Raw genomic sequence first — 220,464 nt, 5'->3', positions numbered from 1 at the left:
ACAATCAGAACATTTAGCATAGGCAATATTTAATACATGAAGTAGCTATTTTATCTATTAGTAGGGAAGACTATTACATATAGTAGTCTGATTATGAGTGGTTTATTTGCAATTAAGATCTTCAGTTTAATTTCCTGAATACCAGCAATTACTCACTCTACTAGAAGCTGAGCCATAAGCTGTTCTGATACTGTTTGTGCGAAGGCCTTCCTTCTTCTTCACATTCCTGCAACTTAATCTATCTGTAACTCTCCCTTCTTCCTTTTACTTCCATTGTTTCAAGTCCCAAGTAAAGACATTTTTATGTCCTTTTTAGGATTAGGTGTACTCTCCCTCCGAAAATCTGCAGCTGGACATAATTTGAACTGATTCTGCTCTGCAGTAACTGCATTATGATATGTTAAATCCTAAATGTCAGACTGTGACTTTTGCTACGTTATAATTATTGGCAGTACTCTATGACCAGTTTAGACAGGGGTAGCAGGGCCTTAGAGGGTATTGAATGGAAGTGAGCTGTGGTAGATGGTGCACCGGTCACTGTGTGGAGGACCACAGCTCCTGAAGAGGGCCAGAAAGCTGCAAGGATACTAGAGTTCAAGCTGTGAATCTAGGGAGAGAGAGGTGCGGGACTGTAGTCACCAACATACGCAAATTCTTAGGGGAGAGGAGGTGTGAAGACAAAGAAATTCAAGATGTTAGCCCTGCATGGTGAGCAGTGCACAAGAAGTGTACATTCGTGCTCAACTGTTTTGCAAGTAAAATTTTACATCCTTGTTTCATCAGTTAAGATGTTTATTTGAGCAGTGCCAACTCCCTCCAAGGTTCAGGGAATTGTGAGTGCCTGTGATCCAAGCCAATAATCTGTGGGCAAGGAGCAGAACAGCCTTTTCTCTAGTGACCTAGCTGTCTTGTTGACTCAGCTTTTAGAGAATTCTGTTTTTACAAATCTTTCTTTTGAGAAATGCGGGTTAAGTTATATATGTCAAAAGTTCAGTGTAAATTTTATTTTTATGATGTTTTCATTTGGAATAGCTCTAGTTTAGAAAATCCTTTATTGCAGCAGAATTAATGCACTGGTAAAGCTGTTCCCTACAAAACAGTTTACAGTAGCTGTCAGCATCAAATGTTTTCTAGGCACTACATTCGCCACCTAGCAACCATGCTAGGGTAATCTTGTTGCAAGTCATCCATGTGTGCAGTCCTGTCAGATAAAGGGACTGCGCTGCAGGATTACCCACCAGTCATTAGTCATTAATGACAAGATATCTTTCTTACAATACAAAGTAAGTGGCCTGCAGATTCTCCAGGGTGAATGCACAAGACTTCAAAACAGCATTGCATTTTTCTGTAAAAGAAAACCTATACATTATTCCTTATGGTGAGGTCTTCAGTCAGCAGCTACTCCCTGGAAGGCAACTTTTGTAGGAAATACTTGAGCTTTTTTCTTCCACTATATTTCAGAATTCCAAAACTGGAAGTGCATATTCGTTGAAGCTGATGTTAATTGCCATAAGAAATCAGATCACTTTACTACATTGAAAAGTCTGTTATCCTTTAAATACAGTGAAGATATTTCTCTTATTCCTGTTCATTCCCTAAATGCTCTTGCACCCTGACTGAATACCTGCTCTCCATTTTAGACACCTCTGCGTCTCTTGTAGAGTCTCACCCCTACTAGACTTCCGTGTGAAGTTTCTCTGCTATTATTCATTATTGCAGGTATACTAATAATGGATAGTCTGGATAGCCTAGACATATTCAGAGTTAGACGCCGGTGTTGTTCCCCTGCTAGCAGGTGGCCTATGACACTGGCTGAGTGCTAGCAAAGACAACAGACTGTGCTGGGGCTTGTAGGATATTGCAAATTGAATAACACAACATACGGTGAATGGTGCTGCTGGAGAGAGCAGTTATTTATGAATACAGGGCAATTTCTTTAATTCCTTTCAGCTTGTGAAGAGTTAAAAACTCTACTGTGAGAATATTAGCAGGAAAAACAGAGAACAGGCCATCTGAAGGACAAGAAAAATGTTTAAAAAGCTAAAAGAGTATACAGAGTACTGGGAGACAGTGAAAGTACCACCCCAGCAACTTGTGCAGATTATCCCAAACATGATTGCCCCTTTCCATTTTACTTGTTGGGGCATTGTAACTGTGGAAAGACGATGAATGTATCTTCAGGTGGGAAATAGGTTATCAGATATGAAGTGATTCTGGAAACAGTTTCTGGCATTAGGTGAAATTTTTTTTTACAGAAAAATCAGCAAAATTTGTAGGTATTCAAACATGAAAGGTGTTATTAAGGTGCAGTTTACATCTGTGAACAGTTATAACTGTGAACAGTTTTGCTTTATATAGTTTATGGTTTGGTTTCCCTTGGAACTTATTTCTTATCAGATGTCTGGGTAGGGCTGTGACCAGTATGATTATTTGTATCTCATCTCTATTTTAAGTGGTAACAGGTTACTTCTGTTTGCTGGAGTGTCAGTGTGTAGCCAGATAAGCTGCATGTCTGCATATATGGCTTAGATTGTGTTAATAGCCTAAATTGCTTTTCAGTATTTTATTCAGATTACTAGTCATTACTCAAGCCTGTATAGTAGTGCAGAGCACCTTCAGCCCATTGGTGTTCATGTGTATGTTTCAAAGATGCATTTAACCAGGCTATAAATCTTGAATAATATAGAGGAAAAATTGAAATTAACAGCTTTGATGGAGTTGGTATTCCAGCCTCTTATGATGCAGACAGGCCTGAAATGCTCTTTCTGTGGTTCCTCTGGTATGTGACCAAGTCATGTATTTTCTGATTGTTTAACAGGACGTTATTTACTAAATACAGATCAACAGCTGTAGCTGAGGGATCTACAATGTGCTGAGATGGCTGATAGGAATGAAACGTAGATAGTGGATCAAAACACTAGAGAATATGAGTGTGATCCCCAGACTAGCAGGCGGTACAGTTCAGAGGGTTGAAAAGCTTAAAAGAAGCTGTTGGGGAAATCTGTTATACAGCTCCTCAGCCATTCAAAGGCTATTTAGGTTTATTTAAAACAAAACCAAGAACTGTATTGCCTAGAGACACAAGGGAATCCAGTGGTTTTACCTTTAACTTGTGGCAGTTTAGATTCTGACAGCCAGTTCTAAAAAGAATCAAATTGGAAGTGACGTGAAAGATTATCACAGACCCAACACAGCACTTAGACCAGGTTTCCAGCTAATTTCAAGGCACTTGGAAAGCCTCCTAGACACAACTGATATCCTTCTTTTTACAATGCCGGGCAGAAATGTAAACAGATCATTCTAGAGAGACCTGTTTCTTGCTGCTGAGTTAATACAAAAAAAGCCTTGTAAATGGAAATCTGACATCCAGAGTGTCACCTATAGACATCTATAATGTAGATGTGCCAGGAATAGGACAGTGTTTATTCTGTGATAGGAAGATCCAAGACAAGGCAGTTAGTGAGATGTCCCAGACACCGAGATCTACTGAATCTCCATTTTCTATTACTCTCCCTTATGCTCAGACTCCTCATGGTTCCTTGCCTTCTGTAGTTAATTGCATCATCTCATCTGTTGTGCTTATGGGGGTTTGGGAGTGCAGCAGTACCAGCCCTAGTCCTGTTATGTGTGGTCAGGCCGTATCAAGTGCTCCCAAACACTGCCTCTTATGGTTAGAATCAGCTTGTCTAGGAGAGGGTTCTCAAGAAAATGAAATGTGCAAACTCAACAGACATTGCTTTGTTTCAGCCTTCTTTCAAAGGTATATCCTTAGATAAAACTCATGCCTTGTCAAAAGTGGAGCCTGTACAATAGAGTCACAAAATTTAACTGCCTCAAACTTCAGGCAGAACATGTCTGTTCCTGTCTGTCCTGTGAAGCTGGGTACCAACTAGAGGAAAAGAGGGAACAGGGTGGCAAGTGAGGGAGAACAAGGGTCAGCCTTCCAGATTGCCTGACTTAGAGTAGAAGAATCATTCAGTTGCACCGACAGGAAAGATAAGTTCTCTGACCTTGTCATATTTTCTCAGAGCTACGACGTTCACTTAACAGCCTTTTCCTGCTTTAAGTTCCTTAACCCTGATGACTCCTCCTTAACCTTGCAGAAAAATGACAGTCATTGCTCTTGAGCAGGGACTACTGCTCAGTACATGTTGATATGTGTGCATTGCAACCTCTTCTGCATCTCCTGTCACATTCAGACATACTCCATTTTATTGCTTAAAATCCAAGGAGATTATATTACCTGTCACACAAGCACGAGGTCTGAAGTAACTTTATAGTAAGAATTCCTAAGTCACCAACTTTTCTCTGTGTCTTTAAACACATTTTCCATGACAAATTGATGAAATCAAAGTCTTCCAATATGTTACTTTAGACCTTAGTAATACTAGCATGCAAGTCAGTCTTCTGGACATCTTGTTTCTTTTGCATGCTGAATGAGTAAGACGTTCATTTCTTACAGTGTTCTCCACTCAGCTGCATATTTATTTACCTTAGCTAATTTGTTTTTAGTTGATGTTCCTGTAAACTATGTGAACATACAAAACCTCAGCTTCTTTATGCATTACTTTCCTGGTAGTTACAGTTTCCTGTACCTATTTGCTTTAAAAATCCATTTATAAAAGTATGGTTAAATATATTACCTAGGCATATGGGCAGAGTGCATTTGGCAGTTACTTGCTTTTAAATAGCTTTACCACATTATGGATAGCTGCTCTCTATACTGGTATATCAACACCAAATTTCTATAGAACTATTCAAGGTTATCAATGCTTGTAATCATCAATAGTCAGTCTTCTGCTACCAATGCTAAATAGATTAATATTGTTCTCTCTGTCTTGAGTGAGGCAAAGCTGCTATAGATGATAAAACCCAGATGGGTATGAGCTCACAGTTTTGAAGTTCCACCAATTGTGGGCCCAACTTGGTGTCTAGGACTGCATGCCAGAGATGCTGAATGCAACAGCAGAAACATATATAAGTTGTAGGTATTCAGTGCTCCTGAAAAAAGTATATGGTACTAAGGGGTTTGGTTCTAGAAGCCAGGCCTACTGTAGGTTTCCAACTTCCCCAGCAATACTTGAATATTTTTATATAAGCACATTGTACTAGGACACATAGGAAACCAGTGTCAGATCTGGCGACAGAATCCAACTCTCCTGATTCCCATTTTCCCATAAATATGAAGCATGTTATTTCTCCTTTATTATTTGAGCTGTAATTATGAGTCTTATGTGCTTTAGAACTGTGCATGCTACTGAAATGCTGAGTTGTAGGAGATGAACAACTAAGAAATGTGGTAATGCTAGAGAATTGTTGATGAAGAAAATATGCTTAAAATCTATTATAAAAGTTCTTAGCCTCGCTAAGGTATTCCTGTAAGAGCAGCAGGCCCAAGCAAGCTTTTTGATTGACACTTAAGACAAAGAATTCAGCTTCACCATTTGCCTCATCTTAATTCCTCAGTCTCAGGTGAAGATTTGTAGTAACCCATTAAGGGCTAAAAAATGATTGTTTACTTTAGGAAAATCTATAAACACTCTGGCAGCAATTTTTTTCTTCTCTGTTTGGTTAAGTGCCTTCTCCAACAGCTTTATCTACCCACTTTCTTATTGAGGAAATGAGGGCCAAAATGCTTCCAGTGATGCTGTTCTCAACGGCTTTCAGTTCTTCCCATCATTTTGGAAACTTAATCTCATACTCTGAATTAGTAAGCATTTTAGGTCTTGTAATAATGCAACCAGTCTTATAAACTCTGGTACCTCTAGTATGAGTAGTATTAAGCAGAACAAAGGTTACAGAATAAACTGCTGAGATAACTATTTGAGTCTTTCTTACTTTTCTTGGTGGTGTCTGTCCCTTACATTTACTGTCTATCAGATTTCATTCGCACCTTTGATAGACAGAAACCCACAGGTAAAACAAAACCAAGCAACCAAACAAGAAGAATGCCTGGCTGCTCAGTGTTGTAAGACACAGCCTTCCCACACTGCAGGCTTTGCTGAGAGGCCTGCAGTGACACTTGCAGGTTTGGAAGAAGCTGGAATCACAAATTCAAGATGAATCAAGATTCTGTAAACTATTCTTAGATTTGAAGATGACAAAAAAGCCTGTACATAACTGTTTTGGCTTGTGACCTGCCACATAAAATAGTTGAAGTAGTTTGTTCAGAATCTCTGACTTTTCCTTCCATTACTATTATGTATATCTAGGTCCCTTACTCTCTTTTTTTCCTCTGGTTTCTTTTGTAGAAAACTAATGATTTGCTTGACCAATACTGTTCCAAATAACTTCAAAAGTTGCCAGGAACTGGACAATCCATCTCCAGCTTCCTTATATGTATTCCCACAGGAGTGTATTTCAGCCTGTACTGCTAAGCTCAGAAACCCATAAGTCAATATGTTCCTGCCAAATGCCCCAAGAGAGGGGATTAAAATGCCAGAAAAAAAGAATAATATTGGGCTATTTCCTTCCATTTAAAGAGTTAGCTTGAATACATTTTCAAAATTTCCTTTGTAACCAGGAAGATTGAAAGAATACATTGAAAATAATGAAACCTGAGATTCTTGTCTTTCCAAGGGCTTGGACTTAAAGAAAAGACTATATAACAGAAAGCTTGAGACAGTAGCAAGAGACCACAATTGTAAATCGATCGCTTAAATGCTAAACTAAATTTTCCCAAAGATCCTCGTCTTCAATCAAATGTGACTAAGTTGTTCTCAGTTTCAGGGTCAGGCATTGGTATGTAACTACTACAAGGAATTTCAAGGCTCAGTGAATTTCTGTTCAGGATAATATTTTATTAACTATACTCTTACATAAGGAAATCAGGAAACCTTTTCTAGCAGTGTCTAAAACCCCTTGAGTTAAGCCTCAGTCAACTTTAAGGTTTTCCTCCTTAGAGAACAAGCCTATATTAGGAGTTATTAGACAAACTGTCGAAACAGACTTGAGGAAACACCAGAACAGCAAATCAGACTCACACTTAAGCCTTCCTCTTAACTGGCTCTGGCAGCAGTATTTACAGGTTGCTCATTCTGTGAAATAAGGTTAATAGTTAACTTCAGGCAGATTTGAGCCTAGCCCATAGGCTGAAGAAAAAAAAAGAATTGCAACAAATCCATAGATAGTGCTTTGCTGTTTTGTTGATAGGGCGTGAATAGGCTAGTCTGGTGATACAGGCCTCTGTCTTTGAAGGTATTTGACCCAAGTGTAGAGTGAATGACTGCAAATGAGGTAGCAAACAGCTCTGTGTCACTCCTAGGTTGATAAGCGATGAAATTGGTTCCCTTGCTGATTTGTTTCAGTCACTTTTCCATGGATTGTGATCAAAAGTCTCACTTAAATCTATGTAAGGATCTGTTGGCAAGGTCTGATAACTTCTAGAAATGCAGTTCATTTGTTCCTTAGGCTGTTCCTTTTCTTTGCATTAGTTCCATCTCTGCAGACTTGTATGTTCCTGGCAGAAACACTTTTGTTCCAGTGCAGACAGGTTGTGTTCCCTGGAATAAGTCGACTTTTTTCCTTGGGAACAATTTTGCATGTGTCAGAAAGGTGAGAAAAGCGGGATCCTTGCCTGTTCTGTTTTTAAATAAAACAGTGGTTGTCACACTTTTGGAAGATTAACAGCAAGATTGTGAAAGCTTCTCACATTCTGGTAGCTGTCAAGATTAAATTTGCTAGTCTCTTTTTTAAAATGTGTGAATACAGACGGATTTATAGTGGAAATAGCACCTCCTGCTTGACATTAGCTGTGTGTGGCAGGGCTTGGTGCAGTTCCTGCATTTGTGCCCAGCAGCCACATAGTGTTACGTTGCTGCCACAAAACATTAACAGTTCACATGTTCAGGGTGTGTTAAAACCAAACACTTACACTCACTTCTTCTAAGCTAGCAGTGCAGTGGACTGTGTTGAGCCAGGCATATCCTGTGTTGACGCTAAAAATTGGCAGAGCAATGAGTTTTGGCACCAGCTGGACAATACTTGGACTTTGCATTCAATCTCTCTTTTCCGTGTGCATCAGCATGCGTTTCTACCATAATTTGTCAACCCTAGAATTAGACAGAATCCTGGATTTGCAGCCAAATTGATGGATTCAAACCTACGAATGGGATTTTTTTTAGAATCCCGTTTCCTATTGTCTTAGATGACTATTGATTGTGTATGTAGTTTTAGGGATTTGAATTTTTTCTTCTCCTTTCCTCCAAACCTATCCTTTCACTTCAGCAAAAACAAATTTACGTTTGTATTCTGATTACATAATACACAGCCTAGTTGTTGGAGCGGCGGAGGAATGCACATAAGTTGACCCAATATGAGTGATAGAAGTGATTCAACTTTATTTGCACGGATAGCTCATATTTATACAGTTTGCGATAATTATGCCTACTAGTCCTAATACGATTGGTACATTGCTAATGTTTATTCATTACTAAAACACACCCACTTGTGGTTGGCAGCTACGCGTGTTCAGTAACTTTCTCATGAGAACTTCTTCAAAAGTTACTTGTGAAGTTATGCCAAGGTCACACCGTCCCTGTCTTTCTCCTGATAACAGCGAGACCAGCTGTTGTTTTTCTCCCAATATCAGTAAAGCCAGCTATTTTCAGCCAAGGCCTAGTCTTGTTGCTCAAACTGACATTCTTTCACACAGAACTCTGCTCGCACAACTTTTCCACAGGCCCATGTCCTTTTTCAGCAAGCCACTTCCCAACAATTCCCCCTTTTTCTTTTTGTGCGAGTAGAGCTTGGTGTGTCAGCTTTGAGACTCCTCTCATCATGTACCCATACGCAATTTTAACTATTACACAGATTAATATCAATATACCCAGCCATCGTAAGGCTTCCTTAATCAATGACATTAGCCATGGTGTTATCCCACTGAATATTGACTGTAACACCCCATCAAACCAATTAGTTTCTTGCTGGATCTTTGTGTATGTTTCTTCAGCCAATTTATCTGTTTGTGAATAGATTGAGGTAAAATTTTAACACCTGCTGTATTGCCCTTTGCAAAGATCTGTGAACACAACTAATTAAGCACAGTAAAAACAACATTATACCTAATAAAATACATAAGCACACAAAAACAGATTTGATTAATAGCTTTAGCTAGTGACACCCAAACATTCTTACTGTCCCATGGCGTTAACCGATGTGGATCAATCACCAGTGTCACTGTCATGCTGCTTACAACAGTCAGTGTGTTCCATATCAATCTCAGCATAAGGTTTCAAATTTATGGGTAAATCAGGAACGTATCTGCCAGACATGGATGATGTGACTTCTTTTTTTTGTCCAATTGCTGCCAAGGCTTGCCATCCCGGTGCACTTAGTTGTCTTGTAGAAGTTAAGCTATCGCTGCCCCTCAATAAATCCAGCAGCGGCTGTAAGTCTGTATTTGTAATACCAAAACAAGGTTGAATCCACTGTAGGTCTCTGTTTAAATCTTTCTCCCTCTTTTTGTTTTTGAGCAATCCAGGCTTGCTTAATAACTTGGGATGCCATTTTCCTTAATAAGCTGAACAAGGTAAAACTATTACAATAGCTACAATCACAGTAACTACAATAATGCCCATAATTCTTTGACCCAACCTGTTACCCCTAATGACCCAGACCATGAGGACTATGAGGAAAATGAACCATCCATACCTTCTTGTGCCATCTTGCTCCACGAACTCAGCCCAGCAATCGGTAGGTGCCAGCTTTCCGTGGGCGTCCCCACAGAGGCAACGATGGCCTCACCGTACACCAGCCCGATGTTCTTCGGAAAATCCCGGTATTTATACATTTGCAGAGGAACGGGTTTTAGCACACGTGGCCAGCGGGTGCCAAAAGTCCGCCTCGGTTGCAATCTATGACGCATGCGCTTGCTGGCCAGGCGCGCTGCACGAGTCATAGCCATCTTGTCTATTGGTTCGTGGGCTTTACGATACAGTTGCGATGCGCAGAGAATCTTGACCTGTTATGTTAGCCAAGGTGACCTATACATTAGTTTTTGGCTGAGGTGGTATTCATATTGCCACATCATCTATGATGCTCCAGATGATGATGGTCATGCAAATCGAACAGGAGTCCGTCGTGGGCCTGTATCTGTGGAAACATAATCAAACTCGTTCCCAGGTTATTAATGGAAATAGACCTTACCCCTAATTTTGGCTTTAACTAACTTTTACATTTACCCCACACTGTCTTCCCGTAATCACGCTATGTTTAATCAAATTATGCTTAACACACTTTTTACCTAAAGCAAGTTCTATATACAATAAGGCACGCTGTTCTAAAAACCTGTCTGAAGGACTCAGTGTCCGCTAGTAATACTCTATTAGTTAGAATCTGTCGGATCAGTGGCTTCAGCACCCGCCGGTGCCGTGCCAGTCGCCATCGGGACAATTCTGGGTCCAGCATCAGTGCGAAGCCATGGCTTGACCCACTTAGCCAGGATCTCCCAGTAAGTTTTACTTCTGCTGATCCGCACCATTTCCCGGATTCTGGGTCCTTATACATTACCATGATTCCTGTACTTTGTTGCGTCCTTTCTGCCTGTAAAAGAACATGATGCACTACCATTGGTGGGTCTTTGTGATCACCTGTCAATCTAAGATAATTTAGCACAAATAAGTCTTTGGCCAATCGTTCCTCTGGGAGTAAGCCCTGGGTTCCCCCTTTTTGTTTTTGCAGCATGTTCTTTTAGGGTTTGGTTGGCCCATTCGATAATAGCCTGTCCTGTGGGAAGATGTGGAATACCGGTACCATGATGAATTCCCCACAAATTACAAAATCGAGCAAATAGTGTAGAACCGTAGGCTGGGCCGTTGTCCATCTTAATTTCTTTAGGCACACCCAGTACTGCAAAAGAAGCGTGAAGATGTCATTCAATATGTAAGGCCTTTTATCCAGTTCGTGCCGTGGCCCACATGGCAGCAGGATAGGTATCAATACACACGTGCACAGAACGCTTTGCACCAAACCACGTGACATGGGTGACATCCATTTGCCACAACTGCAATGGCAAAAGACCTCATCGGTTAACCCCACAGCCCAAGCCGAGCCCCTCCTCTTGACAATCGGGGCATGCTTTAAAGATACCTTGGGCGTCAGTAAGTGGTAAGTCAAATTGCTTTGCTAACATCCTAGCGGGTTGGTGCAAGAGCGCATGTGATTGCCGTGCTTTGTTGAAAACGATTCCCTGGAGGAGGCTTCCGTGGCGCTGCAACCAATTGGTCAGCTCTGTCATTTCCCGTTTCTCATCTGCACAGTGTTCTCATACCCAAGAGTTCTACCAGAGGGGTCATATCGCAATTAGTGATACCGCAAAGATTCCGCACCCACTGGATATCTCCCACAAGCTTCTGGACATCATGTAACGTTGAAATTTCTCATGTTATTTGAACCTTCTGAGGTTTAACACTGCTTACATCTATGTGCCACCCCAAATACTTCCAAGGTGCTGCCTCTTGCACCTTTTCAGGAGTGATTATTACTCCGCGATGGCTTAAGATGTCCTGAATTGAGTTAAAATCTCATCCTGTGGCAAGTTACTGAGGAAACTGCTTTCTTACAGGCTCTGATGCCCAGGCCACATACACCTGACACATCGTGGGGGAATTGCGCATTCATTGCAGTAACACGACCCAATGGTATCTTTTATAGGGATCTGCCTTGTTAATTGATGTTACCGAAAAGGCGAACCGTTCAGCGCCATCTGGGTGCAATCTTTTAGATTTATAATTAACAAATCCCATTCTTCTGGAAGCATAACTGGAGATGGCAAACCTGGCTGCAGGGCTCCCATACTGTCCATCACCGCATTCACAGCTCTGAGATCATGTAACAGTCTCCATTTCCCACTTTTCTTGGGAATGGTAAATATTGATGTATTCCATGGACTAGTAGAAGGGACAACATGTCCCGCTCTCAATTGGTCTTCAACTAACCCTTGTATTTTTAGCAGCCTTTCAGAATTTAGCAGCTACTGATCAATCCAAACAGGCTCATCTGTTTTCCAGTTAATTTTCAGAATTGGCTACCCCTCAGTGACCGCTCCTAAAAAGGATGCGTCACTAACATTGCCTTCATTTGGCTCAATAAATCATGGCCTATGAGGCCAAACAATTCAGTTGGGGTAGTCATGACATACGGACACGTCGTAATGTGTTCACCATCGGGGAACACAAATGTAATCGGTAGCTGACTTACTAAGGTGGCTTGTGTGCCCCCTATCCCTGCAATACCAAAGTTCGGATTGATCGATGGCCATGATGGAGGCCAAATGCATCATAAAATAATCGTAACATCAGCTCCTGTATTGATTGTCATCGGTTTCTTGACGACAACTCCATTGGGCCCTTCCAATTGCACTACCTTTTCTGGTTTACCTCTTGTTGTGTCCATGGCAAAGTATACCTGCGGTTTCCCTGTGGAGCCGAATCCACCATCTCCACGTTGTACTTCACCCGGGTTCGGAACACACGACCTGAATGGAACTAATTGTGCTATTCTGGTACCTTTAGGAATAGAAACAGGAGGGATTACAACATGAATCATAATTTTCACAGTCCCACAATAATCTGCATCAATAAGCCCCGGGAGCACCAGAATTCCTTCTAGAGCTGTTGAAGTTTGCCCCATTAAAAATGCACTAAGTCCAAACCCCAGTGGTCCCTTTATGTTGACTGCGGTTTCCACATCCACTCCGGAGCTTCCTGCGGTGGCGGATCTGGTGGTTGCGAGGCTGCCTGAGGGCTGGCAGCTCAAGCCCCTTGCATTCGTGTCGCCGCACGAGGGGCCTTCGCAGTCGGTGTAAAGTTTCCCTTCTTCCTGTATTCTTGGTGGTATGGTTATCTTTCTTATACTTGTTGCAGCACTTACTGTTAACAGTACCTGTACATTTGCTCCTAATGCGTCCACGTTTGCCACAGTTAGAACACTTGACCAAGGGTGTCTTACTGGCCTTGTGTTTCTTTGTAGCTCCTTGGAGAGCTGTGGCAGCATAGGCTACTTTCTGTGAGTCCACTGATCGATCCGTGTATTCTATCATATCAACGACGTCTGCATTTTTCGGCAAATTACACAATGCTTTGCGTGTCTTTTCAGTAGCATTTTCAAAAGCGAGTATTGAGGTATCAGCGTATCAGCAGAAAAAATGAATTGCAGTATTTGGTGAGTTAACGCAAATTTGATTCCGTACTGACTCACAGCATTCCTTAATTTCTCAATGACCTTCCAGTCAAACACCTCCCATTTTTTCTGTCCATTTGATGCAATAACTGGGAATGCTTGGAGCATAGTCCCTTCTATAATGGCATCTTTTATTACACCCCTCCAATGTCTCTGCCTTTCTTCTGCAGTGGCTATTACAAGCGGCTATTACAGGCGGCTCCGCGTCTATCACAGGTGCGGTTGGTTTCCCCGTCTCTTTTCTGCATTTCCTTTAACAATTCTAACATTGTCTCTTTTTGTTCTATTATTAGAGTAGACAAGTCCTTGTTTGCATTATTTGAATCAGGGTGTATGCTAGGTATAATTTGTTCATGTTGAACAGTGGTATCTGAGGGCTGGTTTTTCGTAGGCAGATTTTTACTCACTCCCTGATTCTGTAGGGTTTCCTTTAATCGTACGGTTAGGGAGGCTTGGGAACTGTCGGATGGCTGATTAATATCGGCAGTCCCAGGGAGTGGAGCAGAAGTCAAGGGCACAAGAGTAGGCGAACAAGCTCCAAAAAGTCTCTCTCGCTGCATTATGTTTTTCTCCCCGCTTTTCCCTTTTGCTTGCGGTTGGAGAGAGAGAGCAGCAAAAGCAGACACAGACGCTTTACGATCTGCTTTCATTTTTTACAGAGTTGTCTTAATCAATTTCCCTAAAGTTGCAAGATCTTTAACTTCTTTAGACCCGTCACTAATTTCATCCCATAGGGAGGTTCCGATAGCATTCCAGGTACTAAGCTCAGAAGCTGTACCCACACTAATTGAAAGGTTTCTGTCCTTGCTTCATTAGTTTTTTAGCTGATTTATCATCGTCAGTTACCATATCCCATAATACGTCTCCTAATCTACGCCATTCACTCTCCTCAAATAATAAATCCGGATTCTTAAAGCATCCCTTAACACGACCTAAAGCAACTAATCCCAAAACTTGCTTAACGCAATTTACCCCCCGCTTTTCTAAAAAGCACTGTAATAATTTTAGGGCTACCTCTTGATCCATTGCCGGCTGGCTTCTTGATACTCCTTGGTGCTACCTTGATTAAGGCACCTCGGTTAAAAAGTCTTTGCAGCCTTTTTCCAGTAGCCCTCACTGACGGCGAACCCCTTTTGGACGGTCCAGGCACGAGAGTTAACACACCAACCAAGACGATCAGCGTTCGGTTAATCTTTTGCCCCCCGGTCGCTGCTACCGGTGCTTCTCAGTGTCCGTCGCTCCAATTCCCCTTTCTTCGGTCCCCGTTCGGGCGCCATTTGTTGGAGCGGCGGAGGAATGCACATAAGTCGACCCAATATGAGTGATAGAAGTGATTCAACTTTATTTGCACGGATAGCTCATATTTATACAGTTTGCAATAATTATGCCTACTAGTCCTAATACGATTGGTACATTGCTAATGTTTATTCATTACTAAAACACACCCACTTGTGGTTGGCAGCTACGCGTGTTCAGTAACTTTCTCATGAGAACTTCTTCAAAAGTTACTTGTGAAGTTATGCCAAGGTCACACCGTCCCTGTCTTTCTCCTGATAACAGCGAGACCAGCTGTTGCTTTTCTCCCAATATCAGTAAAGCCAGCTATTTTCGGCCAAGGCCTAGTCTTGCTGCTCAAACTGATGTTCTTTCACACAGAACTCTGCTCGCACAACCTTTCCACAGGCCCATGTCCTTTTTCAGCAAGCCACTTCCCAACACCTAGTAAAAATAAACAACGCCACCTGTCTCTGTCTACATAACAGCAGCCAGAAACTGTGGCCCACACTCTTATATTAGCTGATTTACTGTACTGAAAAGGCAAATTGGTAGGTGGAATTCATGTGAGAGTCTTCCAGTGAAGACCATGTTTAAAGTTAGCTGGTATAAACCTGTTTTTTCTTTGGGTTTTTTTTTTCCTTTTTCCCTTTCCTTAGACAGAACCTTTGCTATAACTTTATGAGGCTAAGGTGATGGTGCCCATGCAAACAGTAGAAAGGATTCAAAGCTTGTTTAACTGAGGACCAGTGGGGTTTTTACTTGCTCAGTTTTGCATCTTCCAGGTCACTGCTTGTAGCAGTTTTGTTCAGGTAAAGATACTGTGACATGATGCTTCTTCAGATGGCACGTGCAGTGCTCTACAAATCTGAACTGTAGATTGAAAGCTTGGAGCTCTGTTTAAGTAAAGGTACAGCAAAGAGATTCCTTAGCAGCATGGAAGAGTCAATGTTAAACACTTACCTCCCCCTTGCTACGCAGCAAGCCGTCCTGTCCTGGTGTACGTAGAAACTTTTGAGCAATTCACCTGTTTAAGCCTTTCAGGACACAAGAAGTAAAGATGGCAGAAGACATGTTTATGATGTCAAGCAGAGACACTCATGTATTAGATTTACCTAGGTTCTGAGCTTGTGAAGCATGGTGGACTTCAGGTCGGGAAGCCATTTACACACATTAACACAGGCCTGCTGTCAGCCCAGTACGGTCAGAACTGGCTGGGAGCCCTGGAGCATGAGAAGAGCTAGTGTACCATTGCCTGCACCCGGGTGCGGAGCAATGCCCGGGGCAGATGGGGACCTGGAAGAATGCTTGGTGAGGGCACAAGTGTTTTGTGAGACTGTTGTATTTGAGGTAATATGTAGTTTCACTACATGTTGTATGCTCCCCTAAGTGCTGTTGTTTCTGTTTCATAGTGGAAGGCAGGAGGGAAACGAAGTGAGGATTATAGATTGTCTGATTATATACTATTATAGCTCACAAAGCCATAAAATAGATGCTACACAGTTCCAATGATAATTATCACTTACTTATATTTCTTTATAGCACATTTATCAAATGGTGCAATTGAGCTCTTTTCGGTACAAGTGAGCTCTTTTGTAGAAGTCTTGATTCTGCTCTGTTCCACTCTTTTCAGGGCAGATGAAACGTTCCACTCTTTTCAGGGCAGATGAAACATATTCCTGTGCTAAATGTGGGTTTTTTCCCCTCTTTAATATCTCAGTAAGTTCTGAAGTGACTTAATCATACCAATGAATCTAAGCAGTTTTCATTCTTCGTAAATACTACATTTCCCCCTCCTCCCAGTGTTTACTTAGCCTTTCCCTTTTAATAGGCAGAGAAGAGCCTATAAAAAAAAGAGAAAGAGCTGTAATTAGGACACCAAATTACTGGATACACTTAACAGCAGAATCAGAGATCAAGAACTTGGCACCTTAAGTCCATCTTGGCTCAGCTTTTTTTGGTTGTTACTGAATCAGCTTAGGGCACAGTTTTAAAATTGGATCAGCAGCCCTATTATTATAAATGGAAACTTTTGTTAGGCTCTTTGATTGAGGGTCCCCCACAAAGACCCCATCTCTTCTGGAAAATACCCTATATGGTACCTCCATTTTCTGCTGTTGATGTGCTCCTTATGAACAGTTTAGTATGTGAGCTAAAAGAATCACATGTACCATACTAATGCAGAGATTACTACACATATACAATGAGTGAATGAAGGGCAAAGGATCAGTGCAAAAGGAGACTACAAAGAGGTAACAACAAAGTGTGAAATAGTGAAGGTGTAGAAACTGCTGCAGCATTATGTTATTTGAAGTAGCTTCATAGTTTGCTGACAAGTCTGTTATCTGCTGTCTCAGGGGAAGGATCTGTGCATTCCCTGCTGTATGGACTGGCTGCCAGAGCAAGATTTAATTGAGAGCTTGTATGCTCTAATCCTGCAGACATCTTGCCCTGTTGTTCAGGATGTGATAGATGTGGAGAAGTGAGATGCTGAGAAGCCCTCAGTCACATAATGTATATACCTGCAGCTGCAGATGAGTAACCTTCTATCTGACAAATTAATTGGCCTGGAAGACCAAAATATTTAAGTACTATTGAAAATGCTATTATGCAGAATGAATAAAAATAGCTTATCCTTCCTTGAATGGCAAAGTCAAGGAATGCTTCCGAGGCTAGATTAGGAATTTCCCAGTCTTTGCACAACATGATTCTGTTCTTTTGAGTAAGTATTAGAATTGATGCATTTACAGAAATTGTATCAGCAGTCCACTACCTATTTTTGGAAAATAGTTATATTCTAAACTATAGTTAGCATTTGAAGAGTTTTGCCAGCATTGCTTTGGAAAGTTGTGGTTGCAGCTGTTGGTATCATTCCTGTGATTCCTTTAGCTCACATACTGAACTGTTCATAAAGAACACATCAACTGTTAAAGTGCAATTCATGTTGAATGTGGTCTTCCAAAGAAGAGAAATTTGCCAGCTAAGACTGCATTCATTTCTTGTGTTCCAACTACAGTTTCTGACATCAGGACAAACTGCACAGAGAATTTTTGTAGCAGTCCAAATTACTCAATAAAACACATACACAGAAGTGTAAACTTCCTAAAGCATATCCTTTTAGTGGTATTTTCAAGGCAGACCAGAGAACATCAGTCTGGAAATGGGGCATATTTAGAAGGCTTTCTGAAAGTTAAATTACTAGTGATATTACCAAGGCTTCTAAATGGGATCTACTCCCTGCAATAAGAAATAGCTGTGAGGAAGGTTAATATGACCAGAGAGACATTTTTGGACTGAACAGACCCTGCAACAAACAGCAAGAAAATCTTTATTGGCAAAATAACGGAATTTTTTACTCAGTGCTATTTTTTGAACTTGTCACTTTTATGCAAGCTAATGAGGCAATATTACCTATATAGCTATAAGTTTTTCTTCTGTTTCCTATACTTAGTGCTTAGTGTTTGGAAACTGTCGGATCTGTACTGAAGAGACACAGGTGTTGCTGCATGCCTAATTACAGGTTTTTTTCTGCCTTATTCCTTCACTCCTCTCCATAGCACAACCCTTTACAGGACAAATCAATTTGCAGTTATGGTAAACACCTCTTCATCTTGTGTGGATATTGTGTAAATGAAGATAAAGGAAACTTTTTTTCAATCTATGAAATTGTAACTATAAGAATACTTATCTGTTCATTCATTCGCTTCAGATTTTGTTCAGGGATGGGTTTTGTGCCTTTGTTAGGAAAATTAACATTTATAATAATTAACCTTTTTTTCTATGAGACATTCATAACATATAACAGATAAGATAAAGTTCTGTCTCTCTAATACACTGAAAAAAACTTCTTGAAGATACCTGTAGCCAAACAATACTTGACCAAGTGTGGTTTGTGATTGTGGATATTTTTCCAAACTGAGTTAGAATGAGATGTCTTTCTCTGCTGCTGCATTTCTTTTTGTGTATAAAGTCTTAATAAAATACACAGTTCTTCTGGGAGAGCTTATATTTTAAGGCCAGATGAATTATTTATGCACCAGTACTTACAGAAATGGAATTGCCATATGTTAATATACTGAAGAGGAACGAATACTGGATTTTAAACTTACACACAGAGGGATGCAGGAAAACAACAAATGGTGCAGCCTGTAAATGTTACTCTGTCTGAGATTAGACATTTACTATATTTTTGTAGCTTCTGTTAAAACAGTTCAGCTGCTGTGTGATTCACTTTAATTCTTGAAGTAGAAACACAGAATTTACTTTAAGTTCATTAAATGTTTTAATTTGCCCAGCTGAAAGACTAATACAATTAATCAACTATATATTTGTAAAGATGTTTTTCCTTTAAGTGTGACTAGAGGCAAAACTGTGAGAAGGGTTTTTAGAAGAAAATATTCCATTATGTGTGTAGAAATAAAATTAAATGCATACACAAGCCTTTGAATTAGGCAGAGAACTGGTCATGGCAGAGAACATATATAATTATATAATACAATTATATTGTGTTATATACAGTTGGAGTAAGAGTCCTCAAAAATATGGGCATGGCATAGGCAAGTATCAAGACAGATGATTGTGTTTAGCTACAGGTATAGACAGAGCCTGCAGTTTCCTTATTGCAGTAAGGTCACAGCCCTTACTTGAATTTACTGAGTTACAGGTTTTCATACCTGAAAGTCTCATTTTAAAAGTGCTTTTATTTGTAATTCAGAATGGTTGTGGGGTAGATAAATTACGGACATAAACAGAAGATCTGTGTATGTTATGTGACAAAAGACATGTCCTGAAGTACCATTTCAAATGTTTGTAATAATGTTTACTATCAATGAGTCTTTTATAAAGAGGAGTTCATCAGAACATGAACCTGTAGAAACACAGAGTGTGCCATTATCTTCAGAAACTGGGTCAGGGCATGGACGCTTAATTCCCCATTCTGCCCCTGTGTGAACTTGCACACAGTCACTGAAGTATTTCATTACCCCGAAGAGATTTAGGTGCCTAACTGCCACTAAGTCCCATGGGGACTTAGTTTCTGTGCCTTAGTCTGAAAAATGAAACTAATAGTGTCTCCTCACAGCATGAAAGACTTGTGTACAATATGACCCATGCAAATATAGATGATGACTGCATTTTTTACATAATATAGCTTAACACTAGATTCCCAAATGCCACGTCCTGTAACAGCAAGTCTGCCTCTACTTTGTGCTGAGTGTTAGAGGTGTCCAAGCTTCTCTGTGGGAAGCTTTAGCTCTGTGCAGCTACAGGAACTTTAAATAACTCAGCTATTTTCAGCTACCTCTGCATTTCACCAGTGTCTGCAGTGGTGACACATCCAGGAATGAAGAGGTTCAAAAAGAGAACCTATGATACATAGGACTAAGTGCAGTGGAGTTGCCTTTGAGATCCACCAGTACCATGGTCTGGGAACTGTAAGAGTTAAACCACTGTGTAAGAGGTTTAACTGTAAGAGTTAAATCACAGATGTGTGATACATCTGCTGGTTTTGTAAATCTATTTTCAAAACAAACCAAGTCATGTCTGCAACAGTGACAAGCTCTTGGTCATAATTATTAGGTGAAATTAAGCTACAGGATATATGAGCACTCTTTATGACCCTTCATGTATTCTGGGCAACTAGCAATTTGTTGCTGTGCTTATTTATGGCTTAAATTCTTTTTTGGCTTCCTTTCCAGCCCTTCACTCCAACTATTGCCCATACTTGCCTGGAGGTAGCCATTTGCTTGGATACCTTTTCAGAAAAAAATATGGGAAAAAGATGAGAATGTGAATGGTTTACAGGTAGCAGGAAGTCCAAACTCCAGTGAAAAGGACACTTAAGGAAAGCCAGGTAAAGGATTCACTTTGCAGGCAATTTTGTTACTCATTTGGCATGACTGGCTCTAGAGGGGAATCTCGCCTCCATTTTTGGTATTTGAGTGCATTTAACGTTTTTGTCCCTGTCACCAGAAAAATACCTGGATTTTTATGTGCTGCCTACATGGATTTATATCAAAATTAGTTAGACTCCATTCAGATATAAAAAGGGACAGCTATATCAGTTCCATGCTGATTGTTGTCACTCTTAAAACATTTAGCATATCTTTAAAACTCAGATAATAAATGCAAAGCAAATTGTTGGATGTCATGTTTTTCAAAGAAAGATTGAAAGGAAGACAGGAATTCTGTTGGTACACATAGATTAATAAAAAAGTTACATGGATTATAGCTTTTACAATTCCATCATTTTGCATTTAAAAACTCGTGATTTTTTAATACTTGTGATCAGTCAGCAATCTTGAGTCTCCTTCTATAATCTGGCTATAGTGACTGTTACAGCATGCACTTCGTTTTGACTTTAATGGGAGAAGCCTGCAATGTCCATGTTAAAGGTTCTGGGTTGATTCCTGCTGACCTCTCTATAGGCATGCAAGATTCATTATATATGGAAATTATTTACAGTCTTTCTGCTTTATTGAATGTTCTAGGTCTTAAATTTCTACCTAAAAATAGGTTGCAGCAGCACAATCTTTTGGAGGTACTTTTAATCACTTGTAGACAGAGATTACCATAACACTTTCCTTTTTTTTTTTTTTTAATGTGCTAAATTTAAAGTAGTTTTAGCTAACTGGCAACCTGGCTTTTTAACAAGAGTTTAAGAAAATTTTAATCAAACTATCTTGTTCTAATGAATTGTTAATCTCTCTAGCCTACACAGAAAAGATAATTACTACAGAATCTCTAAACTGATTTTTCTGGGAAATGGGGCTTCCTGGATATTCTTTACTATAGCAAGTGTTTAAATGCATAATGAATATCTCTTTATATTTATATACCAAGTGCTAGTTTGTCCAGACTTTCATTTTGCTAAATTAAGCAAATAAGCTAATCACTGCTATATGTGACTAAACATGGAGAGGTTCAAAAGCAGTAGCTTAAATCATGAGAAATATATGCATTTTTTTTTTGTTTGGAATAAGAATGAGACTGATGCCATGGTTGTCTGATGTATGAAGAGTGAATTATAACTATGTGGGAAGGAAGTCAGACTTTTCCACAGTTATAAATTAGACTTGCCAAACACATAAATAATTCTTTGTATGCATATTATTAATTAATAGATAATGCTATTTTCTATTAGATATGTCACATGCCAGCTAGGTTTCCGTTTACTGACGCCATAACAAAAATAGCATTCTAACAGAAACTTCAAACATAGATTTACTAACTCAAGCCTCAGATTCAGGTGATAGTGTACAACACTCAGTACAGTATTATTGCACTCATTCACATGAATGAAATGGTTTGCTGACATGAACCTACAGAAACCAACCCTCTTAATTTTTGGAGTCGCTGAGCTCTTTCAGCTCCCCAGGCAGCCACTTAGATCTCCAGGTGCTCAGATCTTCTAGAAATCCACCCCACTGCAATATAACTCTAAACTGCAACACATCCCTGTTCTGCATGACATCGGACACAGATTCCAGTTACTTGACCTCAACTAGAAACATACGCATAAAATCATCCCAGCCATTGCCACTTTTTACCTCTTGAAAGCAAGTTATTTTTCTTCTCCATTTCTAACACGGAGCATAAAAACAACACTGAACCTCTCACATGCTGCTAAGAAGACTGAAAGAGAATGATTAAATTGATGGAAGGTAATTGGCTCCATAGGAAATGTATACCTTGATTTCTGCAACATGACAGGCCTGAATGCTTGCAGAATTAGGAAAGCAAATACTCACATAAACAGGGAAGAAATTCACAATTAAGATCAGTATTTTGTGGAGGGGAGGGAAATACAACTTATTATTTTATTTTCACCACAGTTGTTCAAAGACAATGGAAACACGAAGAATCTGCGAAATTTGTATATTTCTGAAATGTGCAATAGGATTCAAAATGAATAGTGTCAGATCGCTATCATGGGGAATGAACTTGTGTGCTGCTGTGCCTAACAGATATGGTAGACTGCTGACATCAAAAGAAGAAACACAGTAAAAACATAGCATTTATGTGCTGTATGAAAAATGATTAATTTACGACTCAGCAGCTTTGAACTTCCTGACTCTCTTTGAACTGTCAGTTTTCAAAATGCTTTCCAGAGTGCTGCTTTTATTTCAGCTATCTTCTCTGCACTGAACACTGAGTGTAGAAGTGCTTTGACTTTTCTCTGAAACATGCCTCTGATGGGAGGTGTAGGGACAAAAGAGAAGTAAAACTGTTCTAAAGGGTCTGTACCAGCTAGGGAAATGTCAAAAGGGCACTTCAGACAGTTCTGCACCTTTTCATCCTGACAAGCCCAAGAAGAAAAGCCATTTCAGGAACCTTAAATTAAAACTTTTCTGTCTATCCTTCTCTTAATGTGAATAATTGTTTCTTTTCACTGCTACCCACTAGCCTGCAGTTGCCTGCACAGCCAGTCCAAATTAAGTGTGTATTTCATAAGCACCTTCTTTTCTCAGATTAATTACTTTGTAGTATACAAATTCTTGGAGCAGGGACTATATTTACAGTATAAATCATACAATGTTTAGCATGCTGCAGTACTGATCCGGTCAAAGTCACTTCACATTAACTTTTTACACACACTATACCTAAAACTTGAGATATCAAAGTTAATTCCCTTATAATACTTATAATCCTAAGTATTTTTTTTCTCCAATTAAATAGCTAAAATTACTTGTTGAAATTGAAACTTAAAACCTGAATATAATTTCTCTAAAAAACAATGGATTTCTCTGTATTTTGCATTCTCCTCTAGGTGCTTTTGTAAAATATATGTTTGTAGCTTACAAACTGTTTATTTGTGACTGCCTTTACCACTTTTAATTTATATTATTTTTAGGGGAAACCTGGGACTGTCTAAGTTTGGACTAATACTCTGTTTGGCTCCAGATACATCCCTAATTAATTTCACTAGCAGTAACTCCCCTGAGTAGTTGTGCTGAATTTCATAGTTAATATGCACAATCAAGGACATTCATATTCTTTAAATATTATTTATGTTGTATGTAGAAAATAATTAAATGTTTGTTTTTTTAAAAAAAGTTAGTGCTTACATTTTTTCCATCTACAGCTTTTCTGTAAATTTCACAGAAAAGGTATAAAGTTCTCGGAATTTATACTTCCTACAAGAAAGGTACTGTGTGATTTCTTTGGGTGCCTGCCATGAAATATATGTTTAAAGTTTAATGTAACTTAAGATGTCCCAAAATCTACATGCAGTTCCCCTGGGAAAGTCTTACTAAGACCATGGCATGTTTTGCATACGCAGTGAATTTGCTTGATGCACACCGAGAAGACTATTTACAGAGAGTCACACACTAATACCTCACATATATCTACCAGACAGTATCACAAACAAATGGGGATCCGCTTTCAGTATGACACTCTTGAAGAGAGAGGTTATAAAAGGGATATTTCAGACCATGACATTCATTTACACTTCAGTTTCCTTTTATAAAATCCCTCAGTTTGATTTATAACCATGTGTATTTCCAAACTCCTGTGGCAAAACCTAGGAAGTTTATCTCTGCTGCTTTCCTGAAGAAAGAAATAGAGCTACACTGGTACTGTAATAATCACTTCAAAAAGAGGAAAAGCTAGCTAGTGCTGGTGCTGTAGCTTTCTATTGAATTGTACCTATGGCCACATAGTTCCGCTCTATTTAATAAAATTGTAATGAGAAACAGTGCCAACCATCTTTGCTCATTTGGACTTTCCTGCTATCATTTTGCTGTCTCCTCCCAAGGGAATGGGGGATTAAATGATGAACAAAGGCTCTTGATGAATATAACACACTTTAATCTCTTGAAACAGAAATATTAATTACTAACACATTTCATGCTCGCATGCAGGTGGTTTTATAAATACTCTATAAGCCAATGTGTGGCTTGCCTGATCACCATGCCCCAAGTATAAACATTTTGAAAATAAAGTGGCAAGCACCAAGCTTATAAAAACTTTAGTCTGTATCCTGGACTTGAAAGCATGCTTTAAAAAGCTACCCTAAGAGCTGAAGTATAGAGGGACCATACATTCATTTAAATAGCAATTGAGCGTTAGTTCAACCACATCAACACTGATTAGGTTGTTAATAGTATTTTTAAACATGCTTGGCCATGGATATAAGAGCTTTTTGAGTTTTGACCCAGAGAAAGAAGTTTGGGGTAGCAGTTTGTGGTTCCTGGGCTTCCAAAGTGTACTGGTTAGATCAGCCAGTTAGATGAACTGGAATTCCTTCTTCTCCATATCAGCATTGAGGAGAGCCTTTCTAGAAGCGCTGGTATCACTTTGAACAGTCTCCTGAGGCAGAGATGTAACTTGGTTGCTTTCCCTTCAGATTTTATATCTATATAACTAGCATAGTATCAACTGACAAAAAAAAAAAAAAAAAAAAAAAAAAAGAAAAAAAAGAAATGGGCAAAGGCTCATAATCCTGCTTGGTAACTTTCTTTCTAGATTTACTGAGTCATGAAGGTTAGGAAGATACAGAACTATCAAGGATTTGTATTTAAGCAAATTGTGTTCAGTGGGTACTGATAATCTCCTGTGTAGGGAACTTGGAAAAGAAATTGCTGCTGAAATCACCTTGCTTAATGGACACTCTGCAAAATGCTAAACTGTGTGAAATAAGTTTCCCTAAGGGGCTACAGTTGAGAATGATTGCAGCAAGGTAAAAACCAAAACCATCCGAATTTAGTTTTCTATTCATTCTTTCATCAGGCAGAGGAGTTTCTTCCTTATGCCCTGCTCCAAATGATACTCAGTTTAGCCTGACTCTCAGGGTGCAGTGGCACTGGCTGAGGATGAAGGTAATCATATGGTGAGGGAACTGCTCATTTATGTCTGTTCTCATGCTCAAAGAGAGAATACATGTTGTCCTAAAGCAGAAAGCAGCAGATCATTCTGAAAGCAGCTGTTTGTAGATTAATGTTTGTTAGATAGATGTTTGTAGATTATTTTTAATCCCAGTAGGACCGCATCACCATCTGACATCTTTTATAGCACAGCCTTATACAATACAATACACCAAAACACTTCCAATAAGCTTAGGATCTCTTAATGTCTAGACCTAAGGAGTTTTACTTAAAATTGTTTTCCTTGACAACTCAAGTGTGAAATATTTATCATCCTTACCTATAATATATGTCTCTACCCTTACCATTCCTTTTACATAATAAGGACTTTTCCAATGTGAGCTATTGGCTAATTTGTCAAATTCCCATTGACTGAGAAACAATTTAAAAGGAGGGAAGGAAATTCTTCAAAGGCTTGCAGAGCTTTCACTTTCATTCATTACACGAGAAAGGAACTGGCATCAGGGACTAAAGTCTGCTGTTAACATCAGTGGCTGGTAGTATTTGAGGGGGTGGAGGGGCTGCAGTAAAAAGTATTCTTTATTTAACATAGAGATACACTCCTTGTCAACATGCACATTCACCTTTCCAAGCTTCTAGGAGAAACAAAATGCATGCTGGTGGCAGTTTTTCTCATTGACTGTCCTTCATTTTTTTTGTTTTTTTGAAAGACCCATACAGTTCTTGCCTAGATAGGCAGTCTGTGTCATTAATGAGAATATATATGGTTCTGAAATGTGGCTAAATGTATGGTATTAGATACATAGGACTCAGTATCCTGCTTCTGTGTGAGGCTTTTCTTGTTGTTTTGCAATCTGAGGCCTCCTTTTCAGGACAATGTTTTTGAATAACCTACTCCAGATAGTGGAGTGATGCAGAGAGACCATCTTCCATGTGATGACAAGCAAAATAATTTTTTTCTCACTGTTTGATGTCTACTACATAACAAAAGGACATATTTTAGAAAATTTGTAATGCTTGGACTTGGTTTAGATTGAATGTATTTTCAGATGAAAGCAGAAGAGTAGGGCAGCTTCTAATGTTAGTTAAAATACTATTTATTTCCAGTTTCCCAGGCACTGAAGCAACAGGCACAGCACTGGTTAGTCTGTTGTAACCAAGGGACTATAGGTTGCAGATTGCTGGGTCAGCTGGCTTGCAAGTTGACACAGGGAGCCAGCAAGCAGGCTGCACTGTCGGGATGTTCCAGAGCCCCAGACCTCCACGTCCCTGGCATCATAGCAGACTAACTGAAAGTCCAAAGAACAGTTTATGTTAATTTTGGTGGCAGGTCAGAGGGAGATATTGTGATTGTCATGCAACTGTAAACTTCATTCATTTACAGATTTGGTGCTTCAAGTACAGAAATTTCTGCTTATTTGGTTTCAGCACAAAAAATCACTGTAACAAATATTTTAAACCTTGTACTATAAATGTAGAGAAAGAAACATTGGGTGAGAAGTTTGAAATGGAAAGTATGAAGTGAGGCTTTCATTACAGAAGCATCTCTCAATGATCTTGTAATATCCCATTTTAACAATGTTTTCCTTTAGCTAGAAAAAAAGATTTACAGGTTTTCTAAATAAAGCCTACTCTTTGCCATATTTTAAGATGCCATTAAAGATGAAAGTAATTGTCCTTTTATGTGGGAGAAAAAAATTTCTTGAGATGGACTGCTTTTCTGGAGATAAAACATATGTGAAAAGCAGAGCAAAGACTGAAAACATAGTTTGTTTCTGCTGTGTTTATGAGGGTTAGGCTTTTTATATTTGAAACTTGCACTTTGACTGCGGCACAATTTTGCCTGGCTAAGCTAGACCATGAAATGTAAAAATAAAGCAATAGGAAAATGGCATATTAGAGTTGGACAGAATAGGGATACAAATTATGCATTTCAGATAATGTTTGGAGTATGGCCAAAGCTGATAGAGGGGAAAATTTTATATGAAGCCTCCTACAGGGATTAGTCCCTAAAAAAAAAATAAAAAATAAAAAAAATTAGTCCTCTAGATTAAATTGTCAATGATCTGTGTCATGGAGGACACCAATGTCCAGAAACAATGGGGAAGAATCTGTGTTGATATGTTTTGCTCCTTTTAATACATTTGTTCCCAGAAGGTGTACAGATCCCTGTAGCAATCTTTGCTAGATAGAAAGCTGAAGTTTGAAGACTAATTGCCCTTCAGGCAGCAGGATGCAATGTTGGTTCTTTCTGGAAAGCCTCCTTCACTTGCAGTTTGTCCTGAGCTCTGTTTACACTTCCTTTAATGCATGGTGAGGGCTCAGGAACCCAACCACTTTGCCAACACAGTGCTGAATGTCTCACACTGTTCCTAACACACAGAAAGTCCTCTCTTCTACCTCAGGGAATAATGATCTGTTGCATGGGGATACTGGGCAGGCTGGTTAAATGGTTGGAAAAAACCACTTTTGAAGATATAGAGAACAACATTTCATTTACTAGCTTTTTCCTTTCCACTTATTATTTTGTGCCTGTTCCATCCTAATTTGATATTACTTTCCTTTTCATTCCTCTTTTTCACGGCTTGTTTTTCCCTCTCTATAAACCTGATACTGTTACAATGACATCTTAAAGACCTCTGCTTTTGTAACTCACCTGTGAACTAATGTGGAATTGGGTTAAGATAAAATTTGTGCTATATTCATAAGTAATGCCAAGAAAAGGAGACCGTACTCCCTGAGTCTGAAGTATATTTTTATAGGTAGGTGAGTTATAAAACCTCTAAAATAGGAGGTTATTAGAATAGAAAGCTGACATAAATGTGACTGGAATGACCTGACTGGAAGGAACTGAACTTGAAGTTCTCTGAAAATAAGAAGGATTTTAAGTATTGCTACAATAACACAATATTGGTATTTTCAATTTAAATGTTAGAAGTTGAGCGGCTGGATTTACTTGGTTTTCTCTAGACTGTTCTGTACTCGGCTCTGTTAAGTCTCTTAACCCTAGACTGCCTGCAATGAGCCAAGGCTGCCTTGATAACTGCATGCCTAAATGGGCACTGGGAAGAGACTACATAGCGTTAAATTCAGCACACAAGCTGCTGATTCTTAAATTAAAGGAAGCAGTTCTATTACCTATCAAGTGAAGAAATTCACATGCAAAACCAGAAAAATTGCTGTCTGCCAGCTTCTCTAAAGAGAGAATGCACCCACCAACCTATATCCCTGTATATTTCTGCAGCTGGTACCTTTTGAGGATGGCATGGCAGCCCTAACCATTCATCTTGTATTTTGGCACTAATCAGACTAACTGGTATCACTTTTTATCCCAAGGTTGTGCAGAAGGTGGTTGTATAGTTTCATTTGTTGTATAATTACATTTAAATAGGCTATTTATTTTAAGGAAATACCAAGGCCCTCATCTTATATATGCATTGGTAACTACATAGAGCAGTGGATGTAACTAGGTTAAAAATAGTAGTTGTCTTATGATGTTTCCAGAAACCTTTAAGTTGTCTGTTCTGTGTTGGATCGACGGTGTGCAGTGAGCCAGACAGTCTCATGCCCCTGTGATTGTAGTCCAATGTCTGATTCTGCACTTGCAAGGAACTGCTCAAACAGGCATTCAGTTAATGTCAAAGAAATTGATAATAGTGTGAGGATTTTCATACTCAGAGCACCCTTTTGAAGAAGGGCCTAAAATATTGCTGCTGGCAGAAAGGGAGATACACTGACAATTCTTAAGGAAGGATTAGCATTCCCTTTCCTGTATATGTGAGTCAGCTTTAGCTGACTTGCCCTTTTATTCTTTAGTGTTTGCTTTTGCATTTTCATTGATGTTGAGCCCTCTGTGGGCAGAGACAGTGACTAAATTCTTCCCAAGGCTCTGAAGTGGTATACTGCAGTTGAAGGATGATAATTCAGTGAATGGCTGCACAATTCAGCCAGACAAGGGGCTATGCGGATGTACTGTGGCAGCATTGTATGATACCCTAGAATATCAGAGCCCTCCACAATGAACAGAGCTGTTTTTTTCAGTCCTTTATTGGTGATGCAAATATCCTGGTGGTTTTGATGGCTGTCAGATCTTATTTCCTATTCACAGAAAAATTAGCTATGCCAAAATGATTCAGCTCATAAGGTAACGTAAGCTGCAAGAGTTTCAAATGACTAGACTGACAATCAATGGAAGGGACTGCTCAAGGAGAGGCATTTTCATCCTTTATGTGCTGTAATAAGTTGTCAAGGCTCAAAACTTTTTTCCTTTTTTTTTAAAAAAGCTAGATGTTAAGAAAATGAATACTTGCTAGCACAGGATGTGAAAGCTAACCATTTTAAAAAGTGAAAAACAAACCTCTTCATTGTTAAATTCAACAGACAGACAGTGACTCTGCTTATTAGCTAGGGTGATGACATACATTTTTCACTGCAGGCTGCTGACAAGCAATCCTGCTGCCTCCCCCAGTCAGGTTATACTTGCTTTGCGGGATGCTAGCAGCAATCATTGCTCATCGAACTGCTGCCTTCCTTTTTGGCCGATATGAGCTTTGGAATCTCACCGCTATTTCTAGCAATGGTTAAATGTCCTGTCTCACATGGAGCTGATTTCTAGTGCCCTTTGACCTGTGAGAGCTTTCCGTGGGCAGCAGTGTGCTGAGGTGCCAGCCTAAGGAGAGCTTTGTGAGGGGAAATCTTGGTAGTTTTGTGTTTTGTGATGGAATTCTGAATAATGTGACAGCACTTTGTAGAGATGGGTAAAAATGGGGCATTTCAGCTCCTTTTTCAGTGGAGACGTAATGGTTGAAAAATGGAACATGTGTCTGAAAGGAAATAGTCGGGATAAAGCTGTGTCGCGTTCCTATTTTTAAGTGGTAAGTGGGGGCTAACAATGTCATCTCTGTAAGTCAAGAAGGCAGTTTTCTCATTCTTTCTTCTCACTCTTGCTCTCCTTTGCCCAAACCCTTCTGACGGTCCAGCCTTCCACATCTTCCTGCTTTAATCTCTAATACCCCTCTAGTAACCTATTCATGAGAAGAATTCTTTGTATTCTTGGTTCCCTGCCACATAAACATCTGCAATTGCCACCTTCTAATCATTTTGTGGTACTAGGTCATACTGTGTATGAAAGGCAAGAAAGATTTTCTTGAAAATCACTGGCTGAGCTATATGATTGAGGCATTCCTATGGTTACTCTGCTGTGGTCCTACTTTAGCTACCATATTCCACTGTCCAGGTGTAAATGGTCACCCAGACCCTTGCAATGTCAAGTGTTTAGTCTTGCAGAAGAACAAAATAAAAAATAATGTCATAAAAAACTTGAGAAGGGAGAGAAATTTATTAGCAATAACTACCTCCTCTCTAAGCCAAGCAATGGAAGAGTGGTGTCATTCACTTGTGGCACTGTGCACACAGTGATATTTTCAGAATGATTATTAAGAGCACAAGGTGTGAGCAGTTTTCATGCAGCTACATTCAGAGTCACACAGACAGTTTATTTTGAACTGGTATAAAGGAAAATGTTGCAGGATTGGCTTCAAGTTGAGATCAAATGGACAATGAAAATTAGTGCCTTTTAGCCAGGGATCTCAGCAGCTGCAGAACTGGCTGCCCATACAGCATCCTGTTACTGTCAAGGATACAAGTCCTTCACTTAGGAGGATATTGAAGGTAACTAAATTATAATCAAAAGGAAGCACTGCATTGCATTGGCCTTAATTCCCATACTTGTCAATAATGTCAGCAAAGAATGTGTAGAATAAATAGACAAAAAGATTAAATTGACAAAGAGACTAAATTACACTCCTGAGGCTGGTCTCAATGGAGACAGTTGAGAGTTCTTGTGCAAATGCAGGGTTTTTAATACTTGTGTACTTGTTCAGTGTGTGGATAGCCCCTAGGACTGTCAATATATATTCACCTTTCTTGTGATAACCTTATCTCTGTTATTCCAGTAAAATGAATTCAGCTTCTGTTCACTTTTGTAAATGGTAGAAATCAAGACACCTGTCACAATAGTTAAAAAAACCTTTGTTTATAAATATGTGCAAATGGGAAGCATCTAAGAGGCAACAGAGCTGCAGAAAATGAAGATGGTTCTATAATCTGTCACTGGCTGAGTGAATAGACAATAAGAAGTGACTATAAAGACAAATTTCATTCTACAGCATATACAAAAGTATCATAGATCAAACAGAGGAGGTGGTTCCTTTGCTCAATAACAGACATACAATCAGAATCATTCAGGTCATAAGGCAGCTTGCAAGGTGTCTAGTTCAACCCACCTCTGAAAGCAGGTCTTATTTCAAGATTAGAGCAGATTGTCCAGTTGAGTTTTGAATACCTTCCAGACTGGAGATTGCACAGCCTCAGTTAGCAATGTGTTCCAGTGTTTCACCCTCACTGAGAAGAATTCTGTTTAATGATTTAACAGAATTTTCCTTGCTGCAACTTGCAACTGTTGGTTCTTGTGCATCTGTTGTTTTTGGCCACTCTGACAGTTGCATGAAGTGTTTTACCTCAGCAGCATGTCAGAGCTCCATACCTAGCTCTGTGCAAGCAAGCAGCCTATCTCCAGTTAGTATATCCACTGCAAAACCTTAATTTTTAGTTAATCTTTCTCACTATGATCCTTCAGAAGAATGCAGAACAGCAAGGGATAATGGACTCAATAGGTTTCCAGAAGTCTGCTAATTCATTTCAAAGAGTGGGTATTGCAGTTACTATTTTGACAGATGTTTCCTTGTTTTGTCCTACTAGACTAACCATTTGATTGCTGATTTTAAAAGATTCTCAAGTTAATAGTGTGCTGACAACCTCAAGGGAGGAAGCAAGAATCATGCTTTCTTTTCCTTTGAACAGTGCTGGCAGATCAATATGGCACATGTTCTGTCTGTAAATACTGCTGCTTATTACTCTGCTTCCTTTGCATGCACGTGTGAAAGGCCCCAGCAAGTCACATGTATACAAACACTAATGTTGTCAATAACTCTGCATTTATTACTAAGCATTTAACTGATTTGGCTCCCTCTTTGGAACTGAAATATACATTTATGTGCATAATTTGCAGGTTTGAACAAGAGTTCAAACACCATCAACTGTTTCCAGACTTAGTTGTAAAGGCAAAAGGAGAAACTCATTTGAGATTCTGTTCAAAATCAGGTCTTGTTTAATCTAATATTAATTTCTTCTGTACCAAGAGGTAATAACAGGGTTATTCTGTCCTGCTAAATAGTGATCAAAAGTTGCACACATGGCTTTTTTCATTATTCTCTTTCCCAATAGTCTGAAGTTTACTGATTTTCTTAGCTTAGAGGAAGATCTTATGAATGGGAAAAATAATGAGAAAACAGTCATAGTGTTATGAAGGCTACAAAGCTTTAAGTGGCATGAAGTGGATTTTATGCTTTTGTTTGCACTTGACAAGTACTTTAGCTGGTCTTATTACAGCACAGTTTTTTGTTTCATAATTATATCTGTATTATGTACTTAAGGCTTTAATTACATACAGGATTATTGGAACAGGTTGAATTGTTTCTGTAAAGATGTTGAGCAAAAATATTGGGTTTTGAATTTAAAAGGCAGTTTTTGTTTAGATGGAAAAAAAAGATTATTTTTGAAAACAGATAAAGTGTATCAGGAAACTGTTCCTGAAAATGAACAAGTCTTTTTTGGGGGGAGAAAGAGAATATGACTGTCCCCAGCTGGTACACACTCACCAACCAATAGTACCAGTGCTTGTGATTTACTGGTTTTCTGGTGGCTTCAAAAGGTTCAGACGTGAATCCCAGGTGCTGTACAGGCAAACTCATGGCTGCCCTCAACTTCTTATTGAAGGCAGGAGACAGCAGAGGATGACCAGGAAAGAAAGATCAACGTAATAGGCAGTGATCTGAATGCAACAGCTGCAACTATATAGGTCGATTGGCTGTTTTTTAAAGACACACACGTGGTAGAATTTTAAGTAAATGTTCAACAATATTCCATTGCAGAATTTTGTATGAATCCTTCCTGTTCATGAGGAACAAAAGAAAGGAAAACACCAGGCTGCAGAGGTGAACAGTGAAGCTTGCTGAACAACTGAATATTTACAATCAGCAGGTCAGGGGTAGGAGCATATAATTTGAGAATATGAGTTGAAAATAAGGTAGGGGTAGATTAGGAAAGGTTTTGGAGAATGAAGATCCAACGCAGGTAGGAGAACCAGAAAAGGATCTTTGAAGCAGTTTTTGACTGAATAGATTAAAAACTACCAGAGTAAAAAGTGTTGTTGAACAAAGTCAGTAGGACGAAGAGGCTGAAGTAGCAGTTTTGACGATACCTCTAATGTATTAAGGGAAAAACAGAAGTAAAGAAAAACTCAGTAAATAGACCAGGAAAAGTCCAGAATGTAATAAGACCACTGGGCATGGGAGGTTTTCATAGTGCTTGCATGCAAGGGGCCAGACAAAGAAAGTAGCAGAAATGAAAACATTTGGACTGAGGTGATTTCAATGTCATGGGTTTAACAGGAGAAGCTGAATAAATAGTCAGATGAACTGCACATCAGTATAGCTCAGAGAAACTGTGGAAGCTCCTATAGCAACAAAATAACCACTAGAAGCAATTTAAAATGAAATTGATTGCACAGAAAAAAAATCAATGTGCACAAGTCAGTCCAAAGAAGGGGTGAGTTGTTAGAGGGAAAAATCTACACATTCCTCTAGACCTCATTAATCAGTTTCATTCTTTTATCGATACACATAAAATATTATGCAGTTTCCTCTGGGTCTGTAACAGTGCTTGCTGAAGGGAAAAAAGGCAGCATCTAGGCTTGAATGTCCAAGCAGTAGTGGTGGTATATAGGGAATATTGAGGAAAACTTGTTTACCAGCATTTCATCTCCCTTTCCATTACCTTTTTTTCCCCTGGAGGTAAGTCAATTTAAGCTTGGCCTTTCTTCTCAGTGGCTAGTACCAGCCAGTCCACCACAGGGGTGGGAGTGCTTTGATAATTTTCTGCTGAATAATGGCCAACGATATGATTGATTTAACATGTATCCAAATCAGTTACTCTTAGCAAAAAAGAAAGAATGACCAATACAAAAGCATTCACTGCCAACAACTATCATTTTCTTTTTAAAGCCAGAAGAACTTCCTCTGGAATTGATATTCATTAATGCCTTATTTCTTTTTGCTGAGCCAACTGGATTCAGTTTGTTATGATCAAAGCTCTCTGGTGTAAAAGAGAATGAAAAATGAGTATAGAAAAGCAAACAAACACTATTTCTTTCCACAAAACTGCTCTATGTATCTCTTTTGTTTAATGTATCCTTCAGAAATGCTTATATGTTTTTTTCATTTCCCTATGTAGACTTTTTATAGTGAAGGATTTTTCTGTCCTTATTAAAATAACAGCAAAATTTTTTTTTAAAAAGGCAAGTCTTCAGGTGGACCTGATTTGCCCTAGGAAAAGCAGCAGTTTTGCAATGTGTCCACCATTGTCAGAAAGGCAGAAATTTTTAGAAGTATGAAATTATGAGCAGGAAAATCTTGGCTAGAAAAACACCCAGAGTATCTGCATGTTATTTCTGGTCTGAGTCTTCTAAGAACTTAGGATTTCTCTGGACACTTTTTCTACACCAAAGTATGGTAATGAGAAGTTTAATGCTGCATTATCTTAATCAATTCTGTTCACAAAAGTCCACAGAAGCAAAATGTTATCAAGAAGATGCAAGGCTGGATTAACTAGATTAGATACTATTTAAATCCACTTGAAAAACTGCTGCCAAGCACAAGTACTCTGGAAGTTCAAAAGTTTTAGTTAACACCAGCTAACTTTACTCCTCTGTTTTTCCAGTGGCATCTATGTAACAGTGAAGCAAAAATAAAAGTGGCAAGACAGGTAATTTACGTGTTTATTTGATGAAGAAAATACTGTGACTCTTGTGAAGTGCCTGTTTTTACCAAAGCAAACAGGAGATAACAAGCATTTCCTCATAATGCAAATCTTCGTACCATGTATGTGTGAGCCAGTATTAATTACAGACAGTTTTCTTCAACACTTGTTAGTAATACGCTTTTCAATTCAGCTAAGCTGTAAGCCATATTGTGGCTTTACCAAAGCCAGTGGAATAATGCCAAGGATGAATCTGGCTTCACTTAAGAAGCCCTCAAAGAACAATGTGTCTGGATCTGCTAAGGTGACCAGTCTTTAATGAATATTAATCGGTTGATGGCTGAGTCTTCATGAACATACTTTAAATGACATAATCTATAGTAGGTATGAGTAGATAGGTGGAAAGAAGACTGGAGGTGAAAGAAGTAATGTCTGTTATTTATGCACAAGGGGCTCACAGGGAGTCTGAGTCTCAGCAGTACGGTAATGGCCAGTCGGTCCTCTAACATGCAGTTAGGAGAAATAGTTAAATATGCTGGTACGGGAGAAGGGAGATGACTTGGAGAATATTAGATTTCCTCAGGAATTAAAAAGTAAGAGGCAACAGTTTGCTTCTGGGATCTAAGTCATGACCTTTGAAAGCATTCAATTCAACTAAAAAATGCAGGACTGTATTAGCAGGGGGGAAAGATAGTTGCTCTCAGCATATTGTTGCTAGAACATTGTAATCCTTCCTTGGGGCCTGAAATAAAAGTGAAGGTAGGTCACTTCTCTTCATTTGGATGGGTATTAGTTTGCACATTATCCAGTCAAATTATTCTTTTATCAAACATTTCCAGAAAGTATGACCTAAATGGGGCTTGTTCACAAATAACTGTCAAAAAAATGACTTTTGATGCATCCATGAGATGTTTTAACTTGACCCTCTTATAGGTGTGGCAAATGGCAAGAAACATGGTTCTCTTCTGTCAGAGGCATAGCTATTGGCTCTTAGCTAACACTTAGGCAGAACAAGTTTTCTGATTCTGTCCCTAACACAGTCTGTACATGAACATCCATGGGTTTAGTTTAAATCAGGTTGTCCATCAGTGTTCCCCTTTCCTGGAGTTATCATGTGTTTATTTACATAGCAATTAGAAATGTGCAAAGTGCTCTATTAAAAATATACTAGCATGTTTATTTTCAAACTTTCAGATAAGTAGAAAGTATAGGTTTACTGCTTTTTTCTTGTCAATCCACTGACATAACAGAAGCATGAAATGTGAAAGGTGTATTCCTACTGCTTTATCAGTAATTTCAATAAACATGTGCCTGATATTCCTTCTGTAAATCCAGAATGCCTTGAAACTGAAATGCTGACTTTATAGGCATCAGAAGGAGACATGGGTTTATGACCACATAATGCAAGATGTGAATAATCTAAATTATTCTGAGCTCCAAAACACTCTTATTCCTTAATGACCGGCAGATCTGAATAAATGCATTATATTGATCAGCTCTTTGTTATTATAATCCTGCCTGCAGGAATTAAAACCCAGGGTGATTAGAGGAAAAGTATCATCCAAATAGTTATGAAGATAGTAGTTCAGTCCTTGGTGGACTGGATTTATATTTGTAAAATATTCTCCTTTAGAATGCATCATTTTATTTGTTTTTAAGCCAATTAAATTTCAGTTTTGTTAGACTACTTGGTGTGAGAATGGAACTGGGTTGGACTCGGAATCCAATATTTATTGAGCTGTGTTGTTCTAATGTGCCTTTTGGTTGTATTCCATCTACCCTATACAGAGATCATAGGTCAAACTATATTGGTTCTACCAATATAGATATTGTGTTACACAGAGCTTCATGCACTCAGTCAATGGAGAGGTTTTTAATGAAAACACTCTATAATGATGCACTGGCTTCTGGATGTTTGTACATAAAGATAAACTAGTAAAATAAAAAGTGCAATTTTCAAACATAGTTCTGTAGTTCTGCTAGCTATTTTGTCAATAATGTCTTTTAATTCCATCTTTTAGATGATAGAGTAATGACTTTGCCTTTTTGAACAACATATCTCAAAGATTAGCTTTTTTTTCCTTTTCATTTCTTTTCCATATAATGTTTAATTCCAAATGTAGATATTGTACTGAGAAGTCCAGACCAGTAAGAACTTGTATGAGATCTAAAATTCTGTAATTTCCAGAAAAGGAACAGCTTGGTTCCTAATGCTTAGATTTACGACTGCTGTCATATTATCCTTCAGCTGTAAAGATTTATTTTGCCTGGACCAGTTCCAAACTAAACCTTAATTTTGCGGTCTCAGCAGATGCTGATATTTTCAAATAAAAAAGATTCATTTGCATTTTTAGGGAGCATCTATAGCTAGGTTTAATACCTAAATTCATACTTTTGGAAGGAAGACTCTCTCTTGATGATAAGTATCTAAAATACTGTACTTGAACTGACAAATTATTTGCAAAATATAGCCCTCAATCACTCAGGTCAGATCAGAACTGTAAATACAATCTGCATTAATATGGGGAAAGAGCAGATCTGAAATGTTAATAATCAGTCTGTGACTGAAGACAGTGATCACTACCTTTAAACTTGATGGAGGGGAGAGGAGGGTGGGAGAAAGGAGAGGGGGGAACAACATGGAGTCTACTGCAGACATGTCCATGTGACACATGAGAAAGTCTGCCTTTTCCATGGGATTCCTGGAAAAGCCCCCAGACTAATGTGAATTTGGACTCTGCAAGTATAAAAGAATTAACTTTCCTGTGAAATGCATTGCTTGCCAGACTAACCTTAAAATATGCAGTGAAAACAAAAAACTTCACCTAAAATATAGCTGTAGAAGAGTAAAAGATTTAATTTTCTTAATTTATCTACAGAACATTTTTAAGCCTGCTGTACATCACTTTAGCTTTTCAAGGGCTATGATAACAAAGCTATTTTTATTCTCTTCCCTCTCCTCATCCACTGCTTAAAATATCCCAGCCAGCAGAATTAATTTGTATTTTCTGCTCCATAGAACTTGATAAGAAAGTGTTCAGTCTGCGGAAGGTGCCCAGAACTTGCCAGGCCCTGCTTGTACAGGAATCAGAAGTTTAGCTCCAGAGGGGAGTAGGCAGTAGAATCAATATATTTGTTCTATTTTTGCCATGCTACAAAGAAGTCTAGAGTCTTTTAAACCAAGGAGGAAGTTTGAAATACATTTTTGGTACAATCACTGTGTAGTTTCCTTTTTGTGGAAAATAACATCAGCCCTGCACTTTGCTTTCCTGTCAGTGCCTAAAGGGACAATGTCTTCATGTGTTCCTTTCTATTTATGGTGTGACCAAGGATAATGAACACCTTTAAACAACATGCCAATTTGTTTCTAAAGATCATAAAAGATCTGCTCAGCTTGTTGAAACTTCATTTATGAGGTCTAATTTTTCCAGATGTAGAAGGAAAATTAAAGATTAAGTCCACTCTATTATATCTACAGCAGAAGCACTCTTTTGTAGTTTTTCAACATTTTTCCATTAATAAAATTTTAAAGTACATTTTCTTTTAAAAGAGGCCTTCATTTTTTAAATGGTGCACATAGATCCATCATCCTATGTATTGCTTTTAAAAAGTTAACTTCACAGAGTATGACACCTGTGATGGTGCTTTTAGTGCAAATGCTCCCCAAATGGACTTGCCAAGGGAGATACATAATGGGCCTCAGCTTTGAATGCCTGTGGAAAACTGTATGAATTATTTGCAGACTGTTTTGGGACATGGTGTAATCAGTATGCCTGGAGTACATATAAATGCACACTGAGTCTGAAGAGCCTTCATCTCTGATCTAACTGTCCAATATCAGTGTGAAGCCATGCTGAAGTTCAGATTTCAGACAAAATTTGTATAAATGATGAGTAGATATTAAAAGTGCTGGTGCACTATGGTATCAACTTGTTTGACATTAGCAAGATTTTTGAATCCAAACTGTCATAGCTAGGTATAAATATGAACCATCTTGAAACAGATGCATTGATATAAACTCACTCCTCAGCTAATACGAAGAACCACAGCTCATTTAATACAAGAGAAAAAAAGTAATTGATAGCTCTTTATGGCTCCCAAGTGGCAGCTAATTTCAGCTGATGTAAAGCAGATAGTGATACCTGACAAAGGATGGGCAAAGGATATGGAAATATGCTTCCCTTTTTGTACAGGATAACATTCACCTTCACAGCTTAAAATAACCAACTTTTGGGCATTGCTTTACTTCAGTGAATAAACCTTTGTAGGAATGCAGCAGATCAGATCATGTTGAAAGACTCTATATTAGACATTTTCCACTACTACCTTTAATATGTAATTACTAGTAATAGCTCTGCTGCTCAGTGTTTGAATCTTCTTCATATAAAGTGCATGTGCACACATTCTTGTGGGATAATTACATATAACATTGTAAATGCCCAGTTACTCAAAGGATTTCTTCACTTTTCTGGATCTGTCCTCCACCTTCACCAAAAGCTAAGATAAAGTTTGGTACAACCATGCTATGCAGCATCTATATACAGCCAATGCCACTTTGGCCATCTTGTACTGTGGAGGAGAACATATTTCCTTTGTTTCTTTTAATCCACTATTCCATGGAGAAAAATGAAAAGCCAGCAAAGAAAATTATTTAGCATTTGCCTTTGAATAAAAATCTTATACTTCATTTGTGTTTTGAAACATGCATTTCAGACTGGGTAAAACAATTGTCTTAGTTTCTTCCTAAATATCTTGAACTGATTGCAATGATTTTTAATTTAAACTGTAATTGCTTTTCCTCATCCTTTTTTAATGTCTTTGTTCCAATTGCAGAGAGAGATTTTCTGTACTCAGTGAGTCTTGAAACAACTATTGCCCAAATCTGATCCTTAAAGATAAATAGTAAATGGTACAAGGACTAGCTCAAGTCAGCAGTACCGTGTGAGCCCAGGTTGATGTGCATGCGCAGCAGTCATACTGACTGCCTAAGGCACTAATAGGATTGTCTATTCAACCAGAAGACTGGTTTGTTTTTTTTTTTTATTATCTGTCCTGCATATTTTTGCTGTCTGGCACTTGCACCAATGCCATGAGCAGCATATCATCACAATGTCCGAAATCAAAACAGCCAAGTTCTGATGTTAGTTCTTAGCACTTTTAAGATATTCTGCCCCCTGAGTTTGTTGCTTCTTCCTATATTTGCATCAGCATTCTGGAGTTACTGCAAAGTTTATAGGGCCTGCAGATATCTGTCTCCTTTATGCAGGACAAAAAAAGAAAAAAAGTACTCAAAATGACCTTCCATCAGAAGGCCAATGACAGAAGGGGTTATTTTTCAGCCTTTGTATCAATGCTTTAGGAAGAAATGTTTTGAAGTGTGTATGAAATACAGAAGTGTGTACCGTGAATATCAAATATTCTGAAAAGTCTTAAATAGATACTGTCAGAGTGTACCGAAGGAGGAAACTAAGCCGTGCCAAATCCTCTAGAAATAAAAACCTTAATTTTGAAAAAAGTTAAAAGTTCCTCTGCAGAAGGATACCCTTTCAGAGATACTATCTGAAACTTCAGTAAGATATACTATTCTGACCAGAGCTCAAACTATACTTCTCTCCAGTGTTGACTACACCTCTATCAGTCTCAATTACTCAGTCATCCTCGGGAATGTAGTGTGAATCATAACAGATGGCAGTTTGTGGTTTCATTGAGTCAATAATGTAGACAGTAAATTGTGCAATACTGAGGATTTTTTTAAGGAAAAAACCTATGCTGCAAATAATCTAAGAATAGCCTTGATTTACATCCAGCAATCTCATAAGTGGGATGGTACAATATATGTAGCATTTTCTAAATGTTTATACCATTTCCTGTCTTGTCCCTCATTAATACAATGCATGTAGGCATCTAAAAGAAAGACTTTACAGATTAAAATATACTTAGCTTCCAGCTATGTAAGCAATGATAAGATGGCAAAGATAAAAAGGAGTGTTAAGAGGGCTTGTGGTTTGTAGACGTTAAAATGGAGAATGAGTGGTTTATGGATTTTTGCGTTTACTGTCACCTTTCAAACCTATGGGCTCTGGTTGCCTCACCTGCACACAAGGATGGTACTCAGTGTTTTTGCTCTGTGCTACAGCAGGTAAACCTCCACAGTTAGAATAGAGATGGTCAAAGTTTTTACTGCTACAACTGTATTTTTTCCACTGTAGGTATTTGTTATTCAGCAGAAAAATATAGTTCAGAAAATGCAAAATGAATGAAATAGTTGCAAGGGCGTAACCAGTCTAATAGCCCTCCATGCACACTACATGTGATTGTATATTGGCATTGCACAATGCATAAATTACTCAAAATAATATTAGACATATTTAATATAGACGTGTGACCTGAGTGCCTTGAGACCAGTGCCTGCAAAAGCTGTTAGGAAAGGGCAGCTGCTAGTGCTTTTCTGGAGAAGGATCAAGAATGGTTTTAGAAGAAAAAATATCTTCTTGTAATCAAAATAAGCTTTGTGGCTGTGGTGCCTTCTTAATACAATGAGGGAGGGCTAGAAAGTGACTGTGTATGATTTGAATTGCTCAGTTATCTACTTACTCTCTTCATCGTGAAGCACCTTCACGACAGCAGCGAGAGCCATGCAACTCTGAAAGTGCTCCTGGCTGCTGCAGCAGATGTCATAAAGCTGAAATCTGAACCAGGGATGGCAGCAAACATGAGGGAGAAAAAAACCCAACAGTTTTATAGTATGGAAATTAAGCTCCTTATTCTCACTACTCAGCTGAAGGAGACTGGCTTCTAGATTTTTTTTGGTCTGACTGAAGTAAAACTGGATTATGGCAGATGGAGGGAAATCCTGGGAGGAACTCACTGTATGTTAAAGGCTTCTTAGGGGTTCAGCTAAACACTCTTAGTCTGTAAGGTCCTTTGCTTAAAAACCTATTAATATTACTGCTCAGTTTGTCTTTTCTGGCTTGAAAATTAAATTGGGGTATTGCACATGGAGGTTGTGGCATACACCTGAAGAATATGCAGTATTATAATAAGAAAATCTAGTAGTCCCATTCCTGTTACGTTGACTAATGATAGCTGATTTTTTTTTTCCTATTAATCTTAAACCAGTCTGTAATCATGAATGGCTTAATATAGTGCAGCACTCACTGGTCTACTGTTCAAAGAATGATGAATAATATGTAATTGGAATAATTTAAAATAATAGTTTAAATAGTTCTGATATTTTCACTGGTCTGCGGAAAACTTATATTAAACAAGGTAAGGCAAAAGTTGGCTTAAGCTCTTTAGATGCAGTTTATGTGTTATGTGACTACTTTTAAAGACTTTGAAACTAAAAGGAAGGTATGTGTTCACATAACTGTCAAACAAGGAAGGTCTTTAATATAATGTAGTCCTACTGCTAGATTAAGAGAAACATTAAATAAAGCAAGAGGTGCACCTGACAATGAATGAGATGTCTAAAATACAATATTCATTTTACATAGCAATTAAAGTAAACTAAGATCAGCTGTGAGTGAAGAATGTTTACTCCTGTATTTAAAAAAAGAAATGCATAAGGAAAGAAAAGAACAGAGCAGATGGAGAAGTTGGTAAAAAGATATGCAAAAAGAACTGATCATTATTTTATATATAATACTTATTCCTAAAAACCTAATTATTTCTTCAGTAGTCATACATCATGGGTAAATTTGACAAAGGAGCAGCCAGTGATTAGCAAATATGATATAAAATAAGCAGGTTGAATTCCTTTGGCAAATGAACAAAAAGGTGTTATGTCCACCTAGGTGTATTGACTTCAAAAGTATTGACACAGCACTGCAGAAAGCATCTTAAAGTTACAGTTAGTCTTTTGCATCTTACTGGGAAGCTTAGCAACAAAACAGCACATGTGGGGGATAGCAAATATTCTCTGTCTTACCAAATATTGGTTGGAGATCAGATTGCAAGCTAAAATGGCTCCCAAAGGTGTCAGTCCTCAGATAAAAACAAATCTGATGTTGTGCCCGTGTTAGATTACTGAGAGGTGACTGTTACCAAATGAACACCACCAGGGTACTGATCAGATTTTCTCTAGTTTGAATTTACCTCAGGCCTTACTTATACCTGAATAAACAGTGTCTAAATATGATTGCTGATGATCTGCAATTCCTCTGCACTTCGTATGAAATTGATAGCATATGCTCCAGCAGCAGAAAAAAAAGTGGTTTTATTCAATTGCCAATTGTGCTGGTTAACACTAAATCCATGTGCAGATGTGGATTTCATAAGAAGTGGAGATTACCAGTCACTCCCACATTCACGGTAATGAACAATAGGTGCTGGACAGATTGGTTATGCTTCCACAGTGGATGTGCTGGGGAAATCATTCTTTCTCCCAGACCAGAAGCATTTGGGAAACTTTTGGAGTAGAAAATACTCATGTTCAAAAATTTCTAGTTGCTCAGGTACACATTTCCAGAGTCCCACGTTAAAAGAAAGCCTCTTCTTTGAAACTTTGGTGGTAACTTTGAGGTAATCTCTAAAAAATACTACTCTCACTTCTGTAGCACTGCTGTGCCGGTTGCAGTTACTGATCCTCATTAAATCCTGATGGACCCCCACCTTGCCAAAGAATTACTGCTAGTATGTTGCCCAATGGAAGGATATTAGCAGTGAATAGAGTATGCAAACACGTCTTCATTCCTGCTGTTGCTTAATCTTCTGTGGTCTAAAGGCAGTCAGGATGCCTACAAATATCATTGTTCATTCTCTTACATGAAAGCAAACATCTCAGGCTGCCACCTGAGCAAAGTTAGTGCTTGCTGTGTTAGAATTATGCACAAGGTAAATCTTACTGCAAGTTTAACAATGCACACGCCTTACTCTATACTAACATACCTTGAAATAAGTCCTTAACAATTATCCCCCAATTGGTAAGAAGCATCAAAAGGAAAACCAGTTTCTGACCCAATAGCAGAGAATAAAAGATTTATAGGCCTATTTCCTTTGTGTTATTTCAGGCAGCGATCATTTGCTATTATCATGCCACCGCCCCACACTTTATCAGAAAAAGCGGTTGCACAGGGTGGTCATCTCGCATGCAGAGATCAAAGATGTGATTTCCCTGAATAAAGCTATGCCTAATAACTTCAAGTCACAAGGATGCCTGTGATCTGTTTTGGCTTGGATATCTCGACAGAATAAAAATGAAGTAACAATAGTAATATTTAGTGCTGAGCTCCATATTACTTACGGGACTTCTTGACTTAATATTGTACTTGTTGACCACAGTAATTTAACCCCAGCTGGCAACTAAGCACCATGCGGCCACTTGCTCACTCCTCACACTCCCAGTGGGTTGGGGGAGAGAATTGGAAAAAAAAAGTAAAACTTGTGGGTTGAGATAAAGACAGTTTAATAGGATAGAAAGGAAGAAAATAATGATAATGATAACAACAACAACAATAATAATGAAAGGATTGCAATATACAAAACAAGTGATGCATGATGGAGTTGCTCACCACTCGTTGACCGATGCCTAGTTAGTTCCCAAGCAGCAATCCCTCCAGGCCAACCACTCCCCCCCGCCATTTATATACTGGACATGACATCACATGGTATAGAATACCCCGTTGGCCAGTTTGGGTCAGCTGTCCTGGCTGTGTCCCCTCCCAACCCCTTGTGCCCCTCCAGCCTTCTTGCTGGCTGGGCATGAGAAGCTGAAAAATCCTTGACTTAGTATAAACTCTACTTAGCAACAGCTAAAACCATCAGTGTGTTAACATTCTTCTCATACTAGATCCAAAACATAACACTGTACCAGATACTAGGAAGAAAATTAACTCTATGCCAGCCAAAACCAGGACATTGACTAATAGATTCTGTATTTATCTTTAAAATGTGATACAAACACATTACGTATTTTGTTACATATTTTAGCACTTGGGTTTTTTATATAAGAATTTGTGTGTTGCCAATGTATTTGGAGACAGTGGGGCCAGGGAATCCAAACTAATATTTGCAGTATAAGCACTTCAAGCCTTAATCAAACGTCATTTCTCTATTAATTAGATAGTGGAAACTAAGCGGCTGCAGTGGAAATTGAGAGTCCTTAATACTTACACATTAACAGAACCTGTTTTGCTGCTTTAACTACAGACCTAAGCCCATCTGTGAGCACATAATATTAGAACATCAATGGGTTTTTTTGCATTCAACTTGCACTGGAAACAAGGGTTTTGTCATCCCAGAGGAAAGAAGCTTTTCTGAATACTCAGTGAATTCAATGCCATCTGTGTTGTGATCAGACAGCTGTAGGCAAAATAAAGGCACAAGAGTAAATGAAAAATAAACACCATACAGTAGAAATGCACAGTGCTGCTGAAATCTTTACAGATGCTTAAGGAAAATGGTTTAGTAATAGTTGGATGGATAGACCAAAATTTTATTTTCGTTACAAGAGAGCATAAGAATGCCTGCTTGTTCTGGTTACTGTGAAAGCAGATACTGTATGAGTGGGTGGGGGAAGGAACAGAAGGCAGAAGGATTGGCCAAGTGTTCATTAGTCTATCAAAAATTGTCTTGACAGGCAGGGGAGGGGGAACAGCAGAACTGCATAGTCAGCATTTTCAAACTGGGAGTGCTGTGCAGTACATGGATGATGGTACTAAACTAGGACTCTACTCTTTTTGGTACATTCAGCTGGTGGTAAGGCAGGGAGAGATGAAAACCCAAACCAGAGAGTTTCCAGAGCTTTTCATGCTGTGTGGTTTTGGCAGGGTTTGAGTTGACTGAACTCTCAACTGTGATTTCCCCTATCTGTTTTCCTAACTGAAGCTGAACTATTGTTAAGGTAAAGGTTTGTGCACACAAGAAGCCAAAAGGGGATACTCCTCTCAAACTAATGTTACTGTGCCAAAACCTTTGCAGGAATTTGGGTCTACAAGCTTTTCAGCAGGTGCACATCTCGCACTTTTGTATGTGAATGCTTAATGCAGCATGGCCAAGTAAGCGTGAGAGAAGCGCCAGAAGTTGTGGAGATCCACCCCCATAATTTCTAGCAGAATGCCAACTATAGTTTCTTCTGCCTTCTGCTTTACTTTGTAAGAAAATGGCATAAGTCTAAAGAGGAGTTAATTTGTCTTTTTTTTCTTTTTCCTTTTAGTCTCCCTCCCTGCCCCTTTTTTCCCTTAAGCTTTTAAGGTCCTATGTGTTGTAGTCTGATTCTGCAAATGATGAAGCTGCTTGCTAGGTTCTTGTGTTTTCTTTGAAGAGTGTCCTTAAGTGATCACCTTCTTTAACTCCTTCATTATAGAGAAAGGGAAATAGAGATAAGGGGATGGATTCACCTTATACTGTACAGGTAGATGAAAACAGCCATCTTGCACTGGATCAGTCCCTGTCAACTGCTGTCTGTCTACATACTTCAGGACTTCACAGCAAATTCTTCTGTAGTAACTCCTGTTCAAAATTTTTAGATTTTATGGCATAAATTTGCTGAAGTGAAAGATAGTGTCAGCTCTACATAAATAGTGGCATGGCAGAGGACCTTATGCAATGAACTCAAAGAATTTTTTTTAATTGTTCCCACTTTTATGGTTTTGTGTGGTCCTGGGATCTTAAAGATTCTTATCTCTCATCCTCCAGTTGTAAGTTTATCCAATATTTTCCTGTCTGATATCAGTTTCTCTACACCGCACATTAAAATGGAGTTCTTGTGCCAATGACTTGAGAGTTTTTCACAGTATACCCCTAATGAACCTCAAAATGAATTAGCTTTATTTCCTCTTCCTTTAACTTTGTTTAAATAAATGGTGGTCATTCAAAAATGCAGTAAACTGTACCTTAGGAACAGCAGTAGCCCTCCTTTGACTCCAGGTTATAATTTGCAGCCACTGTGGTGAAACCTGGGGAACACAATCAGTTCAGGTGGCACTGTCACCTTGGACCCATCCTGATGCACTACATAGCTCTTCACTATTTCAGGGGTGCTGAAGGAAGGACAGCTTGTTTAGCCGCATCTTTCTATTGGTACGTCTGATACTGGCTGTAACTGTAGATTTGGCTTGTTTCTCAAGAGAAGGAATCCTGAGTTGTGCTGTGGCAGTGAAGTAACTTCTAAAGCATGAGAAACTAGCAACTAGTGTAGTGTAATAATGTCTGTGCTCACAACATTTTGTTTATCTCTTTAAGATTGCATTAGCTTTCTGTTCTACACATTTTGGTGATTTTCAGTGTGTGAGGACTTTTCTCCTGACAGGCACTGAAAGCACTTTGTCAGAACAGAATTAAAGGGGAGAGAGAGGAAGCTTTGTCAACTTCACCTGTACTTAGTAAGAGGCTTCTAAAGCTTCTTGCAGGGCAAGAGATTTAAAAAAACAACTCCACAAACATAAGGATAGGATGATACCTAAGTATGTCAAACAGCAAAGTGCAGGGAATACAAGTCCTTCAATAATTTTTTCAAAGCATTTTGCAGAAATTCTGAGGCAGGCTGTCTGTAATACCATCTCTTTGCTAATACTCTCTGCCATTGTAGCATCAAGCTGCAGACCTAAGCAGTCATGCAGGAGCTCACACAGGGCTAGTAAGCCAGGAGCTGCAAGACCCCATTTCCTAGCCTCTCTCTTCAATAGGTAGCAAAGATTGAGGGCCTATTTTACTGCACATTGTCATTGAACTAAATTGCTGGGTTAGTATTGATTTCAGTGAAGCAAAACAAAGCCCTTGCAGTTCTAACTGCAGCTATAATATGTGGAAACTGAATAGATACAGCTGAGGACAAAATTAACTCCAGTATTTGGAGAGAGGGAGGAGTGGTACATTTGCAATATGAGGAACAAAAAATATTTTGAATTAGTCACAGGACATCCAATGTCTTAATAGCAAAATTTAAGGCTCTAGCATAAATAAACTCTAATTTGTTCAGAAATTTGTATGCAAGACAGAAGTAAATAGGCTGAGCTAACATCCTGTAGAAATCTCAGCATTCTCACTGATTTCAAGGGGTTGGTCATGTACAATTACGTGTTTGCGATGAACCATTATTGAAGGCTGAATTGAAAAATAAGGTGGAAGATTATTTTATTGCTGACACAGGACCAATTTCATATCCAAAGCCTGGACATAGATTTTCTGTAAGTACATCAAGTATCACCAGGTTTAGTAAGGAAGGCATAGATAAATTTGGTAATTTGAGCAAACCCTTAGCAGCATTCCATGACTAATTTCTGCTTTTGTCATACATTTTCAAGCACAAGGTGTAAGAAATACTTCTGAATTCAGATGCACCCTTATCAGAAGAGAGATGTGTTTGTTATATTCATCACACAATTCTTGTGTAAGGGGAAAACTCATGTAACAGTTTTGCAGAGTTACAAACACAAAGATTTGAGAAAACTATTCCCAATTTAGTGACTTTTTGCACAGAATTAATGTTTGTTTATTTATTTACTTTCATGAATTTGTGTATAATCAAAATTTCTGCAATCTTGAAATAGTTCTAAGCTATTTCTCCAATTTTTCAATCACAGTCTCTACATTGAGGCACTAGCGTTTAACTGAGACTCTCGTGGTGATACTTCAGTGATTTAAATGATCGCACACAGATTGTCAGCATGCTGCAATTGCTTTGAAATTCACTTTCTGTAAATGTTTTTGCTAGTAAATAGAGTTCTTTGTCTTGCATCAGTATTCAAAGGGCATCCAATTTCCCCATGATACAGACTGTGATACAGAACTCTAGTTGAATAGTCACAGAATGATTTAAAAACAATTATTTAAGCAGTCCATTGTAAGACGGAGCACAAAGTATGATCAGATCAAGAACTGAACGTGCAGTCCCCCAGTGTCCTGAAAGCCCTTACTGACAGCAACTAGACACTCTGTCAGCAGAAAATTGCAAATGTGGTTAACATTAAAAGGAAACAATTTTATTAAACTGAAGATCTGATTAGCAACTGAACTACACAATGCAGATTTTCCGGCAGCAGTTACAAACTACCACAGCCTATAATGTAATGCTGATATGAGTTAATTCATATCTCCATGTAAATGATGTGGTATAGAAAGCTTTTTATAAACCAGAGATGTTACTCTTCAAAATCATTCCTAGAGGATTTATTGTTGCTGGCCTGTAGGCTCTGTTGGAAATGACTTACAGAACATAAGGAAAGAAGGAAGATGACAGCTCATCCACACTGATGGGCATCTCGTTTTAGGAACTTCTAGAGTAGGTATAGCAATAGGTATTGCTGCCCTCCTTCCACTCTCTGTAATGACATTACAAAACATCCACAGTTTGTTTCCAGTATATTTCCTTCCAAATTGTCTAGTCGAGTTAAAGAAGTAAGACAGCCTGTTTGAAACCCGTAAGAAATTGTGAGAACATGTGCAAAATTATTCCAGAAATTCCTTACTTGTTTGTTTTGAAGCTGTTTGTGTATTCAGAACTATCCAGCTAAGGTGTGATAAAGTGAGGGAGACAGAATATCTTAGCCAGTGCCTAGTACAGTCATGGCTTTCATCTATTTAGTCTGTATATTAGGCTTCTCTAAAGAACATGACATACATACAGCTCGTGACACACCTGGAATCAAGCTCTTATGTAAGAATCCCCATGGATCTAAAACCACCATGCTCAGTTTTATGGAAGCAGTGAATGTAGGCATGGCTCATGGACGTGGGAAGACCATGGTCTAGCTTATCGAAGAGTCCATGTATAAAAACCAGTAAGACAAGAGACCTTCTTCATTTGTAATTTCTAGGGATGTTATTCCTCAACTCTTCTTTCTAGGACCATATTTTATACAGTTGAAGGAGATTTTACCATAAAAGTGACAGATCCTAACTTTTCCTGTAGAATTTGGCCAGTTTTCCATGGAGTTTAGGTAACACAGCATACCAGTTTCTATATATGTATGTGTGTGTAGAAACAAAGCCCTTTTTGTCATTTTTATATAGGAAGTGAAATGTTTCAGTGATCCATCAACAAAATAAAAAGCATGTCCCTTTTGATACTTCAAAAGTATCAGCATTGTTATCACCGCTTGTTATCAGCAGTGCAGTGATGTAGGCTTTGACATACACTAAACTTTTCTTGCAGGGAATCCAGTTTGTGTTTTGTGTTTGGGTGAAAGTAGTTCATTTCTTCAAGAGGAATGAATGGTGTATTGTGCATCTGGTGTGGGGATGTCTAACCCTCACTCGTGAGTCTTCTGTCATTATAACTGCCTCTTTTGTAAGGGAAACAACGTTCCTTTTCCTCTGCCTTCTGAATTCCCTGGCCAGTGCTGCAGTTCATGCAGTCCTTCTGCCACTGCTGTGTTGTCTCTGTTGCCCTTCCACTCCCCAGCATTTTCTATGGGAAAGGAATCTTGTTCCTCATTCAGAAAGCTGGGAATACAGCTCATTAGGATCTTGGCAGCATGAACGAAGCTTGTCATTTAACTTCAGATTTCATTACAGCCCAACAGAAGATATGATTTGTCAAACACAGAACAAAATTAGTACACTATCTATTTAGTCACCTTTTTTCAATTTTAGTATGCTTTTTGGATATAAAGTAGAAGAGTTTAAAGCTCTCACTGAAGTATTTTTGAAAGTGATCCCAGTCCTTCTAGGTCTCCACCCTCACTCTACTGCCCTCTTTCTCTGTGCCATCTTTCTGCCAGAGAATCTGAAGGCGCTTAAGGAAATTAAGTACAGTGGATGTGATGTGAGAGTTGATGAATGGCAACTCCCTTAACAGGGGAAATAACTTAAATTTGTATGTTTCCCTTCAATTATCAAAGTGTCTCCAGGTGCTTTTGAGACAACATAATCGATTCCACCCTTCCTGCCAAAGCTGGGATGAAATTTTTCAAGACTTAAGGAATGTGCACAATCCTGTCTAATACTGGAGAAAGACACAATTTGCTCACTTCCCCATTTATGATCCTGTCTAGTACATTACTGTTGAATTCCTTTGATCCTGAATTATTCCATGTTATGGTTTTAGGCCTGTTTCACACCTCTGTTTGATGTCAGACCCACTGTGTTATGCCCACCCCTTTAGTCAGACTGCTACTGTGCTGCTTCTTTCTTGCCATCTTTTGTAAAGCACAAATCCTCTGTTGTGCTTTTGTAAAGCACAAATACTGCAGTTGGGGAAGAAGCTTTGTTGGCTCCTATGTAGTACTTTTTTTGATGCATGCTGTCTAAGAAGACTGCAGTTGGGTAAATTATTTTACCCTTTTCTAGTGGCAGAAGATGCTTATTATACAAGCACACATTTCCTCTCTTAGTCAGTGCTGAGCTCCAGGATGCTCTGGCTGTCATTCTCTAACAATTCCTGTCTGTGGTGGGGGACAGGCAGCTGCTGTCCTGCATGAGCCCTACAAGGCCAACTACACAAGGAAGAGAAACAAAGGCAGGTCTTTTTCGGTATTACTTTGATCTTGAAAGCCTTAGGAAGCCTCTAAACATGTTTTTCTACTTTCAGAGAGAGACCCACCTTAGTAAACAATTCAGTTGGACATATGTATGAGCCCTACATAAGCATCAAAAGTAGATTTGGGCTCCACTTCCATAAGGCAAACATGCAAACAGGAAAAATTTAAAAGACTAAGGCATTCTGACTTTCTTACGACAGGCAATACACTATGTACCTAAAGCTTTTTTATCTTTTATTAAAGTCTAGATATGCCTTTTAATACTCTTGAGGGAAGACCGTGAATGATACGTTGCTATCAACAAAAAAGAGGAGTCTGGGAAGTGTATGAAAGAATCTAAAGCCAAGTTCTTTGATGCTGAAGTAAATCTGCAGTAATACCATTAGCACTAGCAGAGCATGATTTACACTGATGTGATCAGGCAGAATTTGTCTTTTCATTCCCAGAATGAAGGAACAAGGAGAGAAAAGAATCCTGACACAATATGCTGTGACCATTGCAAAAGAAGTGATATAAGAAAGGATGTACTCACTGCTCCTTTTAGCCTCTGTTGGATCCAGTACATTGAGTTTGAAAATAAAAAAAATCATAACCAAACAAGAGCCAAGAAACATGGTGAAAATTAAAAAGATTAACTGATATTACCGAGAAAGAGGCAAGCAACTGTGGAGAAAATTGCAGAAGGAGGGTAATCTACAGGAGTGAAAAGGAGAGGTGGCTGGCTGTACAACACTGCTACTTAAGTGGCTGGAGCCTGGAGGCTTTTGTAGTTTTCACACAGAAGCCTTTGGGGGCTTTGCTTCTTCAGAAGAAAGAATCTGTGTGGGTTGGAGGTCTAATGCTTTGCATTCCTATGAGGCAGAAGCAGGATCTAGACAAAGTTTCATCCCCACTATTAAAGCTGTAGATACCTCTTTGTGCTCTATATGTAGATTTAAATTTCTTATTAACTGCACTCATTTCTGTGATACTTTTTTTTGTCACATTCTCCTATTTTAAGAGGGATTCTTCTGTCAGTTATGTTGTACATAGGTCTCTGTACTTGTGTCATCCATACATATAGGTGCAAAGTTCCACTGTCACAGTAAATGGAAATACTCAATGTCTGTAATTCAAGTGACACAGCCTCACTAGATGTGTATGAGCCAATGTTGTCAGAAAGAGTGGAAGATCTTTTAATAAAAAAGCACCAGTAACAATTTTGGTTATTACCAGGAACAAACTGTTTACACTTGTTCAGCTTGTAATTTTTGAGCATTTGGAGTACAAGAAGGTGTATGGACATCTATAGCTTAGAATAAATAGTTTTCAAATAGCCAAAATCACACTGAAATTCATTTTTGAAAAGAGTCTGAAGCAGCTTTTAATGTTTAACCATGAGTGTCTGTAATAGCTGAGCTGCAATAAGAAAATCTGTAGTAATGAAATTAGTATATCCTTGATTTCCACTGATTTGACTAGATTGGGTATAACTCATTTTATTTTTATTTAAACTTCAGTTCACACTCTGTTTGAGCAAGGCCTCAGAATTAAGTGTACACCAGAATGCAGCCTAACTTAGCCCAGCACATTCAACATCACTTGTTTTCAAATTGCAACTATTTTTCTAACAGGATGAGGAGGTGCTAGATAAGTGCCAGGTCACAACAGAAGACCTGTGGTTAAGTCATCTCTACAGTCTGGCAGCAATGAAAGCAACAGTATCATTCTAGTGGGTGAATCAATGCAAAAGCCACCTGTCTTCTTTTGTTTCTTTGCACACACACTCAGATTTTTCCCAGAAGTTTCTCAGAAGTGAAGCAGATCGTGGTCTGAGCTTAAGGCATGGGTGTACTCTTTTTAGGGCACTTTGCACCTGTATTTTGTTGAAGTACTTCAAGTACTTTCCAAACATGCCAGCTTCAGCGATGCAGTGAGTTCTAACCACAAATGATAGAACTGCTGTAGAAAAGAATAGCTTCCATCCTTTATTTAACAAAACATTTAAGTACAGAGAGACTGTGTTAAAAGAAATCAGAAATTACAAAGCCAAGCACTTGCTAAAGAATGCTTGGGTTAAGTTTGTCTTTGGGCATCTATTTTGTGCAACGCGTGTAACTGTATTAATACTTCAGATGCCTTAGATGCCTGAAATTGGGTGGGATGAATAGACGTCTAAAACAGTTTAAGCTGATTACCTGATTTGCTATGGCTTCTGCAGCTAATAGTGCTTAAAATTAACTGTAGCAAAGATAAAGTCTGCAACCAACTAAACACACAAATATACCAATGTTTAAGGCTTATGCCAAACAAAGAGTCACTACTATTTTCAGTGCATGCTGGATCATTGCCTGAGGTACAAGTGCTGGTGCTGCGTGAGCACTGCAGCAAGTTCTGTGCTGTCCATGCTAATTTCCAAGGAAGGAGAATGGAATAGTTAGTTCTGACTGAACAGGTACTTGAACTGACTGAGAAGGAGAAGCAGAGACGTGACATTACCATTAGATTTTTGTTAGTAGATAAATAAGTACTAGTACTTTATACAAGTGCCTGTACTTATACCAGAACATTATATAGTGCTGTTTGTTATAATTTAACAATGGGGAATGACACCAGAAAGGCTTCAGCCTGGTTTAGGAAAAGCTTAAGTAATTTCTCTAATCTAAAAAATGCACTCAGCCCATAATGCGACTTAATGCAATGTTATTTTACCATATGCCATACTGCCTAGCTATTTTGGGCAGAACAAAAAGTGGTTTCAGGCCATAACTAAAAAGTGTACTTATACAAATAACCTGATTTTTTTCTGACAAGTCCTGTGAGGCTTAAACTGATTTATCTCATCTGTGGTCGAGGCTGTAGTGCTATCTTCTGTCTTTGTTAGAGGCATCACTGAAAAAGCCATGCTATTAATTTCCTACAGTCACCAGGCATTTAGAGTGGATAATAGGGAAAGGTTATTTTAGCTATTTAGGCTTGGGTACTGGCTTCGGAAGTGTAGCTCTTCCTTTTGTCTTCAAATGTTTTGTTGGACTGTTTCATGGAGTATTATTATTCACTAACTCTTCTATTCAGAAACTGCATATGAAAGCTTTCATTTTATGATTAAAAATCTGGAAAGGGTAAAGTATTTACCTGTTTACAGTCAGTCTAGTGGTATGGAACATAATGGAGAGGTATATGAGATTTATCTGTAGTGTTTTGGTTTTGTATTTGAAAGCATCAGCTGAATGCTATGGATATGAGAAGAGACAATTCTTCAGGGCTTTGAAGCTCTTTTGAATAATTTTGTCAAGTTTTCCTAATACCAAGCAAATCTATGTACCAGATGTTGCTTTTCTAGTCTAATTTTTAGCCAGCGTACGTTTTTACCACTACTGATGACAACAAGTTCCTCATGCTGTGTTGCCATCAGTGAGGTAGGCGAAAAGGACAGGATATAGTAGCTCTGCTGTAGGGCTGACTCAGCTGTGCACCTTTAGATCCTGGAGAGTGCTGCCCTGGGACTTGCTAGCACAGCTCATTCAATCCAAGGTATTCTCCTGTGGGAGGAAAGCAATGGAGGGCCTGAAATTTGATGTGCCTACTATAAGGTATTGGGAGGAAGTATCTTTGCAATTGTTTTGTTAAATTTAAAAGAGACCATGGGTCTCTGGAAGTTCTAAGTCTAAACAGGCTTTTAATACATAAAGCCCAGTTTTCACTTTATTGAAGGTTTTTGAGTGTTATTTAAAACTTTGCTAAGCAATTACGTCCTAGATACAAACTAGCCTGTTCTCTGCTTACATGAACTACAAAGCTCAGTATGTGTCTTGGTGCTACTGGCTGCAAGGCATTATCTAGGTATGTTTGATGGGGAATTACATGCCCTAGAAAGAAAATTAATAAAGACATCTGCTTTCAACTCTCAGATTTTCTCCTTCATTCCTCCTGTGATTAAAAAGAAAATGTTTTAATATATGCAATCCTAACACCTAAAATTACACAGTCCATTTTTTTTTTGTCACATCCAGAACTTCACTAACTCCAGCAATTCATGGGAGAGTAGTAGGAACTTTTGTATCATCTCTTCTTTTCCAGATGAGCTGAACCAGAGTAAATAGGCTATATACAGCAATGAAAAAACCAGCTAGTTTCAGAGGGATCCTTCCAGCTGCAAACCATTATGTCATCTATTCTAAAGAGCTGCCCAGCCCAACAGCTCTGTGAGAGCTCAGGCTGTTTATCCTGGGTGGTGTCTGAACAGATTCCAGTATTCTGCTGCAGCTTGCAATATAGGGTGAGTTATGTGTGCACAGAAACTAGAGATGAGCACCAGGGGATATGTATTATATTTACAAAAGAATAGTGACTGGGGGGACTTCTTGGTAATACTGAAAAGGTGACAGAGTGCTATGAAAAAAGTATTTATATCCTATTCTTTAAGAATCTGTTTTTATGCTGCCATTCTTTGTGGAAGTATGACCAAATTCTCACAGAATGCTGTGTTCTCTTTTCATGACTCAGAGTATGTCTCCTGCAGTCATTTGTTTGAGGACTTACCACTGGAGTGTAAAGCTTGCCTATGTTAAGATCTGTGATGAAATGCTACTTTGATTAGTTTTGATACATGGGCTTCATCCACTTTGTTCACTGTGGCATGGCTTCAGTAAGCACATCCATGTGTTCATGATAAGCAAATTCTTTCCTAAATTGCAACATAACTTGTGTTCTGTAGACGCAAAGTTAAGTATTTTTTACTCTGAAGTTTCTTACCCCTTTCTTGTATTTCCTTGGATAAAACTTGCCTTTTTGATTAACATCCTCATTTTAATTGGTGAATTCTCTTTCATCTACTATTGTTCCTTGGTACATCCATAATTTTAAGGTTCAAAATACTGGCAAAACTGTTTTGTTTTGGTTTGGTGGGTTTTTTTATTAAAAAAAAGCTTGGTTTATGAAAACGTACATTTGTAATATCACTTTAAAATAAAGCTTCCCCAAATTGCTGTATCTATGGATGCAGTGTCCAGATTACCCTGTGGACTTCTAAAGGAAAAGAAAGAGGAAGGCTTTTGTACACAGTTTAGGGTGAATCTAAGTAAAAGCTTAATAAACTGAAATTGAATGTCATTGGTACAGGACTCCATGCTACCATGCTTAAACCCACTTGGGACTGTTACATCCACCTTGAAACTATTTACTTTATTTCTACTTGAGATTAAATCACTGAATTAATCAACGTTCAGTTACATGTTACTCAAGAGGAAAGCAACAGTACAAATTAACACTGAGCTTAGATGTGGTCAAACAACATTCTGAATTATTTAGAGGCAGCTGATGAGTTTCAGCCACCTTCATGGCCTAGGAGGATAACATTCTGTATTACTCATGATCTAGAATGCTTTCATGTGCTTTTTTTTTTTTTTTGTTATAGATATTCTTTCATGGCCTTAAAACAGGTATTGAACTTGGATGTGTTTGAGAGAGATGACTGAGGAGCTGTCAGAGTAAGTACTGTGTAGGAGCTGCACAGTAATTTCCTGCAAATAGGTTCTTTAACTCACAGCCTGCAAAAATCCTGTTGTCAGCAGGGATCCTTGAAAGTAGGAATTAATCTCTGAACACACGCTCAATGGTTTGAAGAAACAACAGTACCTTGTGGAGTTTCATGCAGGCCCTGCATAATGGGAATATATGAGTAGTGCTGTGAGGTAAAGCAAGACAAGGTTGTAGGGCCAGAGTCTGTCCCACCCTTGGTTCCCACAGCCTGCCTGCTGCAGACCCCACAGCCAGCAGGGGTTGCGTGCTGCAGAGGTCAGAGGAGAGCTGCCATAGTTCCAGAGGTGGGATGGCGTGGGAGCATGAGGTGGAGGAGGAATGATGACTGAAGGATCAGGAGCTGATGAAAAGCCTTGTCAGGAGTACGAAAAATATCTTCTGTATGGTAGAAGCAAAGGATGAAGTGGAATTAAGTTCACTTTTAATCGCCATACTCTAATTAGTAGTAGTTGTCAGACACTTGTGTCTAGTTGATAAAGGAGCAAAAATGAAAGAGGGTGATGGTAGTTCTGCCATCCTGATGAAGGTGGAAGGAAGAAAAAGATAACTGGGGTCACATATAGGGAATAGCTTGTATCATGTGGAAAGAATCTACTTGTAAAAATTTAAATATTAAAAAAATGTAAAAGGGAAACACAGGTGATATGGAAGAGAATACGGTTTTGTAGCAAGCTAGTAGATGTGGGTAGCTACAAAGCTCTTGCAGCTGGGGAAAAAAATAGATGCCATACAACTTGGAAAGGATGTAGAAATCCATTTAAAAAGTAATATGTGCAGGAATTAAATAGTTGTAGGAATCCAGTGAAATATTCTCTGTCCTAATAAATCTTTGCTGTCTATAGTTAGTATCTTGCATGTCTTTTTTTGGGGGAAGTTACATTTTAAATTAAAAGATAACTCTGCAAGTTGATGTTATAAAATGGAGTTTTGCCTCTTCTTGGCACTTTTTTTGAGCCTTATAAACCTGGATCTCTGGTAAAGGAATCTCACTTTCCAAAGAAGCAGAAACATTAGTTCTAAGAAAACTCTTTGCTAGAAAGTGCATCTGAGTTTAAAACAGGGCAATGAGCTGTCAAGGAGCTATGTGTACTGCATGAGGCACTGCCATTATTTGGCAATTCATACAAAATAAAATAGGCAAGAGAATCTACAGCTGTGCATGTGCTGTTGGTCCTTAATCATTAGTAATGACTTCAACAAAGACAAGAAATTTGTTTAAATTATATCACTTAATAAAAACATTGAATTTAACAGAATGAAGGTGTTGGGGGTTGTTGGTTTGTTTTTTTTTTTTCTTTTGGGGAAGAAGGTAAAAAAGCTCAGTTAGCTTTCCAACCCAGGCTGCAGGTGCATCTGTCTTGTTTGCAGTCTTGCACAGAGTTAAAAATATTTATTGCTGCATGGACAAGGATCAGGCACACTGGCTCCTCTGTGCTGTGTGACCTTGCAGCCAGAGTAGCAAAACTTTACAGATTCTGTATAGCTGGTAGTTAGGGACACAATATGCTTTCTTACCGGCATGTAGGTTGCAGTCTAATGAGAGGATAGGGGAGCAAGCAATCTAGCCTCTGGCACTGAGCAGAATTCACTTCTTGTTCTGAAACAAGCAGCCAGGCAACTTTGCAACTGTTGTGCTTTCTGGAAGTGATGCGGTCACTTGGCTCTTTTACAGATGCAGCTCCTTCTGCTACTTATTCCATGGTCTGGCACCACAGTAACCAAACCTTCAATGACAGCATATTGCAGCAGAAACATGCTCTGACACATGCCACAGAAGATAACAAATGGTGCATAGTCTGTATAACAACATAGAAGAAATGACCGGAAAGACAGCAAACATCTAGAAAGCTATTTCTGGGCCTCTCCTTAATAGATGGAGGCAGTCCTGTTTCATAAGAACTCGGAGGGAGTATGGAGGGACAGGAGAGCAGCAGGGTGCTATTTTACTTAATGCAAACCTCAACCAGAATGTCTTGACATCCTTCGTACAGCCTCTCTTTCTCTGGGATAGAAGCAAGTGACTTACTACCACTCCATTTCCCTTATATAAAAGGTAGATGTGTATTGTGAGAAAGGAAACCACAGATATCTTTCTTACTTGAGTAATCGGGATTTTCACAGGAGAAAAGCGTACCTTTACCATTTCTATTGCTGTCTAAGGCTTGTTAAAGGCTACTACAGCACAGGTGTTTAAGTACCTCTTGCCTGCTTCTTCAGCTGGGTGCAAGTTGCCTCTGGGTAATTCCTCTAAGCTCACAGGAAGCTTGTGCTATGGATTGTGCTGCCACATTCTTGTTGTGAAGTCTGAAGCTTTGTGGAGTCCTCCCAAGAGGTATTAATGCAGGGCATGAGCCTGAGTGAGGCACCAGGGACACCTTGCCATGGGGGGACTTGTGCACTTCCCAACTTTAGCAGCATGATAAGGGTCAGGAGGTATGCTAGTGCTCACAGAAATACACCTCTGAAGGATGAGAAAAGCGGAGAGACTTCCCCTTGCCCCCCACGTAGGATGCTTTCTCAAGAATCTTTCACCACTTCTTTTAGTCCTGATCTCATACTTCTGTTGTGAGTTTTAGTAAACTTCCGGGGGTCTAGCTGCTAGCAGCACTCTGGCCTTTCACTTACAAGGAGAACATCTAATGCTGTGTTGCAAATAAATGCCTGAAAGTAGATCTAAAAGCTAGTGCTTAAATCCTTTTGGTAGGATTCTGATATAGAGTGTCCTGATGAAGTGCTGGAGCTGCACCTTTTTGCACTATCATATTTCTTGGATGCTAATTTTATCTAATTCAAGTGAAAAAAAGATGGTGTGATAATTTCCAATTATCACCTGTGAAGCCTACCTGCATTATCATGGAAACCCAAATAGGGCAGCTTTAACTGATAGATCCTGCAGTTTTCAATGAATCATTTTTATTTCCAAGTTTGCTTTCACGTATCTGTTGAAAGAGCAGAATTGCAACTGAATTGTTGTCAGTTACAGCCATGGCAAAGTTGTTATCATGCATCCAGTTTTTGCTGTATAATTGAGAATTCAATGCAGCTCTTGCTGAAGAAAGAGAGAGTTTTTTGAGTTGCACTGAGATTTCATAAGTGCTTCAGATAAGCGCAGCTAAAAGCATCTAGTGTGTTTGTACTGAAGCAAAGACAAGCAGGGTTTTTTTTCTTTCTTTTCAGGTCACTGGTTCCCAGAATAATAATGTATGGTTGAACACACAGCCTCGTTTCCAGAAGGATGATATTGCAGCTTAAATGTTAGCACTAGGGCACTATAAATTCTAGCCTAAATGTAGGGCTGTTGCTACCAAATTAGAATAGTACAGCGGCAGCCTGTTAACACAGCAGTGTGTTTATTAATAAATAAATTCAGCTGCTCCTACTCTAACACACAACTGGTCAGTGCTTCTTAAAAAAAGGACAAATCTTTGATCCTGTGTAATATTTCATATCTGCATCCATTTTCTATGTATAGCATGGAGGGAAGTAAGTGATACCAGGTGAATAGATTCTTCCCGATCCATGCCAGCTGTCTCCTGCTCTACAACATCACTCCCTTCTGACAGACTAATCCTGTAAAACTCTGAATGTGGTGGAACTCAGCTTGGTGGGCATCTCAAAATCTGCCACAATCTCATTTGTCTGAATTTGGGAAATCAGTAAAAGTCTTTAGAGTAAATTCATGTCTGTTATTACATCAGTGAAAATGTATACTTTTTTCCCCATGATTTTTAAACTGTGACTTGCAGCATTGAAAGCTGCTTTCTTCCTTTGCAGAAAGTTTCATTATGCTCTTAGGACTACTAAAATTGAATTCTGGTATGGAGAGGAAAGTAATAACTTCATAATAGCTATTTTGAATTTTCCTTTTTGTTCTCTATTCTTGACCCATAATGTAATAGCTGACCATCAGAGGGGTCTTGCACTATCAGCTGCAGTTGCACGTTGGTTCCTGGTACACTGTAATCAGCCTGTGTCTTTCAGCATTTCTAGAGAGTTAAGTCTGAAACCTCTGTAACTTTACCGCTTTCAGAGATGTCTGTAATTGAGCTGTATGCGTACGAAGTGTTTGGAGATTCTTGATGATAATCCCCAAAGAATATATCTTGTGCAATTGCTGAAATCATAATTCCAAATATACTGAGTTCTTGCATTCAGGCTATCAAATTGGAAAAAAACAAAAGCCTGAATCTTTCCATGCTGTAGCAACAACACGACCTGGCAGAAGCTGCTATGGGTAGGAACAAATTTCTGAGCCCAATCTCAGGGCTGTACAGAGCCCTTTCTTCAGGTCAGGCATAAGGCATAGTGGTAAGAAAACACAATTCCCACCAATTTAGTTTAAAGGAGACTTCTTTTTTTTTTCTTTTCAGTTTTCTCCACCATAACTAATTCACATTAAATGGGACCCATTCCATTACTCCCAACTAACAATTGAATCTGTAATAGTCTGATATAAACCCACAATTTATTACAGAGTACCACAAAAGGTGTTCTGTGGGAATAGGCTTGAGAGAACTGGATTAAATACATTATTTTGCTCTATGCCTTGCATGCAGAATCTGTAAGTTGATTCATTACTATAATATAAAGATATGCTGTACTTTCTCAGAATGGTCATGGTAGGACACTGATACTAGAAATGCAATGTGTCTGCAGGTGTTTCACCAATTTGTCCATTTAAACTCCATTTTCTTAGGAATTTTCATATTCATAACTAATCTGAAAAATATCGACAGGCTGACATTTAATTAAAAAATGTGTAGCATTGCCATTATCCCTTTACATGGGAGAATTAGATGCTGATTTCACACTGATTTAACATTGTTCTTCTGGTCTGTTCTTGTAACTGACATTTCTGCCTTTCCTCTGGGTATCCAAACCCAGTGTCTGAACTAATCAAGAATGGCTGAACATTGAACTGTTTGGGTGTTCTGGAACAAAGTACTCGGAAATAAATGAATAGAGAGTGTGTTAATAGTATCATATACAGTTGTAGGTCTGTGCATACTGATTTATGGAAGAGAAAATAAAATGTCTGGTTTGCTAGAGTGACTTTTCATCTCATTTTTCAAGCTCTCAGGATAGGTAGCATGCAGATATTGTTGTCAACAGTCACCAGCAACATGGAGCAGTATAACTTCAAATAAGATGGAATAACAAAGAGAATTTTGCATGCCTAAGTAAAAGATTTTTCTGATGGGACTTTTCCATTACACACTGTATAAATCTCCATTTGAAATGGAGAGGAGGCATTACACAGACACATAGCTCCCAATTTAGATCTGGTATAATTTGTGCAGATTATATTTTATATATACGCACGTGTGCGATATAAGGTTGTTAGGAGGCTGGGGGACAGAGTAGGTTGGTGTTGTGGTTTCAGCCCAGCCGGTAACAAAGGATCACGCAGCCGCTCGCTCACTCCTCCTGCTCCCCTCCGGTGGGATAGAGAGGAGACAGATGAGAGAAAAGGGGAAAAAAACAAAACAAAAAAACCCGGAACCCTGAGGGTTAAGATAAGGGCAGTTTACTGGGACAACACAAAAAAGAGAAGTTACAACAACAGTACTAATGAAAAAATATACAAAAGGAGTGATGCACAGTGCAACTGCTCACCACCCGGAACCCGATGCTCCGCCGCTCCCCCCACCGAAAGCCGAGCGCATCCCCCAGCCCGCTTCCCATTTATATACTGGGCATGATGTCACACGGTATGGAATAGCTCCTTGGCTAGTTCAGGTCAGCTGCCCTGGCTGTGCCCCCCCACCTCCCAGGTTCCTGTAAAAATTAACTCTATCCCGGCTGAACCCAGGACATTATTCACCCCTTATTCTATACCATCTACATCATGCCCAGATCTTACATTTTCCAGTCAACGCCTACCACTTTCCTTGTCTTATATATGTATATGGACCCTCCCTCCCCCCCCCCCCCCCCCCCCCATAGTATTCCCTTAGTTGATGGGCTATCCCTCTAATGTGTCCATCAGTTTTATTTAGCCCATGACTTTGGGGCTCCATCTGTTGTAACAGTTCTTCAGGATAAGAGAGATGGTGTGAGATGTTGGGTTGTTGTACGCTGCCTCTGGAACTTGTGGCTGGTACATTTGGTGCAACCCATGCCCTTGGTCTGCAGGTCGAAGATGTTGATCTTGAGGAAATTGCTGGGTGCCAGTTCAAGTTCTATTGCTGTTGTACTTGGCTCAGTTTCAAAGTCCATCCTTCAGTCATTTGGGTAATTCTTACAGTAATACCCTTGATATGGCATATAGACACTATAGATACAATGACATACATTGGCAGGTTATTTAGCAGTTAAATATTATACAGCCTAATTCACTGGCTATTCTCTCCCAAAACCAAATCTCCCTGAGGTACACATCGAACCTCCCCATCCTTCTGCATCACCTACCAGGTGTACCCAGGTCCTTGAGCAAAAACAACCCCTTGAATGGGTTTGTCTCTGCTTGAGGGAGGACTAACCCAGACTGTCTTTCCTAACACACTCCTCATGCGCACTACAGGGACTTTATCCCCTTCTACAGTATGTGGAACTCTTGGTTGGGCGGGGCCAGCCCGATTGGCGGATCCTCTAGTATTAACTAACCAGGTGGCTTTTGTTAAATGTGTATCCCAATGCTTGAAAGTTCCACCCCCCATTGCTCTCAATGTAGTTTTCAGCAGTCCATTGTATCGTTCAATTTGTCCGGAGGCCAGTGTGTGATAAGGGATGTGATATACCCACTCAATGCCATGGTCTTTAGCCCAGGTGTCTATGAGGTTGTTTCGGAAGTGAGTCCCGTTGTGCAACTCTATTCTTTCTGGGGTGCCGTGTCGCCATAAAACTTTCTCTTCAAGGCCCAGGATAGTGTTCCGGGCAGTGGCGTGGGACACAGAATATGTTTCCAGCCATCCAGTGGTTGCTTCCACCATTGTAAGCACATGGCACTTGCCTTGGCGGGTTCGTGGGAGTGTGATATAGTCAATCTGCCAGGCCTCCCCCTGTTTATATTTCAGCCATTGCCCTTCATATGGCAGGGGTTTTAGCTGCTTGGCTTGCTTAATTGCAGCACATGTTTCATATTCATGGATAACCTGTTTGATAGTGTCCATGGTCAAGTCCACCGTTTGTCCATAGCCTTCTTTCCAGGACATTACTGCCAATGAGTTGGCATAGGTTGGTGGTGCACTTTGTAGAAACTTCCGCCACATCAGTTGTGTGCATTGAACTTCATCTGGATCTGTGGGTGACTGTGCATTTTCTGGATCATTATAAATCACCTCCAGCACAGCTAATTCCCTCAGGTACTGGATACCTCTCTCCATGGTGGTCCACTTGCCTTGATGACATGTAACTTCATCCTTGAAGGGGTATCTTTCCTTTACGCCTAACAGAAGTCGCCTCCAGAGGCTGAGGACTTGTGTTTTTCTCCCAATCGCCTTGTCGATGCTCCCTTCCCTAGACAGAGATCCCAACTGCTTGGCTTCCTTACCCTCTAATTCCACACTGCTAGCCCCACTATCCCAGCATCGGAGCAGCCAAGTAACAATGTGCTTACCTGGATGGTGGCTAAAATCTTTTCGCATGTCACGCAACTCACTCAGGGATAGAGATTGGGTAACTATTTCAGGTTCTGCCTCTTCCTCTTGTTCTTGCGATGACCCTGGTTCATCTTCCTCTCTCACTAAGCGAACTGATTTCTTGGTGTGTTTCTTTTTCTGTACAGGGGTGACTGATACTGGCACAGGCTGGTTCTCTGGTTTAGCTGCAATATCTGTCACCAGGGTAGGGGCAGCCACGGTGCTTGTTGTCGGGGTTGGGGTAGCCACGGTGCCTGTTGTCTGGGTAGGGGCAGCCACGGTGCCCGTTGTCTTGGTTTGGGTAGCCACAGTGCATGTTGTCCTGTTTTCCACCTTTTCCCCCTGAGGGTGCTGCATAATATCCAGCAGTGTTGGGTAGATACTGGCCAGGGCCCAGCACAGTGTAGCAAGTTGTGTGTCTCTGGGATAGCCACAGCATTTTTCTTTCAAATATTCTACCACCTCATGAGGGTTCTGTAGTTGTTTGGGAGTGAACTTCCAAGTCACTGGAGGTGAGAAATTCTCTAGATACCTGCCCATATCCTCCCACATGCCGTGCCACCCATGAATATCGAGCTTTGGGGCAGATCTCTGGGTGGTCCTCTTAAAGAGTCTTTTTGTAGCCCTAAACAAGACCTGAAACATAGTCAGGAGGCATAGCACTAACAGCACACTGGCTTGCACATCCCAAGGATATTCAAAATTCTCGAAAGCTGTTGTAATTAGTCGGAAGGAGAAAAGGGAGGCAAACGGACGGGGGGGATGTATCCCTCCCTAACTTCCCCATGGATGGGGTGTAATTACCAATAAAATCCGACAGAAGGTGCCCAAAGTACGAAAATGATATCACTGCCTCATACAGATACCAGCTTAACCTCATGACCAGTGATGTAATCATTTCACAAGTCGACATTGCCCAGTACAGCAAAATGATAACCCCAATCACTCTCCCAGAGACGAGATACGCAACTACAGGCAATACATAGAGCATATAAGAGCTTACAAAACGCCACCATGTAAACAAATGAATCAACATTGTGACTAACATCTATTTATCTAGTATAAGAAATGCGTATGACAAATTTGTTTCAACGCACTCTGGCCAGATCTGTCGTTATCTCAACCCTTCGTGCCCCACGTTGGGCGCCAGAAAGGACTGGCGTGGGTTCAGCCCGGCCGGTACGAAAGGACCACGCAGCCGCTCGCTCACTCCTCTGCCCCCTCCGGTGGGATGGGGGGGAGACACAACAAAAAAACCCCTAAACCCACAAAAACCGGAACCTCGAGGGTTGAGATAAGGTCAGTTTACTGGGACAACACACAAAAAAAGAAGTTACAACAACAACAACGGTACTGATGACAGAGCATACAAAAGGAGTGATGCACAGTGTGACTGCTCACCACCCGGGACACGACGCTCCGCCACTTCCCCCACCGAAAGCCGAGAGAGCTCCCCCGGCCCGCTCCCCATTTATATACTGGGCATGATGTCACACGGTATGGAATATCTCCTTGGCTAGTTCAGGTCAGCTGCCCCGGCTATGCCCCCACCTCCCAGGTTCCTGTAAAAATTATCCCAGCTGAACCCAGGACAGTTGGGTTTGGGTGGGGTTTTTTTATTATTATTTTAAAGGAACAGTTGGTGTAACTCCAGCCTCTGCACCTGGGTGATTTTTAAATTGATCTTTCCCCCCTCATTTGTCACAAGACACAGTAATAAATAATGGACTGTCCATTACATTTGCTCACAACACAGTACCGTAATAATCATCTGCAACAGAAGAAATTCCATGTTCTTATTGATTCATCTTGTCTTGCAACTGTGGACATGGCTTTCCCATGTAATTTGCTGGAGGTCAGCTTTGTGGGCTCTCTGTCTAAGGGCAATTAATCTTGTTTTGCCAGTGGTAGTACTCTGCAGTGGAATTACTTGCTCTGTTATAGAGCCATTCAGTTAAGGAAGTAGGAAGCTAAACTTGGAGATTCTGACTACCAATGTTTTATTCTACCTGTCACCTGTCCCCTCACATAGCATTCTTTTTTTCAGGTACTTGTGGTTTTTCAGTTGTTCCTGTTTTCCCCAAGCCTGTAAGCAGAACTGATGTATGGTTAAGAGAACTTACTAGCTGGAATAAAGCATAGGGGTGCAAAGTAGGAGTTGGAGTGAGTGGTAGTTGTAAGCAATAACTATTACTTCACTCTCACAAAGAACCCTAACCTTGTGTAAGATGAAATTTAGCCCTAAGTTTCCACAGTCTCTTTAGTTTAAATGTCAAAAAAAAGTGCCCTTAGTGCATATCTGTTTCTCTTACAGCACTGGCTGGGCACTTTCACAAGTTCTGTAGGGCTGTTAACCTTAACATTTCTTCTAAGTGTCATTTCTGCTTCACGCTTGCTATTGGCTAGTTCACAGCTCAGAGCACTGACTGTATGTTTTTCCGTTGTAACTTCTGAGTGTCACCGCGCGGAGTTGAGAGATGCACTTGTCGGTGTTACTGGAAACCTTCTCCTTTCACTCTGAACAGTGTTATCGCCCAGTGGAGTTCTCAAAATGTCAGCCACAGCCAGTGGAGGAAGCAGTATTGACACAGAATAACCCTTGCCCTCCCATCTGTGTATCCATCAACACATTGGTGATTCTTTGCTCTTTTTCTGTGAAATGATGAAGAGTGAGTCAACATTAGAAAGGGACCTTGTCTTGTGGGAGTGATGTTGTACTTATCACACCTGTTGTAACTGCATTTATAATTCTGTGGGTTTTAGCCACTTCACATATACGTAGCTGAAAATATCTCATGACTGACACGTCAAATCCCTGGTTGGCCTCTGAGACTTCTAATAGAATTTCCCATTCTTGCAGGAATTTCTTCCTTCCTTGAAAATTTGCCTATTGGGCAGAAACCAAATACGTTTCAATTTTCTGAAGAGCCACCAGTGATAATTGATTAGGCCAGTTTTCTTCACGCTGCTTGAAAGCAGCTGGGTAGGAAAACTTGTTCAGTGGTCTTGCTTTAGGCTAATGCCAATTTGCAATGACAACAATGTCAATCTGGAGGGGAAAAAATTTGACATTGTAGGATTTTTGCTGAATTGGAATCATCAGGGTTGGAAGCCACATCTGGCCTTTTTGCTGAAAAAGCATGACTGTACAGCACTTCACTGAAGGACTTGGATAGCTGCATTAGTTGTGGGTGGTAGAATCAGTTGTGGGAGGCAGAGTAAAGGACAGGTCTGTGTTATTTTCACATAATATACAATGAGAATGTATCATATTGAATGTGTGACTAGCAGGTTCATTTTTTCTACCTTCAGAAATATCTTCAATAAAATTAGGGTTTGGATGAACTTGGACGTCAGGACTTTATCATCAGAAAATTAATCCCACTCTTTGGATTAGCATTTCATCTGTCTTAGGGGTTTATGGGCCTTAAGCTATTTGAGTGTGTTGAAGTGAAAACTGGTGAGGAAAATGCCAAATAGAGAGTTTATTCATAAGCCTACTTAAATAATGTCAGGTCATTTGGAATAGAACAAGTATCCTGTTCTGAATTCTTTTTTTCAGAATAGCCCTATGGTCCTGTTTTCAGGCTTTACTTTTGTACAATTGCCTTTAGTTTAAAAGTACTCGGCAAATACGTGTGTAATTGAATGGGATATGTTCATTACTTGTATGACAACAAAAAGACTTCTCTCTGCTTTGCAGAAATGGAAGAATTGCATTACTATCTCAGAATCCTGGCTCTTTGGTTGCTTTCAATTTTGTTAAAGATATGTTTAAATATCAATAAACTGGAGGAAGGCTGGAGGGTAGATGATAAGGGGAGTTGATTATTATTTGATCACAGTAAGGGAAAAAGTGGAAAATACTTATGTTGTGGTAACAGCAAACCTGCTAGCCTTTGACAACTTGCTAAGTGTATCTGTTGGAACATCTACGCTGCAGCCACTTGGTGCTAGTGTTTCTGAGTTTAGCTGGGAAATGCTGCTTTGTACTAGAGCCTGGGACACTGTCATATGGCTACGATCGTTTCAGCCTCAGTTGTGGCTTAGAAACTGTTCTAAACTGTAGTGGTTTCATTTAAAAATAATTTTTTAAAAAAGTGCAATGCTGTCTCTATAGTAACGCTAAAGTTATGACATGAAAACAAGGTCAAGTTTGCAGAGTGGTAAGTCCTTTTATTAAAAAAGTTTATGTCACATAGGACCTTTAAGGCACATAGGACCTCATCTGAAGATGAGCTTCATAGGTGAGTCTAATAGAAGAATGTTACCTCTCTGCACAAACTTTATTTCAAAAAGTATAGTCCAATATAACTACAAGATCCAAAGGGGACAGATGGGTCGGTTGTATTCACTTAATGTTTCTATTTCTGGCAGCATCTGTGGCAGGATGTGGGGTAGGGGGGTTGTATTTTGTTTTCTCTTTTAATCTGAACGGACCTCCTGAGAGTCCTGAGAATTTGATGCCTTTTTGGTTATCAGGTATGTAAGGATAAATTCTCTAGACTGTTCTTAGTTTCATCTTCCTATGAAGCATTGTTGTCTTCATTCTGAGTTTTTGGGGATTTGGTCAGTCCTTTCAGCAGGACCCTAAGCTCTTTTCTCTTCCCACTCTTGCCTGCTTCTCCTAGGCAGTGAGATAGACACTGGTAAAAACAGATGTTTGGCAAGGTTATCATCCTTCTCGCTACAATGCCTTTGCTTCTTGTGTATGACTTAACTTGGTTACAGCCACCTGAAGTCACAGAGAGAAAAACTGGTTCCCCTGGATGACATTTTCTGTTTTCCATGTGAAGTGAAGTTTCTGCTTACCTCTGAAGCAAGCAGATTTTTAGATTATATAACCAAATCATGAAAATCATTACAGACAGATCTTCTTCTGTGCTTGTCTAGAAAGATAACAAAATGAAGAAGAATAATTATGTAGAAGCCTTTTCGTCCCATAGATGTTGCAATGCATTTTGCTGTGTCAGTTCCTTTTGGACACAGTGTATGCCATCTTGTGGACAAGTCACATTATGTCTGAATCCTTGAGACAAATATTTAAAGATCGTGGTATATTGTGTGTGATAAAATTGCTTAGTTGTACGATAAATAAAATAGTAATGTAAAATAGTACATATTTGTAGCTTAATGCAAACAATCCCTCTTTTTGGATTCTGATTTTGTAATTACAGTTACTTGAGTTTGCTTGGTTCACTTTTGAGGAAGCTGAATTTCTTTTGCTAGGATATGAATCACTTGTTACCACTCGTTACCACTTGTACAACGATCAAACATAAAATTCTTTGCAGTTTTTTTTCTTAACTGAGTTTAAATCTATGACCTAGAACTATGTTCATTTGGGAACAAATCAGAAATAATTCTGAGAAACGTCTGTCAAAGCAGCACAATTGCTACATGCCAATAATAAGAATAATATTTTTGCTTTCATTCTTGAAGCAAGGAGATTTCTAAAATTATTTTATTTTTATTAGATACATAAGCAACTTGTACAAATATTTTTGTATTTGAAATTAAGATACCTATACTCTTTATTGACCCATACTAGTTTGATTATTTCCTGGTAGAAAGCAAGCAACAACTCTTAAGACATTCTTTAGTGAATAAAAAGTCCTTTCTAAAAGCAATAACAACTCATTTTACAGGGAAGGCTCTAAACCCCTCAACATTTGTCAAAATACTATGCTTGCTGAATGAGATCATTTCCCTTTTCATGCCGAGATCAGAGAGATGAACAGATCTTGTCTTGTAAAAGTCCTGTAGAGATAGCCCACTGTCTGTTTCTTCTAAAATTTAAAATAAGGCAAGCTTATAGTAAATGTTTCCAAAAACAAGTATGTAAAAAGTAAAACTTAGATGATTACAAAGCTGAAGTTTTTGCTGTTAGCCTGAAAATATTATTCTAATAGGAAAAAGCCTCAAATAAGTTGATGTAACTTAAAATCTAATTTGAACTCAGTCAGAAGCAGTTTTATGTTTAAAAAAAAGACTGTAATTTAAATTTGATTTAATGAATAAAAACTGCTGGACAAATAAAGTAGTGTCAATCACATGCTGATTAAAGAAACTTTAATGTTCATTGTGCTGTTAGCTTTGTCTGTCCTGCAGGTAGGCAGAGCCATTTCTAGCTTTAGGGTAGATGTTATTACTGGTCATGCAGAGATACTGGAAAGGTGGTGATTAATAAGCTTTCCCATCATTCACATATAACAGAATTAGTGCTACAGAGGTGTAAGCAACTTCTGGTAATGAATTTGTCACCCAGTATTGCCAGGTTCCTCTGAAGTACTGAAAGCTATCAAGCAAGTAGCAAAGCAGTTGGGTCAGATGGTTCTATTGTTGAGATATACAAATGTGTGTAACGTAAGCTGGTGAGAAAACTCATGACTTACTAAACAAACATCTGGGACCAAAGCCAAGTGTTGCAAGTATTTGAAGATTTGAAGACTAACATTGCCAACCCATATGACAATTAATGAGGTCATGCACATTCTGATAATCATAAAGATCTGTGTTTGCTGACCAATGCTGAAAAGTTATTTATGAGCTGGATGAAACTGAGCCATGAATTTGCAGAGAAACAGTTTATTTTTAGTTACTGTAGATTCTATTCTGGTTGTGGCACAGATCATATGATTTTGCTGCAGGGCAAATTCAGGAGGAGCTGCGCATACAATAAAGACTTGCAGAATCTATGTGTACAGCAGATCAGCCAGCTCTCAAAATCCCAAAGTGCTTTCAGCCATCACGTAGGGGTTTCTAGTTCACTTATTTTTATTACTAGTGTTTGTCTTTAAGGATATTCAATTGTTTACTGATTGCCTTGCTTGTCACGAAGGATTAGTCTGAAAAGACAGAGGATTCATTTCAACTGAGAAGTGTCCTGAATATTCGGCATCAATATGTAACAAGCCACTCAAGACTGCCAGCAAATTTGGTGAAGTGCTTTCTTAATGTGTAGCAATGGATGATAAGATTGCATTTCACCATAATTAGTCATTGTTTTGTTAAATGGGTATTAATCCTTACATTGCTATTGCTGTTCTAGCTCTGCAGCTATGATACTTGTGCTGATTTTGTCCCCAGATGGTAAGATTCCTGATTTACTGCTTCCTGCTGACAAGCAATATTAAGTGACAAGATATGATATGTAATATCTGAGTTTCTGGAACAGGAACTGACACCTTCCCAGCTGAGACCGTTGGCCATTTAATTTATATATGGACTTGAGAGATTCACTGAAGGGCTTTTAATGAAGGCAGTCCCGCCAGAGGTGGGGAACTGAAATATTAAAAATTATGTCAAAGCTATTCTTAAATCATGTAACATAAATTATAACAACTAGAGATTATAAACCAAGATGGAATTCAATAGCAGTAACTTTGCAATTGCCAGAACTGCAGCAAGTATTACTACTGCTAAGTTCAAATGTTTGTAGCATGAATTGAAAGGAACATAAGAAAACAAATACTTATTGGAACCCAGCCTTGCACATAATGTGTGTGAGTGATGCTGGGAACAGAGTTTCAGAGAAGTGGGTATTTGAGGCCTTAAGGACAGCTTCATTGGATAACTATGAATTTTTAGCAATAAGGTCTTAATCTCTCTCTCCATTTCTGTATTTCTTGCCTCTATCCCAACTGGGTTGTAATAATTCTGGTGTCCAGATGACAGCTGTGTGAAAGATTATTATGTCAGAATTATGCACAAGAGACTACTGTATCATTCCTTACTTGCTTTAGATCCAGAGTGGGATCAAAGCAGTTCATTAAAGTAAGCCTGGCTGCTGCCTTAAGTAAAACAACAGAAAGCTTAAAGGTAAGATTTAGATTAGTGGTTTCAGTGCTCAGATACGACGTGGGTCAGCAAAGCTGATTTACAGACAAGACTATACCACAGCTTGGCCAAACAGTAGGTCAGGCATTATTCTGGAGGAAGGATGAGAAGATGGGATTTTTGCACCGCTTCATTCAGCAATGGCATCACAGCAGTTGAAATCATGCTTCAGTTCTGTCTATAAAAAAAAAAAGCTGCCTGATTATTTTTCCTAAAATCACATCCTTCCTGTACCCTGTCAAGGGAGTAGGAAGATGAATTTGAAGGGTAAAATGTTGGAGAATCACAATTTTCCTCTGTTTTCTGATGGCATTATTAGAGAATCCGTCAAATAATGGACTTAATCAGGACAGATCTGCCATTTTTAAATGTGAAGTTTTTCTATCGTAACCATTTCTTTTTGGTTGTTTATACTAGAAGAACCATTACTGGCAGTGAATGGTTATTTTCCTTGTAACGCTTTACAAGAAGTGTCAAGTGTTCTGGGAAAAATAAATCTATCATTACCTCTTTTGACACGACACTGCTGTGTCACTCTCTAGGGGAGATGATATAATTTACATACTAAAATGTTTTGCTGTCGTGTGAAAGTGTGTTTTGCAATCTGGTGGATGTTATTAGCTGTTATGATCAAATAACACCATGGGAGTTTGTAATTAAGAAGGAAGCAATACTAAAAGAAGGACAGTAAAGTATTAATATTTAGCTTTGGATTAATTTAGCAATTCTGTCAACCAGCTGCAATCCTGGGGGATCATTTGTAGTTCCAGACTTGATATGCTACTTCTGTTTCATGTAATAAATCTATTAATATTCCAAATGTCTACAAGCATATTACCCCACGTATTACCAACTTGTGGATGAAAGAAGTAAGTTTGGTTTTCCTTAATGGTCATGCTAAGCAAGGCACATACAGTGAGGAGGGTGCGTGCTTGGGAAAGAGGATGGCAGATGTTTAATATCAGGAGGAATTGTTGCAATACCTTAAAATAAGAGTTGGCCTCCCTGGGAAGGGGGTCAGTCTCTGACCCCGCTCTGTGGAGGCAGGGAAGCCCACCTCTGTGCATCTGTGCCCAGCACACGGACAGGCTTTAGCGTAAGGAGTTCCCTACCTGCCAAGATGGCAGTAAATGGGCAGCTCCAGCCTCAAAAGAGAGAATGGCAGCAGCCAGGAAAAGCTCAGCCTCGGACTTGCCTCACTGGAGAGCACCAGGCAGTAGTGTCTGAGTGGCTGCTGTGAAGGGGGTGTGTGGGGTGAAGAGACCTGAAGGCAGCTTAAAAGCTCAAAACTTTTGGAGAGTTCACCCTTTTCATCCCATTGGTTTCCAGCACCTGCGGGTGGATGGGGTAGGATCACCAGGAGAAGTGTAAAAGACACAGGAAGAAAATGGGAACTGAGAAAGAAGATGGCTTTATCTAAGATAATGTGTGTCTGAGAGCTGACTTAAGTCATTATTTATCTATTATGTGGGATTTTTCCCTACCAGCTCCGTACTGGTGTGGAGCAGTGGTTTTGTTTCGATACCCTGTGACTGACAGCGTCATTGCTTAGGTTCATGTATTTATTTTCAAAAAGCAGTTTCTGAAAGGGAGGGTGTATTTGTGGGCTCTCTGTCCTCTTTTTTTCCTTTTTTTTTTAATCCCTTCCCTCTCTGTCACACAGAGAATTTATTTGGGGATAATTTAAGTTGAAGTTATTAACTCCCAAATCAACATAGCAAAGCCCCCTATCACAGCTTTTTAAGCAGCCAAGTGTTTGGAAACCAGCATTCAAGGTAACCCACTTCCTAGCAGCCTTGAACCCAGGCCTTGCTGCTCTTCACACAAGCAAACTGCACTGCACCATACTTTCAAACGGATTTGGCACCTATAATGTCAGACTCTTTGATAACTGCCCATGTTGGTATAGTTGTTTATATTGAACAGGGCTAGTGCTCACCCAAGCAGAAACAATATAGCAGTGTTATCTAGGCCTATCTCTGCAAGCTGTTAATTATTGCATTGTTAGCTCTGAAGTATTTTGTGATTAGTATTTCTGTAGTAGTACGTAAGAGGAAGTGTATTATGGTAGTGCTTAGTTTTCATTATTGCAGATATTTTTATGTGCACTTACTGTTGAAAGTAGCTTAGAGAATAAAACTGAAGCTGTCTGCACAGTACAATCAAAAAGTGCTGAAGTTACTATGGAGTGGGTTTGGAAAGCTGATGGAAACCCTAAACTCTGAGCTCAACAAAAGCTTGAGGCTCAAGTGGTTCCTTTGGCTGTTGCTTGGAAGGGACCATGTAGAAGTTGAAATTAATTTCTCCTGTACTAAAGTTAACTGAGTTAACTTAAAGTAGACAGAATTATTACACAGTAATATTATTCCTCCAAAATGTAGCTCTTGCCTATCCTTCATTACCTTGACTCATGAAGCATTTGGCTGATATATTTTTATCTCTTAATATTTGCCAAATCAACTAATATGCTGTCCCAGTCTTTGTTTTATCAAAGCTCTAAGCCCTAGATCCAACCTAAATGAGAACATATTTAAAAAAAAAAGTCAATGACACTATCTTTTTTCTTCCTGATCAAAAACCACCCAGAGTGCCAACCATTAAAAGCACATTAAGGGGACTCTGTATTCTACCACGAATGTTTTGCATTCAGAACCTCAGCCAGGACAGCTATAATTACTCTGCTGGGTGCTAATGAGGGTGCTGTTGGTACTTTAGTAGGGATATGCAAATCGAGTTTTGTGGCTACCAAATACATGTATGCATGCAAATACCATATTTGTGTATTTGCCACTATTACCAGTGCTTCAAGGACATCTCTCGGCAATGTGAACATGGACTTCACACTGAAATGTGGGATGTGTATCTATCTTTTTTTCAGCTTTGAGGCTTGAAGTGTGAACCTCAAAGCTCATGTCACATGGTCTCTTGGCTAGTTAGAGAGAGAAAATCTCCCTTGAAGATTAGCTGCTGTTAGCAGGAGAGGCAACAGAACATTTGTACTTTGGACCTGTAAAACAGAATATTGATTTACACTCGTGGCACTGACAGTATGTGTATTTTATTCTTGGTTAAAATGCAGGTCAATTTTAAAGGAGCAAAGTTTGACCAAAGTCACTAGAAATTAAATGACATAACAGCCAGTTGTGCGACTGTTTTGTGGTGTTGTGTTTTTTGTTTTAACTGATGCATTATTTCTTAAACCCAATGGGATTATTAGCTCACCAGCTAGACATGTTATACAATGCGGGTAACACATGATTTGTAATGATCTAGGCTTGTCTTAAATGTATTTTCTGGAAAGTCAGCCCAGTTTGGGCTGTAATTACTTCCCAGTTTGGGAAGTAATCAAAAGATGTAGAATCTCTTATTTCTTTAGTCAGTTTGTTCCACTTGCTTATCTAACTATTGAAATAGAAAAATAAGACATTAATCTTAATTTTCCCAGCTTTGCCCTTGTAGCATCCCAAGGTTGGAGTGACTCAGGTTCGTGGATTTCCTTTGTCAGAATTAAGGTGAAACAACACCAGGGGATTTCAAACAACAATCAACATTTATTCAACCTAGATAACGTTGCCCAAGTACAAGTGAACTTATCAATATGAACCTTGCATCATGTCATTAAGCAGCTGTTTGAAAAGAGAAGGGAGGTGTAGGAAAAAGAAGTGGAAAAAGGAACATGAAACTGTCAGGAGAGCCCTCCCATTGAGTCACAAGATCCAGAGCGGACCCCCTTGCTTTCTGGACTCCTTCTCAAAGAGGAGTCCAGGGGCGGCTAGACTCACTCCTAGTCTCAGACTTGGTCAATGGCTTATGTTTAAAAGGATGAGGCGTAGGGACTGTGGAAAAGAGACAAGGAGAGAGAGAGGGAGAGAGAGAGAAAGAGAGAGAGAAGAAAAGGGTTTCACCAGTCCTGGGTCCAGCGTTGGTCCAACCAGCACAGAGATCCAGTTCCAGAGGGCGCGCGCTGAGAACTCATTCTCCCTTCTTTTACAGTCGGTGGTCTCGACATGCGCAGTTCACATTCCCGCGGTTCTCTCAATCAGTCGGTGAGCATGGGGGGGTGTGTGTGTGTCATTGGGGAGTTGCCTCTCTTTCCCTGCTGGTGTGACCACTTAAGATAGAAGCACAGTCTCATCCTCCATGGGCCCCCCTCCTCCAGGCGCATACGCTGTGCTCCTTCTCATGGTCGCTTAAGATAAGGAATTGCAGCTTTGGAGAAGCGCGGTCCCACCCCCTGTGCGGCCGTCCGGCCACATCGTCCTGTTCACACAACTCCAGCGCTTTTACAAAGTCTGTATTTTCCACCAAAGTTCCTTAACAAATGTTTGAGACATTGACTGTAATTTGTCAGACCGTCACAGCCCTCTGAACATAGGTTTTTACTCTACTTTTCTCTCTTTGATTAAAAAGCTTTCTAACATTTGGTACTTTCCCCCTATAATCTAGCGAGTTATTTGGGACAATAATTTTCTAAACTTGAAGAAATTGTATCATTCCATAATTAGAGATTCAATACACCGACTAAATACTGATCTTCATATCAGTATTATTTAATTAAGGAGAAGCATAAGAAAAACCTGTGCATTCTATATACTTCTTGTTTTGACAAGTATGTTTAATTAAATTAGATTAACTTCTTTTACTTCCTAGAAAACTTTTTATCCTAATTCTTTAGCAGTAACAATCTAGCAGAACAGTATCTGATAATGGTGGGTAAAAGGACCAGAGGGGAAGAGATTGTTGACTCGCTTAACTAATTACATATAAATCCTCTCCAGTTTTGTTAACTTTTTGTCAGTGTTATACACAAAATTACATAAAAAAAAGAACTTGGCTCATAGGCGAGCTAAATTTGCTATGAGGCTCAGAGAAAATATTTAGAATTAGCATAATCAGTGCTAAGCTACACCACTCTAATCAAAACTCAAGCTCTGCTTTCTCAGGCAGTCAACATTCCCATGGGCAGAAGCTGACTTTTGATTTGAGTACTACCTGATGTTGTAAGGGTAAATAATTTCTTCATTAGTATTGATCCCATCTGGAAGTTCATGCCCTTGGGACTTTGGAGTAGCTTTTCTTCAACCAACTGATGTTTGCAGCAGTGAATTATGTAGAAATGACAATTTTGGATTTGTGGTCTGGTTTGGGTTTGTTCATTACTTTAAATATAAATCTTCCAAAATATTTGGAAGTGTTACTCTTCTACATGGCACTGCTGTTTGTGTCTTTTTTTTTTTCTTGAACCCTATTGAGTTTACCTGTTTCTCTTTTAAAATATTTATATTGTGAAAAGCAATCCTATGAATGGCTTAAATTTTAGCTGTTATTGTCGGTCAGGATATTGACCGGCAATCGCAATACCAAAATGACTGGCTGTATTTTGCCTGTACTAACTGTTCAAATTGTGTTGGAGGTCTTGTTCTGTTTGCTTTGCAACTTGAATCAGCCATTGCAACAGCAGGGAAAAACCCCAACATTCTTTCTGTTCATTTGACTTGATGCATCTACCTTGCTTTCTCTGTAAATCTACGTTTGTACATTGATTACTGGTCTGAAACTGCATTCTGGCACAACTCTCCTTAAGTATCTAGTATTATTGAAATGATCAAAACTCATAGGAATTGTCTTCTAGCCTCAACAAATCAGTATATGCAAAATGACAAAAAAAAAAAAAAAAATTATTTGTATGTGTGCCAGTCCTATGATTTCCAGGCAGGAGAAAAATAAAGTGACACTAAGGTTTACTTATTTTACACACTGAGGTCCTATTACAGTATGTAAAATATGGCTAACAGTCTTTTAAATGTACATCAACTTCTAAACTTTGTTTAGTTTCTTTGGTGGAAACTTACTGTTGTAAAAGCAAAACACTAATAAAGCTAGCAGGCATCCTCTTTTTGGGGCTAAACTGACATCTACTGGTGTTCTGTAATACAATATGTGCAATTAGTGTGATGACGATATTCTGCGTACATTTCCATTTCTGTGACGCCGTTAGCAGCCTTGGTGATGACTCAGTAGGGTGGAGAAAGGTGTAACAGCCAAATACAGCGTGTGGGGCTGCCTAGGACATCATGCCACTGGACAGGTGATGGAGTGGAGCTCTCGTGGTTACAGCATACTGCGTTCGGACTGACTTCAAGCTTCTGAAATTGCCATGTGGCTTTTTCCTTATGATTTTTTTAAAACATTATGTTTACAATCTTCAGAACAAAAATATTCTAATATGTACACAGCTCGGGGGGGTGGGGGGAGACAGTAAGGACTTACCTTAATTTCTAGCCCTGTTTCCTCAAGCATGCCTGGAGTTGGTGCTGCCCGTGTCCCCACCCAGTCACTTGGTCTATTGCAGGAAGGAACTTCTGCAGGTCCCACCGCACAGGCGGCCGCTTCGGGGAACCTGTGCTGGGTTTGCCCTGCAGGGCAGGCCTGCACCCTGCCTAACCCAGGCGGGCCAGCGGGCTGCGGCTCGCAGGTGCTGTAGTGGCCTGGCCAGCCACAGCCTGGATAAAGCTGATGCTTCTTTCGTCCAGTGCCAGCCAGCAAAGGACTGGAAAGGGAGGAACTGGTGAATGGTGAGACAGGAGGAGGGGAAATATGCTCGTGCACTGGTAAACGGATGCTGACTGCCTGCTGTATTTGGACGTTTGGTGGAAACAGTAGTAGGGCAAAACAGAGCGATGTTATCAGGGTCCCCAAGGAGGAGTAAAAGCTGTAGCGTGAGCCAGCCTCTGACTAGATGTAAGCAAAAGACATGGGAGAGCATGACAGCGTAAGAAGGCTTTCAGCTGAAGGTCATGCCTTATTTCACCCTGGGAGGTATGTTCAGTCATGGCTTCTCTCCCCTGTGGCTTCTAAGCTGCTCATAGCCACTGGGGGAAGGGGATTTAATTACAAAGAGAACAATTATTCCAATTTTAGTTATGCCAGGGCACCAAAGCCAAAATTACTCATATTCTGCTTCTGAGAAAAATATGATAATGTATAATGTAATTTCTTGATAATGATGAAAATTTATTCACCTCCAAATCTAGTTCTACTCTCAGGTTCAAATGCTAACTTGTAGGAAGGACTGCACGCTGCTGAATCACAGCCGCCCCCAAATGAGGGGACTGGGAGTACTCAGGCTGCCAGAGCTCTCATGCTCCAGCGTCTGATGAAACCCCCTGAGTATCAGTACCTGCAAGTGATTCAGTAGATTACTGTGACTGCAGACCTCACTATTGGGCTTATTGTCACTTGGGGTAGGAGCCCCTTTGGTCTTATGAAACCTGAATTCCAGCTCTGGGTTTGAAGCTTTATACATGTTACTTAGGGCGAGGTCCAAGAAAGGACTTAAACACAAAACGAGGACTTTCATGGATTTTGGATGCTTTCAGCCAAAAGGCCTAATGCACAATCCCTGCTGAGCCCTCAGGGGTTATTGACTTCCTTCAGTCTAAAGTAGATTAAAGCATTTAAATACTAGGTCTTGACAACTGGTTCACCTAACTGATAGTGAGTGAGGCAGTCCTTGTGGAGCCCCGTTCAGGGATCTGGGCAGTAATTAATTTTCTGTCTTATCTTTGAGCTGCTGGGCTGAATAGACGAAGGCGTTGACATAGTCTGTATTTTCCAAAGACTGAATCCAATTTAATTGCCTGTAAAGGCACTAGTTAAAATCGCTCTATCTCGAAGTTTTCTTTGATCATTTTATGTTTTCTTGCATACGGTGTTGTCTGAAACGACTGATCTTGGTAACATAAGGGGTATTGCAGAAGCAGGGGAGGGTTTTTTCCTCCTGTGCTACAAAATGTGGAGTCTGGCTGCGCTGATTATGGGAAAGTGGAAGATCACTCGCTTTAATTTGTTAATCCACGAGTAAGCCTCTCGGGAAGAGCGGCGCAGTTCCCCAGTACCTAGGACGGGCCGTTTGTCTGTCTGGCAGTTTCGGCGGTGTGCGTCCGTCGTCTCTGGACTTCCACGGACTTTCCCCCCCCCCCCCCCCCGCCTTTCTCCTCCTCCCAGGTGCGGGACGCGCTGGCTCCGCTCCCAGCCGGGAGCGGGCGAGGCGTTGCCGGTAGCTCCGGGGGGCGGCGGCTCCCTCCGAGCGGCTGGGCCCCGGGCGGGGCCTGTCCCGGGCCCACGCTTGGGGGCGGCGGAGTGTCCCGCCGCGGCAGTCCGTCCCCCCGCCGCGGTTCTCGGGGGAGGGCGAGGAGGAGGGCGAGCGTGGGGACGGGACGAGCCCTGCGGGGCGGTGGCTTCACCCGAGCGGAGAGAGGCGGGCGGGCACGCACCCGCTGAGGAGCGGTAAGGGCCGCGGGGCCGCTGCGGGCGACGCCGGGCTTTGGCTGCTGCCGGACGGGACCCGCTCCCGCGGCGGCCAGGGCCGGGCCGGGCCGGGGGGCAGAGGGGGGCTTTGCTCCACCGCCGGGGCCGCTTTCGGGGGGGGCGCAGCGCCGGCCGCCGCTCCCAGCCCGCCGGCGGCGCCCAGGCAGGCAGGGCCGGACCCCCACGGCCCGGCTGCGGGCTGGGGGAGCCGTCGCGGCTCGGCGAGCCGGTCCCGGGGCGCTGGGGGGGCCGGGGCTTAGCGGACGCCAGCGGTGCCGCGGGCGGCGCGGTCCCGGTCGCGGTCCCGGTCGCGGTCCCGGTCCCGGCGGGACGGTCAGGAGACGGCCCGGGAGAGGCCGTGGGCGGCGGCTCCTGCCCTCTCGGCTGCGGGGCCGGCGAGGCCGGAGCCGAAGCTGTGAGCTGTGAGGGAAGCGAAACCCAACTGTTGCCGGCGGCAGCCGGACTGGGGCGGAAAGTGTCCCTGTCCTCGGGGAACGGGCCTGAGAGCCGCGCAGCAGCGGTCTGGGCCAAAACGGCCCGGCCCTGCCCCGGGAGGGGAGGGGGTTCGCCGGCCTCGCCGGGACCCGAGGTGAAGCCGCTCACAGGATGATTCTGAGATCGTGGACTACTTGGTGAGGGGAGCACTCTCGATGTCTGTAAGCTTTCCTGCTGGGGAGAGCACGCCGTGTAGTATCGCTTCTATTTTGCCAGTATAAAATTCCGTGTGACGCGAATGGCATTGGTTGTCATACTGAAATAATAGATATCGAAGTCTTTTTTGTAAATATTACTGAATTTTATTTTCGCACAAACGCCTGAGAAATTTACACAACTCTACCAACCTGCTGAGAAATGTTATTTTAAACTAGGAGGTTATTGTCCAGAGTTCAGATGACCAAGATGGTAGCACAAGCGAGTGCTGTGCTACAGCTTGCTGCTGCACACTGCAAAAATCTCAAGTGCTCGGATAAACCTGTATATCCTGCCTGATTGTTTAAAAAAAAATTAGCCGTCAACCTGTGTTTCATTCCAGGTGCTGCTGATCAGCAGCTGTCTTAAACTCCTCTGTGCGGGGAGCCCCTATAATTACCTGTGCTGTTGGAGAGCAACTTGGGATTTCTAGTGAAGAGGACTGAGCAGGAATTGTTTCATTTAGGGGATTCAATCATGTCAAATTTTAGCAAGAGATAAAGAGTAAGGGAAGGGCAGCAACATATTTGCTTGGCCAAGCTGGGTGAGGAAAGCTGTATTTGTAAGTAATTTTCTTCTCTCTCTCTTTTTTTTTTTTTTTATACCAAGCAGATGGGTGGGTTATTACCTTCTTCTCTTGTCCCCAGGCTAATCTCCATGTAGCACCCTGGATTGTGAGACACATGTTTGCACTGGCTGTATGAAGTAATAGTTCACATACCTCTTCAAAGTTGACATTTAAAGCAGAAGGGGCATCAGCAAAATTAAGTTGAAAAGCTGAAATTGTGGTTACCTCCACAATACTCAGTATTTGGAAGATATTGTTTTGTAGTCCTGATGTCATCTTGTTCTTTGTTAGGAATTTCTGTTTGATAGATAACTTAAAGGGACTGATATTTGCTTTTAGTTTTATACCATTCGCTGTAGTACTTGGTAAATTTATGCTGCAGATTTGAAACTTTAACTTCAAAAAAAAAAAAGAAAAAAAGGAAAAAGCACAGGAGAGGTGGTTGCCATGCCAGGGCTGCTGCCAAGCGCTGCAAAGACACAAGACCTGTTTGCATCTGTCTCCAGGAAGGGGGGAGATAAAAAAAAAAAAAAGGCAAAAAAGCATAGCAGTCATTTTTAAATTGAACCAGCTGTCCAAAACTAGTCAGTGGTAAGAAATGAAAAATGTGACATCATTTAAAAGTAAGTATTGCATGTTAAATATCAAGACTAGAAGCGTTAATGCTGAAGTTATGCTCATGACTATTTTGAAATCTATGAAAGGGCGTTGGCTGCTTAGAACTCACTCTTCAGTAAAGCAGAGGTGAGGATGGTCTCCGGTTGTGCAGTGTGTTGTGGTTTAACCCCTGCCAGCAACTAAGCACCACATAGCTGCTGGTTCACTCCCCTCCATGGGAGGAGAGGAAGAGAACTGGAAGAGTAAAAGTGAGAAAACTTGTGCATTGAGATAAGAACAGTTTAATAATTAAAATAAACTAATAACAAAAATTGTAATCCCTGCCAGCCTCCCCCCTAGTTTTATTGCCGAGCATGATGTCATATGGTATGGAATATCCTTTTGGTCAGTTGGGGTCAGCTGTCCCGGCTGTGTCCCCTCCCAACTTCTTGTGTACTCCCAGCCAAAACCAGTACACTGTGACCAGGGACAGTTGATCAGCTTTCAGGTCTTGTAGTTTAGTCACAAGGGGAAACTTTTCTTTTTCTAAAGAAAACAGGAGGTCAGTGGCTTTTAAAAATACAGCTGTGTAATATTTGATACTACAGATATCATCACAACGACTTACTGAGTTTTGTCATCTTTGACTGCTGTCTTGTTCCCTCTTCAGTCTGCCAAAGGCAATGATGTGAAAGATCAACGCCTGTCCTCAGGGAACTGATGGGTTACCACAATTACTGTTCCTGCGTACACACTGCACCTGTAGCCATGTCTGTTCCTTCTGTATCAGCTCCTGTGTTTGCCCTAGCTACGTGGCTACTGTAAAACCCACACTAGACTGAGTACACAGTTCCCTTTCTAATAAACCCTTCCGCATTTCTGCTTAGTCTACTGGGAAGACCGTGGGACTACTGGAATGTATAAACATCCATAGTGTTTACTAACGTATGACCATGCCTCCAGTGCAGCAGATTAGTCTGGTGTAACCTGGAAGAATGAAGAAACTTGTGACAAGTTCTTTATGGAAATGTTAATAGACTTCACTGAAGTCCTGATAAAAGCTGTGTCGTGTAAGGAAGGCAATCAGCAATATTCCAGAGACTTTTCTGCGCTCCAGGAAAGCGAAGAGGCTTGTGTCGTTGTTGGGAAGCTTGTGTGCTGGGTCTTAGCTGTACTTTGTGTGGATGGAGTGACTCCAGTCCTAGTCAGACACTTAAGGCTGAAATTATTTTTCTTTCCATGTTGTCTTTTGTACCTGTGAAGTTTTCTGTAGGCATCTTTCAGGTGTTGAAAGGGCTTTTTGACTTGAGAGGCGTGGTCAGAAAAAGTAAAATCAAGAGATGCTACCTGAGGCCTATTTTAAACTTTGAAGAATGACCATGGAAACATGTACAGGAATTGGCGTGGTTGGGGAAGAGCAGTCATGGATTACGAAAGAACTTGTTTATGTTACTTAGAAATAACACAGGCTTTCTTTGAGGTTTGCAGTCTGGAGTTGTGTGTCCACAGAGCCTTATCCTTGTAGTTGAAGGCTTAAGGGAGAGATTTTTGGATGGTAAGTGAGGGAAAGGCTGAATAAACAGCTTACCAGAGCAGGAACCAACAACAATTTTAGATTACTTCTTTTCTTTTTGGTATGCGCACAGGTGTGTAGGTGGTATATACAATAAGGAAAGTCAGTGCTGGCTACTGACTCAACGGAGGAATTGGCCCACGCAGCTGCAGAGGCGCTGAGGCTGACTGGCTGTGTAACTGAGCTCTGCGCTTGCTCAGCTGGTGCGTGGTGGCCATTGATTGTTCCTACGTACAGCGTGGAAAGGAAAAGATGGGTGATCCCGGAGGGCAGCAGTGTTGACATGGACAGATACAGACGTGAGTGGTGAGGAGGCAACACGGATGTTGTAAGACCAGCAGAGGTTTACCAGACAGGAGGCAGTGGTTGAGAACTCTAGTTGAGAAGTTACGGTAGTAGAAGTATATGAGATAAACATTAGGATATATAACTGCTTAAAGGATGATGTAGAGACAAGAGAAACTGGTTGTGACTAAAACTTTTTATAAAGTTTGGAACTGTGATAGACTGGAGTTTCTAGAACATCTCACAAAAGCAAGAAGATTTAAGCTTGTCTTAAAATGGTCTGAAATTCCTGTGTTCCCAAATGTATATATATTTACATTATGTCCTGTGAAGTAAAGGGGGGGGGGAGTCAGGTCAGCTAATAAAACCTAGCTTCCTTTTGATATCAAGATACTGATCCAGAATCTGCATTCCACTAGGTGTACAATAGTACTTGGGGCAGAAGGAGTATTTAGTAGCCATACAATGCCTGTTGTTGCTGCCAGGCTCTGTACTGGGGATGAATTACTGCTTGTCTGACTTGAACCAAGCAGGCAGCAATAGAGACAGCCCAGCAATTCAGGCAATGTTCTGGAGAATTGTCCTCAGTTAAGAAGACATTAAAGCAAATTAATTTGTGTTGTTTACATCACAATTGGTATCTTTTTGCATCATTTTTGTCATAACTTAGTATTTAGTCTTTAGTGTATGGATAAAACCAGAACTGGACCTTTAATCTTTTTCTTGTACAGTAACCTCACTTCAGTTTTCTGGGTTATTACAGAGTAATTTAGGTTGGACGAGGGATCTCCAGACGTCATTTGGATCAGCAACCTGCTTAGGTGAGGTTGTTCAAGACCCTTTGACTTTGTATTCTGTTATAGCTTTCTGTTCCAAAGTGTGTTTCCTAATTCTGTTCTTCTTACATAATTATTTACAGCCTGATGGGATCCTGATGGAGAAGTTCTGCATTATCTGGCTTATTTACCATACTTTTTTTTTGCTTCTAGTAAAAACTATCTAGTTGTAGCTTCTGTTTCCTTCTAACTAATCCGTTGTTTGCCCTTGTGTGTGTTGCCTACAGATTTTGCTGGTATTCCTTGTGGGTGTTTTCCTGGACTTAAAAGATCAAATACCACAGTTGTCTATAGCCAGCAACTTTCTGCTGTGTGTAACAAACGTGCAACAATCCAGGTAAGTCTTTTTTTTTTTCTTTCTTTTTTTTTTTTTTTTTTTTTTCTTAGTGCCTGACACCTTTTTTCCCGTGTTTCTCTTCCCACCCAGTGCAGGCTGTGCTGTGCTCTGCACTTTGAGGCCGGCTTAGGTAATGTCTTTCAAATTGAGCTGCATAGCTTCTTGGAATAAGCTTGTGCAGTGGGGTTATGTGAAGGATGTTATATCCAGCAGAAGGTGGTTGGGCTGGGAATAGAGCAGCAGGAGTTGAGAGTCTGGCAGAAGTTTCTGAGACAAGGTATAAGCTTTCAGGGCTGGATGGTGGTGGCGGGGACACAGTGGCTTGGCTCTTGTGCTCCTGGCAACCATGTGAATCTTCTGGTTTTGTTCTCAGTGGTGTCTGTTCCCTTGCTCAGCTGAAGCCCCTCTTGCACCATGCTGTTTTGCAGCCTTCCTCTAGCCCCATTTCTCCTGCCAGCTCCTCTGCTGTGCTGCCAACACCATCTCTCCCTCCTGGGTAGAGCCTAGTATGTCCCTGCTTGAGATCTGCTGTCTTGCACCCCAACGTGAATGACCAAATTTATATATGTCTTGTTCCTTTTCATCCAACCATTCAATAAAACTCCCTGAAAAAATGAAAACTGCTAGGAAATCTAAAAAAAATAGTCACTTCTTATGCTCTTATAAAAGGTATGCTTTCTTGATGATATTGCCACCTTGTTTATCACTTGGATAGCCAGATACAAGCTTACTTTATTTTCTTGTCCTTGCCTTGCATCTTTGCTAGTGTGTTGTACCTCTCAGTAGAAATTCTCTAGAAAGCAATTTGATGTAATGCGTTCAGATAAATTCACATTTAGCAATGTTCCTTACAGCAGAAGATAAAAATAAATTATGTACTACTTTTCTAAGTGATCCTAATAAACATGAGTAATGGAAATGTCCCTCCTCGTGCTGAGAATGCGTATGTATTGATTCTGAGTTTTGGAATGATGCTCTGTGAAAGTAAAAACAGATGGTCTGAGATGTTGGTTCTGGTTTCATGATCTGTGTATGTTCCCTTGCATGAATGTTGTTGCTGTCTCCCCTTGTAACACTAGCATTTATGCTACTGTGTGGCTGGTGAGACTAAGGAACTGATGTGGCTGAAAACTCACTCCATAGTGGTGAAGTGGCAGGTTGGATCTTTCTTTTGGTAGAAATGGTCTGAGATTGATTTAGGACATATGCTATTGCACTGTTTTAAGGATACAAATTTCTTCTGATAAAACCAGGAAATTTGTAAATCCATACCAAACAATGAAAATGTTCTTAGTTCAAATTTCATATAGCTAACTGTGGTTATCTTTTTATAAAAATTTCTTATGACAGACATACACTCTGATTTAAACTAAAAGTTATATTTTCTTTACTCTAAAGTTTGTTTCGGAAGGACTTCAAGCATATACAGCTGTAATTATTTCATTTCAGGGGAGCCTATTTAAAACCAAGCAGACCATTTTTGGCCTGTACCTGAGTGGCTAAGGAAGATTTCAGTTAAGGAAAGTTGTTCTGTAAAGGTAGTAAGTGTATTTGTTCTTCCATTCTTAGAAGAGCAGTACTTGCTGTTGCGTTAAAAGCAGGTGTCAGGCTCAGGTTTGGCTGGACAGGGAGAGAGGGATGACACTACAGTTTCCTCCATCTTCTCTGCTTCCCAGGAGCAACACTTCTGCACATAAGTTTTTCCTTGTGTGGTATGTTAGTGTGGTGACAGCGCAGACGTGTGGTTTTTCTTCCCTCCTGCTAAGGGGCAGAGAGATTGTCTACCCACAGTTATTCTTGAGGTGCTGTTGCTGTTACCTGTGTGCTGCTATGGAATCCATTTCTACTAGACTCTGGTGCAGGTCAGGAAACTAGCTGGAATTAAAAAAATTGTTGCCTAATGATTCATCTGTAATTGTTGGGTAAGGCATAAATGACTTGAGTGCTGCTTTTGTCTTGTTCCCTCTCCCGTTTCGGGTTCCCCCCTTCCCCCCCAATTTGTCCTTGGGCAAAAGGTATTTTTCTGCATTCTTAGAACACACATTTGCATTCTGTCTTTAGGAAAAGACTGCAGTTTTAAACTATGTAATGTTAACATACCGATCTGGGCAGTATCAAAAAGTTTTCATAAGATGGGGGATGCATCCTATGGTGAGAAAATGGCAATAGATATATGTTCAGTTTTGGGTGTGGAGAGGACAATTTGTAGTTACTGTGATTATCACTAGGTGAAGGTGCATGAAAGGCATGTGAGTCAGACTGACCCTGACTGGTCTGCATCACGAATGGAGTGTGGGGAGGGAAGGGGAAGATGAGTGTAGCCCTGTAGCTTTATCCGTCTCTGTATTTGGGAACATGATACAGATAACGGTGCCCTAACACTCTTACAGGAAATCTGCCCCTTGGGAGGGAGGGAATCTGGAATATATTTCCCTTCCTAGAACAGATGATGGCATAAGTTAATGTGTGAATGTGTATTATCTGTCAGATGTAGCAGGTATAGGTTATCACAGAGCAACTTATTGTTTTGGGCACGTTAAGGCCTGTGTAGCTTCTGGACTCTGATAAACATACGTTCTTTCTTATTTTCCGTGTAATGCCTGTATGCATCTTGATGGAAGAAGATCAGAGTAAGAGTCTTCCTCATCTACACTAGGTTTTACAGTTCGATATTTCAATTAGCATTCTGAAGGAGCTGCCCAACTTTTTACAAACCCATGTTGTGGGAGGGTGTACTGAGGAATGCTGTGCAGCTATTTTTAAAAAAAAACCCTATGTAGGTAATTTTTTACATTTTATTTTTATATTTTAATTGATTACGTAAACATCATTGGACAGTTGTCTCATCTGATGAGCTATAACCCTGCTGAATCCTTCCGCAATGTGGAGCTGTCTCTAAGCATGCTGCTAATTTCAAGTCAAAGTTTTATCTTGGATGATTTTAGTCAAATACAAACCCTGAAGCCCATGATAAAAGGCTGTAAGAATCTTGGGTTTATAATGAATGCTTGGTTAATAAGTTCTTCCGATAAGTTACCTTAGAAGTTCTGATTCACTTAATTAATCTTCTCCAGTAGCAAGATAAAAGAAAGGTTTAGCCAGGTGGTGTGCTTTTTTTTTCAGGTACAGCCTGCAAATTCTCTTGCTGTGTTAAAATTGACAGTTCTGGGTAGGGAGCAAATGCAGACCCTGCTTCTGGTTTCAAATTGCTGCATGAAGTTGGAGTTTAGGAATTAAATGGGGGGTTGGGGGGGGAGTGGGGAGGAGTGTTTGAATTAGCTGAAATATGATTTTGCAAAATGCAAAACCCTGCAAAAACTGCTCCACACCACTGAGTTTTACTATTCAACAGTATCAAAAGGCTTACGTTCCCCAAAATTTATGTGGCTTTAGTGCAGTTGTAAAAGTGACATAGAGCTGTGCTGCACTCTCCATTGGAGAGAAGGGTATCCATGCATCCTTCTGTCAGTAGAATTTGTTACTTGTCTTCCTGGTCTCTCCAGCCAGCGTAAATAACTAATCTGATTTTATTCCAATAGAGTGGTTTGTGAATGCTGTGGCTTTTACCAGCCTTTTCCCTCCCCTTATGCAAAGTTTCTTCTGTATGTAGAGCAATGGACCTCTGCAAGAAGGACTGAACTGGAAGTGTGCTTTGTCCCATGCCAGTGTTGTTCCAGTGTGTGCTTATGAAGGAAATTATTTGGGCTGAGAAAAGTGCTCGCAGCTCTAAGTACTTGTGTTTCTTCCTATTGAGCAAAAGAACAAAAAAGAAAAATCAGGGAGGGAGCTGGTACGTACTCTTGCTGCTTTATTCTTCTCTGGAGTCTAGTGACTCATCTGCCCAAAGTTACAGTGCAGCTGGGCACAGTGAGTCAATGTACACCTTACTATTGTGCACCTGGACGAGCAGAAGAATGTGGGATGGGTAGCTGAAGCCATTGGTCTTTGTCTTACCACATGCATCTGTAAAGACTCGAAGCAAAAAAGTGGTGAGTCTGGGAACAGAATCTAGAACTGCTCAGTTCTTCTTTGTGCTTAATAGTGTTTGGATCTGAAACTTCCAGATGTAAATGGAAACTTCTTGTGTATCAGTGTAAAAGGCCTGGTCTTGCATTTAGTGTGCTTGTTGGTCTTTCAATGTTTGCATATCCTGGTTTGAGATAGCTTTAATGTTGCCTAATGTTTTGCATATATGCTACCTCCAGATAACTTTTTGGTGTATTTGACTTCCCTGTTACCTGTCTTATCCTTTGTTTTTTCTTGCAGTCAGGTACATGTCACCAAACAGTCTTCCCTTTTGAATTATTTGGGAGCAGTATTTGAGAGTCTGCTTTGAGAAGATAAAACTTGTAGGTTCAGTTTCTGCTTCTGCCATCATCTTGCTTTTGTGCCTTTTATCTTTCAATTCGTAAATTGCTGTTTTTGTAAGTAGCTGGGTACAGTTTGTTAATGTGTTAGAAATTCAAGTTTTCCCTATTGTAAATGGATGCTTAAGATTCTGTATCACTTTTTATACAATCTGGTGGTTGATTTGTAATATTAATCTTTTGTCGTCTTTGTAATCAGGCATTATATATTAGCTGCTCTTTCCAGACATGTCAGTGGTATTTTATATAAGAGATTAAAGTTATAAGCTGCTCTGTACGTATCTGCAGGGAGCAAAGTGCAAATGGAAACTATGGGAAGTCTATTAGTGCTTTAAGAGATTACATAAGGAAGCATAATATGCAGTTTAATTACTAACCCAGGCTATAAGTCTTGCCTAAGCTAAAATAAAATGCTGAAATTCCTCTCTAGAATGTCCCTAACCTTTGTTTTCATTACTGTCTAATCCTTGGGTTACTGCTTGTTGCCATATCAATTTGCTGCAGTTACTATCTTATCTGAAGCTTGAATAAGTTTGATACTCAGAAATTCATTATAATCACGGTTGGTCTTGGTTTTTTTTGGTGGTGGTTTTGTTTTGTTTGGGTTTTTTTGGAGGGGGTGGGGTGGGGTTTGGTTTGGTTTGTTTTAAGTAGAGGAAGCTGGTTTTCAGTTAGTTCTAGACCCAGTCTTGCAATAAGCTCTAGGGGCAGGGGGTTGGTTTGCAAGCAGTTTGTTCAGGGTTGGGCCTTACTTTCTTCAGAAGATGCAGCATCTCACTTCTGAAACAGCATACATGAAACTAAGTATTTAATTTTAAAAGGCATTGCATTTATTTTCAAAAGCAAGTGTTGAAATAAAGGAAAATACAGTTGGAAGGGATGTGAAGAGATTCTCTAATCCACTTCATGCTGAATGACATATAATTTCTGATGTGTAACTCTTCTTAAAACTTTCAGGAGGGAAGGTTCCACAACTCTTCTTGCCAATTTATCTAGTCCTTAAGTAGTCTTGTTAATAGACATAGGGAAAAGCTTATTATTTTAAAGTTTTTCTTAAAGTTTTCCTTAAAGTTTACTCTGAGGAGTTTAGTTGTTCTTCAGTGCTACCTGTCTGTCTTCATTATTCTCTCTGGCCTTTTAATACTAAGGAAACTCAATTTCTTTGGCTTTTTCTCAGAAGTTCTCTTTTCTACACTTTATGATTGTTCTTGGTGCTTTTCTGTTCGCCTATTTGTTTCTCAGATGCTGTACTCCCATGCAGGCTTTCCCAGAGCAGCAGAACTTTTTCATCTGGTTTTGGTTACACATCCCTGCATGGTGTTGGCCATTTTCATGACACTGTAAGCTTATATTCAGCTTCTGGTCTGGTAGATCTGCTGGATCCTTCTCTGCAATCTTGCTGCCAAAGTGACCAGTTCTTCTGAATGAAGAATGTGGTATATTTATTGGGTGATAGGTGGAAAGAGGTGCATTTTAAACAGTACAAAAAGCCAGATTTTTAGGAGACCAAAGGAAAAGGGGGTTCATTAGGCAGTTCTTTCATAGTTCTATGTGTTAATTTAGAAGTCCAGGATGCTTTGACATCAGGGTGGCCATTACACAAATGTCTTGAAATGGTAATGAGAAGATCCTTTTTCAGAATATGCAGTGAAAAAGTTCCCGATCTGTGCACAAAATAGCTACATTCTTTCCTGGGATGAATCTTGTTGATGCAATTGGTTGTTAAACTGGTGCTTTTAAGCATTACAATATACTGAAAACAGCAAGTGAATTCTGGGCTTCATCTGCCCACGTAAACAAAATGGAATGAGGTAATCTGGGAGAAGGTGGTTGTAGATGCATGGTTTCACAACAGTTATCTCTATTTGGGAATAATAAATTCTCTGATAAAATAGTCATTCTAGCTTAACATTAAAAGGATCATTCAGGCCACTGTGTGGGAAACTATTGTGTAATAGGTCATTGCACAACAGTTGTAGGTTGGTTCTCCACTGACTGTTGTTCCTCCACTGTCTGTTGTGACTATTGATTTCAGTGTGAAAGAAATTGTGGTCTTCCATCTTATCAGGAACTAAATTCTGCAAAGGTAACTTAACAATTTAAGGGTTAGCCGGGTTTTATGCTGGAGTTTTTTTCTGGTTTGTTTTATTCTTTTGTTTTGGTGTTTTTTGGTTTTTTTTGTTGTTGTTGTTTGTTTGGGTTTTTTTACCCCCTCTTGTCTTCTGGGCCAGAAAGCCAACAAGGTCTACATGGACAATGTTACTCTTTGATTCTTCACTCTTCTTTTCCTTCTGTGTAGTGACTTTGCATATTGGACAGCCAAATTACAGCATACTTCCTGGACTGTAAAAATCCACAACATAGCTTGTGAGGAAAGGATTGTTCACTGGTTGGCCTTGAGAGTTTAACCAGGTCTGAACTTTGATCTTTAATGTTCAGCTTTGAATCGGCTTGGGTCTGTACTTAACCACATTCCTCTTTGGTTTATTTTTGGGAGGATGTGTCATTTTTGTATAAGGTAGAAAAGGAAGTTGGGCTGTGAGCCTTGCAGATAGTTTTCTGAAGCATGTGACTACCAAGTTAGCAATTGTGCATGTTTAGATCCTGTTACTACCATGCAATGCAGTGGTGTCCCAAGATGTGATATGAACAACAGGGAGAATGCTTGTGCTTAGAATGCCTGGCGTCTCACCGCGAAAGATGCTGCATGTATCCAGCAAGCTGCTGTTTTCAAAGCAACAAGCTTTGAAAGTAATGCTATATTGTTGTGGATATTTTTTTTTCTTAATATACTTTTTTCTCCCCCCCATCAGTGCAATTTCTCTTATTTCTTTTATTTGTACTAGTGCTATGGTTAATTATAGCTTCTATATTACTATAATAATATAGAATTAATATTCCAAATACAGGTTGCCCTTCCCAGATAGTGCTGAGTGAAATGACTTGCATGTATACAGAGGGATTCAATGTGCAACAACAGAGAATGGAGTGTAGCTCTGAGAGCTGTCTGATGGTCCTTAGGAGGAAGAGAAAAATGGGGATGCTTAATCAGCATTGATGCTGTGAGAGATTGTTCAACAAAGAAATTGGTGGGCAGAATATAGGAAATAGGTAGGCAGGGAGAAAGAGGAAGTCTGGGTTGAGATCACAATCATTTCTTTCCACTCTGAGGAAAAGGCGATGGTTGGCATTCTTATACTCTGTAATGAAATAAGAATGGGTGGAGGAAAGTCACAGTAACAAACTCATTTGAACTTTGGTAAGCAGCAAAAATGGTGACCTTAGACATACCTGAGAGCTGTAAAAGCTTTGAGTTGAGTTGGATGTACTTAATTGTTGGGGTTTCTTTTTCCTTCAATATAAATATTTTTTAATTCCAAATCACAGCGGAGAGAAATAGTCTTTTTAAAGTATTTGAGCTTCACCACAAACCAGGCTCATGTTAGTTAGCAACTACCATGTGGCCTATCATATTGTTTGAGTTTTCAGGAGGACGAGAGGGATCTGAAATACTGTTCTTGGAGAACTGGGAGAAACTGTCAGATAGCTTAGTATGCTAATAAAGATGCCCTGTGTCCCTGTTTTAGCATTTTTAACTTATAAAGGAAGAATTGGTGGTGGGGAAACAGTGTACAAACTACCCTGTGAAAAGGAAGAGGGAAGGAAGCAGCAACAACAATGAAATCAAGATTAACAATTAACACTATCAGAAACAAATAACAGTCAATAGATTTTATGCTGGTAAAGGTGCATTTTAATCTAGTTATCATCTTGCTTTCTGTCTGAATAGAGCCCAGTTAGCTGTCACTGGCCCTCAATAAATAACATTTTTTGTTATAACTTTCTCTCTATTATGTTTTAGATACAATGTCTGCTCCAAGTGCTATCCCTGTCCCGTCTGCACCACCTTCTTATGAGGAAACAACAGGAATCAATGTGAGCTATCCTCACCCCTATCCTGTCCCAGAACCTGGCCAGAAACAAGATGGGAAGGGAATGAACCCTCCCCCATACCTGGGACAGCCTGCACCAGCAAATAACCCGAGTAAGCCTGAAAAACTCTACTGTAACGCAGGTTAAGGAGCTGTCAGGTGGCTGTGTAATAGGTGCTGTGCGGAAGTTGAAAGATTGTGGTTCACAGGTGTTCACCACCTTCCAAAAATATTTTTGAAGGGAATAATGTGAATCAATTCTTGTGAATTCTTCCTTCAGTGTGTGCTAATATCAATAGCATCATTTGGCTTTCTGCAGTTTTTAATGCAGCCTTATTCTAAAGACAGTGTGTTTCTGCATTAGGAAATACCATGGTGATTGCTCTTTGTCATTGTGCGTTTCATTGCCCTGAGTCTCAAATATTTCAGAGTAATAGCTGATTGTAACTCGGAGGAAGTCAATTAACTATCCTTTCTTCCTTATTTACCCATTGAGTAAACAGCATATTTCTCTGCTCAGTTACAGTTCAGACAGTGTATGTGCAGCAACCAGTAGTATTTTATGACCGCCCAGTTCAGATGTGCTGCCCTTCCTGTAACCAGATGATAGTGACACGTCTCTCATATGACTCAGGAGCTTTGACTTGGCTGTCATGTGGTGGCCTCTGCCTGCTGGGGTAGGTTGATTCCAATTTGCACTTTATTTTTCTCTTCTTACATGACATTTTATAGCTCTAAGGAATAACAAGGCTTTCAGCTTTGTTGCTTTCTCATTCAGTCTGGGACTTGACCCTTTTATGGTTTGAATAGCCTACATCTGCATTTTAGTCCTATAGGACCTTAAAGCAGCTCTAGAACACTAGAGTGATGGACTCCATAGCTGTGTGTGTTCTTCCTAAAGCTTCATGGCACCAGTTTTACTGATGGCTTTTGCAGGAAATATATTTTACCTTCTTGTGTATGTAACAAGTGATAAAACAGATTGTTTTGTTTTGTTTTTCATTTGCAGGTGTATAGGTGGCTGCTGCTTAATTCCCTTCTGCATTGATGCCCTAAAGGATGTGGATCATAGCTGTCCGAACTGCAATGCTCTTATTGGTTCTTACAAACGCTTATAGGCAGTGTTTAAACATTGATAATTCATTGATGAAGTTGGTTAGCACCTCTGCAAGCCCTTTCTGAAGTTTCATGGAGACTTCTGGTTGTTTCTATGCATCCTGTCACTGGAAACCAATCAAAAGTAATGTTTATTGCTAAATTGTTTGAATGAAAATCTGCTGAAGGGGATTCTGACTTAGGTCTGTAAAAATTATGTGTAATCTTTATAGGCCACTCAGTCTAGCACCAGTTGATAGCAGCTAAATGTTTTCCCTTTCTGCTTTATGCAAAACAGGTTGATGATGTTCTTCAGTTAATCTTGTCTCAATCATGTTGGATGCTGGTGTGCTTGCTTGTAGTCAGCACAGACCAAGAGGAGAATGTCTGTGGAGACCTGTATAGTCTCATGCTTGGTGTTGATGCTTTTGCAACAGCACTGTTTACAAACTGGCAGGGAGTTGCTTGCTTCTGAGAAAAGTGCCTTGCTTTGACAGAAGAAGTGATCTGTTGGCATCTTTTCATGAGCACTAAAATTCACTTTAAAGTTTTCAGAGTTGAAAGAGAACCAAACTTAAAGGCTTCTTCCTTCTTGGAGGCAGCTTTACCAAATGGACAACTTGGGTTGTTGTGCATCAGTGGTGATTCAATCTAGTACCTGAATTTCCTTGCCAGTTTCAAGTCTAGTCATATCTCTAATCTGCAGTAAAGATGTTCATACAGGAATTTTAATAGATATTTGTTCAGTGTTTTTTGGTTGGTTGTTTTTTTATTTTACTGCTGATTTACAAGTCTGTGAAGTGTTCTCCTGTCTCCACCCCAGTGGAAATGCCCTTCGTTATAGCATTGGAAAACTTCCTTGTACATTTACGTAAGTCAACTGATAGATCATAAACAAATCTCAGCCTTATCTTAAGGCTTGACTTCCACCTGCAAAACACAGATACAGGACCTGGGCTTTTAATTGTTAATCTGTTTGTTAATTAGTCTTTCTTCATTAAGAAGGTAACATGTTTTTTAGGGAGTTTCTTTGATTATTTAGACTTGTACGCTGATTTTTCTAAATGAAAGAGAAGTTCTGTTTTCAGAAACTTAAGATGGATATGCTTGTTTAAGACAAAAAATTAGGGAATGAGGCTCTGAAGGTTGAAGCATTTTACCATGTCATAAGCAGCAGACTTGTCCAAATAACTTCTTGATGCATTTGAATGATACCTGTCTAAAAAAGGCAGGCAGGTGTTTAAACAAGGCTATGATACTAACACTGTATTAATCTCTGTAAAAGTAAAAAGCTAAAATAAATACAAATAAAAAGTACTGCATTTACCGTTCTTGAAAAAGGTGCCTTCTATAAATGTTTGGTATAAGTTAACTTTACAAAAGTCTTTCAATATTTCACGTTTGAAATCCAGGAGTTTCATGGATCACAAATACAACCTCTAGGCCTTGTGTTAATTACTTTTTGTAAACTGCTGCTGCTTGTGGGTCAGTCTGCAAGTGGTTTAAGAGCTTGTGCATTTGGAAGAGGTTTCTGATCATGTCTCCTTGTACCATAAATTTTTACATCAGTAGCTACTAACTGGCAAGATAATGATTGTAGCTTTCCACTTCCCTGATGCATTACTAGCTTGTGTTTTTTGTCTGCTACTGCACCACTGTAACGCTTTCCATGTTCTTAAAGGGCCTGGGTGATGCTCCATTGAATTGCCTGTTCTGATGACACAGGCAGTGATTTTAACTTCCTCGGTTCCAGTAAAGCAGTATCCCTCCTCCTCTCGCCTCACTGGACTTCACAGAAAATGTACTTTTTGTCAGTTTATCATGAGAGCAAGATGGGAAGAAGCAATGAAGCATGAAGTGTTTCCAAACTTGATGTTTGCTTGCATGATGGGTGGGGAGGGTTTTAGTTCTTGTTCGTGTCAATCTGGTCTGGATAATCCTGCTGTATATTCATTTGGTGAGTAAGTCTTCAAATTGTTATTACCTTAGCTCCCCTTTTCTATACAAAGTGGTGGTTGGAAAATCTGAGGTGGTGGCACCAGAATGCAGAAGAGCACGGACCAAAAAAAATATTATGTGGCGTTGTATTTTATTTTATTTCATGGGCTCAGTCCATTGCATCTCTTTAAATTCCTTGTATGGATTGAGAATAGGTCACAAAGTTGGCAGCTATTCCACCTAATTAAGCATCCTGCAAAACTTTCTGCTGCCCCTTCTATATCTAAATTTCCTTAAATACAGAGCCTGTGTTTGTTCTCTTGTGTATGGAATTACCTACAGAATGTGCTAAAGTAACTTGCTTTGTTAAACTTACTTTAGACAGACAAATGCAGGACATAACTTGCTTTGTGTGAAAGTGCTTTGTGTTTGATTACATTGAAGTTACTGTTTGTTTTTAAAATGTTATATTTAAAATAAAGACTGTCTTTCATATCTAGTGCTTGTAATCAGAAAATTATAACTTTTGGACTGTTTCCAAACACATGAAGGCTGAAATGTTAAAATGAAGTCAAGAAATGGAATTACAGGGTGAAATTTTTCAGAGTCTCACTTGGGCCAAGTCTTTGATATTCTCTGGCCTGCAGACCAACTGTTTATACACAGAGACACATGTTTTCCTGCAAATAGGGCCCTTTTAAATATTTTTTTCAGTTAAAACTCCTTTGGGTAAAACTTTCACTTGCAATACAACTAAACAAACACATACAGATATGGCTATGCTTTTACATACCAGTGACCAGTAGGGAGAAAATAGATATCAAATATAATTATTTTCAGTCAGGAAGATTCCCTAATTGTGCAAGAATACCCTGCTTTTTTTCATGTCTGAAGTACTTTTTTCTTTCTTTTTGTCTTTTTTTTTTTCTGAGATGCAGGAAATACAGGAAGGCAAGATTAATACCTCAAACAATTTCATTTTAATGCATTGATATTTACTATTTTTATTAAGCAACTTTTTGGTCAATTTTTTAACAAGCAAGTTGAGTTGTGAACAAATAGTTTTTCCTCTGTTGATAGATACAGAAGTGGCATGCTGACTTCACGTGCTCATGCTATTTCCACAAAAAAGTAAGGAATGGGCAGAGGCCATCTGAAATCCTCCAGCCTCACATGACAAATTTCGGTGAAGCCTTCCCCTACCCTCACCTTCCTAAGCTTTCCAGGATGACATTGCTTTCTGTTACACTTTGACAGTGTTGTTTCCATTAGACTTCTACTTTGAATTGACAGAACTTGCACAATGTTCAAACTTAGTTCTGATGAGGTTTGAGCCAGAAGGAAAAAAATTTTTTGTCATGCAAAGAGGATCCAAAATAAAAGCTGTTGAAACAAAAGCAGCTGATAGCCTTACAAGAGGGAGTTGTTAAGCAAGGGCAGAGTGGTTTCAAAAAGCTGCTATTTATTGCAGTGTTTGTGACAGCACTTCTGGCAGTCTAACCACAAGTTCTTTTTTGAAGAAATGAGTTGTGATTTGTGTACTCAAACCCAGTTGATTGTTCTTTATAACTGAGCAGCAAAAAGTAATGGGGTATATGCTGTCATCCTCGGAATGAAAAATAAGAAGTGCAAGTACTGTGACAAAGGTGTGACACGTTTATAGTTCAAGTGAATTGTATTTTATAGCAAATTAACCTTTGTGTTCCTATTTTCTCTATAAGATCCTGCAATTACCTTTAGGATGACTTTTAATGTATCTTTGTGAGGTGAATACCCTCGCGTATGATGTCCCGGATGTGAATCTAGTATAGAAATGAATTCTCTGATGAGTGTCTTACTGCTTTTTCAAACCAGGACACCAAAAGGTGCAGCCTGCTGCTTTCAAAGGAAGTGCCTCTTCTTGCCGCTTACAATTGATTTTTGTTACACTTTTTTAATGTAAGAAGCTGAAGCGCTGGCATCTGTTTGAACAGGTGCCTGTGTGGTTGGGACGTGCTAAAAGTAGTTGTGCTCAAGTCCAGAATATACCAAGAGTGAGTAGGAGGCTTTTTGAAAGTCCTTTTGTGGTTGGCTGGTTTGCTTCATGCACCATCTTGGTCTTTGTAAGAAGAAGAAGAAAAAAAGCACAGCTTGAACGAGCTCTAGATGATTATTGCATTAACGAGGTGTACAACAGACACTGCTCTAGAACCTGAAGCCATCGTGCCTTTGCATGTGACAACAGTGATTGCACAAACGCGTTGGGGGGAAGAAGGGGAAAAAAAAAAGAAAAAAAAAAAAGAGGACCCCAAACTCGTTTCCCTCTCGCTCCACGCAGCCCCTGGAGCCCTTTCCCCCCCGGCCCGCTCCCCCGTCCTGCCGCCTGGTTCTACCAGGGTGACCTGGGGCTCGCCCTCGGCGCGCTGCTCCCGTTCTGCCCGACCTACCGCTGAAGCATTTTTGCCCCCGGGGTGGTCGAGAGGGATCCATCCTGCACGGCTCCCAGGACAGGGGCGGCGGTGGAGGGCCGGGCGGCCGCCCCGAGGCGCAGCGGGCTGCGGGACCCGCGCTCCCTTCGGCCCGCGCTGCTGCTGCTGCTGCTGGGGCCGGCGCCAGGGGGCGCTCCCGCGCGGCAGGGCCGCCGCCGCCGCCGCCGCCCCCTCGCCCCGGGCCGGGCCGAGCCGCGGCCGAAGCTGAGGCGGCCCGGCCCTCCCTCCTCCTCGCCGCGGCGCTTCCTCGCCTCCGCCGTGCGGCGGGTTCCTCGGCTTCCCCTCGGCGGCCGGGGTCCGCCGGGGAGGCTGTGGGGCGGGCGGCGTCCGCCGCCGCAGCCCCGGGGAAGGCGGGCGGCCCCTTCGTCGGTTGAGTTCCTCTCAGTAAACGGCCTGGAGAGCGTCGCAAAGTGCTCGTCGGCTTTTGGTTCGGGGTTTTTTGGGTTTCTCCTTCCAGGGAAATAATGTATTTGGAAGGCTTTCCCCGCAGCGCCGCCCCGGGAAGCGTTCTGTCCTGTGAGGGTTTCCCTGCTCCGGCGGGTTTCCCCCCGGGTCTCGTTCCAGGCCCCAAACCGGTGACATCGGCCAAGGCGACGAGTGGCCGCCAGCGGAGGCGGGTGGGAGCGGGCGCCCCTCGGCCCCGGCGCTGGGCGGGCTCCGCGGCGGCCGCCGGAGCCCCCGCCGCCATCCCGGGGGTGCTGGCGCTGAGGGGGGCGAGTGTGCGGCCGAGGGCGCTTCCCGCCCGCTCCTGGCTGCTGGGGTTAGACGTGGGTTCTGTAACAGCGGTGATTTAAAAGAACCCGCGGGGTCTTCACGGGACGGGCTTTACCAGTTCGTTAAAGCGCAGGTGCTCCTGGTAGTAGTAGTAGTGTGGAGTTCTTGGGTGTCCGTGGACATCCTTGCTGCGTTGTGTGCTAGATGGTATTGTTCATTAAATTCATTTTGCAAGCTTGAGTGCAACGCCCAGTGAAACGGATGAATACTTCTTGCAGACTTACCGCCAGCGTCGGTCTCCTGCGTGTCACCAAACAAGCGTGTTCGCAGCACACGTGCCTGATTTTCTTCGATATTTTAAGATTGTCTAGGACAGCACCATGGTGGAAATTTCTCTTTGGGAGGTTCTTTGTCTGCCTGTTTTGGGGGTGGTGTTTTGATTCTTTAGAAAAAACTCTTCTGGGGGGACGTAGGAAAAAAATGCTTAAAAGATGTTGAGCTTGTATTTCAGTCTTGGACCGCATCCTGCACTTACCAACCCAATCGCATGAGTGAAGTTAGTCAAGTACATAGGATGCTAATGTTACGCCCTGTTTTATCTGAAAGATTTGGCTTGAGCGTGCATTTAAGAGTCTACTGTAAATCAGGCATTTAATTCCTAACTTAGAAGTTTCAGTACAAAGGGCCCAAAATCTGTGATATACTGAAAAAAGCTTTTTGAAATATTTTTTACAAGAAAGCCCTGGAGTTTTGTTTGTGAATATCGTTGTTCTTTGGCATATGAAATCATCAAGATGCGAGCAAGCTGAGATTTATATATTCTGGAGTGTGCTCGTATGCCTACAATAAGATATTTTTCTCCCTTTTTATTAACATAGTTTCCTTCCCTAAGAAATAGGAAGCCGCAAAGCTAAAACTTGAAATTAAATTGCAAATTTGATTATTTTGGAAAGTGATTTACAGCTGTAACTGAAAAAGCAGAGCAAGGCAATTTGAACAAAATAGAAAATCAGATGCAGTTACTAGATAACATTGAATTCTGCTTTCATTCTCCAAGCCAAAGCCCAAATCCTCAAGCTTCTCTGTTCCAGCAGTCCTTTCCATATATAACATACCTTGGGGTCACAGCCTGAATCGGAGTTTGAATGTGAGCCTGACCTGTGAGTCTCATAATATGTTGACACATAACCCATTCTGTAAGTAATGTTTTTACGCAGAAATCTACTGTATCTGTTATTTTGCATGGATCTTCTATGTCAATATTCAGTCTGTGGCTCACAGTGTTATTGCTGGCTGTTGATCCTCATTTTGGTATTGGAAAGGGAGAGACTCGGCTACACGCTGGTTGTGCTCATGTCTGAGGCCAGACCTGTCCAGCTCTCAGACACCAGGATACTGGTGACTTCTGATGGAAGCTTCTGAATAGCTGCTGCTCTGTTCTTACAGACATTTGAATTTTTCTTAACTCCGCTTAACCATGTGTCGTGTGTCTGCGTTTATTTGATCTTTTACATTTAACAAGATTGCTTGTGCTTAAAATGAAGTGTATATATATATATATAAAAGCACATTAATATCCAACATTTACAAATGAAGTGTTGATCCCTCTTGAATCTTTTGAGAAAGTTTGTTTTCTAATCCTTAAAGAGAACCCTTCTTCTATGACACTTTTGCATGAAAATGTTGTTACTCTAGAAATTGTGACTGAAATGCTAATATCTGTAGCTAAGTATTTGTCTTAAAGCTATAAAACACATCTTTTACTAAACTATGGCACCTTGTCAAAAAGATCATCAGAAGAGTCCAGTTTTCTTAGTGGGATGCCTATTACGTAACCTCTTAGAAGGCGGCTGTCTTGCCACGTGATAAGACATACATGCAGTGTTGTTGGTCTGCACGTGCACAGTCGTTCTGAGGCATCTCAAAATGTAGTGTGCTGCAGTCTTGGGAGCAGGTCTGACATTTTTGGTCCATCTGGTTAGACCCTGCTTTGTTTCAGGGACTTTGGGCACAGACTGTCTCTTAGTGTAGTTCATACAACCTTTCCTGGCCACCCTCTTTTCTAAAGCTGCTTCCTTGTGGGAAAGGAGTTGCCTGTGACCTCCTTGAACTATTCTTGGTGAAAATTAAAAATGTAGCTGAAAGAGAAAATTTGAGTAATTTTCTTTTTTTTTCTTTTTTTTCTTTTTTTTTTTTTTTTTTTTTTTTAATTAGAAACCCACCCACAGTGCTCTAAGGGAAATCTAGCTATTTAGAGAACAAAGGTTTCTGAAAGACCTTCTGGTGTTTGAGTAGGGGATGGGATGACTAATAAAATGGCCTTGTTCCAAGAAAGCATTTAGATTTGAGCACATGCTTAATTTTTGGGCTGTGCTTATGCTTAAAATTAAGCACCTATTTATGTACTTTGCTGACTGCAGGCATTGGTGCCGTACATGAAGTTAACATAAACTAAGTGGAAAACTTACTATAAAGTGTCAAATTCATTAACATGAGGGTAGGGCTACAAATGCTCAGTACACAAACACTGCTTGTAACTTGTTGCTGTTGGGCTATGCCATTCTTAAGAGAGTCATGATAAGGCAAAAATTCCCTATAATTCCAATTTTGGTATTCCCACTGACTTCAGTATAAGTTTTATGCTTTTTAAGTTATTTTGCAATAGCTATGTGAAATGTGTTGAAAAATCTTACTATATAAACAGTTAAAAGTCAGGCTGCTGTGGAGAACAGGCAATAGTAGTGACTCAAGAAAAGAATTGTCACAGTATAGCAATTTTCTGGTAAATTCATCATGGTTTTATATTCATGCCCAGCGATTAACTTACCTGCCTCTATCCATATTGCTGATAGTACACCAAGAGCTGAATGTCTGCAGGATAACGTACGGAGCATGTACTATGCCCAGCTGAGCTGTAATCTTAAAATTAAAAATTAGAACAAATACAAGACTGAGGAACTCAGCAGTCTAAAAATAGCAAACCCAGCAAGTTGCAAGATTTCCACAATGAAATCTCTGAAGCAGTTTCAGAATTAGAATATTCTGAAAAATCACCATGGAGATGGAAGAAAGCTTTCTGATTTACCACTTTGGGTTGGTCGTAGGTAATCTGTAAGGTTTGGGGTTTTTTTAATTCAGTTTCAGACCTGAGCTGTCCCTGAGGTTGGTATTTGGTAGATCTGGGGTTTTGATAAAAGGGCCCAGCTTTTGGCATGGAATTTTTTATTAACTCTTTAGACTTGCTCTCTCTCATCATCTTTGGTCATTGATCTATGCAAAACACATGTGAGAAGTTGCTTTCCCTTTAGGTAAAATTTGTAAGCATTTTGAACTGAGCAGATGTTACCTGATGGAGAAAGTAAGTTCAGGCAAGAGGCTATGACAACACAACCTTGGAGGGGGAGAGTAGTACTGGTGACTGGGATTGTTGTCTATGATTTCTACTTGTGAATCTCGTTTGAAGTAAACAGTAGCTCAGGGTAAACCAGAGAGGCTTACAGCAGATTAAGACATGGCAGCAGGAGAAAATAAATCTTTGCCTGTCCACAGCAGCTTCCTTCAGAAGGTCTTGGTGTGCAAGTGTAACCGAGTTTTGGCAACATCTCTGTGGCATAGGTGATCATCAGTCCTTTTACGTGTGAAGAGTAAACAGGGCCATAGGCTGCCAGGGCAGCTGTATGAGGAGAACCCCAGTTCCAGAAGAATGAGTCAGTAGAACAGGAGGTAGATGGTGAATCTCCCTCAAAAGCAGGAGTGGAAGGTCTTTATCACAAGTTCAGTGAACCCTGGAAGACCTATGTCTCTCATGTTGTAAAAACCTGATTGCTACCAGAAGGACTGTATTTTAGTGATTTTGTGTATTCATGCAAGATTTCATCCATCTTAGGTTTGCGAATTTGGTTGAAGGGATGATCTGCCTCCTGTGAACTTTCTTGCTCCCAGCGGAAGCACCTTGCCTTCAGCGCCAAAGCTTTTGCTTTCATCCTGTGTGCTTTTGCAGGGAATGATTGCGAGGGTGATTTTAAAATTTATTTATTTGTTTTAAACTTACTGCATAGGATTGTTCTGAGCATTTGATATGTTGTCGTGCGGTATACTTAATTTCTTTTCCTTGCAATTTTGTGGAATTTCTAATAGGTTAATTTCTCTCCCTTTTTTTTGCAAAAAGGCTGAAATGCTGTTGGAGACTGGATAAATGTTTGTGTGTGTCTATCTCTCCCCTTTACTACACACGCGCACCCTCCCCTCTGCAGGCTGCCCTGCCAGAGCCCCTCCTCTGGCTGGAAGAGCGGAGTTGAAATAGTGAGCCCCTGCTTTGTGAAGGAAATTTTCTTTCACTGCCTGGCTCAGAGGTGCCTTTGAGAGGAGAACTGATGTGGTTTTGTCAGCTTGTGGGCTGAGGAGGTGATTTCGATGGCCATGGGGCTGCACACCGTCATTTTGCTCTGTGGTGTTGTGGCAGGAGCTTCAGGGAGTAAGTAGAAGAAACTTTTTCCTCTGCTAAGATTGATCTCTCTCAGTGCAAAATACTTCTGCTAATGAATGATCTCACTAGCAAAACTTCTGAGGTGCTGTAAATTATGTTACAACTTGTAGGTTTGCGGTAATTCTTGTAGCAGCTTTGTCTTGATTTTCAGTGTAGCGTAGCGATTTGCCTTAGTGAGCTCTCTGGGTGGTACTGGGCAGGTGGGAGGGCACCCCACCTGTGAAGGAGTGCAGTTAAATAGCGCATCTTCCTTCAGCGTTACTAGGGAAAGCAACGGAAACAGCTAGATTGTGCCAGTCAATTCCTTGTTTCACCTGAAAATAACATGTTAGTATCGCGTTCTAAAATCATGCTCACTTTGGTATTTGGCAGATAAAGGATTCTGAAAAGCGTGAATAGATCATGAAATGTCAACGATGTGGTCCTTTGTTACTCTTGTCAACTGGAAAGAGATAAGTGCATGCTGTTTCTAGAACCAAAATAAATTCTGGAAGAAATTTTAAAATTTAAAAAGAACAAAGGAAGGAGCAGAAACTCTAAATTTAGGCACCTTAAAAAAGTTAACAAAGTGCCTGATTGTCCAGGGTGCTCAGCCTACCACACTATCTGTCTGTGATAAGCACATTTAAAAATTCTGAGCACAGCATTCACACAGGAACTGAAAGAGCTCTTAAATATGGTCCTGGAGAGGTGTGCTCAACATATTAAAAATCTGATGCTACATAAGAGATATTAATTTTCCAAGTTTGTCTTACCATATTTATTTTAAGGGTCTTGAATAAGTTGTACTGATTTCTTGGTTAAAAGCCATTAACTTAACACTACCTTTTCCCACTGTTTAAAAGAAAAGGGTGAGCTAGATAGCCCATTTCTTACCTGATTCACTAGATACTTAGGGATAATTTTTTTTTTTCTCCCATGGAAACTGAGAAGTGTATTTCTTTCTTTCCACGTGCAGTGTGTTTGGAATGTTAAAGTTAATGCATATGGTTTATGTATAGATAGGTATATTTATAAAAATTAATAGTTGAGTGATAATTCTCATATGTTACATGACCTGGTCTCTCTATGCTAGAAAGTTTTCTAGTTTTTCACGTATCTGTCGCACTAGACTAAGTTTGAAAATAACATGTTATTCATACATTTTAAAGGTAAAATCTGAAGTTCCATACAGAGAATTAATTCTGCAAAATAAAAAGGAGCACTTGTTGGGAGGAAAATATAAATGTGGGGTTAAGACCTTTTAAAGAAAAATGTAATTCTACTCTCCAGAAACTTAAATTTTAACTTGGGAATAAAAATGGATATAAGCTTGAGTGGGTGCTGAAGCAAAAACCTCTTATTTTTGTTCCAAAACTAGTGAATTCCCTTCTTTCCTCCTGCCAATAATTTTGACATTTCAAAAAAGGGATTAAGAGAAGGGAAAATATGGTTCAAATAAATAGTATAAATGTGGATTTTTAAATGTTGTAGTTTGACAAGAGCATTTCCTGCAGGTATATAGCATATATAAAACATCCAAAAGCAGAGAACCAGAATAAAGAGGCTCTTTTAACTTCTGTCTCCAGTGGAAGACAAAGCTGAGCAACACAGGGATGTTAGTTACCACTTAACAGGGAGGTTCATTAGCATACAGTATAGCATAGAGGTTGGGGGCGATTATACTTGCTATTGAGCTTCTTGTGGGAGTTATTTTTAAGAAAGATTTATCAATAGTGGCAAGTTAGGGCTGAATGTTTTTAATACTAATTAAATAATGTAATACATGGTTTATTAATAAAGTAGCGTTTTCATTCACTATGGTACATACAAATGCCATGTATTGAAGTGCAGCAGGATCACGTATTTGATTTTGGCTGTTCCTTGTCTATCACTGCAGTGTATATGAGCAGCTGTGATCTGACTGATTTTGCTATGTGCACGTTCCTATCGATATCTAGGACTTGGGGTAACTTGCTGAGTTGAGTGCTGGGGAATGTTAGAAGTGCAGGATTAGGTCCTGGAACTTGCATCTGACATGTGTCCGTCATGCGGCTCCTGTCTCAAACTTCCTGCAATTCAGCTCAAGTTTCATCACAGAAGTTCTCAAGAGATAGGGACCAGTAGGCCAGGACAGCCACTCTTCAACGTAGTACCTGTGTATTTCCCAGGGGTGAAAGCAATCTGCAATGATTTTATTTCATGTGCTGAAGCACAACTTCTATCAGTCTAGCCCTTTGAGTGCCCAGTCATCATGCTTGTAGAGGCAATCACAGTGATGCACAGGAGATAGATACCCTAAAAATTTCCCTGTTGCTTTTCTTCTTTGTGAAAACAGAATTTTTCTTCCAGTTCATCCTGGACTTTTATATTGTTTAGTAGCGGTTGCAATAACTGATGGATGTAATTTTGCTAGGCTTATTTAAGGTCATTCAGTGTCAGCATTAGAATGAGAGTCTTACTAGTTTACTGTGCAGATGTGTGCACACAGAGTGAAGAGAAGGAATGGAGGCTCTGTACGTAGCAGCCCTAACTGTTTCCCCTGTTCATGCCAATGTGAATCTCAAGCAATTCCATCTGTGTGGTATAGGCGTGTTCTGCATCCTTGTGAATTTGCTGCCCTCCCAGCCAAAGTCTGAATGAAATTCATGTTGGAGAACAGGCTCTCCAGTTTTAAAGGGTGTCTTAACCAACTGCCACCCTTGAGTTGTGATGTTTAGGTGTTCCTTATTGTGCTGGTGCTGGAAAAGTTTTTCTGGGGCAGTAAAGCTTGTTCTTACCCTGCTTTAAATGATAGTTATGATTTCTGGAATGGCCATGTGCAATAAAATCTTAGCTAAGTAGAAATTTTCCCTAACTGCAATAAAGTTAAAAGCCTGTGGATGTGAAGAAGTGTGGTGTATAAAACCTGTATTTCTTTCTTGGATTAAGAATGCCTTTTTTTAATTTGCTTGGTAATCCATGGTATTGCTGCATTTCCATACCTACCTCAAATACACTAAGGCATGTCATTCCTTTATGTATGTGCTTGTGTGGTACAGATGTGTGGAAAGGGGCAAAAGCAAAGTCTTGTCCCTGTATAATTAGTAGCAAAACTCTCATGGATTTTATTTTTTTTTTTCTTGAGGGCCATGCTTTGGTTTCAGTTATTTCATTGTAATTGAAAAGCAGCACATCTGTCCTGAGCTACACACAAATTTTCAGTGCTTTTGTATTATCTTACCTTTTGTTGCAGGATCCTTGGAGAGTTTAAGTTACGGAGCTTCCTGTTCTGCAGACTGTGTAGGTGAGTAAAACAAGACTGTATTCAGGCCTTGTATGTGATAAGGAAGGAGGAATTTGAAAACTTCCTTCTCTTCAGCAGGGGTGTTGTGTTCTTAGAAGAATGATACTTAGGTCTGAGTGATCAGCATTCATGGAAGTAGCAGGGAAGTTCCACAAAGCTTTACCAGGCCCAGACCTGCCAAGAGTTCGCATTCTGTGAACTCAGAAAACTCATAGACATGAGAGCTAAGCAAACTACTAAATCAGTGCAGGACAAAACCCAGCCATGTATGAGTCTTTTTTTCCAGTACCCGGTGTTAGCTCCTTTCATACTGAAACAGGCATGAAGAAAGATGACTTCTTCAGTAGGCAGGCACAAAACTTACATTTTGTAAAGGAACAGATGGGAAGACAGCATCTTGAACTGACCTGGAAAGGTTTGGTTGAATGGCTTGAGGCGCAGTTTGTAACTTATTTACATTGCCAGCAAGTACTTCAATGTGCAAAATTGCTTTTCAGTGTAACAGCAAGGGGAGCACATGGAAGTTCTGCTCCCAAGGAGATCTTTTCCTGGCCTCTTAGCTACCTACTCAGAGAGTGTGGCTCAAACACCCTTCATTTGTTCAACATTACTTCATCTCTGTGTGGCTTTGTCATTGAAAGTGCTCTAGTATTGCAGTGTCACTGTAAGGCAGAGAAAAAGCAGTTCTGCATTATGGGAGCTGCAGTGGTCATTTTTCCTAGGTGTTGTCTTCTTCATCTGAGGGAAGGGAGAGTATTTTCTTTGAATTTTCCCTCTTCTGCACTTCAGTGGTCCCAGTTAAGGTCATACCCTGATTTCTTACCATTTAGAAATACTGTATTTGTTACAATCTCAGACACCACAGTCACCAAAACACATGGCATTGAAGGTATTATGACTCTGATCTTCTCATCCTTTCAGAGTTAATTCTTATCACCTGGTCTAGAAGAGAATCTCCTTTGATTAGAGGAATACAGAGACCATGTAGCACACATGAGGGTGTCTCACATTGTATTCACTAGAAGACAGTGCTACCCATGGACACTTGCCAGGTCAATACAATGTCTTCATGCAAATAATCCTTGTCTTCCCATGCTTTCTCTTCCTCAGCCTGAATTTTTTCAGGCAGGCTTTCAGAACCAGAGTTCTTGACTTAAAAAACATGTAATTTAGTTTGTCTGCATATGTGTAGCTCATAGAATGGGCATGAAAAGCACTGAATGCATCAGCAGATCCTTTTCATCTTGCTGTTGCAAAGGTCCTGCTTTGCTGCTCTCTGAAAGGTATCGAAAGAGCATCATGCCATAAATGCATTGCCCTCCTTTTCCGCTCTTGGAAATTAGATTCCTGCCTCGATGGAAATTGTGAGGTTATGTGCATAGGAGTGAGGGTTATTCTTTTCACCTTCCATACATGAGTTATCGCTAGCATGCAAGGTGCTTTCAGAAACCCAGTTCTTTCAATGGTAAGTCCAAGTGGGAAAGGAACATTCTGAATATTCAGCCCCTTGTTTAGCTGATTACAGTGGCCAAAAGATTAAAAAGTAGAAAAAAAAAAAATAGGGGGAGGGGCAAGCCTAATAGACTAAAAAAACCCATTTTTTGTTTGTTTCTAGGACACAGTGCATCGTACTCCCCCAGAAGAGCTAGGTACAGCTACAAGTATTCAGCAGTCACAAACACTTTCCTGCAGGGAAGTATTTACAAAAGCAGTGGCATCTCTCTGGAGAGCACAGTGATCATTGAGGTACTGGGGAATTGCCAGATGGTTTTGAAAGTGAGTATTGTCATAGTTGTTGGAGCGATTGGGATGAGTTGACATGAGACTGTATCTTTCTTTGGGATTAGTGCTACATTTAAAACATTCATTTTTCTTGTAATTAAAAGCCAGTTCAATTACGGATCTCATAATTAGAGTTGCAGAATTGCTTTGATGTGACATGGCTTCAAATTAAGTATTTGCCAGTTTTAAATGACAGATTAAACAAATTTTCTTTCCTAAGTGGCATGGCAGTTTCACTGCTTTGTCACATGAAGTGCAGAACTGGAGATGAAGCTAGTCCCCTTTAAAGGAACTTGGTTTATTTTTAAGCACTTTCATATCTGTAACAGTAATTTAAAAGTAGCAAGTGCTTTAAAGAGAACTTGAGAAACGTGTATGATGTGCTGGATTGGTGCTGTTCCTAGCCTAGTGTAAAATTCAGTCTTGTAGTGCTCCATTGATCTCGACAGGAGATCTCTCTGTCAGTGACAAGAGCAACAGGCCAGTTTCAAATTACAGACTTTTTCCTGGGGTGAGCCCTGCGGTAGGCCAGTTTGAGAACTACAGTGCTTTAGCAGGAGCATGGAAAATAAACGTCTCTCATCTGCCTTGGTTTTCCTTCTGGTTAACAGAGGGGATAATTCATGGGTTCTGTGGGGGGTTGACATGTGTGTACTATATACACATATACATGAGGCCAATGAAGAATAGGGTAGTTATCCCTGTCCTAACATGGCCATATGTATAAAATTAACTGGTTGGTGGTCCTGTGATTTTACATGAAAAATGAGAATTTGGGTGCTGTCTTCAGACTGAATCACTCTCTTCTGCCTTGCAATATCAGTGGCTGGATTCCCCAACTTCCAGCTCTTTATCTTAATTTGAGACCTCCTAAGATAAGCAAACCAATATGTAGTTGAATGCTTGTCTTTATAAAAAAGTGGAAGATATTAAGAAAAAAGATTACTAACAGTTGCAATCTGTGCTGTACTTAAAATGGGGCAGAGAGCCACCATTTTTGATCTACCATTTAAGAACACTTCTTACTACAACCAGCCAAATTGCAAGTACTTTATGAAATTCCATAATGAATTTAAGTGCATTTTTTCCTCTGAATTCAGTGTAAGCTATGAAATGGCTACTGAATACTGAGAACTTTACCAGGGATAGTCTCAGGAGTCAACTGAGATGGGTACACGTTTTGCTTCTCAACTGGAGTAGAAAGGACTTAGGTTTATCCCAGCTCTGACTTTACTCCGGAGTAGGTGATTGCTTCTGGCTTGAAAATGAAAGAGATATAATAGTGCCATATAAAATGTATTTAATAGTGAGTGAAACTTCTTTGTAGAAGAAATTTCTGGAAACCATCTCAGAAATGCAACCTGAAGGTGTGGCTATTGGAGTTGTGTTGCTTGCAACACTGAGCCTTTTTTCATAGTCTATGTATGGCATTCTATGCAGATATCCTTGTGTCACAAATTCCACAAGTTTCTATTGACAATGATACTTGTTGCTCTATAATCTTTGCTCCTAGGTGCAAGATGTACAGATTAAGAAAACTTTTGCATCCAGAGAGGAGCCTCTGAAGGAAATGGACAGTCTAAGGTAGAAAAACTTCTAATCTGGTCTAGTTCTTGGTTTTTTGAAGCTATATGGCTTAGCAGCAGCTTGACTGGACATTGTTCACTCTGTTTCATCCTCTGTTTAATTTTAGTTGGGTTTTGTCTTGGTGCGTTTTGTTGGTTTTTTTTAAAGCAAGGATCAAGATATGAGGACCATCAACAAAATTGGAGGCATTTGGTCCAAAAAGGTTTTTTTGAACCTAATTTTCATCCCTTTGTTTGTAAAAACTTTCAGAGAGTGGACAATTAAAATTACTCTGGGTACAAATTATCAGGCCTCTAGCTGGCTAGCAGCATGTATGGATCACTCACTAGTTCTCTGAGTTGCGATTGTTACTTGTACAGACTTGAGTTTTGAAGTACATTTCAGAAGTTCTTGGTTTGGAGGGTTCTCATGATGCAAAACATTGGTTTTTTTCTTCCAGGATATTTAAACTACATTTATTTGTCTAATGTAATTTTCTTCCTTTTATGTTTTTGTTTTTAGTAGCTCATTCATAACATATGTCAGTGTGTTTCCCTCTGGCTTGCAGAGGTATAGAGTCTAGTGAAGATGCCTGTACAAAAAGGTCTCTTCAAACTAGAGGTCTGGTATTTTCCCAGAGAGCTGATGCTTCTTGTGGCATCAAAAAAAAGCAGTTCTGTTGTCTGATTAAGCTCAGCCTTGTAATCCTCCTCTTTGTCCTGCTACTTGGATTCTCAGCCTTTAAATGACGCGGAGAACTGAGTTACTTGGCTCAATTCAAAGGGTCAAAAAGACCAGGTTTGGAGTAAAAGCATTGCTTTTTATATTCCTCAGGAATAGCTTTGTGTTCCACAGAATGGGTAGCAGTATCAGAGTTCAAATCAGAGTACAGGCACATCTTCTGTGAAGTTATTTGTAGGATTTTCATAGAGGTAAGAGTAGTTGTGTCTTTTTTTCTTTACAGAGAAGCCAAAAAATAGAGGTAGCAAAGAAAGCATTCAGTGAAGCTTGGCTATTGAAAATAATTATTCAGACGAGTGAATCTTATTAGCATTTCCCTCAGCCTATTGTGAATATACAGTGGTCTAGCTTGTCCTCTGAACATGCATGTAATTTCCACAGATAGTAACAAATGCAGCCACAGTTGCCTAGGAGTTCAGAAACCTTTATCGCATGTACACAATCTCTTCTCCTGGAAAGACTTTATCCAGGTGTTGGCGCATTAAAAGTTTTCCTCTTACAATGTCTTTGTGACCTGGTTGATTAGATGAACAGTTAGTTTCACAGTTAATGTGCAGACAAACTGTGTATCTCCCTGTATGGGAGCTGACCATTGGGCTACTGTATAATTCTTCCTTTGGATGGCTTATTTTTCCCCATTTAGATGGGAAATACATGATTAAAGTACATTATATTAGGAGTGAAAATCAATGTTAGAAAGTGATCTCTTGCAAAAGTAGAAAACACTGTACTCTCAATCTGAGATAGCAAAAGCAATCAGAGAGTGGACTGACAATAGGGACTGGGGGGATAACTTTGGGATAGAGCCCAAGTATGTACACCTTGTAGAGCAGGAAGATGTGGGTTGATTGGAAAGCAGTTGTTCTTGCGTGTATCACAGCTGAAGAGGAATGATAAAGAGTACATGCAGTTACATTGCAGTTAAGACATGCTTACCAACGCTAAAGGCACCCTGAATCATAAAATGGAATTTCTCTCTTACATCAAACAAGGATTGTTGCCATTAAATCTAATTACTTGTAAAGAATTTAGCAGGAGTTGACTTAATTAAGTGTTACAGTTATGTCGAAGATGCTGCGATTATCTTGATAGGTTTTTTTCATTTGTTTGGTTTTTTAAGGGCTCTTAGGGTCAGGGTGAATTCATGAAGAATAGAAACTTGCTATAAAGAATGGAGATACAGAATAAGACAGATCCATTGTGGCGTTCAGAAAATCTGAGTCTAATGTCATAAACCGACTTGTAGCCACTGTTCGAAGCAAGAAACTGTAAACTATTTTATTGCAGGAAAATACTAGAACAGCATCCTCTTCGTTTTTCTTTCCATGATGGGAAAGTTCTGAAGCTCTGTCCTGTGAGGAGTGAACAGACCTGGGCACTGAACATAAAGCGAGGCATTCTCAGTGTCCTGCAGACGTCACAAGCATCCACTGCTAGTGCAGTCATTGAAGAGGTGAGACCGTTGGTAGAGTCGTGCTCTAGGGTGGCTGTTAGCCCTTGCACACCTTAAGTCTACTCCTTTGTAAATAACTAAAGGTTTGTGCCACTTGGTGACTGGTCAGCCAGTGGTGGTCATCTGATTGCTTTTTGTAGTGGATGTTATGAAATTACCTATAATTTGTGTTCCTGTTGAGGGTTAGAATCCCCTACTTGGTTACCTGAGGAAAAGCTATGTATTGCAGAGTTCTCTGAGGAGTTGTAACACCAGGGCTTGTGCTTTACCCGTTCTCTGGGGAAAATACAATATTCATTATTCATGATTATTCATCATGACTTTTTTCATTAATTTCAGGAGGCTTTAAGATGAGGCTTCTCAGAGCTCTTTGCAATTTTTAATTTTTTTTCCTAATACTTAAGCTCAAGTTCTGCTGTGTTACACTGAAATTATAGTCCAGAGTACCACACTGTCACCTGTGTGTTTGCATGAGTGCAGCTGAGATACCTCAATGGCTGCACTACTTCTGTTGTGAAGAGCAGTCTCTAGATTGTCCTTCAGCATGATGTGCACTACCTCATTCTCATGCTATTGCTACATATCAGTGCTTAAATAGATGTTCTGCAATAAGTCTTGGGACACCCACATGTAATTACATTTCTTCTAAGTAGAAATGCTCTTCTGAATTAATGCTTCCCTGCAAACCCACAAAATATTAAATGAAAAAGCACATGTCTGTAAATGGTCTGATTCGTAATAACACAGTGAAGTTAAACAAATCAACAAACTCTGGCTATTATAAAGTTTGACCAAGGTCTTTAAAATGATTTGCCTTTCCATGGCTTTTGTGGAGAAGCCAGTGTCCTGCAAGGCAGAATTTAGATCTCTGTTGCATTGTTATTACAACAAAGCAATTATAAGAATTAATTGTAATACCTGCTTATATTGTATGTGCACATGTGTGATTCAACACTGTACGTTTGTTACTAGGTGGATGTTCTGGGAATATGCCCAACCAGGTATCAGCGAAAAGGTCCTGTTCTTGTCAAGACAAGGGACTTAAACCTCTGCTCTCATCGGTATTCTGGTTTTACTTCTGTGCAGTCTGTTGTTCTACCTCATATGTCGGTAAGTGTTGGGGAATGACACTGATTCTTCCACAGGGCCTTTTAATTTCTTTGAAGATTCATAATGTAAAAGAAAACATTTTTGAATAGTCATTTATGCTCAATTGTATTTGTGTGTGTCTGCTCAAACTTGAATCATTAGCAGCAAAAAAAGATGAATATTATTGTCCCTGTAATGCCTGTTATTCATGGAATTTCTTTATAATGCAGATTTGCATTGTAGTTGATGAACATTATAGTGTAAATGCAAGGGGTTGTTAGGTGCCTGGATTAAACTCTGTCATTAAAATATGTTATAGTGGTAAACTGAAAGTAGAGTGTAAAAGAGAGGAATAAGAGATGTGGATAAGAAAAATACATGATGCAAAGAAAGTTGTTATTTGCAGAAAACTTTGGAAGGATAGAAGCTTTTCTAAGAGCCAAACTTCCAGCTTTCCACTGTTCATGGCAAATACAGTCCATGTTTGTATCTTGTGCTGTTTTTATTAGGTGAATATTACTTCTTTCATGTATTGTACTAGCTAGTCATAATTTATCAGCCTTTTGCTTTTTTCAACTCTGCTGACCAAAAAGATCTGCTTAACACTGATGCTTTGTGAACTGAAATGAATTGAGACCATTTGTCACTGAAAGTTAGTACCAGTTGCATTTCAGTGATGAAAAAATTAGACGAAAAATAAAGAGCGTATTAACCTCCACAGGCTGGGCTCTGTCAAAGGTCTAGACAAGAGACTTCACACTGTATCACAGAACTGGAATCCTCTGAGAAGTTGGGAGAGAAAGGATTGGGCAGGCTGACACAGATGATCAAGATGATACTTTACCTGAAGTATCTGTTCTTCTCAGTCTGAGCAGCAGATCCTGTCCTCCAAACTGGAATGTGTTCAGAGCATTAAGGCTGGAGTCCTGGCAGAGGCCAAATGTGCTGAGTCCAATGTTGTTACAGTGTTCTCTCAGAAGGGCAGTGGGGCAAAGACGCAGACACAGTGTTTGCTGAAACTCCTTCAAGTGGAAACAGAGACACTGTACAAAAAAGGTAACATGATGTTTGTGCTAAAATAGAGTAAATTTATTTCCTCGAAAAATCTTGGGACTGTGCCTTGCCTGCAAGAACTCTTTGCACCTGATATTTCCTTTAATGTATGAAATGATATGAAAGCAGATGTTTTCACAGGCTGGGCTACTGAGAGCTGTCCCCTCTTTGGGAGTTGGGGCCTGCTCTAACAAAGCTGGGTGGGTCTCCAAAGGATAGATTTCAATAATGGCCAACTCTTTTTTGCCTACTTTAAATACCTAGCCCCCCTGCACGCAAAGCATCAGCCTTCCTGTGCCTGTGGACAAGTCCTGGTTTGTGTACAAATGAAGTCTAAATAAGTCCTAATAAGTAAATAAATAAGTAAGTCCTAATGGAACTAAGGACATGCCGTGTCTGAGAACTGTTTTAATTTTTTCTCCTTCTTTGCTCTGTGTGCTTCTCCTTAGGAGAATGATTTTACTGAAGTGAATGGGAGGCTTGCCTGAGGAAAGATTTTAAAGTTGAGCTCTAAATGTTGAGAAAAATTTTGTATTATTTTTTTGTGTGCTTCTAAGTAGTGGGTTTTTTTAAAAGGAAAATCCAAATTTCTAGAACACTTTTTTTTTTATAGTTAAGCTGACATAAGATGACAATATTCTTCCTCAGGAAGAGGCTAAGAGCTGAGCCATTTATTTTTCTTGGCACCTAGATCTCCTGTAGAGTTTTTGGGAGGTTGAAGTGTGGGACCAAGAGAGTGATTAGATAAAATTGTAAAGGGTGATGAATGTAAAGTAGCAGGGCCATTGTAAAAGGCATATTGATGGAAAGTGGGACTTTTTTTATTAGTATCTTTGTCTTGTTTCTCTAACTCTTTCTTTCAGGTCACACTTGTCTTTAGGCCTTTATTCTGATTTGTTCTTAAATTCAACCTGACTGCAGGCATTCATATTCATCTCTTCGCTTTACTGAGACTGGAGAGATTCTTACATTAGAAATAAAGGCTCAGAGAGAAACTTTCCCCTAGCATTTAGGGTTAAACATAGCAAATGGCCAGCAACCACCAGATATCTGTTTTCTCCTTATGTCTTTCCAGTGGACTCCGAGGATCTGTATGTGACCAGCATGCTCTATGAAAGGGAAGAAACTGAGAGGGAAGTCACTGGAGGAGAACTGACTGAACTAGTGTGGAAACTTTGCTTAGCACATAGTGTGAGTTTTGAGGTAAGCTTTTACACATAACCTCCATTTCCTTGTAAGGCCCTTTGTGGTCTGAGAGTTCTCCTGAATAGGTAAGAGCTGACTAGGTGTTGTGGTTTAACCCCAGCCAGCAACTAAGCACCACACAGCCGCTCACTCACTCCCCTCCACCCAGTGGCATGGGGGAGGAAATCGGTAAAAGAAGTAAAACTCATGGGTTGAGGTAAGAACGGTTTAATAGAACAGAAAAGAAGAAGCTACTAATGATAATGATAACATTAATAAAATGATAACAGTAATAATAAAAGGATTGGAATGTACAAATGATGTACAGTGCAATTGCTCACCACCTGCCAATCGACACCCAGTTAGTCCCCGAGCGGCGATCCCCTGCCCCCACTCCCTCCAGTTTCTATCTATACTGGATGTGATGTCACATGGTATGGAATAGCCTGTTGGCCAGTTGGGTCAGCTGCCCTGGCTGTGTCCTGTGCCAACTTCTGGTGCCCCTTGAGCTTTCTCGCTGGCTGGGCGTGAGAAGGTGAAAAATCCTTGACTTTAGACTAAACACTACTGAGCAACAACTGAAAACATCAGTGTTATCAACATTCTTCACATGCTGAACTCAAAACATAGCACTGTACCAGCTACTAGGAAGACAATTAACTCTATCCCAGCTGAAACCAGGACACTAGGAGAGCAGCAATTTTGAAATACTGAAGCCTTCCATTTTGGGGAGGATTTTTAAATGTGGAATTATAGAAAGATAAAATGCTTTGAAGTGTCATTTTCCTATATAAACAATAAACTGAAGAGTCAAAATGTCATATGGCCACTGAATATTGGGCAAAAGCAATTTTGAACTGTATTCTAAATAAACCTGAAAGAAAATGTTCCAAATTTTTGTTTTGCTGTGGAAAAAACAAACTAAAAAGTGTCTGGTTCGGGTTATCACTGACAATTTTGACGCTTAATTGTAAAAACCCTTTTCTACAGCTTTAGCATGGGATACTACCCCTGGTAGCGCTGCTGTTTCTATGTTTATTGGAGTTCTGCAGTCCTTCTTCTGTTGCCTCATCCCTGCAAAACAGTTTGCACATGAAACCCTTGCCTCTGGATCTTGGCTGGTTGGTTACATGTGCTTCTCATGAATTCTAGTAATAACCATCATGTTTTCTGGGGATGTTGCTTGGGTCCAGAGGGAATCTCTTCTCACGTAAACCATTTTCATTGGTGAATGCTGCTAAGATAGGGTGGAATATTCTGGTCATGTGGAACATGCAGTGGCTTAATTTTTTTCTGTGACAACCATCATTCTAGATGAGGGCCTGCCTGTCTCCTTAGCTTGCTCAGGTCTTGTGAATTTTGTTGATACTGGCAGAAGCTGGATCAGTTAGTATTTGTCACTGTCTTTGAAATGAAGATCCCCATCTTCTGTGAAATTTGGAGATTATCAAGAACACCTGTTACATACAGAAGGATCAACAGATGATGGTGCTTAATCATTGCTGACCTGAGATGAACTGAGGGCAATGGCCTAAAAGAGAGGGCACTTCGTATCCCATTGTCCTTCAGATGGAGTGTTTTTTGCTGGTAATAGAACAATGCGAAGAAAATGTAAATTGGAAAATAGAAAAACACACTTCTTGTTTAAGTCATTCATGGTCAGGATATTACTAGAGAACAAGTATGGTCTAATAGGGAAAGCACTGAACTGGCCTTGGTGCCTCCATGAATTTGCCACTGATGAGTTCAGTCAGCTCATTCCCGATATATTCCTTGTCCTCTGATGTTCTTGTCTTGTTAGATTGCTTGTACTTTGGAGCAAGATTATTTCTTGTGCAATGGGGATGTGATCTCTCCTGTAAATGGACATAGGTACAAGTGATGTTAACAAAAAACTTCAGACCTAGCCTAGGAGAGGGCACTTCACCTTCCTTTGTCTAGGTTAAGTCCCGTGTCAAACAACAAAAGCTCTGCCTGTCTCCTCCCTGAGGGAGACAGATACTGGGAGATGGAGCACAGGCTTTGTGGGGACTGGAGAAGAGTGCACTGCTAGATTACAGCTCTGCAGGCCAGTGGTGCCTGTTTATAAATTAATATACTGTGGCTATTCACCTTTCTCTTAGCTTTAGCTGTGATTAATGAGCACAAGAGGTGTTTGTGTAATGTGGCGTGAGACTTAAGGCAAAGACACAGTGTGGAGAAGGATCACAGTCACAACAACTGAAGTGGGCAACTTCAGTCAGCTATGATAAATTACAAACCTAGCAGTTACTCCCAACCTATTAAATGGCGGTCATAGTCTGACCTGGTATCACAGCCTTACAAAGACCTCGGCACAGGGCTGAGGAGAAAGCAGCAGGTGGCCTTTCTGGTGGTATATGGGATAGGTTTCTCCCTCTGAGTTATAAGCAAGTCTGCCATCTTTTTTAGCTGCATGCTAGGGAGATTGGGGCTATAGAGAGCTAACAGAACCATAACCATAATGGTTCTTGCTAATGTAGAATAAAAGCAGCCTCTTCGGTCGTGATCATGCTTAATTCTATGTGGCTGTCATTGTAACAGCGGTATGTAATGGCATTTAGGAACAGACTAGAGGGCTACATACGGCTTGGAAAATGTTGCAAAAAGAAATTACTGCAGTGGACCTGAGAAACTTTCTCTAGATCCTACCTTCTTTTGAATGCCCATAATTCAGTGTCTTTGAAAGAATGGTAGACGTTTTTTCCCAGTAACAGTGGGATGTCACTTCTGTCTCCAAAGAGGCCCACTGGCTTCATGTGTGGGAAATTTGTTTTGTAAATTACTAAGATTAGCCCAAGTGGCTGCTGTCTGCGCCACTGCCTAAAAAAGAGGTGAATTATTCATCATTTGCCTGTCCCAGCACAGGGTTCGATTGGTTGTCAGCCATTTTCGCTGTTTCAGGGTGTTCCTTCTGTGTGACAATACATTTCAAAGGGGATCTTTATTATCCCTCATTCCAACCGACAAAATGTCCTTTGGGCCAGGAAAGAAGTTATGGGAATGCTCACCGCGTTGCTTGGGAGACAGCTCCGCTGTTACGCATGTATAGCTTGTTTGTCCCCTTATTGTTTGACTCTGAATGAGATGAGATTATGCATTTCTTTTGGGACACAAACCCAAGAATAAATGGAAGGGAAAATCCCCAGCTGCAGGGAAAACAGTGAAGGGATAAGAAAATGGGGGTGGAGACTGTGTCACTTGCAAGGAAGCAAAGTTGTTGTTTAATTTTTTAATGCTATTATGAGACAAGATTGAATTTCAATGTGGATGTAGATTAGCTAATGGACCATTAAGTGAACAAGCTGCATACTGACAAAGAATGGTCAAAAGGGATGGGGAGAAGGGGACCCTCACTTGAGAGAGGCTTAAAGGAAGCCTGTCACACAGCTTCTGCTGGGGACTGCATTACATTTGGCTATCTGGATTTTGATGCTGGTTTGGTATCTCTGGTGAATGTGGCTGTGTATGCATTAAGGAGTGTGGGCCAGAGTATGTCAGATTTACTTTGTCCAACTCCTGTACCCCGTCTGACCCAAAAGAGTTTACCTTTAGGGCATGGTCTTACCAATGTTTTTCTCATAAGGCATTCTAATTCCTAGTTACTACATAGTTGGGTGCTAGGATTTACATGTTTAGAATACTTGTGGGTGTAGGGAGTATAACAGAGTATTTCCCAGGTAAGGAAGATGTTCTAATTATCAAGACGAATTAAGATATTGTAGTTATGTGGATGATTTTACTTCTTGAAATTCGACTGTTACTTTTCTGTATGACTATAATAATAACTTTACCAGGAACAGAAGTCTTTGTCTGCTTTGAGTTGGAAAGCCTTAGAAGATAGTATTGGGAATGGCCTGTTAGGTCACTTAAACCTGGTCCATGACCAGGCACAATTACATCCTTCCTGAAATTGAGGGTGAAATAAGGTTGACTGGCAAGGTGAGAAACCAAATAAGAAAGAACTGATGAGGATCAGAAGGAAGGGAAGTTATGCCATGGCAGGGAAGGAATAACCATAGCTGTTCAACCAGTGGACTTCAGGGAGAAGAGTGTCACCTCCATCTGATTTCACGCTTGGCCTTCAATTCAAGGAAATCACTTGTTCTTTAACATACGTATAGTTGAAAAAAGAGATCAGACAGATGAAAACCAGAAGTTCCATACAGAAGAGACAGCTATGTAATTCCAAAGAGGTATACTAAATTTACTGGAGAGAAAGCCTCACTTTCATTGAGAACATGAATTAGTAGGCAAAACTAAAGAAGTTCACTGAACACATTTTCAAAGCAGCCTCCCTTGTGATTACATGGGCTTATACTTGGCAGCAAATAAGGTGTTAAGCTTTTAAAAGGTAAATATTTCTTTATATCATAAGTAGAAACACTTTTATTAGGAAACATTTTACTACTTTACCTTCCGATCTAAACTATCCCATGTTTATACTTTCAGAGGAATTTTTTTTTTTTTTAATAGAGCTACAGTAAGTCTGCAGATAGAAGGAAAAGCAAGCTTCTATGTAGAAAAAAAGCCAGGCTTCCTTCTGTTTTATTTAGAGGTGGGAATGGGAGCCAAATTTGAATGTAGTTTGTTGTTACAATACTACAAATAGAGGAATTTACAATGAGGCTATTGTTTATCTGACAGCTCAATTTCAATGCAACCTACCTTAAAAAATAAAAACAGCCCATCTGACCAGACAGTTCATTCTAGAGCTTTATTATTAGAAAGTAAAAATAGCTGTTTCTGTGCAAAAGTTTGCACTGAGTTATTAGATGGGAGCTTGTGTAGTCAGCAGGTGTGAAGCAGAATGAAGTCAGTCTACAGTCTAAAATTACATCACCTGAAAATCTATTAGTATGGAAATTTTATCTTGAACTGTGCTGTGGCCTCCAGCTGATGAGCCACCTGAGCTCATCAGCAGCTGCACATGCAGCTCCTTGTGATGACATCTGTGAGGCTCCCCAGCTCCCCTAATCATGCTGCCCATAGTGTATTTGCCCGTGTAAAAGGCACATAAGGCCTGTGTTTTACAAATGCTTTTGACAAGCTTCATTAAATACAGTTCTCTGAATTTTATAGACCATGAAATGTAATCTGGTTTACTAGCTCCATAGTGTTCAGGGTTTGGTAATTTCTTTTTAAAAGAGATCTTAAAGGTAATGATGAGATGAGATGGGATGGGATGGAATGGAATGGAATGGAATACATGGGGATCTAACTGAATTTTGGCAATGGAATTATAAATGTTATCAGAATTAATACCTAGGTAGGGCTTCATATACGAGAATAAATTTCAATTTGATGAAATTAATGTAGTATTGCTAAAAAGAAAAGAAGTCCAAAAGGAACAAAAACATAAACAATGTTTGTATTGGATCTGACAAATTATTCCCTCAGCCTATCAATCAACACAGTAGGAAATTACTCCATCTTCTTACTGAAAGACAGCTTCTTTTACTGAAAATGTCTTGGCAGTCTTAAACTAAAATCAAATGCTGGCACTGGGTTATTCCAATTTTTCATTGCTTTTGGAAGGAAGGTCAGGAATTCAAAGTAGGTCTCTCCCCAGACCTTTGAAAATGTGACTTAGTGGAATTAGGCTTTGTTTGTATGATTTTTACACTAAGAAGAATGTTTCCTTTGGAACCAGGGAAGTAGTCCTATGTCTAAGCCTTTCACATCTGAAGTGAATAAAGAATTTAAGTGAATCTGTATGACATGGACCATGATTAAAACTTGTACATTGCAAAGTTATGTTAAAATGAACATACAAGCTACTGTATTTAACATTCTTCTAATGTTTTAAGTAATGAGACCTATCTCCCTTCTTGAACTTTGGATCAGGTTTCAGAGGAACACATCTACATGCTATTTAGCCTTTAAAACACCATTTTCCAAAAAGCTTCTACTGAGGCCAAAATAACAATGCAATGAATACTGTATGTGCAAATGAAAATAATCTGAAAAAAGGAGAAAAGATCCTCCTTTCTCAGCAGAGGATAGGCTGGATAGGTAATACAGAGCCTGGTTTGAGTCAGGATGACACTGAAAGATTTGTACTCCATAAAAACAGAAAGGCTTCTTGTCGTCTTGGTAATGCGATCGGTTCAATTCAATATTTGATTAATTTGATTTCCAGCATCACATTTGATGGTAATGTAATACACATCCAAACGTACCTCGAGACAGTAGTTTTTGAAAAAATATTTCTTTCAGCTGATAGGACACTGATACTGCCATATAAATTGTGGGGGGTGGAAGTGAGCGTTTTTTTAAATGTAAAGTCTATTACAGGTAGCTACTTAACAGAAAGTGTGGGTCAACTGTGAATTGCTTTTAATTTCTTTCAGCCATGCACATGCAAATAAATTATTAAACAGAACTACTCAGCTTCAACTGTACAGCTAGGTCAAAATGCTTAGGTTTTTTTAATGAAGTAACCCTAAAGTAAGTTTTTCATGTTTGCCCACGACAGCAAGGGGCAGCTTGTGAATGAAGGTCTAGAATTTATTTACACTGAAAAGTGTGTGTGATAATGTACTGCAGGTAAAATAGCTGCTGTATGTTGTAGCAATTCAGCTTAGTCAGGGAGAACAGCTCTTCTGCTACTATTCTTTTAACTAATCCAGTGCTGCCTGCAGAGGTAAGAGCAGTTATGCTTGGGCTTTTCCCCAGTAAGATGGAATATTTTCACACAGCACTAGAGGTACTCGAGCAAAACTTTTAAGTGTTGTCCAAACCTCAGTTAAATGATCTTTCTCATAAACTTAAGACTAATAGAAAGTTACCTTGACTATTGTCTCATTTTGTGTTAAGGCTATGTCAGCGATTCTGGTCATAAATCAGGATCTTGCTGTATAAATGCAGAGAAGATTATGGCCTACTCTTCTGGATTGTAACCACAGTGCTGCGTTTTGGTTTGGTATTCATTGGTATGCTAGTGGTGTGCTTGCTGGTCACTGAGCACTGTTGCTGGAGGGACTGACTGACATCCTAAGTGAAAGCCCTTCTCGTTATGTGTTTGCCGCCTGAAGAGAAAAGCAAGCGAGGGAAGGAAGATAAAGACACAGGGAAGAGAGGAGGTTTTACTCTCAGGTTACATTGTTAAGTCAACGGCAGTGCTGGTATAACCCAAAGTCTCTTGTTGTGCTCCGTTCTCTACAGCTGGTTTCTGCACAGCTATAGTATTACATTTGTTGTTGTGCTGTCTTACAGACTGCAGATCTTTTCCTGACTCTCGTGTTTGAGCTTCGACGTCTTTCTCTTGAGGCCTTAAAAGCGCTATGGCAAAGATCTTCATTTAAATGCAGAGACAACTGGTAAGGGCCCTTTAGTAATTGCATTAAAAATATATAGAGAAAGGAAAGAAATGTTATGTAAGTATTTAAAATAGATTAATGTTTTAAATCCATGCCCAAATGTTGGATTTAAATTTGGAGCACTTTAAAGGAAGAATGTGTATTGCAGATCTTGTTTATGTGACAGAAGGATGATATTCTTTCCTTACTGAATGAATGTTGTGTACAAAGTAGACTTTCCTGTCCCATGCCTATTCCTACAGACAGACTTCCTGTTTCAGGAACAATGTGAACAGGAAACTTGAGTCATGGCTTAGATGGAAATCAATGCTGCTGGTTTTAAGCATCTACTGGCATTTGTTATGAAAAGGCTTACCTGGACCTGTTCTTTCAGTGCCCTTAGTACACACGGGGGAGAGAAGACAAACATTAGGCTGGGAGTGTGGACATGGTGGACCCACATCTTTCAGCAGCAGCCTGATCTCAGGATGGTTTATACCGATCATTGAACTGCAGCTGTAAAGATCAAGGCACCCACTCCTCTGCAGTCAGGAATAGTTCTGATGCAATGGATTGAGACTTTCAGAAATATTAATCCAGTATTATTAAAATCAGTACAATTTTTTTCTCCCTCCAAAATCAATAGTCTGAAGAGTGTAAACGAAGAAACTTTTTTTTACTTGGTTTCAGTACAAAATGTCATCAGCCTATTTGACATTAATCTAATGCCAAGTTTTATGTTTGTAACAATATCTTAGGTTTCAGTACAAAATGTCATCAGCCTATTTGAAATTAATCTAATGCCAAGTTTTATGTTTGTAACAATATCTTAAACTTCATGCAAAAGGGGCGAATTTTGTTTTGGCTGAGGTTTACTCTCACCTTTTGACAAATAGTCATGCTAATATTCTTAAATATTAGATAGTAATCTAAACTACTCTGCCTCCTTCTATATTAACTTTAGACTAATTTTACTCAGGACAAGGTTATTAACTTTAGGAGCTAAAAAGAATCCCATGCAGACTACTTTTACTTTGATGCAAGTGCTTTTACCCAGTTTAGTTTAACTGCTTCCTAGTTAATGCAAAAGTGCCCATCCACCGGTATAGGAAGTAGGTACAGAATATTTACAGAGGGACTGTTAAGAGCTGAAATGTGTATTGTCTGGCATGCTGGTGTAACCATTCCACATACATAAGGTCTAAAAAAGCACAGGAAGTAGAAGCTAGTCAATTCAGTTTTAATATTTTCATGTTATTGGTGAAATGAAAGAAAAAAACCCACCTTAATAAAAAATCAGAGCTTTAAGGTACTTCAGTCTTTAGAAGTCAAACTTGGGATATGTTTTGGCTTCATTTTCAGAGAAAGCAACTGAGTATTTTATTAAAAGCCTGGTTACATACAGTTCTTGAAACACCAATACACTTCATCGCATCTTGGCTGAGGCATATTTCCCTAAGGTCACTAAACCAAAGGATAATGGTGATTTCTGTGGAATCTGGAATTTGCTAAGCCAGTGGACTTTTATTAACTTTGAAAGAAGCCCAACCTTAATGTGTTTGTTATTTGATTCTTGAGTATTCTGGTCATTTTAGATTTGCTGTACTTTTTTCTTGTGTTACAGGCAGCCCCTAATAGAGGCTCTCCCATCTTGTGCTACAGAGGCATGTGTTGTCCTAATGAAAGAAATTATAGTGTCCGGAGAAGTTGAAGAAGACAAAGTGGAATACTTCTTCTGGTCATTTTCATTCATTCCTCAACCCACCTCAGGCATGATCGAGTCTCTTGCTGTGAGTGGGTGTTGTTTTTTCTTTTTTAGTTTATCATCAGTCTAGCCAGCTCATAATTTTTCTATTTTACAGTAATAGTCTTTTTCACAGATTTATACAAAAGTCTATCTGTCCAGGTAATTTTTGTGGTGAAACTACTGGCTATTTTAATTTTGATTCCAAAAGAGGATGCAGTTATGTTTGGTCACTGGTGCTAGATTTGCATTTGTAGCCTTGAGACTTTAAAAAAAAAAAAGAAAAAAAGAAAAAAAAGTGTAAACTGCCCCGTGGATTCCAGAGACTGGTTTAGGCGAATTAGTTTTGAGGTTCAAGGTCAGGTCAGTGTGAGGAGAATGATGCTGTTGCAGCTACTCCCTGCTTTGGATAGAGAGTTTTATTCTCCAATTTGGTCTGTTACAAGCTTTGTATTTAGCACCTGGAGACATTTCAGTCCTTTGTATATGCAGTGCTATTGCAGCTTTTGACATTTTTCCTTAACTCAGTTAATTGTATGCAGAGTAATACTGGCTCCGTTTTGTACTATATTTTTCCTTTAAAGATCTGTTGTTCTGCTGGGTTTATACAGTGTAATCTGTCATGCTTTTAGAGTCTGAAGTTGGGCTTGCTATGTTGTTTTGTGAAGCTGCAGACTTCTGAGCATTAAAATCATAGATAGTCCTGTAGCTTAAATAAGCCATTAAGAATTTATTTTTTTTAAGTAAGTAGAATGTTATGCCTGCTGGACTTGTGTGCTCATGAATCATTGATCAGCCATGGAGAATCTTGCGGAGTATATCACAGCCTGCTGTTCCCAGTCATATTGGTTCTGATCAGGACTACAAAAACCAGCTCTCAGAGTTAGCAGGCTTTCCACAGCATCTGCGTGAAATAATTCATCTTGAGTTAATTTGGGCTTCGCAAACATTGGTTGAAGTGGTGGGATTTTCAACAGTTAACAGGCTTGCTTCAGAGAGTACAGAAATTTGGAATTTGCAGGTTTATGGGACAGAAAAATTAATTTTCATTCTAAAAATGGGTAAATTGCCTGTGACTTACTGACCTGTCAGTGCTTTTTGCTAAGTATTGAGGTGGGACTTGGAGAAACTGTGCTGGTGGGTGTTTTACTATTTTGAGTGTCCTGGAAGGTAGTTTAGATTTGTTTTCACACTCCTTCCTAAGCACACAAGGCATGAGTTCTTGTGAAAAGAACTGAGGTCTATATCATGTTGACACTAATTTAGCCTGTATGTTTACATGTGAAAGTGGAAGAATTTTCCACTATGTCTCTGCAGAGTTGTCCTTTTTTGTTTGCTTGTTTAAATCCTTTAAGGGCTGTTTGTAAATATGCATTGTTGAGATTGAGTTTTAGTATTTAAATATTTTGATGCATTTATTTTCTGTGGTATATTACAGTAATCATGACAATCACTTTTCTGAAACACCCTGTTCTTTTTCTGCTTGTTTTTACAGCCTTTGCTGAAATCACCAGGAGCAAGCCAGAGCTGCTTCTTAGGAGTAACTGCTCTCTTACATAGGTTTTGTTCAGCTTACAGTTCCTGTGATGCTGTACCTGCTGTGCAGAGTGTGATGAGGACTCTTGGGAAATTTTTGGGAGGAAATTGTACCGTGCAAGATTCAGAACAACTCAGTGAGGTATCAGTCATACAGAAGCATATGATATAATGCTTTACTTTTCTATTCACTTTATGATCTAGAACTTGTTTGATGAAAATGGCATTCAGTGGATTTCCAGAAATCCATGAATACAAACTTTGTAAATGAATATCCTTTGGTAGGATGGGCAGATAAAATTTTGTAATCCAACAAGTACAACCTATCAGCATGGGTGTTCTTGTGTGTTTAAATAAGGAAAAGTCTTGGGTCTGCTGATGAAGCAAACTTCATACTGTTGATCAGTATGAAGAACACCCATCACTCCCCTGTAAAATGGCACATTGATGAAAGTTTCCTATTCCTTTTGTGACTCAAAATCATGTACAGTTAGTGTTAGCTGTGTAATTGCTGGCTAATAAGTTCTGCTGAGTCACAGTGTTACTGGCTGTAAGTCAGTCATGATATTGGGAGACTAACAGGAGAGGAAAATCGTTCTTAGTTGCTGTGTGTGATCTTGAGTTAGGAGTAATTCCTGTCACAGTTCTGGGGCTTTTTATCTTTAATTGACATTTGCTGCTGAAGAAATATCATTATATCTTAAGTTTGATGATCTACTTAAACAATCGGTTCTTCCTTATCATGCTTAGAAAATAGAGATACCAGTGACAGTGTATCATACAGCAATAAGAGCCCAAGAGCTAAGTTTATCTCATGTATTTTTGTCTCTCTAATTTTCCAGTGTGCAAGCTAAACACACGGGTTTTGTATCTTTCTTCATACAGTGTGAGCAGTCTGTTCACACCATTTATTAAAGGAATAACTTAAAAAAACTAGATTTTATGTATTGGGAGCCTTGAACAAAATTTTGATTAGAAAAAACAAAAGAGATTCCATTGCTGAACTTTTTTGTCTTCCCATCAGCCATAGAATCATAGTTTCTGTGTATGTTTTCAGTTTCTTACTATGTGCTGCATGAAATTTTCATAGTTCATTTTGGTAGAATTGGGATTTTACATGGTTTGGGGATACATCACTCTCATTAGAAAAAATTGGAATAGGTGATGTATCTTTTAAAGTCTGTGCTCTCCATCAGAAAGAGGCATCATCGCACTGGTGAGTGGTCTCATGTCTCTCAGAGGTGCCTCACTGGTCTCTACTGAGCCCTTAGAAAGAAGTATTTAAAAAAAGCCATTTAAGTTCCCAAAGGTGGATGTGGAGTGGTATTTTCAAGAGAAGCTTTGATATCAATGTCACTAATGGATTGTCAGTGGGATTGGCATGGTCACCTGAGCATCTGCTCTCTCCATGCTTACTCTTACATCCCTTGCTGCCAGCTGGGCAAGGACAGTGCCATATGGATAGTTCCAAGGTAGGATTGTGCTGCTGGACTGGATGCCTATACATGCCAGTTTGCTAGCAGTTGACCAAATGAAGCAAATGTCTATTCAGTTTATATTGCAATCTTTCTCTGTGGGGAAGAGCACTAATTTCTCGGCTCTACTGTGGTGGGTTAACCCCGGTAGGCAGCTAAGCACCAAACAGCCACCTGCTTACTCTGCCTGCGGTGGGATGGGGAGAGAATTGGAAGGACAAAACTGAGAAAACTCATAGATTGAGATAAAGACAGTTTAGTAAGTGAAGGACACCCCCCCCACAACCCACAACCCCCCCCCCCCCCAAACCCACCAAAAAACCCCCAAAAGTGATGCAAAAATAATCGCTCACCAACAGTAGACTGATGCCCAGCCAGTTCCTGAGCAGTGGATACCTTGGAACCACTCCCACTCCATCCACAAACGCAGTTTTATTACTGAGAATGATGCCATATGGTTTGGAATATTTCTTTGGTAAATTCAGGTCAGCAGTCCTGGCTGTGTCCCCTCTCAGCCTCTTACCCACCCCCAGCCTACTTGCTGGGCAGGTGGAGTAAGAAACAGAGAAAGCCTTGATGCTGTGCAAGCACTGCTCATCAATAGCTAAAACTTTGTTGTGTTATCAACAGTGTTTTGGACACAGATCTAAAATACAACACCATACAGGCTGCTGTGGAGAAAATTGACTCCATGCCAGCCAAAATTAGCACACACGCCCAATTGCCTTTTTCATGAAAACTTTGCTTTTTTTAACCCTTTTTGTCTTCCAACAAATCTGATTAAAATTAGCCAAGAGAATAGTAAATCAGAACAGGGAACTGATGAACAGGGGCACGGTGAGAAAGACTGCCTGAGTCTCATTAGCTTCTTGAAAACAGTTCCATAACTTACAGCTGAAACACAGTTGTCTGATGAATGAAGAGCAGCCTCTTGAAACTCAGCAGCATGTTGCAGTGAGTGAGTATACAGACGTGCAGGAGAGGTATCTTTGACTATGACAACTTTACTGAATATGTAGAGCAGAACAGGAGATACCTCCCACCTGATGTCTCAAACCAGCAATAAATGGAAGTCTTTGACCCAAACAGTTGTGGAAGGTTTTTGAACATTTTAACTGTGTTGGCTTCAGTATAGTTGTTTCTAGGGGACTGTCGGTAAAAGGAAAATCAGGCACGATGTTGTGTTGAAGTCCCTGGGCTCTGAACTTTAATATAGCTTGTCATTAAAGATTCATTGATTGCCAGTGGTAACATGCTTTCTGGGTTCTGAAGGTGCACAGGTTTTGTGTATGTTTAGCAGAGAAAACTGGTAACATTATGGCATCTGTTGACAAATTACTATTTTAAATTGGTTATTGTGTCCAGAACTCTGTGCTGAATCACTAGAAGGTCAAAATTACTGTGATGAAAAGGGACAAAATATTGAAGTACTTGAAAAACTTTTACTGCACATCAGATCCATGACTTCTGCTTTTCCATCACAATGTAGCTTTTGTATTCCACCAGGTCTAAGCCAGATTTTAATTACAAGTGCTGTGTGGCCTTAGAACAGCTGGCCATATTCATACGAGTCTTGTGCTCACCCTAAAGCCACAATATAGCTGGTACAATAGGGGCTGCAGTAAACACCCTAAATGACCCACAATCATTTTAAAGAGAGATTTTTTTTTTTTCCCACAGAAAATGTTAATGCAATAGAATTTCATGTACAGCTGACAATATTTGGTGAACTTTTTATTCTACCTTGCTTTGTATTTACAGATGCAACTGGTGTTAAAAGCCATTGGAAATGCGGGACTGGCAGCAGCTTCGCTAGCTCCTGTTCTGAGCTTGTGTGCTTCCCTGAAAAGTAATCCGATTGAAATTCGTCTAGCTGCTATCCAGGCCTTCAGGCGCATTCCCTGTTCTGTCAGGGTAAGTGATTTATTGCCAGCAGATGACTGATGGCTTCCTGGTGCTGTCCCAGAGTTTTGACTTTCTGGAATAATTATGAAACATGCAAATAAATAAGGAGCAAGTGTAAACGTGTCTTCCAGCAGAGCTCTTCTGCTGTTGGAGAGGTTGGTAGGACCACCCCGATGAATGGACCTATATTATGCTTTGCTGTAGTTGAAATAACACATCTAGTGACTGAGGTAATGTTTGTGACTTCTTAAAAAGTTACTTCAATTGGGTGGGTTATGTCTGTGTGGGTGATGGCTGAAAACCCACAGTACTTGATTTTTCCTATAGTCTGTTGCACTGTATCATTCTCTGAAATGCTAAGTATTAATGTGAGAATTTTGTTGTGATTGGCAATATGCTATCATAGTTAGAATGTTTTGTTAATGGTTTAATAGAAGAAAACACAAAAGTTGTTTATCTCAAATAACTTGGTACTAAAAAGAATTTCAAAGCCAGGAGTGCTAGCCTGGGCAAAGCTGGCAGTCCTCCTCCAGAAGAACAAGAGGTTCCACATGGACTTCCACTTGAAGAAGCATTTTCTATGGCTTTTTAAAATTTAATTGCACCATGGATTGGCGTAATCTTCTTGTTCTGTAGTTACAAAGCTTGGTGTTGCTCCTTAGACCTGTTGAAAGTATGAAGTCTATATGTTGTCATACACCCCATCATTGTCTAGCAAATGAACTGCTAAACTGAAACCCTGTAGGTGGACTGGAGGTGTTAAATGCTAATAGAAATGTTACTAGTATCAGTCACTAATGTCTTAATTCCTGGCAGTTGACCAAACAATTCGTATTTGTTGATACTGGGGAAGTATTGAACAGAATAAATTTGTTACAGTCCTACCCTTTGATTGAGATCAGAAGTAATGATCTTAGTAGCCTGTTAACAAAAATGTAGCCATTGTTGTGTGTGTATTAGCTGTGGTGTGTGTGTGAAATATAATAGAACAGCTCTCCCCTGTGGTGGAATAAAACCATCATTAACAGTTGTGCTAGCAAGTGAGGTTTTGTGTTGCAGACAGTCCTGAATAAATTAGTTGGTATAGGATTCAGGTCATAATGACAGTTTGTTCTGGAAATTTGTGGACAAGGTAATATAGAGAATATATACATACATTTGTATACGTGTTGCATGAAATGACTTTGTCAGGTATAAAGCAATAGCAATCTCTTTCAGAAAGAAAAACCTACCTGTACCTGAAAGTGCATACATGAGGTGTTTTAGTGGAGTAAATAATAACTGTCTTTTTCTTTTTTGGTTATCTTTTTATCTTTTTGACTTAGAATGCTATATTAGTTCAGCTGTATCAAGCAACCAATGAAGATGTGGAAATAAGGATTGCTGCTTATTATATTGCAATGAAATGTCCACATGAAGAGTTATTTAAACAAGTACAAAAGACTTTGCTGAAAGAAACATCCAGTCAAGGTTAGCCAAGCAACTACTGAAATCTTAGATTCCTAAATGATACATCAATGTAAGATTTACCTTACAGGTGTGGTGGTACCAATCTATATAAATTTTTAGTTAATCTTAATACTTTATAGGTCGTTTTTAAAAGATTATTTGTATGATTGCCACATTTTGTATAGGAATTGTGATACTGTTATTTTAAAAATAGTAAAGAGTGACTCTTCACAGAATTAGTTCCCTCTACTGGCAACTTTTCATTAGCTGAATGCTCTTGAGAAAGAAATGCATGGAACATCTTTGATGTTTAGTGTATTAGAAATATAAATGGATAACTGCAAATTACATTTTGTTAGGTTGAGAAAGACACAAGTGGCAGAAAAAAGTATTGCAAGCTGCAGGTATAAAGTGAACTATCCTTAATTACCTTTTTAATGCTCCTAAATTTCTCGTTTACATTTGTTTACTTGATGTAATACAAATATTTATTATAAGGACTCACTACCATGGTCTTTCTTTGGTATTATCCTCTTTTGCAGTTATTTTATATCAGTTTTGATATGGTCTTAATATTGATCACAGTATCACATTTGAAGATGGAGTTAGACAGAAACTAAGCAGATCTGAAGACTGCAAAGAAAGGCCTGTTGATTTTCATTTAGATGTTTTAAGGTATCTAGGAACTTTAAGGCTTCCTGCAGTTAGCATCAAGGCTTAGCAGGAGGTGCTTCATCACTCTGCCAGAAGCGATTCTTCAGGTCAACTGAAAGTCCTAAGGGTCACAGTTCGAGAACTGTGGATCTAGTGGCAAACAAATGGCACGAATAAACTGTTTATTACACAGGGAAAAAGCAAAATGTGGGAACTGGGACATGTTGTGTTAGGAATGTTGTGAAAAGGACTTTGTGAGGGGTGTTAATCATATATCCAAATGTATAATAGCTGGCCAACAGTGTAGCAGTCATATGGGGAAAAGGTTAGCATAAGTATAATTATTGATATTATATATCAATATTATTGATATTATATATCAATAATTAATTGATATAACTATCAATTAATTATTGATAGTTTATTCTGATTTATGCTTCTTGCTTCTGTGGTTCCATGATCGATTATTGTCTGATCTGAGCCAGATTACTGACATGAGAGACTGAATTGAGAACTGATGCCGAGTAGAAAATCTATACTATGTTTAAAAGTAATCATTTTATTTAAGTAGCTTATCTGAAGGAGAAGGTGTTTGGGCTAGTATGAAACGAAACTGTAGGTTCCATAAAAGCATAGAATCCTATCAGCTCTTTATTACCAAAGCACACAGATGTTTAAGCTGATCCCATATTTTGGGTGGAGGGGTTTTTTCTAAATTGTTTTACCACATTCAACAAAGAATACCTCTAAACTAATCCGTTGCTTTTAAATCTGTCAAGAAGGAGCAAACATGAAAGGCGTATCTATAAGATTGTTTGCAGGCAGATGAAAGCAGGCTCTGTCTGCACTCTGATGTGTCTGGATCCTAGCCAGCTCTGAACTTGAAGCCATGTATCCATTTTATCAGGATGTTATGTCCAGACCAGTAGATCCTGCAGCCATTAGGAGTTCAGGCTCGGCATTGTATTCATCTGATGATGTGGCTTGTGGTTTGGACAGGACTTGTTCCCCTCTGTTTAGAGTTCAGACAGAGAGAAATTGCATAAGCCTGCAAAATACTGTCAAGGTGTCCCCCCACTCTCCTCTGTGGCTCCGTGCAAAAGAAATAAATTGTCTGATTTATGAAAGAGGTCCATAGGTCCATCCAAAATGTTGTATGTTGTAAACAATTTAATGCAATACTCCTGAATTTTGTTAATTTCCTTCCTTTGTCTTCGGTTGATGTAACACCTAAATAATTCATATAATAGACTTTTGAGTAACAAGTGCTTTTGGAGGCATAGAGCACGTACTAGTATTTAGTTGCCACATTCAGAAAAAGCAACATGAACAAAAGAAGTTGTATTGTGAAAAATGCAGTTATATCAGTATTCAGAGTCTATGCATTGAACTAGCACTGGAGCCCAATATCTTTTATCTTCAGGAGAAAAAAAGCTTCTATTTAAGAGCCAGACTCCAGAACACATGGAATATGTTTGCCCCCTACAACACAGTGCATACATGGCCAAACCATGAATCAGCACAGTGTCATGCAGAAATATTAATTCTGAATCACAACTGTTTAACTGTATGTACTGCTTTTTTCTTTTTTTCTTTTTTTTTTTCTTTTTGGAACTGCTTTTGGAAATGTACATTGCACAGTATAGAAAGATTCTTTGTATTGGAATGATTTGTTTGTTGTATGTAAAGAAACTTTATTGCCAATTTTCTCTTACAAGTCCACCGATATTGTTGCCAGTGTTCATGTAGGGTATCTGATTAATAGACCTCCCTATATTTAAAGTTGCTTAATGCTTGCCTTTAAAAGGCTCTGTTTATTCCTGCTTATAGTTTTTAACAGTTATTTTAAGATTTTCATGTGCTTGCTGTCTATCCCAGACTTAATTTTTTTTTAATGTTTCAGTACAGTGGGTCAGTGATTTTTCAAGAACAAAATGAGTGATGCTGCCAAAGTTGAAGTTTAAAACCATCTTTTAAATAATTCTGTTGCATCTGTTCTTTGAAGAACAGAAACAGTCCAATATTATTTGAGCTGCATAGTCTGCCTCTAACATCTGTATTAGAATTGTATCTTTTTTTTTGCAGCATTCCTTTGAATTTAGTACAGAAGTTCCAGTGCATAAGTAGGTTAACCTTACCTCCTTTTCTGCCTAGGTCAGCTGAGAAGCATAAATGAAACTAGGGAGTGAGTGGCCCCTCACATGCCATATTGGAAAGAATAAGACAGTATTTAAATAAGTTGACTGTCATAAAGATAGGTGCATCAGACTGATTTTAATGGTGCTGAAAATGAATGGATTCTGTTGTGGTCAGGGAAACAGATCCCTGTATCAATTTTTAAAAACTGTTTTAATTTTTCTCTAATTTCCAAATGCTCCTCTTTGTTTAATTTAAGTGGGCTCCTTTGTTTGGAGTCACCTGTCTCAGCTCCTGGAGACGGATGATCCATTGAAGGAGCACCTTCGAGATTCTATTCCTGATGAAATCCTTAGCAGAGATTTTGACCGGGAGACATGGAAATACTCATCATATTCCGATGTCACGTTCCACTCAGGTTTGTGGAGTTTTAGAACTGAATGCTTTGTAGCATATGGATTATTAAAATCCTACATGGCTTTTCTGCTCTAGAGAATTTAAATTTTTGACATACCCAGATATGCAAATGTAGTCTTGATTCTGCTTTGACCTTAACTGGATTATATCAAATGTAATTCCAGCAAGCCAGGTACCATGGAACTTTGCCTTTTATGAGAGAGGAGAATAAGAACCAATGAACTTTTTAGAATAGTTTTGTGAACATCAACTTTTGATTCCTTCCTTAGTGAGCTTCCTTTGCAGCAACAGGGGATTGGGATGTACTTATTTTCCTTCTGATTCATGTACTTTCTTTGGTATAAGAAAAGATTCAGGCTAATTCCTTCCTGTTTTACTATTTGTTCATCATTTGTCTTTAGCAAAAACACTAGATAATGTTTTTCAGAGTAACATTTGATTTTCTGTCCATCTCTTCCAGTGCTATTGTGTACGATAGGTATTGTAAATGTTCTTCTTTTAGTGTTAGTCAGATAACAGGCTTTCAGTAATGTCTGTTAGTCTTTGCTATAGTAAAAAGTTGAATAATTTCACCTGTTGACTTAACTTTTTATTCACCTTCTTTATTCAACTGTTTTATTCATCTTCTTAATGAGCAGAGTTGCAGTTTTCCAAAGAACAATGAGACTTGCAAAGTATATAAGAATAGCTGATCTCCAAATGACAGACATCTGTTATTTTCTATTGCAGCTGGTGCAGGTGCAAATATGGAAGCATCAGTGGTCTTTTCTCCTGCATCTTTTCTACCACGATCAGTCATGACAAATTTGACTGTTCACCTTATGGGGCAGGCTATAAATCTACTGGAGGCAAGTTTATGGATTTATTTTTTTTTTTATCCCCCTTCTCAAGGGACACTTGTTGTATTGAAGTAAAAAGAAATATTTTCTAATTTCCCATTACAGTTCCTTTAGCAAGGTATGCTTTTCACTGTTACAGCAAAGTTACCTCAGACTCATGACTCCTTTGTGTAATGGACTTAGTCATAATAAAATCACTTTCACTCTGATAGTACCATGCACTAGTCAAGTAAGTTATATTCAGCTCTTGTTGTTGATTCAAATGAAAGGTAAAAGTCAGTGTTTTCTGAGACACTGGTCTAGCTCCTGCTTAGGATAGTAAGATTCCTTTGGTTGACTTACAGTGGAAAATGGATTGGCTTGGGTACACCATTCCTTCAGTACAGGAGGTAGAGTCGTATATACCTAACTGAAGTCACTGTTTTAATCCCATTGAGCATTCAGTACTTGGGATATTGAAATAGCCTGCCTGCAACCTCATAATTTTTAATCGTGCCTCTAATGTGCCTCCAAGAGAAAGCAGTGTTTGGCATATGGACCCTTTATTGCAGGTAAAAATGTGTATGTGAAAGAAAGAATTTAATGTAGCCTTCAGATTTCCAGTTTAAGCTTGCAAAGGAACAAAATATTTTTTTTTCAGTGTCATATTCCTTGGATTTATATGTGTTAGTAATACTATTTTAGTCAAACTTCCAATCAGAATCTTATTTCAGGAGCATTAAAAGGGTGCGTTAGTGTTTTCCAATCAAAATACTGTTTGTAACATGCTAAAATAGCAGTAGGTCAAACTGTCCCATCATGGTATTAAATGGACCAGTACCTGAATAAAAAAGGATTTTTATTTTGTACTGAGCTTCACATTAGAAGCAAACTAAAGAGTTTTTACTGGAAAGTTTTAATACTGAAATATCCAGTATTGGATGCTACATGAGGTAGGATACTAAACTTTGTAGATCACTGTATGTAGATCTTGTATGAAAAATCTTTCTTTGTACAAAAACCTAAAGGTTGCATCTGGATGTATTTTTTTAATTTCTGCCTGTAGAACTGAACATGGCTTATGCATCTCATTTTCAATGCTATATGCTTTCCCCTAGGTTGATGTACGATTAGAGAATGCTGAGGCTCTCATGCAGAAGATTTTGGGGCAGAAGTCTGCTACTTTCAGTGACTATTTTTTTGCAAACACTAATGAAAGAAACCACAAGTCAGAAAACCCCGTGGAAACAACAGGAAAAGTCAACCAGAGGAAGCTGACTTTGAAGCGATACAGCCCCACTGATTATCTTGTGACCAAGTCTGGCAAGCCAAAGTTGAGAAAAGCTAACCAGAATTGTCCTAGAAGAAAGTACAGTAAGATGAGTGAGTTAGTAAAAAAGGTAACTGACTCTGTAAATCTTGGAAAAATTAGTGACGTTCCCCAGTTAAACTTAGGGTCCCATCTAGCATTGGACGACTGCTCTGTATTACTGTGACTCCTTTGCATAAAGCATACGTAACTAGTTCCAGTCACTTGCAGAGAATTTAACAGCTGCATAAAATACAAAGCAACAGAGAGCCAGATTTTCAGTTTTTCAGATTGTTTTATTGTCTCAAAACAATGACTCTCAGCCAGGGGAGTATGTTCCCTGTGTTTTGGGCTTCCTCTCATTATTTTGAGCTCTGATCCTCTTTATACTGATGTCCTTTTGTCTGTTGACTTCTGTGGCACTGTAAACAGCTGCTTGATATTAAGTTCCTGAGTCGTGCTGTTTGTGGTCTGACTTCCCAGTTTAATGTCAGATGTTACAATGACCCTTTGTGAATTTATCCATGTTTGGAGAGAGGTATGTTCTATGTATGTAACAGGAAAGCTTTGGGAATTGACTTCAACTGTTGATGTATTATGAGGAAAACTTGGAGACCATGAATTATTTTGTTTGTCTTAGACCATATCTCTACTTGAGACTCATGTTAGAGTTTCTTCTTACAGTGAAGCTCATGTTCATGTTGTGTTGCTGTTGTATTGATTCATAAAGAGGGGAAAATGTAAAATTTTTACTTCTTAGCAGTTTATTTAGCAATCATGGCACCCATAATGTTGTATTAATTGAGACTATTTTTCAAAGCTTCCTCTGTTTGTGGGTATGTATTGCAATACTCGTCCTTTTGCCCAGTCATCTTAGGACTAGGCATTACCTGTGTTCATAGTAAAAGTCAGTTTCTGTGGTATGGAGCTGATGTTTAGCTGGAAAGAACAGGTACTAATCCAGGGTCTTAAGTGGTCTTGAAATACTTATAAAAGGGAGCCTAATGTCAGTTTACTGATAACACAGCCTGCACTGAGGAGCTGTTTGTTATGAGTTTGAAATGAAATTAATATAAACATCATTCTCTTCCTGATTTGTTTCTTTATCACGTCAGTTCACTGAGAGAATGGAGAGAAAGGAGGTGTTGAAATGTGAGCTAAGCATGAAGATCTTTGGAAATGAACTTAGCTTCTTGGATTGTGAAGATTTAAGAAAACAAATGAAACATTATTCTTTAAATCTGGCTGAGTTGGCTGTCAAACTTCTGAAGGTGAAAGGAACCTTTTTTCTATTTGAAAGTAAATGCCTTGAGAAACTACATTCTGACAGATATGTAAAAGATACAAAATATTACTTATTGTTTCTCTAGATTGAACTCTAAAAGACACTAGTATGTATTGGGTTTAAACAGCATTCAATTCATTAGGCAAAGACTTGTTCTGTTGTCTTATGGTTCTTATATCTTGCTGTCCTCATTCAAATCCATCCATGCTTAAATGAAAAATAATTATTTCTTTAACTGGGTGAGACTAGTGTCTAATTTGTGCCCTGGCCAGATGCAGGCCTTGGGCTGCTTTCTACCTTATTTCCCAAATCAGCTCAGTTAAAAACACTTTCACAGCAGAAGAATGCGGTGGATAGTTTTATCTGGAAAACATCTTGAATGATGACTTTATTATGCAAAATAAAATTCCAGTTTTTTGTTTGTTTGGGTTTTTTCACCATAGGGGCAAGAAGTCCAGTTTAATAAAAGGCTGAGTTTGGCCACTGAAGAATTGCAGTTTCCAGCAATTTCAGGCGTGCCTGTTCAGCTGGCAGTCAATGCCTCAGCAGCAATCAACATAAAAATCAAAGGGAATGCGGATTTCAAAGAACAGTCAAATTTCTTTCTAAATGGATATATCAAGCCAAGGTAGTAACTGCTGCAAATGTGTCACTTTCACATATTCCTGATGTCAAGTAGCAATTCCTGATGTGAAAGTTTTGTCTGAATGTCCGTGGTAATCAATTAGGAGATTCCTGAAGAACTCAAGCAGTCATCAGCCTTATATTGCTGAATGGTTGCTATCCTATGAGGACAGCAGTGGTTTCCTATCATGCCTGTCCAATTTTGAACTCTATTGCTGTGCTTTTTCAGTACTGTTTTAAGCTGACCGTTCCTCCCTATCTCTAAATCAAATTCCTAAGTACTTGCATGCAGATGATCTTTTGAATGCTTTACGTGTTACAGGGATGGCATTTTTTATGTTTCTAAGGATCAGACATGCAGTTACAGGTTATGGAACTACAACTGATGGATGATTTAACTCTGTGTTTCCTTACCTGGCTGTTGTAGCTTTTTATGCATACTGAATATATTTACTAAACTTCACTAAGTGCTGTATAGACAGAGATAAACTTACACCGTGATACTCAATCCTAATTGCTTTCCCTTTCCTGATATTTCATGCTGAAGTCTGGGTTCAAATCCCTTAATTAGGAGATATAGCAAAACTAAACTTTAATTCATGTTAGAAAGTGTATGTCTGTGTACATACAATTTTTAAGTTATTTCCTGAAACAAAATAGTTGTCATGATTTTAATGTTAGAATATACTGTGTTACAGCATCAAACACTATGTATTTATTGAAGAGGATGAGCAGCCTATGGTTTAAATTAAGTGCTTTTAAAAGAAAGTGCTTTTCATAGAAGAATACGTATCTGAATCTTTCAACAGTGCATTTGTCCAGCTTTCTGTCCAAATGGGAACTGTGGGGACTCTGGGACAAGCTGGCCTAAGCTGGTTAACAGGAATGAGGACATCTACTAGTCTTGATGGGGGAATCCAGGTAAAAAAAGGGCAAGAGCTCAAAGTTTTCTTGAACACTCCAGAAGAATCTATGGAGATCATTAATTTCAGGTAAGATTAAGCAAGGATATCTTCCTAAAATAGTAAAAGTAATAACTTTCTTGCATCAGAACTTAACTGGCAGGTTCATTAATAGAGCAGAAATACAGTTTGTCAGAAAACAAACTGTTTCAGTCTGACTCATAGTCCAAATCTGCCATTCAGAAGAAAAGGAAGGGGAAATTATTCTGTACATTTTACATTGTTTTACCATAAAAACGTACATTCAAATCAAAGCCTTATGATAAAAGATGTAAATGAATTTTTCATACTCCCCTGTCTTTTTCTACTGAATATCAGTGCTGTTTCTGGAACTTTAGTGTCCAAAGAATCTAGTTCAGGGAATTAAAGTGGAGGAAAAGCTTAGCATTACTTCTACAGATGGTATTTAGCAAAACCAGGTACAGAATAGTATTTAGCAAAACACTGGAATAATTTGGAATATAGTACTAACAAGGTGTGCTCATACCCTTCTAGCAAGTTTTTAGTTAGGTTCTTTAAAGCTAGGTAAAGGTTACATTGTAAAATACCACCTCAAAAACTGTCAAATGTTAAGCAAATTAATTACTTGTGTTAATGCAAGCTAGGCTTTTTAGCTCTTTTTTTTTTTTTTTCTGCTGGCTTTCTCTTTTCTTTGGACTTTTAGATTTGATAGAAGTCCAAGTAGAAGGCACATATTGTAAACGACATGTCAACTACATGCCTCTTAGACATGACAACAGGTGAATGAAGTATTTACAGTACGTGGATTGTTGTTCCTTTGGGTTTCTCTTGATTTGGGACATTGCGATACTGGAGGATATGCAGTTCAGAAAAGAGCTAAAAAGCTCTGGACTTTGCTTTTAAACCATCCATTCCCTTAGGACTCTGGGAAACTTACTAATGTACTTCTATTTCTGTCAGCTAGGATGGATGACAGACCAGAGTGAAAGTCAAAATAATTACAAACCTATATTGTGCTTTATTTGAACAGAAGACTGACTGTAAAGTCTATTAGATTTTGCATTCACACTCTTGCTCCCATCAAGTGCAGAGACCATGATTCTTGTACAAGCAGTTTAGTGAAGTTCTGAAGTTCTAGAAGAACTGCAAGACTGGAACAAAACTGATGTCCATACATACCCTAAGGGGGGGGCGGGGAAATGTTTAGAAGCCAGGCAGTGAGTGGAGTTGGAATAAGCTGATCATACCAAATTGCTCAGAACAGGGAAATCCAATACTGACTGTGAAGACTGCAGAAGCATCTCAAGATAGTGACAGATTAAACATGGAAACTGTGGATAAAAATCAGTGCTAATTAGTAGAAATGTAGACTGACCTTAGCAGAACTTCATCTTTCTTGTTTTTCCCATCTGGGACAAGATGACATATAACAGAATTTTGTTTAAATATTGCTGTAACTTTAGCATAATTGTTTTATGTGACTGTTTGAAATTCTTGGTTGTAGCTCTAAACTCTACTTCACAGTGGTGGATGAGATGGAAGATACAGATGTTTTCCAAGACCACACAGAAACCAGATCTTGCACTGGGGAGGGAGGTGAGTCGTCTTAGAAAGCTTGATCATTCTGAAATATCCCTAACAGATCATCTTATTCAGTAGAATTTCTTTCTTACATATTAGTTCTAAAAGGTCTTCAGTGCAATGTTCATTTGCATATTATCTTTGTTTGTTGTTCTAACTGAATGTTCAACTGTTGTCTTCCACCAGTGTCTGAGATTTTTGGCTGGCAGCTGTGTTCTGAAATGTCATATCCTGACCCAGCCAGTGGTTTGGTTTTCCCCCTTACGGGACCTCTGAGAGTGGCTGTCACATTAACTAAGCAAGACAGAGGCCTGCAGCAATACGTTATGGAAGCTGCATGTAACTATATTCCTCAGGTACCGTTATGGCATGCTTCACTTTGGCATTAGTTTGAGTTTATTATGCTGATGAAAGAATGGTATTATCTCAGTACTGTACATTCAACTTAACTGGCTTTCAAGGTCTACATTATTATTATTTCCATTCCCTTATAGTTGGAAAATATGTTGAAAACAAATTACTGATGCTGATAATAGGTACATACTATTTCCATATACAAAACAGTGCACATGAATATTAAGTTATTTGGTTAGATAAGACTGATCAAGCTAAAAGTAGAGACCAGGATTTTTTGACTTGGTTCCCAGTACTAAACAACTAGGCCTCATTTAAATGACTCGTTTCTCTTTGTGAGAAAAAAAACCACCCTCAAACCCCAAATAATTAATTTATATTAAACACCTTGTTTAAAAGCTGAAGTTACATTCCAGTGAACCCACTCCAGAAGGCTGTCAGTTGTTTTAATATGTTCGTTTGGGCAAGCCCGGGAAAGGAATGGTTTTCAGCTTCTGCAGAGGACAGTAGGAATTTATGGCTTTTTCTAAAATGATAGTATAGGTGTTTAACACGGGCAGTGGCTGGAGCCTTATCTTCTATCACAGCCCAAGTATGCTGCTGGGCTTGAGCTAATTGTTTTTACTGGGAGACAATTTGGGCTTTGGCTGTATTCAAACACCACTCAGTATCTCTGAGACAGTGAGATAAGGGCAATAAGCAGAGTAACTTTCCCTTTGTGATTTTGTTTTTCTCTAATAAAAGCAGGAAAGGGAACAGGCATTTTCCTCTGCCAGAAAATCTGCCGTCTGTAGGTAGGGCAAGGCCAAAACTGTCAACTAAGGCACCCACTGCAGGGTCAGGGTCATGGCGCCGTGTACTGTATCCCACTGCTGACACAGGAGTGTAAGGGCTTAAGGCACCCCTGCAAATTCTAGTCACTTAGCCATGAGCTATAGAGCTTAAATTATTACTGGAAGTGTGGTATGATTTTCCCTAAGTTTTGGCAGGATTCAGCATAATTTCAAGATAAGGTCAGTAGGCTGTGAAATTCAAGGTGTTCAGACAGCATTTCCCAAGACAAGCACTGGACAGCGAATGGAAAATACACCCTGGGAAAAATAGAAATTTCTTGCTGAAAAACTTGAAAAGCAGATAAGTAAAAATGATTGTAGCAGTGAAGGTGGTTATTATCATGTGATGTAACCTGGTGTGATAGGTTGTTTTGTAAATGCTCTGCCAATTGCAAATGCGGTTACCCTTTCTTTCTTTCTTTCAGGAGAACTCATGGATCCCAAATGAAGCTGTCCTTCACTTCTTCATTGGGACTCCGAAGTCAGACTTGAAAAGGGATGTTGGTGTTGACCTAAATTTTAGTGTCCCGCAGAAGAAATTCAGAATCCGATTTATACAACCTAAGAAAAAAATTGAGATTGATGGTAGGTTTTTCAACTAAGAACCAGATTATCAGTTAATGTCAGTTAGGAGAACTTCATTAGAATTAACAGATAAATATCAATATATTTCAGTCAATAATCTAATGCTAAAACTGCATTATAGTGTGATAGCCATTCAGTTTACTGCTTTAGGTAACACACATTCCCAGTGTTTTTTGCATCTTGGTTAAGACTATTTTGCACAGTCAGAGGTTCAGTACTTGGTTCACAAACTCACGTTAAAGAGGAAAGCTGTTACCAGTATAGATGAAGTTAAGGCTAAGAAACACAGCAGATTGTTCTGTAATCTTTTACAGATGCTGAACTGGATTTACTATTCTGGAATTTTAGTTTGCTGTATTCTGTTAGTTATGATACAAAATTACTTGTTGCCAAATCAGTTAAGTACTGACTATGATATTGCTGTGCATTATAATAAAAAGTAACATTTCAATCACAGTGTAACATAGAAAACAAAATCAACAAACACTTTGATGAAATATAAACTGATAAATATATGTTAATAATATAGACAACATATTTCAGCTTCTTTGACATGCTGGTCAAGTGATGTTTTGTTTTGTTTTGTTGTATTCTACCATATCACGTAATTAGAATTTGTCCCTCCAGATTTTACTTTTTTTTTGATCTTGGTTATTTTCAAATGGATTGTATGGAAGATTTACCTACACTGTGCAAAGCTTTGCGTGCACAGTGTTCTGAGCACATGAAATGTCTCCACAGCACAACACAGCTTATAAGTTTTAGCATGGGCCTAAAGGAAGTGTATAAATCACTTCCAGAACTAAACTGGTTTGTTGGAAGCAGCTTCGTTGCCTCTTCTCAATTAGTATTCTCAGAATGTTGCCTCTTCTTAATTAGTATTCTCAGAATGTCCTTTCAAAATGAGTTGTGTATTCTGAGGACACTTCAATGCCTTCGCAAACTCTGTTCCTAACTTTTTTCCTTTGCTCTGATACCTATTATATTTTTACTCTGTAAATATATTGCTCACAACAATGGCAACTATCATTTTTGGGTACAGTTTTATGAAGCATCACTGAACAGTATATATCCAGAAAAAGTAAGCCATTTTATTTTTCTCCAAGGGAGAATTGAGTTTTCTAAAAATTCACGAATTGGACACCTGGAGCTGATAGTAGATGACCGAGATGTGTATTACATTAAGGTATGTTTTGAAGTCATGAGCTCTCATACTAGGATGAATACTTAAATAAAAGCACAGAAAAGAAAGACAATGAAAAACACACACATTGAAAAATAGTTTTTTGAGCAATCCATCAGAGAAATTACCAGTCCTCTTCATTACATATTTATGAGATAGACTCAATGCTAAATTGCTGTGTTTTAAAAGCTTTTAAGGCATGTTGTCTTCAAGTAATCTAAAGCGATTTTTTCACATTCAGATGCACTCAAAACCTTTGGGTTGCTTCCAGTGTTAAATCAGTAGAGAAGATCACATTGACTCCTGTGAACTTTGGCTCTTTATGGTGCATATGTAGTCACCCAGTTTTTCAGACCCGTATTCTGAACATGCATAAAGGCTCTGAGTAAGCCCAGGCTAATTTCTTCACATCTGAGGACTCTGTAGATGTAAGAATCTCTAAGATACAGTTCTTTATATCCCAGAAATTGTGGGGGTTTTTTAAAGCACTGGGGAATAAGCAAGAGAATGCCAATGTTTAAAATCTGAAATGAAAAAGCAAACAAAAGTGCAGGTGGGATTTTATCACTGAAACTCTACAGACATTTTTGTTTATATTCCAGGACTTGAACAATTTTTTCATTATGCAATTGATACCCATAGCAGGATGCCATGTCTTATGTGGGCCTCCAAAGCCAGTCAGTTTCAAACATTCTGCATTTTCCTACAGTGAGCACATTATTTACAGGTTGTTTTTTTTTTCTAGAGTAGTATTTCAACAAAGACTGTTTGGATGTTTCTCACAAACCCAAGCATTGCAGATTGTGACATTTGCATCTAGTCCAACCTAAATCTACTTACCTCCATGAGACTGCCAATATTTTCAGTAACACCATATTATTTTTTGGCCCAGTATTATAACATTCTTAGTGATTTCAGTCACTACTGAAGCCAGCAGGAGCTGAAGGAAATAGCATCTCACACCACTGTCATTTTTTTATAACTGGAAAAACAGATCGGTCCTTCCTCCCCATTATTTACTAACAGCAAGTTTTATGGTTTGGGGGTGGTATAAGGGGAGGTGTTGGGTGTATAGAAAAACAATCTCTTTTTTTCCTTCTCTTATCTCGTTTCTGAAATGCCTAAGTCTATACTGTTGCTTTCTCAAAACTTGATCATTTTGTACTGTTGAGTGGCTTGGGTTTTTTGTTGTGTGGTTTTTTGTTTTTTTTTAATCTGTTTGTTTATTCTAGGGAATGACAGATTTGCAGATGCTGAATAGAGAGCAGAGATACATGACCCAACTGGAGGTAAAGCTAATAAAGCAAAGCAGTCCTATCATTCTGTCAGGAAACATCACTAAACAGCTTGGCAAGAAGATAGCTTTTTCAGTATCCCTGAATAATTTATTGAAGGATGCTGCATTTCTTTCAGGTTAGAGGACAGTAAGTATTTGCCATATAATGTAAGTTCTGGAGCCCTTATATATTAGGGTTGCCTGGTTTCGGACACATATTTCTAAAGTTCCTTTCAAATCAGTAAGACTGCTTTTTATTATTTTGGTAAATTAGTACTAATATGTATTTCAGAATAATAGGAATTATAAATAAATTGGTTTTTAATTCTGTTTTTAATTACTGTTTGTCGTGGCTTAACCCCAGCCAGCAGCAAAGCACTATGCAGCTGCTCACTCACTCCCCCCCACCCAGTGGGATGGGGGAGAGAATCAGGGAAAAAAAAAGAAAGTAAAACTCATGGGTTGAGTTAAGAACAGTTTAGTAGAACAGAAAGGAAGAAACTAATAATGATAATAATAATAATAACAATAATAAAATGACAATAATAATAAAAGAATCGGAATATACAAAACAAGTGATTCACAATGCAATTGCTCACCACTCACTTACTAGTGCCCAGTTAGTTCCCAAGCAGTGATCCCCCCCAGTTCATATACTGGGCATGATGTCACACAGTATGGAATACCCTGTTGGCCAGTTTGGGTCAGCTGTCCTGCTGTGTTCCCTCCCAACCCTTTGTGCCCCTCCAGCCTTCTTGCTGGCTGGGCATGAGAAAATCCTGAAAAATCCTTGACTTAGGATAAACACGACTTAGCAAAAACTGAAAACATCAGCATGTTATCAACATCCTTCTCATACCAAACTCAAAACATAGCACTATACCAGCTACTAGGAAGACAATTAACTATCCCAGCTGAATCCACAACACTGTTGAAGCAGGTGGAGGAAATAAGATGGAAGGAATCACTTAACAAATGCAAAAACAGTAACAGCTCTTAGAATATTTTCTGGTTTTCAGTTTTGTTAGTACAAAACAGTGCAGAAACACATATATGTAGCTAAACATCTCTTAAGACCTGTTGTTCTAAAAATCTTGAAATCTTTTTTTTTTTTTTTTTCCCCACAAATACACTAAGAGGAAAATATAAGAGAAAGTATCAGGAAGAGGGCTTTACTTTTTGTATAACATCAACTTGTTAAAAGGTAAATTAATACAGTGGAATAAACCAATAATTTAAGTCTAAGGTTCTCATTTTTTCCTTAGTATTTCTTACTATAGTCTCCATGTGGCAAAGACATTGAAATGTCATAGGATTACACAGTATTTTCAAATAAAACTAACTTTTAAGGAATGCAGAATGCCTGTTTGGATTTTGGGAGATCATCTTTTGGTGAAATCTTCATCCTTAGCTTTCACATGGATTGCCAGTGACTGCATCTAAAAATGGTTCTGGTCTGATTTCAAACCCTTTTATCCCCTGAGAACTAGGCTGTACCAGTTCTTCTGTTGCAAAGCCACAACCGTGCTCTGACTTAATGTAGACGTAAATATCCACATGTTCATGTTAGGTCTTAGTTAATTAAAAGATCAGTCTGTTAGAATTTGTTTCCTTTTAGAAGCAGCTTTGGCTGGATTCATTTCACTAAACTTTAAGCAGTATCTGAGAAATACGGTCTACAGGCTGTATATGTAGTCGGAGAAAGAGACTGAACATCCAGCTCTGTCTTTTTGTTTACTACACAAGGAGCAAGTACATCATGGGGTCCCTCAGATGGGATGAGACTGAATGTATTTGTGTTTTTCCCACTGTAGTATTTATTCTCTTTATTAACTAAAGTAACATCATGTTCTACCACTGCATAATCACTTCTACTCTTTTTGTAGTGTTTCTGGAGAAAAAGGTTGATGATAAGCTGAGACAATATTCATTGGAAGGGGAGACTCACCTTCCAGGTGTTCTTGGAGTTCACGTCATCAGTCTTCTCCAGCAGCATGAGGGCTTGTGGTCTCATGGTTTGAGGATAAAATATGGACTCCTAGGTACAGTGAAAAAGAGGGAAAGTAAAAGCATTCTGTTTGTCTCATTTTTCTTCAAGTTATTTGCCTGTATGATTAGGACACTCTCTTAGCAAGAAAGATTTCAGTTGATTTTTAAACTGTGATCTGAGACCTGGGACAAGTTTCTTTTGAAAATTCTCTATTCTTTCTCTCTATTTATTTATTTATTTATTTATTGCCTCTGAAGAAAAAGTGAGTAAAAGAGCATGGAAATACGGTAAACGTCTAAGGAGAGCCTTTGCTTTTCTTAAACAAGATTGGACTAAATTATTGGATCATTTTCATTCCATTCTTAATACAAACCAGCTGTTTCCAATTGTCTGAACTTAGGAACATCTTAAATTTTAATTGAGTATGAAGTAAACAAAAGCCCAAACTCTTACATGTAAAGCCTGTAACATGGCTGTTCCTAGCATTTTCATTTGTAGTACAGCTTGTGGAAAAAAATAAAAATTTGCAATGCCCAAGCATTTTTTCCAAAGTTTTGCAAATTATTTTGCATATACAGCATGTCTCTAGTCAGAGGTGCAAAGGTATTGATTGCTATTAGGTTGGACATAGGTGTAGCAGGAAAATAAGTTCAGGTGTTAGAAACAGTGTTTTTACAACAACATTGTAGTCTGTAAAATGTATCTAGATCTTGAGCAGATAGTGAAGATAATTCTTGAGCTGAACTTCATGGTAATGCAGTTATATCAGTATTGGTACCAATCTTCACAAATTTTGGTCAGTACCTTTAGATGCAGAACATACTGCCAGACCTTTTACATGGATTAAATATCTGCTTGTCTATTACTTTTTACTGTGGTAGTGTTTTCATTTGCACAGATGTAAATCACTTATCTAGCACATACAAACTCACTGTTCTTAAATGCAGTTCATTAAATGTGTGCTTTTGTTTGGATTCGTAGGATAAATCAACAAGTATATATATGTAAAAATAGACAATTATCACTTTAATGTTTTTAAAAAATAGAAACCTTGAAGCCAGCACTAGATTTGTACTATTAACATTTTGAAAGTTTACTTCTGATTTGTTTGAATAGGTAACTTTGTGATTTAACTTGAACAGGAGAGGCAAAAAATCTTCATCATGAATGCAGTATGCAGCAAAAGATTAAAGCAGAGACAGGTGCACATGGCATGTACAAACTTGATATTGGGCATGAATTTCACTGTATGTGGACTCCGACCTATAATCACAAGGTACAGATACTGACCAAAGCACTTGTGTACTTGTGTGCTGCGTACCCTTGTGTCACTCACGTACTGAGGGGCTTAAACAGAACAATGCCTAAGATGTCATTTTTGGATCAGTCTTTTTCTTCTCATCTTGTTTCTCTTTGCTTTCTGTGTAGACAAAGATATCTAGTCAAGTTGCTAATTTGTGAGTCCGTTACAGCTCTAAGTGATGGTACTTTCCAGTGATGTAATTTTTAATGTATTCGGAGAAATTCTGCAGAATGTTTGTCGTGAAAACTGTTGTTATATATAAAACAATAGTATTAATAAGTTTATGATTTATCTTGTTTTATCCTTCTTGTAACTAAAAGTCAGGAACTCTCCTTGCTTATTCACCAGAAGTTATATGTCTGGAAAATAAGGTATTTTACAATGTTTTTTATTAATTTCCTGGTTCAGATTTGTATGCTTTCTTAGAAATTTCAGTGTGTGTGACCCTTTCATGCAGAAAAGCAGATCTGTTGAAATTTCTTCTTTTACAAATGGCGTGAAGACAAAGGTTAATTTAAAGGCAAATCATCATTAATACTGGGTATCTGCTGCAGAACAGAGAGCTGGCTGAAAAATAAGCTTCTGAATTAAAGGGAAATTTCATTTATCCTTTCAGATTTGCCTTTGGTCCAAATTGGACTGAAGCCAAGAATTGTTAGGATTTCCCGTGAAGCAATATCTTGCCAGGCTTTGCAGCTGCACAGTGAACCCATGTGGGGCAGTCCATCAGGAGTAGCTGAGTCAAGTTACCTTAGCTTTTGAGAAAAGCAATAAGACTGGCAGCACATAGGCTGAAAGTTTTGGCCTGTCTATACTGAATTTATATATTCTGATGGAACATGATTTTCTTTGGAAAATTTGCAACCTTTTCTGCCTTAGTCTTGCTTGCTACTTGGGAATATTTCCACAGGTAGTTAACAGCAGTGAATGAAAGAGGAAACATGGTTTACAGGAAAAAGGTGTTTTTCTGTTCTTTAGGTTCACCTGAAACATGATGCGAGTGCATCTTGGCTTTCCTCCCAGATAGAAGTGAACTATGGGAAACACTGGGATGAAATAAACAACAAGAAGAAACTGCTGATCAGCCAAGCATTTAAGAACAGTTCCAGTTCATCTCTAGTCAACTATTTCATGGAGGTAATCATGATCATTGAAGAGTAAGACCTTCACTTCAAATATTTAAGAGACAAACTAAGAAAAAATTTGGGATGAATTTATTTATTAAGACTTTTTTTTTTTTAATGTGTTTTGTATCAATAATATAAGACGGATACCCAGACCTAATAAGTTTGAGTTAGGTAAGGTCTTAACACAGGCACATAGAGATAACTGACATTTAAAATGAACAAGAGAGAGACAGTAGATGGATTTTTCAAATACTGAAAAAGTTTGGGTGTAATGTGGTCTGAGTTTTTTCCAGAGTTTGTGCATATAAAATGATCGCAGAGATTTATGAAGGTTGCTTTGCTCACACAATGTGGAAGGAGGGTGCAGGTTTTCATAACTCAGAATATTACAGCATTTAGGTGGAAGTTGGTATGGAATGCGGTAGCTGAACTAAGATCAGACCTGGGTTTTTTTGTTGGGTTTTTTTTTGTTATAAACTGATTTCTACCCTGGATCAGTAAAAAGTTTTCCCATGTAGTAAAGTATAATTAAAAGCCTCAGAGGGGGTTTATGCTTCCTTCTGAAGCACATTCTATGGGCTACAAAAAGAAAGAAAATTATTTATATTGGCATACCCTTTTGGTTTATTTGTAGAAAGTTCTTACAGAAGCTACAGAAACTATTCCTGTAAATTTTGGTGTTATTTCTTAGAAGTTGCAGGTCTTCTCTGTTATTGTCTTAGAATAGGTAATAGTTTTCTGAGGTGGGTTGTCATTATTCTATTTCCATAGGGAGTACCTGTAAGCATAGAATTTATCTGTGATCCCAGCATAAACTGACCTAGAATTATGGTCTTTTGTTTGTTTGTTTTCAACAAAATAAATGGTCTAAAAAATAGTGGAAATTTTCCTTTTTGAATCTCCAGTAAATGTAACAAATGCATATTAAAGGAATCCTGATCTGTAATGGATCAGCATGCATGAAAAGCTATGAAGTGAATGGCAAGTGTGTAGAGCAGAGGCACTAGCTGTGACCTTCCTGCTAGTATGTATGTTTGTGTTAGCTTAGAGAGCCCTGAAGATGGGATCCTGTTTTTATTTAAATTTGCTTCACTTGTTTTCCAGTTTACCATGCAAGTCCTGGAAAAACAGGTGAATTATAGAACCCAGCTGCAGCACTCGCACAACTCTCAGGTTTATTTGCAGAGCAGCACCAACTTTGAGGTGCAGTATAATGACCACATGCCATTTGTGGCTGGGCTGCAGTGGAAAGATGCATCCAGAAATGGCCTGAAGAAGTGGGAAGGTGAAGTAACACAAACCGTTTCCAGTCTGTGATTAGAAAAACAGGCATTGAAAGTTGCTGCTGGGATTTTGTGAGGTAGTTTTGCGTGAGTGTAACAGAATCATAGAAGTATTGGTTGGAAGAGACAGACCCTGGAGGTTACCTAGACCAGCCCCCTGCTCAAATCAGGACTGTTACTAACAGTAGATCACATCTGCTGTGGCTTTGTCTAGCTGAGTTTTCGAAATCTCCAACTTTCCACAGCCTAGCTGGCTAGCCTCTTCCAGCAATTCCTTAGCCTCTGAAAGTGAAATTTGTGGCCATTGTCCCTTGTATTGTCTGCATCTTTTGAAGGGATTGTGTTCCTCGGTTTTGCCATTTACTTTCAAGTTAGCTGTAGGCAACTATTAGGTTCCCCTGTTCCTTTGTCAGACTAAACAAGCCCAGCTCCCTCTCTTCTTGTCACAGGTTTCGTTGTCCAGGCCCTTTATCATCATAGCAGCCCTCTGCTATAGCCTTTCTGGTTTCTTACCATCCACCTTGATCTGGGTGCTCCAAAACCAGATCCAGTGTTGCAGACATAACCTCTCCTGTGCTGTGCAGAGGGGCATAACTTTGTCTGATGGCCATGCTTCTAATGTAGACCAGTAATGTCCTGTTAGCTTTTGACTGAGATAAGTGACCAGGGAGAGAACCACATTTTAAAAAAATTCTTTAGTCTAGAAAGCGATCCAGTTTGTTTTGAGACCATTAGAAAGTGGGACACTGAGCAGAATTTGAATGTGTGTTTTAAGCTATAAACTAAACATCTGTGTATATGTATGGATATTTTTTAAAAATTACATTTATCTTAGAACTTTTGCTTTGTAAAGTACAGCAGGGAGTAAGCCTTTGTAATAATAAGCTGTATTTTACATTTTGAGAGTTCTTTCTCAAATAGGGTTTAAGTTACCAGTGGTGTGCCAAAAATCAGTTTTCTGACATTTAATTCTTAAGATGGATTGAATGCTACCACCATTTCTGCTTCAGTGGATGAAGCTGTATAAATCAGGGCAATGATGCGCTCAGGGTGTAGATTTACTGTTGACACGTATTTTCTTCAAATCTAGTATACACTGTATGTGCAAAAACTTGGATCCTTATTAATGCAAAACAATTGGCTTGATACAGTGAACTGAATTAATGGATGTCTTCTTGTTAAGGTGAAACAAACTAAGGTTAGATTAATCCTGAAATTTCAAAAATTTGGAGATTACTTTGTGAGTGTCTGTCGTAAAATAATTGTGAGTTACTGAACTATATCACAATAAGTGAATGGTATAATGTGATAAATAACCAGCAAAATTTCAACAGTCTGCTAGTGAAATATCAGCAGCTTGTCAGATATAAACATTCTCAACTGTCTATAAACTATTTTCCAAAATAACCTAAAAATCTTGTTCAAAATGTATGTATTGCAGAGTTGAATTTCTGTGTTGGCATATGTCAGAACAGCTTTGATTAAGGCCATTATTATAATTATGTGAATAATGGTTACAGACTTACAGTTCAGGTAAAGATTTCACATTTTGTTGCAGATCATGCAGTAGAACTATTTCCTGGTGCCATTTAGGTACTGGACTTAATCAATTTCAATTTATTAGCAAATCTTCCTGTGTGTTGCACTATGTGCAGTATGTTATGCTAGTGAAGGACATTAATTTCATTATGAACCTTCCACAGATTTTGCCAATTGGAAAAGAATAAGTTGATAGTAGCATTGTAGCCTCATTCCAAAACCGCAGCATTTTATCACCTTTGTTGCAGAGTTAGAATCCAGGTAGCTTGAAATCTCACTCTTCTACAAGCTTTAATATATGTTCCTTCCAGGTGGATTGAATATAGACACCCCATGGCTATATCTGTATGCAGCTCACAAACTACATCAGCCTCACCATTCTACTTATTTATTGACTATGGAGCTGACAACTGGAAAAGCTCTCTCCATTAAGAATCTCTTGGTGGAACTATTCTATAAAGATCAAGGCAATGAAAAGGAAGGGAAAGTTCACATTTACACACCAGCTACCACGTACCTGCAGGTTAGTAACGTGATGCTTCCTATAGTGTACGGCTTTGATGATAGAGCTTTGTGATAGATACCCTACAGAACTGTCATCATACTGAAGTAACACTTGTTCAGCATGCTGTGTAGAGTAGCTTGTTCGAGAAACTTAGGCACTGTGTGCCAGCTTATAAGAGAGGATTTTGAAATGCCTATGTTAATCTGTTTTCTGTGCTTGAATGATGGGCTATTCTTCTCTGGGGCAGCTGAATCAGCACTGCCAGAGTCTCTTTATTAGCTTCAAAAAAATGTTAGGGCCACCACCTCTACCCCTCTTTGGAACAGGAGTCCATTGCTCCCTGCAGTAAAGCCCAAATACATGATGGCATAGTTCTGCCTAGGAGTGTACAAATAATAATTACTATTTTAAAGTTTTGTCCCTGCCTCCTCCCTCCATGAGCTAACAATTCCAGGAAGTAGGAAAATTGAATCATCATGTAAGAAATCTTTAAAACTTGTTCCTTGGTGATATGAAACAGTTGAGACTGTCTTTCATTTTAAAAGTAGGAAGAACAATAGCCAAACTTATAAATTAAGAGCCCAGTGATCACAGCATTCACCTCAATTTGAGGCATTAGATTTAATGGCATTCTCTGCCTAAGAAGAACGTAACGCGCCTCTTCCTGGAGAGTATCCTGCTCAGTAGGCTGTCATGTAGTTCATGGCACTTGCTGCCTCTTGATATGGCACCATTTGTAAAAATTCTCCATGAGTATTTGGAGCTCCATTAATACTAGAGTTCTGATCTTGCAGAAGAACACCTTTGCCACTGAGGTGTTTTTGCTGCTACTCTTTATCTCACTGTATTGCTACAAAATGAATAAGTATCTCTACACGTAACTCTGCAATATGAACAGATTCAGTGGGAGAAATGGTAATCCTGTTGCAGGCTAGAGTACTGGATAGTTCAGTGGTTCAGAACAATCCTGGGAAATGAAAGGTTATTTCTTTTGTTGTGACTTAGAGAATGACTCCAGTCTCCCACAAATCTGTGAGAGAACCTTCAATAGCAGGTTCTCAGTGTGTAGTCTTCTGTCTTTTCTACTGGAATTCTTTCACTTTCTATGAAATGATTAAATATCTACTGGGTGGAATCAGTGTGCCCCAAGTCTATGGTTTCTAAGCGTCATCCTAATTTATTTTAGACTGTGCTATGCAATAGAGGTTTAAAACTGATTTCATCACAGTTGCTGTGTATTAAGCACTATGATAAACCTCTGTCACTATGCAAAGTGTAGATTTGTCTTGGAGAAGCTTAACTTCTTATCTGCCTCTGTATAAATGAGATGAGAGCCTGGAATGTTTGCCTTTCTTTTAGAATCCACTGCAGTTGTCTAAATCTTTAACTTAGGTTTATGTTTGAGGTGTTCCTTTATCCTGAATGGCAGCTTTCCCTTGTTAGATCACTGCTGATTCAGGCACAGCGTGAAGGATTGTGAGAAACATTCTTGAATGAGAAAAAAGTGTTCAGCAACTGTTCAGCTTTTTTGCTCTCCCTTGCTTAGAGCGGATAAAATAAACTTTGAGATCTTTATGGCAATTCAGAATGTTTTGATGATGGAAAAGCTGGCACACTATTTCTAATTGTTCTTGTAATGATTGCCTCCAAGGAAATGCATTCTTTTCACCTCTGTGCTGTGCTGCTGGCACAATAGGATTCTGTCTGTCCTAACTCAGCCAGACTAATGTGTTTCTTTGTTTTTCAGGCATCCACATTTAATCATCTTGGGAGGAATGTTCTGCATAGCTATAGTGAAATGATATCTCTATGGAATCAGCTTGTGAAGAATGAGATTCATTTGGAGAATAATGAACGAGCCAAATTTCTCTGCTTTAAGATAAAGAGTACAAAACAGGAATTTAACTTCACAGCCAGCTATCAGAATCTGCCAATGGTAAGAAAGAAATACAAATGCAATTTCTTTGACTCAGCACTGTGTTTTCCAGGTCTGCCACCTTCCTGAGAGATGTTATTGTTAGTGTTGAAACTTAAACACTTCTAGTGCTGCTTCTATTTCTTTCTGTTTTGACAACCTGCAGTGTAAAACTAGATTGAAAAAGAAAACAAACAAAAACTTGTGTGGTGTAGTTTTGTGTACTTCTAACCTATTTGGGAGGACAACTACAGACAGAAAGTCAGGGAGGACAAAGAGAGGCTAGATGGCTAGAAAGAAAGCTGTAGATGTGGTTACTTACTTACATTTTGATACAGATGTATGGCAGGTGTGGAAGATTCTACTGCCTTGGAGAATCAAAATATCTTGCCTGCTAGTAAGCATAGTAACAGCCTGGGTTTATATGATATTTTAGCCTCTACATCCCTTCCAACCTTAAAATCATTTTTGTTTTGCTTGATGTCTGTGGCACAGAAAGGGTAATCTGCAGTTTATCCTCCAAAGAGATACTTTGGTTAGTTACTTTGGTTGTCTCCTTGCAGGACATCTTAAAACAAAAAGTGTTTTTCTAGTCATAGCATTCCATGCTTTGAAAATCCCATCAGTTTTTGAATGTAAACGTACTTGTAGCAGAGCTAAAGCGTGCTCATATTGCAAACAGGTTACACTCAAGTGACACATTGTAGGGTGTTTGTCTCCTGCTGAAGTCAGTTTTCTACTAATGTCACTTTTAATCCCGTGTAAACAGAGACCAGGATTTAAACTGAAAGGGGTTGATCTGTGAAATGACAGCCTCACTGCAGCCTGTTCAACGATGTGGTTTCTATGTTGATGTTCCTGAATACGGATGCAGTAAATCTGATGCAATTGTCCTTTCCTCTTCTGGTCTCATGATTTGAGTGCAGCCTAAGAAGACAAACTTTTCTGTGAGGACTGTATGGAGAGATTATAAAAGTCTTCCTGTCATGCTGCAGTTTGAAGGTCAGATAGAAGAGCTGAAGAAGGAGAAGATGCTCTATCAGAAATGTGGAACCCTCCATTTCAGGTTCAGTAGTCGTATCATTTCTACCTCTGAAGAATGTTTTGGTCTAAATTTAATGCGCATCTTGATGCTCTCGGGAAATGTTCTGGGCTTTACAAAGTGGAAGTGCCACATGCACAAAGCCTGTGCTTCCTCCTATCTGGCTATCTGAACTTGCTCAAGCACACTGACTTCATGGCGGGTTATTTGCATCCATTAGCTTTTGCCCTCTTTATTGAAATGATAGTGAAGAAAGTTGTCAAAGGCAACAGGCCACGTGTGCTGTGGCAACATGTTTGTTGGCAACTCTATTGGGCATATAGCCTCCTTTCATGAAAACAGATGTATGGTGTGTCCAACCAAAATCCAGATCTGATCCTATGTGACATCCAGATGCCTTTTATTCTAGTCCTTAGGAATAATATAGCCATTCTAAAACCAAAGGTATGCCTCTTAAAGCACATAACAAATGGTCTTGTTTAGATTTTGGAACATGTTTCCATTTCCTCATGAGAATGAGTGTGCTGCTTCTAGATATTGGCTGTCTCTGAAATTTCTCTTTTCATTACCCATTATCAAAACACAGCTTGAAGGAAGGCCTTGGTAAAAATGTATGCTCAGGCTTGAGTCATCTGGATCATCTCTGGGGACATCTCAGCTTTCTTAAGGCATAGTAGGGCCAACAGGAGTGCACAGGCTCCCTTAGGAGCCACTGTGCACCTTGGAGATAGCTAAAAAACTGTGAGATGCCTTTTCAGTGATGGAAAAAACAGGTAAATGAGGAACGAAGAGCTTTACCAGATATCCTAACATGTATAAAGGCAGTCCAATGTCTGCTTATAAAAGGTAATGCGTTTTTCCAAGACATCCAACTAAGTAAATGTGTAGAAATGTTTAATAAAGTCTATAAAAACATTGCACTGAAGTAGTCAACTACTCCAAGAACTACGTAGTAGCTGAACATCTGTTGCATAGCATTCTTGATATGCAGATATTGTTTCTACAGAAAGCATAAAATGTGGTTGATAGGTGAGGTTTTCAAAGCTGCCATAAGCTTTTGGACACAGTTCCTATTTGAAATGAGATCTTGGCCATGCAGGTATATAAAGTGTGTGTACTGGTTATGCATGTCAGAATTTTAGAGCATCACCCCCTCCCATGCTCTTCCAAGTCCTTCCTGAATCCAGGATGGAAACTATCAGAAATTCTGGTAAATGTGTGTAGTTTGTATGAAGTTGTAATTATGTTCTAGTAATTTCTTAGAGGTCCTGGTCCTATGTGTTTTGCTTCTGTATCTGACACCCTGATGGTATCTACAACTGAAAAATTTGGAGTTCAGGTTGAACTCTGCATGATTTCTATTTTAGTTGCCTATTAAGATCTTTTACATTTTGCTTATTCCTTGTTTTGTTCTAGGCATCCTTTTAAAGTGCCCATTCTGCAGAGCTTCCTTCTGCAGGAAACATTTACTGTTGACAAAAAGCAAAAGCACTATTTCTTGGAAACAAAAGTTTTGATAAATGGAGTGGAGGAAACAGTTCAAACTCTTAGACTTGGTTACCAACCTGAAAACCCCTATGTGAGTTATACAAGCATTTCCTTTAATCTGGAATACCAAAAAAGCCAGCAAATGAGTGATTTACTGTATATATCTTATGTTCCTTGCATTTCCTCTCAAACTTTTTTTAGATTTGCGCTGGCTTAACTCATCCTTATAACTACAGGTTGTTCCCCAAAGATGTTGAAATATGCATTTTAACTCAAAGTCACCAAAATGTGAGTAAATTTCCCATTAAATTCAGTTAGGAGAGATTCATTACCTATTTATTTACAGTTTATTGTTGTTTCAGACCTAACTTGTTATAGGTCTTTAGTTCCTCACCATGTAAATAATGCAAACAAAAATTTAACAGGGTAATGATGTGGTTGGTGCTAATACAGTGTTTTGTATAATAATACATAATAATATGTTGTGTAGTAATATATGATAAAAATACTTAATATATTCTTTTGAAAAATATTATTATGGATGAATATTATTAATAATAACAAGTACTGGGAAGGAATGGATTCAGGGTTCTCATCTTTATCTCGGTGTACCCATTCATCTTTCTTACCAAAAGCAGGGTTTTTTTCCTGCTTTGCTCATTCTTCATTCTGAGCCACAAGGTAATAGCTCACAACTTTTTTCATTTTTCATAATAGGTAGGGATGACTTCTCTCATCTTTCATAATATACAGGGTTAATACTCAATGCAATTTGCTTATTCACATTATTAACACATAGGTGAAGCATGAGCTTGAGACTACTTTGAAGGTCAATAAGGAAGATGTTCTCAGCTTTCTAGGGGGATATCAGGACAAATCCAGTGAGGCAGATTTTAGACATCTTTTACACATGGATGTGACACATTCATTCCAGGTATTGGTGGTTTTCATTTATGGCATTTTATTTTTTATGTCTTAGTGGCTGCCTTACTGCATTGTCTTTAGAATTATAATTGGTTTATGCTTGTGAACTTTCTAGTTAAATGAAGTCCTGGCCCTGACAAAGACCCTAGGTATCTCAGCAGATCAAATCATAATCTGTATCAATAATATCTTGTAAGAAACATACTGACCTTTCGTCTTCATACCCTTTTTACTGCATTTGATTTATTTTTCAGTGTCTTTGGGTAAAATTGGTAAAATTTTATACACACACATTTACTTATACGCATCCTCTACTTCATGCTAAAAGTTTAGATTCAAATCACATGAGGCAATTGATAGGAATGCAGTGATTATGTTTATATTTTACTTTGTCAAATAGCTTGAGTTTCCACAAGCAGTGGGCCTAAGTGGGGAGCTGTTTTCCAGGCAGACTAAACTGGAACACTTTGACTACAGTGTGAGTGTAAAAGCCATCATCAACAAGAACATGTCTTCACAGGTCAGTTTCTTGATTATTATAGTCTAGTTGCTTGAACTTGTGGCTCAGACCTGTGTTGAGTCTCTGGGAGCTCTTTAATTTTGTGCTATAAATTGCTTTGCAACTACTTTCAAGCATGGGAACACAAATGTATGTGTATACTACAAAGTTGGTCAACTCATATGGAATTCAATGAGTGTAGTGGACAGATGTAAATTGTTAGGGAAACAGTTAACTTTTTATGGTTAGAGTTTGTTCTGGCTAGATGGGTACATACAGTTGGAGTGGGTGGCTTGTGTTTTGGCTGAAATTCAGAAAACTCTGAAAGTCAAGTCAAATTGTATTTAAAATTCAACGTAGTTCATAATTTTTTTGCTGAAAGATCTAGAATGGTGACAGGCTTATATGCAAAATCAGGTGTCATCTGTAGCTTTTATTACCAATTCAGAAGGTTATTTCTCTAGGATTAACTTTGTCCTGTGTGGCGGGTTGAGATAAAGGCAGGGAGATCACTTATCCATTACCTTCATGGACAAAATGGACTCAACTTGGGCAAAATTAATTTATTGCCAAATAAAAATAGAGTTAGATGGTGAGAAACAAAGATGAAAGCTAAAAATATCTTTCCCCCTCCGCTCCCCCTCCCCCAGCCTTTTCCCAGGCCCAACTTCTCGTCTGCAGTCTTATTCCTCAAACTGATGTTTCAGTATTCTGTATTATGATTTGGGATCCTTGATGTCCTGTTTTTCTTTTCTCTATGTGTAGGCCCAGGCAGCCCTAAAGAGTTACGGTGAGAGCAATTTCAATGGCTCCCTTTATCTTCATTCCAGTGGAAGAGACATGCTGATGCTGGAGGTTGATATGAACAATGAAAACAGAAAGAATGCCAGAGTTGTCGAATTGAGGGCTTTCCTCCATCAGATAATCCTGACAAACCCAGAATCAGTACAGTTCCAGCTCATGGGCAAAATATTTCCATCAAGGTAGAGAAATTAGAATCTTGGTTAAGAGGAGCTGAAGAGTGTTCTGTGATACTTATTTAAATGTAACTGCTTTCACATAGCTGCAGCAGAAGGCACTGAGCAAATGTCATTTCATGCATTTTCCCTGTTACTGAAATACTTTTGCTCTTTATGTTTCATAAATTGGTTTAATAAGGTATGTTAATGTGTTCTAGTTGCTTTCTTAGGACTTTGTATAGAGATAACTTGAATGAATGGGTGGTACTGTTATATTGGGTTTAGATAAGCAGTTGGTTTTTTTCCCCCATTGTTTGTCCTCTCAGAAGTAAGGAACTAATATTTACAAGCTATGCCAGTCAAAGAAGGCATTTCCCAGTGTTAAAGTTTTATTGAGTATTGTGGAAAGCTCTGAGGTGGCAGGGGTAGAAAATAGAAATTTGGCCCTCCCAAGTTTCAGCTGTCTTCCAGCTGATTTTTCAAATTTCACAAATACAAAAGTGTGCAGTGAAGGAGTTGATGGTTTTGTAGCCGTCTCAGTGTTTAGCAGTTTATGAGTTGGATGGGGTGAGGAGAAGGAGGAGACAGAATTAAAGAAATTAGAAGTTATTACAATTTAGTTGAAGCTCATTAGATTTACTAGTAAAAATAAAAAAAGGAAGATAAAGTATTCAAGAAAGATATTTCATGTGTTTCTGCAGCTTACTTGCAGTTCTGGGCTTCCAATAGTATATTCATTTGTTTAAATACCAGGGTAGACTGTAACAGAGCAATTTATTGCAGCTCACTTCACAGAAAGTAGAGCAGAACACTTAACATTTCTGGAATGACAATTTTTTTAGGATATATTTTACAGGGAGAAAAGAGAGAAAAATAAAAGATTGAATACTTCTGGGGAATTGCTAAAAAGATGCAGTCTATACAGACCTCAGTTGCTGACTGATTAAATGAATCTTACATCCCTGAATTATGTAGTTCAATTCTTCCCATCAAGTGGATTTTCAATGAGTTTTTATTCATCATCAGTCTTGCAAGAGGGTTCCAATTTCTAGGAGGGATGTCTAATAGTATGAAAATATGATTGCCTCACTTACAGGTATTTTGTGTAGTATACTTGAGTCTAGAAAGTCAGACATTTCAATGGACAGTTTGTTGAAGGCAATGTGAAAATTGAGTCCCAGTCTTATACCGGGAACACTGAAAATTGAGTTTCCTGTTGCTCCAGCAGCTTTCCCTAAAAAGCTGTGCTGTGTTCAACTGTTCAACTCAGGGCCAAGATACAAAGAAATAATTGTTGGTTCATTTACCAAACTCAAATGGTGGTGACATTTAAAATTATTGTTTAAGCTGAATTCTCAATGCTGCTTTTCATAGAATCATAGAATCATTTAGGTTGGAAAAGACCTTCAAGATCATCGAGTCCAACCATTAACCATGTCCACTAAACCATGTCCTGAAGTACCCTGTCCACTTGCTTTTTTAATATCTCCAGGGATGGTGACTCAACCACTTCCCTGGGCAGCCCATTCCAATGTTTGACAACCCTCTCAGGAAAAAAAATTTTCCTAATATCTAACCTAAATCTCCCTTGCCTCAACTTGAGGCCATTTCCTATTGCCCTATCTCTAGCCACCTGACGGAAGAGACCAACACCCACCTCACTACAACCTCCTTTCAGGTAGTTGTAAATCAGCACTGAAGAGAGATTTCATATTGTGACAAAGAAGAGTTCATTTCCAACTCTATCTAACTCTGTCCATCTCTATCTTTTTCTTTTATTAGGGATCATAACAAAGGCATCCAAGAAATTTGAAGAAAAATCAGTCTGCCGGTCTGTGAGGCTTTACTGAGTAGTTTTATTGACTAGTTTTATAAACATCTGGTGAATATCATGTATTTATTGCAAAGCATCCGATTCACTGATTCACAATACTGGAACAAGTGCCGAGAAAGTCTGTGGAGTCTCCATACTTGGAGATACTCAAACCTGACCACATGTGCTCCTGAGCACCAGGCTGTCATTGATCCTACTTTGAGTGAGAGGAGGGTCGTCTTTACAATCATGAATTAAGCATAGTAATATCTTTCTAGCAATTTTTATCTCTGTCTTTTTAGACTTTTGATATCTTCTGAGGTGAAGCTTAATGAAAATAGGCTTCACATGGATTTCTCGGGAGCCAGGGAGCAGAAAGCTGGTTTTGTTTTGTCCCTAAATGGAAGAGTCCACCACACATTTGCTGGATTAAAGGCCATACCACATCTTCTTTCTCTGAGTGGATTACTGAAGTGCAAAACCAATATTCATGATGGTACTTTTTTATTTTGTGTTTTGCTGCTAAGTCTGCAGCTATCTAAGGAGGCTTCTTAATTTTAATGTATTCCTTACTGAACTGCATATAATGCAGAAGAGAGTATTTACCATGCAAAATAAACTGTTGGTCATTGGGTTGAAACTACTTTTTAGTGAACTAATATAGTTTGATAATTTTTATATTTTCATTGAAAGAAATAGCAAGTGGCATCTTTCCTGTGCAGGTCTTCTGAAACTGAGGATGTGGGGGGTGATGGGGTGTGACTTGAGGCCCTTACTCTTCTGAATGGCTCCATGGGTGGACTGCAGAGCTCCAGAGGGATTGTTTAGCCTGGAGTTACACAAGTAATAGGTCATAGTCCTTCTGTAAATTTTCCTTCAGAAGGCAATGCAGTGTAGTCCATGGCCTAAAGACACAAGCATCTTGGTGAATAAAAAGGACCAGCTGCAAAATTTGTTTTAAACACAAGACGCTTCTGCTAATAGATAAACTTTCTCAACGATGAACTGATTTACTCTTTAGATTAGGCTAAATTATCATTATAATAAATGGAAATTCTTTTGCTTCTTCTTAGTATTACATTAATGGTAGATGTCTATGTTGCTTACAAAATTCTGGCTGTTTCGGTCTCAAAGGACTCTCTCCACGGTAATTGTTTCTGTTTGTTACAGGTAACATCAATGTGATGGTCAACAAAACACTCTATGGACTCCGTCTCAGGAACAGAAATGTGTTTGGGAATGCCACTGTACATAATATCACTTTTGCCATGTTTCAGAATGGCAGTCAGGCAATCCCAATGGAGGCAAAACTGAAAGGACACCTGGAGCTGAGTAAAGAGATGAAAAGGGGGCTAGCTAGCTTCCAGGTGGATGAGAAAGCCCTTTCTGTAGATTTTTCCAATATCATGAGTGATGGGCACAGCAGAGTCAGTGGAACTTTCACACATAATATCAGCTTTTTAAAAAACGCAGGTATTAGGAAAACTCTGACTTGATGGTGTGGTGTAACAAGGTGTCAAGGTGAATTTATCTAAATGAGTGCAGACAGTGGAAATAGATGAGGTGCATTTGCTTACACCAGAACAAAATGTGATCTAGTCTTAGCAACATTCTTTTTAATATTGTTGAGAAAATACAATAAGATGGATACAAAACTATTTAAAAACTCTTTGAACTGCTTCAGAGTACATTATTTCTCTCTTGTACATCTGTATTCCTGCATGCTGATCAGTTCCTCTAAGCATATTTTTATGCCTGTTTTGATTTGGGTCAGAATTGAAACATTGGAAGTCATTGAATAAATCACACTGAAGACTGAAATATGCCAACTGTTGCTTTCTAAGCAAAACCAAGGGTTTTCATGAGCTGAAGTTACCAATAATTTTGAATGGGTAAATTGCCTTTGTCCCTTTGGACTGAAGAAATCCATTTTGAAACTTTCTAACAGCTGACTCCTGGAGTTGGACACAATACCCATTGATAGATATCCTTTATTAAAAAAAGAAAAATCCTTGACTTCCAAAGTGCATGCCACATTTTAATTTAACGGTCCTTTTTTAATATGATTCTCATATGGTAGGTAATGTTCTTTACTATAAATATCAGTAAGTACAGCTAACTGGATGGTCGCACTTTAAAAAAAGGTCTTTTTCTTATGAAAAACTATAGAAGCTTCTTTTAATCTGCAATACATCTTTTCTGTATTTTACAATGACAACCCAGAAGTATTGTGTTGATTTTACTTCCTTCCCTGTCAATAGGATTGCCCTTGGATGGCATTCTTACTGCCATGTGTGACCATGGCAGAAGAAATCACACCATTACTATAGCCTTACAGAGTGGCAGTGAAAGGATTACTGCTGTGTTTGGAGGTCACAGACTGTCCGCAGAGCCTCCTAAATCCCAGCTATCTATGAGTTTAAAGCACAACATCTCAAAGATAAAGAAACATGGGATCCCTTTTATTGTGGAAGCTGCTGGATATTATGAGGTAAGGAGAGTTCTGCCTGTGATTATTTAATTTCTGGCAGAACTGTTTCTAATAACTGTAGGTTATTCCTGTGCACTTTATTCCAAAAGCATCTGCATTTTTGAGATGTACTAAATGACTATGTGAAAGAAATGTATTTTCTGGCTTCTTGTCCTACTGTGTATCTGTCATCTGAAGTCATGGAGCTGAATCTAGACTAAATGAGATGCTACATTCAGTTCTCATTTAAGTGAAGTTCTTTGCTGCATAGCAACAGGAGTCTTGTCCAATTTTATTTTTCCCGTATAAATGGGAAGTGGACAGGCAGGCCTAATGTATGTAGCCATCAGGTAAGTGTCAGTGAGCCTAGGTACTATATTGCATTTGGTACTGGATTTAACTAGTTCTGAGGTCATCTTTAAGATGTCTGCTAAAGAGTGGAAGAGTGTTTAGCATGGCTTTCCGTTTGGAAATCTCTACCCACAGAAGCGTCACGGATCATGTTTCCTGGTACAGTGTTGCTTGGCCCACTCTTCTCTCTATCTGCATTTCTGCTATAGATCTGTGAATAAAGTATAGCTCTTTTGCATCTCAAATGATCCTTCCATAAAAGAAGGGTTCAAATATTTTGCTTGTTCTAACATATGCTGTCAGGCTCAAGTCACTAACATACTGATATTTGTGGTGGGTTCAGCCACTGTGGTATAGTGAGACACAGAGCTATGCAGAGGAAGAATTCTGTACAGTTCCCCTTGCCCTGATTACTAGTAGTTTCACTGCTTTAATCGTGTATGCCTTAGGACTCAAATTCTCCAGGGTACTGATTGCTCTCAATGTGTTTTGGAGCCAGAAGGAATTACTGGTACATAGCATTCGGAAGGTCTAGCATAACAGGAGATTCTGTATTTTAAATGAAGCCGCTTTGATGAATTTGCACTTTATTTTACCAGTGCTGCTACCCTGACACAGGCTGTGATGTTTTAAGCATGATGAAACAGACTGCCTTTGCCAGTTGTTGCTGGGATGTTTCTTTTCATGATTTGGTTTCTTCTGTGCATAGAATTTCACCAGAAAGATTGCTGCAGGGATAACAACCACAGTGGAGATGGAACAGCTCAAAATTGAAATAGAGAAGAAAACCACTGGCAGTGCTATGGAAATCTCTCTTTCACTTCACCATGATGTGGGAGGACTGACTGACATTGTTCCACGTGTACTAGAGGTTAGCAGAAATCCTACTCTATAGTGTATTTGATGCAGTCTTCTGCTCTGCATTCTCAATTGTTCAGATTTATTGCTTGAGAGCAAGCTAGCAGGCCAGAAGGGAGAGAGATTTTTATCAAACAAGGCCAGTACAGAAAGCCTGAATTTTTTTTTGCTTAGCAATAAAGAGGAGGTTTTGTGGTGGGTAACAAAACATTTAGGTTATGAAACTGGAGTGGGTGCTTGCCCAGGCACAATAGCATGCAGTCCCAGCTTTTCCCTCGTTCTAAAGCAGAGTTTGCAGGTGGATCACATGGCTGTTTGTGGATGCAGTGGTATTGACAGCAGAGTGAATAATAATGGCAGTAGTTTTCATACAGCCAACAGCACTCTCCAAGGACTTCACTTTCTGCAACAGGGGACACAGCTGATGGCATTTGAAATACTGAATGTCTACTTGTGACACTGGTATTTTCTATGCCAAACATAAGAAATACCACTATCTCCTGTCAAAATCAAAAGCCAGAGTGTCAAAAATAATTCTGTCTAGCAAGTGACTGTTTCCTACTGTTTGAAGATATTCTTCTGTCTTTATGCTGATAATATTCTGGTATGATAATGCAAGATTAGAGACATGATTTAGCCTCAGATTCACTAAACTGTTTATCTTTTTGAAACTGATCTCTAACCTTTAATCTTAAGGCTGTTTTAGTATCTTCATGCTTTTTATCCTGAAAGCAGCCTTTTAGCTCGTTTCTTTGTATTTTAGTCCTCTCTGCTTTTCTTCGTGCTCTGAATGTGCTTTGTTTATAATGCCAACAGGTTGCTTGCAGTGGAGAATCTGCTAACAAACAACTTTCTGGCCTTTGCAATGGAGCAATTAGATTTCATCATTTTGAGGTACTGGCTTCATTTATAAACTCTGCTGTCAACAATACACTGTCTTAGTTGATCACTAAGTGGATCTAAGTACTGAAAGGTGTCAGAGATGTAGAAATGGATTTGAGTTAGCTGGAAGTTTTGCATACAGACCAGATTACTGCTCCAGTGTGGGTCCCCCGCAGGGTTACAAGTCCTGCCAGAAAACCTGCTCCAGCGTGGGCTTCTCTCTCCACGGGTCCACAGATCCTGCCAGGAGCCTGCTCCAGCACAGGCTTCCCACAGGGTCACAGCCTCCTTTGGGCATCCACCTGCTCTGGCGTGGGGTCCTCCCCGGGCTGCAGGTGGAGATCTGCTCCCCCGTGGACCTCCCTGGGCTGCAGGAGGACAGCCTGCCTCACCAGGGGCTTCATCACCACGGGCTGCAGGGGAATCTCTGCTCCGGCGCCTGAAGCACCTCCTCCCCCTCCTTCTGCACTGACCTGGGGGTCTGCAGGGTTGCTTCTCTCACATATTCTCACTCCTTTCTTCCACTGCAGTTTCTGTCACACAGGGGTTTTTTCCCTTCTTAAATATGTTCTCCCAGAAGCACTACCACCGTCACTGATGGGCTCAGCCTTGGCCAGCAGTGGGTCTGTCTTGAAGCCAGTGGTGTTGTCTATCTTGGACATGGGGAAAGCTTCTAGCAGCTTCTTACAGAAGCCACCCCTGTCGCCCCTCCGCTAGCAAAACCTTGCCACACAAACCCAATGCACATGAGTACAATATGTGTAACCCTTGTTGCTCCTGCTGAGGTGTGAGGGGAATGGAACACATTCTCATAGTGCTAGAGCTCTGTCTACTTATAGTAAAACCAGAAGTGATGATAGTAAAAGCAATAGCAGTTAATTTTTCTGATACTAGTAATTGTTTGAACAGAGTTGTGGAGTTGGGGTTTTTTTCTGTTATTTTTATTTAGGAACTCTAAAATAAAGATTTTAGGCCATGTCTCCATTTGTTTAGGAGTTTATAAATACGTTGGATGATTACAGAATGATGTCAGGGTAGTAGGGAAATAGTTCTCTTTTAATAACATGAGCATTTGAAAACAGTATATGGCCTGACAGGAAAACAAACTTGACAACAGTTTTTCCTGTAATTTTTCAGACTCCAGCAAGAGTTTCAGTGAATGGGTCAATGTTTGCCAGCAACTTTACTGTTGTCTTCTTTGGACACATTTCTTTTCATGACATGTTTGCCTGGCTGCAACTCCATGCCACCACCAACATCCAGCCTCATTTAGAAATTGCCTTCCAGCATTCTTTGCCTTTGCTTCAGTCTCTGGGAATTGCCAGAGAGAACCAAGTGAAGGTGTCAGCCATGAGAAGTGAGAAGTATAAGGCCATGCTTGGTATTGTCCTTGGGCCTTGCAGTTTAAAAGCTGATGGAGAAGTGAGCCTGGCAAGCAATGAAACAGATACAGAATGGGTACTTACTTTTAGAAACAAGTGCGTCGGTCTAGAGGTAAGCCTGGATTGTTTTCTGTATGGCATTATAGTCTGTGTATTTCAGATCATTATGAGTCGTAGAGAACTATCTCCTGACACTATGGAAAGGACAGTTTTGGTCATTAAAGTTGTTCTGGCAGAGCAATGAGTCAGAGCACTTGCAGAGGGAGTGTATTTGAAGATGAGAGTTTGGAGTAATGCAATGTTAGATGTTACTGCTGTTGCCATAAAATAGTTGCTTAATTATAGCTTTTTAATTAGAATAAACTTTCATCCTAGAATCTAATGAAAAGCATGTCTTTTCTGTTTGAAATTTTGAGGTTTTCTTTGGGGTTACAAACTTTTTCTTCTACAGTACTTATGAAAAGGTTGTTGTAGGGCATTTTTTTTCCCCATACAATTTATTTATAATTTCTTTTTCTCTTGTTTCACAGAGAAATTTTTGATTTCTTTGTGAAATAAGCTCTCTTGTATGGTCCTTTCCAAAAGCATATTGGTTCAGAAAGAAGAAATGCTTTCTCATTAATTAGAAAGAAATTAGGAAGACAGTTACTTTACCTTGTGGGCTTTAAATAGTATAATCTTTTCTGTTGCAGAGGATGGGATTGCCTCATGCTGTAGCCTTCGAGGGCTCATTTCAACAGAACATCTGCAACGTTGGCTTGTTAATGAACCTCCAGTGTGATGGCAGAACAGTTGATGTGCAGATAGACACTTCCTGCGAACATGAATATACAGCCCAAGGGATGCTCAGGCATTCAGTTCACTGGCTGAGTCAGCTCGGGCTGCCTTTTGAAAACTCTCTCCTGTTGTCTGCAGCCACAGACTCCACCACTGAGGGCATTTTGTTGCTGCAGGCTGGGAAGTGCAAATTTAAGGCTAGAGGAGACCTCTTTATTCAGAATAAAGCTGAATGGACACTGGAAACAGAAACAGAATGTCAGCTTCTGCAGGTAGCTCTTAGAGGCTTTTGAAGAGAGATTTGGTATCTAATGCAGGCCATATAGGCTTTTAGCTAAAATAACAATGTTTGAGTGTCGGAAAGCTGCTCTAAAGACACAACAGTCTTACAGCATTAGGCAAAGAATGTGTCTAATGTATCCCATTAATAGGTGTTCTCTGTAGACAGAGATTATTAGTTCAGTCTTTGCTGCTTGTTGCCTTTGCAGATCAAGACTGCCCTCTAAGGCTGAACAGCAGTTTTAGTTTGAAGTATTTGTCAAAAAATACATTCTCTGGTCTGTCTTTTTTATCAAAGTAGAAGTTGTGAAATTGCCTTGGTTTTTCCGTCTAGCCTCACTGACTACATTAGAAAGAATGACTATTGTGAATTTAGGGGTTATTTCCAGATATTCATAGGCATTTATGTTTTGCTTTTAACTCCTAAGTTTTAATTCCTTCAACTACTAAGTAGCAATATAAAAACAAAAATTACAGAAAACTGTGCGTCACCCATAGTGAAGAGGGAATGCAAGCCACTTAAAATATTTAAGAGTAGAATTTTCAGTGTTTTTAAAAATACTTCGAAAGAACGAGAGGGAATATTTCATTTGGTTTGTTGCACAAGACAAGCTTGAAGTTTTAGCATTAAAAAAAAAAGAATCCTTATGATACCAGATGCAAGAATGTCTGTTAGGCCTATTATTTTTTGTGGGTTAGTTTGTTTGAAAATTGAGATTGGTCTGGTCTGAATGAAGCGGAGGCTGTTCAGTAAACTTTGCCACTCAGAAGAAATGGCATTTTGTATTTTTGTAAATGTAAAACTTCATATAGATACAGAAGTCATAAATTCTGCAGAGCAGTCTTAAAATCTTCCCTCAGACCTTATTCAGGCAAAATTGCTGTCTTACTGTTGGGAGGCAGAAAAGGCAGTGCAGAGATTGTAGGTTTTGTCTCTGATATTGTAACATAAAATCTCTTTTCTTGTATGCTAAAGGGAGATGAAAAAAGACTCAATACTGACTTGTCTTAAAGTGTATGTGTAATCCAAAGGACTTTTATTTTTTTTAAATCTTGATAGGATCTCAGTATTCCAAATCAGTCACGGCTCACAGGATCTATTCAGAAAGACAAGTGCCAAGCAGAACTTCTCTGTGTCCTTGAAGCAGAAGGCAAGACTGCTCATCTTGAAGTGAGAACAGAGTGCGAGCCAAAGATTACACTGGAAATTCAATTCAGGCATGACCTCCCTCAACTGAAGGAAATCCCAAGGGAAAATAAACTGTCCATCACTGCACAAAACCAGTTAAAATATCATGTCAGAATAGGAATGAAATTGGGTAATTGTGAGCTTCAAATGAATGGGGACTTTGACCCTGAAAAGAAGCTTCAGTGGAAAATGTTTCTAGAAAACAAATGCCAAACAATTCAGGTATTGGAAAGAATTTTTTTGCTTTACTCTTGAATTTATACATCTAAACTGGGATCTTTGCACCTACTAAAGTCAAAAGAAAATAGTCTAATGTTTTCAATGGCAGCAGAGAAACAAGAAACATATTCTCTTTTAACGTTACATCTTGCTTTTGGTGCTAGTCATTCACTGTATTTTTGTACGATATAAGCCAAATTTTCTATGAATCAGTACCTGTAGTTAATAAACTTGGTTGTTCTAGCTCTGATGTATTTTTTTAAAAGCAAGGTTGAGAAATCTACAGGGTTTTAATCTTCAGAAATAATGAGTATTCAAAATTCTGTTTGACTTTATCAGCAATTACAGTTTCTCAGCAGTTTGACAGCCAAACTCTGAAATAGTTTAAAAATATATCAAGTAAATAGGTAATATTGAGGTCAGAAAATTTTCACTCAGCTTTACACAAAATTGAAATTTCTGACAAACTGATATGTAATATATGAAGACCATTGTGGAGAACACACAGAGTGGAAAATCCAGCATTAAACAGCAGTTACGATTTCCTGTAAGACCTCAGCTGAGAAATATTTCAGGGATTTAGTTGAAAAACAAACAGTGACATTTTGAACCAGCTGGTTTGGACTGCCCTAGTGAGCCATTTCTCTGTGGTAATTCTTGCAAATGCTGGCCATATAATTGTCCCTGAGCTGAACCTTACCATTTACAGTGCCTGACCAAGCACCACCAAATCACTCCTCCGGTTTCATTAATGAGATTTAACTTCTGGGTTTGGTGGGAATCTCACTATAGACTCTATAATCTGAACAGCAACTAGTAAGGTAGGAAAAAAAGTAGTTTCTTTGTTGACAAGATTTAGCCAGTAGAAAAATACAGTGAAAACTGAAGTTCTGTGGAGGAAGATCACTCCATAGCACACAAATGTGCCATCATTTGCAGTACAGTCTCATTTCTATACAAAGCAAAGGAAGTGAAGCCCTGTCTCTGGGACAATCAACCTGGCTGGCATCAGGCATCCTGGGAGTCCCCATTTCTGAAGGAGTCCACAGTGTCATTACCTGGGAGAAGCTGTGTGAGCTGGGGAGCAAAGTGACTTTCAGAGCTTCCCACGTAAAGACAGGCAGCGTGCTGTGACCCCTCTCAGCTAGTTAGCATGACACACTAAGGTCCTTTAGCCTTTTGACAGAGGAGTGAAAAATGGCACTTTTTTCCCTCAATTCTTCCCCGGTAGTTTGTTTTCCCAGGCCAGACTATTGTAGGTAGGTGGAGGCGGAGAAATTCTGCAGCAGGATTTCCTGAAGTAGCAGTTCTAAATTTAGCTGGATTGTGCACTGACTTTTCTTACTGAAAATTTGTATTGCTATTGGAAATCCTGATGTCATGATGCTCGGCCTCTTACAGATCCCACCAGTCAGTGCTAGGTAGGCAGGAATGGAAAGGACAGGAGAAATGTACTGAAAGTTTGAGAGAGATGTTATCACAGAATGATCTGTGGATTCAATATGCAAGTCAGGGTAAATCTGAATATACAAAGATGAGATTCTTCCAGAAACAGAACTGCCATAATAGACCTATATATGCTGCCTGGTTTCACTGGATTTATGGATGCTTTGGGCCACTGGAGCAATGCCAAGCACAGAAAATTAATTGACTTTTCCCTTAGGCAGGAAGAGCTGCCATTTTATCCTGTGTTCTATTTATGCTGGCTTACTTATCAAAAATATGTCAGACATTCAAAATAAAAAAAGACAAAATGTATAAAATGTAATAAAAAGCTGTCAAGATTTCTGAAACATCCTATGGATATGCTGCCTGATACACTAGATTTACAGCTAGGTGCTATTAGAGCTACTTATTAGGAGTAAAATTTTCAGGTGTATAGTGTATCTGTGGGTAAGTGTAAAAGTGGTGAATTTTTTAAATTTTTTTTTTCCTTGTACAGGATCTTGGAGCACCATTAAAAATTGATGGTTCAGGCTATGTTTTGATGGATAAAATGAACCTAGAGTCACAGACATTGATCAGTGTTGATGAAAGTAAATTACAAGGACTCATTATACTAAAAGTCACTGATGTAAGTACCCTACAGACTGTTAGAGTGCATGTACAAAGTAGTGAGTGACATACTCTATTTTATTGGGAACAAATAGTCAAGCTTTAGTAATAAATGCCAGAATAAATATAAATCTTTGAAAATATGTCACCTGTAATGTGCAGTAAAACAGATGTACAGGATAATAGAATACAGGCTTGTGGCACTTCCTGAATCATTTCATTGCTATGCTCTTTGTGTGTGTGTATGTATATTTTTTTTTCTTTTTATATTGTACTATTTGATGTTCCTTATATTATGTGGCAAATATGGTAAGACATGCAAACCCACAAATGCTGATCTCACTTCAGATATATGACAGGTACTCCAATATAACACTCTTCTTTCATCATGGAAGTATACAGGAATGCATAAGAAGAAAAAAGATTGTGATCTATAGAGTGATCACCATGATTTACATTGCAAAATAATAGACAGCAATTAATTGAGACACTGCTGTTTGTTTCTTCAGTGAGACAACAGCACAAGAAAGGCTGTGAACCTCTTGCTTTCCTGTTGACAATTACGAGTTTGACTTCTCTTGTCATCAGTGCAGGAGAACAGAGTACACATGGAGAGAAGTATCTTCTTCCTTGTGATCATTCACTTTCATGCCGTAACTGGTAATTTCTGCGTATTTCTGTGCTGTAGAGAAACTGATAGCTAGTGGGAGTTCTTTGCCACCAGAGAGAAACATTTGCACCTTTTTCCCTCTTAGCTGAATTTTTTTTTTTTTATCCTACCTGTTAGGGTTGATTATTTTTTCTTTCTCAGTGTAACTTCCCAAAGTTCAATACAATTGGTTTTAATTAGTATTAAATGTAAGACAGGCAGATTTGCTAAAATTCTGTTTTGAGCTGTGTATTGCAGCAAGCTTTGGGTTCTACACATGCTTTCCTATATATGCTGTGCAATATTAACAGGAAAGACAAGAGTTAGATGCAGTGCTAACCCATAACATTCAAGGAGCTGCTGACATTGGCATTCCTATGAGAATGTTAGTTGATGTGATATCAGAAAAAACCAGCGACTTCTATAAAAGACTTATTAACTTCTGCGTGAACAGCAAGCAAGTAAGTGTCTCCTCCATATTTTAATAAGATGTGAAATAGAGGTTAAAGTGAGCTAATTGACTTGGTAAATATTGTTTCTCCATTTGAAATAGCTGTGCATGAGATCCTTATAGGAATACTCTGCAGGGGCTGGTTTGGTTTTTAAAGGCTTTAATTAAATGAAGGCAATATCTTTCAGCCACTCCTGTGCAATCACTTCTAGCAACAAATTTGACATCAGCAATGATCCATGACTCCTGTTTGCAAACTGTATCAAACCTTTCTTATCAAGTATCTTCCCTATTACAGTACAAAGTTGTGACACATAAAATAATTAGACAATTCTTCACTATAAATTTTTCATAGTTTTAATAATTTTACTCTAATACATATTTAGTACAGTAATTACAATTAATCAGAGTGGTCTCAGTATCAGAGATGTGCCACAGTTAACTTTTGTCATATTTTATTTGGACTGAACAGGTTACAGAAGAACTGAGCTTTGTCCAGAAATTGGATGTTTTGTCTCTTAACTACCAATTTACTCATAATATAGAGGCACTGAAGACTTTGCAAATAAAAGACAGGATTGAGTTGCAGGTAAGTTATCGGACAATGACAGGAGAGACATGAATCCAGCCTGAAATCATGCCATGATGGAAGCAGTAGCTGTAGAAGTCAGATGGCAAAGAACAGAGGGTATACATGTGACTTTCAGGACGTGGTTTAGTGGGCATGGTGGTGTTGGGTTGACAGTTGGACTCGATGATCTTAGAGATCTTTTCCAACCTAAATGATTCTATGATTCTATGACTTTATGCATTTGCTGTTTAGGTGAAATTTTTGTCTCTCTGCCAAGGAGGGTAGAATTGTACTCATTCAGTTGTTAACTTTGGCATCTTTATAATCTTTTCTATTCTGTTATGCCATCTTGCATAAGATCACAGCACAGATTTCAAAGTTGCTTCATGATACTACTTCACTTAAAACTCAAGATTTATACAGGAGAAAAAGCTTATTGCTACAAAATATAGCCCAAGTGGAGCAAACCACACCATAAACGATCTACCTAATGTTGCAGACACAAGTGGGAAAGATCGTTCTTAACATTTTGAAATACAATCTAACCTTCAATAAAGTATCCTTCTGAATGAAGGAGTCTGCATTGTCACACCACCTCAGCTTTCATTCTCATTAATTTATTTCTAGACCCAGTGCTCTTCTTTACTTATATTCTACTTAAGTGGGTCTTCCTTGCCTTTAATTTAGTTTCCAGAGAGTGCAGCAGTGTCTTCCATCCTTCAATATGTAATTTGAAGTATGGTGGAGTATTCATCATGAAAGTGCATTGCAGGATGTGCAAACTGTATTTTTTATTGTCCAAAATGAATGGTCTGATACATCTGAAGTCTATGCATACAAGGACTATCTTGGAAAGAGCTGGGATAAGATGAGGCAGAGAAGTGTGGTGGTGGTAAAATGTCACCCTGTACTGGGTATGTAACAAATCAGTTACTTTTCTCACCAAGCAGATTGTACTCCTGAGTTCTGTAACCCATCAGAAGTGAAAGGAAGTTGGGGAAGGTGTTATCTGTCCAGGTGGAGAGTGGAGGTGGAAAAGCATATTGCTGCTTATGCTTCTCATAGAATAAGATTTTCCTGAATTTGGGTGTTGTCCCAATATACATGGGTCATACTGCCTGCTTGTGTTTTAAAAAACATTTATATTCTTTCTCTCACTCCTCCCTCTCCTTCCTGCTCTCTTTCTCTCTGTCTTTGGGGTTTTTTTCCCTAAAGTTCAGGGTGGAGGGGAGTCCAGAAGCTCAGTTTTTTCTTGAGGGGTTGGGAGAAGAGCTTGCTGGACCAGAAAGTTTCATAGGAATAAGAGGTTGGAGGTTAGCTCCCAATGCGTGAACAAAGAAAGCCACAGCTGAGCTTGCAGCACAAGGAGGGCAATGCATTTTAGCTGACATGCCTAGTCTGTCTGATTGATCTGCAGTGTAGCTTGTATAGACCAGACAGAAGTGAGTACTGATATGACTTCCCAGTTTACATTCCAAATGGTATTTTCCTCCCAGACTCTGACTACCTGGCATATTTTTTTTCTCTGAGGTACACAAGCCTACAGCACAACACTTACTCTTTACTAATCCTGTAACTGCTTGAATAGTGTTAAGGCATTGCTATACTGGAGAATACATGTTAATATGTTGAATATCTGTATCTGTCAACATCTGTAACTATGTTGTGTTATGAAATTATAAAAGATTAATTTTTTTGACACATCTCTGAGATGATACTGCCTGAACCAAAGAAAGAACCCTGACTAACAGGAGCTTTACCTTTTATATAGCTGCCTTTTCACAATTTACCTTTGTTGCACACAGGCTATCTTGAACCTGAAAGTGATCAAGAGCTTTAGTATGAAAGTGCATTATGGTGCTCACCTAACAGTTCTCAAAGGACAACTCCAGGAGTTTGAAACAAATACCAACATAACTGGGAATTTCCATCATAATTGGCCATGGCTGCTACAAGCCAGAGTTCCATCATCTTTACAGGTAGGTTTTTTGGGGTTTTTGCATTAAAATTATTGTCCTTTATTATAATGTAATAGCCTGTAGGTTGAATGAAAACTACCGTTTTGCAAAGTACAGGATGGAAGCTGAGATTTTCTGGTATTTAAAATCTATGGATGGCTAAAACCTGAACTACTGAAATAGAAAATTTCTTTATGACTGCTTTCTGGACCAGATTATTCCATTCTGATCAGTGTTAGTACAGTGTGTATTGTTGATACTGAAACTCTACAGGAGAATAGTTTCAGCACATTGCATCAGGATTTGGAATATTGCTCCTATGTTCTTTAACAGGAAGAAGTACTTCTTTAAGTGCTATTTTCGGGGAAGTATTGGAGTGCCTACTATCTGGTAAATATTGGTAGAAAGCATGGATCAAGGATCCTTTATATAAAGGGAGTCATGGTTTTGTGGGATAAAAGAGAACCTAATGAAAATTTGACGTAAATCAATGAGGCTGGTGTGGTTTGAAATTCATTCAGTTGAATGGACTTCATACTGGAAAGTCATAGATGATTAATGAAAGGCTAAGATTTTTTTGTTAATGGATAGATTTTTTACATAAGTAAAGACTAGAGAGAACTTTCTTTCACTTCCATTTGTCTTCTGTTTTAAACTTAAATAGTATTTAAAAGTTGTTTCAAGAACATATATCTACATGTCATTTTTTAGATAGATGTGGTTTTTCAAGGGAGAAACACTACTCGGGAAAGATACGTGCACATTGCAGCTGGAGAAACATCAATCACATACATAATAAACTCCTATTATGTGGGTCACCAAGTGGATATCTTTTGCCAAAGCATACACAGTAGCGAGGCACTACAGGCATTTGGCTACCCTAAGGCAATCAACTTGATTCTCAGTTTACAGAAATCAGGTAGGTACCTGCCATTCCTTGCAGATTTCTTGTTATATAATAGCTCTTTGAGGATGTTTCAACTATTCCTTCAACTACAAACTGACTAAGATTTGCTCATAGTACTTAAAAAGGGGATTTTTCCTATATCTCAGTAAAATCATCATTTTTATCTGTTATTAGTTACATTACATCTGTTTTAATTCCAGGAAAGATCTCATGTGGTACACCACCTGGTAAAACAGGTGATCTGCAAGATATTTATCTGCCTAAAATAAGATTCCAATATCATACAAAAAACCTCATTACAGAGCACAAAAAATGTGAATTCCAGTGTAGTTTACAGTGGGCTTTGAAAATAATTCTAAATGGCTTTTGCTGTTTGAACTGCGGAGGGGAGACAGACCCATCCTGAATAAGCCAGTCTATCCTCAAAACTTGCCCTGACATAAATCATATTTGCATATCCCTCAACTATTGATTTATATTGTGGGCAAGTACCTTCAATGCCCACATGGGAGTATATTCAAGTGGGAAAAAAAAAACCAACTGTGAGAGCACCAAAGAGTAGGAATTATTGAGGTTAGCAGGCACTGAATCAATACTAATGTTAGTGGCACTATCTCCTTTCACCCATTCTGGAAAAAGCAACAGGACAACAGGCAGCTTTCAGGACAGCCACCAGAGTGTCGCTGTATGGTTGCATACATGTCTGTGATTTTGTCTTCTCTGTAAAGAGTTTTGGGGTTTCACATCTGTCATCTCATTTTTATCTCTTAGCAGTCTGTACTTTCTTTTTCAAATATGAAAAGCTGGTAGGGAAGTGGGGGAAAAGTCTTCAAATCATGTTGTTTGAGCAGTGTTTGTCTGCTGTAGCTGGAACTGAAGGAGTTACTGAAGGTCAAACCAGCTCAGAGCTCTTCTCTAGAAGTGGCTACTATCTGCCAAGTGCTACAGTTGGCTATATAAGCTAGTCAGCTCTAGCTGCAAAAACACATTACTGTTGGGAATTGACTTGTTACTTAACGCTTGTACATGGGTACACAAGCTCTGTTAACTCAAGACATTGTATGTTCAAGGACATCCAAAAAACTCTGCAGTCCTCCAACCACAGGCCAAAGCTCTTGTCATCCTGAATGGATGGCTTTGTCGTGATGAAAGTCTTAACCCAAAACCAAAAGCTGGCTGGATTGATTTTATTCATGCAGCACTGAAATACCTTGAAAATGAGCCCCTCAAAATGGCACTGTTTTGTTCTTGCTAGAAACCAAAGCCAAGACTATCTGTGAAATCCAATATGATGACAAAGATATAACTGTGACTATGGATGTTGACACAGACTTTCAACTCTGTGGTAAATTTGAATTCATGGCAGAGGTGAAGCATTCAATATCATTTTTCCATCATCTGGGACTTCCCTTCTTTCTTAAGGTAACAAACCGTAGATCTTTTGTTGTGCTTTGATAAGAGGTGTCATCTGAGTTTTACAGTAGCATGAATCCAGAGCAATTCCAGTGGCCTCAGGAAAATTACTCCAGGTTTATACAAGTGCAGATGAGAGGTACTTGGCCCAGTTTATCTGAATCCTTGTTTAACTTAAGTACACAGCTAATGGTCTGTTTCTGAGGAAGCTCAGCAGGTACCTGAAATCCCCGATTTCAGGATTAATCATTTCAGGAAGGCACTCATTTACTGTCACTTCCTAGCTGATACGGCTTACTAAAGTAGAAAGGACTTTTGGTAGAAAACAGCTGTCCTTCATACCTAGAGAATTCCTTGGCTTGGTTAAACCATTTGTAGCATAGATACCTAAAATGTTTCAGTGTTGAATAAACAGAAATAGATTTGTATTCCAGACTAATTGATAGGATCAGCAAAGGCTGTACCTGCTCATCCCTTGGGAGAAAGAAGTATTAGTTGAAATGTCTCCTTCCCTTTTGGAGGGTAGTACGCAGAACAGCACATCCAAGTCATCCATCACCTTCTCTTCAAGTATGAGGATATGTAGCTAGGATACAAGATTAAAGGTAGACTTCTCTGAAAATAAATGTTAGATCAATATTAAACCTGCATAGTAAGTGTCAGTGTTTCAAGGGAATATTTAATGCTAACATTTTATTAAAAGGTATTAGATATATCCTCTTCTTCCCCCTTAATCTTTAGTGAAATGTCTTTTATCCTATAAATGTTTGAGCGGAAAAAAGAAAAACGGAAATGGTAATTCTTTAGGTGTATTATTCATGTATAAGGTAAGAGTGTAATCATGGACCTCTGTTCCCACAGACTTTGGCACACACAACATGTGTTGTTATTTAAGTGTGGGAGATGGTGTTCATCTTCCCCAGAGGGATTCTTTAGCAGTTTCAGGATAAAGCTGTAGATGAGCTAGCAGCTGTGGGAGGAAGAAAATACCCTGGAGTAAAAAGATTTGTGGAGCTCCATCTGCTTCATCAACAAAAGAAGGAAAGGCTGTTTCTTTACAGTATATGAAAAAGAAGAGTGGAGAAGACAAATAAGAACCAGTGTCTCTAAACTTAAACCAGATGAGGGTACACTGAAAGTAAGGCTAATATTTGTCAATAATGCAAATGAGTAGCTATGGAAACATACATCAAAAAAGGAAGACATCTCTCGATGCTTTTGGTTTAGGTCTAGAAAGCATCTAGAAGGCCTGTCTGGAAGATAAACTTCAGTCCAGATAATGGTTTTAAGTCAGTCAAGAGATTGTCCTCAGTTTAGGTGAGATGCTGGGTAGAAGCTATGGTATGTGATTTGTTTACTTCCACACCCCTCCACAGGTGACGATTCAAGAAGTCCTGACTGAAAATGAAACTGAAGGAGCTCTGAGGCTGACCTATGAACAAAACAAAAACTTCTCCTTTACCATCAGTAGGAAAAAGGACCAGCAAGGGTAAAAGGGTCATTCTGAACACTGTAAAAATGTCATTAGGCCACTATGATTCCATGGAAGAAGTTATTGTTTTAGTCACCAAAGCACTGGTGAAATAAATAAAAAAAGTTTGATAAAGTGACACCAAACAGTCTTTTACCTCAGGAAGTTAATGAAGGTCTGCAGAAAGATTCCCCTCCTCACAGCTTGAGGCATGCTTGTCTTTTTGTCTTTTTGCCTGCCCCCACAGCACTGAAGTAGCAGACAGTGAAATAATCCAGAAAACTCTTGGTCTGAGCCAGACAAGTACTTAAAAATATACCTTAACTTGACAGAACTGTTAAAATCTTATTAAATTGTTTTGGCATGGTTGAACCTTGTAAAATTATGGACACTCACTCAGTTTTCTAAGTTGGTATCAGTATGGCTGTATCTGCTGTGCTAATTTCTCAAATTTTTTTTCTGTCTTCTAAAAATTTTCAAAGTTCTTTAAAGAAATTAAGAATGAATAGAATAATTGTTTACTTCAGAAGTAAAGTCTGATAATCAGTGTCTGTTGTGGTTTAAGCCCAGCCAGCAACTAAGCACCACGCAGACATTCACTCACACCTCCGGTGGGATGGGGGAGAGAATTGGAAGAGGAAAAGTGAGAAAACCCATGGGCTGAGATAAAGACAGTTTAATAGGTAAAGCAAAAGCCGCGCATGCAAGCAACTCTAAACAAGGAATTCATTCACTTCCCACGGGCAGGCAGGTATGCAGCCATCTCAGGGAAGCCGGGCTCCATCACACCTAACGGTTACTTGGGAAGAGAAACGCCATCACTCTGAACATCACCCCTTTCCTTCTTCTTCCCCCAGCTGGAATATCCCTGGGGTCAGTTGGGGTCAGCTGTCCCGGCTGTGTCCCCTCCAACGCCTTGTGCCCCCCCAGCCTCCTCGCTGGTGGGGTGGGGGGAGAAGCAGAAAAGGCCTCGGCTCTGTGTGAGCCCTGCTCAGCGATAACTAAAGCATCCCTGTGTTATCATCAACACTGTTTTCAGCACAAATCCAAAACATAGACCCATACTAGCTACTATGAAGAAAATTAACTCTACCTCAGCCAAAACCAGCACAGTGTCTAAACAGAAATATCTGGTATGGTGTATAAACAAAACTGTAGGCTTTTGAGGGTGTTTAAGAGGTGTAATATTTTCAGCCTTGGGATATTTCAGATATTTCTTAAATTTCTAGCAAAAGAGCTTTGCACTGAAAAGTCTTCTATGTTCTTTTAAACTCTCTAAGAATTGTAAATCCTAAGTCTGGAAACCGTGATAATGCTTGCAAAGTCAGATTCCAAAATACCTATCTCATTTTTAAAAAGCTGATGCTTTTACTATGGCTAGTAAATTACTAGCCAAAGTAATTTCTGATCCAGTGGGCCACATTCTGTCCCTGGGATGTGTATGCAGATTTTTCACTGAGGTCAGAGATTGCACTACTGTTTGGTCTCCTTTACCTTTGTATGCATTAAAAAATGTTAGGTGGGTAAGCATTCAGTGAAAGGTATTGCAATTTGTAACTCTAAAAGCTGTGACAGACTTAGAGATTACTTAGATGAACTTGTGCTGTCAGTGAGAGTGGCCTTTCTGAAATATTGTTGAACAAAAGTACATTTCTTCCCTTTAGTGAAGAGTTGAATATAAAAGCACTCCAGACGCATCCTGTCTTTCTACAGTACTTCCCTGGTGCAGCAGAACTGTCTTCTAAGGTAACTGTCTACAAGTTGTCTGTCACATACATCACTACAAATTAGACTTGTCTAATATTTTAGGAGTCAAACTGCATTACTTCTAGTACTAGTATCTCTGACCTTTTTGTTGTTGTTGTGGTTGTTCACGTTTTCAAAGATGCTTACAATCTCAACCTACTGGAAAGGATTCATTCCATTCGAGTCTACTTCCATGCATCTGCGTTAATTATGACTTCTGGTAGACTCCTCTCATGAATGTTTTTAATTATTCTGGCTACTAAGAAAAGAGAGACTGGGCAGAAAGCAATTCTGGATATTGGCTGTTTGCAGTGCAGAAATACACAACAGCAAGGATAAGCAAGGAAGATGAAAGGGGTTGTTTGTCAGTCAAGTGCAGCACAGTTACTCCTGCTTACATAAAGACTAATTTCTTATGCATGTTGTTCAGTTTATGTTATTCCGTAGCTGTGCCTTCCATAATGTGAACATAAGGGAAAAACAGATCTCTCTTAGGTCCTGGGGACCATAATATAACATACTGTATGAAGAATGCAAGCACAATATTTAAGTTTATTCTCTCTCTCTCTCTCTCTCCCCCCGCCCCCCCCCCCCCCCCCCCCCCGCCTTTAATGGAAACTTGAAAAGGTAAATTATGATATGTCTGAAGCAAAAGGCAAACTCTACCTCACTATGGAAAAAAGGGATTTCAATGTTACAGCTAAGCTAACTTTCACTGGAACCAGCTACACTAATGTCATTGAAATAATACAGACAATGTCACAGGTTGGTATCATCAACTCAGACGGCAAAAGGCAAGCTGTGACTGCCCTGTTTCTAGAGTGTGGCACTCGGGATGCTGGCTGCCAAACAGTGAAGGTCAAATACAGCTCCAGCTGCTATGAGGTGTTTTGCCCTTGATTTCTCCAGTAGCATGAGCAAACATTCAACTGTAGGTTAGTTGGGTGTCCAATAGTACAAACTATTGTTTGATTTATATTTGTTTGCTCCAATAGATGGAGCACATATATAAGAAATAAGAAAAATAAAGTTATAAACTGAGCAATTGCCAATTCTTATTATGCAGGTACCACACATTTCTTTTTCTAAATAAGGAAGAAAAGATGTCACAAATAGCTATTATCGTTTGTGCTATCTGCTGGATTTATTCTGTAATAGTGGGGCTCTTGATGTTGTAAGAATTATTCAGCGAGATAAAAGAGAGATAGAAAATCAAAGCATACAGTAAGCAAAGACTATTGTAAAGGGGATACCCAGTTGTTCATGTATGTTCCATTATTTGAGAAGATGACTTGCTGTAGAAATGAAGTCAGCTAGAAATTAACAGCTGCTTATACAAAAGCAGTGGGCTTTAGTTTATCATTGTTCTAGACCTTTTATAAACAAATTTCTAAAGCTAGATTCCACAGGACTTTACAGTATCAAAATTGCACACTTAGGTTTTTAACTTTTCAGAGAACTTGGGATTTAATATGTTTCCCCTCTTTCATTTTTAGTTAAAAATTCTTCCAAGGCAGCTTGTGTTTATGACGGTTTACCAAAAAGGCAACAGAACACGTATGCTGAGGCACATTGCTCTGTGGGATGGCAAAGAGATAAAGGTAACAGGCACTTACACTGGACTCTTCCCAAAGTTGCCTGGAGGTCATGATGTTCAGGGTAGGTTTCTCAAGTCTTTTGCCAATGTTGATAGCAGACTATAAAATAAACTAAACCACATAAATCCGATTTCAAAATGCATATTCAAATGGGTTTCAATCCAGGCCTTCCAAGATCTTAATTGCTTTAAATTCATGATAAGTCTGGCTGTTAGAAACATCCACTTCAGAACACTATTTCTGCTTTGTGGATATGGAATGTAAAGCTTAAATAAACTTCAGTAGTTCCAGGGAAAAGTTTGGCCAGAGTGGAAAGTCATTAACAAGTTAAAATATCTGTTGTTATTTTACAACAAATTTCAGAAGTTTTCTGGATTAAATGAAACATTTGGTTTTATTTTTATATTCGCTTTTGAATATTTTAAATATTTAATGAAAAGCAAAGGAAACCTAGGAACTAGTTTTGGACTAAATACCATTTGTAAACAGAGAAGATAAAGTATCGCAATTACTTTCATTCTAGCCAAACTGCTAGGATACTTAGCTGGGAGGTGGCTGACTGTGGTTCACATCTGCATTTGGTTTCACTCAGAGCAGTGATTTGAATGAGAAATCCCAGTGTGTGGCGCTCTCCCTCTATTCTTCCTGATGGTTCCATTTTGAATAAAATAGTTCCATAGTTCTGTGCCAGTGAATGTTTCATTTTTTTCACAAACACAACCAACTTCGGTGGGAGAGAGGGGAGAGTACATGTACTATGAGCAGTTGTACACTCTGCAGTGTAGATCAGGGTCTTGGTTCTGTAATTTTATGACTTAAGGATCCACTTAGAAAGTACTAGAAAAGAAACGTATGTATTTCTTTCCAGGAGGAGTCAAGGTGCTGAGGAGGAGCTTTATAGGATCTGTAGTCTTACTACGCTGTGAGGTTGCCACGTGTGTGAGGTGTACACCTGGACTTGCTAGCCAGAAATGCCCCCAGATCCACAAGTGCACCTGTAGCTTGAGGAAGATTAAGCCTCAAATACCCAGTAATCCAGTGGTCAGGTTGCTCACTATGAAGTGGGTACCTAAATGCAGATCTCCCGCAGTTGAGAGAGGGAAAGGGTTTTGAGGTGGCCTACATTTCAGATTTGTCCTTCAGTCACTGCACTATAAGTATAAAGAGGCACATATCACAGATAACATTTTTTTCTGAATGTTGCCCAGGTATCACTTTGAATTTGGAGAGCAAAAACATTTCAAGTTAATTTTTGTTTATTTTTCTGTATTCTTCTTGCTTTGTATGTTTTTGTCCCTCCTGGGTATAATTTTATTTTTTGTTAATTTATTGCCACACATTTCTGAGGCGTTTTTCAGATAACATTTTTTTTCTGAATGTTGCCCAGGTATCACTTTGAATTTGGAGAGCAAAAACATTTCAAGTTAATTTTTGTTTATTTTTCTGTATTCTTCTTGCTTTGTATGTTTTTGTCCCTCCTGGGTATAATTTTATTTTTTGTTAATTTATTGCCACACATTTCTGAGGCTTTTTTCAGAAACTGTAATAAATTCTGTTTCTTTACTGCACTGGGTACTGCAGAGAGCACTGGTCACGCTGGCACTACCTTGAGGTGCTAAACCCTTATGTTGAGGCTATGTTATCTGAAAAGAAAGAAAATAACTGCACTTACTTGTTTGAGAGTTGTAAGCTGTTCCTCTTCCAGTGTAAGGTCATCTCAGCTTCATAAAGATTACTTTCCTGGCTGTTCTTGCTGGAAGTTGCTTTGGGTGTAGGTATCAATCTTTTGATTATTGCAGGTAATTACTGTTTTGCTGGTAAATAGAGGACGCCTGTTTTCCCTTACTTTTCTTCATATTCAGCAGAAATCAGTACACTAAAGTCATTGTGGCTGTTGGGTAGGTGCACGTGTGTGTTTGAAAAAAGACCGTGTTTTCTCTGGGAACCAACTGTTGCCCTGCTACCTGTGGGAGAATATGTCCTATGCCTTGTATGGGGAAAACTTACTTGCTTTTTTTCCTTGTAGTGGAACTTTTCCATCCTCTCTCCATCCCTTTCCCATGGCATGCCAGGGTCAACTTATATGTGAAACATTCAGCACGCAGTCACCGGGATGATCTTGCTGTCATTTGGAATGAGAAGGACCAGGTACAACAGCCCAGAGCAAATAAATGTCGGGAGAATTACAAGAATATCAAGTGGGGGGGGGGTTTGTGTTTTGTTTGTTGTGGGTTTTTTAAAGACATTAAGCAAGCCAGGGAATTCAAGTAGGAGGCAAACTTTCCTCCTTCTTGGATGTATAAAAGGCTATGATTATGGAAGACGAGCAGCTGATATTCTTGTTGGATGCATTTTCAGGCCATACTATTTTTTTGTTTGCAGTAACCCCACAGCTTGCAGCATAACCAAAGGCAATGAAATGCATATCTTTCAAAGCACTGGATAGGCTCTAGGACAATTTTTGAGAGTAGATGGAAAGAATAGCACAAACATCATGTTTAAAGCAGCTTAGGGGGAAAGAAATAAAATCTAAAACAAATAAGTAAGTGTGAGCATTAGTGCGAGGTTGAAAAGGATGAACCACCTACCTGTTGCATGGTTATGTGCTATGTTTACCCACATAGAAGTGTGACACGTACCTGTGCTTAGTATTTTCAGCATTACTGATTCAACTGAAGCTCTTTTGTATTTCATTCTTTTGTTCTCCTCTTTATTAGTAAGAATGACAACTTTGGAACAGTTTAAACCAGCTTTTATTTTCTTGAAGTAAGTCAGCATTAATTTTTAAAAATATAGATAGTAAAACCCACAGAACTAGAAGAACTTTGGGTAAGTTGATTTTCAAATGTGGTTAAATGGGGAAGCTTACTGACTTGCAACTAACTGCTATCTTTATATGTGCATCTGAAATGCAGCACCTTGGCTGAGTATTACATTATTTTCTGAATAAAGTAAAGATAAAAGTCAATGTGTAAAATGTTACCATAAAAAACCATAAATCTGCCTGCAAAAAGGACTAGAATTCTTAATGTCTTTAAAAAGTTCTAAAATTCCAAAATTTACTTTAGAAGTTGTACAGAATGTATTTTTGTACTACTACTTAAATTACCACAACTTAAATACCACCACTATTTAAATTGCCACAAAAATATTTTGCTCCCAGCAGCATTACAGAATTTAGTTCCTGATTCTGCAAATGTTTTTTCTTGTGCTTCAACTTTGCAAGCTGCATCTAAGCACTCTGCGGCAGTGGAGCCTACAGTGCCTTAATATGAGACCAAACTTAAGCCTCACAAAACTTAAGTATGGTTCATGATTTTAGTAAAATACAGAAAATAGTTCTACTTTCAGCTGTGTCATGTAGGAAGTTCAAGTAGCAAGAATGTCCTCATTTGAACATTGATTTGCCTTACTACTTCAAAAAGGACTTTATTATGCACATAATTCGTCTGAGGAAAAGGTACTGGGAAGTCTTACTGGGTGTATGTTTGAGTTCAGTATGTGAGAGGTGTTTTATTTCACAAGTTCCTTTTACATCTGTTGATATGGATCAGATATCAGTGTCATCTTCTCTGAAGTTTGGAAAAGACCGTATGAACTACAGAGCCACTGTTGCCCACCCCTTTAATTACACTCTGAAGCAACTGGAGGTCCATTCTCTGTCAGAAAGAAGAGGCAGAAAGTACAACCAGCAGGTGAGATCAAGAGAAAGGGCTGCAAAATACAAAGCTGTAATACTATATTTACTGTTAGCGTGCCTTTCATCTCAAAGAATTGCAGAACCAGATTATCAGCCTGAAGAATGTAAAGAGCACCAAGTGCTATTATCTCCTTGTGTCCAAACTACCAGCATTGTTTCCTGTTCAAAGCATAACTGTTGCTAGCTGACAGTATCTGTCTTGCAATTTTAGCATTGACCCATTTTGGATGGCAAGAAACCAGAAGTGCACAGGAGCCAGCCTAGCAATGAAAGTGAGGCAAATTTTGTCCAGAAAGTCATGAACAAACTCCTATTCCACAAAAAAAACCCCAACAAAACCAAACAGGAATCCTTCAATACCCATGCAGCGCAAACCTAAATTTTTGGACTATATAGGAAATTGCAACGCAAGTGTGAAAACGTGCGAGACTAGAAAGGCTTTAGAATACAGCTGTGAGGTGCACTTGCAAAGCATATATGGGGAAAAAGAGGAAGAACTCCACAAATCATACCTCATGATCAAAGACTACAGAATATTTTCTGTCTGAAAATGCACTGCGTGGGCCAAGACACTCCAGTTGCTGAGGCTGAAGACTTTCTGCTCAATAATAAGCTGCACACACTGTGCAGTGTTCTGTTTGTTCATCTGGAGTCTTTTTGGTACTCGTAGTGGTGCTACAGAGTGCTCTCAGGTTGTTTTCACTAAGTAGTCAATACGTCTCAAGCGTCATATTTAGAGGAATAAATTCTCTTGTAGTGTCATTATTCCACTGGTGTCAATTGCTATGCATGATTGACCCAATGCAGCTTCCAGAGAAGATAATAGAACGACTTCTGTTGCCTCAGTTGTAAAAGTGCAGTTTTCCCCCGTGTGTTTAAGGCCCTGAGCTTCCAGGCCACATGGAGCTGAGCATTGTTCTGTTGCAGTTTTAATTGTGTTTCTTTTTTTCTCCACTGAGTGGAGCTCATTCTGCTAGATCACCCTGCAGGCTCTTCTGCTAGCCCTAGTCTTGCTTCACTGGACAAATCCTTTTCTGGTTTCAGCTGCAGCTATCAGGGAATGGTTGGCAGCCCGCTGACATCCGACTGACCCTGGAGGATAAATCAAAGGTGAACATCACTGCCTGGGATGGCTGTATGACACTCTCTTCAGGTCAGGTATGAGTCTTTGAGGCTATGAAGGGATGGCTGTAGCTAAATTTCTGGTTTTGAGTCTTACTGAATTTTTTCTGCGCTTGCTATCATATGAAAACCTTTTATCTGAAGTCAACCTTTTCGTGTCTCAGAGGAATAAAAAGAAAACCTCTGAAGAATTGTGTTTCATGTTGCCAGATATGTTTGTATTTGGGATGCAGCTCTCCCTCAGGACAGAATCATCAATGCCTTAGGTTTCTTGGTAGAGACTGAAGCAGTCTTTTATTGGTATAGACCATTCAGGGGTTCTCACAGTAGTGTATTTTTGCCCAGAAAGCAAAAATACTATATACTTTAGTATATACTTTAGTATATAGTGAACATATTTTTTAGAAAATTACTAATATGTATGTCTTAATTTTTTTCCCTCTTCCAGCTTCAGAGAGTGTTAAGTCTGGAACAACTGCATGCATGTGGGTCTCTAGAGCAAAGATCAGCATTGTTTAATGAATATCTAGATCTGAACTGGGATGACAAAAAATTCAAGCACAATTTAACGTATGAGGTAGGAGAAGGCAGTTGTATCTGTTAACTCACTATTTTTATGGAAGCTGTTCTTAATAGATGGGAATTTATTTAGTTTTTGTATGTAATTTTGAGTGGATTTTAAGAAAGCTTCTGCAGAGTAACACTTTCTGTGAAATACCGTTATTACGTTTTTACCTTTTACATATTGTCTGCATAGGAAGAAAGCTAAATGTAGCATAATTAAGAAAACAATGAGTTCTTACAAACTAGAGGCCTCACTTGTGCCCTAAATTTGCAAACCTGTTAATTCTGTAGGATGGGGACTAGTAACTGTCCTGATAAGCCAAAACATTGGCAAGTGGAAATGTTACATTTTGGAAATGTTAGGTTGAAACCATGAAGCTACTAGAATAAAAAAAGCCAGCACGCAGACAGGGTGATGTTGAGAGATGGGATGATTGCGCACAGAGGAGTGTCTAAGATTCTGTTGTCACATTTTAACTGTTTTCTTGGTTCATTGCAGAGAACTCAATTCCTGTATCCTGATAAATTTCAGTTAGAAGCTGTTCTGGAAAATATTTTCCTGACCTCATGCACCAAACAGAAGATTCTGGGTAAAATAGAAACAAACTACTCGTCTTGCCTGGACTATTATACGAGCTTTGAGTTCTGTGACCTTCCAAATGTAAGTCTCACATAAATATCTTGAGCCTACTTCACTTTAAATGTAATTACTGGTTTTGTTACCAAAATCTGGAATAAAACTCCTTAACAGCAATGAGAAGTTAAGAAGCAGGCACTTCTTTATTGCAGCACTGGGCACACAGGGGATCACTCCACCTAGTGTGTGCACCTGTCTGGTTTAATCATGCAGGTTAAATACACACCTGTTATACGTATTCACTAAATTTCTGGAAATGTCATACATAATCATCAACTGTCTGATAAATCATTAGCATATGTAAATGTCCCTTTATGCAGGCATGGTGAAGTCTCTGGTGGTCTTCAGAAGCCCTCTGGTGGTCTTCCATAGTCTTCCTCACTTTGTCCGATAGTTGACCTCTCTTATGTGATTCTGCGCGGTACGATTTTCGCCATCATGTGTTAGATTTACATAAAAGTACATTCAGTGTTAATTCTTGAATTTAACATTTCTAGTGATTGGCCCTCAGTCACACCACCTTTTCAATATTCTTATACTAAAACATTCATTGGTTAATCTTACTTAATTCCACTAACTGGAATCTTGATCAAAGTGGGGTTTCTAAGCAACAGAACTAAGGTCCATAACGATCTCTCTTAGTTTCTTAGGACAAAACACTACAAACTAACAAATCGGTCGAAGTTTCTATGGTTAACTAATTTTAGACAATACTTATTTTCTTATGACTGTATACAGCACATTTTGTATGTTCCTAAGTTTCGATGACTACATTGCGAGCTTCAAACCCCTATATTCTACAATCTTTACCTTTTGATCAAACCCAGCTTATATAAAATTTTAACTTATCAGAATATTTGTAACAGTTTCATGACTCAGTTTTCCTCAGCTGCAACTTTTCACAAGATTTGCCATACTTCTGTAACTTAACGAACCGTAAAGAAACAGTGTCTTTTGATGGGTTAGGCAGAAAGGTTGTGTTTGTCACTGTAGTACATTCTATGGTCCTGTTATGATTGTAAACATTCCCACTTCCTCCATGTTCTTTATTTCCTATTCCTCTCTCAAAGGTCTTTTAACTTCATGTTTCTGGAGAATATCAAAACAGGCTCATAAGTGATCAAAAAGGAAACTAGAGAAGAATAAAAATGCTTTCCTTCCCCTGTAGGTAAAAGTTTACTGGGGTTTTTTGGCTGCTGTGCTGGTAGTAATGGGTTTTTGAACCTTAGTGTAACCTCACAGTTGTTTATTTTTTGAACCGAAGACCCATCCATGATCTTCCTTAGGTGCACATTGGACCCCAGAGTTGCCTATAGATAATCACAACAAACACAAAACTTTGAACTTGTAACAAATGTGGTCTCATTCCAGTTGCCAGTAGATAAAATGCATCTCAGTTGGTTTCCTCATTTACTGTCAGAGCAGGTCACACCCTGTTAGCAATGGGAAACAGCAGCCAAATTTTGATGCCAGTGAAAACTTTTTCCAAGACCAAGATGTGTTAGAGCCTGTTTATAATGCAAAAAAATGTATATGCGTGTCCCTTCAAAATCAGGTGACTGTGTATTCTTTTGGATCCTTTTCTGCAAAGGCATGCATCAAAATGCGTAGCTAAAGTAGTTGAGAAGCATAAGACCAAAAAAAAATTGGACTTGTTTTAATAAAATACAGTTATATTCCAGCTGTTCATCTTGTCTTAGGCTGTAATCACTGAACATGGTTTGTTATACCACAGAAACTGAAGATGTAATGAAGTAAGACAGTGCTGTGAGAAGGAGGATGTGCTGATTTCTGAAACTACAAGTTTTGTTCCTCACTTCATTGTGTAATTTCACGAGAATGCTAACCTTGTACAACCTCTAACTACTCTATATAGAGCCCATTTCTTTGGAAGAATTAAGCTTTTAACACCTTTTTTGTTCATACTTAGGTAATTGTTTTCTCTGGAAAACACCAGCTCAACAAAGATGACATCATTTTGCAATCAGAGGGCAGAGTCCACCTTGCTGATCATAGGAGAGATGAAGGGTTGATTGGAGTATCCTTAAAAAATCAGAGTACAGCTGATGTAAAGAACTATTCTTTGGAAATTGAAGTGAGTTATTTTATTTTAGTGGCACTGTTTTTTGGTTTTTAAAGGCCTACTGCCATGTATCTTCTAAACTGATCAGGTGCAGCCAGTGACGTTAAAACAGCAGGCAAGTACAGGCAGCATAAAATACTCCTGGTTTCTTTAGTGCTGTTTTTAAAGGAGCAGTTATGCAACATACATGCAGTATGATCAAGAAAGAAAGGAAGGCACCAACGTTAGTTATCTGCAGAGCTCAGTGACAAATATAGTAAGTGTATATCAACTGGAATATATAAAAGTTTTAAGAGGCTATGTTTTATTATAGCTCACCTTCTTCAGCATGACCAGTCTGTTTGGTAAGGTATGGTTTTTTGCACCATAGCAAAAAAAAAAAAAGGGGGGGGGGGGGGTGTCAAGGGGTGAGACTTATACAAAGCATTGTTTACCGGAGAAAAAAACTGGCCTTAAGAAAGGCACAGAACAGCTAATATGATGCTCATCCTGAGGCAAATCTCGTACTTTTTTCTCTCCCCCTGTATTTTGCATTTACTCTTAATTTTCTGTGAAATGAGTAAGGTGGGGAAGCTGATGGTGGCAACAGAGTCAAGCAGAAAAGTAATGTGGTTAGCACCATCCAAGCTCTTCATCAGAAGTAATCTGGGTAGTCTGTCGTAACTGAGACAACAGGCCACATCTTAATAGAATGATGATGATTTAATCACTAAGAGGCTAAGACAAATACTAAGTTATATTTACTTCTTTCTTTAGAAAGGAGGGAGATGAAAGAAGTATCAGCTGCTCTACTTGGTTTTTCTCTATTCTTTATTTTGGAATAAATGGCAAAAATTAGCAGCCTCACAGGGAATTGACTGTTAAAGTATGTTTCTTTCACTGCTAGCATTAAAATTTTGTCCACAAGCCTCGTGCTATCCAGTCATTCAGCTCTTGAGCCAATCATTCTAATGCTTCTGCCTCTCTTAAGAGTGTAACTCCTGTGCAGTACACAAGCGTTGGAAAACATTTCCCTCACTGCTTATCTTTCTGTGGGAAACACTGATATTTGAGCATCATCTCTGAACATTCATTAATTCTGTGTGGTGGCTTTGAATAAATGTTTTTCATTTATATCTGCAGTTAAGAGCCTTTGAAGATATTTGGCTAGGCCTGACAGGAACTGCTACTTCCTCATCCGTTCAGAGCCAAATCCTGGTGGAGGGGATTATTGAACAGAAAGAGAAAGTAAAATTAGCTGCTTCTAAAGGAAAGGAGTGTTTTCAGTACTACATGGGGTATTTGAAAGGTACGTACCTTCACAGACAACACTTTTATGTCATATGATTTAGTTTTAGGTAGTCCTGCAAGGAGCAGGGGGTTGGACTTGATGATCCTTATGGGTCCCTCCCACCTTGGGATATTCTAGGGATTCTATGATTCACAGCTGTCATTGGTATGAAGAGGCAGGAAGAAAGGCTGTGTCTCTCTAGTACCAAGCTAGCTGAGTTTCATGGCGATTCAAGCTATGGTCTTTCAGATAATGAAAAGCTGAAGCTTAACACTTGTTACACAAAGGTCAGTTTGGGAGACATTTTTATGATTACTAGCCAGGGAAGGATTATAATGGATGGTGATTGAAGATAGGCTTCATATCATCTTGATTTAGCTATCTTAAAGTTGTGTGCCTCCTTTAAGATAATCATTACATTAAATTTCAATGAAGGGAAAGAGAAGAGCACCTCCAGAGGCTGACTCTACCCCATGCTGAAACAGGTGTATGAAACAGGGCATATGAAATCACCCTCTGCAGGTGATTCTCTCAGCAGCAGTCAGTTCTGACTGACAACAGAGAGGAAACAGGGCTGTTGGCTGACTGTACCTAACTTTTAGATGACTAAAGTTCGATGGAATGAGACCTGCTGCACGTGCTTTCCGTTGTGACTCATCCACCTTTCAACTACATTAGATTTGTATGCAAACCAGGTAGATGTGGTGGTATGACAGTTGTCTCAAACTCATGTTGCTGACAATCCCAGTTTCAGTTGCGGATTTGCCATTCCACACTTCTGCAGTGGAATTTCTCTCAGGTTCATGGCCTCACTTGTAAGTAAGTGCTGTGATGTATTTTGAGATTAAGACCATTAGTTTGTGAATTACTGAAGTCAGAAGGTTGTAGAAATTATTCAAGTCAACTGTCCTAACCCAGATTCTACATGTACTTTGCCAACCATTTCTGTTTATGCTTGTCAGAACTTGGGCAGAAACAACTTACGTGTGTGATGGGTGGATGAGTGACTGACACTTTCATTTATAGTCTAAGCAGTTGTGAAACATCAGCAACAAAGGACAGTGGAAGACTAAAGTAGAAAAAAAATCTGTAAATCACTGGGACTGAGAGAATTATTTAGATTTATATTAATGCAGTGCTTTCTTTGCAGTAGCAAATCTGTATTTGTAATCATTCACAAGCCACACAAAGAGAAAAAAATTAAACACTGACCCTGATCTAATCTTCTCCTGTTTATTTCTTCTTGGGTTTTTTTCCCCAAACACCTAACACTGATTGATCACCTAAGTAATTAAAAAGCTGGCTTTGAAACAGTGTCTGTTAGTGTTGTTCCTGTAAATGAAGCTCTTTCTTTTAATTCTCTAAGGGGATATGGAAGAAGGAGTGGAAGTCAGTGCTTGTACTGATGGGCAACAGATGGCTACCATTAATACCTATCTCAACATTAATGGTGAAAGGCAAGAGAACATGGGACAAATGACCCTCGCAGCTGTTAATGGAAGCTTGAGTCTTCTGGCTCATGGATGTGGGGATCCAGTTCTTAAGGCTGAGGTGAGACCCTTCAGTGGCACTTAACTGCAGTGATTTTTCCAGAACATTGTTCCATCTTGTCGGTTTGATGGAGCATCTTCCAGGTAGGCTTCAGGTTTAAGTTTTGGCGAGTAACCAGGCAAAAGGGGGAATTACTCAATTTTAAAATTCATAATAACATTATTTTTAACTTTGGTGTGAAAAGATGCCATGGTGAGAATTAAAAAGTTCAGCGATACCTAGAAAGCATAGAAAATATGGGACCCTGTCCTAAAGCTTGTATCCTCCAAACAGGGCAAGTAAATAAAGCGAGAGCAGCGGTAGTGCACCAGGGCTGCTGCTCAGCATGTTGGTGACAAAACTAAGATTAGAAATCCTGAATGTGCTTTTACTTCTAATAGGGTTTCACATACTCTCTGCTTGGAGGATGCTTTTTGGTTTTTCATCCTTAGACTCTTCTATTGACATTTCTAACCACTGAATAATGCAGAAGTCATTTCCCCTGAGAAATGGGAGGCCACTGTGGATCTTTGCTGGCATTTAAACTAGTACAAACTTTGAGTGATTTGGACCCAGCACAAGCAATTCTAAATCATAAATTCAAGGTTTTTATTAATCTTCTCACAGTACAAACTTAATGAAATTGGGAGCCTTCTGAAAGCCAAACTGATGGAGAAGATTAAGAAGTTTGATGGATATATGTGGAGATTCAGGAGATCAGTAAGTATCTGTATATCATCTGTGAAAGCACCATAAAATGTTCATGCAGTGTTCATTAAAAATCATTATATTGCATGCAGTTATTTTGTTTTGCTCAAACATTTAAATGGTTAATCTTGTGCTAACCTGCAATTCATACATAGACAAAAAGCATGTTTCACAGTAAAGATCCTGTATCTCTGCACCAACACTGAGGAGTTCAGAATTGCCTTGAAATGGAGTAAAAGCTTTGCTTGTGATCACTGTGTATTTTGATATTTCTTCTTTTTTGGGAACCACTGTAGGTGCAGCAAGTTGATTTTCTGTCTGAAGCAGCTGCCTGGCCTTCGATAGCCTTACAAAAGGTAGCAGGATTCCTCCACAGTGTGGGTAGAGCTGTCGCCCAGGTGTGGAAGCAAAGTGGAATCAGGCAGATTCTGAGAAGCAAGCTCCCACTTTACCTGGATAAAATTCAAGACATTGTCCAGGAAATGCAGAATGAATTGCAAAGTAAGCAAAACCATGCATAGCAAGGAGAACAAGAGCAGTGTCAGTGCAGGGCAAAAGAAACTTGAGTATAAAAGATGCTGAACAGCACAAATGTTTCTATTTTGATCTAGCAAAAAGTGCTGACCTTGGCTCTTAGTTTACAGAGTGGGAGACTTGATGCAATAAGCTCTAAGTAATTGCAGTGTGACCACCTTTCTAATGAAATCATTGAAGAGGCATTCTCTTGCACACAGGAGTCTGGGTTCAATTGGATGAGAACAGAGACCCAATTCGTAAGCTGAAGCATTTCCTCCCAAAGGGCTGTTCACGCCTGTCCTTGAGTTTCAAATGCTTGTACTAATCAGATTTCACTTGATCCATTTTTTCCAAGTCTATCCAGTAGCCACTAATTCACTCTCAGCTGGACTATGGCTCATACTGAAACCATTGACAATGTGGTCAGCTGTAATTGGCTGAGAGAACCTTCAGTTCTTACAAGATTAAAACCTCACTTTGGGCCACTTACCTCTCGACTCTTCCCACTCAAAAGTGGGATTTAGTTGATATACTGTGTTTGAAATTAGTTGTGGCCAAACTGTCCTGTTATTCCTTGAGCGGGGACAGGTTGAGCTGTACAGCTTTGATGGTGGCATATTGCAAAACATTCCTTGCATTTGTTTTGGAAAGCAGCAATGTATTTATATTATAAGGCATATGTGCAGATCAGGTTATAACTAAAATGTTTCCTTCACTTTTTCATATGACTGTGTCCATGCACACAGCTGTGAGGTGTCCCTAACTGCCATAAAAACTAAGCTGCCTTTTCCTGTTTTCTGTGTCCCTCCTTCGCTTATGCTGGAAGCTGTGGAGAAACAAACAGCCACTTTGTAACATACTAGCTAAGGTTTGTTTCATGTATTGTGTTTGCTTCAGAGCCATTAGCAACTTTGAAGGATGCCTACTACGATGTAACCTTGAAGCCACTGGATGAAGTTTGGCAAGAGAAGACAGAAGAGTATATGAAGAAAATCCAGGCTTTTTTACCCAAGATTGTAAAAGATGTGTGGCTAATGGAACCAATTCAGGTGGCATTAAAGGTTGTGAAAGCAGGCTTGGATATGGTTTGTATAACTTAATTCTCCATTTTTAATGGTTTGAAAGACAAAGCCTACAAATTTAAGTCTCATCTTTGAACTATGGGTATACAAAAACAGTTAAATGTTTTTATTTATAGAAATAGTGAGGTTATCTTTCCACATAACAAGCTCATACACAGCTAATTTACTGTTCTTGAAATATTTGTCCTGCTTTGAGAGCAGTACTTTTCCAGCTAGAGGAGAGGTTGTTTTACTAGTTTTGGTTGAAATCACAGCAGCACTAATCTGTCATTCATGTAGCTTCTGCTTTTCTTCCAGAGAGAGGAGGAATTGTGATTCCAACAAAAAATGTACAAATAGGTTTGGGGTCTTCTAGCTGAAATGAAGAGCATAAAGGATATATCATGACACCAATTTATATTAACAAAGATATCAATCCTTTGCAAGCTACTGAAGCACATTAACTCAGTGAAGTATTGGTATACTTTAAGTAATGGCATTTTAGGAAGGATGTACTTCTGTCCATTATTTGTTGCTATAGTGACTAGTGTTTGTCCTCTGGATGTTAACCTCTAAATGACAAGATGCTGTCAGGCAAGTAAAAGAGAGACTAAAGTGCTATTTCACTGACTATTGATTTAAAACTCATTATTGAGTACTGACCCTGCCCTGAAGCCATACTGAATTCAGTTTTGTAATCTCCTTTTCTGGCTCTCCAATAGACTACACAGCAGATGCTCAGGTGGGCAGAGGCCATGTTTTCTAGAGCTGTGAGCAAGATCCGGAAGCCCTTACTCAACCTTTACAGTTTTTCAGCCAGGTAATTGGTGTTTTTTGCAGAATCCCTGCTGCCAAGTAGTGTTCTAAATGGATACGTGCATAGTTAGTTTTCATATCGGCTTGTATGCTGAGAGTTGCGGACAACCACCTGGCCATTCTCTGCTTTGGGCACATAGCATCAAACCATAATGTTCATTTTTGTTGGCTACCAGGACAGGCTGCATTTCAAAAGATGCTACTTAGCAGCAAACAGAGTAGCAATGACTACAGTAATGGGCCTTATATGGCATGGTGTATTGCGGGTCTTAGCCATTGTATATCTTTGTTTTGCCATTCTAACCAGACTATAGTTCTTATGAATATTTCACTTCCACATTTCTAATAATAAAGCAACTGCATTTTATCAGCTTAGCAGATAAGGGCACATGCTGTTTTGTTTGTATTCTACAGGAACTGTTCGGTGGCAGTAAAACTGCCAGTACTTCCTAAAGCAGACTGCTCCCTGAATCTGGCAAATATTACTAATTATCTCATTGAAGAAAAGCTAATGAGGCCTCTCCAAGACCTCTACAATATCAACATAGTTGCAGAGTATTACAGATTCAAACGGAGGATGATGGAGAGTCCCTTTGAATGTAAGCCCTTTCAAAGTGCTGCTTTGTTTTGTAACTGGGTCTATTTCCACTTAGTTCTAAATTTTACAAATCATATTTGGAAGAGTAGTTTATATAGAGATGGTTGCTAATTAATAATTTTCCTATAAACTTCGTATATAGTCTTTCTGGTAAAACAATAATTTTATGTATAGTATCAACACTTTGGGTAAAGCTGACATGCAATAAACACTCCTATACTTAATATTCATGCAAATTTTGCAACTCTTCATACTTCCTACTGTTGAGACTAGAAATGAGCAGGTGGCATTTATCAGTCTTATCTATATGCTTTTGTGAGTTGATACTATGGTTCCATGCCAGTCGTACCTGTTGGCCCTGAGCCTTGTGGTGGAGGCTTTGTCTATACTTTGAGAAAAGCATTGCTAAATGCTAAAAGACTGTGTTAACAGTCCCAACTGTCCCTTACAGATAGTGGCTTTTCCAGAAGGAGCCATTTTTAATGGCTTCCTCCCAGCAAGCAGACACCACAAGAGGGCACTGAAAGTAGGTCCTAGTGACCAAATACTCTAAGTAAGTGATACATCAGTCAGCAGGGTTTCCTGGACTGTGACTCTGTTTGATGCTCTGGTTCAGCAGGGTATTTTTTTTTGAGGCAGTTAATATTCTTGCTGTTTTCTGCATAGGGATGTATAATGTGCAGGGGGGGGGCGGGCCTTACAAATATGACTATCAAGTAGCATGACTATAAACCAAGATAAGCTTTGAATCCTAATTCCTGTTTCTCAAAGTTTTAGGACAATCAGATGGATCTATAATGAAAAGGAAATTATTAGATTGTCTCCTTTACTGGGCAAATTTTTGTGGCAGAGCAACTTTAACTAATTAAAACGTAATAATAGCTTGAGAAACTATTGTAAGAGTATGCCAGCCAGAAGCTGTTTGTGTTGCAGTATGCAAGTAGTAGCACAGCACTTACCAGTCTGTGGAAAACTCACTGATGTATCTTCTGAAATACCATTCTCTAGATCATGCGATATTAATGGGGACCAAGCATCTTATGACTTTTGATGGAAAAATTTATGATTTGGCATCAAATTGCAGTGTACTTCTTGCCAAGGATTTTGTCCACGATACTTTCACTGTAATACTGAACGAGGAAACCAGTAACTCAAGATCACTGTATGTGGAGATGAACCAGACTGTGATCAGTATCTACCCAAGACTGAAGGTAGGAGGGGAAGGTCAAACATTCTTCCTTTCCAGACCAGAAATTATCTTCAACCAACCAACAACAACAACAAAAACAACAACAAACCAACCCAAAACCCACACAAACACAAAAATAAGAAAGAAAGAAAAAAAGAAGTCTTCAAAATATTAATGCTCAAAACATAGATCAGAACAGCTCTCAGATGTAAGTGCTAGAAAATAACCACTTTTTAATCAGGAAATAACTTCCCAAAACAAAACCAGTTTTAAGTCAAGGGCTGCCTCTTTCCTCTCTGGGTACTTAAAAGTGAGAGAGGCTCGATGAACTTTTCAGCTTTCTTCTTACCTGGCCCAAGAGGATGGCAGTTAGAGAGAGCTAGTGAACAAACTGGGCCCATAGCCTCAGTGGACCTGGGAGGCCTTGTGCTTTCCTGCTCTTTCAGAAGTTTAACACTCTAACTCTGGGCTGAGCAAAGTTGACCCCATCCTACCTGCAAACCTGGACTGAGCTTGCCTGTAATTGAACTTTCACTGTGACATACCTGAAATTGCATTTTCATTTTTAAAACAGATATCCAAGATGTATAACTTTTCCTTTATGGAAGAGAACTGCCATGTGCTGGATCAATCCCTTGAAAAGAATACCACTAATTCAAGGAGAGAAACCAACAAAATAGAAGTGTCTAATCAGAAAGGAGTTTCTGTCTCTTGTGACTTTCAGTATGATCTCTGTACTGTCACTCTGGCTGGATGGCATCATGGTGAGTATCAATCATACAGCTTTTGTCAGCTGTTAGTAATTTTTTCTGTATCTCTGAATTATCATCACCTCTAGTACCAGCATGTGGGTTGTCTTTCACGTGCTTTTCTCCTCTTCATTTATACGCACCCTGGAAATGGCCTTAGGCATTCCCAGTTATTGCCAAATAAAGCACAATATGTATCATTCCAGTAAGAACATCAAGTGTTTACCTAGGTTACTATTGTTTCAGTCCAATAAAGCAGATGATAGACGGAAATAGGGGGTAAATGTAATGCAGTCAGCCCAACCCCCATTCCTGTGTGAGAATCACTGCTCTACAGCAGGCTTATCTTGTCAAACCTGCAAGAACACAAAAGAGGGAGGCCTAAAAGCTTCCAGGGGTTTTGGTATACTTGGAATATTCCTATCCATGTGCCCCACACTATTCCAAAGCTCAGACCCCTGAGATTAGCAGAGAATGGATACGACGCCTTGATCTGGTCAGGAAAAGCAAATGAACAGCTAACAAAGACGACAGCAATGCAGTCTGAGAAAAATCCATAATGGATGCCTGGGCATACCTTCCCTCTTCCACATTACAGCTGAGCTCTGCTGTACAGAATAATCACAGCCCAGAAACAGCATCTAAAATTTTCCTGAGTCTACAGGAACAACTGACAACTACTACACTGCTCCATTTCAATTCCATTCCAGGTATTTCAGCTGGGCTTTTTGGTACCAATGATAACGAAGCTGGAAATGACTGGATACTTCCTAATCGTTCCTTCACTGACAACGTGCAAGAGTTCACATGGAGCTGGCAGGTAACAACCTGAATGGCTTCTTTCTATGCAGGTTACCAATGGTGCTGCAGCACAAAGGGCAACATCCAACATACTGTTTTGGCTTAGATGAACCAAAGCTAGATAGTGAAAACAGCAGCATACTGTACGTAATTTGTTTTCCTGTGCTTAACCAGGGAAAAGTTGCACATATTTGGTAAAAACCATATAAGAATTCCCTGTAGATAGGCATTGAGCATTTTTGGCCAAAGTGGCAAGGTAAAACATAGAGGCTGCTTCTGCTGTTAGAAGAAACTGATGTTGGAACCAAGTATCTCTGATGTTTTCCTACTTGGAACACCTCTTTCTGGAATGCAGAGCCAGGTGGTACTTGGTCTGGGACAAATCCATATGTTTGTCAGTCAGGCCACAGTTTGTACCAGGAAGTTTTCCCTCTTGAAGTTTTCTTTAGAGCTGTTTGTTGTTGCTGGGTTTGTTGAGCCTCTTCAGTTTCTTCCTGCTTTTCATCTTACCAAGAAACAAAACTTCAGAAACCATAACGAGTAAAGTTGCTCTCCATACCACTAAGTGCTGAGACTTTTTTGGAGGGTTAGCTGCTACTGATTCAGTTATTAACTTGCATAAAAGGACTTCCTATAACCATCTTAAATGTTCTAACTGTTTTATACCAGTAATATTATACCTCTTTGCTTCAAAGAGACTTAACCTTAATTCATGTCACTTATTTTCAGCTGAAAATAATCTATGAAAACATGCAGGTGTACGTAGCCATTTGTGAATGCAACTGACCAAAAACAAAAAAAAATTAGCCTTACTGTGCTCTCAAGCCATGTTGTCAGGATCCTCTACATCCCTTCAAGCCTAATTTGAGAATCTATTACAAAAAAAAAAAAAAGAAACCAGCATCTTATTACTACTAAGATTTTGTGACTCTTCCCTTACCTTCTCTCACCAGAAGACATCCGAGTTCTGGGCACAGAAATACTACTATTTTCACCTTTATGTCAGTGCTTTAAAAAAGAGGATTGCTTCAAGTATCTTGTACTTTTCCTTGCTGTTGGAGAGATATATCTAATGAGTTTAAGTTAATAATGGGGTGGGATCATGATGTGACTGACTGTAGGTATAATCTTCTTAATTGCTACAAATACTAACTTTAATATATTCATAAAAAAGCAACCATCTAATGCAAAACTACCCAGAGAGGTTGAACTAAAAATAATAATCAATTAAAAGCAATACATAAGAAACTTACTGTCATAAACAAGCTGGGAAGTCATGTATGTCCTTCTTTAAGTGGCTGATGGCATAATGGCTGGCTGTGCTTATGCTATTGATTGGTACATTTTATTTGTAGGCCATGGCATCTTTGCAGTGCTGTATACCACCAAGAAAAATTTATAGATGACTCCAGCTGAACTCTGTGCTCTTTGCAGTCATATCCCGTTCAGAAAAAAGTAATAAAAAGACTGAATTGCCAATAATGTACTGTTGTCATACGTCATTAAAGCAATGGCCAGAAATACAAATGTGCCAAGTCAGGAGTTCATGCAAAGTCTTAGAAACTTTTCTATAGTGGTAGGAAGAGATAAGATGGTGGAAATACCCAATTCAAACAGGCAGTGCATTCAGCTGTGCTGATAAAATGGAGCTTGCAAAACTCCCTCCTGAGCAGAAGTTTTAGCACAGCTATATGCAATACAGAAAGCAAAAACACAATCAGGTTAAATCTGGCCAGGTATTGAAGCCTGAGTTAAAAGCAGTCAGTCACTCTGCATTGCTGCAGTCACCTCACATCAAACTATGAATGCAGACTGGCAACTTGCTACCAGGAGCTTTATTACATGCCTTTGTCATACACTGACCTTGCAAATAAGGACAGTGAAGTTCTAGTGTTACAAGACCAGCTGCTGTACAAAATGAGGAGGTTAATAAGGAGACTGCAAATGTCTGACTCCTGCAGGATGAATGTTATCGGAGAGATTAAACTGGCAGTTAGTTTTTCTTAGTAATTAAAAGAACTTGAGTTTACACTTGCTTAAAGAACTTCTAAACTCAAAGATCTGCCAGGAAATTACTGATTAAAAAAAATAGTAAGTTGCTGATCTGATACAGAGTACTCAAAACAGTGTTCAGTCAAAGCAAACCCTAAGAAACTTTAGCAAATGCTGCTCATTACTAGCTCTGTTAATATTTGGTATCATCAGCTTTTGACTGGTGTGCTAAGGGACCTTACCTGAACCATGTACAACAAAACCCCATTCACATCTTATTGTCCAAAAATGCCTGTAATTGTAGAGACCTCCAGTTTGGCATTTTTTTAAAGCGGCCTTGTTGTTTATTACCCATGAATAACCCAGCAAGGATATGAAAATTTTTTTCTCCTCCAGAAAGATCTAGTAAAAGCACAACTCTGATCTGTCATATATAAGTTAAGACAACTAGCCAACTACTTACTGTGTTAGCAGCCACACACCACGATCCTTCAGTGAAAAACAAAATTAACAGAAAAAGGAAGCAATATCTGTAATCTGTAATATTTATGAAACATACACTGTTTGTTTATGAAGAGTGCAAGGTACTTCCCAATATTAATGAACAATAAATGTTAATCAGACCAGCCTACTGAGCTGCCTGTATCTCCCTTCAAACCATCTCACACTGGAAAAATCAAAGAATTCACACTGCACCGGTGTTTAAAACAAACAAACAAACAAAAACCTCCACTTGAGTAATGCTGTTTTCCCAGGTGAACAAGTGCAGTCTCAGACAGAAGAAAGTGAAGCCATGTCCAATTACAGCTAAGCAAAAAGTCTGTAAAGTGTTTTTTGAAGAATCACATTCGCTTCTTAGGAACTGCTTCAAAGTTGTAAGTATAACTTGAGCCACCAAAGGAATGCCTGAATACCCAAATGCCATACTTTAAAGGAGTACTCATAACTGTTGCAAGGATACTGAAGTTTAGTTGCAGATAACTTCTTTAGAAGTAATCAGAACAACAATCCAGACAGAAGAAAAGGTGTTGTATCACCATAAATAGAAATTAAGGTCCTTGACATCCACAAAATAGTGGAATGACTTTGTACCACTCTTTAGCATACAGGTCTAGAATTTGGAAATACAAATAAACCTCTCAATATTAGGAAGAGAATAAAGGTTTGTGAATGGTCCTAACACGGGTGGAAGGGTGGAAGGGGGCTGGGGGGGGGGGGGATGACACACAAATCAAACTTCAGTTTACCTGCAGGTGCTTTGCTAGATCGCTGTCTCCAGAAGAGCTGTATGCTTGCACCCTGCACACCACTCCTCTAAACAATCCCTTTTGTATTAAAGGTGGACCCCGAACCATTCTACAGCATGTGTACGTATGACACCTGTGAATCACAGGAGCTGAAGGCTGCCTGCAGTTTAGCAGCAGCATTTGTTCATTTGTGCAACCGAAATTTTGTCCCTGTGGAAATTCCTCCTCAGTGGTAAGTTTCATTTCTTTTCATCCTGAATATTCTGACTGCATTGCTCCAGTACTTACATGTCCATTATTCAAAGCACATGAGAAAATAAAATCAGTGAATCTGACTATGGGCATGAGCAAAACCGATCCTATTCCTGGAATTATTCTTCTTGCTCCTTGTCTCACCCTTTCTGCTGTGCACTCAGAAGCACACCATAACCCGCCCAATTTGTACTCTCTAATGGCTTTGTTATTTCCTCCTAATTTGCTATGTAGGAGGCAGGAGGATACTTGCAGAATATGGTGTGATTGTCCCTAGGAGTTCCACTTTTCAGTTGCTATTTTTGTTTCAATCTTTTTTTTTGCCTGAATAATGCATTTGGGTTCATATTAACAGTAATACATATTGTATAGATGCACTAAACATACTCAGTGAGCTATTTTTGTACTTTTCAGTCTCTCAATGAAATTAATCTATCTTCTTTAAACTTAACCTAGAATTTCAAGATTATCAATACTTGTATTTTAATGCAGCTGTCTTCCGGGAATCTGTTTAAAAATGCAAAGAAAGCTGAAAAGCCTGAAAAAAGCAGTAGTGCTGGCTTGAAATTTTTGGCATTACAATCCTTTGCCCATTTCTGTTGTTATTGTGTAAATTAGTTACGGATCCTCACGTTTTTTGGTGAAGGTGCACACACTGCTGCATTGCACGTTGCTGCAGAAACTAGATTAGGACAGTTACTGCTCTAAAAGAGACTGGATTCATGTGTTCTGCTAACTCTATTTGTATTACTTGGTAAGTGCAGAATTTTAAGAAAAGAATTCTTCTCCTGTAAAGAAAAAAAAACATGTAAATCCACAGCCCCAAAATACTTGTTAGTAACAAAATTTCATCCCCTCTACTTATTTTATTCAGTTACTGCATTATTATTACTACAGAGTTACTCCACAGTTCAACTCTACAGTTGCCATTTCCACTATGCATAATCTTACTTGAGTCCAATTTAGCTATTGTGCAATCTAAGTACCTAAAGAACAAATGGCTGCCTGTGCCAGAGAAACACAATAATCTGAAACGCCTTACCATTTAAGGATAATAGCAGCTGTATATTTCAGCATTTGCTGTATTATGTATATTCACTAATTTCCACTATACACCTTTTCTACAGGTTTTTTATTAAAGTCTGTCTCCATTGGATATTCTGCATACAGTACCTTCTTGGAACTATGATATTTATTGACTACAAATTGCTACATAAATAATGATAATTTGTACCACTTGAGTAATACTATTCATATTGCTGTCTTAAGAGACATGACCAAGAACATCCCCAAAACTTATTCTTTTATTCATCTGCATTATGTTATTCATTAGTTTAGACACACAAAAAAAACCAACAACAAAGCCTTCTTTGAAATTTGCTGTATGCTTCTATCTTTTCATTGAATGAGAAAACTAAAGGCAACACACATACCAATTATTGTCATACTAATTACTGATACTTAATAACTTAAGATGTAATTATATTTTTACAAGACTGCAATGGAAACATTTACTCTAATTAAATGATGGAATCATGCAGAAGAGCCAATCATCCTTTTGCTTGAAAGGAAGCACTTGGGTTTACACTCCTAGCTTTTATGCTCCATGCTTTGCTAAGGCTTAGTAATGAGAAAGCAGGGTAGGTTTTTTAATACATGCAATGAAATGTTATTCATTTGCATTTGTAAACTCACTACCACCTCAAAAGAGTGATTTGGTGACAACAAACATATCTATGGTATGCTTAAAAAGAAATATTTACAAGTATTTGCTGACTTCTCATGCACCAAGGAAGGGAATAACTATCAAGTATTTGTAGATTATTGTGTTAGCCATAAAATAAAAACCTAGAAAAAGAACACTCAGTATATGTGTTAAGTGCATCACATGCATACCCGCCCATATGCAGTAATAATGCCACATGTCATTATCTGCCTTACGTATTCAGTTCACCCAGCGTGTAAGCAGCAGATGGCCATGAAATTTCTAGGTAATATCTTGTAGGCAGTAAGTGGCTTTAGCTCCGATAGTTTATATAAACTCTTCAACACAAGAATATGAAATATAGAAATTTTGTTAAATCTGAGCCTGAATATCCAGTTGAAAACAGGTTTAGAATGGCTCAGTAACCAAAAGATTGAAATTAGGTAGTGCTGCTAGTTTACAGTATCCCATTTCTGAGGAAAAGGATTGGAATTACAGTGGGTCACAAGCTCCGTTAACAACAGTAACATGCTATTAAAGCAAGCTATTAAACAAGCAAAGTGTACTGGGGATGTACACATGAATAAACATATTTAAGACAAGAAATAATTCTTCTCTATTCAGCTTATTTTATGCATCCAGTTTAGACACCATGTTTTAGTTAAGTTGTGAACCAGTTGAGAAAAGTCAGAGGTCTCTCTTTTGGGAAAAAATTGAAAGGCTGAGGGACGACATGAGTTACATCTTTAAATATGTAAACACACTACAGAGAAGGAAGTGTAACAGACCAAACTGCAGTAAGGGAGAACTAGGTTTGACATTGTGAAAGAGTTTGTGATGGCCAGGCTAGTCACGCATCATCACCAATAGCCATCTAAGGTCACAGGAACAAGAGAAAATTTCAGTCAGTAATAGCTACCTCTGCACTACTTTCCAGAAATTCATTCATTCTTGACTTCCATTGGCTAGTTGAACTAGCCAGAGCCCATAAATTTTAGTAATAATGCTGCTCTTTTCCTCCTAAATGTGAATTTATCATCAAACATGAAGAAAGTACCTTACACTAAACTGAAATAAAGATGTATCTAAGATAAAACTGTATGTAAAATGCTAGAATACTTTTTCCCACAGCTTTTTGATACTGTCATAAATATAGCTGATGCTATTTTTTTTCCTTCATAGATTTACTGTAATTCAGCATAATAACAGCTTGTATTACATGCCACTTGTTACTTGCTATCCTTTAAGTACTTACTAACCACTCAACCAGATTTCATCTCTTCTTCGTTTCAGCTCAAGCCAGTTCTGAATGGCAGACACCAGCCCTGAAGACAGAAGAACCCTTTCAGCACCCAAAATAAAACAGCTATTTTAGGTAGACAAGCTAGAAGCAATAGTAGGGAGAACAGTAAAAGTGTGAATGAATTAGTGTTAGGACTATGAAGATAATGAAGCCTATATAGCAAAAAAGGAAAGCTTTTCACCCAGAAACACCCGAGGGAAAGAGGAATGATTTCAATGCAGTGACAAGAAACTATAATCAACTAGAAGAAATTGGACATAAGACACATCAGTTACTTCAAAAAAAATTCTCCCATTCAGTGGCACAATTGCCTTTTCCAAAGCCTCGAACTGTAGCATGAATACATTTAAAAAATGACAAAGTGTCTTCTCCAGCTCAGATTAGTACAAGTGAGGTACTTTGTGAAAGCAGTGTATCAGCTTTGAACCTACGACTTTGTTTTTCTCCAGAACTGAAACTCAGCTGTTCAGTGAATTCTGGAGAAAGAGACCTTTTTCCAGGGAAGTGCCCCAACACACAAGAGGGCCAAGATAGAAATAAGATGGTTAAATAATTGAAAGCATTTACTAATTTTAATTATTTTTATGCTGGTTGATTTTTCCCTTATTAATGCGTACATTGTTAAATGAGAAGCAGCTTTCTTGGTATCTGTTCACCAGTTTCACATTCTCCCTCTACGTCTTCAGAACCCCCTTCTCAGAAATCAGTTTACATGTTGGGAAAAGGTGACTGACACCAATCCATAAAGTAGTCTTAAGGTGTTACAGATATCACTGTGTGAAAGCGTCTCAGCTGTTAAATTACTTTCTATATTGTAGGTCTAATGATTAAAAAAATGCATTACATTTCTCCACTCAGTAAGAGGAATGTGATTATTCCCTAGTAAGAGGTAACACTGCAAAATCCTTCAGGTATCTGCGTAATATGCAAACATTGAAATAATAGTGTTCTGAACTATGAAATAATGTTAATAAACGTTTGACTTCCTTGTTTTTATGCTGGAGTACATTTTTACAGATTATTTGTAAGAATAAAGTACTGATCCACAGTGTTGGAACTAGCTGTGTTTAAATGGCTCCCATGGTTCATAAGAGACAAAAATAGCAGCTGGCCTCAAGTTACCTTGTGTATGCTGCTTTAGTCTACGCTCACTTTCCCAACACTTACACTGTAGTTTTATACAAATTCTAAGTAAAACATGATTCTCACACTAGTCAGGAAGAATTCCTACAATTGTTAAGGATTCCCACCCACACGAGATGCTGCTATATAAGACATGGTAGAAATCAAGTCTTCCTGTGCAGTAATTTTATAACTGCTTACTTACAGAGAAGAGGTGTTTTATAATGAAGCCCAAATTGTATGAAATATTTCTTTAAGTTAAAGAATATTTATACCAGTTATTTATTAAAAAAACCCGCATAATATTCTCCCCAGTCGCTCAGTGCATGCGAAGCATGGCAAACACCTTTGAAAAAATACTGCCGTGATGGTTGCAAGAACAAAGTAAAACGTCAGCAAGTAGAGCAAAAGATCCCGAAGAGCTGCATTACTTACTTTTCAGCTAACTGCAGTGCGGTTAGGGATACAAAATACAGAGAAGAGAAAGAGTTTAACTCTATGCTAACTGCAGATGGCAACCCCGAGATGGATGCGGATCCTGGGTCTCGCAGAAGCTGCATGCAGCATACGGCAGGTGCCGAAGCGGCCATTTAAACGCCAACAACCTTTCTAAACCACAGCTCAGCCCGTCGACAGCTCTCTCCGAGACGCTCCCAGGCTACGCACACGCAGGTCGGCGCCTCGGTACTCGCTGGAGAGGCGAGACCTCGGCCACCCAGGCGCTCCGGGCCCCGCCGGACAACGCCGCCCGCCCCAGCCCGCCCCGCGGCTGCCGCAGCCGGGCGGGGCTCCCCGCCGGCAGGGGGCGACAGCACCCACCTCAACGGCGACCGCCCGCCCGCCGGCGTCCCCGCGTTCTCCCCGGGTTGCCCCCAGGTTGGTGGCCCCAGGTTGGTGGCCCCCAGGCTGTCGTCGTCCCCAGGTTGGGGGCCCCCAGGCTGTCGTCGTCCCCAGGTTGGGGGCCCCCAGGCTGTCGTCCCCAGCCCCCCCGACCGCACCGACCGTCCACACCACCGCACAGACCGGCAACACCTGTCCGGGCAGAGCACCACCGCTGCAGAACAGGGCTAACAGAGTAACGACCACGGGGGGCTGATGAGAAAGAAGAACCCCAAACCAAACCACCCCTCGCTTTTCGGTACCTTGCTCGTAATTTGCGCTCACCACGGATCGATAGCTTTCATGACTAGTCCCATCTCCGTTCTTTTGCGTTGGCACCTACGCCTTTCCCATGTGCCAGACGGACTACTGCTGTTAGTGGAAAGGCAATCTCCTTTTCGTGCCTGTTCATAAAGTAACTAGCAACAAACACGCAGTGGTTCGCCACGGCTCAAGAGGTTCTTCAAATGAACTTTGTAAAACCTGTCATGAGCTAAGGAAACTGTCCATCTGAATTTTTAAGCATGTCTTAATCACGGCATAGTAATGTCTCATCTTGGGAATTAAAAAATGGAAGTAACACACCACCCTCCCTGCCTAACAGAAGCAGGACATCAGCCATGTTGTAAAGCAATGTCATATTAGCAAACAAGTCGTTAAATTGGAAGGCAACAGAGGATTATGTGGGGAAGCCCATTCCAGCAGTCCCCGATGGCTGGATAGCAGCCTCCCTGCCTGCTCCAAGCTGACACACTCTGGCAGGGGAGCACGCCAAGATGAGGCGATGACTTACTTCACACAAAAAGCATTCCTCAAGCCAACTAAAATACATTTGTGATTCCTCATGGACACGATCCTCCAGGAAGGAGCCCTTTGGCAGGACTTGACTGAATCATTTCTCAGCTCAATACTTCACTTTCAGTATTTCAAAACTGGCATTTTTCTCTGCACTACCCCGGCTTTACCAGGACTAAAACTTTTAGTATATATATTCTCTCTCTCTCTCTCCCCCCCCCCCCCCTCTCTCCACACACACACACTATACTAACTTTTAGTATACCACTACTAATAATACTGCACATTTTAGAACACCTTGACTGAAGTCATCTGAAATGTTTATTACCTTCAGACGAATGTTGTCCTATGGAAAATGTAGTATAATAATAATAATGATGATGATGATGATGATGATGTATAAAATAGCTCAGGGAGCCACACAGCACAAAACAAATGGCTCTGATCTTGCCTCCCAGCTTGCTGGAGACCAGGAACTTCTGCACCTGCAACTCATGCTGATCAGAGGACTTTGAACACACCCACCTACACCCAGCTGTCCTTGCAGGAGCATAGAGAAGTTGTCATTCTTCCAAGTGTGAGTACTTCTAGTGCCTACAACTCACCTTCAACATGTCCTTTATATAGGTCATATACAGAAACTCCAGATCTACAAAGTTCACAGACATTTATGCATACCACAAAGTTCACAGACATTTATGCACACCACACAAACTTATGCCCCAAAACTTAGCAGCAAAGTTGAGGGTTTGAGGATCCATCACAGGCTGAGAAAGTTTGAAATACACAAAGCCTCGTGGTTCTGTCAGTTGAGTTCCCCAGATACTGGTATGCGCTCTGAGATAAATCCAGATTTGTTCCAGTTATGATAGAGCTAACACAGAACACGCAGAAGCCCTCCTGCAATCTACAACCATTCTCCTGCCCTCTTCAAGGTCTAAATACCAAGCGGTCTTAGAAAAAGATCGCAACTTTGACCTCACCCTCCACAAGACAGGGCTAGAGAAGCCCCTCACCCTGTAACTTCTCAGTTGCATGCTCTGCTGAACAATAGCAACAAAAATCACAGATAAACAGACATTCTACTGTAGAACTTGACACACGAGTTAAGATGTGGAAAAGTGACAATTCCCACTACCCCAGTAGAGCCCTCCAGTGCCAAACTGTGGAAACCCAGAGATGAGGCACTTCAGCCCGACCCTCAAACCTACGTGGTACAGAAGCCACCAATAGCCATAAGCAGCATCAGCCACTCATTAGGTAAAGCACAGCTAAACTCCAAGACAAAGCAATCACTGGAAGTCTTTCGTTTAGAAGCTCGACATTCAACTTTGCAAGAAGTGTCTCTTGCTTTGAATTCCTAGGAAAGCACTTTTTAATGTGAACTGTCATAAAAGCATCCCATTTGGCTTTAAAGCCGTTAACAGTTACTGTTTTACTAATGCAATCGCAGGCGTTTCTGAAGCACTACTTCAGTTCAGCACCAGATCTCCTTCCAATCAACTGCCAAGCAATATTTACAGCTTTGTACTAATCAAATATATGAAACTTGTTAGGGGAGTGGAACCAGACTTTATGTCTGGGTTTTTAGTGAGGTCAAGTGTACAGTACAGAGCCAGACCAATACTGAAACACCCTAAATCAAGCAATGATCTTACTGTGCTTGGAATTGACCATTAACAAGTGAGCGAAGAAAACCCTGATGCTTCAACTCATGAACCTCTGGATGGGAGATGGTGGTGAGAGATGCAAAGAAATCTTCTACAAATCCAATCCAGCCCTATGTAAATCCAGTCCAATCCAATCCAAATACCACTTCTCAGATGCGTTCAGTGAATACGCATCACTGCCAGATGGATTAACAGTAGCTTCACTCCTGCTAGCCACTACACTGGGCACCCATCAACTACATACAGGAGGGGCTACAAGCCATATTTAATTCTGCCATAAATTTACTGACACTAGCAACGATGCAGCAGACCTTTTAGCTCTTTTATTTTCAGGGGTTTACTGCCCAGTTCGAAAGCATGGCAAGATGAACTTATTTGGAAAGAGCTTCAGGTTCCTGGCATAAGAAGCATTCATATGGAAAAATATTGCCAGATAAAAACAGTTGCCAGCCAATATGCTGACCACATGGATCACTTCTGAAAGGCTACAGCATTCCACAAGTGGCTTTTTTGCAGCATTAGAAATAATAAACAAACTCAGACTGCCAAAATTCTGTATGTACGCGTGTTTTGGCATTTCATCAGCAGGGTCTCAGAGCACAGGAGTTCCACTATACAACTGCCTCTGATGTGGTCTGATTTGGAGTACTGAACTCAAGGCTGGAATTGCACTCTGAAATCCAGTCCTTAATCTGTAAAGATCTCATTTAAAGATCTACTTAAAAGACAGTTTTTTATTTCCATACACCTTGAAAACATAATCCCACAACTTTAAAATTTAGTTACCACCACTCGATTCTTGTCTTAAATTGTACAGAGTACAATCAGAGAGTAGGTTCCCTTCCTATACGCATTCCTAATTAACAAATATATTGCTGGACTATATAGTCCCAAACTACAAAGCCATACCACATGGATAATGCAATGCTTTCTTTAGGACTCAAATTCTCTTTTAGACAAGGTGGGAAATAATTAGTAATAGTTCTGCTTTTTAGAGGTTTTTTGATTTGATTTCATTGGGTTTTTTCACAGGAGGAGGAAAGAAAGAAAAAAATAAAATATATTTAAGAATGATTTAAACAACTAAAAATAGCATACATTGGAACAAGAAAGGAAACCTTCAAAAAGAAAAATGCATTTGGGCACGGCAAGCTTTTTTCATGAGGTGGTAAAGGGATTTGCATCTTGAACCTGCAGAACCTATTCCAAGGGATCCTGCGTCACATCTTTTAAGTTAATTTCACTTCATTGGAAAACATGGGTTATTACTGTACCACTTTCAGTATTTCAGAAACACAGAAACCAGAGAGATATGGAAGTACAAGACTGCTTACAGTTAGAAAGAGACATCTCTCTTACAAGTAGAGTTTACTGACATGGTTATTACTGAAAGAAAAAACACAGACGAAGATGTTATTTCCAACTGCAGTCTAAGTAGACTGAAACACATTTTGCCTTCATTCCACATATTGAGTTCACCCTGGTAACATGAGTTCTGTGCAGCCCTTTCTGCCAAGAATACCCCACTGTAGGAATGACTATCTAAACACATGGTCCTAGCGACAGCAACCAACAGATGAAGAAACATGTAGTATTCTTAATAGCATAGATATGTTACACAGAAAGCATCAAGTGTTTCTCAAATCTGTTGGTATAAAAAGAGACTGTGAAAGAGATGAACATTGTGATTATCTGCACTGATCCTCCACTTAACTCGGAGCCCGACTTCTCACTTCAGTTTACTCCAAAACTAACTGGTAGTTGTTTGAAACCACTAACACACAGAATGGCCCAGTGCTCTGCACCAAGAAGCAGCAGCAAAACAAACAAAACACAACAAAACAAAAAAAGTACATTTCCAGATATTTTAGGCAGAAGAAAAGGTATCTAGGGGATGACTCTGTGCAAATCCTCCACTTCAAGGCTCCACATATTCTTATGAACGGGGTTTTCAGAAAGATCTGTCATCTTTATTGCTCGAAGAATAGGCTCAGGACTGCAGGAGCGCACCACACCCATCACCATTACATACTTCCCTAAAAAAAACAAGCAAGCACGAAATTTAATTAACCTTTGTATTTTCATTTTATTTTTAATTCAGAAAGCAAAATATTTAAAACCAAGTAGTTATAGTTTGAATTAAAGCTGCCAATACTTCCAAGAAATCTCAAGGAACTAAGATTGCTAAAACTAAATTTCAGAAAAAGGCTTCATTATCTATACGGCCATTTTTACAGCAATTTTACTAGATTTTCACATACAATAAGAGTCAAAACCAGCACACAATTCCTCCTTCTGCTGTGTAAGTGGAGGGAGGACAATTCAGAAGACTCAAAATTAAGCAGTGTGACTACTTCGTACCACAATTCCTGCAGTCCAGCACTTCTCCAGTTGAATTAACAGTACTGGTGAAGGAAAAAAGAAAAAGAAAAAGAAAGAGAAAAAGAAAAAGAAAGAAAAAAAAAGAAAAAGAAAAAGGAAAAATCCCTATCCTCGTTCCTCGACTCACAGCTCTTCTGAGCAGCTGATCAAACCCCGGTTTGATCAAACATTTCCAGAAACTGTGGAGAACTGAAAACAGGCCCTATCCTTATTGGAACTCACAGGGGAAGACAGCACAAGCCTTTGTACTGACAGCCACAAAGACGCTCCCCTGCCGCAGCACACGCTGCTCCTTCTGCGACTGCTACAGCAGCGCAGCTTTTTCGGGATGCCCCTTTTATGAATGCTCGCGTATGTAAAAGCGTGTCCTCCGCGCAGCTGCGCAAGCTCAGACACATACTCGACGCAGAGGCAAGAACCACCCCTAAGGCTCCGTGTAGCCAGTGGGCAAGCAGGCCTGCCCCAGCAGGCGCTCTGCCGAATTCCTTTCCACGCGGGGAGGGAAAGCGCTCCCCACACCCCGCGGGCCGCTCAGCGCCACCCCCAGCCCCCGGTACCTGCGCTGAGGCAGGGCCGCCCTTTGGGCACCTCCTCCACCCCCAGCACGGTGAAGGGGCCGCTGTCGTCCTGCAGCCGGGCCGAGCCGCCGCGGGCGCCGCCGCGCTCCACCTCCAGCACGGTGCCCTGCATCCACACGGCCTGCAGGCGCAACGGCGCCCGGCCCGCCTCCGCCCGGCTCAACAGCCACGTCCCGCCGTCGCCCCGCACCGCCCCCCGCAGCTGGGCGGCCAGCACCTTCACCGGCGGCCCCGGCGCGGCCCCGGCCATGCGAGTCGCACCGGCAGGCCGCCGCCAACCGAGGGCGGCCCCGAGGCGGCCGAGCGGAGGCCGGTGCCCCGCGGCGCGCAGCCGCTGAGGGGAAAGGCGGGAAGGGGCGCGCGGCTCGGCCCGCCCCGCCCCAGCGGCAGACGGCGGCGGGCCCCGGCGCCGCCACCTGAGGCGAGGGGAGGGGAGGGGAGGGGATGGCCGCGCCGCGGCGCCGCCGCCGCCGCCGGGGAGGGCCGGGGGAAGGCGGGGACCGGCCCCGGAGCCCGGCGGCAGGCCTCGGGGCGCGGAGGCAGCGGCGGAGGGACCGGCCCACTGCCTTTCCAGTAAAGCTAGGGCGCAGCAGCCCCCCTGCTTGTGCGGGGCCGTCGCGCCGCGCCGCGCCGCTTCGCTTCAGCGTCCCGCGAGGAGCGGCGTTCGCAGGAACTCCGCCGTGTTTCTGCCGGGCCGGTCCCCGCCACCGCCGCTCCCTCAGCGGTGAACCGCTCACCTGGCGAGGGCAGAGGGAGCGCAAACACCCTGTTCTGCAGAACTGGGCACGCCGCCTCACACAACCAGCACACCCGCTGCCGAGTTTCCTGCGTTAAACCAAACCCGGCTTCCACGGAAAGTACTCGGCACAGGTGTGATACGCTTGGTGCAAGTCGGGGACAAGTGAAGTTACTCCCGGGTGGTCCCCCCGATCCCAACACGCCACCCGTGCACAGCTGCTCCAGTGGCTGTCATTTGTGACCGGAGGAAAAAAGCGTGCCATGCACCAGGCAGCTGGGGGCCAGCACCCGCCTCTTCCACCGGTGATAATCTATTAAGAGCCTCACCCGAGTTTTGGGACAGCTGGTTCTCATTTCACCTGAATCCAGTTCGGGATCGGCTCCTTCATGTGCAAAACCTAGCGTAAAATCTGAGTCAATGGTTTGGTTTGAGCAGAAAATACCCTTTGCTGTGTCTCAACTTGTCTGAGCAAACTCGTCCTGCAGACTGGTTTATGGGCTTTGCTCCCAGCCCCGGGTTACACCAGCGTAAGACTTGCCCGCACCTCCTCCCAGGCTGTTGGAGCCATCCCAGATAGTTTTCCATGGTATTCCTTCACTACTTAGCAAGAAATGATCCCTTGATATTTACTGTTTTGTTGACGAAGATCCTCCAGTTTCGTGAGAAAAAACCAAAATGCACATGCTGATTTTCTCAGGGATGCTTTCAGGGTACCTTTTTATTGTATATACTTATGTGGAAATCTGTGGAGCATAATGCACTGAAAGTACAGGCAGCTTTAAGCTGGGACGCTTTAATTCCAAGGGCCTTAGGGATTTATTTGCTGTCTGTTTATATTACAGACAAGCTAATTCGCTTTGCCGCAATCTGAAATCCTTTAAATGTTATGGTTTGCTTTGGGTGGGTGGGTGGATTGACATTTCATTTAGAAAATAAGCCAAGAAATAAGCTAATGGAAAAACAGGAGGATGGAACAAAGCAAAAGAAAAGAATCAGGAAAACCAAGGGGGTGGATTCCTCAATTTCACCAGTTCTGTTACCTACAGAACTGTAAAACCGGTAAAAATGCACAGAGAACTGATTCGCCTGTAGTCATTCTTCTTTAAAGCAGATTTTGTTCTCCATTAAAATAGCCAGTGACTTTATTTAAAAAATCCAGTTTTGTTTTGAGTAGCAAAATACATCAAAAGACCTTTTTTTCCTACTCACCCATCATGCTATGGATTATTTATTCAGCATATCTTTTTTTCCAGAAATATTTTCTGTTCAGAGACATTCTGTAAATGGGACTTTATTATTTTTATAGTGTAAGGAAGTAGCTAACTTTCTGTTACCATTTACAGTAAGAATAAAAGAGAATATTGGTAGTAAGAATAAAAAACCTGACATCTAAGCACAATACAGAATCATGAAATCTGGCAATCAACTCATATGGCTTACAGGAATAGAAAGACATTAGATGGTTACTGTATATGAATGCAAAATTTGACCAAGGCTCACAGGAGAAGAATATTTGTAATTTATGCCCCTAAGATGCAGTCACTTGACAGCATCAATATTTAGTTTCACATAAAAAAAAATTAATTGTGCCAAATATTGATAAAAGTATTGTATTCCTATTTGTTACTGTATAATTGGAGGTCCTAATGCTTATTAAGCCATTAAATCTACAGATGAAGGCAAGACCCCTACAAGAGTGTAATCTCCAGGAAAACTAAAAGGTCCCTTTCAAAAGATTTTACTTGAAGAAACTGTGTTATGAGAAGAAGGGCAGAAGCACTGGCAATCTGCACCAAGAAATGGATTTGTTTTCCTAAACCAGAAAATCCTTATCTTTCTGTAAAATGCAAAGTTATACTGAATTATCTGCAAAGGTCTTATCAAAGAACTGGCTCAGCTCAGCATAGAGACACGTTTTGCAGCTGCAGGAAGAATGTCTGATGCCTCAACAGACTGTTTTCTGGAGATGATCCCAGAGATCATCCTCTGATTTAAGGGCAGCAGAGGAAGCTCAGCACACACTTGGAAAAGGCAATGAGCTGGTGGCTGACAGGCTCTAAATTAGACTGGATTAAACCTGAGCACATTTTCTGAGAACATGCTGGATGAGACACAATTTTCGTTTGTGTGGATTAAAAAGAAGGAATCAATCTTCTTCTGCCTGCTACTACAATATGTGCCTTTCTTCAAAGCAGTCTTCAAGGACATTATTCCTCATGCTGACATGCATGCAAGATGCTGTCACAGTATGGGTAAAAAAAGGCCAGACTACACATTGATAAGTTAGTCCACAGCATAGCAGGAGCCAGGTCTCCCTCAATTACTCTGGCACTGTTTTGTTGGTATGGTGTCAAGAGAACTTAGAAAAGAATTTGACCCTAGATCTCCATGAAAAGGGATTTCCAAAGAAGGAGCAACTTGAAATTTTATCTCCAGCTCAGACCTTTTCACACTCTCACTGACAGTACTACTTAAAATGGAAGCAATTCTCTGCCCCCCTCTCTAATTTTGGTAAAAGGCTGATATTACACAATCAGAAAAATCCTTCTTTCTGTTATTGTACAGTCTTTCATCCTACCCAAAAAAGTTTTAAAGAAGATTTCTATCCCAGTCCATTGGTTAATGTGTACAGAAAAGGTTCTTCAGTTTTATTTCTCAGTTTCTCTTTCCTAGTACTGAGAAGTCACTAACTAGATTTCAAAAAAAGTTTTTTTTTAATTATTTTAAGATTTGGAATCCAAGCAATCAAGATTTTTTTATTATTTTTAGTATTTTCTGAATACTTGCTTTAGAAACAGGGCTACCTGGAAGCTCCACAGATGAATGGAAGAAAAGTCATGAAGCGTGGAGCTGATAAATACATGGAACATAATGGTAATGTCTGAATGTCCCACAAATGTCCATAAAACAGATACTATAGAAAAACTTGTCTGTGGCAGCCCAGCAGCTCAGGGGATTCAAGTGTGATGGGGACAGGCCAATGGTAGCTCTCCACCTGCTCTGTTGTGCAACTTGCTGGCAGGTGCTGCTCTGTGTTAGCATCTCTTGCAGACACTGCCCACAATCACAGAGTAAACTGCAAAGTGATACGATTGCGTCTTTTATATTCTCCGTCAGTAAAAGAAAGCAGCGTACAGGAGCTAAGCATGACAGAAGCAAGATAAGAAAACAATACTTTGTAAAAATGCATTACTTTCTAAGTGAGAAGAGGGACCTGAGACAAACCATCTTCCCTTCTGTGGTACTCATATGAAACTTCACTGAAGGACAACTTTTAGCACAGACAAGAACTGTCAAGTTTCACCTTTAAGAGATCCACCCTAGTTTATGCTTATTTTCTTATATTGCACACAGAACTATATGAAACAATCACAAGAATATAAAATTCAGTTGTTCTCTGGTGTTTTTTTGGTACTGCATAAAAGATGCAATGTGGACACGCTGACATGCTGGATGAATCCTGGAAAACCATCCTCATCCTACCTCATCATCACTGAATTTCATTAATTACTTGAAATTGATGGGTCAGTGGGTTGGACTTAATGGGTTGGGAGTCAGTCATATTTGCATCCCTAACATGAACTTCAGCTGCTTGTAATTTATGCTTTGGGACTGATCAGTCTGGCATGTGGATGCTAAATTATGTTTGACCAGCAAAAGACCTGGAGCCAGGCAAGTCATTTGCTGAAACAGGAAAGCTCTAGGTACAACCTGCCAAAGTTTTAGTTAGCAGATAGCTCTGAATAAGTGACGTTTTAGAAGTGACTTGGACAAGGCAGGTAAACGTGAACAACAGACATCAAAATACTACTACTAACAACAAGAAGAGTCTGGCCTCTCCCGTAGTATTGTCCTGCCAAAACTGCATGGGAATCACTCTAAGGTAAGATGAACTAACTTTCATGGCAAATGCCATCAAGTAAAGCCTTAGTAAGGCACCCTCTCGTGCTCTTTTTTCTTGAGAAGCTAATACAGATGCTATACATAGCATGTTAGCATATGCTTAGTGGAATCAGTAGAGGATTAGAGCAAGAGTCTTCCTGCAGCTGCCAGGAGCTGACAGCTGCATCCAGTGTGTGGCAGAGGAAAAACAGCATCTGGCTTAGGCACCTCCTCAGAAAGGATGGAAACCTTAGATTGTACAGCCACCCTTAACATGAGAAATTATTTAATTGCTCTCACCGTCACGCAAACTTAACCAGTTGCTGTCACTCACCACACGTCCCTACTGATGGTAGCCTACAGGCTACAAAAACAGTGCAGTGCTCTCCAGTTTAGCTGACTCATTTCATTTACAAAGAATACTTAAAGGAAATGCTTAGAGAGCTCCAGTCACATTCTGCAGAAGTGGGTGTTGCCCGTTTCTTTCTTTCCATGCTATAAATATGATGGTATGTAACTGAAATAAACCAGCGTTCTATGGAATAGGACTATGACATGATGAAAGAAAAAAAAAGGAATTAATCATAGTCTTTACTTTACCAGTATTGCTTGCTGCTCTGGAAATAGTCTGTACAGCTGGTTTCCAGATGAGCTTATTCAAACTCCTGCACCAAGAAAAAAAGAACTCTTTTTAAACAGTAAGTATGAA

At 39.5% G+C, this 220,464-nt stretch overlaps 3 protein-coding genes and 1 long non-coding RNA gene across 6 annotated transcripts; 3 read left to right on the top strand and 1 right to left on the bottom strand.

The window, feature by feature from the left end:
* The first annotated feature begins 62,769 nt into the window (after positions 1–62,769).
* Positions 62,770–66,872, top strand: LOC126053367 (uncharacterized). The gene is made up of 2 exons (XR_007510349.1): positions 62,770–62,836; positions 66,203–66,872. It is a non-coding gene; the product is annotated as an uncharacterized LOC126053367 (long non-coding RNA).
* A 12,399-nt stretch (positions 66,873–79,271) lies between these two features.
* LITAF (lipopolysaccharide induced TNF factor) lies at positions 79,272–97,543 on the top strand. Of its 3 annotated transcripts, XM_049835527.1 has the most exons (7): positions 83,365–84,236; positions 84,328–84,553; positions 85,603–85,712; positions 85,803–85,842; positions 93,942–94,124; positions 94,532–94,688; positions 95,021–97,543. In XM_049835527.1, the coding sequence occupies exons 2-7, from the start codon at positions 84,538–84,540 to the stop codon at positions 95,127–95,129; spliced, it is 615 nt and encodes a 204-aa protein (XP_049691484.1). In that variant the 5' UTR covers positions 83,365–84,236; positions 84,328–84,537; the 3' UTR covers positions 95,130–97,543. The 3 variants fall into 3 exon arrangements, with proteins under 3 accessions (XP_049691483.1, XP_049691485.1, XP_049691484.1); XM_049835526.1 differs by lacking the exons at positions 83,365–84,236; positions 84,328–84,553 and adding an exon at positions 79,272–79,335; XM_049835528.1 differs by having other exon boundaries at positions 82,101–84,553.
* A 7,093-nt stretch (positions 97,544–104,636) lies between these two features.
* On the top strand, positions 104,637–209,258 carry LOC126034221 (uncharacterized). The gene is made up of 74 exons (XM_049791672.1): positions 104,637–104,700; positions 107,927–107,977; positions 109,593–109,753; positions 111,273–111,343; positions 113,354–113,519; positions 114,492–114,629; positions 115,475–115,664; positions 116,737–116,864; positions 124,083–124,186; positions 125,790–125,955; positions 127,405–127,587; positions 130,682–130,834; positions 132,151–132,295; positions 135,324–135,482; positions 136,211–136,329; positions 137,418–137,699; positions 138,724–138,879; positions 139,337–139,521; positions 140,327–140,509; positions 141,945–142,036; positions 142,208–142,377; positions 143,634–143,793; positions 144,900–144,979; positions 146,209–146,389; positions 148,139–148,294; positions 149,385–149,518; positions 150,524–150,682; positions 151,777–151,957; positions 153,806–154,017; positions 155,747–155,935; positions 156,841–156,980; positions 158,373–158,535; positions 158,646–158,732; positions 159,244–159,378; positions 159,769–159,888; positions 160,633–160,850; positions 162,942–163,135; positions 163,810–164,112; positions 164,901–165,130; positions 166,170–166,331; positions 167,135–167,212; positions 168,338–168,694; positions 169,275–169,631; positions 170,699–171,049; positions 172,989–173,120; positions 174,062–174,211; positions 174,674–174,790; positions 176,578–176,751; positions 177,442–177,649; positions 178,893–179,059; positions 180,427–180,539; positions 182,186–182,267; positions 182,895–183,032; positions 183,764–183,926; positions 185,892–186,132; positions 186,583–186,604; positions 187,243–187,560; positions 188,610–188,723; positions 189,136–189,264; positions 189,751–189,912; positions 191,819–191,983; positions 193,094–193,259; positions 194,608–194,792; positions 195,399–195,491; positions 195,776–195,980; positions 196,893–197,080; positions 197,779–197,876; positions 198,287–198,471; positions 199,479–199,681; positions 200,234–200,423; positions 201,119–201,228; positions 203,957–204,076; positions 204,541–204,680; positions 207,699–209,258. The coding sequence occupies exons 1-74, from the start codon at positions 104,640–104,642 to the stop codon at positions 207,712–207,714; spliced, it is 11,904 nt and encodes a 3,967-aa protein (XP_049647629.1). The 5' UTR covers positions 104,637–104,639; the 3' UTR covers positions 207,715–209,258.
* Positions 209,259–212,893: 3,635 nt separating this feature from the next.
* On the bottom strand, positions 212,894–215,480 carry RMI2 (RecQ mediated genome instability 2). Its single transcript, XM_049835420.1, has 2 exons — positions 215,114–215,480; positions 212,894–214,210 (listed from the first exon to the last, which is right to left on the bottom strand). Exons 1-2 carry the CDS (start codon positions 215,382–215,384, stop codon positions 214,062–214,064), a joined length of 420 nt encoding a protein of 139 aa, XP_049691377.1. The 5' UTR covers positions 215,385–215,480; the 3' UTR covers positions 212,894–214,061.
* Positions 215,481–220,464: the final 4,984 nt, after the last annotated feature.

This window comes from Accipiter gentilis, chromosome 33, assembly GCF_929443795.1.
Source record: "Accipiter gentilis chromosome 33, bAccGen1.1, whole genome shotgun sequence".
Taxonomy (NCBI): Eukaryota; Metazoa; Chordata; class Aves; order Accipitriformes; family Accipitridae; genus Astur; species Astur gentilis.
Note: the sequence above shows the minus strand (reverse complement) of the source record. Positions and strands in the feature narration are given on the sequence as shown.

What these genes read in the sequence shown, in the direction of transcription:
- LITAF (XM_049835526.1), top strand. Translation starts at nt 79,314, where the DNA reads ATGCCTTATTTCACCCTGGGAG. An exon ending in ACAAACGTGCAACAATCCAG is followed by an intron (nt 85,713 to 85,802) that starts GTAAGTCTTTTT and finishes CTTCCCACCCAG; the next exon opens with TGCAGGCTGTGCTGTGCTCT. An exon ending in GGTGGCCTCTGCCTGCTGGG is followed by an intron (nt 94,689 to 95,020) that starts GTAGGTTGATTC and finishes TTTCATTTGCAG; the next exon opens with GTGTATAGGTGGCTGCTGCT.
- RMI2 (XM_049835420.1), bottom strand. Translation starts at nt 215,384, where the DNA reads ATGGCCGGGGCCGCGCCGGGGCCGCCGGTGAAGGTGCTGGCCGCCCAG. An exon ending in GCGGCCCTGCCTCAGCGCAG is followed by an intron (nt 214,211 to 215,113) that starts GTACCGGGGGCT and finishes TGTTTTTTTTAG; the next exon opens with GGAAGTATGTAATGGTGATG.
- LOC126034221 (XM_049791672.1), top strand. Translation starts at nt 104,640, where the DNA reads ATGGCCATGGGGCTGCACACCGTCATTTTGCTCTGTGGTGTTGTGGCA. An exon ending in ATTCAGAACAACTCAGTGAG is followed by an intron (nt 127,588 to 130,681) that starts GTATCAGTCATA and finishes TTGTATTTACAG; the next exon opens with ATGCAACTGGTGTTAAAAGC. An exon ending in TCTGCGTGAACAGCAAGCAA is followed by an intron (nt 174,212 to 174,673) that starts GTAAGTGTCTCC and finishes TGGACTGAACAG; the next exon opens with GTTACAGAAGAACTGAGCTT.